The sequence below is a fragment of the Rousettus aegyptiacus genome, unplaced genomic scaffold (genome assembly GCF_014176215.1).
Source record: "Rousettus aegyptiacus isolate mRouAeg1 unplaced genomic scaffold, mRouAeg1.p scaffold_m13_p_15, whole genome shotgun sequence".
Classification (NCBI taxonomy): Eukaryota; Metazoa; Chordata; class Mammalia; order Chiroptera; family Pteropodidae; genus Rousettus; species Rousettus aegyptiacus.
The window spans coordinates 35,245,683-35,488,386 of NW_023416290.1; the positions used below are offsets into that span (position 1 = coordinate 35,245,683).

At 37.1% G+C, this 242,704-nt stretch overlaps 2 protein-coding genes across 11 annotated transcripts; both read right to left on the reverse strand.

The window, feature by feature from the left end:
* Window positions 1-4,352: 4,352 nt before the first annotated feature.
* RRM2B (ribonucleotide reductase regulatory TP53 inducible subunit M2B) lies at window positions 4,353-33,067 on the reverse strand. 2 transcript variants are annotated; one of them, XM_016147534.2, is made up of 9 exons: window positions 32,870-33,067; window positions 25,827-25,967; window positions 19,338-19,454; window positions 18,425-18,558; window positions 17,934-18,028; window positions 13,663-13,796; window positions 9,326-9,430; window positions 8,032-8,145; window positions 4,353-7,290 (listed from the first exon to the last, which is right to left on the reverse strand). In XM_016147534.2, exons 1-9 carry the CDS (start codon window positions 32,915-32,917, stop codon window positions 7,138-7,140), a joined length of 1,041 nt encoding a protein of 346 aa, XP_016003020.1. In that variant the 5' UTR covers window positions 32,918-33,067; the 3' UTR covers window positions 4,353-7,137. The 2 variants fall into 2 exon arrangements, with proteins under 2 accessions (XP_016003020.1, XP_036088801.1); XM_036232908.1 differs by lacking the exon at window positions 32,870-33,067 and adding an exon at window positions 30,814-30,913.
* A 9,297-nt stretch (window positions 33,068-42,364) lies between these two features.
* On the reverse strand, window positions 42,365-165,817 carry UBR5 (ubiquitin protein ligase E3 component n-recognin 5). 9 transcript variants are annotated; one of them, XM_016147531.2, is made up of 60 exons: window positions 165,256-165,817; window positions 128,981-129,025; window positions 128,549-128,630; window positions 128,024-128,100; window positions 127,163-127,282; window positions 114,671-114,860; window positions 114,323-114,482; window positions 113,560-113,709; window positions 111,570-111,781; window positions 103,452-103,568; window positions 103,262-103,372; window positions 102,476-102,630; window positions 101,537-101,654; window positions 98,002-98,186; window positions 95,567-95,676; window positions 94,649-94,761; window positions 93,167-93,310; window positions 92,964-93,075; window positions 92,558-92,712; window positions 92,108-92,305; window positions 88,361-88,571; window positions 88,024-88,062; window positions 87,290-87,416; window positions 83,147-83,298; window positions 82,643-82,687; window positions 82,159-82,282; window positions 78,836-78,933; window positions 77,854-78,002; window positions 77,274-77,365; window positions 75,895-76,041; window positions 75,691-75,809; window positions 75,487-75,613; window positions 75,266-75,395; window positions 73,997-74,157; window positions 73,645-73,884; window positions 70,223-70,346; window positions 69,517-69,628; window positions 68,401-68,532; window positions 67,783-68,040; window positions 66,991-67,259; window positions 66,507-66,718; window positions 64,184-64,414; window positions 63,605-63,678; window positions 62,164-62,336; window positions 61,956-62,069; window positions 60,688-60,908; window positions 59,142-59,262; window positions 58,953-59,057; window positions 56,391-56,634; window positions 55,050-55,161; window positions 54,271-54,415; window positions 53,217-53,347; window positions 51,830-51,890; window positions 49,824-49,999; window positions 49,513-49,597; window positions 48,590-48,745; window positions 48,256-48,369; window positions 47,056-47,200; window positions 45,607-45,692; window positions 42,365-43,532 (listed from the first exon to the last, which is right to left on the reverse strand). In XM_016147531.2, the coding sequence occupies exons 1-60, from the start codon at window positions 165,315-165,317 to the stop codon at window positions 43,320-43,322; spliced, it is 8,391 nt and encodes a 2,796-aa protein (XP_016003017.1). In that variant the 5' UTR covers window positions 165,318-165,817; the 3' UTR covers window positions 42,365-43,319. The 9 variants fall into 9 exon arrangements, with proteins under 9 accessions (XP_016003017.1, XP_016003011.1, XP_016003013.1 ...); XM_016147525.2 differs by having other exon boundaries at window positions 51,836-51,890; window positions 82,643-82,738; XM_016147527.2 differs by having other exon boundaries at window positions 82,643-82,738; window positions 111,570-111,763; window positions 165,256-165,816.
* Window positions 165,818-242,704: the final 76,887 nt, after the last annotated feature.

Genomic DNA, 242,704 nt, shown 5'->3' on the forward strand with positions numbered 1-242,704 from the left:
CGTCTATGAACCAGACACCAAATCTGTCAGCACCTTCAACTTGGACTTTCCAGCCTATAGAACTATGACAAATAAAGGTCTTGCTTAAGCCACCCAGTCTCTGGTAGTTTTTTATAGCAGCCCAAAATGACTAAGACAGTGGGTAATCGGGAATCTACAGGAGTTCCACCTTGTTGTCTATGACTTTTTCTCTAGCAGCATTAGGTTGCTGGGATGCAAATGTGGAAAAACTGGATTGTGTTCGTAACAAGATGGAGAAATGTCTTTGATATTTATATGCACAATAGAAACGCGGATGAGAAACAGTTCAAGGTATTGAGAAAGAATGTTACTACTAGTGATACGATGGACTCTGGAATCTCATCCAGCTGAGAACAGAGAGAACTGAGAGATTCCATTTAGATCAGAACAGTGTCTGGGGGAATAGGTAAAGGAATGCCAATATGTATGTATCTGTATATGCAAATAGAAAATATAGACGTGTCTTGATTAGGGTAGGCCCTGCACTTATAAAAAACACTCTTACCCAAAAATGAGGTAGCTATAATACAATGCAGTTTATTTCAACAGACTAAGCCAAAAAAATTTAACAAAACAAATTCTATATATGCAGCGTTGGCCTGATTGACCATAATGTATTTTGGCAAAAACTATTTAGGTACAGCACCCCTAATAAAGCTATGTACAAGTAAATATCAAATAACTTTGCTAAGTGACCAGAACATGACCATTTGGAAAAATCAGTTGGCTCCATGGGTCTTAGATTGGATCACACCACAACATTTGGAGGCCCCAGCAAGATCTCTCTAGAGGAGATCTCCTAAGACCCATGACCCCGGCCACCTTGGGCGAGGACCTGCCCCATCCAGGGGATGGCCGCTGAGAGATGTTCCTGAGCCCAAGATGCCAGGCAGACTCACCCAGGAGGGCAGGTGGACAAAAGGTTCAATTCTGTAACAATTGGGCACAAGCCATCTGGAGCAGCTTCACCAGTGAGTCAGACTGCACTACAGGTATCCAGGTTTTGGGGTATCTGTCTGTCAGTAGGCCCTAAGGGGAACTAGTGGAAGGCTGGACGCAGTAATACTTCCTTAGTCTGGTCAAGGTCTGAGACTTGACTTCTGATTTTTGGGTGTGCTAGCACTTTGTGTTACCTGTAGTTTGTCTTGTCTGTCTACATTGTGTCTGTCTGTTCGGGCTGGTCAAAGTGTACTGTTACTCTCTTATTGCCTTGGTTTTCATAAGCTTGCTCCATATATTGATGTGTGGTATTTTAATTCTTTCCTTAGATCTGGCCTCCGTGGCCCTGTCTGATTGGACGCTAGGTCAGAAGCTGATCCTAGCTCTGGCTTATTTGGCTTTTGTGGGGATCTTGTTTGTTTTTACTAACATGAGTCAGACTTCTTCCTCGAATTATCCTACCCCCTTTCAGTGCCTCCTTAACCATTTTAAGGATTTCAGGAGATGAGCCCATACCTAGGGAGCTAGTATCACTCCCTTTGACCTTCAGAGGTTCTGCCAGTTAGAATGGCCCACATTTGGAACGGGGTGGCCATCAGAGGGGTCACTCGACCTGCAAACAGCCTTTCAGGTGCGGAATATTATCTACAGAAATCCTGGCCACCCTAACCAGGCTCCATATATCGATGTGTGGATCGATATTGTTTCTGATGCCCCCAAGTACTTAAAGGACTGCCGCTGCGGAAAAAAATCAGAGGCAACTCCCAAGTCTGTCCTTCTCTCCACACCAAAGGAGCAAAAAGAGAAACCGTCTGGACAGACACCTGACCCTCTTTACCCTGTCTTACAGGCACCCCCTGAAGACCCCGAGATCACTAATCCTCCCCCTTATGCCCCTTGTGACCTGGTCCTGTCTCCCCCTAATAGGGAGGCAGAACCCCTCCTGAGTCCTCCCCACACCCACGCTGGGGTTGTGTACCGGCCCCACAAGACCCTGATCCTGTCCCTGACTTGTCGAACCGGACAGCAGTCCTGGCACCACTCTGGCGATTGGCTCCCCTAGTTGGGGAAGAAACCCAGAGGCCATTCATGGTCTATGTCCCTTTCTCCACCAGCGATCTGTACAAATGGAAACACGAGAATCCCTCATTCTCAGAGAAACCCCAGGGATTAACTTCTTCCTAGAGACTATTTTCTTTACCCACAAGCTGACCTGGGATGACTGTCAGCAACTCCTCCAGGTCCTGTTTACCTCAGAGGAGCGGGAACGGATCCTGACGGAGGCTGCAAAAGTGGTATTAGAGCTCAACAGGCAGCCTTCCACCAATCCGGCCCACGTCCAACATGTTCTCCCAAATACCCATCCACCTTGGAACCCCAACCCCAACCAAGGTAAGGAGGCCCTCCAACGGTATTGCCATCTTCTGCTCCAGGGCCTCTGGTCTGCCTCCAGGTGACCCACTAAGTTATCTAAGGTAAGTGAGGTCATCCAAACTAAAGATGAGTCACCGGAGGCGTTCCTGGAACAACTCTTAGAGTTGTACTGGTTATATACCCCTATTGACCCGGAAGACCCTAATAATAGGAAGGCTGTGAATTTAGCCTTTGTCAGTCAGTCGGCCCCAGATACTAGACAAAAACTACGGAGGATGGAAGGGTTTGAAGGAAAGAAGCTGTCTGAGCTGGCGGAGATAGCCCAATGAGTACTCAACAATAGAGATGAGGTAGATATAGCACAGACTAAGAAGATGACCAAGGTCCTGCTTGCAGCAATGCAAGAAGCCCAGCCAAGGGGACCGCCAGGAAAAGGCAGAGGCTGAGAACAGGCACCCAGGGCAAACAATTGACCCAGGAGAGTCAGGTTAGAGAAGGACCAATGCACATATTGCAAGAAAATAGGGACATTGGAAAAATGAATGCCCTAAAAAAAGGACAAGCCCCCCAAAAGAAGGCCCCTCTCATCCTTTTCGAGGATGCAGAATGAGGCAGTCAGGACTCTTACATTATGAGCCCCTGGGAGCCCAGGGTAACTTTACAAGTCAGGGGCAAGCCTGTGAACTTCTTGGTGGACATAGGAGCTTTGCAGTCCACCAGAGCAGTGGATTTGCAATGCTCAAATCACCCAGTATCAGGTCCTGCTTCTCAACCCACCTCACATACAGTTCCTGAAAACTGCCACACTCAACCCAGCTGCCCTACTGCCTGATGATGACCCTTGCCAAACCCAGCAAGACTGCCTTGAGGTCCTAGAGAACGTCACCTGCACCAGACCAGACCTGACATACAGCCCTTGGCCGAATCCGGTAGCTTCATCTCAGGAGTCAGGTATGCCGGTGTTGCAGTGGTTACCACTGAAACTGGCATCTGGACACAAGCCCTAAGTCATAGAGCTTCAGCTCAGCGGGCTGAACTAGTAGCAGTGACTCAAGTTCTGCAGTGGGGTGAAAACAAGACTGTGAACACTTATACAGACAGCAAAGGAGGCTGCCGGAAAACCAGTGGGGAATGTTAAGGGTGGAAAATTTTCAAATGGCCAACTTATGCTTCTATAATCTGCTTGCTTGTTTAATGTTAAATAGGGTGTAGTTCTAGGAGATGTTCTGTGTAAAGATGTGCTAATGGCCAACTTCTGCTAATGTAAACCAGGGTATAGCTCTAGGAGATACCCTGTAGAAAGATATGCTATGGCCAACTTCTGCTTCAGTAAACCTGCTTGCTTGTTTGATGTGGTTTTAGGCTTTATAAGCTACCTCCTGTGGAAGCTCGGGACTGACCTCCTCTAACCCTGCGTGGTAGAGAGTCAGTCACAGGCTGGCTAATAAAAGCTCACAATTCATCTCAACTGGCTCTGTAGGTCTTAGATTTGATCGCACAGAGTAAAATGCATCAGTTAAAATTTGTGAACCTAGAAAAAGACTGAATTGTTATATTTTTATCTGTACAAAAAGAAAAAATCATTCTCCAGCCTTCCATTTTCACCTATATTTTCTTTAACAGTTAATTCAGCCCAATATTTGAAGGCTTACATCCTTTCTTCCTAAAGACTCGGGAATATCAGATTTTCCTTCAAACCTGTAGCTCTGTAAAAAGGAGCAAATTATTTAAAACAAAGATATACAGATTTCACTTCTATGCCGCTCTTGCGCATTCTGCCAGGAATGGGGAGGGAGGGGGGTGCGGAGTTCCTGAGCTGGCTACCCAGTCACTCAACTTAGTTCAAAAAGCAATTCCTGACTAGAGGACTCCACAGGCTCTCATGCTGCCCATCAGCAGTTTTCTTCCTCATTGAAAATCAGTTGGTGACATTTAGCCCTCAGCTTAATCTGCACAAATGCAGTTTGCAAATTATATGACAGTGATGTTAGCATATTTAAATGTAAAATGCAAGAGTCTGAAAATTAAATAGTTTATTTTTTAAATATGTAAGCTGCTGTGTTTCTCAAGAATCACTTTTCTTTAATAAACAAATGGAAAACAAACTGGAAAGCAGCAGAAAAATTTGGATATCCCAAAATAAGATGACTGTAAAAGTTTCATATGTAAAGATGGGACTGGGGTAAGCTTATATGGAAATAATAATTGTATATTATTGTACATAATTGGACAGCAAAACAGCCCTGCCTGAAAACACTGGATCGAAATGTCTTCCCAAATCCTTCTAAGAAATGATTCTACATAACGCAATGAAACATTCTTAATAAATGCAATATATCATAGAACAACCAGTTTTTATATTCCTAAATAAATTCAAACTACTATAGAAATGATTTAAATACATGTGTTAAAAAATTATAAACATATTCTGAATTTTTTTCTTTACTTGCAAGATAATATTAAAAAGAGATGCTACAACTTCTTCATTCCTTAAGAGCTAAGGACAAAATACTAAACATAATAAATAAATATGCAACCTAGAGGACTGGAAAGGGGTATAGAATACTGAATACAATACACTACGGTATTAAAAGTTCAGTATTTTGGTATTAAAACTTCTTCGCCTCAAGACAGTTAGGTTTATTGTTACTATAAATAAACTTCATATTAAGGCATCTGTCATTACCAATGAGAAAGATTTGAATGTGAAACAATGGAAATATGAACTGTAAAATATGGACTGTTTTTCTTTCATTTTGATGTCATTACAGATATCAAATTTTAACTTTAAGTTTTTGTATGGCAGTAGATAAATATCTTTAAACACATTACCTGAATATAGTTTATATGTTTATGATACTTTAATTGATGTATATGATACCTAAATTAAAGTATATGCTACTTTAATGGGGAAATAGGCAAAATTGAATCAAGATGGGTGGCAAAGGACTAAATATAAGAAATATGATAAGATGTAAGAAAAATACTACATCGTAGAAACAGTGATTATGAGCAGATCTTGGCCAAGTCATTTAACTTCTCTGAGCCTTACTCTTTCCATCAGGAAAAATCCATACTACCTGCTCTATCAAGCTCAAGGCCACTGTGAGATCAAATTGAGGTGATGTAAAAACACCTGACAAGCTATGAAGCACTGAACGAATAAATGGTATTATCAGAGGCCAAATATCTCAAGTTTCTGATGTTCTAGCAAATAAGGTTATGGCCAGCTCCTTTTGCATCCACTTAAGAACTCCCAGTTTTAATCATTTAGATAGTTGTGGCATGAATGGGGCAAAAATTTCTGCAAAGAGAAAATCTCTAAGTTTTAGCTTTCAGAATTTTATAAAGTAGGATGCCGTGAGCGGGGAAACACACTGCTTGCTGGGGCTCAGGCCACCGCTTGACACCTTCTAATGATAAGAGGGGACAGACCTCTCAGAGACCTGGGCTCCTGTCCTTCCCTCAGTCCCCTCTGCAGAGAGCTCCATCTCCCTCACCATCTGCTATCGTGCAGCATGCATAGTTCCATTAAAAGAACTATACTTCATAACAGCATAAGAGTTATAAAAGTTTTCAAGAAACAGCTGAGGCCAATCATAGGTACATTTCTGAGCTTGGCACAAATTTGAAATGGTTCCATAGTCTCCACCAGGTTCTCCCTGGCTTAGTTCACAAGCCTTCTTCTATGCATAAAATGGTTCTAGGCCAGCTTTTGCCAAACTATGTTCTGAAGAACACTAGTTAGTTGAGATCTTAACAAATGAAAAACAGATCTGTGTTAAGATGCCAGGGGAAGTAACTGCAGCATTTCCCAGTCTCCGATGCACTGACTGCACCCTGCACAGAGAAAGGGAGCAAACAGCGTTTCCCAAACTCGTTTGACCACAGAATCCCTTTCTTCCCACAAGATATCTTAGGATACTGTTTGGGAAACGCTATTCTCGCTAATTCACTCTGGTTTTAACATTCAAGGGCTACATTTGGCAGCACTCTTTTCATTTCTGAAGCAAAATCATTGTGCTCACAAGGCCGGCCACCATGATAACCTCCTGATTCCACTCCATAGGCATCCTTCCCAAAGCAGCTAAGAACTAAATTTCTTACTACATACGGAGGAATTCCAAGACATTATTCTCAAGTTAATGGGAATTATTAGCTTTTTAAAGGAAATCTTATATCTTCCCTCAAACATTAAAAATACTAAGATCTAACTCTAAATCTTAGGATCTATAATCACAATTACTTTGAGGAGATGGGAGCATTTTATCACAAAACCACTGCAATTAACACTATTAATAATAATAATAATAATAATAATAATAATAATAATAATAATTAGCAAGAGTGGTGGTGGTGGTGGTGGTATTAGTAGCAGTATTGGCTAAGCCCTATTTTGTGCCTTAATCCTTATATCCACTCTATAAATTCAGGACCTACTATTATACTCATTTTAAAGATAAGCACACTGAGGTTGAGACAGATTAACCGACTTGCCAAGGGTCACACAAAGTAATAAGGACAGAATATTAAACTCACACCTGACCCCTTCCCACATGCTCTTTGTCACTACATAATGTCATCTTATGTTTTAGCAACAAAACGAAAGCATTTAGGTCACACTCTGGTTATTCAACAGAAAAGTTAGAGTGTATTTATACAAATCCAACTTGATTGATATTTGGTTTTGGATCTCTTTTTGAGCAAAAGAGATACCTTTTAAGTGTCTGTTTATTTGTTTGTTTGTCTTTAAGCAGAGAAAGACTGCTAATTACCAATGATAGGTTTGGACTTGGGAGAGTTTTAAAAATCTGCATCCAAGGTGAAGACATTATCTGTGGTTTCCGCCATCACTGCAAAACGCTGATACTCTGAAACTCGTTTCTCAAAGAAATTTGTCTTTCCTTCTAAAGAAATATTTTCCATAAAATCAAAGGGATTTTCTGCGTGAAAAATCTGAAATGAAAATAAACATTACCAAACATTCTGAAGAAGCCAAATTATATCCCACAAGAGCTAGAGATACTAAAACAGAGCTCAGCTCAAGTCTTCCAACACCTGTCTAGCTACCTATAGGATCACACTGTTCCCTACAGTTCTAGAGGCTCTCGAGGGCAATAAGCTTGAAGATGACTAAGGTCTTACTTAGCGAGGAAATGGAGGAACCAGGATTCCCTCTGCCTGCAGCCTCTACCTGTTAAATCATGTGAAGAGCACACCTCTTTACGAAAAACAGAAATAACATAAAGACAACTGAGTTCAAAGGGTCAAATCGTAAGAGTTGATGTCTTCATAAAAATTATTTCCTCTTTAAAAGTATTAACCAAAAATTACAACATAGACACATGGAGATTTATATAGGGTCAAACTCATAGGTACATATTAAATGCAATTACTTAAAAAGAATCCTATTTTTAAATAGATATCTGCAATTATTACAAAGTAATTTATTAACTTATTAGTTCTAAGATATATCAGCTTCCTACTTGTTATGAATTTCATTTTAAGTTTCAAAGGATTTTGCAAAACTAATGTGTGCACCCAAAACAAGGCTTTGCCATGACATTTTAAAAGTATATATAAAAAAAAAAAAAAAGTAGACTCGTATGTTATAAATGCTTTCAGTGAAATAGATTTTAGTGCCCTTCCTTGACTGTAACATTTTAGCTAGTCATAATACATTTTTAAATACCTTACCTTTGAGAATCCAAGTTCCACAAGTAATCTGTCAGCTACAAACTCAATATACTGTTTCATCAAAACACAATTCATTCCAATGAGGCCAACTGGCAAGGCTTCTGTTAAAAACTCCTAAGATAAAAACAAGAACAGAATAAAGTACAAAGACAGAACAATAAATAAGTATGTATTTTCCAAATAAAAAGAGGGTTTTAGTTTTATTAATCTGCTAAGTCACTACTCTTGTCTGAGAAAAGTACACTAAATTCTTTCAACACGGCAAATAATGCCCATTTGTTTAAAAATGTTTGGAGTATTACTATTCACATTTTTTCACATTCTCAAATAGCCAAAATAAATTGAAACTAATTATCAAATTACTGGTATTTTTAAAATTATCACATGTAGGACATGAATTCATATGCTTTCTAAATAGAAAGATACTTTGTTCTGAAATATCTAGAAAAACATTCACCAAAGATGATTATTGTGGAGAACATGATTATGAAAGGGAGTTGTAAAAGAGAAAAAACACAATTAACAAAGAAAATGAGAGAAACAGAAATGGATCTGAGGGTTGGGAGATAAACTGAACTACAACTCCACTGAAAGACAGAAGAAAAATAAAAACATTAAACATAGGGATTCAGTTTTCAAAATGAATTAAAGATACCAAAATGCATTTTATGCCTTCCCCCAACCCCCACTATGAAAACTATGGCTGTTAAACTATTCGGTATTAAAAAAAGTTTTAAAATTTTATTTTACTTTTACACTAGTTCTTTCTAATGATAAAAACACATCCTAAAACACATAGGGCTTCCACTTCTTTCTAGTCAGAGACATTTACATGCCGTCAATTAGGTTTATTATTCACTAATTTATTTATTTATTCATTCTATAAACATCTGGTGCATGCTTCAAGCTAGATATCTTGCTGGATTTGTGAGAATATAAAACAAACAAGAAACCATCACTGCCCTCTAGTAGCTAAAAATCTAAAACTATAAAGCAAAAATAATTAAAATAGTTTGTTACAGCATAAAATTTGACAGGTCAATGAGACAGAAAATAGAGTCCTGCAATAGATTTTTGTACACATAAAATATTAATATATAATACCTACCTATAAACCAAATTATAAACTGATGTAATTGAAACACATCATCTATTGGTATTGTCAGGTTGACCATAAAAAGTTGCTGATATTTATTCTGACCTAAAAACTGGCAGTTTCATATGAGCCAAGCTAATAAAATAATGGTAGGAACATGAGAGCATGGCATGCTAATCACACAGGCTCCACGCCTACCTGCTCTATCTCAACAGCGTTAACAATGACCTCCCGGACCCTCTCTTCTGAGGGCTTGTTTACTAAGTACTGAAACATCAGGCAAGCAAAGTCACAGTGAAGCCCCTGAAACAGAAGAAAAATACAAGTGTCAAAAAAAACGTTTAATCAACTATGTTCACATAGTAATGTGTCAGGCATCAGATGGAGTAGGTGCTAGGAATGCAATGTTTAACTCCTGTGAGAGAGAAGAGGGATTAAGAGGGTCAGGGACTTCTTTCCTTCAAATCTCATTAAAATGCCAATTATACTAACTCATAATGAAAAATTTTCAATGCCAGCAAATCTTAGTTTATCGATATGAAATAAGACTTAATTAACAACAAAAATCTATAACCATAAGCATTTTGGGGGAAAAAAAAAAAACAAAGCAAGAAACGCCAAAATAAAAGTTCATTCATTTTTAATGTCTAAAATAATTAAGAAATGATTGAAAAATAACAAGTATTTTAAGAACAAGTGAAACTCAAATTTCAAAAAGATATTTATATTAAATAAGAATGGCTCAAGATAAGAATTCAGTGCAATGAAAATGGAAACTGAAGAATTAAGAATACCATTTGAAACTGTATAAAGCAGAAATGACATTGCAGCTAACTCAAGCAAAAAAAAAAAAAAAACCCATGAAGTGCCTTGAGAACAGAATGGTTATGCAAATACAAGAAATGGTACAGAATCTTAAATAGTTGAAGAACAGAGCAAAGAGAGTCAACTTACAATAATCAGATTCCAAACCACAGAACAGATGGTATGAAGCTAGAAACAACAGATGAAAAATTCAAAAAGTCAAAACAAAAAAAAAAAGAGAGAGAGAGAGAGCGAGAAAGAGGCCAGACATATAGAAAGACGACAAGAGTTCTAAACAAAATTAAAGGAGACTGGCACTAAGGCAGAGTCAATTAACATTTCTAAACTACAAAGAAAAAGAAATAATTCTGTCAGCCACCAAGGGGAGAGGAGGAGGAGGAAGACATGGCACTTTGAAGGATTACAAATCAGTTTGCTTAGGTTTTTCTAAAAAAAATTAATAAATACCTGAAGACAACTGAAAGATAAGACTCAAATCAAAAGGCTGTATTCCAAGGATTATTTTCAAGTTAAAGTTGTCATATCCAGAAGAAACCATCAGGAAAAAATCTCTTTAAATAGCTAATCTTAGAAGATTTTCTAGTGAAACATTTTTCCCAGACTTGGCTCAAGAGGCTACTTCAAATTACCAAAGGCTGAATTTCAAATAAACTGCTGAGAGGTGTTGATTTGAAATGACAGCTAGCTACCTATTACAGAGATGAGTAAATCAAATACAGGCACTTGTACTGCTAAAATTAATTTTGAGGTTTAAAGCAATTCCAATCAAAATCCTAATGAGATTGTTTTTAGTTTAAAAAAAATTAATGTGAGACTAGAACTTACTTATTCCAGCTGCTGAAAAGAAAGAATGTAACATGATAAGGGTGCTAATTATCGCTACAATGGCAATCCTATCACAATATATAAATGTATCAAATTAACATGTTGTACATCTTAAATTTATAAATATCATGTCAAATATATTTCATTTTAAAAAACAATCTGGAAGAATAAATGGACAGAATCTTGTAAGAACACTTACTAGGAAAGTTATGAAATTTATCCTACTAATTATCAAAACATAAAACACTACAATAATTAAGAGTTTGCTATGACATAAAATTTGACAGGTTAATGAAAAAGAAAAAAAAAGCCCTGAAACAGATTTCAGAATACTTAAAATCTTAACATATAATAAAGAAGACATCAAAAATCAATGGAAAGAATCAACAAAGAGAGTTGAAAAAACTTCCCAAGAGTGTGTGAAATAAAATTTAGTTAAAATCTAACTATCCTATACTATACTGTGTTTATACTAAATTCTATTGTTATACTAAACAAATCCCAATTGTATCAGAGAGTTACATGTTGAAAATCAAAGAAAAATATGTGTGATTAACTCATGTTTGAAAGCTGATTACATAAATTTCAGGTTATTAGATGTTAAAGAACAAACAAAATTAAAAATCAAAGGACAAACTGGGAAAATGTTTGCAAAAATTATAACAAAATCCATATTTCATATTACATTCATACAATAAATTTTTAAAAATATTTATTGAAAGAGCCCAGCCACTGTACACTGGGAATGTATACCAACAGAAATAAAGTCAAAAGACAAGAATAGGTAAATATAGAAAAAATACAAGTGACTAATATTATTATGAAAAAAATGTTTAATCTATATAGCAATCAAACAAATGCAAATGCAAATAACCCTATAATGAAATACCATTATCCCTATCAAATTTGTCAAATATTTAACACATAAATCCAAATTCTGATAAGGTATAGTAAGAAAAAACATGTTCATACATTGCCAGGTAGGGGAGAAAGTTGCTATAAAATTTCTAGGAAGAAATCTGTGAGCAAGTATGAATAACCTTTAAAATGTTCATACTTTACAATCTAGTAATTCTATTTCTAGGGAATCTAGCTTAGGAAAATAATATGGATTTGGGACCAAGCTTAAATACAAAGATATTCATTTCGCTTTATAGCAAAACAAACAAAAAATCTGAAAACAATCTAAATTTCTAATTATAGAATAGTCAAATAGTGATATTCATTCATTAGAATATTATATATCTAACGAACTGTGTCCAAAAAATGCTTAATGTCATGGGAAAAATGCTCACAATATTCTGCTAAATAAAAAAAAATCTCAGCTTGTAAAAATACAAAAAAAGCAGAATATCTCAAATTGTTAAAATATGATGTTTATATATCTCAATTTAAATATAGAAAGCTATCTATAAAAAAATATAATGTAAACCTATTTGCTTTTATTAACCAGTGTAATCCCAATAATTTTAATAATTTATTAATTTATTTAATAATTTATTTGAAAAAAAATACAATGAAATATTAAAAGTGGTTATCTCAGATGGGGAACACAGCATAGGGAATACAGTTAGTATTACTGTAATGGCTAGGAGGAGAGCCAGAGGAGAGAAAGAGCAATTAGGGGGATTTTTTTATAAACTATATAAATGTCTAACCAATGTATTATGTACTTGAAACTAATAAAATAAAATTAAAAATAAAAAGTGGTTATCTTTGTGTGTTGAGATTGAGTGATTTTATTCTCTTAATCTCTATAATAATTATGTGACATTTATAATGAAAAGTATTAGAAATTTAAAGATATGAAACAACAAAAAGGAATTATACAAAACATTTTATGGCACTTACAAATTACTGTCACACATACTGTTTCATTGTATTTTAACGAAATCCTGTTAAGGTTCATATCTGAAGAAACAGAGGCCAAGAGAAGTTAAGTAACTTGACAAAGTCACTTAGAAATACACTGAGGAGCCAGGATCAGTATAGCCAATAAATGTGAACTGAATTGCTGTGATGGGTCAAATACTGAGAACAGAAAGATAAATGACAAGGTTTCTGCAGTCAAGGAGCTTAGAGTCTCGCAGAAAAGACAAGAAGTGTAATACACGTAACAGGCTAATAAGATGAGGGATGAGTTCAGGTTTCAAAGAGATATACATAGGAAAGAGTGGCCAATTTTACCTAATTGGGACAGGAAAGCATTGAGTTGCAACTTATAAGAAGGTAAACAAAAAATGAAAAAACTAGTAGGAAACATGAAAAGGGTATCACAGGCAGAGGTAGACGAGATTTAGTTATTGTTTGAGTGTAGATGAAAGAGAAAAGAAACAACCAACCTAAGGACTCCCAGAATTCAAACTTAAATGATTCGATGGAAGGTAAGGACACTCAGTGAAATAGGGAAAACAGAAGAAAGAACAAATCTTGGGAGAAAGATGGTAAGTTTTTCTGAAATATTAGGTTTGCGAAATCTGTGGAAACTTCCAGGAGAAAACGTCTCACATGTTCTTGAATATACAAGTTTGGAGCTCAGGAAAGAGTATCTAGGCTAAAGATAAAGTTTTGGTTGTTATGAATATCAGGATGGTAGCTGATTCCATAGGAATAAATAAGATCAGCCAGGGTGTCAGGTACAGTGAGAGAGGCCAAGGTGGGAACCCAGGAGTATAATACTTAAGGGCGAGCAGAGACGACTGAGAAGGAAGTGTAAGAGGTAGGAAGAAAACACAAGTTTCTTAAAAGCCAAGGAAAAAATGACTTCTTATTTTCTTTTAATTACCAGGATCCTTGTGTCACCATAAGCATTTTCCATGGAAAGAAAAAGAAATGCACACCAAATCTGAATACGAATATAACTAGAAGAATATTTCATTTCTTACTTCATCTCTGCTGATGAGTTCATTGGAAAAAGTGAGTCCAGGCATAAGACCTCTTTTCTTTAACCAGAATATAGCAGCAAAGGATCCCGAGAAGAAAATTCCTTCCACAGCAGCAAAGGCCACCACCCTTTCCCCTGGGAGACATAAAATAGTTTCACTTAATGAAATATCATATACTTCAGATATTTATATATTTATATATTATATATTATGTATATTACATATTTTTATATAAATTTATAACAATACCACAAATCTTTTACTAAGAAACAAAATCAACAAATTAGTGCCATGGCCAACGGTCTTCAGAGGAGGAAATTTGCCACCTCTACCTACGAGTGCAGAAAGCTATGTCTAACTTCAAATCCCGTGTCAGACACTGGACTCCTACAGGTCTTGGTATCTGGACAAAAGAGAGCCTTCCATACTCCAAAAAAGTGGTGATTTATCTGCGAGTGCAGTGTGTGTGTGTCTGTGTATAGAAAGTAGAAGAAAGATTTTACTGCAAATGTCTCCCTCTCTGTGGTTGGAGGAGGGGAAGTGGCTGAGGTTTGTTTAAGAAACCTAAGATATCTTACAGATTAGTTGTAAACATTTCAGAAAACATTACCATGCATTTGCAATTAAAAAAAAAACATAAATCCAGCTGAAGATAATAAATATATCTATTGGATAAAATGTCCCATCACATAAGCAAAAATACTGTCTTATGCTAAATCTGTAAGGCCCAATTTCAAAGGTTACTCACTGTTAGGTAACGGTTTTACAGAAGGCCATCTCCTAAAATGTCTATAGTGGCATTATATCTGTAACAACATCTCTAGAGGATGATTACAGGTCTAACCCAAAAGAAGAGCACTGCATGCTCAGAAAAAATATTTATCTATGCATCTGTCTAGGGAGAAAGGTTTGGTATATAAAACTGTGAGGCAGCTGAGGGCTTGAAACAACTACAGACATGTTCCATAGACGATGTAACTGCTTATATCCAACTACTTGTTGCAGGACCAAAAACACAATAGCAGGCACTTAATAAGAGTCCTGAAATGAATCAATGGAAACTACATAAGCACTAGATGATAAAAGACATTATAATCCGTTTGACAGAAATTGCTAACATTTGATGCAGAAACTGAATAAATTATAACTTCTAGAACAAAAGTAATTATAATATTTAAATTTCAAAAAGAAAGATGGCTAAGTTTAAATATTTCTGGCTGTCTCTAAATAGTGCTCTGGTTTGTCCTTGTTCATTTCCCTGATTATCTTAAACCAAATCAGACAGATCTATCATATCAAACAGTTGTCTATTATTAGCCCAAAACATCAAAAAACTTTTATAGTATTTTATTTTTATAGACATAAGTTAAAAAATCGCTTTAAAAAAATAAGAGACTATAAATTAAATAAGTACTTATAGGTACATGCTGTGTGGAATTATCAACAGAAAGCTCTTTAGTGTCGTATATGCTAAATATTAAAATATAATAATAACTATAATCACTATGCTCTGCTGACTCTTTTGAAAACAAAAATGGCTCTTTAGACTAGTTATATTTTTTAAGATGAAGATTTATCATTAGCATAACCTATAGAGTACTATATTTTCATTTTACTATTAAAGATAATGGGTAGCTATAATTGATACATTTTTAATTGGCATAAAGGTGATGTCATGTGGACATTTATCTGTAAGAGAACTAGACTATAATATAAACATTGTGAATAAAAGGAAAATTATTTTAACTATTTATACAATAAATGAATGGTAAAGAATAAGAATCATAACAGAAATAGTTATAGAAGGCTATTCTTTTGGGGAGGACTAAAGAATTATAAGGGGTAAATTTTACAAATTTCCAATAGAGATGAACTAAGAAGAGATTTCCAAAACATTTATTCTAAAAGCTATAATAAATATGAAGGCCTCATGATTTGTTTTAGAGATGGGAAAGTAGGATATATTTTTAAGATATAGCTGACCTCTATAATGAAATGCATTATGATTGTATAACTATACCTTTCTGATATTTGAAATGTAATTTCATTACATATATTAAGGTTCAGTCTACATATTTAACATTTTAAAGTTCTCTAAAGATATTTTTTAAATTAAGCTGTATCTCTCAATTTTTAAAAATTAAAGATAGATAATTAAGAATTTTTAGCTCTACAGGAATTGAATCTCCTTATAACATATCAACTTTCAAAAAAACTAATGATCTTTTAACGTCTTCTTAGGTTTTCTTTAGCTAAGAGTAAAGTATTAGAAGAATCTGGATGCGACGAAAGAACAGTTGCTACTCTGGGTCCTATTAGGTGCAGAAGTCATCGAAGTCACCAAAACTGCTAACAAAGCCCGAAGCCAGATGAAAGAGCTGCCTTCATCCACCTTAAGGTGCAGATGACACAGTTAGTTCACAAAACCGCACTTCCCCAGCAGGTTAAAGGAAGAACAGGTGTTCAGTGAGCAAGACAAGGTTTTCATGTTATTGTCTTTTAGCTGCTCTCCCAAAGAGGAGAGTCACCAATGTGTTCTTCACTGTTACCTCTTCCCACCACCCTGCACCATTTTAGACCATGTTCTTTCTTCTGAGACCCTGAGTCAGAACCCTAATGGGGTGTGCCTTGAGAATAAGCACTATGAAGATTTAACTGGAGTCCCAGATGTCACATGGTGGCTGCTACCCTCCTCTGTTTTCTAGGTTGCTTTCTTTGGTAGTGTCATTTGCTTTTTGTGAGCCTGTTCTTCATTTTCCATCGGTACCCATCCACACTAATATTTTCAGTGCATATTGAACACCTCGATACTTCCCTTCTTTTTGCTTTAAAGCCAATTTTTCTCAAAGTGTGCATTTCAAACCACTGGGAGAGAACCAGCTGAGTATAAAATGCAGATTCCTCAGTCCCCCCCGCCCCACCCCCACTCTGGGCCTCCTAAATCACTCAGGAAAAACCCAGGATTCTGCAGGGGTTTCCTACCAATTCTCGGATGATTTCACACACACTGAGAACCATTGCTTGTCTCATTCTCAGAATGAACTGAAGGCAATGCAAACATATCTGTTTCCTCCCTATTATATTATATGCTTGCCCACACCCAAACTGCATCACTGGGTCTCAACATGTGGTCCAGGGGTCCCTGGAAATCCATAGACCAAGGAGGTCTGTGGGGTCAAACCTATTTTCATTATAATACTAAGGCACCATTTATTATTATTTTTTTTTACTACCACTCTCATGAGTGTAGAGTGGTGTTTTCCAGAGGCTACCTCACGTGTCCATAATAATGTGAAAAGCCTAACTACATATCTGAATGAGGGTGGATTTTCTTCATGTACTTCAACTAAAACAATATTCTGTCACAAATTGAATGCAAAAGTAGATATAATTCAGCTGTCTTCTATTAAGTCAAATGTCAAAAAGATTTGCAAAAATATAAAACTATGCCATTCTCCCACTATTTTTTTGAAAAGTGGTTTTAAAAATATATATGTTACAATACATGTTAGAATAGGTTACCCTTATTATTTTAAAATGCATTAATAAATATGTTTAAAGTTTCTTGGTTTTAATTTCTACTATGGAAATGTCAACAACCCACAAAAATAAAAGCACTTTGGAATCTTCGATAATTTTTTAGAGTACAAAGGAGTCCTGAGGCCAAAACTTCTGAGAACTTCTTCCCCATATTATGAATAAAACCAGAAAATAAAGACCACCAATTATAAAATAGATAAGAATGAGACAGATACTTTAATCTATTCGAATGAAGCATCTGAATATTTGCATTAAATTTAATAAATATTTACTAAACAACTACTATGTATAAGATACAATGTTAATAATTTCCTTAAAAAAAGATACTTAATCTCAACTAATCCAGAAAGGTGAAAGATAATCCTGTTATTACAAACTGTTTCTTGCCCTAGTTGGGTGCACTAATCTTTAGTTTTTTAGAAACTACATATTTGCTCCCTTAAAAATATAAAGATTTTGTCTAAGTTTAAATCCCTAAAATAAGCATTCCTGAAAGCAGATATAATACTCTTGTCAGATTCTATGTGACTGACTTATTTAACTATAATTATATACTGACATCTTAACCTTTCAACTTCATAAACAGAATACATGCAGTTTTAGATTAATTAATTATTAGAAATAATGATTCTACTAAAGGTGTATACGGAGATTTTGAGATAATCACACCAAGTAAAATAGTGTTGTATCACCCAAGGCGAATTTGACATATACAAATGAAAGCAACATACCAAAAGTAGATTTTCTATCTGCTATCCATCGCAAGGCCCAATCTGCTTTTTTCTTAACGTATGGCATTGTTTCAATTGCATTAAATAAAAATTCCCTGTAAAATCAAAAGAATTAATGGCAAAGTTATTCAATTGTTTTTCTTAATCAGAATAAATTTTCATAGGTTAATCAGAGATAATAATTATAACGCAATGGTATACACCAGATCTGTAAACTTTTCCATATTTTGCATGTCCATAAAATAGAGAAAGTAAAACTTAAATTAGTGGTTTGGATCTGGTCTGATACAAAATTTACTAAATTCAAATATTCAATTGCTAAACAGAATGTGCAAGCTCTTTTTTAAATTCAATATTAAGCAGTAGAAAACATTATATTCCTAAACGTCCATATTTGAATAATATTTCCCAAGCATTAGTTCTGAAGTAAATTTTGCTTTTAAAATGAGCAATAGGATAAACTTTTGTAAATAAAATCCCAGTGGTGATACCTTTTCTTGGGATCTCTGATGTAAGTGTGTATTAGCAAACTGTACATCTCTGAGTGAACATTCTCGATGAGAATCTGAAAACCATAGAAACAGCGTGCCTCTGGAACCTGTACCTCCTGACTAAATCGCTCCACCTACAAAAATAAAGGAAAAAAATAGATCCAATTCTGTGTGCTCTCATTAAACACTGTAAATCAGAATCTGGACATCAGAATTATCACTTAAAAAATGACTGTCATGCTACAAACAGGTCAGAAAGATCTTATGGGTTATTTTAAGCAGTACTGTTTATCTATCAACCCTTCATGATAAATTATTTACATAATGTATTCTTAAGTAATAAAATGAATTGACTTGGTAGGTGGAGATATTGCCTATAAAACCAAATAAATTATATAACATCCACCAAAAAAAATTATTTCACTGTAGAATTGACCTTAAGTCATTTTTTTTTCCTGACAGTAGATTTCTTGAAGCTCCTTCTAATTCTAGATGAAAGCTCACATCTTTTGATTCTCTTTAACAAGAAAGCATGCCTCCTGGCCAACCATAATATAAGTTTAAAAATGAGGAGCCAGAATCCAGCATTCTCTTACAGAGCTCCAGAAGGGTTACTAAGGTGTAGGATCTCTATTACGATTAATATTCTAAGGGTAAAAATAAACTCATGTTTATTGATTTTAAGTAGTTTTGATTGGTATAATATGCTTGATTTAATGATCTTTTGCTAGTCAAATAACAGAAATGTATCCTTTCCTTGGAAACATCATCAGAAAAAACATAGTCAAGAGAAAAGTTTCATCTCGTTCATTTCCTAGACATCATTTTTTAGGCTCAGTCTAATTATTTTATTGCTATTACCATCAGTTAACTGCTGAATTGGGACAAAAGTAAAATAAAACAAAAATCTTACCAAATTTTCATTCACAATTCCATCACTGGCTGCAAAAAAGGCTAAGATATGAGAGATAAAATACTTCTCTTCTGATTTAAGCTTGTACCAGTGAGGGAGATCCTTTGATAAGTCAACCTGAAATAAAGAAATTTTCAAAATTTTAACTTGAAGTTAAATTCTTCTCAAAATGTTTGGAAAACTGACTTTCATATCAGAGTTAAAGAGGTGACATCCTCTCAGCAGTAAAATGTGAAAAAGGAAAAATTGTTGACTTACTGCTATAAACTGAATGTTTGTGTCCTCCCAAAATTCCTAATTCCCAATGTGACAGTGTTTGGAGGTGGAGCCTTTGGGAAGTGATTGGGTCATGAGAGTGGAGTCCTTGTTAATGGGATTAGTGCCCTTATGAAAAAGACCTGAGAGCTCTGCCACCTTTCTGCCATGTGAGGGCACAAAAAGAAGACAGTTGTCTATAAACCCGGAAGAGGGTCCTCACCAGACAGCAAATCTGCCAGTGCCTTGATCTTAGAATTCTCGGCCTCCAAAACTATAAAAAAAATTTCTGTTGGTGGTAAGCCATCCAGTCTGGGTATCATTATAGCAGCCTGAACTAAAACAATTGCAGAGGAACAACATCATCATCATCATCATCATCATCATCATCATCATCATCATCATCATAAAACATTATAAAGGAATCTATCTTCTGGCTAATTGAGAAGCTGGCAGAATGTACTTTCAAAATACTAAAATTAACACCATCTAGTCTCACCGCAAGAAAGAAATGGTAATTATATGTCTAATTACAGGTATTAGCTAACATTATGGTGGCAGTCATTTTTTATAAAATACGTATATATTTTTTGTGAAATATGTATATACACACACACACACATATGTATATATGTGTATATACATATCAAATCATTGTTGTACACCTTAAACTTACACAATGTTCTGTGTCAAGTATATCAATAAAGCAGGGGGAAAAACATAATCTAGTGGCACTGGAACAAATGAAGGAAGGGGCAAAAGGCTGGAGAGAGACTAGAAATTGGTCAGGAAGGAGCTGAGATGAATAAACTAATGACTTTCAGTGGCTACTGCCTTACCATTTTATATAACACATAACAAATTATATAATAACATTCTAATGTTAAGACATAGTTAGGCACCTGTTAAGCAATTACGGCTGCTATTTTACTGCAGGATAATCTACTTTCCTACCCAGAAGTAATGTCATGCAGGTAACAAACCAGTCTTTAAAGTAACTTATAGGTATTACTTCCTCTGAGAACATTAATATTTTTGAAAATGTTTATTAGGACTAGTCCTTGGAATTAATAGAGATACATTCTAGATTTGGAAAAATCTACAATTCAAAACTAATCTTTAAATGTACTTTTGTAGATATCATTTTATCTCAGGAAGATCTCCTAAGTATGCTTCACAGAAACCTCATAAACATATTTCAAACGTAATTGTCCTTTGTCCTTTCAGTTATTCCACAAAGCCCTTATCTCTTTGACCATTCCCAAAAGGACTGTTTCATGTTTTTAATCATTTGTGTTCTTTTCTAAAGTTCTTTCCCCATTACTTTATTCTTTAAATGTTTACTGAGCGCCTACTACATGTCATAGTATGCTAAATGTTGGGGATACAATGGGCCAGGAAGGGGGACATATTTGTACACATCTTTTAAAATAGGCAAGTGACAAACCAGGTCCTACTTTATTTTGAGCTCAACTCAGGTTTAACTAAAGGACATCATTTTGGTTTTTATGTATTATACTCCTGATAATAAATTTTAACTTTATAATATTCTCAATCTTATATATTAAACTTATCTCCTCAAACGCTGAGCTTCGAAAAGGTCTTATAAATTTTATTTATACTACATTGGTCATTTTCCATCCCCAAAATGTAAACCTTTCTGTCCAGCTTTATCTTATTTGAGTAAATTCTCAAATTCATCATCTAAATATTGTTTCCAAACTACTGGTTATTGGAATTTCTAGGTAGCTTTAAAAAAATAAATAAATAAATCCCAAACCTTTGTCTTCTGAATCAAGGTTTATGATGATCAGTGATATTTAGAAATAAAGCTAAACCACTGATAAAACAATGATGGCTAAATCTGATTAAATTATAACTTACATAATTTGTTTAAATGAAAAATATGTGGAACTAAATGTTTTTGACTTCCTTTCAAAATATTTATTGAATCTTTCTATAAGCTGCCTACAAAATATATATCAACCTACATATTTTAACTTTCAAAAAGTTTCTTAGTCATAATATATACTACATTTGCTAAAAGATGCATATAATTTTCAAATGAATTGCAAGAAACCCAAGTACTTTTTTAACATGATGAATGAAAATGCCACCTGTATATTCCATTTGTTCTTTTAACTATATCTAAAACATTTTTTTCTAAAAACCACAGACATTTAGGGACAGTCAGGTGTGCCAAACATTATGACCCAATTCGAAAGTGCCGGGGTTTTGCTTTGTTTTGTTTTGTTCTACATGTTAAATATAATAAAGATGTTAATGATATATAACAATACAATATAACAAAGTTGGGTAAGTGGGTAAAATTAGTAACAGAAGCTTTAAAAATTGGTGCTTTAAATTTCTAATGCAAATGTCCCCCAATCTTTGTAAAATAATAGCTTACATTTATTTGGTGCTTACTAAATTCAAAGTAACATACTAAACATCTCATTAATCCTCATAACAACCCAATGAACCAGGTACTATGAGCTCGACATACCAATGAGGACACACAGAAAGGGTAAGCAACTCTTCCACTTCCATAGTTGCTAAGTGGCAGAGCCTGAATTTATGCCTAGGCAATCTGGCTTCAGAGCCTACATTCTTAACAGCATGTGTTTACATATATAGAATCAATCTCAAAAAATATAGATAGACATGTAGATAGACCCAAATATATCTATCCAAATATATCTATGTATATAGATAAATATAAACACACACTCACATAGCAAGAGTGCTATGCAGGTATCTTCCATTATATTCAAAGATGAAGGCAATGGGAAGTTCCAGTCAAGACAGCAGAGTAGATAAATGCTGTGCCTGCCTCCTTCCATGACCACTTCAAAATTATAACTAAATTATAGAACGATCAACCCGGAGAACCATCTGAAAACTAGCAAAACGAAAGTCCTATAACTAAGGATATAAAGAAGCAATAACAAGATTGGTAGAAGGGGCAGAAACACAAAATGGTCTGGTCCCATCCCCACATGTGGCAATTGAGAATTGAGAAGGTTATCTCAGCTACAGAAGTACCCCTCTGAGGAGCAAGGAGTCCCAGCCCCATACCAGGTTCCCCAGCTGGAGCACAGTGCCAAGACGAAGAGCCTCCACAACATTTGACTGCTAAAATCAGCAGGGATTCCGCCCATCTGAGTGAAACAGAAAACCCAGACGTCCTGTTCAAGGGCCTAAGCACAGATTCACTGACTCACAGGCACTCACCTGGGCTCAGGAGGAGGGAACAATGGCTGGGGAGGCACTAGAGACATCCAGGGAGAAATTGAGTTGAGTGGCTTCAGGGCAAGGCCTGGAGGAACAGGCCTCTGTGCTGAGCTCTCCACCAACAAGGCCGAACTCACACACAGCCAGAGGCTTTTCAGTGGCAAGCAACCCACCACAGTCCACACACCACTGCAGGAGGCTCTCAAAAATCTGCAGGCCCCAGGCAGGCAGTGGCTGGCCACAGTGAGCCCTGTGCTTTTTCCTGAGTGGCCCCATGCTTGGAGCCACATACAATGCAAATCTGAATCTGCATTAACCTAGGGAACACCACTTGCTCCTCCCTAGTGACTCCTTGAGACCCCACCGCACCCAACTTACACACCACCCAAGGCTCTTTCAGTGGCTGAGCCTTATGGAAAGCTGGGAAGTGGCAGCAGGCCTCAGGTGCACTGTGCCTTTCCCTGAGCAGTCCCATGCCCAGCACTGATGGCAGCCAGTTTCAGCTCACCACATAGCCTTTCCCATACACCTCTACCAATCGCAGATAGTTTTGTAGCTCCTACCAGGTCACCCTGGGCCAATCACAGGAAGCAGCTGACCTTGGCCTCCAGCAGAGACCCTCCCAAGAGTCCCCAGAATGAACACATCCAGTAGCCAGTTTCAGACCACAAGAGAGCACCACCTGATTCACTCCACAAGTGGCAGACCCAAAGGGTGGTCTGAGTAGGCACCAGAGCCCACTGAGGCGAATACCACTCTGTGGGGTCAGCCCCCACACAGCAGCTTGTACACTGTCATTGTGGCCAACCTTCACATCCAGTCAACCTGAGGGTCAACACCACCCACTAACATGCCAACAGCAACCAAAACTCAACTAGAACAGCAGGGTACACAGGAGACACTCCCGGAGCACCTGGCTCAGGTGATCAGGCATTCACTGTGCCACTGGGCCACCTACTATATATAAGGCCACCCTGCCAAGACTGAGAGATATTGTAGATCTATCTAATATGTAGGAAAAGAAAAAACACAGAGAGGCAGCCAAAATGAGGAAACAAAAAAACATGAAAGAAGAAGAGAAAACTCTAGAAAAAAACTAAATGAAATGGAGGCAAGCAATCTGTAAGAGACAGAGTTTGAAACACTGGTCATAAGGATGTTTAAGGAACTAAGGGGAAGAATAGATAAACTCATCAATAGATGATTGGATAAAGAAGATATGGTACATACATACAATTACACTTCCATAAAAGAGAATAAAATCTTACCATTTGCAATAACACGAATGAAACTAAAGGGTATTATACTAAGTGAAATGTCAGACAAGGAAAGACAAATACCATATGATTTCTCTTATATGTGGACTCTAAAGAACAAAATAAACATACAAACAAAACAGAAACAGACTCATACATAGAACAAACTGATGGTCACCAGATGGGAGGGGAGTTAGGAGGCTGGGTGAAAAAGGTAAAGGAATTAAGTACAAATTGGTAGTTACAAAACAGTCACAGGGATGTCAAGTACAGCATAGGGAACTTAGTTAATGATGTTGTAATAACTGTGAATAGTGCCAGGTGGGTACCAGACTTAAAAGGGGGATCACTTTGTAAATTATATGTCTAACCACTATGCTGTATACCTGAAAGTATATAAATAATATTTAATGTCAACTGTAATTAAAAAAATAAAAAATAACAAAAAGAAAAAAAGAACTATATCACTACCAACAAAATAAAAAGGCTAAAAAAAAAGTACAGCTTCCACAGGTTTACACTGAGTTGTAGTCATTTCTATGCCTAATTTAGATACATCCCACATTTTTTACTCATTTTCACAACCTCCCAGTCATTTTAGTTTTTCAACAGCCGATGCTGAGTTAAAGCTAAAAGTACATAAATATATACAGATATAGATATATAATTATTTTCCTTACAAATTTACTTGTCTTTTAAGAACTGTTAGCATATTTTCTGTTCAAATTAACCTGTCAGTCTGTAATTTTTAGAGTATTCAAAATTGCAGGAACCTACATTTTATAATTCAGCTTCCAAATTGATACAAACATTTTCAAGTTTTCTTTTTTTTTTTAACTTTAAAATGTTGTTGTTGTTTGTGGTGTTTATATTTTATTTAATGCACTGTTCATATTTCTAAAATGTAATGCATATTAAAGCAAGAAATTTGCAGGTTTTCTATTCTATCTTGAGTACCTGAAATAGTGCCTGGCCACAAAAATGCTCTTGAAAGCTAGAATTGGAAAAGGTAATAAGCACAATTACTCTATCCAAAATTGAAAAAAGAGATTTTTTTAAAGATGAAGATAATGGCTATTTGTATGTTCTGTTAAGACTACAGAGCAACCAACTGCTGACCAGCAAATATCTTCTAATTTGTGTTCAACTCATTTCCCAGGTGGAAAATGCCACTCTAAAAGAAAGCTTTCTACAGCTGTCCTGTCTATTGGGGCAGCTATGCCAGGTTTGACAGGGCTGAGGGCAGGGCCAAAGCAGGAGGAGCACCATGAATTCTAGCTGGCAGCTCAGAAGTGAGTGCAATGCCTGGACAGTCAAACTCTTTGAGTGACAGCTCCTTCTGTATAATCAAATAAGTTTCACAATTGTAATCAGGGCGCTAAGGCTTTTGCTTTCATTTCTTTTGTTTGCTATAGCTGCAATTCTACTGCTGACCAAAAGTAAAGACTAGTTTCATTTGGCCATAGCAAGCCAAAAGTCTGTTTAAAAATAGAAAATGTCCTAAAATATACTGGAAGTAAAAATCTGGCAGACTGAGATGTCATTTTTGCAGCAGGAAACATGTTTATAAACAGTAATCTAAACACCAAACACTGGCTAACACTGTATTTAATCTCAGTAATTTCAAACATTTTATAGAACCATATATCTTACAATATATGTTAAACTGTTTTAATATCCTGTAACAGAAGATGTGAACACTGCACTATGGAACATGATTGCTGATAAAAGTGATGCCACTTACCTCTTCTGCTGTCCAGAAGGATGCCTGTGCCTGTTTATACATTTTCCAAATATCAGGGTACTGGATTGGAAAGATGACAAATCGGCGAGAACTCTTTCTTAGGAGTGGCTCTTCATTTTCATTAGTATCTGACGATAACCTCTTTGAAAAATAAAGCACAAGCACCCATTTGTAGAGGTTAAAATCACTATATGTAATGATATCATGAAGTATGTTGTTGATGAGCATGTGTTCCACAGGTAGAATGATGAGACAATAAAAAAGATTGAAAATCAGCATTTTGAAATTGCCATCTCTATGGCAGAACTTGAGGTGAACCAAATGGTTATGTTTTATTCCAAACTGTTCATTACAGTACAAAATTATGTCTGTGTACAATAAGTATACAGTATGTTCCTGTTTTCAGGTAATTTAATCTAAGCATCATCATCTGTAAATTAAAAATACTATTTGTCATACTTATTTCAAGGAATGTTAGAAAGATCAGAGGAGCTAATATAAGTACTTTGCACACTCTCAAGTGCTGTACACTTTTAAATTATTGTGTTATTATTGACTGCTGAAATGTTTCTGGTTGGTCTTTTAAAGGTTTTCCTTATATTCAAAGAACTGATAAAAGAACTATTATAGTGGTTAATTATTTGACCAATCAATACCTTCTATGACTGCTCTCAGAAAATTTTTATTCATGAAATAATTAGGGAACTCCTGAAAAGGCTTAAAAAGTGAAATATTCCAATTTAAAGCCCAGTTGAAATGGTGAGGTTTGCAGTCAATAGATATCATATTGTTCTTCAGTTCTTCTAGATTATGTATTTATCATCATATGTAGCATTTTGATACAATTCTGCATTTTTCTTTTTTTTAAGCTATACTTTGTCACCAGGGTACAGGTACATATTCAGAGTTTGAATTTTCTATCTTCACTATATTTGCCATGTGGGGCATACTAAAATTTGAGCAGGACATCATAAGCAGTAACCCTTGGCACCAAGAACCCTGGCCCTGAATGCAGTTTTTAAATGCTAACAAATAATTGATCAATGTCAGATCTGTGAAAACTGCTCAAGACTTATGCCTTTAAATTAGAATGACAATCACATTTGTACATATATTCTTCCTGTTCCATCCTGACAATATGTAAATTGTTAAGAGAAGAAGCTGGATTAGTAGGATAGTATGAAAGATTTTGCAATGTGAAGAGAAGAGGCTTCACCAACATAAACCTTTGAACTGAGCTGATATGACATACTGCTTACTTTCATGATGCTTAGAAAAATCTACACATATTTTAAAGCAATGTCAGAAGGGTTTTCAATCTCAAAGCACTAGACTGTCCAGGGTATCCTCTGTGGACATGGACTAGGGACCCATATTTTAGGAGAGAAAACAATGTTAAAAAAGGCATAATGGAATGTGACATTTTTAAAGAACTGGAGAAACCTTCTAAGTCTGGAGTTCATGGTACACGGGGGGACAATGGAAAGATGGACTCAGAAAGAAGGCAGAGAACACCTCTCAATGATTTTTCCAAATGTGTCTGAAGAACTCGGTGGTCCCTCTAATGTCACAAATATTAGATTAAAACTTTAGTTTTAAATGTTTTTAACCTTTTAAAATAGTAATAAAAATATCAAATGTTTATACTATACAGAAAGGAAACCACCAATTCATGAACTTGTGTGTTTCCAGGTTGTTTTCTTTTTTTTAGATGGCCTCAGATGAAAGTGTCACTAGCGATCTCTGCTTAACGTAAAAATACCATGAGACTTAAAGACAGGCAGTTAAAAAAAAAACTATAATCATTTGTACCTATTTTTCAAAAGTAAACCAAGATTAAAAAACAACAACAACAACAACAAACAAAAAGGAAAAGGCAATAATACTAATAGTAACAATAATACTGTAGAAGCACTCCTATTTGAAGTGATCCAAACTGGTAAAGTAAGAAATCATAAGAAAATCATAAACTAAGAGATTTAACTTAAAACATATAATTTACATTTACTTACTAATCTTCTGCCATAAAGCCAAAGCTTTGTTATTGTTGTTGATTTTGCTCATTTATTGGAGTCCCAAATCTCTATAATATAAACATGCTATAATGCATCACCTATGCTTTCTAGTTTTAACAGACTTAACGCAGAGCAATCTGAGTGCAGAATCCTTATCTGTTTTATGATTGTCTCCAATCTTTCTTTGCTTACACCTAATTCTAGTTTGTTTTTAATGACTCATCTTAATTGAGTTTTCAATTTAAGTTTTCATTGAAATAACTTTCTTTTCATACTTATGTATTACTAGTTTACATGATTAATTAAGTTAAAATAATTACAGGTATAGTTGATATAAACAGGACTGGAAATAAAGACAACTGATCCTGGTAAGGTATAACTCAACCAGTGGGAACAGAATTATGTGAGTGCATCAGAGAGCAGCCTAAATGCATTCTACAGCCTATGGGTTGATAAATCCACAGAACTGGCTAGTTGTAAATTGATTAAGAGATCCTCTGAAAAATATGAAAGAAATTGTTTGCTAAGTTTGATATAAATCCTCGTCTATTACCTACACTCCAACTCAAAACAATGGGTTCATTAAAATAGCCTCATTATTCCATTAATTGATTTTCTAAATAATGCTATATATACTTTAAAAACTTATACTAATAAAATAGACAAAAGTGGATTTTATCAGTGTTGCACTTATGATTTTGTCTGGAAAACAGGCCCAGATGTTAAAGCCATGAGAGGCCCTTGAATTAAAATATTTATGAGTTTTTCCATAGCTAATTTCCTACAGCCATTTTGATACAGCTGTTTTGACACTTTCTCCTTTACCTGTGTCATAATTTTGATAAAATGAAACAAAACAAACATAAAAAATTAACTTTCAGCTTTTAAAATTTGTACTCCATCTCTAAGCTTTATTTGAGGTTTAGTTGCCTATTTTGCATATTAAATGGATAACAATATGTTGATTTTTAAAAAAGTTTGGAGCATCTTGCCTCTATCATGTAGTCTATTAGAAGCCATTGAAAGTTTTTAAACAGGTAAAAAACATAATCAGATCTGTGTTTTGAGATCACTTTTGTAGCAATGTGGTTAGATTAGGAGAGAAATTGGAGGTGCAGAGAACAGTTATTGCCCTACCCATTTCTTGCCTGAAATGAGATATCAGCAGTAGAAACACAAAACTTTTTAAAGATGCATAGAAAGTGCTCGGCACCTGAGAATAGATGAATAAATCAGACAAAAACTCTTGCTTCTCTCATTAGATGTTTAACAAAAGCACAATATGATAATGGGTTCAATTTCAAGATATCCAGTATATAGCTGAAAATATAACACTATGGCAGAAGAATGATCTCTACTCCCTCACTAATGGAGTAAAGATCCCATTAGCAGTCACCAAAGGGGTGGATGTGATATTCTAGGAAAAATATATAGATCAGCAGCATACCTAAGGAGAAAGCCTTGACAAAGGGCAGACGGAAGAAGAGGAGCCAGCTGGGATTAAAAATGACTGAAATGAGTGTCAAGTAAAGGCAGAAGTGATCTGATTTGGCTAAACCAAAGGGTCCACAGATGAGATAGAGAGGAATTCCTTAATTGAACCACACTCAATGTCAATCAGGCTGAAAGGTTAGAATTTTGTTGGCCAAAGATTTTCAAACATCTGGGGGGCTTGGAGCCTCACACTCTAATTCTCCCCACTGCTCTCCAACCCCTAGGTGCTGGCATTTAATGTGGGGTACAGTTTGAAAGTCATTCCTATGGTTAGTCATGGAGAGTTTCTTAACAGGAATTGACATCAAATTAGGAAGATTAATTAGATGTCTGTGTGTAGGATGAATCAGAAAAGGAAAAAACCCTAGATTTTGGTAGCAACTACGTGTCAATTTCAGAGGTTGAAATGACAACCTGAACTAAGATGTGGTGGTTAGCATGAAAAAGATGTTTAAATGGGTTTTTGCCAGTCTGAGGAGCTAGGCAATTTTAGGTGGGAACCGCGTGACCCTTTGAGGAGTTTTTATTTCAAGGGAGTAGTAGTAACATGGAGACTTGTTTAATGATGGATTAATCTGTCAATGGTAAACAGGACTGGACAGCAGGTAAAACTGGAGGTAGGGAAACTATTAATTTGGTGTAGCTGCAAAGGTGTAAAGTAACGAAAATCTGAAATAAAGTTTCCCATAGGCAACATTGCCAACATTCCACTGTCTCTTCCAATATGGTGCCTCTAGTTTCTGCCTGCCTCAGTTTCTGGTCGCCTGGTCCCAAGAGGCGCCTGGACATGCTAGGGCAGCCATCTAAGTCAAGATTCCCCAGCTAGCATTCACCATGCCCTGATGTTTTGCTGGCCTTCTAAAAGGCTTCTCCTTCCTATGCTAGTATAAAATACCTAAAAGAAGGAACTCCATCTCATCTAAAACCAGGACTTCATTTTTAACGTGGTCTGACCCCCTTCTCTCCTTGCTGACATTCCAGTTAAGGTATAACTCAGCGCCCACAGCCTCTGAGGAAGAAATCGATAATATCTTAAGTCTGCATTTTAGGACGGGTCATTTAAATTACAAAGGTTAACTGACATGTTTGCATAAGCCTTTGTTTTGCAGGACTTATGCAGGGCCTTTAAATAATGGAAAAAAACATCTTCTGGCCACCTTGAAACCTTTGACTACGTGTCAGACATCATAGGACCAAGAATCACATCTTTATATTTGAACCCCTTCCCACTTTTTGATGGCTTATATAATCTTATCAGAAAAAGCCTTCGGGGAGCATTTCTTTTGCCATCATGCTCCCTTGTGCACAAGTCTCAGTCTCTGTCTCTCTCTCTCCCCTTCACTGCCACCCTCACCACATGCACAAATTTATTCTGAGTTCAGTGTTCATTTCTGTAACACTGAGACTCAAGAATCTGTTTTTTCAAATTTGGTAATGCTTCCATCCACCCCAAGTTCTACCATATCCATTTGCCTTACCTATCTTCCAGTCCTCAGGTGAAGAACATTTGGATGCTGTCACAGTCATATACTATTTGTAGGTGTGGTATAATTTTTCATTTTTCTATTCCTATCAAATCTGCAAAACAGATGGAATACTGGACCACGACCAAGAACTTAATTTTAAATCTCATTCTGTCTATGGCCATGTTATCCTGAACAAGCCTGATCCTGTCTGATCTCAGAAGCTAAGCAGGGTTGGAAGCTAAGCAGGGTTGGGCTTGGTTAGTACTTCGTTGGGAGACCACCCAGTAATACCAGGTGATACAGGTGTAAAGAATAAAAAAATAAGGGACTGTAAGCTAACAAGGTCCTTGCAATCTGTGAGGTCAACGAAGGGTTGCCTTGCCTAAAAAATTAAATAAATAAACAAACAAACCTCACTGTGCTACCGAGATGTGTGGTCCTGGTGTGGTCCTGGGCAAGTCGTTTAATCTTTTCAGGCCTGAACTTTCTTACCTTTAAAATAGGGACTATTAATTAGATTAATGATAGTTAACTTTGAGAAAATAACACTATGGGCCCTTTCTCAGGAGATTCACATTTACACATACAAAATATACAAACTTCAGGAGACTCATCAACTCCCTTCAAGCCCATCTATAAACACTTTAAGGCAGTGTTCTTAAAAGATGTGTACAGGATGACCATGAAGTGCTTGTTGAAAATTCAGTCCCCATCTCAAAACATTTTGACTATGTCTGGAGCACAGGCCCAGTAATTTATATTTTTTTACAAAGTACTCCTGGTGATTCTGATGCAGGTGGCCCATGATGTACCATTATATTTAGAGAAACAAGGTAATTAAGGTATCCTTGCACCTCAGGTTCGAAACTTGGAACAGATCCTCACTAAAATTCATTCTGGATCTAAAGTTCTGCCTCTGTCTTTGTGAGTCTCTATCATTGAGACAGAGATAAATAAAAATGAACTTCCAGTCCTTAAGTCTGAATAACTGCTGGTACCATTAGCACAAAAAAATAAATCTGAGTTGTCCCATTCTAGTAGAGAAATTGGTACTAAATGTATTTGTTAAAACGGGAGGAGTTTGAGGGATATTTACAATTTGTTGGTTACTCAATGTTTACAAATCAAAATAAAATAAAATCCCAAATCTGGAATCTACAACTTTGTAAAGAAATGCAGGGCTAAGCATAAGTCTCTGAGTCGAAACTCTTAAATCAGATACCACACAGCGCAACCAGTTCGAGAAAAACACAATGGTTTAGAAGCATTTACAAAATAACAAGGTATGAAAATTATAGAACAATGTGAGCTACCCTACAACACTACAGTTTAGTAAACCCCGGTTCATTTACTGTTAATATGTTTTTTTATTAATATAGAAGCAGAGATGATAAACATGCTAACTTAGGTTTTATTAAGCACCCACAACTTCCGTAGTACTTTACATAAAGCATTTTACTTAATCCTCTGAGGGGAGTATCACTTCCACTGTATAAATGAAGAAAGTGACACCACAAAGATTCAAAACTAGTTAAGTAGCCTGGTCTGAGCAAAACTGGCCCCTTGAACTGATTATTTTCATTGTTATGATGATTTTCGGTCTTCTTTCTGCCTATCGCCACCTCATCCTCCTGTGTCAAGTTCCACGGGCGTCCTCAAATTCCTTTAAATATCCCAGGGACGGCATGCATTTCTCCAGCAGATCCACCAATCCTCTTTCCTTGCCTCAGTTTCCCCGCCCTGAACTCCAGCACAGGAAAGAATGGGAGGAGAGTAGAAGAGGAGGTGCGCCTCGCTCCGGCCTGAAGCCTCAGGCTGGCCTCGGGGCAAAGCAGTAGAGTGTAATCCCGGCTCCTTCCTCATCTCTCCCCAGGGACAGCGCCCCAGCGCTTGCAAAGACCTAACCAGGCTGCGGTGAGGGGCTCAAGGCCGGGCCTGCACCAGGTTTCCGACGGCAATGGGTAGGATTTCTATAGCGGTCCTGCACCTTGCAGGTCCCCGACGCAACCTACAATGCAGAGGTCAGGCATGACTGTGGGACCGGAGAGAAAGCGGTAGCAACGTTTACCTCATCCTGCTCCGGCCAGGCCGCTTCCGGCCTTTCCAGGTCGCCCATCGCTCAGACTCCGCCAGAGCTACGCGAGCAGAGGGAACCGAGGGCCGCAGGCCAGATCCAACTAGAACAGGACTCAGGTGGCCCGCAGAGCTGCTGGGTCCGCCCCGCCCCCGGCTGCAGAGACCTCTCCCCCTCCTGCCGGCCCCGCCCTGCTTCACTGCCCCGGCGCCGAGCCCGCCTGCGGAGGGTCTCGCCTCGCGCCGCAGGCCCCGCCCCCTCGCCCTCGGGGCCCCGCCCCCTCCGCCCCGCCCCTCAGGGGCGCGCCCGCAGCCCGCCGGGCCTCGCCTGCGGCGCGAGACGCGCCGCCTGCGGTTTTCCGCCCCGCCCGCGTCGCGGCTCGGGCTCGCTCCCTCCGTGCGGGGTGTGCCCGCCAGGCCAGGTCACCTCTCCAGGTCGCGATTCCGCAGCCACTCTCGCCGTGCCTCAGGAACACGGTATGTTGCGCTAGCGCGGCCTGTCCCGGGACACTGCCAGGTGGCGCTAGGACTACCACAGAAGGAGATAAAGGAGGAAGCTCTATTGGGCGAAGTGGTGGTAGGGAAAAGCCACGCTCTCGTTGACAGAGGAAAGCCGCACCATTAACAAATTACTAAGGAGGAAAAGCTGCCATGTTTTGAATTTAAGCGCCGGAAAAGAAGTGGTTAAGGGAAAAGGATGCGGGTGCATGGGGTGGGTGAGACTTCGAAGTGAGGACAAGGTGGGGAAATAACTCAATTCTGGAAAATACTTTGAAACCTCTGTGAAATTGTTTCAACAAACTAAGCTTTTTAGGCATATTTATTGAGCTCTTACAAAGTGTCAGGCCCCATCCTACGCACTTCATGTGAACTGTCATTTAAAGATTATCAGGACATCTCTGTGACAGCAATGACCCTGTTGTTACAAATGAAGAAGCCCACGAAGGTTATCCAGCTAGAAAGTAGTCGACTGCACAGTCTCCCGGCTAAATGCTCTTTTCAAGGCCAAAAGTTAACGTCGTGGAGAAGAAATCCTCCCCTGTAATGGCAGTAGGCGGTGGATACTGATGATCACAATAATTTGATTGAATTACTAATACCTATCTCTCAGGGGAACTACCTAAAAATAACTACAACAGAAAGTAAAAAAAAAATAGTTTAGCCTAACAAAAATGAGGTGAAAGATTTGTTTAAGAAGCTTAAAACTGAAATACTGAACCTTGAACAACATGCACCTGTTTTGTGGATGGCTCTGTAAAGTGTGGTAAATAAAATGGAAAATTCAGCTTTAAAAATGACTGAAAGCTCTTTCTAAAACCTTCCCTTGAGTGGGGGGTGAGTTATTCTTTCTTAGGCAACTCCTAGGGGTCAAGCATGGAGTAATTTTTTAATAATAAGTTAAATTCTGTGAGGAAGCTGTCTTAAAGAAGTTAGATACTTTTCCCTAGGCTACATGGCAAACTAAGAACCAAGATTCATCATTTAATTAAAGTAATTGAACAACATGTCCACTATTTGTCAGGTGTCCTATTCAGCAAAGATATAAAAATGAATGAACTTAGTGAAAAAGGACGTGGAGCCATGTCATCATGAGCATGAATTCTAGCTCCCCTCTTTATTAGATGTGCTATCTTGGATGAGTTACTTAGCTTCTCTGAGACTACGTTTCTTCATCTGTAGGCTAAAAATAATTACTTCCTCATAAGATTGTTATGTAGACTTGATAACATATTACTTGTAAAGCACTTATTGGGGTGGGAAATTACAACAGCAGCTTGCAAGTACAGTACTATTCAGGCTACCCTAGAGGTCATGGAACAGAAAGGCTCAGATAAAACTGAGCCGCTCGAATTTCATGGTTTATTAAATTAATTTAAAACATCCATCAAGGAGAAAGAGATGGGGCAGCTAACACATTTAAGATAGAGCGTGGGGAGGGGAGGGAGCAGAAGGACCTTATTATCCAAATCTTAATGTTACTCAATGTTCATATATCCCGTCTTTGCTGCATCAGCCTTCCTGACTGGTGGTGTAGTTATGAAGACTAGAGTTGAGGATGAACAAGTGGTGGAGCCAACATATATTTCTTCTTTTGGCGAGATACAGGCCCGGTCATAGCTGTCCCTTGTCATAAATTAGCCTGCTGAGCAACCGTGAGTTGAACATGTTTCCTTGGGAAGAGTACATGTGGGACCAGAATGGATGTCACCAATTGGTGGCTTATTTAGGAATAATATACTTGTCAGTCTGGAAGTGACGTGATCCTTACCTTATGAATATTTAAGGTTTACTTGGTCCTTCCAGCCTTTTCTATCTGTGATACTTTCTTTTGTTCCATTATTTTTATCTGTTCAACATAGGTATTTTCCATTCTATCTTTGACATGCCCCACAGGTAGTAACTTATTATTTATACTCAACCCATCTTATGACTCTCCTTATGTCTTATAAGCTGTTTGCCCCCATACTTAGTTTAGTGTCTTCCATTTTTATAGCAGAATTGAATAATCTTGAGTAATATAAGAAATACACACTACCGTGCTTATAACAGTGCCTTGTGCATAGCAGGAAGTACGTATTGGTTTCCACAAGATGTTAAAAGCTAGTAGAGAGATCAAATGTAAAAAGTTAAATGTGTAACTGAAAGATCTCTGGGAGTAAGAGGCTTCTACATTTTCACATAGCCTTTGAGACATTATATTTTGCAAAAGTAGCCACAGTAATATTTCTAGTCTCACATGCTGTTCCAGAACCTTGATACTCCTCCCATCAAAAGGTGGAGTCTAATTCCCCTTCTGCTATAGTTTGAATGTTTGAGTCCTTCAAAATTCATGTGTCGAAAATGTAATACCCAAGGTGATATTAGGAGGTAGGGCCTTTGAGACGTGATTAGCTCATAAGGGTGGAGCATTCAGAATGGTATTAATGCCCTTACATTGAATTGTTTGTTTGTAATTGAATTGTATGAGTTCTCTATATATTTCGGACACTGACCCCTTGTCAGGTATATGATTTGCAATTCTCCCATTCAGTAGGTTGCCTTTTCATTTTGTTGATGGGTTCCTCTGAGATCTTTAAATGGTCTTAAGACATAAGATGAATAAAGTGGACATTGATGGTGTTAAAACAAAGATTTTAATACAGGACTACCTAAGGTTGGGCAGGCCAAAGAGGCCCCTATTAGTCCCCCTACAATAAAGGACCCCCAAAAGTCCACTCTTCCCCCCTTCAGAGAAATTTAAAAAGCCGGAATATAGAGATGACTATGAGAAACGTGGCCATCAATTGCCGGATGCAGTGGTTAGGCATATTAATGAAGTTAAAGACTGAAAAAGGAGCCACAGGCCTTTGGCTCAACCCCTCACTGGGTATCCACAGCCTTTTGTGTAAGAGTGGGTAAAATGGTCAAGCAGCAAGGAGAAGTTTACAGGGCTCCTTGATATAGGGGATCCCTTGAACTGTGGTACCAAAACCCACTGGTGAAACCCTGGTCTTTCTTACAATTAGATTGAAAGAACATAAAAATATAATATTTGATAGGATTATGAGAGTTGGAATATTTAAGCAGGTATTATGTAAAGAAGTTGTATCTCCTTTTACTTTGATGTATTATGAGAATGGATATTATGTTTGGCTGGGGAACACTTCCTATTCCTACATGCAGACCCAAGGAAAAGCCCCCAGACTGAAACTCTAACTCTAGCACATAGCAGAGGGAAGGGAAAGACTGAAGAAATAGGCTGGGCACTTCAGTCTGCTAATTAATAGAGTTTATTAAGGGAAAATTACATTCGGCATATCTTCTTGGGTGGCTGCAAGACGAAATGGATCTCTGTACCCACTTGGCAAATGCCAAAGAATTATATAGGGTAAAAACTGTGTGTGTGGCGGGGTGGGGGTAGGGGTGGGGATAGTCACAGGTAGTCATACATAAATGCTACCAGGTAAAGGAAATCTCATGCTTTACCAGGTCAGGGCAGCATCCTGTTCTAAGAACTAGCACACAGTGGGAGGCAGGGTAGGTAAGCTGTCGCTCTCTTCTGGCTCAGGTCCATCCTCCGGGTCTGGCAGCAGTCACGTCATGGAATAGTCTCTCCTGCACACTTCCCCTACCTAGTGTTGTAAAACCAACACCTGTTGCTGAAGTCCTCATGGAGGCTACAGTTACGTAAGAGTTGTTGGAATTACAGTAAAAGTTGGTATGAGAATTGATGTGCTTGAACAGGCTTTATATGAAAAGGTTGCATCTCTATTACCCGATTGTATTTTGAGGAGGAACGTTTTCCCCTACCTAGTACTGTAAAACAGAAGGCATGTAAATCCACCCTTCAAGCAACGTTCATCATGCTAAATGGGAATCAATAAGATTGTCTTAGCCCACATGGAATGGAAGCTGGAGTGCCGGTACAAATTTGGGACAGATTTTCTGTGTGGTAGCCCTGTGTGGAGAATAGAGCGGGGATTATGGCAAGAGCCTCTGTTCACCTCTGACTGACAACTACTGGGACTGTGGACGAGAGAACTTCCATTTGAGGGGCAGTTACTACCTGCTATCTGTTGTTTATTGAAGCTACTCCTATGACTAAAGAGTGTAACATGATCTTGAAACTTAAAATATTCATGTCTTCGATGATATCCAAGAAACACTCTAATGGGGATGGCAGTGTCCAGAAACATTCCATAATAATAAAATGGAAGTGGTTTATACAGGATTGTGCTTACTGAGGAATGCAAAGAGAAAATCATGTGCAGGGAGCCTCATTTCCTCTAGGACTGACTCTGGAACTGTATGAGGAGCTGCTCAGACAGTTCCTATAAACAGATCTCAACTGACTTGGTTTGTAGACAGCAATTCCATAACAAATGGACAACATATTGTTTGGAAAGCCACCACTTGATTGAAGATGATAAAAACAGATCAATCAGCCTGGTGTGGTGAACTGCATGCTCTTTCCCTAGCAGTGTTGAAAGAATTGAATTGTGGTAAAAGCCCCTATGTTTGGGTTTTTAATGACTCATGGGCAGTGCCCAATGGCCTGGTCATGTGGTCAGGCAGGAGGGCAGTGAACCTGAGCTTATTAAAGGGATGCCTATATGGAGCATGGCTCTGTGGAAATTTGAGGGGTGCCTCAAAGTAGGACATCTCAATGCCCATTAGAAGAACTCCCTGCCAGGTTTGGAAGGTAACCGGAATCAACAAGCAGATATCCCTACACGCTCCCTTGAGATGGCCTCCTGGGTCCATGAAACGAATGGATATGTGGGTACTGCTGCAGAACAGATATGGGCTAAATCTAAACATATCCCTCTTGCAACCTCTGAAACACAAAAAAACAATAAGATTTTTCTCTCTGACAACAAGACAGGCAGAGACTGCTTGTAGGAAGGCCCTGAACATAGCTGGCAAGTCAAACTCATGCTGGGAGCCCTAGGGGCCTACAAATTGGTTTTAACAGGTATAGACACTGACTCTCTACTGGGCTTTGCTTACCCAATGGTAGACGCAAATGCTTAGAGAATTATGGAAAAAAATAAAAACACAACAGAAGCTATTGTACCAATTTGGATGGTCAACTTTCATTTCTTCAGCTGAAGGAGCAAACATACTTTATAGCCTATAATGCCCAACAGTTGGGCAGAGATATCTCTTTGTCAGTAAGTTTGATAGAGAATTGGAATGGCTGATTAAAAACAGCGGTTGTCTAAAACAGGGAAATAAAGGCATGAAGTACTGGCTTACACATCTTCATGAATGTGCTTACACGCAGCCCAAATATAAGTGGGGCTAACGGAGTCTCTCTATTGGATAGGTTGTTCTTTTGGATCTAGGGAAGAGGAAGGTGCTGGTATTTTTAATTCATCACTTCAACTTTTTTTTCTCTTCTACTCGATGCAGTGGTCATAGGACCTGGCTGTTGCAAATACAAGGGCTGGAAGCAAAGGATGATTGCTAAGCAAGAAACTGCTTTTAAACTTTCCGTCACAATTCCGAAGGGTCTGATGGGGCAAGGTGTGCCTTCATCCCATCTGCCAGATTTGGGCCAACAGTGAATTCAGCTATATTGCAAGGTGGTAAAAATAGCCCCCTAAGTTCTGCACCTGTGTAACCTTACCTTATCTAAATAGAAGTGGGAGGGACTTGCTAGGCTAGTATTGCTGTCTGCAATCTAGACAGGCACAGTGGCCAAACCTAATGTCCTTTCCAGAGGTGGAAGAGTTTGGGTATAAATGGAGAGAAAGAAAAATAGTAGCTGTGGGTAAAAGAATGAATAAATGGGTTATGTTATTAGGGAAATCCAGTATTACATTAACACTTTGCGACTCAGAGCAAGAGATAGTATAGTAGTTCCTTGGCTGTATTATACCAGATACCTAGTGAAGCCATATATCACTGATCCCCTTCCTGTTTTGGGAACCTGACATGATCCAATGGAGCCTGGAAACCTGTGTGGCCTCACCGTGGAAGACATTTTCTTACGAAATGATGATAGATTCTAGTAATGTGCCATTTTTTCGACCTTTGATTCCTTTGCTGTAACAGATCTGTGTTCAAAGACCAGGAGACTGCGATATGATTTATAATATATATATATTTGGTCTTTCTTGTTTCTGACACAGACCTTCTAAAACCCTTGAAATTTCCTAAGTGATTAAAGTGATTAAGGTGTTTTTTGTTGTTGAGGTGACTTTTGGAGTGCACCAGAGAGGGCTAATTGTCAAGGGACTCCGCTGACAAGAGGGTTGGAACTTAAAGCCCATTCAGGTGCTGCCACTGCCCCATCTCCAGGGAGGGGAGAGGGCCTGGAGGTACAATCAGTCAACAATAGCCAATGATTTAATCAAGCCCATGTAATGAAGCCTCTATAAAATCCCAAGGACAGGATTTGGAGAAGCTTCCAGGTCAGTGAACATGTGGAGTTGTGGGGGAGAGTGGCATGCTTGGAGGGGGCACGAAGATTCCTGTGCTCTCCGCATGCGTCACTCTGTGCACATATCTTGTCTGGCTACTCCTGTTACGTCCTTTTATAAACTGGTGATCTAGTGTTTCTCCGAGTTCTGTGAGCCACTCTAGTAAATTAATCGAACTCGAGGAGGGAGTCATGGAGGTCTGATGTATAACTGGTCAGTCAGATATATAGGTAAAAACCTGGGTTTGCAACTGGCCTCTGAAGTGGAAGGTGGTCTTGTGGGATTGAGTCTTTACTTGTGGAAGCTGGTATTATTTCCAGATAGTGTCAGAATTGAGTTGAATTGCAGGACACCCAGCTGATGACAGAGCATTGCTTGGTTCTGTGGGGTAAAAACACAGCCTACCCCACCCAGATATGAGAATTAGGTGAGCAGAACCAACTCACTTATAATCATACCACACACACACACACACACACACACACAAATACCATAGCCTTATATTTAGGAATGCAAGCTCCAGAATGCCTGGAGATGTACCTCAATTCACTTATTAGTTGTGTAACCTTGAGCATGTTGTTTAACTTGTATCTAGTTCCCAGAGAGGATGGTAATAGCCCCTACCTCATAGGATAAAATGAGATATAACACAAGTAAAGCACTCTACAAAGTGTGTGGCACATAAGTACTAACAAAAGTTGGTAATTAAGAAACTTCATGTTGCAGTCCTAACAATCCAGTAGTATTTTTAATTTTGAGAGGTAACATAACTGTCCTTCTACTTAATGTATCTTGAAATGAATAAAGTCACCTTTTAAATACATTTCTACATTAACCAAATGATGTAGTGATTTAATCTGCCCATGCCTAAGTTAGTGTAAACATTAAAATAATTTTTAGTCACCATTCAGGCAGTTTATGGAAGGCACTTCCAACCAGCCTTTTATCAGGAGGGAGAACATAATTCAGGACTAGGTGATTATTGTAAGTACTTTTGCATAGGTCATAAGTAGGGAAGGTTTGGTTCTAGGGAGTTTACCAACAGGGTAGTTTATATTTGTAAATAAAAAGTAATACTCTTAGGGTGGTGTTTCAGATCACCTGGAATGCTGTTTAAGAGTAAAGATTTCTGTCCTCAAGATTTACTGGATCGGATTGTGATTGATGTTTGCATTAACAAGCTCCACAAGAGCATCATGCATACAGTTGCGAGAACGGCTGCCTCAAGGCAAGATAGCTGACTTTAGACTTACAAACTGCTGACTACCTTTAAACACAGTATCTTAGGAGAAATATTTATGGGCAAGTACCAAATAGTGAAATCATACTCTTCAAAAGCCCTCTCGAGCCTGCCTCATAAGCCATTGATTACACTGGAGTCTTGACACTCAGATGATTTAGGAAAAGAGTAAAAGCAGCAAAACTTTGAAAACCTCAGTAAAGTTCATTCTTGGTCTTCTCTTACTAAATTTTCAATTCTATTGGACTTAATCACTAAACAAGACCAAAAGAGAACTTTATTTTACATGACTTTATTTTACATTTAGAACCATTTTATGCTTTACTTTAAAAAAAAAAAAAAAAAAAAAAAACACCTTGCTCTGCTTTTAATATTCCCTAAAAGCATTTTAACCAAAATCTTGATTTAGGAAGACTTAAGATGTTTTGCATTATTTTAAATATTTTCATTCTCTCAGTAACTATTAAAAATAAGTTCACAATTAGGGTTTCAAATGTCCTAATCATTTGTTCTCTTTACATTTTATCAATCCCATAATCTGCATACAGGTGATATATAAATTTTATCTTTCAGACACATCAATGATAATCAGCTCTTAATCTAATTACTATTTCATTTATTTAGAAATAGCATTTAGACATAATAAAAACCAATGTCTCACATTGTAAAATAACCTTTGGTTAATTTACACAAATCTAATACAGCATGTTGTGTAAGTTTTAAGTAATACAATGAGTTTCACTATCTTCATTTGTTTTTAATATTGATTATGTCAGCAGGGCTGAGATCATGTGATTCAGTCTTCTGAAGGAAGTTATATAATAAAAGTGTAGTGCCTTTGAACATGAAAAACATCCCGAAGGCCAGGAATCTTATGAAGAACTGAAAGGCAGGAGAGATTCCAGAAAATTTCCTATTTTCAGTATGTAAAGTGACTAGTTTAAGTCACTTTATTCAAGATTTTGTGAAGAAAACAGTATTCCTTATTATGCAATTGAATAAAGCCGCTAAAACCACAGGAATTTAGATATTGGTCCTAGGCTACATAATTAATGGGCCATCAAAAAAGAACCAGACACTTAGTTAACTTCCTATGCCAAGTAAGGATCTCACCACTCCACTTCCTCCATTGGTAAAAAGAAAAGGTGGCCTGGCTAGTGCCATTCAGGATTCTCTGCTAACTGTAAAATGTGGACTGATTTCCTTTTGTTTCTTATAGTCCATATATATATAAACTTTCAGTTCTTTAAATAAAAAAATTTTTATGCACATAACCATGTGGTGTATTGCCCTTAGTTTAAAATGTACAACTACATAAATAAAAACTATTGTTTCTTCAATATTACTTGACATTTCTTCTGTAATTTCTTTATTTAAAAAAGTAAATGTAACAAGGTACTTAAAAAAGGCTAGATACAAAAGTAGTTAAGCTGCTCACGAACATTAAAATTTTCCAAAATGTATCTTCAATAATCATGATCTTATAAAACATTTTACAGTTATCAGAAAGTGCCCAGGCTGAGTTTACATAACTGAAATACCTTAGTACAAATGTCTAGGTTAGAACTGAAGTGCAGTAACCTCCTGACTGACTGCTCATTGAAATAGGGATACAAAGAAAAAAAAGTTGATTGTGATAAACTATTGTGCATTGGCCCCATCATATGTACAAAAGTGCCCTCACTCAAATGAACAATCACATGCAGAATATTAGTGATATCATTTAATATCCTAGAGCTCAATGCAGCCAAAATGAACCGCAATAAAAGTGGTTTTTGTAGGTGATTTCATCTCTAAGATCTGAATGTCCAGAACTTTTTACAAGTTCCATATACATGATACACAATTGCAGCCAACCACAAATTAAACACCATAAAAAAGTTAAAATGAAAACACAGAACATACTTAATTTTTTATTTTGAAATTCCCTATTCCCTCTATACAAGAACCTTTGCTGAAACACTTTCCACAAAGGCAGCAGTGAATTTTCAGAACATTTTACATTTTTTCCCCCTCAGCAAAAAGATAAATCACAGTGTAAATTATGTTGTTCTGCTGTCATCTTTGGCTGGGGTTAGACCCAGAAGTTGTTGACTAGCAAACCATTATAGTCAAATGTTGCTAGTGCTCCTCAGGCCTTTATGCTACAAACTCAGCAAGGAATGTTTGCATTTAATCTCTTTAAGGTACCTCCAGGGGGTGTGACAGCATTAACTTCCATAAACTTTTATAGACAAATGGAAAAAATCTACAAAATTAGCTAGTAATATTACACAGCAATAAACACTTTTTATATTCTACACAAAACCAAAATTCTTGGTCTTAATGGCGAGTAACAATTTCTGTTTGAGAATCTGTTTAGAGGAATAGAGTGGGACATAAAGTCGAGAAATGCAAGTGTTTGCAGTGGGAAGATGTTGGTCATCTGGTGGTCTTATTGTGATTGAGGGCATGGGCTGAAATCCTTCTTCGCTGGCTGGTAATGATGGGCTTGAGGTCCAAAAGTAAACCTAAACAGGAAAATAAGAATTACAATTTGGGCTTTTAACAGATTAACATTCAACCATCAATCCTGGTGATATACCCACAGAGCCCCATTCTTGTATTAAATCCTACAAAAGAGTATTATTGTGAACTGGATTTAAATTTATTCCTTGTGAAAAGGAAAGGTGCAGGGTCAGAAAACAGTATCAGATATATAGAAAAGTAACTGTTTCACAGCCTCAATTTCTCATCTGTAACATGAGACTGTCGAACCAATTTCTCTAAGGCCTTTCCAGTGGCTAAAATCCATGGATTATCTATTAGGGGAAATAATGTACACTAACTCCAAAAAAAGGTTCCAAATCAACACAGGTTATCAAAAAAATTATTTTGCATTTTATCTACTAGTAAAATAACCCACTATTTTCAGTGCTACATTTGATACAGAATAATTTTATAACAGTAATTAAGTGTTGGGGAACATCAACTATACATTAAAATCCATGCAATAAATTATGAACATTTTTATTATGCATCTATTTTGTGTACATAAATAATGTAAATATTAACTTACACTTTTTACTTAAATATAATAACCAAAGATATGCTTTCCCATAATGTTTTTTATTAATACATGCCATTGCTCATTAACCCATACATATAGTAATACCACTCTTTAGTGATAGTAAGACAGTGCCTACCTCTTAAGGTAAAGCTTTTTAAGTCTAATGCATTTATAGTACACCACTAAACAGAAAAATATACCCTAACAAACTAATTTTCTATCTCCTAAAAGTATAGTTTTATGAGAAATCCAATTAACTCTAGAAACTCTATAATTTGCTGGACTAATAATTCAAGAACGGTTTGGGAAACCCTGTTATATCCTTAAGCCCTTCCTCTCATATCAGACATATCAGAATAAAACCAACAATATTTGAAGGATGACCTTCCCACAAGAGGGAAAGGGAAGAAGAGAAGGAAAAGACACCTTGATGTATACTGCTTAAGCCCTAAGCATAGATTTTATACAGGAGTTTAAAGAGTGAAGCTCACAAATTAAAGCTGTTAATAGGAAATTTTGAGGGAGAGTCTCTCTCTAAAGACTGAAAAGTTAGCATATTTCTCTTCTAGTGAAAGCAGAAACTGCAGTTAAGATTTAACTCTACACAGAGGATATACTGGTTTAAAAACGGTAGGAAATTAAAACTAGAGAGTAGATAAAAATAGATACTTAGAATTCATCCCAGATAGCCAATCATTTCTATTTCTGTTTTTGGTAGGTATTATAAACAGATATGGTGCTTGTCTTAGTAGGGAAACAAGGTACCCAAATCCAAAGATTGACTACAGGTGATATAACCCTAACAAACTATTCAGGTGCCCATGAAAGCAATAGATACAGATAAGGTATTAGCAATGGTAGGGACTTAGGATCCACAAGATTGGGAAAATCAAATTATATGGAATTATAAGGAACCAATTATATGGAATCTACCTAGGAAACAACCTAATTACCAGGATGGCAAAGTCAAGAACAGAACCAGATGACAGGTAGGGCTGCTGAACAACCTGAAATATTAGTGGAGAAATACTGGAAGACTTTTTGGAGGGGGCAGTATGCCCATGTAAAGGTTAAGGAGTACTAAACACACTATAGGACCCTCCCCAAAATAAGTTACTGCCTGAATTAAAGGTAAATAGGAAACTGTGTTTTGTGCTTTCTGCACAAGTAATCATTTTCTCCTCTCAAATAAAATCAGGGGATATATCTAGAAATGGGATCATTTTTCTACATTCCATGAGTAGTATAGTTTAGCTTACTAAGAACAAAGTCTGGTTCGATGGGGGAAATGTCCCTCAAATTTCTACAAGAAAGTCTAGTGGATTAATGAACAGGCTGATTTGGTTACAGATATACTTGAGGTTGGACAGAGACTTGACTGACTTTGTGGGAGACTTCACTGTGATCAAGGTTTCTATTATTTGTGTTTCTAAGTTAATATATAATATTAAAATCATAGGTTTAATAATGCATATCACAATTAAACTACTTGAATCCTAGAATAGATAGCAATCTACAAATTCTGTGGAACTTACAAGATCTTGTCGTTCTGTCATGCTCATTTTCTCTACTATTGACCAGAACCAACGCTTGAACTGTAAGAGCTTCTCAGCATTTTCTCCTAAGAATAAAGAATATAGATTCAATATACTGTATCAGTTGTTATATTTTTAGAATATTGATTATAAATATATGTGTGTGTGTGCGCGTGTGTGTGCGTGCGTGCGTGTGTATGTGTGTGTGTATAATTAAAATGTTATTTAGGATGGGGATGGTCTAATTCCTAACACAGGAAATTAGGACCATTTGCATAATGTAAAACCTCTATAGTTTGTTAGTTAATCCTGACTCAAGATGACCAAGAAAAATGAACCACCAGTCTCAAATTAATAATCACATGACCTTAATCCCATCTCTAAATCACGACTCTTTTCTCATGATCTTAAGCAAGTGCTTCTCAAATTTTAATGAGTTTATAAATCACTTGGGGATCTTTTTAAGATGCAGGTTTTCATTCACTAGGTCTGAGGGAAGAGAGGGGAAAGGAACCAGAAATTCTGCATTTCTAAAAAGCTCCAAATGATGCTGCTGATCTAAGAATCATATTCGTAGTATCTTTAGGTATATTCTTTCCTCTCCTAGGTGTTTGATTTGTAAATGAGACAAATTCTTAGAAGTACTAAAAACTACATTAAAATATAGCACAAAAGCTATTATATATATGTTGCCAAGCATGAAGGAGAAACAAAATTTATCCAAATTTAACTACTATAATTTGGCTGAATATATAATTTGCAAAATATTAAAATTAAGGGGAAAAAAGTGGTACTTTTAATGTATGCAATAATCTTGGACTACAGGTATAAACCTCTCATAATGAATTTCTTGGAGTTTCCAGTGTTTTATTGTATAGTCACAGCCAGAAAGTCTAGTTCCACACTATAAGACTTTGAAAAGAAAGAGTTGCAGCAAATCAAACACTGAAGATCAATGTTATTCTGAGAGGATTATCACTACCTCTCTTTATCCTTTCTAGATTCTCTGTGTGTTTGTGCTGTTATGTCTTTGTAAGTGTGCTTTGGGTCCAGCTCTACAAAAATAACATCATATAGTCAAATTCTTTAATTAGAGAATTTCAGAGACATGAATCAGGAAAGTTCAATGGAATTATCACATGGATTATTTTTTCTTAATAAGTATATAAAAATTCTTTCACCTAGTTTCTCACCACAAAGAATTTTACTTATATGCATACCATACCATATTTCTTTGAAATCTGGAAATATTAAGCAATAATAATAATAAAAAGCAATGCTAAGCCATCACCATTCAATATCTTTAATAAAAAATGATGTAAAAAAAAGATCTGAGTAATATAGTATTTCCCAAGCCCTGTAAATATATCAAAAACTAGAAACTCAGAAAATTTTGGCTGACCAATTACACAGCTTATTCCTTAAATAAACACTTCAAAAATTTCATACCTGATTCATCATTGAAAGAGGTGAAACTGATCAGCATTTGCACATTAACTTCACCACAGCCATTTACCAAAAGCCTAAAATCTTCTGCTGTTAAATCTTCTAATGAATTTTTTGGAAGCACATCCAGTAGACCCTTCCTCATTGCCTAGAGAATTTCAAAAATTACCCTTTATTACTATCAGTTCTTTAATTTCCATGTTATGTTTATTGTTGTTAAAGCCCGATATTTAATTTTAGCAACCTCTGAAAATACCACGTCTCATTTTAAAACAGAGAGAAAAACATTAAGTTCTATATTTTAAATTTATTTGTAGATTCAAAAGAGAGGCAAAGGGAGGAAAAAAGGCAACTTCGACAGGCTACACTTCAAAAGTGAAGTAGTATTATTACAAACTAGTCATTAACTGAAATAATTTTTAAAATTGTGTTAATAACAGGCTAGTCATTAAATAAGTAAGAACAGCTTTAATTTTTCAAACATGCTATCCTGTCAACATCCTAGGAAAGGTATAATGACAAAAAGAAACCTCCGACAAACCCCAAATCTAGAAGCTTACTGAGAAATTACCACACAGCTAGATGTGGTGCAGCCATGATTTGAATCGTGACAGTATGACTCAAGAGCCTGCACAATTATTTCCAGCACAAGGATTAGGAACACTTGACACTACCAGTCCTAAATCTATAATAAACAAACATTTTACCCTAGAAGGGGAAAGAGTTAAGGTGGCAATACTGATGTTGTGCTTTAGAGGAGCTTAATTGGCCCTTGGCTAGTGTCTAGGAAGTTAGTTTTTGGAATGTTCCCTACATTACTGACTGATAATGGTGTTTTGAAGGTCCAGGGCAATAAACTCTGCTGTACCAGCTTGCCAAGACCATTTTTGTAAACAATGTGATTTAGAATAAATGCGTTTTCCTCTGCGAGTCTGATTTTCATTAATAATGGCTGGTTGTACAGGCAGAAAATGCTTATGAGACTGGCCTCCAATTAAAAACTTTTGCCTACCAAATTAACTTCTGATTACATGGGTGAATAATATATATGGATTCAAGTATAATTTACATTATAAATAAATTCACTTGGTTTTAAAATTTTTGACTTTTTATAGGCATACTGAATATACTGTGAGCTAGTTTACCACACAGGAATACAGACAGCCTCATCGGATCAAGTAACACTTTCTAGAAAACACTTACGTGTAATGGCTGTTCTGCAACTACCAACATTCTGTGTTCTGCATATTTCCGCACATACTCATACACATTCTGGGGAGTCACTGGTATATTTACACCATTAGGGATAAGTTCAACCTGTGAAAAAGTTAGCGGTGTCATTTAAAAGCAATTTTGTCAAGTAGTAAAAGTTAACAGTCCTAATATTTTAAAATATAAAGATAATTCTATATCTGACCAGTATCTCATCTGTTAATCTCCTACTGTGTCTTTTTTATCCTATTTCTGGTCTCTCTGTTTATTTTGGTCTCTATCTAAATTGTTTCCATAGTAAGATAAAACTACGTAATTCTTTTACCTGTCCTCCACCTTCTTCTTTACACAGGTCAATTGCAAATGCCAAGTCCATTGCTGAGAAAACAGCATCAGCATCTGAACTCTGAGAAGCAAGGATAAGTTGCCGCAAACTCTCATACATCACAGGGTCAAAAAAAGCAAAATCATGCCAATTGACCTAAGAAAGTAATCAAATGAAAATTATAAAAGAAACATCTTTACTGAATTCACTAAATTAAAATCTAGGATAAGAATAAAGATATAAAGAAAAATTTTACACTAAATATATAACTGATTTAAAGAGGTAAAACTTAATAAATCATTGGTTCTGGTAATACATTTAATTTTTAAAGTGTAAAAAAAAAAAGTATACTTTAAAAAAAATGTAAAGCCAATAGTGTTCTTTTTAAAAGTTCCAGTATAATTTATTTCAAAATCCAGCACTAATTATTAAATAATGATTCTGCTGAGCAACTGGCCTTAAACATCCAATAATCATAAAATATAGATTAATTCCAGATGACAAATCTGATGCTCAGAGGAATTCAATAACTTGCGGAAGATCATGTCATTGGGTTAAACCTGAGTCTATTTGATTCCACGATCTTTTCCATAAACCTTTTTAAAAGCTCGACATATCAACATTTCTCTGTTGCTGAGCTTTAATTCCAGTTCTTTGCATAAGAATATTTTAGTAGGAACACTTTTAAGAATTTAATTTAATAGGGTCAGAGGTTTTTGAAAAAATGATATTGCTGTATTAACAGAAAGCAATAATCAGTAGGTTTGATTAAAGAAAATGCTTGAAAATGATTTACAATGGCTATGATGCTTTAAAACTTAATATTTAAGTTAATGCCATAAACAATATGCTAATATATAATTATTTTATAAAAGAAAAACTTTGCAATTGTAAAAGCAGTTAGGTTCATTAAAATCACTTACTTTTCTACCGAGCAACACTTTAATCACATGTCTATTCAATGTGATAGGACATAGTTCATTCTGTAACAGACACAGTCCAAGAATCCTAAAAAAAACCCCACAGAATAATATTTAAATTCAAAAATAATTCTAGAACATGTATAACCCTTCATATAAAAACACAATATACATATAGTATATTTTGAAAATTTTTCTATAGCTTCATTTCTAGTCAGTATTAATTAGTATATACACATTTTAAAAACTGTTATTTTACAAAGTCTCATAAATGCAAATTTAAAAAGTTAAATACGAGATTAGAGTTATTTTACCTGCCAATGTTTCTGAAACAATTCAACCTTGCTTCTGTGTTTTTGCCAGGCCTTGGAGTATAAAATCCTCTTTTTCCAGGTTGGTAAAACAAAGGGGCATTGTCATCACCATCATCTGTATCATCTAGATCCATATCTACTACACTCCGACTAGAGCCATGACGCTTTCGGTTTTCCTTAATGAACAGTGTCAGATTAATTTTCAAAACAAAACATTTGAACTAAAATCACTCAAAGTCAGGTAACATTCATATTTAAATAAATGTGTATAGAGTAATAAACTTTTAAATTCATTTTTTCAGAACTGATATTTAAAAGCTTGTGCATATTTTAAGTATAACTTCTCTGTTCATTTAAATAAAATTACTTAATGAAACTGGTAGCTTCTTTCACTTTAATTCTTTAAAGATATTTTCACTTGATATAGATAGAATTCTGGATTGATAATTCTTAAAGCACTTTAAGGATGATGTTCCACTGTCTTCTGGCTTTCACAGTTTTTGGTGAGAAATCCAATCTTGTCTTTCAAATCACTGTTTCTATGTAAGGCACTATTCTTCTTTGGCTGCTTCATTTTATAGCAGTTTGATTATAATGTGTTTGGACATAGTTTTCTTTCCTGTTAAGGATTCACTGACATTAATCTATAAGTCTATATCTTGCATCAAATTTAGGAGGTTTCAGCAATTATTTCTTCAAATAGTTTTCTTATAGCAAGCTGTTTCTCCTCTTCTTCTGGGTATTCCAATGACATGAATATGTGTGATCTTTTGAGACAGTCCCAGCAAGTTCCTGAAACTGTTCTTTTGTTTGAAAGCTCTCTCTGTACTTCAGAATGGATAATTTCTAGCTCCCTTTAAATTGACTCTTTCATGTCACCTTGATTCTTCTAGTGACCTATCCAGTGATTCTTTTTTCTTTCAGACATTATACTTTTAATTCTAAAACTTCTCTTTCATTCTATTATAAACTTTCCATTTTTCTACTTAGAACCTCTATCTTGCCATTCCTTAGTGTTTACTTTTACCTCTTAGAACATGATACAAAGTCTTTGATAAATCCTACAAGTGGGTTATCTCGAAGTTAGTTAGCATCTATTGGTTCTTCGTATGTTGAGTAATTTTGGAATGTATCCTGAATCTCTGAATATTAAGTGGTAAAATCTGAGTCTTGTTAAAATAAGATGGAGAACACTGATACGCTCTGGCTTTAGAAGGCAATCACCCTGGCTAGGTTCAGGCTGGAAGTGTCACCTTCCATGTAGGGGTTCCCATACCAATTAAGTTGTCAAAGCCTTTTATTATACTGCTTGGGGTCTGCCCTGCATATTCACCATTTGGGGTAGTCTGGGACTTGGACAGTGGTCTCTGCTACAGTTCTCAAAGCCTCTGCTCTGTCTTCCAGCTAAAATGGAGTAACAGTGATCAGTTTTCCTCTCCTCCTGACTTCCCTCTCCAATCTGTATACTACTGTTTATCTTTTGGGATCCCCAGCAGTTCCATTTTGCATTTTGTCCACAGTTTTTAGTTATAAGCAGTGAAAGGGGTAAAATAATGTTGGATTTGCTCCAATTTGGCTGATACTGAAGTTTTCAAGTAGCTTAAGAATGAAATACATCACATAATAAAGCCTTCCTTACTGCTATACCATATATCACATTTTTTTCTGCATCTTTGGCACTTACCGCCTCTTTGAGGAATAAGCTCTAGGATTCCATACTCCTCTTTCCTTCTCTGGTATGAATTCATGACACCTCTAAATTAAAGTGTGATTCGGGCTGTGCTCAAATGGAGGTACCCAGTGAGTAGGGCTATAATGAGCCTTAACTAAACCAATTTTATTACTTGATTCTGTACACAACAACTTTATACCTATCTCTGCTTTTTTTCTACTGTAATCAAGCATTTTACTCATAAAGACAGTTTTTTTTTTCAGAAATATGGCTTTCCTCTTCTTCTATAAAGTCCAAGTGCTTATTATCACCACATGTACAAAATATCCCTTACCTGTACCTTTTCTGAGGAGTCTAATAATCCAAGATCTAGGATACTATCAGCTCCATTTTCCCTAAAAACAAACAAAAAGCCTTTCACATTCCCAGCAACTGAAATTTATAAAATTCAGTATAGAGAAACCATATGAATTTAAATTTATAAGAATTTATAAACGCATTTAAGTTTTGAAATAAATATCCAGGACACTTACTAGTCTTAATGCAGTTCTAGGAGCAGAAAAGTTAATAATACACAAGAAAAGCACCAGATGCTTCATGTATGATTAAAGATAATGAGCTAAAGGCTAAGACAAAATAAATGCAATCTTCATAGGGATGCTGAAACTTAAGCTCAGGGGGGAAGCACTGTAAGGAACAAGAAAATGTTCAGAAAGCAATCACAATACAAATTAAATTCTTTAGTGTATTATTCTAGAATCCTAGAATCCTACCAAATTCATTGTTCACTCCATAAGCCAAGTGAAAACACTCAATATAGTATATGCATTCCATAGAAAACAGTACTAAATTAGCAAATCTTACATATATTTACAAAAACCTTTTTATCAAAAATGTACATTCCTCTCTATAATGGGCTGAACTGTGTGCTCATCCCTCCAGAGACAGAGAAAAGGAATAAAGAAACAGTATGTAAAGTCGAGAAGATAAACAGTAGTAATAAAGAAAATAACTTCTACCAGTAGTCTTTGGCTTGAAGCATTCAAAGGCTCTGAAATGGTGAAGTAGCTGTTTAGTTTCAGTGCGTAGACTATATCTAATAAGGTCCTTATTCAAAGTCATGAGTAGGAAGAAAAAAAATTTTTCATCTAAAATAATTAATACTTCAGAGCCTCAAACTAGGTATTAAGATAGCCCCAGGATAGAAGACATAGAATAAGTATGACACATGTCTTCCTAATGTTACTTTGTCACCTTAGAAAAAGGATAATTTAACTGTTCAAAGTTACAATTTTTATATTAAAACAAATATATTACACAATGGAAAGCAAAAACGTGCATGGATTAAGATACATCAGGAGGTCTAAAATAAATTTCATGCTTATGGCAAGAACTCAGGGACTACCCCAATTCACTGACATATTTGGTTTCTGCCATGAGGGACATCCTGATGGAGAATTTGAGATGTACTTCTTATAAGTAATTTCTAAATATCAGATACATAAAAGATCTTCAGAACCCAAGGGGTTGTTAAATCTCTGACCTTTCTAATGTGTGTGAAACTCGGCTATCTCACTCATGGATTTTAAGCCATCTCTTTAAAAACCATTTGAAATCTTGTGCTATTTTATAGCATACATTCGAAGATACGGTGGCACCCACATCCTAATAAGAAAGCAGCTGCAGTTTAAACTCAAATGCCTTCCCAGTGCACACATTACCGTCCATGTGCGATAATGAGTTCCATGGCTTCATCCACTCTTGCTCTCAGAGAATCTTCACTTGCTAGAAGGAGAAGCAACTGAGCTGGAGATAATTCCAACAACATGCCAGTGATTTTACTTGCAAATGCCTGTAAATGATGAATAAATGTTATTTGCCCCTACTTGAAACCTCGTCGGAATCAGCAATCATTTATGTCACCCCCCCCCAAAAAAAAACAAAGTGTAAGAAATTTAGAGAACAATTCAAAAATTTCTGAACCAGTATTTTATTAAATTAAAAGCTTAATTATGGAGAATTTTGGTAGGGAATAAAGAGTCCATGCACTAGCATAGTCGTGTTAAAGCTAGTTTAATGTGTAACAAGCCTTTTTGTAAGGTTTTCAATTTTCATGAGTAAACATATAAATATTTAATTTCCATGTTTTTATTTTTTATCAGAGAGCCAGAAATATTTCTTTCACTTAAAGTAGAAAGAAAGAGAAAGGGAGGAGAAAAGTGAAGGGGGAAAAGAGAGAAAAAGATACCTATTTTTAAGGCTAAAGATTTACTTTGAGAAATATAACTGGGTTATTGTTTTATTCTTTTGCTATAAAATGTGCATAGAGTTATATATAAAGAAAGAAAACACTAGTTTGTTCCATATTACATGAAAGAAACCTGACAGAACATTCAAAATAAAAATTTTCTTGCAATATTTATCAGCAGTAAAGTACAGTATTTGCAGTGTGTTCTAGCTACAGGTTGATAACAGATAAAAAGTCTGCTTTAAAATTTAACAATAGCATGTGCAAATAGGGGTATAAATAAATACGATGCAAATAATTCTTTATGTACACAAGAAGCCTATTAGGTAGAATGCTAACCAAGCATAGGTCGGAAAATCAAATAAACATCAAGTATATTCACAGTTACCCTCCTAAGCTTCCTTCTTACTACAGTTCTTAACCACATGGCTTGCAAATAACTGCAATTTTTTTTAAATACCCACTTTAATTCAAAAACAAAAATGGCACATAGCCAATTAAGTAGCAGCTAAGTGCATTGTACATACTGGTTGCATTGCTTGTACACGGGGATAAAGTCTCTCCCCAAGTGCCTGACGATGTGCTGGCAGAGGATCAGGATCATCACTAGGATTCCCTTCAGATGCTGGTCTGAAGGGCCTAGTGTCAATAGAAAGCTGTCTTCTAAAGTCTCTGAAAGAAGAATGAATCCATTATGACTTCATTTCCTGTCTGAAAATGAAAATAATCAGCACAAGTAGTAATGAAGTTAGAAAACCGGAGCGCAGAGGTTGCTCCTGTTACAGCACCAAGGTAGGGGGCTGCCTCAACAGACAGCAGTTAAAGATTATCTAGATCTTGTCACCTGAAAATCTGTAAATTCACAATGCATAGTTCAATTTGAATCTAAAGCAGAGGACCTTAAAGTACCAGAAATCAAGAGGCCACTCATAATAATTCCTGAAAATTTTAGTCAAAAGTTAAAGGCAACCATTCTAACAAGAGAAAAATTAAAAGGTTTAAATAACATAACTGCCACAATTATAAAACAAATTTATAAGAATGATATAAAGTTAACGAAAATTTCGAAAACTTAACTTGAGTGGGATAAATAAAAAGCCAATATAACTGCAACTGCCCCTCGGTTTTTAAAGCGCAACATTTTGAGAACAGTTGGTTAAACTATTTCAGTTGCTATGTATTTATATCCAAATACTAAACTTTCATTTTCTAATAAACAATCCACAGTTGAGAATATTTCTTTACAGGCATCTGTCAAATTCATCCGAAAAGGTGGAATTCAACAAAAGAAAGAAAATTATCTCACCTATCCCGATCTCTCCGAGAACCTGCTCGCAAGCCACTACTCCTCCTCATTTCCCTTTCTCTCTCCCTTTCCCGATCCCGCTCTCCTCTGTTCCTTAATCTCTGCATTAAACCTGGAAGAAAATATAGAATATAGTTTGTTTAGATGAATGTAAATGCAACTACTTTAAAGTCAATGTGAAGACATTACGAAACATTATGACGGCTGAAGATCATCTTTCTTACTATCTATGTTAGTACCTTTTTCTCACTCTCCCTATAGTTTTGCGGGTTGGGGGCAATTGTGCAGAATGTACCTAGCATGTAACAGATGTATCTGTGTATAGGCCACCCAGAACATTAGCTATTATTATTTTTAAAACCTTAAACATAAGCCAGATTATGGTTTCCTAAAGAATATGCAGAAATGTTATGACTCTCCAGGATTCCTCATTCACATTTGCCAATTGCTTATTACAGTACTGTAAGAAACTCAAAAGGTGAAAAGGTGAAACTAATACACTCCCCATCTTTTTATCCTCAATCCTTTCAAAGCTCATTCAGCCTCTATGGTGGTAATTTATAGAACCCAAATAAAATATATCTACGCCCTGGTTTGCAGATGAGATTTTCTTAGTAACTTCCTCTCCATCAATAACTATCTGTCCCTCTACAAGACTGACACTATTCTGTGCTCCTACTTTACATGAACCACCAATTAGCACCTACTTAAGGTTTTTGTAATTTTCACAGAGTTTTTAATTTGCTAACTATAATCTTGAAAATTAGGCAAGAGTCCTAATCCCAAAGTGCTGGTCCTGGAGGAGGTAAAGAGTATGCACCAGGGAGTAAACAGAAATCTTACTACCAAAATGGTCAGGCTAAAGTAAACAGTGAGGTTAGTGACTTAGCCAATTTACATCTTGTTGCAAGCTCCATATCAAAATTAGGAATCAGCAGCAACTTTACAAATCATACTTTGAATAACACTGCTCTAGAGAACAGTATTTTCTTCTCAATTATCTACACCAATTAAATACAGGGGTGAGGCAAATACTGCAATCTGCTTGTTGAACTTTTCTATATTATAGATCTTACAACTTCTCACTCTCAAACCTATAACAATTGAGATGAGAAACTCACTAGTACAATCACAAACACTAATGAAAAGAAAGGTAGCATTAAGAGTAAACTGCTAAATTTAAACAAAATTAAATCATTAATCTAAAATTCACATAAAAAATGTAAATGCACATTAAAGTTCTCCCACTATACATATAACCATGATTATTACTGTTTCAGTCAAACAAGGAAAGAATCTGGAAAGAATCTGTATGAAGCTTGTTATCTGTAGAGTACTTACTTGTGTGAGTGCCTTTGTTAGCATTTTGGATACAATCTAGATTTGGCAATTTTTCATTTGACAAAAATGCTTGTGCAATGGCTGTATAAAAACTTCGTGCTACACCACTGCCCTCTCCTGGCTCATCCTTAAATGTGACTTTTACTCTGTGTACAGCCATTGGTGTAGTAGCACATCTTCGACCAAAGTGATTGTTAAGCTGCCTCATAGTCTGCTGAATAAGAAGATCTCGATCCCGATCAACCTATTAAATCAAAAAGTAGTAAATTCAGTGCTGGAAACCACCTTAAAATTTTTCTGTGTAAAATCGGAAAATCTAATTTTAGCTTTTCCTGGACAATTTAAATGGCTACAAAGCAATCTGGGTTCTCAGAAGCTTTACATTCCAAATAAACAGCATTCTAAAGCATGCAAGAATGTCTTGCATTAAATCAGAATAATGGAATTTAACTCAATTCTAACACTTTCTTAAAAGGTCTACTAGAAAACAGCAATTCATTTAATTTTTGAATACAACAGAATAAATTCAGGTAGACCAGAAGTCTAAATAATTTTTTTTAAAATAGCAAAGCAAATACTAGAAGAAAATGTGGGCATTCTTTGGATGATAGAATACCACAAGCAAAGTAAGGAAAAATAACAAACTGGGAAAAATATCTGCACCTTCTATTACAAAGATACATATACATGAGTAATATGCATATCATCTAAAGATAAAGTGCTTCTAAAAAAACTGAAGAAAACAAACAGAAAAAATGGGCATGAGAAATCAACAAAGAGTTCACAGAAAAAAGTATCTTTAAACATATGAAATAATGTTTAACTCTGCTCATAATAAGAGAAATGCAAATTAAAACTACAATGAAATGTTATTTCTTAACCTATCAGATTGACAAAAATCTAAAAATTTGACAATTGCTGGCAAGACTGTGAGGAATCAGGCATTCTTGTATGGATGTTAAAAGTGTAAAAATATGGAACCTTATGCAGAGGTGCTTGCCATCATTTGGTAAAATTATATATGTGCATACCCTTTGACTCATATCTAGGTTCCCTGTCTAGGAATCTGTCTCAAAGACTCACTAACCCAAAAGAGAAACATACATGAGGCTATTCATCACACCACTATTTGTAAAAGCAAAAGACTGAAAACAAACTCAGATGTCTATCAATAGGAGACTGGCTGAAAAAAACTGATATAACCATAAAATGCAGTGTACTAAGACTAACAGCTATAAAAGGAATGCAGAATATCTCTAGATATAGCTACAGCTTTATCCTGAGATATACTCTTAACTGGGAAAAGCAAGATGAAATAAATGTATAGCATGCATTTATTATGGGAGAGAAAGATGGGTAATGAATACACATGTATACCATAAAAAATTATATTTTTTAAAAGAGGGGAAGGAAATACACTTTAATAAAAAATTTGAGTGAGGGACATGGTAAAAGAGACAGGATTGGAAACTAGATTTCTCAGAATACATACATCTTCTCTGTAGAGCTGACCTTGCAACATTGTAGCTATTTTACATTAATTATGAAACAAAAGAAAAAAAGGTGGGGAGGGAGAGAGAAGGCAATCCCTAAAAACTAAAAGCAAAATGAAACAAAAGGACCTAATTATACACAAGAGATGGTAGCAAAAAGAAAGAGGAATTCTTTCAAGTGATTTTAAAACAAAGTAATTTAACTGTACATCTCCAACTGGATGTTCTAAGGACAAAAGACTCAAATAAATCTTAAGCTATTTTTTTTCCTCTCAAATGGCTGTTGATTAAGCCATTTTCAATCACCATTCTGTTGGTGGTAGTACTGACACTGTGATTCTAAGATTGCTGTGTGTATGCTGTCAGATAAAAGTAAATGAGTGATTTCTCATCACTGTTGTTGGCCAGTTGGATACTCAGTTTGGAAGAAAGGAAGATAAAAACTAAGAGGTGAAAATAAACAAAACCTTGTGGTCCTTAATCTTGAATTTGAACTGGGAGTACCAGTATGAACTCATGATGTAGTTTTTTAAAAAAGCATTTCCTAGCTCTATCCAATGGTGAGAGAGCAACCCTAGAGCCCAGATTATAATCTCAAAATAGAATTTCTTAATAAAAGGAAAGGGCTTCTTGAAGAAATGGCTGATTTAAGGTCTATGACAGAAAATACACAGATGAGAAATATCAAAAAGTAAGGAAGTTATCAAAGATTACTGAAGTCATATAAATAGGACTCAGGAACCAAAAAGGACCTAGGACTCCCACCAGCCAAAGAAAAGATAATTTGCCTATCAATTGAAATAATATCCTCAATGGAATGAAGAACATCAAAAACATTTAAATCCATGTGTTCAGAATGATACTTAAAAGAAATAAACTAAAACAAAAAACACGCTGATCATCCTTAGAAGATGGTTAGAAGCCAACTGCCAGAGATAACCACTATAAATTTGATGATTACCATTTATTTAATTTTGAATCACACATGTCCCCTAAGAAAGGTTAATTTTTGTCTTTAAACTTTGTATGAATGGCATGCTATATGTATAATATAAGAAAATCTAAATACCTTTACCTCTAGTGATAAATCTCTTGACTGCTGATTTCTCAGTTTTTCCATTTCTCTACGGAATTTTGATTCTTTCACCTCAAAACCACCCAATTCGGTTAGGATCTTAAAAAAAAAAATGACAGAATTATTCTCTGAAATATGTACTTAACAGGCAAAACGGAATTTTAAAGTGCTCAAAATACATACTGATCCAGGTTCTGCTCCAACATCTTCCATGAACACTCTGCCGAACAGTTCTAATGAAAGGCGCCAACGTCCTAGCAGCATATCATGGGAAATAACCATTCCCATGAAGCTACACTGTGGCCTGTAAGAAGATTAGGGAGAGGGATGGAAGTAATTTGGCCAGCTCTAAAAATTCCTTACTTTTGGTCACTGACGGTAATTTACTTGGTCTTTTAATAATTCTGAGGTTTGAAGTATTTCAAATCACATCTTCTCTAATGAAGAACATTTTCTAACTATTGATTCCTCACAAAACTTCTCATTTTTATTCCATTTTCCTTCTGTTCTTTATGTAAGGATATTATCCCCAGGCTGCTTCCTATCTTCACCTTTCATTTTACTTCCTCTCCTTCAAGTACGAGGTTCATCTCCATGTAAACGATTCCCAGACCCCTCTCTAGTTCATACTTTCACGATGGACCAGAATTTCCACTGTGTTACATATTTCCACTTCAGTGAATACTCAACTCAGATCAACATGGTAAACCTGACGTGTTCACTACAACCACACTGCCTCCCGACTTCTTTCAGCAGTAACATCTACTTCCCTACGGCACCAATGTGAAACGAAGTCTAATTTTTCTCCCCCATTTCTTCAGATAGATCAAATCCTTCATGAGCTTCTTTCTCTTCTTTTCCATGATTTCCTTTCCATCCCCAAAGACAATACTCTACTTTGGCCCCCCTTTTTACCACTAGCCAGAACTAATAACAGCTTTCTAACTTTTCTCCCTACCTCTAATTTTTCTATCAGACTATCACTTCTACACCTCCCAACCATCTCAGTTCAAGCATATTGTCTCTAAGAAATTTGAGCCACCGAGTCCACAATTTTTTCTTGCTATTTATGGTTGTTAGACCGTGTACATAAAGTGTATACAGTTTCCTAAACTAGCTTAATTCCCTCTAAGCAAAAAAATTATTGGACATCACATAACCAAAAAACATAGAGCATAAAGGAGATACTCTATAATCATTTGATGATTAGCCATACTGAACCACAGTATATATATACTGGCAAATTTTTATTGGGAAAGCAAAGAACCTATCACCTCTTGCAAGAGAATTATCACCTGTGAACCTGGCAAAGGAGCCCAAGCGAATTTGAGAGCCAAAAATCTAGAAACCTCTTTTTAGTTACTCACGTACTCCCTTTAGCTGAGCTGATGGTAACAAGTCCATAACTGGCAATTTGGCATGAATATATACTTTTAGCACTAAACATTAAAAACATAGTCTTTAGAATCTCAATAAATCAAGGAGAAAATCAGAATGCCAATCAATGACAAAATAGTCACAAAAATACAAAATCCAGAAAACTCAAATTTAGCATTTAAATATCTGGTTATAACCTAGGAAAGCACAGAAATTATACAGTAAATTTAATCCTTTTATACATAAATGAAATAAACAGAAAATTCTAAAATTCCTAATTAAAAATTCTTACAAGAATTATATAAAGGCCATAAAGTTTGCAACAGAAAAACTATCTTCACTTAGCAAATACCTGAAAGACGTGAGAGGTGGCCCTTCACTTTCAGTCAGTCCTATTTCTGCTAGTAAACTGCTTTTCAGTTGTGCAGCAAGATCATGAGCAGATGGCCCTGGCTTTGAACTCTCAGCTTCTTCAGGCACCATGTTCTGTTCTTCCCCTTCCTTTTTTTGCCGATTTTGCATGTTCATTACATTTTTCAAATTGGCAGCATAAGACATTTTAGTTGGAAGAACCTATAAATTTTTACATTTAAAAGTTACAGATTAAAATAAAACTGACTAGATTTCCTTTTTGACTTACTAACACTCCACAGAAATCTCACAGAAGTGAAGTTAGTCCTTTCTGGTGCTTCAACTCCAAAGATGCAGCCTGTTTCTTATCTGATTCCCCTCAATGACCACCAAATTCCAACACATTTCCAGAGCAGCCTCTGAGAACTTTTAAAAGAATCTTTATAATTTCTGTGATTACTTAAGTCTCTTATGCATTTTCAATCTTTTCAGTATTGTGTTCTCCTTTATCATTTAGATAATAAAAAATTCTATCCAACTAAATTTCTTTCATGCCTGCTCTTAAGCACGTTACTTTTTCATCAGAGAAACAATATGGTATAAATTTTAGCCTCTCACATCAGATTTTTATTGAAAAACTAGACCTTCTACTTAACTAGTTGTATAACAAAAAAACATTCCCACATAAAATTTATGTAATTTCTCCAAGCCTCAATTTCTTACCCAAAACCAAGATAACATTCTTTAGCCAATAGTTATAAAGATTAATTGAGACAGTGCCCAGGATATAGAATGTTATTATTACTTTTCATATTCTAGATTGAAAAAGTTTCAAGCTAATATTACATATGCTCATATATAAAATATACCTATATATAATTTTATAAATTTTCAGCATTACGATTATCAACTCTGTGCAAGGGGCGGATACACTCATTTATAAAATATGTTTTTATGTATATATTTATATGTGTGTGTATAAATACATATAATTTTAAATTTGCAGCAGCATTACAACAACCAACTCTGTGAAAGAGGCAGAGCACACAGTGAAACTGCTGTTTTATAGATGAAGTAACCTGACATACAAGTTAGTTTCAAAGCAGGCTAATTAACAGGTGGAATTCTTTTTATTGTCATAAAACAGGAATTTCTGACGCTTCAATTATTTGGGGATATAGAATATTCTGAATTAATAAATTTCCCAAAACCTGAATGCTGGGACAGTGCTCATTCACAAATACATTGAGAATATTTTTACTATCTTACCTCAAGGCAGTTTCTGTCCACTGTAACCTCCATTAAGCACTTCCCACTACTAGCAGATGAAGAATAAAGACCCTGACTTGGACGGCCAAAAAGGTCCTCCTTTCTAGCATTTGGCTGGAATTTTAACAGAAATATTCTGGTTAATATTCAGCACTTATGAAAATAATAAAGCCAATTAAAAAGAATCCATAAGACCAGTTTATTTAACCTGCAACAGATGTGGTTGATCAGCCAAGGGGATGGCTTCAGCCAGAGGCACTTCAAATGGATTTGGGGGTATACACCCAAGGAACGTCATGGAATCTGAACGCCGGAAAAATGGATGGTTTTGGCCAGTTTCTGCAGGAAGAGCGTCATCATCCTTATCATTCAAAGTAGCACCTAAACATCAAAAGATAAAATGTGTGTGTTTTAGAAAAATTAATTATTAAGGAAGGGTAAAAGAACCTTAACCTGCTCAATCCAAAATTCCTATTATCTCTATAAATATTAATGCCACTCAAAAACAAGTTAATAATCCAAAATTCTGATATTTTTAAGTGATGATAGTTTAAAATATTAGCAGTTTAAAAGGGTTACAATGGCCTGAAACTAATATAAAATAATGTCCAAAAAAAGAAGGGGGGTTACAATGGTAAATTTCATGTTATGTGTATTTTAAATAACAATAAAAACTTGCCAAAAATTTTTTTAGCTGTAATAAATGTTCTTTCATTGTGTATTGGATGGAATGTCTTCCTCTTTATCTTTCTAGAGATTCAGACCTGAATACGGCTGAATTCCTGAGCATAGTTAGCACCCAGCTCACACATGGCTCCCCAAAGAAGAGATGGTAAGGAGCTGAAATCTGAGTATTTGCTTACTTGTAAGTTCTGCTTCCTAGAAGATGATAAACAGAGAAATCTCTGGGCACTCATGCATCCCCAATAGGAAGTCAGCACACCAACTACCCCTATTGAAATTAAACTTTGAGCCACACATACAATGTGCTGCGAAAGTAGCAGTAAGTGATGGCTGGAGTCTCAAAAACTAGCTAGCTAGGTAAGTTGTCTTTCCTTGGACTGAGTAAAAAGTACTGGCTGATAATTAAGAGTCAAGTGGACTACCTGATCCCCTCCCCCCTTTAAAAACCTTTTCATTCCACTTGAAATAATAGCTGAAAACTACAAATAGACTGCAGAAAACTAGAAATAGACTCCAAAATTTCATGAGTTTGAAATACTGTCTCTCTTTTTATTGCATTGTTAAAGAATTTTGATATTTAGGAGTTATAATTGGTATTTCTCATTTTCTTGACTAAATTTATTTTGCATCAATATTCATAAAGGTTCTGCTAAGACTTTAATGTAGTGCCTACATACTTAAAAGTGAAGGTAAACAAAACTAAAAGAAATGCAAAGGAGTGATACAAAGGTAAAATTTTTAAAAAGTGATCGTTGAAAATTTTTTAACATTAATCATCCTTATTTATGAAGCAAATTATGCAAGGATAAATAAAGAAAAATGGACAGAAAAAGCAAGAAATGGGACATAGAGAAGAAAAGAGAAATTCCCACCCAGACATAAAATAATGAAGTTAAAAAGCTTGAAGGGAAACTACTGAGGCAGCCATTTCTTGAAGTAGATTAGCAGATTTTCTGTACACTAACTTTGATTGGTGTCATCATCATTTTCATGTTCTGAATCTTCATTATCAATACCCAGTTCCAAAAGTTCTCGTGTCCTTTAAAAAGACAAATGAGTCATTTTACATGAAATATTTGAGCAATATGAACAGGAGCAAAGATGACTGAAACTACATAAGCAAAAGACACTGCAAAGGTCTGTTAATAATTTCAAACACTGTGATAAAGTTTCAGACTCTGGGAATGGTAGACTACCCAACCAAATGTACTACAAATATAAAGTAGGCTCAAACAGAAGCATAAAGCTAATCACACCAAGAAAAAGTGATGATACGAACTGTAATAGAAAACATGATAAACAACCAGGTCGAACTATCTCAAGCAAAAAGTTCAACTTGGATTCTTAAGTTTCCTGTTTAAGTGAAGAGTAGCTACGGTGAAAGATTGGATAGGTTCAAGCCCGCTTTCCTCCATAAAATTTCCTGTACTATTTTTCTTTTGTAATGTTGTTCTCCTTACTCAAAATATCAGACAATGTACTAATGAAGACCACACTTAGCAAGTAAGTATTTCTTAAACCAACCTCATGGCAAGTATGGATACCTTTTGCGTTCCAGTTGAGGTGTATCCAATGTTGTCTGCTGATTCATTGCTTTAATCCAATATATAAGGGCTTGAAAAACATATGCCACATGCTTCAAGGAACAAACATCCAAAACTGGAAGAACATCAGAATGCTCATCATTATGAGACCGCATTAGAGACAGAGCATAATTTAGGAAGTCCCCTCGAGCAGACATCATTCCTTGGCGGGCGCTAAGCAATGTGGCACGTCTACGGGAATAAAAAGAAATGAAAGTGTTTACAAAAAGAACACAAATGTGAAGTTTGCCACTATCATATATATGCAAAATTAGGAACCGAGAGACTACCCATAAATAAAAACTCTATTAAGCCTGTGGCTCTACTTTAGAAACGGAACCATTGTGATATAATGTACAATCTTGTACTTTAGTACACAAAAGGAATTCCAGTCTCCTATGGAATGGCAGAAGGAATGCCTTCCCTGAAGACAGTGGTTCTCAAACTTCGGCATCCATCAAAATCACTCAGAGGGCTTGTTAAAACAGATAGTTGGCCCCACCCCCATAGTTTCAGTAGGTCTTGGGTAGGGCCCCAAAACTTTCATTTCTAAAAGTTCTTGGGTGATATACTAATACTGCTGTCCGGGGGACCACACTTTTGAGAACCATTGCCTAAAATGACACCAAAAGTAAAAGCAACAAAAGAAAACAGAGATAGCACCAGACTTTATCAAAATTAAAAATTTTTGTCCTTCAAAGACCACCCAAGAAAGTGAAATGATAACACATTGAATGAGACATGATTTCTGCAAATTATATATCTGATAAGGAACTTGTATCCAGAATATATAAAGAACTCATACAACTCAATAATAAAGAGGCAAGCCAATTTTTAAAAGGGCAAAGGATCTAAATAGACATTTTTCCAAAGAAGAAATACAAATGGCCAATCAACACATAAAAAGATGCTCGACATCGCACTAGCTACTAGGGAAATGCAAATCAAAACCACAATGATATACCACTTCACACCCACCAGGATGATTATAAACCAAAAAGACAACAAGTGTTGACCAAAATATGGAGAAATTATTTTGTGATGGTTGCAAACAGCACTGAATATACTCAAAACTATGGAATGTACGCTTTAAATGGGTAAATTGTATGGTATATGAATTATATCTCAACAAAGCTGTTCTGTTAGAGTAAGAGTGAGAGCAAAGGTGAAAGGGAGAAGCCTGTCACCAAGGAAGATCTATTTTGAGAACTCTGTCTTCAGGGTAGACTAGCCTAATGAAGACAAGGTTGTGTCTGTGGAGTAGAAGGAAATCCCAGGCTTCCAAAACCTTTATCTTTGGTCCGGACCTCTGCTAAGCATTCAATTTTGCATACTAGCCATTTTCAGCAGGTTCTCTCCCAGTTCTTGACAAGTTCAAAAGCAAGTATATCCATTTCAAACTCCTCTAGATTTTTCTCTTTATTTTTTTATTAGTTATTCACAATCAAAGTCAAAACATAAATTCTGCCTCCTTTTGTTCTGTCCTTCAGAAAGGCCCTAAATTCTTTATATAATTTCACAGCTCCTCTTTCCTCCTCCCTGGCTTTTACTGTCCTGCTTTAGTAACATTACTTCTCTTGTAGACTCCAACCAATCTTGCTGCATTTGCTAAGCAGTCTCCTAGACCCTGTCTTTCCCCACTCTTTATAATTCACCCAAAGAAGAAAGGTTGTTTAGCCTGAGCCGAAGCTAGAACCAAATCCTAGGACTCTACCTTTAAATACAGGCACTTCCACCATATGACACTGCCACTGCTCTAGTAATCAATGTTTGGGCTCATTCCTAGTCCTGAAAAGTTTACTTTATAATAGAAAGAATACAACGAATCCACAAAGAAAAATTCTTTAATTATGATTTAGCAGGCTGGGGAAGGTAGAAAATGAAAACTGAGAAACCAAAGAGCAGCTCTGACACAGACTCCCCCCCCCCCTTTCCAAGTACAAAGTACATCATATTTACATAATCATGGTCAAAATAAGTCTTTCCATGAATATATGCCTTTCAAGGGAGAGGGAAGGAGGCTTTGAGGATAAGAGAAAGACAGAGACGAACTACTTCAAAAATAAAAAAAAATTTAGTATCACATTCCTACAATACAAATTAATTTTTTAAAACACAGCTTGTATCATAACTCATTTGTTTTGCTTCATCTTCACAATTTAAAAATAAGTAATGCAAGGCAATTCCTCCTTCACAACACAGTGAAGTCTTATGTAAAAAAGGTCTAACTTTCTACAATATAAGTTCTGTCTAAATATACAAGCGTAAATGAAGACTTTCATACCGTCTGCCTTCAAGCGTTCGTAAACTAGCCTCTTCTCGCGCAGTCATCCTTTCTCTTCGTGCTGAATTCTGAGAAGCGTGAAGAGGATGATTTGGATGTCCTGGGTCACCAGCAGATGCTAATGCAGAACCATAACGTAATTGAGCTTCAGTAGAATCCATAATACTGACCATCCAGTTCCAAGTGGGAATAAGCTTTTCTTCTACATAGTTCTATGAAGACCAAACTAAAATAGTTAAAACTGTGAAAACCAAACTAAAATAGTTAAAACTACCCAAATAAAGTTAATTCTGATACATAGCACATCCTCAAATAACATCATTTTGCTGAAGAGATGCTGTAAGAACTTAATTCTTGTCTATTATTAATTAGGTGAGAACCTACTGTAGAAGTATTATGTACACAATTAATATTGTTAACATTAATTCCCATTATAATTGCCAGCCAAAAAATATATCTGAGTAACTTTTCACCGGTTTCATACCTGTAAGTTTACTGCATCTTGGTAAGTCAATTTCACAGCTGCTGGAATCTGCGAGTATACCAGGTGATTATACTTAGGAATAAGGCCCATCAAGTCTGAGATTTGTCTGATGACAATGCTGTAGGCCCTGGCTAAACTGCTTGCAGATGTTAAGTAGCTGCTGGCATTGCTAGCTTCCAACGCAGCTGCTGCAGCTGCAGCGCTCGTGCTGATGGTACCACTCCGGCGTAAGTTTGAAGGGTCGATATAAATCAAACCCGCTGAACTTGCTACGAGGAAAAAAGGACAAGCACAATAAGCTCATGTCAGGTGCTAATTGAGTTTTTCTAGCACTGTATATATTTAAGTAAGCCAAAAGATCAATCGCATTAGCAAATCTGCTAACTGAGCAAAAAACTTCTTAAGCCACACTAAGTTAGGGAAGGGGATGATGATGGGAACAAGAACTGCTATCATGACCACAGCCAGAGGCACTTTTGCTACTGTCCCTGCAAAGGGGGGATATTTGACAACGTCTGCAAACATTTTTGCTGGCATCTATCTAGAGGGCAGAGGTCATGAAGATGTAATGCACAAATAAAGAATGATTTAGCCCAAAGTAGCAATGGTGCACAGACTGAGATGCCCTGCTATAAGCATATGTAAATAATTTTTGTATTTGAACTCAGCAAAAACATAAAGAACTATTATGGAACTATTTAATTTGTTCTCTAGAAGAAAATGTATAACTTAAAAAAAAAAAAAAAACCCTATTTAATAAGCATTCGTAAGAATAGCAAGGTTCAGACTTGCCTGCTGGCGTGGATGTGCTGGAAGGGGCTGTGCTGGCTGCCCGCTGATGCTGGGTGTTGCGCACAGCCCACTGCATGGAACGGGGAGCTTGGGCAGCACCATTGGCATGGGAGCTATTCGTGGTTCTCTCTAAAGGCTCATCAAGCATAAAGGTCTCCTGTTCTATGTCGTCGCTCTGACTACTGCTGCTATCAGAATCACTTGAATCATTTGATTGTGAATCATCTTCCGAAAAGAAGGCAGGAACACTGCTTGCACCTAAATTTTTTGTTTTTAAAACCAAAATCATTGTGAGTTTGTTGGCATTTAAAACTACAGTGTACATATTAAATAAAATGTAGGCTGCATTTAACAGTCCACAAAACTCATCATTAAAATGATTTAATTAGAAAATAACCCTTTAAAAATGAACCCTAAAACTAATCCATTATTTTAAAAACAAAAGTAAAAAGTCGTTAAAATATCTTCTTTACTGACATCTATAGGGAATAAGGATGAAATTATAAAAGGCTTAGTCACCCTTGTGCATATCATACTGAGTACAGTTTAACACATTTATGTTAAATACACATATAGCCTTAGTATAAGCAAGAAAGTTACTAGAATGAGGTAATATACCTGCTTCTGAGCCAGCAGTTGCTGCTGTGACAACACTTCTGCGCCCACTAGCATTATCTTGGTTGCTATGGTTACTTTCACTGTCACTTTCGGTTTCAGCAGCTGCTAACAAGTCCAGTTCCATGTCACTACCTAGCAAATATATTTGAAGAAGAGAAGTACAAACTCACTGTGGGTCAAGACAGGGTCTGATAAGCCAGAAAATCGTAAGGGTGGGAACTAAGAAGTGGGGGCGGGGCAGGGGAAGGGCAGAGAAGTGATAACTACTATCATAAGCACAACTGCCTGCTTAGGAGGAAAAGAATAACTAGGTAAATTATGGTACTCAGAAGATTATTACACATCAATTCAAATCAACCCTGCAGAGCCTTATGTAAAAAGCATTGAGCAGGAAGACTTCAGCCAGTGGGCAGAGCTCGGGGCTAGGTCCACTACAGCACGTGCACCTGTTTCACATGCTGGGCTTCCAAAAAGGGAAGGAAGTTAAAAAAATCTGTCCTTTATATTTCACAGTATACATACATGTGAAAACATACAAAATTATAAATGTTAAATATGTGCAATTTATTCTGTCACTTGTACTGCAAAAGCTGATTCTCAAAAATGTCTATCTATGGCTACTGATGAGAATGGTTAAGATGATTGTGTAGCAAAAAGGCTAAAATAATTATTATAAGTGAACAAAAGAAAGTTACAAAAATCACATATTTAATATCTAAAAGACATGCATGGGAATGAAGCAGTACAGGGGAGGAATTAAATAAAATACAAAATGTTAGTGTCTGGGTGGGATTATGCATCACTTGGTTTTCCTTTTCTCTAACTTTCAAAGGTTTCATGATATGGTTACAATTATTCTAATTTTTAAAAAGTCTTTTTTTTTTTTAAAAAGAAAGTTACTTAAATCAAAAGGTAAAGGGAGAAGAGGATAAATTATATAAGCATATTTATATGCATATACTACCTCTTAAAATTCTGAAACACATGCTACAGAATCCCTTTGCAGATTATGTGAACATGTCACTCTACATCGAATGGGGCTTTCCTCTGTATAAAGATCTCATTTAAAGTACTTGATTTACTCAGACGGAATAATTTCTCAAATAACCTGCATACCGTCTTCATCATGCTCATCGTGTTGTCCCTCGGCCTCTGCATTTTCTTCCCCGTGTTCTTCCTGCTCATCATGATGATCCTCTTCTCCAGCCACACCCTCCACCACCTCAACCTAAACCCAGAATCTTATTTGTAGACAAAATACACAATAAACCCACATCTCTACCAATGTTTCCCCACACCAATTAGTAACAAGGACTCCTAAACAAGTAATTGAACACTAAGCAGTTTTGAAAATTTTCATTTGTGACAATTTGCTATCAAAAATTATGTTGCCATATCCCAAAGTTTGTGATTATTGTCTATATACCAAACCTTACAATTATAACAACTGTGGAGTTTCTTTAAACTTCTGCAATTATAAAATTTACCTAATAAATATGCAGTATTCTCTCTACCTTCAAATACAATGTACAAAACTACTAAAACTGTTTTTAACATTGAGAATATCTTTTCTATTAAATTAACGCTTAAGTAAAAAGTTGTTTGTTTCCAATTTCCTATTACCCAGTAAATCAAGGATTACTAAAATATTTTTAAGATGAATAACCACAAAAGAGAACATAAAACGAAAATCTAAGAGCTGGAAACAAATGTATGTAATAGTCGTCAGCTACTATTAATAAAACTTCTAGTGACTACTTCCTCCCACTTCCTGCCCAAATAAAAGCCTCTCATCTATCCCAATTCAAACAGTTAAAACCACCTCTTCCACATCTGCTGAAACAATGTCATCCTGTTCTTCATCTCTGCCTCGCACAGGCTGCGACTGGCTGATGCGCCTCTGCTGTGGGTTCCGGATGATGTAGGACGACTGGGCCTGGCTGGGGCTGTAAGGAGTCCGGAGGTTAAGCGTGCACTGCTGTCACACCTGGCACACAGCACCAGCTTCTGTGCTTCTCAGTGTTATTCCATGTGACTCACTTGCTAGGATGCTATGTTAAATATGACCTAAAAGTTCTTGGAAACTAATAATAACTCATTTATAGTCTCTCAGAAAATATGAACCTCAGAGATATTACTTTACCATAAAGATTTAACTTACAAATCTCAGAACTGCTTTTACTTTTTAGTAGGTCATTTCAAATCTCTCCTAATGCACATACATACTTTTATGAGTCCTTCCCACTGAAATGTTTACAGGGAAGGTTTTCTCTTTCCCACGGCTTTTAGCACCAGCAGTCCTTAACTTCCAAAGGCTCTGATAGCAGCATTCATCCATTAACAAAAGTGTGCTCACCACAGTGATCTACTCATGCAGAGACCTGACATACCCTACCTTGCATCAGCTTATTAAACACTGACTTGCTGATGTGTGTGGGGGAAAAAATATGAGTTCAAAACTGTGATTTTAAAATAGAATTGTAACGAAAGGTGGGGTGGCAAAGTAGTTTCAATACCCTAAAAATCAGACTTGCAAAGAACCAAGAAAGGACAGATGCCCCATTATAAAAGAAAGGGAGAACCAGAGTGCAGCTGAAAATGCAGGTGGCTGCTAAATAACACTGTGACCTAACTATTATCCTTTATTTAGATTTTAAAACTGCAGTCTAAAAGAAGTTCAAGTTAAAGTGTTTACACTGTTAGTGTTCTTTCCTCACCTCAGCTTCTCTGAAAAACAAGAAATCAAACCAGTTACACATGAAGAGTCATCAACTGAGACACTCTGCCTTCAAATAAATGTGTCTCTTGGGCTAGAAGGGATTCAAGGAGCCATAGATTTCACAGGAGACAATCTGGGGTCTAAGCAAGATAGAAATCCTCTCTTCTGTCCCTTTCAAATACATGAAGCCAAACATAAATTATGAAAGGGCAACAGTTTTCAAAAGACTTCCTATTAGCCATGACTGAGAGGAGAGATAAAAAAAAAATCATCTTTTCAGATAGCTTCTAACTACAAGCCTGCACTCATGAGAGTTTAGGACCGCAACTTGCTCTATGAAGTAGACTGGGCGTCTGTGTTGGTTAATCCAATGCCACGACACTGCCAATAAGAGCCAAACAGTAATTTTTATCCGTACTCTGCTATTTAATTCTATGCCTAATATAACAGGAACAAGGAAAATATCTGTCTAGAATTATGTTAACTATCTCTAAACTTTAAGAGCTGTGTGACCTAAGACAAGCTACCTAACTTCTCTGAGCCTCGGTTTCCTCACTTTTAAAATTAGATAGTGGTATCTATGAGTTATTGCGAAGATTAAACACATAATGCATCTAGAATGCTTAGGATAGTTCCAAGTTTATACTAAAATTTCAGTAACAGTTATATGAGGCATGGAGCTAGACCAGGCACAGATTTATTAACAAGGACATAGGAGTTTTAAAGAGGTGGAGGGAAGGCACCAGAAAAAGCAAAACTACTAAACTTAAGACTATATACTACTCAATGGAGTGATAAATACCATCTACTATCTAACACAAGAGAAATCTCAGGAACTGGTCAAGTGTATACTTTTTACTTAAACACTTTTTACTTGGAACATTGGTCAAAATATACCCGACAGAAAGAGTAGTTGTCCTGGAGTATAAACAAAGACTTCTACATTATACCAAAGTTGTAGAGAACATTGGCACTGCTATCTGTTTATTCAAATGAGATCTCCTGGGAAGACATGAGAGATTAGCCCAAGAATACACCAAGGGGAAGGGAGTAAAAAGGAGAGCTTAAGAGTGCACAATATTAATACAGAGACTAAGAAGCTGGGCAAGGTGACGAAATCTTGAAATTCTGTAGGGAGCAGGCTCATGGACACTCTTTAGAAATGAGATGACCCCAAACTCTGAATGCATAAACAATTTTTATGTTCTCGAATTAAGCCAAGTATACAAAGAATTCACAAGTTAATACCACTTTAACAATTGGGGTAGGTTCCTCAGAATCAGAAGCAGCACAGGGAGTCCAAGAAGACTTTACTAGCAAAACCTTTGAATAGGGTATATTTAGCAAGTCTAAAAATATATAGCTTGATCTAAACCTGGAAGTCTATCAGTGACAAGGCTACCATCAGAGAGCTTTGATAGACAAACCTGGATTTAGATTCTAGGGTATCCTATGAGACTTGACAATAAAGGAAAAGTTGAGACACACGTACTGGCACATGGAGTCATAAGAATGAGAGAGCAGATACTCGAAGTCAACCTAGATGAAACCCAGGGATGAAGTCTTTGGAACTGTCCAAATACTAAAGCAGGCCAGCCTTATTAACACACAGATGTTCAGAAATGAGGAAGAAGGGTCTTTAGGTACTAAAGATCCTTATTAAACCATTATATGTAGTAACAAAATCAGACTTGAGAAAACCAAATAAAATAAATATGTTAAAGATCCCTAGAGCCTTGCAACTCAAAAGTGTGGCCCCTAAACCAAGAACATTGGCATTATCTGGAAGTTTATAAGAAATAGAGAATCTCAGCCCCAACCCAGACCTCAAGAATCAGCCTCTGCATTTTAGTAAGATCCCTAAGTGATATGCATGTGTATTAAAGTTTGAGAAGCACTGTGCTAAATAAAAGACATCAGAACATTCGTTTAGTTTATCTGAATCAATAAGCTTATGGTCTAGTTAGAGCAATTATCAAACAAATGGAAAAGATGAATGAGATTTAAGAATAAACAATCTTTTAACTAGAAACTTTTTGAGTTGTTTTAGCCCTATCCTAGACAATATGGCTGTTGTAGAGAATATTTTAAAATGGCAGAATCCTGATTATACAATAAGCTGTCCCCCTACCCCCGCAGCCCAAGCCTTTGGAGAGGAAGTTACATCTTTTCATTCCTCAACTTGATCTTCCAACAGGCTATATTTAAAGTAAAACAAAATAGAAAGTAATGACGTCTACAGTAGTCTAAAGTAAGCTTTTTGTTATCAGATTACTTTATTGGCATAATAAAAACAGTGCCTTTCCAAAACAAAAACAAAACTCACTATATGTCTATTAGCTTAGATGTATAGACACATGTATAATTTTAAAGTTCTTTCACAAGTTCTAAACAAAGTAAAATCGTTACCATTTGTGTAGCAAATGATCAAGTATACCACTAGAGTGCTTATGTAAAGGTTTTAGTAAGCCAGACATGACACTGTCAGAGAAAGAGTCAGTACCTATTACTAGGGAGAAGTTTACCTGCTAGACTGATCAGATGATGGTCGTGGTGGCAGTGGTTCCACTGAAAACAATTCTTCACTGCCTTGCATGGCATCTATGCTGGTACTGGCCAGAGTAAAAGGTGCAGTTGGGCGAGCAATCCCCATCCTAACAGGAACAATCAGCGACTCTGCGACATTGCACAATTCTTCCACAGCATAAGGTAGCAGTGCCTGGAATACACGCTTGCATTTTCCAATTGGCTGTGGAATAAAGTTGCTAGAGCAAAAAAGGAAAATATAGGAATATTTTCATATACATGTTATCATTTTCATTGAGGAAAAAAATCTGCAAAATAATATAAAGTCAAAAACCAAAAAGGATGCCTTACTTTTTCTTTTTGGATGAGGCCATTTCCACACTAAGAATGACAAACACTCTTGCCACTGAACGCAAAAACCTCATTGTCACAGCAATAGCTTCTTCCCTACGTCCAGGTGTATATTTGTTTTGGAGTTCTTTCACTAGTGTGCCTAGCAGAGTATCTAGAAGCTTTAAAAAATTGCAATTACTCTATTAATGTTGAGACATTTCATAAAATGTTTAGACAGTCATAAAAAAGTTCTAACGCTTTTTGAACATTAACATTTCACAACAGAAATCTCAAAATAAATTTAACCAAAACATTTTACAAAGTCGGTGATTAATTATTGCCACATGCCTACCACTGTGCTTGATCTATACTGGGTCTCGAATATCTGATTTCTTTTTAGTCTCATAGTCCTATGTATATCAATTAATATTTATAAAGCAATACCAAATATATCAAATCAAAGGAAAAAAATGTTTCACTCACAATAAGGGACTTACTGAATCAGCAAAATAGATTCAACTATTTACATTAATAAACTCATAATCCCATCCCTGTCACTTAACCATTATGATTACTGCTTTCATTTCTATGCATGGTCTATCATACAGATATTAATTACAGAGACCAGAACACCCAATTTCCTTTATTTCCTTTTTTTTTTTAGTTATTTAAAATAACTTTTATTTTTAAATTATTGCAGTATGCTTTAGTAAGTGGTTGAGCTTTGACTCCACAGTCCACAATTATTGGATCCATAGAGTATTTCCATTTTTTAATTTTCCATTATTCGATGACGTGATTTTTTTCTCACATCATAAGTTATTTCTTATGACAAGTTCTGAGGGCAATGATATTTTTATGGCTCTTGACAGTGCCAAGTTGTTTTCACAACAGTAGCAAATGCAGTGCCACCTGATCAGTGTCTAAGTGTGTTCTTTTTACCATAACCTCACTAGCACTGGGTTTTATGGTTTACATTCTTTTCTGACTTCACAGCAAAGAGGAGCACCTAAAAGTTTGCATTCAGTTACCATTAATTTTGAACACTGCTCCATACATTTTTATACAGTTGTATTTTTAACATATTTTAGGAATTTATTTAGAATGAAAGATGGACCTTCTGCTGTTAACTGAAACATCTGAATCACACTCAAAATTCCATTCCCCTTCATGTACTATTTAATTAGAGCTTGAGTACTTAGGAGTTTGGATTAGTAAAATTAAGGGAAGTTAGGTAAGAAAAACATCCTTTTCATATGCTTGTAAACAGACATTCAAAGAACTTACCAAGATATCTGCTGTACACTTGACTATAAGGCAATGAGTGAAACAGTCCAGCCGAATTGTACCACTTTGCTGATTGAGGTATACTTGCTCTTCTGGCAAAAGATGGCCTATCCTACTGCTGGCACTGAGACTTTATGGGGAAGGAAACATAGAATGCACTGTAATTGCCAACACTAACATGAAAAATTCATAAACATAAAACAATTTTAATGAATACGTACGGGTCTTTATTCTCCTGTGACCCAAACATAATCATAGATTTCAAAGCATTCCAGTCCTGCAGAACACGCTCCAGTGCAAGCTGCGCAAACCTTGGGGGCTCTAAATCATGATCGGGCATATCTGAATCTAAAAAGAAAAGAAACAGTGGGTAAGACAAAAAAAATCTTCTTTTTGTATGTGTCATAATTGTGAAATTTACTCACCCTCAGGGTTGGCTGTTTTTCGGTTACGATCCTCCCGGATTCGAGGAGGCCTGTACTGGCAATGCTCTACTGTCTGCCTGGCAACCGTCTGCACTAAAAACAGTAAGAGGTGTTCCCCTCTGCAAAACAGAACATTGTTGGGGGAGGTAATTAAGATGTGCTGTGCTTTTTCAACCTAATTTATGTCCTAAAAACCCCACTTGCCTGCTATTTGGCAGAGTGACCAGATTAGTAGCAGTGAGCAGGCGATAAAGTAGATCAAGACGAGCAGATTTCTGTCCAGCAATTAGAGTTTTACATTTACATTTCTCCCAACAATCACAATAGGCTGTCGGTGACGTACGTTTGAGTCTAGAAAGAATTCATATGCAAGTACAAAAATTGAAATTTTTAAAAAAGACAAAGGTTATATTGAAATTATGAAGGCATAACTCATTGAAACCAAACAAACCCTTGTTCATTTTTAAGTACAAAGTATAATTGTTAAAGCACACATAACCAGAGGATTACTTAATGCTATGGAGGTTATAAAAACAACAAAAAATTCTCAGAAGAGGCATCTTATAAATTACTTGGGTATTATAATCACTTCCTCTAGAATGCCTTCCCTAATTGCCCATAGCCTCAGTTCAGTTTAAGTCATCTTCCTATGTGCATCTAATGAACCCCAAAACCCTTGTGGGTGGATGTTTTTGCATGTATCTTCTGACGAGACTGTCAACTCTGTCAGGACAGGGACTATCCTGTCCATCACCCAGGCTTCTAGTGCAATCAGTGCACTTAGTCAGCAATCAGTGGACAGATTATCATCTTAGATGTTTAAAATAGTAAGACAAACATAGCTAAAATTCTTTTAATAAAAATCATAAATAAGTATCAATAAAACATCTACAAAAATTTCTCACTTGACCTACAGAATTACTTATGTAAAGCACAATAGATGGTTTCTACAAACCAAGTCTCTATTAACTATAATATTACACACTGTACCAGTTACAGCTGATGTCCCTGCTGAGACTCTGAGGCACTGCGAATGTTAGTGCTGGGTGTTTTATTGCTTCTTAGGTCTGCGAAAACAAACTAGCCATGGCGACTCTACTGGTGGACCGAAAAGTTATTACATTTAGTTTAAGACATATATGAGGCATAGGCCAAACATGCACTATGATTTTCTTAATGCCTATAGCGATTTCCCACTAGTAAACTCTATTACAGGGGGCCTAAGACTTTGGCTGGAGAATACAAAAAATAATAATAAAATAAAAAAGAAAGAAAATCTGTGTGTGTGTGTGTGTGTGTATATATCTCAAAAATTTAATCTGATCCTAATCATAACGTATAATCACACATGTCTAATCATCCCTTTGCATATGAACCTACTTTTATTTAAAGAACTAACAAACACCTCAAGTACACTTAAATCAATAACCATATTTTATATAACATAAACTGGCTTTTTAAAGAGAGCAACCTCATACTTTCAGAACTATGAAACAATTAAAACATGACCTGGTATAGAATATTTTAATGCAGCAATATGAATCTAAAGGTTATAATATTAAAGTAAACTAAATTGTACTCACTTGCAATCATGACCTTTATGACAAACCCTTGCACATTCCGTACAACAACAGAGTGACTCAAGCAAGCCACAAGTTCTACACTCAAAAATATCCTAAAATTAAAAGGGTATACTTTAAAAAAGAATGACATGTACATCTCACCATAATTATTATTTCTGGTAGTTTCTATAACAATTCAATCACAATAATAGCAGAGCAAAATTAATGTGCTCTGGAAAGAGAGTCATAAACGGGTACAGCGAATATACATTTTACAACATTAGACAAATGGAAATCAAACACTACCAGTAGGGTAAAAGTAATTTACCTCATTCAAAAATGTATTATAGTTATAAGATCTATATTAAGAGTTGTGGATCAGATTTATAATACCCAGTGAAGATTTCTCATTTTCGTGATTGCCGATAACTAATCTAACAATCAACTCCTTTGCCTCATTTATTTAGGAATTAAATAAAATTAATTTTCTCTGGAGAGTTTTATAACTCAGAGTAAAAGAAAGCTAAGAATTATAACTCTAGTGATGGTGATAGGAAAATTTGGAGATAGCATAAATATAGGGAAATGTAAAATAACTCACCTGGTTAATATGCTCTGCTCCCGTCCATGTAAAACTGCAGGTATCATTACAACATAAGACATATAAAGGGGAGTCATCAGGGTTGGTACCTGATGGGCAAACCATTCCCATAAATACATCTTCTTCTTTTTCACTCGAGGATACTTCGGCTAAAAAGATTAAGAGCACAGCAATTCATGTATCAAGAAAGGACTTTCCTCAAATGGAAAAGCTCTAACGTTTACACAATGTAAATCAGAAACTACTATATATTAATAAGAAAATTGATATACAAAGTCAACATGCAAAGAAATCCAGTCAATTCTGGCACAAAGTAAAGCAAAGTGTAATTATATCCTAACCACAAATGAGGACAATACAAATGCATCACACATCAGTCACACGAGTCCTTAGCGCTGCATTACACAGTTAAGATTCAAGTTCTAGTTCTATTTAACAAAGTTTAGATAATCACATCAATTATTTATAGCCATTATTTTTAAAAGGATAACTACGTTAATCTTTTAAAGGATGAATGACAGGAATGATATCCCTTAATGCTTTCTATTAAGCAGAAATTCCAAGTCAGAAGGAAGAAAAGTAAGACATGTGGCCTATAATTTCTATAAAATTTTATTGCCACCATCATTTTTAACCACTGACAGGTTCTATTAGTAATCTATTTTTTATTTTCAAAGGATAAATCATCATACTGTCCATTATGGAAAATTTTTAATTTTAAAAATTTATACCAGGTGCTTTCTGTGGAAGGTTAGAAGATATAATACACTTGAAAAAGTATAAACACATGAATTTTACACACACACATACACACACACACACACACACACACATATACACAAAAGAATTATCTCAATAGTTTCTAATTAATCACTTCTATATACAAAAATTAGGTTTGAATAATTATGGTATTATGTGTAGAGAAGAGAATCTATTCAAATTAAAAAATAAGTGAGTCATTAAAGACTTGAAAATAAATTACCTTTTGCAATTTTCTGGGCTGTTTCTAAGATGGTAATTGCAGCAGGATAAGCTCGGCCACTTACAGCTGACATAAATGGGGTCATCCCTCTTGCATCCCTAAAATGAGAGAAATTTACATAAAAAAATTATCAATTACTTTTCCTTACTAAGAAATACATGCTCATGATGAAACAAAAACTAGTTATATTTTATTAAAAAATGCACCACCACTCAAAGAAAATCACTGCTGGTATTTTCTAGTCTCATATCATCTCATTTAAGAAAGCAAGCCGCCTCTGAAGAACCCTTCTCTCTCTAAACCATGTGCTCCCTTTCTTAGCCTTTAGTGACACTACAGACTAGCAAAGGCTCTGCAGTCAAACAAATACTTTCTAAACGTGGGGACTGGTACAGGCTCTGTCTCATACGATTGTGATGAGAATTCAAGAAATTATTACTTAAAAAGCTTTTAGTACAATGCCTGCTAAATAGCACGTACTCAATAAATGTTAGCTCTTATTATAATGCATTTGCTTTTAAATGCATGCCTTCAATATTCTTCACTGAATTTTTATTCCCTCCTGGGTTTTCTAAAATTCCATCCTCAGCCATTTGTGCCTCCCTCTCCCATCTACCACAGCAACTAAGACTTCTATGGATGAAGGCACATTTCCAACAGCTACATTTGCTTACTTGATGACTCTCCTTGGGATTTCCCAGTGATCCCTGACATTCGACATATCTAACCACTAAAATCATCTCTCTCCCCAAACCTGCTCTCTTCTACCTGACTTCTCTATGTCAGCCAACAGTATCACTGTCCCTAACGACTATGACAAAACATTGAATTCTTCATCAAGTCTTTCTTCTAAATCAATTTTTTACTTTTGCATCTGATCTTTCTTTTCCATTTTCAACAACTCATTAGTTCAGTTTATTGCAACATACATATTACGGGCTATACAGAGGCATACAAAACAGCCCAAATTCTAATCTCTACTCTTGCCTATTTTAATCCTTTTTTATACTACCATCACATTATTTATCTTATAACTCCCACTCTGATACTATTATAGTCTAAACAAAACCATTATTCAAAGGATTCAAGCCCAAAGAATAGAGAGACCAGAGTGGTGGCTTTAACCTAACTTTTCAAATTCACAGGCTACTGTTCTTTTAACCATCCGCTTCCAACTGGATGAGTCACTGTCTCTTGAAATATTTATACTTCTCCATTTCTATGTTGTCACTCACTCTCCTCCCAAACTATTTCTCATGGTTCTAATCAAACTGCATCTTCATTGAGCTGCTACTACAGAATCGACACATTTTTCTCTCTGTTTACTCCAATACATATGTCCCACCTACCTCATATTATACGAGCCTAATATTCCAATTTATTTCTAGGCTACTAGGAGGCAGACATAAAGTTTAATTCTAGACTGTAATGTTTTTCAGCTTTTTAAAAACATGTCTGCACTTTTAATTAAAAACAATCAACCAAAACAACCCCATATACTACTTCTCTCCCAGGTAAGAACTAGTTGAAAATAAAAAAAATCCTCTGCATCTTTACTAGCCAGGAGGATTTTATCTAAAATTACTTTCTTTAGCTTATAAAAGCAAAATCCAACCACCCACTCCTGAGATTGGAGGAAGGTTGGGATGGTAGTGGTGACAGAATCACTAATTTGAAAATAATGAATACACTTTTTAAGATAGCCTACACACACACACACAGACACACACACACCATCACCACCGTGCCCAAAATGAGACAACACTGCTCTCATATTTTCTCTTAGCACTTTACACATTGCCAAATACAATTAAGAAAAAAACTTCTTAACTGAGTCATTTTATGGTTAACTAATTTCAAAATATACCACTTAGGGAATTTAATGAGCATCTAGGAAATTTTCTGTATTATAGTATCAAGAGGAAAAAGGACCAATCTGAGAATTTCAATGTTATCACCTAAAAGTCAGACAAAAAACTTTATCCCTCCTCTAATTTGTTTCAAAGATGCTATCACTAATATCAGCTTATTAAAACAATGAATATTGAGTGTTTTCCAGATATTTTATATATTTTCTCAGATGGGGAGATCAACCATTGTGAGAAAACTAAAATAAAGAACTAATGTAATAGAAATTAACTATAGAAATGCAAGATGGATTAAAAATGAATAGAAGGAAGAGGAACATACAATAAATTGTTAGACAATACCAAATGATGTTAAGGAAATTATACAAAGATAATATGCCTAAAAACACATAAATGAAAATTAAAAATAACAATTGAGAAAATAATAATACAAAGGTATGTATATATTTCTATATACACAATTTTTATCTATGCTTCAAACCACTAATTAGTAAGCTGCTTCTGTAATAATAGGTTTATTTACAATCCAATGTCTCATATTACTAGTAAAGCAGCTTTCATTAAAGTAATCATAAATTCATAAATTGGGTCATTTTCACCCTAAGGCCAATAAGGCTTACACATAAAAGCTCCCTTGCTCTCAAAATTAAAAACTCGAAACAACTTCCTGTACTTAAATATAGGGAGGTGACATAAGGGTGATGACTGAGCATCTCAGATCTGGAAGCAAGAGACAGACTAAGACTGGAATTCCAACTGTGCCACTCACTAGTTTTATGACCCTGGGCATGTTAATTAACCTTTAAGCCCATTTCTTCAAATGTAAAATGGGGACAATTTCATCTACTCCAGATGGTTATTGCTAGAATTAAAAGTTAATGCAAGTAGAGTTTGGCATAGACAGTGGCTAACTTTTATAAAAAGCTTATTGCTATGAGGCTATAAAGAAAGATAAACAAAACCTATTAATGGTTAATGAGCATTTACCACAGAATACTTCTCAGAAACTCTGCATAATCTCATGATGATGCATTCTGCAAGCCAAAAAGATTTCCCAAGAAACCATCAGAATCACAGTCTTAAAATACAGATTACAGGCCACATGCCAGACCTACTGAGTCATACTTCTGTGTAGATGTTGAGGAAGAATCTATATAATTTTTAAATTTCGTCAGGTGACAGTGATAGAACTAATTTATGGATCCACATTTGAGAACAATACTATAATCCTTCTAACATATAAATACATGCTCAGATCATGCTAACGTAAAATCATTTTGTATTCATTTTATCATGAAGATCTCTTTCACTGAAGAGAGCTTAGTAACAGGCAATACAGTGCTAGATTCTGGTTATTTTAAATTTACTTAAGGTAAGTGTTGTCCACAGACTGCAAGATCAACTTAAAAGGAATTAAGCTGAATCTTCTTATCAAAAGTATATTAAACTTCTTACTTGGCGGAGAGGAGTTCCCGTAGATAGGGCTGCAGAACAACACTGTCACATAGCAATTTTAATATAAAATGAGCATTGGCCTTTCGATCCTTGGATTCTACTACAGAGGGCTCTGTGGAAGGACCTGTAATGAAGCGGATACACTTGGTAACAAAATAAGAATAAATAAGACAGAGTGAAAGAATACTCTGGAATAATATACCAAGTATCTATTAAATAAAACACCAGGAAAATATTCTATGTTAATAATAACTGCATTACAGAGAATTTAAACACATTAACACATTTTACAAATCTCGATGAAATGTACATACATACACACTGCAATTTCACTGACATGTGGAAGATAATTTAGAGAATCAGATGCTTTCAAGCCAAGGGAAGTCTCCTTGCGATAAAGTGTGGATCTGTAAAACCTATATCCAAAATGTGTTTTTTTATCTTCCAAATGCCTAAACAGATAAAGTAGTACAGATTCTCTCACCTGGAATGGTGGAGGTGCTTGGTCCTTGACCGGTGCCAGTCGCTGCTGTGGTAAGAGATCCCACAGCAGGGGCCAGGATAAAATCAATGTCACCATCTTTCAGTAAACAGAACAGCGGGATGTATATCATTATAGGCAACATATCCCTAACATGTTCTCTTAGCTGGCCAAACGTCAAATCGGACAGAAGTTTAAGTGTAGACTTAACTATAAAAGAAGGAATCTACTAGGCAATTTACTGACATTTTGATGTATTACTAGGTAGCTTCTTACTAGTATGGAAATATATACTTCAATATAGGAGGGTTACCTATCGAGAGTTCCTAGAATTTCAATTTTTAAATTATTAACCCCTTAAACCAAATCTTTATAATTAAATTAGTTATAATACTCATTATGCTTTTAAATATTTCAGATTTCTCAATATCCCATTAAAATGCTCAATTCCTTTTCTTTCATGACCTTGTCTTTTTGTTAAAAACTAAATAAAATAACAGATCTTACCAGGATCCATCGCAGGAGGGTCAGGAACCCAACTAGGTGGAGCTATGGGAGGTGAAACTGGATCCTGATGGTCACTGGATGAAGCTCCAGCCTCATGTCTACCCAAACCAGCTGCTCTCAACGAACGCCTCATCATTTCCCGTAATCTCAAACTAGAAGAACATGGACAAAATCAGAACTCACTACCATGTCTAAATGTAATAACAAGGTGTAAAGAACTTCTCATCTGAGATCAAAGTTTGTTCTATAAGCAAGTACTCCAGGCAAGAGCAGTGAAGTACAAATGCCAATTCTGGAATCACAGAGTAAGTCAGTGAGGGATAGAAACGAAGCTGGGGGCTCCTAGTACCCAGTTCAGCATTAAAAACACTATATTTAAGCTCCCACACAAACTTAAGCACAGGGAACAAAAGTTGCAGTGAAATAAGAGTAGAAAATAATCTTTCATACAGTTAAGATAAACAAACAGCTGAACATTTAAAAAATTTTGTTCTATCCCATCTATAATCAGGAAGAATTATTAAGTTGAATGATAGACATCAGTGAACATACTGATTAGCACAAAACCAATACTGTTAGCCTGCTAAATACCTTTCCTATGACCTCGAAAGCAATTGAACTAATATCCACACAGTAAGTAGTTTTAAAACAAAGACCAATTTAGATTTATTTTTTATACAAAAAAAAGGTTTGTTTGTTTGTTTTTAACAGTACAACTTGCATCCCAAGGAAATTAATGAATGAAACTGGAGTTTGCAAAATGTGTTGTTAGATTAATGTCTGGGCATGATTTTTTTTCTCCTGTTATATCAAAAAATTTTTTTAAATATACTGCACAAATGTGCACATCACTAAAAAGAAAAAGAAATAATCACAAACACAGACTTTGTTAGGGGAACTGGTAACTGCCTATACAAAAATCTATACCTCTGAATAAAAGCTTACAAAGGCTACAAAACTAACACATTAAGAACTAACAGCAATTAAGAGAGAGCAAGCAAGGCAAATCCCTTCAACTCAGCCACAATTTTAGAGCTTCTAAATGAATAAATAAAGAGTAAAAATTCAATTTTAAGGGCCAGGCAACACATAAGGGACTTTATTTTCCCATGCAGATTTAATCCCAAAGATAATGACATTTCTGATGTGAAAGACCTAACACCTTACCAGGTAGCATTCTATGTCTACAAATAAGTGTTTTAGAAAAAAATTTATTAATGCCTGAATCTCAATTATAATGATTATTTACTCTGAGAGTAAATGTGTTTTTCCATAGCAATACACTTTCGATTTTATAAGGAAATTTTTATTTAAAGCATTTACAAAAATTTCTTTTAGAGGCTACTTCCAGGAACACATTTAATAAGACTTTAACATGCTGTACCCTTGAGAATAGAAACATTCTTTGGAAGACTCTGCAAAGTAAATTTTAATGTCTCAGATAATGTATTAGCCATTATAGTATTCACCATTAAGAAACGCCTATGGTTAATTCTTTTATGGTATCAATGTTTTCTCTCTCCAAATTAGAAATCTTGAGTTTAAGAGTTTCTGTAATATGGAAGGAAGCAGGGCACAGAGGTTATTTCAGTCAAGGTCACGGCCCTGTCCAAAGACATCGCCCACAGAGAAGGTAGGCTCCTTACCAGTAATAGCACACACCAGGGTGACTGCTCATGCTGTGATGCTCCTATATAATTTTAATTAAGCTCAACTTAGATATTAGGTATCCTAATGTGTCTTACTCAAAACACAGAGAGAGAGAGAGAAATCAACAATAATTAGGAGACACTGCAAATAACGTTAAAATAAAGACATGTTTTGGGCTTATCAAGAAGAATGCTTCTATCAGGGTCACAAATTCAATCCCTACTGGGACCGGAAGATAAAATAAACTGAGAAAAGGACAGTCAGGTGTAAAAAGTAGGGAGTAATAGCAAACTAGAGGCATACATACTCATCTAAAGGCATTCAAATTTTAAAGAAAAAAAAATTAACATTTTACAGGCCAAACAAAACGTAAGTGGGCTATTCTCCAACCTCTAGCTTAGAGTAGATTAAGAATAAATGAAGATAAATGGAGACCATAGTCTCATCTTGAACTTGCAAACTCCCAACTTTGTTGTTCTGATGTAGTCAATTCAATATTAAATGAGGGAGTCATTCCTTGTCATTAAAAAAAATTGTCCTTAACCTCTTTTCTTCATTAGGTCTTGGGAACATTTTTAAGTACAATGCCCAGCTCCTCATACAGATTCTTTAAAAACAAAAACAAAAACAAAAAAAGAAAATTATTCTTCAAGATGTTGTACACAATTCATGAAGATTCACCTGTATCCTCAGTGGCTGAGGACAATACTGAGGAGATACCACCTTGGCGGCTAAGATTCAGAGTTTTGACATTTCTTCGTAAAGGCTTGCCTGGAGTCATCGTATTTTCTGACAATATGGAAGAATTCAAGGATGATGTAATTTCCTCTTTGTAAGCACGTTATATCCATGCTACAGAAGCCTTAGAATCCAGTCATGTTCAAACATACCACTGTGACAAAAAAGCGAAGGTCATGTGTCTTCCAGATTAACAATCTCTAGAGTACATACACCTGCAATCAGATGCATCAATCAAGCTTTCCACTAAATCTGCCCTTGTACTCAGGAACTATTGAGTCACATAACAAAACTTCTGAGTCAAATCATCATCTGAAGGCATTTAACAGTACTCCAGTCAACATTGAAATTGCATCAGTTTTGAGCTTACAGCTCATGAATCCCAGCCTGCATACTCATCAAGGGGCATCGCCTAGAAAATCCATTGTAGGCTAGAGGAGGGTTTCACTTCAATGAAGCAGAGTCTGTGGACTTCCTACTGCCCGGCGTGGATAATAAGACTCCTGTGCTTTCATCTGTTCAACCGGCAGCCCTGAGTTTGAACTGGTTAAGAGCACTGCAGTGAAATCTTCGGCAAATGCCTCAAAGGAGCTTACTCTGCAAATTATTTCTGTGAGCAACACATCGCCCACTCTTGAAGCTCCTTTTAGTCTTTGCCTTCAAAATAATCCTTATAAGAAAAAAAAAAAGATGGCAGCACTGGCATTGGACCAACCATATCAGAGTCCAACTTGGAATTGCACCTGTATTTTCCCTGAGGAAATGAAATACCTGACATAGTTCAGACACTAATTTCTCCATGAAGAATTTAAGTTGCTCTCCATTAACAAATACTTTGATTACAGACAAACACTTTGTCTGCTTAGAGTGATCCTAAACAAATAGGCTGGTGATCATTTTCATTTTGTGTAGTCTACATAATGTTTTTGTACTCTTTTAAATTATAATTTGGCCACCCAAAAATAGTTTTTGATAAATCTCACTTCAGGATGTTTCTGAACCTAGGAAGCTATTGAGTTGGTATCAATTTCAGAAGAGTCATTTTAAAGGGAAAGTTCAATATGAAACAGAAAATAGGCAAAGAAGAGTCTTCATTTTGAGTAGACTTTACAACCTAACACATTAGCACAGTGAGCAGTGCTTCCATTAATGATCTGTCAAGTATCCAAGTATTTTGGCTGTCGTGTCTAATATAAATGTGCTTTTTCTTCAGAAAAGCAACTATATTCTGAATTCTTTTTTTCTTCATATTTTCTAACGCCTAGTAATTTTCAGTGTGTTAAAGGTTTGTCCATCCCACAACTCAGAAAGCCTGAAAATTTATAATATCAAACGTTCATAATACACACCAGCCTTTCACTTCTTCCCAGATCATTAAGATATCTGAGAAAATGACCTAAGCAAGCAATCTGAAAATAAAAGATTAAAGTTTTTTCAATTATTGTTATTAGGTGTTCTCCAACTAAAGACAATAACTTCCTAGGAAACAAGAATGATAAATTTAAAACACATTCAAAGAATCAGTTTGAACTGCTTGTCTAAATTATCTCCAATTTTTGAAGCATCCTAGGTCCTATTGTTCTGCACCTAAACTCTAAGTAGATATTATCAGACATTTTTCCCAGGGTGCTACTGGGAAGAACAAAAGCAAAAGGACCCACCAAAGTCATGCATATGACAGGTAGGAGATACATTTCTTTAAATACTTGGAATATGTTTCCGCCAATTAAACTTTCCTGGTAAAAATCACATTACCTTCGGCTACTTGATGATCCAGCCCGATTACCTGGGCCATTACTTGAAACAACTGATATTGCATTTGCAATGGCCTCAACAGCAGAAAGCCTTTCGGCAAACGTATTTCTTTCGGAGCGCTCTGCTTCTGAAACAGAAGAGAAAAAATTAGGATCGATTTAAACTTTAAAAATAATTAAAGAGATTAAATACGTACAGGCTAGCAAACGTTAACTGCTATGTTCTTTAGTGCTCTTCTCGCATACTAGAGATAATAGCTTAATTTTACCTTAGAGCAATGAACACTTTAGATTGAGCTATGACCTTTAATATGTGAATTATCTCTTTATTCTATCTTACTTTCCAGTCCCCCAAAGGTCAAAAATATGGTTATTCATAGTAGAATGAAATATAGCTTTTACTACCAAGAAAGAAAAAGACCCACATACCAGTAACTCAGTCTTGGTTTATATACTACTTACACTCTTTTAATAATAATGATTAAGCTCCGAAACCTGCAAATCACTATTCAAAAATGTGGCTACCAGAATATCAATGGCAGAATTTAAAATAAGGAAAAACATTATGAATTACACAGCTGTACTTTACGTTTTCAATTTCCCCTTCATTCAGCTAATTAAAAACTTTACGGCAAACAAAGTTTATTTAATTTTCCAAAAATATCTAACAACTCATTGGGTTATTTTTCTCTCTACATTCTGAAAATTAGGATAAAGGTTGCATCAATAACTTGCCTTCATCTGCTAAATAATTCTCATGGGTAATAAAGTCATCTGCAATTATAAAATCAGTAAAGCTCGTTAAGTATTATACATATGGTTTATATATATCATAGAGAACAGAACTCAAGACAACAAAAACACATTGATAAAAATATCTGCTTATGTTACATATTTATCCTAAGAGTACAGGAATTTTTACTTCTGAGCATGTCAAAATTCCTAGATTCTACAAAACAAAGTAAAAGCACACATAAATTCTTTAGTGATTTTTCTTTCCTTTAATAGTTGTTATATTTTCAAAATTGCCTAAAATTCCTTTTAAAAATTTTGGTATAGTTCTTAATCTCACCCTCTTCTTCTTTAGTTTCCTTATTGCTGGTTGGAAAGCAAACTGATACACAAGCATGCAAAATATTTCGATTTCCATCACATCTGTGGCTGATAAATGTCTGTAGCATCTGTAGATTCTGCTCTAAAACAACTGCTTGCTCAAGATTCATAAGATATTGTCGACAGGCCTCATAGTCACAGCGTAGGATGTGCTGCATTAAGGTTTGTTTCTGTGCTCAGACAAATTAGGGGAAAAACTTCAATGAATTTGAACAGCACATTATACATGTCAAAAATTTCTCATGACCAACATTATAATATAATTAGCTCTGCAAATAAGAAGAGACAATTTCAGGTAGCCTGGCGGAAAGAGATTAACTGAAGAGTATCCTTTAAACACAACACATATTAGGAACGCAAAGGGTGGGTACATTTTTTCTAAGGGACCAGTAAATATTTTCAGCTTTTGCAACTAACTCAACTCTGTGGCTGTAGTGAGAAAGCAGCCACATACAATGCACAACTGAACAGGAGTGGCTGGGTTTGGCCTGCAGGTCATATTTTATCAAACTCTGGTTTATGTTATATATATATATATATATAAAACTATCAAATTAGAACACTATTAGTATTGTTAACCAATTAAGAAAAGGGTATACATTTTATTTCAGGCTTGCTCAACCCCATAAATCATGATACATGCCATACAATACCCCAAAGGTGACAACGGATGTACTTCACCGTCAAAGTCATCACGGTACTCATAAAGTGTAGACTATATCATTAACTGAAGAAACAGTATGCTATAGACTGAATATTTGTGTCTTCCCCAAAATCATATGTTGAAACCTAATCCCCAATATGATAATGTTTGGAGGTGGGACCATTGGAAGGTGATTAGGTCATCAGGGTGGAGCCCTCATAAATGAGACTGGTGTACTTGAAAGGGGCTGAAGAGACCAGAGTTGTTGCCACATAAGGACACAAGGCTGTCTATGAACCAGTAAGTGGGCCCTCACCAGACATCAAATCTGCCCATGTCTTGATCTTGGGACTCCAGCTTCCAGATATATATGAGAAATAAATTTCTGTTGTTTTAAGTCACTCAGTCTATAGCAACCTGAATAGACTAAGAAACGGCATGAATATACCAAGGAGTTCAAATGTACTTCTTTCAGAATATAAAACTATAGTTGTGGAATATTTAATGGAATGAATATAAAGAACGTTTTGAAAAACAAGTAATACTGTTCATTTTAACTAGAAACAGAAACTGGAAAAAAGCAGGTGGGAAAAGTGTGCAAGTACAAAGGGAAGAAAGAAAAAAGATGCATTTGAACAACTTCCCACCTCCCCCTAAACTGCCTAAATAACCTATCCCTTCTCCCGATTTCATGAAGAGGAGGTGAGTAGGGGAGCACAAGAAAATGTAGCTAAACACTATGTTCAGTACCTGCCACATATGAGATGCCATTTTGATCTTGGAACTAAAACTGCGGCTCTCTGAGGTGACCCCATAAATTGCAAGCTCCAGTTCAAGAGTATGAGGTGGACCATATAAGACTAACCTTGGCAAAGTCTGGTGATATATATATGCATTCATCGGCATGCTGAGAGAATATGTCCAAGTCTCTCCAAAGAATAAAAAGCACGGTACTTTTAAAAGTAACAAAAATCAAGACATTCTGCTGTGATCCAGAATGTTTTTAAGCTATCAGCCAATCATCTGGTTGGAAGCAACTACTCTACAGGGAACGCTCAACTCCAACCTACTGGACTGGACACGGGCTCTCACACAGAGTACTGATACCACACTCACTGTGTTAGACTCCAAAAAGTTTATTCTGCATCACTGCATACTGTATCTGTCATTTATTCTTACATCAAAAGGCAGGGAGAGCTCAGTAAAAATAATCCTTGTAGGTCTACTGTGCAGCAAACCCTAATCACTGATAAATAATGACAAACTTTATCCCTCCCTACCCATGGGATGATGTCACATTTTATCTTTACCCTTGAGGTGCTGACAAAGTGCAGGGGCCATAGAATCAAATGCCTACAGAAGTGTCTAAAGTAATATAAGTGAGTGGAGGAGGCTAAGTGTAAAAAAAAAAAAACCCATAAAATAAGTGGCAGCATTTGGACTCACAGCAATAAATGTTAAGTCACGGGAACTGCCATGAATTGGAAAGACCCCATATAACCTCTTAAAGAAACAGACTAATGTTTTTATGATGGCCCAATGTTACCAGATCTTTAATTTTTTTAAGAGCAACTGAAAATATGGATTTTAAATATAAATCCTATGATTTTTATCAAGAATTTTTAAGCAATGTGAAAGCTATTTCTAGGAGCCAAGTTCAAAAGCCACCTCCTTAACCGCACACCCCTACCAGTTTGGGACCACTAGTCTGGTAGATTACAATCATAGCTAAACTAAGAATGTGAGCACTGCAGAAACCATGACGACTACTAAGTATTTTTCTCCAGCTGTCCTCTCTCTCCTGTTCTTCAGACTTACACATCTAACTCTCTATTCACATCTCTTCTTGCATATCTAAGAGGCATCTTAAATCCAACATGTCTAAAACCAAACTCCTGCTATCACCCCCTCACATCACACTTTATCCCATTTATTGAGTCTTCGTCTCAATAAATGGAACTTCATTCTTCCAAAACCTTTCACCCTCTTGCCTTCTCTATTTGACATCTTATGTTTAGTGGTAAATGAATCCTGTTGGTTCTACCTTAGAACATATCTAGTATATCCAGAATCTAATCACCTCTTGCTCTTCACTGTACCTCCTAAGCCAAGCCACCTTATCACCTCCCTCCTGGATTATTCTAACAGCCTCCTCTCACTGGTCTCCCTACTTCCTCTACCCTGTTGCCCTAGCATTCTCAGCATGTCAGCAGTGATCCTTTTTAAGTCAAATAAGGTCAATTTCTGCTCAAACTGCTCCAATAACTTCCAATGGCACTGCCTCCACATCTAACAAATACCTCGACCACACATGTTCAAACTAAACTCAACCTAGTAGGCCATTTGTGCCTCCTCCTATTTTTCCTCTCCATAATCAAATCGGAAGCTTTACAATTCCTTTTCACTTACTACTGATGCCTAGTCATCAAACTTTATAGTTTCTACTTCCTTAGCAATCTCTCAAATCGACTCCATCTTTCTCATTTCCAAGAGTTCAAGCTTACTTTGTTTCTTGCCTGGATAACTAACTGTTATTAGCCTTTTTATCTGGCCTCCGAAACTATTCTCTGTATACTGCTGTTCTTCTTTGTGTAAACCAGCTCAAATCCTTCTCCTAGTTCTCACGGGGAACTCTCACACCCCTTAGGTTAGCACACATGGCATCCATGTGCCTTTCTTCAGACTTATCAGTGCCACTCACCTATCTTTACAAGCCTACCTTTTGGTTATATCAAAATAGCAAAAGAAGGTATACACTCTCCTGTGCCTGGGACAACACGTTCTGCCTTTGTGTCATGTCTACCCTTATCTAATTATTCAAAGCTGCGTCCAGGCACCACCACCTCCTCGGGGATGTCTGACTTATAGCCCTCTCTTTGTGCTCCCATGACACTCTGCATGCCTTTCTCAAACACTTAAATTACACGTAATCACTCATTTACTCATCTCCCTCATCCCAACAGACTATTAGCTCCTGTAGGGCAGAGGCAATGAATAATCTATTCAAGATCGTCTTCCTAGACTCTAGCAGTGTCTTCCAAACTCAAATATCAAGTGGTTTACCTCTACAGCCATGATGATGATAGCAGCTTTCTTTTTGATTGTTGAATTGGCGGGGAGATTTATTAAAGAGTGTACACCCATTCCAAGACTACTAATAGGTGGAAGATCGAGCCAATCAGGATCCCTTATTCCTCCCATGCAATCTTTGGCCATTGGGTAGATAGTACCATTTCCATCTCGAAGAATAATGGGAGACTCCTATAACAGAGAAAAAATAAAAAAGTTTGGTTCACAATCAAAAATGTATCCCTTATTTTTACAATATGTATATTTATTTTCAAATTAATTACTTATATATAATAATGACCAAATAAGAAACCTAGTATTAAAATGTGCTAAAAATTTTAAATTCTTCAATAATTTAATAACAAACCAGAGTCAGACCCTAAGCATCGCAAAAATGCCAATGTTGTCATATCATCTTTCAAAAGCAAAAATAAGCCTCTGTACCTGTCCAGCAGTGAAAATGGCTACATTCCTCTCATTCTGACCAAGGAAAGCAATGCTGCTTGTAGGGAAATTATTTTCCTGTTCTGCTTTTCCTGTAGCAAGATCAAAGATACAGTACCGTACCCAATTTCCAGTCTTCAAAACAGCATGCACACCTTCAGAAACATACAAATGTAAAAAAATATATATATATAAGAATTTATTAATCTTTAATAATTACCTACCAAATGTTGACCTCTCTGGTCATATCTGTAAATCAATCTCAACAGATGCATTTTATTCCATTATGTTACACACAGAGGAGAAAAACTGCCAAATGCCCCCAAACTACTTTATTCCATTCACTAACTGCATAGTATTAAGTGTATATAGAGTATGCCACTTGAAATATTCATGAAATATTTACCTTTGGAATCTACATTCACTGCTAATATTTCTGTTTTTTCAGGTATGCAAAGCTTTTTAGGAGTCCTCTGGAAACAGTCGGGAACTTTGGGTGTTCCACCAGTTTTGACAACCTGCATGAAACAAAAGGAATTTTGCTCTAGAATTCTACAACATCTTAAGGATTCAGTCCCAAAATCTGCCCACTGAGTCCTCTATACTTACCTGCAGTTCATCAATCCTAAGTAACCTACAATCCTGCAAGAGAGAAGAAGGGTCCGCATCTGAACCAGAGCTGCTCTGACAGTTTGTGTTACTGGATGTTCCGGGAAATTTTACAGCAACATAGGCACCATCCACTTTTAGCACCTAGACATACAGGTAAATACGCTAAATATTAATAATTTATATGAAATCGATATGCAAACGATATTCAATGAATTAATTTAAAACTGAAGGCATTTAATTCCTTATGAGTATATTTCTTCGATGATCACCAAGTTATAAAATTAACACAAACAGATTCACCAAAGCTTTGTTGTTGACATCTTTACTCAAGTCTTATTTTCTAGAAAAGAAAATGACACACATAGTCAGGGACTACAGTCTGTGGATGTTTGGTAATCAACTAAATCCACAAAATCCTCCCATCATTCTTATTTATTAGTTTAAAGACTTGCTGTGCAAAAGAACTTTCACAACAATGGTAGTAACAATCTATACCTGCAATCTATACCATAAATGGCTACTGAGCACTTGAAATGGAGCTAATGTGACTGAGAAGCTGGCTTTAATGTTATTTAATTTTAATAAATTTACTTAGCCACATATATAGCTAAAGGCTACCATATTAGACAAGAGAGGTATACAGTTAGCAATGCACAGTAAGACAAGCACAAGACTTGAAACCAGAATACTTGAGTCTCTGGTCATATCTGGTCAAAGACTCTGGTCAGAGTCTCACCTCTGCTACTCACTACTTTTGATTTTGAGCTAGTGTGATCTTCTCAGAAGAAAATACCCACGCATAAACTAGTTGTATTTTGAGAATCAAACGGAATAGTGTATCGAAAAGGCCCTTGTGAACTGCAGAGCATGGTGTATCTACTCTTTCCTTTAAGTGCAAAGGAAAGACTAGCACATTTCAAAAACTAATGGGCAATAAGGAAAACCTCTACTTTGCGGATATTCTACAACTATAGATCCATTTTCTCTTCAAGTATATGTGGAGAGAAAGGTTAAATTTATGACATTCCAGCTGATGGTCTCTACAAACTTGGTTTCTTCTCCAGAAAGAAGGGAAGAAAAAGTAAAAGGTGGCTTATGAAGAGTAGTGAGATTTTTAAATGTTATGGAAGATGATCTCCATTACATCTGTCTAAAGTTCCAAAGAATGGACTGTACCTAAAAGCAATGTATCCCATTGTAACTTTTCCATAAATCTAAAATTATTCCAAAACAACATTTTCTTTAAAAGGAGCATATCAGCATAAATGCTCAAGGAGAGGCATAATAATCACGTGTCCATCAGTGAGGGACAGAGGACATCTGCATCAGATCAAGGGTTGGGCTAAAGCAATCACTGAAGGTGAGAAATAAGCAGCTCTGAAGGACAAGCCCATGACCACTCACCAACCACAAGTTCTTGGATAACCAACACCATTACAGTTCTAATTAATTACGAATTCTTAGCTATTTTGAACAAACCTTGCCAACAGGAACATTCTTAACATCTTCCACAAAAACGACTTCCCGAAGAGACCACTGCTCTTCGTTCACCTTTTCCTCCTCCTTCGGGGCAGGGGTGGACCGTCGTCGTTCTTAGACAACAACAAAATGGTAAGTACCAAAAAGAAAATGTGAAAGAGACTTTATAGATTTCATCTAAATATATGAAAAAAAAAAAAAAGATCATTTGTAAAGAGATACAGAATTAAGATATCTCAATAAAAATTTCGTGAACTGCTGCTTTATGAACTCAGGTCTTATGACCAACTTCTACTTCTAATGAATGCACAGTGAAAAATAGCCTCCACTGATAAATGTCTAACAATATTAACACTGCTACCACCAACTACGAGGAAGAAATACAAAACGTATTTTGGACCCTAAAAGTAGGGCTAAGTAAACAAAGCTTTTTAAAAAGGATGATCTGTTGGTCTGTTCTTAAAACTATCATGTAATTATTAAGTATAACTTTCAATTTCCTCAACTGCAAAGCAAATACACTGTAAAACAAATTTATTTTGAGATACTTTAAAAAAATTTTAAATCTAAGGTGCAGTAGGTTTATAAATGCTACAAATTCTGAGCAAAAGCTGTGACAGAGTCCTAACCAATTTACAGTAAGTAATGTTCTCAACAAAGGTGGGCAGATACCTAGCTAGTGACAGTTATTTCTTTCTATTACTGCAACGGGTTTTACATATTGTAAAAACGAGGAATAGTCAACATGATAAACACTACTTTTTAATTTAAATAAACAGAAAAAACCAAACCAGTAGAAACACAAATATAAAAAAGATATTAAAAACGGTATGAGTTGCCTCAAATCAGGAACAAATTGAACACAACCACCTGCGTGGCACCTTATTTTGACCACTACATCCTACACATAAAACTTACTATATGGCATTGACGCACTGCTGGCAATTGAGGATGCATCACTGCACGTGGATGCCGGAGACGGTGGAGGACCCATTTCTGTTTTCACTGGTTCCTGCTTGTTTTCAGGCCTGAGATTAGAAATAAGAGTCTCTTTATAATTAGGAAAATTAAGTGTTAGGAACTTACATAAGACTCAAGTTTATTCTTATGTAAGGGAATTAAATATTAAAAACTTGTACAAAATGGTGTATTTTTAAAGGTACTAAAAAGGGTGCTAAAAAAGTACATACTTCAAATGTTTAATGTTTTAAAATAAGGAAGAAAAATATACCATATAAAGCTATCAACAACTTGGAACAATGATTCAGATAAGCCTTATTTAGGAATAACAACAAAAGCTACTCCAGATTTACCTACATCTCTTTATCATAAGCTTCTTGAATAAACAAGTTTCACATTTCAGTGAACCCTGACTTGGACATAGCAATTTAACTGTAAGAAAATGGTAAAGGCAAATAAATAAAAAGCCCACTAGATCATTAATTTGTTAGAGGTCAAAGGCAGAACTCTACTTGCTATAATTTATAAAAATTTATTGCTGAACCATCTGGCAATAAACCATCATCTGCTACAACTAAAATAAGAAATTATAAGATTAGTAAACTATCCCTCTTGAGTTATTTCATTAATTATACTTAATAATTATACTTAGTTAAGAATATAATTATAGCAATTATAGAATATTCCATACATGGTAAAAGCATTTTTAGTTATTAAAGGGCAGAAATCAATTGTTAGTCAGAAAAGTCATGTATTACTCAGAAATCTGTTATACATAGATCATCCTGGTATACAATATAATCAGAGCCATCATTTTAACCTCCTCATCTCCTGCTGCCCCTACCAGGAACTTCCCCTGACTGTAGAAACAGTCCACAGAAAACGGGTATTGTTTTCACCAGCATCTTAGCAAAGTGCTCTGCGCAAGCACACATGAACACTCCCAGCTGCTCTGCAATCTTGTGATGGTGGAATCAAGCTGATTCTGACTAATCTCTAGCATGCCTTTAAAGTGAAAGCATTTCAATGATTTGCAAAGAAGAGTCGATTGACATGAAAATGGTTACCCTCTAACATTTAATTTCACTTAGCTCTTTTACTAAATTTGTGAACAGAGATGGCAAATTTCAAGGAAGATCTTGAAAAACTTCACATATACAGGATTGAAATAGCATATTCTAATCTCATTTATACTATTTAATGCACATCAAAAATATTTCAAATGTTCTTTACAAAGTTTCATTAAAAAATGAAAATTTGTTTCATTACTTTATTTTTAGAATGAAAAATATCAATGTAATCAGGAAGAAAGTCTGTAAGCCTATTTTTAAAAACAAGACAGCACTAAAACAAAGCAAAAAAAATCTAATTAGACATAAATTACAAGTTTGGTTTAGTAAAGATCCTTTTTAAATTATTTAACAGTAATCCCTGTGTTTCGAAATTTAAATTCATATTTTTAACATTAAGAGGAACAGCAGCTATAAAGGTTGTGCATTTATGATTACATTCATTTGAGCAAATTAAAAAATTTCAAAACTTTAAAAACCTTTATGTATTATATATAATATAATCCCAATTATTTCTTTTCAATGCCTGTATACATTTAGGGAAAAAAAAAAACACAGCAAAATATTTAAAATGTTATTTCTGGAATGAAATATTAAAACTCTTCCATGTTTCTAAAATGGTCACATTTTTATATCAGATTTTTAAAAAATTTATGTAAAAACTTTTATTAAAGTCTTTAAGTTCATGTACCTCACAATCAAATTATAATATACTTAAATATTTTTAAAGAGGAGTAGACGCATCTAAAAGTCCAGGTGTATCTGTGTATCTGGTTCCCAAACCATAAGCCAGAATGTGGGCTTATCCACAATTCCGTGGTATTTCTGTTCACATATCACTTCAACCCTAAAGTTTACAAATCCTTTACAGAATTTCCCTCCCCAGCACACTGACCTTTAAAACCCTTCCAATGATCAAGATGTGCAGCCAAGACATTAGTAGTTAGAGAGTAAAATGATATAGCAAGGAAGGAGAAAGTGGACCTAACATAGTAGGGCTGAACACATTGTTACTGGTACACAACACCTACAACGGACACACTCTAACAACAAAATGAAGACATCAAAAGAGGGATCCACATCACCATTCTGGTCACTGAATGGGAAGAACACCTATAATAGACAAATACTAAACAAGTTGCAATCAACAAATTTTACCAATTCCTTTCAAAACTCCTGGGTATGTTAAGAAGACCCCACCGTGCTAGCACTTTTCTGTGTCACTGTACACCTACCTCTAAGTCTCCCTTGATCAACCTCCTTCATATACAGCGCAAACTAAAAACTGGTGTAAAATCAAGACTGGTTAGGTACAGTACTTACTTAGCTTCAGTAGTTTTGCTAGCTTTGTCCATGCTTTTCAAGCTCTCAGGAGATCGAAGTTGAAATCTACAGCTATCATTCATATTCCAAACCGACTCCATTAAGACACCAACTTTAGGAATCCCAGCACTAATTGAAAATGCAACTGCTCCAGCATGATAAAGAGGATTATTTCTTAAGCACACCTATCAAGCAAAAGAAATCACCATCAACATGACGTAATTTTAAAACAACCTAAAAAAGTTTTTCAAATGTATGAAAACTATATATTAAAGAATATTGCTTCCTTGGTTTTCCAAATATGATCTTATATAATCAAGAAGGCTGATTAAAACATGGACTTAAAGGTCTCAATTAAGAAATTTTACTCCCAAAATTAAGGAGTAGGAACAATTTTAGTAACATTTGAAAATTAAAATTTCATGAAGCAAATGTTCTGACATTCTGTTGTAAGGAAACAGAATAGCAACAGCAGGGAAGAAACTAAAAGGGTCATTAAAAATGAAATGTGAACAGTTATACTTTTTATGCTTATCATTTGAATTATTTTCTTCCTTAATTCATGACACTCTATAGGCTCTATCACTTCATATCTACTGACGACTGCTTCCCCCAGAAGACTGTTGTCTTCTGTAAGTCAGAAGCGTCAATGGATAATATAAGCCTTCTCTTAAATTAAAAGAGATAACATGCAGAAGTTAGTGTTATAAGTTAACTGAGTTCAGGAATGAACACTCGATAAATTCTCACTGCTAGGGAACATGCTGAAACCAACAAACTGAATGGTGGCACTAATAAACACACTAAGAACAGTTCCAAAAAAGATATGAACATTATTTCTGGAAATCTCTTTTGATTTCTCTAGTCTTACTAACATTCTGTTCAGTCATCCAATAACTAATGATCATGCTGAACTTGACCGTGGCATACGTGAAGATCATGACTTTTGGTGATTTGTAATTAAAGTGACACAGAAGAAGGTGGTACAGCTGAGAAGCATGGGAACTGGAAACAATGGAGAAGAGTCGGAGTTCCATCAAAGAACAGCTGTGTGCCACTAAACACAGTTCTACAACCTAGAAGAATAGTTCATAAAAGCTGACTTTTTGAAAAAGGTATGCCCTGCTTAGCTGTGACTTAAAAGGAAGTTTCATCCATACATTTTCAGAGAAGACTGGTGGAAGCTTAAAAGGTGAAAGAGGACTAATAAGGAAGAAGGCCACGATTGAAAAAGAAATGTGGCGAGACATATTAAAAGCTATCTATTAATATCTTCTTATAAAAATAAATGCACCTTAAAGACAAGGAGGTGTGTGTATCCAGGGTCCAGTATATAACAAGACATGCAATGAAAATACAGGCATATCTCAGAAATATTGTGGGTTCCATTCCAGACCACCGCAATAAAGTGAATATTGCAAAAAGCAAATCACAAATTTTTTGGTTTCCCATCATATATAAAAGTTATCTTTACCCTATATTGTAGTCTATTAAGTGATAGCATTGTTTTAAAAAAAAAAGGTATATACCTTAATTGAAAAATGCTTTATTGCTAAACTGCTACCCATCATTTGAGCCTGTTGGAAAATGGTCCTGATAGACTTACTTGATGCAGAGTTGCCACAAACCTTCAATTTGTAAAAAATGCAGCACCTGCAAAGTGCAGTTAAGGCATGGTATGCCTGTACAGTTCTCTCAACAATTATCATCTGTGAGTGCAGCTGTAGCTAAAACCTCTAATGATTCTTTCCAATGTTATTGCATGTGAATGCCCTCCTTGTCCTATGGCTGCTGTCTTAAACCTCCGGTTTTCTACAACTTTAAAACAAAATCTCAATCCTACACCAAATATTTTATCATTTTTTTCTGTGTTCAATCTTTAAAAAGAAAAAGAAATAAGCAGCACCTGAGTGCAGCACATGACACACGAAATATTTTAAAATACTCCTATCTTTCGGCAATTTAGTGCCAAGCTGTTTTGTTTAGCTTTCCTTCAGTATATCTTTGAAGTATTTTTCTGCTCTGTTTATAGTAATGCCATCCTAATATGCCAATAAGGCAAATGCTAGGATATCCTGCTATTTATGTGAGTCCAATGAACATGGAACTTTCAGAACATCAGAAATCAGCATTTGAATTAAATAAGAAAAGGGGAGCTCCGAGGAGAGAGATCTGCTCCATGCAACTGGCATAAATAATGAAGGCTGAACAATAACATTCAAAATCATGAAAAATTGCTAAAAACTTCCTAATTGGTAGGCCGACAAAGGAGTCAGAAGAAGACAACCATGAATGGGACAAAAAACTAGAGCCGCAAACAAAAAGAACAGCTCCATTTAAGTTGAGTTTTAGAGAAAAGTAACAACAGCAAAAATGGTTACTACTTTTTAAGACATAGAAAATATAAAACCACCTTGCAGTGATGACAAAAAAAACAAACAATTGAAAGAAAGTGCTGGATGAGGAAAGCAGCACCACATTATGTAAAACCACCATTTGCCTAAGCGTTAGGGATTAAAAATTACTTCAATATTCACTGCAGCACTTGCTATGATGAATATAAGCGTAAAGTTTTATCCTAAAGATAAACTTCAATGAGAGTCTAATGAATTAGAAGTGTAACAACAGTTCTCCAACTCTCTTGGTCTCAGAACCCTTTTCCCTATTACATTTTACCACGAACCCAAAAATCTTTTATGTGGGTCTCATCTAGTTGGCATTTAATATACTAGTAATTAAAACTGAGAAATTTAAAAATATTTATTTAACAGTAATAAACTCCATGTTAATATTAACAATTTATTTAATGAAAAACAACTACATTTTCAAAACCAGTGAGAAAGGTAACATTGGTTACATTTTTGCAAATCTCTTAATGTTTGATTTAATAGAAGACAGCTGGGTTCCTATGTCTGCTTCTGCATAAAATCTGTTGTGATGTTACTTTGAGTAGAGTATATGAAGACAATTCACCCTCACAGAGATATGTAATTGGAGAAAAATGGACTCTGCAGACTCCTGGAAAGGGTTAAGAAGCCAGCTGCAGTATTAGAAAAATTATTTTCTATAAGATACCTACAGGAGTCTAAACTATCTCAGAGTCAAAAAGAGCAAATGGTGGAATCAAATAATTTGATGAAGCCTCCATCCTCATTCTGTCAGTAGCCCCAGAGAACGGTGTCTTTCAAATAGCCTGGTTGTAAGACTCATGTGTCATGTGTGTTAAACACAGTGATGCTTGGGCCCCATCACCAGACAAACTGCAGGAGCATGTCAGGTATGGGGCTCTGCATTTAAGTACCAAATGATTCTTAAACCAGATAAATCTGGGAACCCTGCCATAGAGAAACCTCCTGACATCAGGGCAGAATCTGTTACTTAATTACTGAATAAAGAATGATGTACCACATACATGCCACTGGAACCTGGTCCTTCAAATAACATTCATTTGTAAAACTGCTTATAGCGAAAGGAGAACGAAAGTGATTCCGAAGAGAAACAATGACCCTTAGGACAGGCTTAATTCTAATCATACCTGGGTACCAACAGTGATGTTCGGCATCGAAGAAATACCAGCACTAGATTTGGGCTTTTTATTTTTTGCTCTAGCTTTCTCTAACATTTTTTTCCTTTGACTAAAAGGAACTACACCCCTGAAAAGGAAAAGCATAAATTGGTCAAAGAAACAGCAAAAAAGCCCATTAAACAAATCTGAAATTACACATATGATTTAAGTATTTCTGGTATATTCAAACTTCCCTAGTATTTTTGCTTCGGAATCACAGTAATATGTTCAATTTATTCTTAATTATAACATTATAAGTTTAATATATAACTCGGTCATATTTTATTAAACCTTTAAGATTAAAATTTACAGGAAACTCATCATGTGATATGTTCTTCCAAATAATTATATTTCATTGGTAGGTTTTTCTACATATTATTAAGTCTGCCAACCCAATTTACTGATAACTCCTTAAAACACAACAGAGAATTCTTTTTTAAAAAGTAAATATTTAAGTAAGGCATAGAACAATCATACAATGAAATACTTTAATAACCCTCAAAATTATATTTTAAGTAATAGTAAATGATAAAAGCATGAAAAAAAATACTGTATTACCTATCCTTTCAACTATGTAAACGCAAAGTACTCATTTATATACATGCAATAAGATTAAAATATCCCCAAATGTCACAGTAGTTATTTTGGAGTTGTAGGAGGATAGGTGATTTTTATTTCTTTGTTAGATTTTTATAAAATTTCACAATATTAGTCACTAGGTGAGCATTTTTTATAAGCTTTTCTTTCTTTAAGGGTTCTTTTTTCTAACATTACTTTGCTCCAAAGTGAACTTTCCCTCTCTATAAAGCATTATCTTCACTGACCTTCTCATGGTGGCGTTCACTACCCAAAGCACCTATTTACGCACATGACACATTCACTGAGTGGTGTCCAACCTGTGATACTCACCACCAATATAAATTGTTCTCTAGCTGGGCACAGGTGTAAAGGGCACAGCAATGCAAAGACACAATCCGTTCGCCTTGAAGTTCTGAGTATGTCTGTGCAGTGTGCTCTAATTTAGAAGCCACAGAACTTAAAGTTTCATCGACCCATGTAGCAACCTAAAGAATAAAATATTAGAGCTTTATATATTTTTTTAAAGTAATCTTTTCAAAAGAAATGGTCAAAAAACTACATACTCTATGGACTGGAATTCTAAAAGGTTTTGAACTAACAGCTAAAAAATAAGCCATTCAGAAAAGGTATTTAATAAGACTAGAAATTAAAATACTTTCTTCACACAAATAAATCAAGAGCAGTTATTAAAATAACTGTCTAAAGCCATCTAAGGCATTCATCAAAAGTAAACATTTGTTGAGACAATTTCTTAAAAGAAGACAGTGACTCTAAAGCCAAACTGATTATCTAAGGTATGATATTTATACTTTTTCAATCCATAATGCAATCTCAAGCTACAATGCATTTCAATATCTTTTTTGTCAGTATTTATTTATCTGAGTATTTTTTCCTTCCCTTAAAGCAGAAAGCTACTTCTAATGCTGGATTATAATAGAGATAAACCAGTAACAAAAAGATTATACACTGAATTTCTCTACTAAGGCTAAGACACTTTGTATTTGTGGAACTAGTTAGGAAGACAAAAAATGAAAAGATAGAAATGGGGCAGGGAAAGGAAGAAAACCAAGGATTTAAGCATGAAATGTTTATCAATCAATGCAAAGTGTTTCATACCTTGTTATTTTCTGTAGCTACAGTTGCTCTTATGCTATTTGCAGACAGGAGGACTATCTTTTCATTGGTTAGTCCCAAAAACGTCGCTCGTGGATGATGTAATGAAGGATTCTTTGAAAGTATAAGAAAAATTAGTACCATTTTGTATGTTGATATGTAGAGCTATCTGATACGAGAATTAATAAAATACCTGTGCATTTCTGTAAGGCTCAGATTCACTCCACTTCCACTGATAAAGTTCTCCTTTACTGCTAACAGCCAAAAGCTCAGAATATAGAGCCCCAATACAGATGAATTTTGTTCCATCCTATAATGTAAAATAATACAATTGTGCATATATATAAAACAATTGCCCACGTTGGATTTGATCACTACATAAAAGCTGGATTAATTATGTGAACACATAAACCACAGTTATGAAGAAGTCTTTAGCACAGTCTGCACGGCGCCCCATAATATGGCCCCAATTCTCTCCTTCCTGTCATATTGGCCACCTTCCTGCTCCTGGACCACATCCACCAGGATCCCACCATATCCTTGTTATTCTCTTGTGTTGCTGTTTCTCAGGTGACTCACTCCCTCACCTCAATTAAGTCTGCTCAAATGAGACTTTCTCTGACCACACCAACCTATGAAACCGCCACTCTCACATTCTGCCTCCTTACTCTTTCTTTTTAGTTCATAGCATTTCACAGTTTGACATATATTAACTTGTTTATAGTCTATCTCATCTGAATGTAAGCTTTGTCTTGTTCACCACTATAACAGAAGATTCCCTCTCTGTAAGCTCTACCAAGCTGCTGAAATAAATGTCTGTGTTGGATTTTAAGGGGAAAGTTCACTTAGTTTTAAGGCAAAGCACACGGAATAAGTCAGAATGCAATTAAATTATACAAAGCTTAGAAAATAAATACAAATAAATATCAATTATTATTTTTTTTAATATAAGACCAGTATGACCAGCCATGAAGCTATCTAGAAATCTCACACCAAAACTTGCCAATAACAGATTTTAGGTTGTACCTTTTGCTAGTGGTCTATACACGACTTCTGTTCTCTTTGGAATTCTGGTTCCAGAGTATGCTAAACTAATAGTATCTTTTTGGTTTTCTGTTAAATTCCAATCTTATTTGGTGTAGATGGGTTACAGCACTCAGCTGAAGCTGGTGAAGTCTGCCAAGATTTTAAATACTGTGACAACAGGTTACGCCTCAGAGTCATCCAGAGAATGCTCATTTTAATCTTCTATCTTACCAGTACCAGTCAGCCTTATTTTCAAGTCATGATGGGAGAGAGACCAACTTTGAAATCCTCCAAGCTAGCAGTCCCTCCGCACCCCTGCCCACGGGAATCTGAAAGCACGGCCTACTTTCTCCACGGCTGCTGCATCGCACACGTTCCCTCACACTTCCTTCTCGACCCCTTGGTTGGAAAGATGATGAAATCAGAAAAAGCGAGTCCAAAACCTGGATCCAACACTTATTAAATATGTGACTTCAAGTAATTCAGTAACTTAATAATTTTTCTGAACCAATTTCTTCAACTCTAAAAATACATATTTTATAGAGGGTACAATACAGAGGGGGCCAAGGGTAAAAACCAAATAAAGTAACATATATAAAGTGCACCATACAAAGTCCAGCGTAACCGAGTCAATTGGATTCAACCATCACATTACTCTGCTCCCCTGACTTCATCGCCTCCTCGCCCAGAAAGCACAAGTATCCTATTTCCATTCTCCCCTACTCCGCTCTCCCATCTCAGAAAAAGCATCCTTCTCTATTTAAAGGTAACACCCACACGCACTGGATGTAACAGTCTCTTGTAACCCCAACAACCATCCAAGCTAATCTCTCCTCAATCCCACTCACAGTAAAGTGAATTATCACTTGGCATGTTTCACCGTACCAGCTTTTCTTAACAGATATAACTGTACTTCCAACTGCCACATCAATACCCCATGTATTCAATCAATCCATCTTCTCTTTAAACTCTCCATTCGAATCATTTGACCCTGGTTCATCATCTCTTCTGGAGCCTCTTCTTTCCTTTGTTCACAGGTCACTACTCTCTGCCGGTCTTCTTCTAATTCTCATGACTATTCTCCAACTCCCGCACACCACCATGCACTCCTTGCTCCAGATTCTGTCACTTTGTTCAAATTATGCTCCAATCCTTAGCTTAAGTGACTGCATCCACCAGAGAGCACCATGCTTTTAATCATGTATATCTCCTGACTCCAGGCTAACCTGTAAGAAAGAGCTCTCTACCTGGATGTCTAAAAGCACTGCAACATGGCCAAAACCTGCATGTTCCCTGTAATCCCCATCTCCAAGGATGGCATCCACCACCCACTCCGTACAGGAGGGAAACATGGGATGGGGGCTCTCAACTCCTCCGCCTTTTCTCTTTACAATCTAATGACTAGTAAACTAGCGCTGCACTTGTCCTCGCAGATTCTTCTCTCTCTGTCCCCACTGTCACTGCTTTGGTTTTCACATTTGAAAGGATTCTTTAACAGTTCTACCAATCTCTTAGCCGACTCCACAGTCTTCTTATTTCTATCTTTCTCCCTCAATGCCAATAGTTTGTCTCCTTGAAAACAAACAAAACAAAATCCCACCAATCTCATCACTCCTGCTAACTCCAGAACAACACTATAACTCTTTGGCAAGTTGTCCGGAGCCCTTTGCAGTCTTGCTCCATCTTGCTCTTCTCCTATTCCCTACCACATAGCACCAATTCTAAATTTCTCCTTGTCCCCAAATATACCATGACTTTCATGACTCTAGGCCAGTGCCTGATACATTTGGAAAGCCTGTGCACCTTGGTCAACACCTACTTAACCTTCACAACGCTGCTATGTCACCTCCTCTTTGAAGTCTTGGCCAACCCTCTCATGCATGTGGTATTAGTCATTCTCCACTCTGAGCCCCGAAGCATTGCATTTTCACCTTCAGTCTACCACTGATCACACTGTAAACACATTATACTGTACTGAGTGTTTATCTCCCCTCTCAATTTCCTATGCAAGGGTCCATACTATAATCACCTCTACATTCCCTAAAGACAGTCTGGCACACGGCACATAGTAGGAGCACACTGATAAGTGAATGAACAAATAAATCTTAATTCCAATTGCTCTGAGTAAATGATTGCCAGAGCAGTGCAATCCTGAAGGAAGCCATTCCGAAGGCAAAGCCTGGTACACAAGGCCCTCTCAAAACGAACTTGCCTATATCCTTCAAGGGTGGGCCAACATTCCCCAAGATAAGTCCTGAATGAGCCAACTAAACCCTGAAAATTCCGAGAACTCACAAATGTGGACAGCCGGTACGACTAGCGACCAAAGAAAGATGATGGAAAAATCACCTATTGCCTCTTGCCTGGTTTAGCTTTGTGCGTAGAGAAATACAAAACCATCAAATACACACAAAGGTACAATATTTTCAGCTTACTCATTTAATAATGTCAACAAAAACAATACTTTTATTGTTTTAATGAAATACTTAACAGCTGCTTCTGAACAAGTTGGGGGCCTGCTTCAACCCAACTGGAAAAGCAGATATGCACTGTTTCCCATAGGATCAGTAGTTTAGCTCTATTTAACAAAAATCAAATCATCAGAGGTTAAATCTAATTAGTAAACTTGCAACTGTATGAATATGAATATACAGGTCATCAATCAAATTAGAAATTCTTCCCCAAAGAGAGAGAGAAACTGTTAAAAATATGATGGAAATTAGGTCATGGCCAAAGCTTAAGGAAAAAAAAAAAAATCATTCAACCCAGCAACATGAACTCCTTACTGCCCACATCTGCATTTAATGATTTATATTTTTAAAAAGTTGGTCTCTTTCTATTCCTAGATTTCTCCCACAAAACTTTACTTTCACTTTTTAGCTTTTAAAATTTTCCTACTATCAGCAAACACTAGTTTTCCCATTAAGTATCAGATCCAATAGCAATGTACTATGTATTGTGGTTGAAATGATGGAATACAACTAACTACAGGTTACACTATGCCATCTGGTCAACTGTACTTATTCACACTTCATTTCTCCTTGCCTATCTACTTTTCCATATTCTTATGCCTGACTTTTTTTCCTTTTTACGTCCATTTCTCTCTGCATTTACTTCATTGCTAAATTACATCTATGACACACCTAGCTAACTCTTAACAAATACTTTCTGGAAACTTTCAAGTGTCAATAACAATGACGACAACAACAAAAACCCCCCACCCACCTTTCATATCCAGAACCCTGCAGGGGAAGCAATGTGACCACTGAGTTTGATAACTGGTTCCAATATAGAAGCTGCTCCACATAGTAAGTAAGGAACTAAATGTCCTCGGCTATTTCCTCTCAACACCATTCAAAGAAACAGAATAACACACAACTCTACTATTCAAAAGGCTGATAGGAATAAATCTTCTTATTTCTCCTGGACTATATAAAAAGATCCAGAACAGTAAGGGATTGACTATAAAGTAACAGTATCGAATTGCTCAATTAGTTTTGTTTCTTCATCACCCACCATACAACTCTCACCAAGCTCTTCTTGGAGAGTTTACTGAAAGGAAAGGACACGTGTTTCAAACAGAAACAGCTTGTTTTGTGATACGGCACAAAATAATGTTTTTATGTTTAGCTTCAGTAGATTTACTTAGCATTATTTCCATGTAATTTTTCTCCCTCCTTTCCCTTTAACATTCTACTTTTACAAGTCTCTGTTACTACTATAACAGCATTTTTTTCTCTTATAAGTCACTTAAGATTCTTGTTGGAAGTGGGTTGGTATAAATACATATATAGTTACAATTTACATGTACACATTCAGCAACACAGAACTAAATTTGTAGTCTGAGAAAACTGCAAAAATAACTGAGAAGCGAAAATGGAGCCATACTAAATAATCACCTAATTGAAAGATTTCATCTTCTCATCAAAATAACTTTATTATTGAAGCTACTTCCAGATATATAAAGTACAATAACCAAAGAGAGGGAGGGATGGGAATGGGGGAGAGAGAAGTGCTGGGGGAGGGTTGATTAGGGGAAGGCAGGAGACAGCATTATAAAAAAAGTTGATATTTTTGGTTAAACGATTCAGAAGCCAGGATAAACTTGGCTAGTTTATACACGAGGAACTAGAACTTAAAGGTACAGACTGATGCACTCCCTCCACTTCTTACTGTGGTCCATATAGACTGCCCTTTTATTTTCTAATATGCTAAATTATCACTGTAATTAGATGTTTTCATTACCTGTATTCTAGTCCAGTCAGCCTATGCCCAATTCTAGCAGAGAAACTGGCACACAAAACACCATTGTCACATAGACCTATCAAGAATACCCCAACCCATTGGGCTCTCTCGCCCTTCCTTCCATGATATGCAAAAACTGTCTGTTGTCTTTGTAGAACAGGACCCTGCAGGTGTCTTACTCTTTACACTTTACTTTTACTAACTTATTTAATTTTCACTATGATCCCATAAGGTATAAACCATTATTATCCTCATCTTATAGAGAAGAGGACAAAGGCCCAGGGAAGTTACCAAATATAAGGCCACACAGCTAGTAAGTGGCAGAACCAGGATGTGAACTCCAGCAGTCTGGCTCCAGAGTCTACACTCTCAGTAATCACTCCGCGTGGCCTCCGGCAACTCCCCAAAGCCCCTTGTACCTAATTCTAGCATGGTACTTACTTGAAAGTATTTAATATCATTTCTCTGCCTTCCTACAAAATTCTCACCCTAACGCCTAAGCAAAAGACTTATTAACACATGGTAATACATTTAATCAAGGCCACTAAATTAACACTGAATTACCCTCACCTCTGTCTTCATGGAGCTTTCAACATCCCTACAGTAAATTTTAATTATGCTTTTATACTAGTTTTGACATTTAACTCAAAGAATAATTCATGGAAATATTTAAAGTTTAAGGTTACTTCAAATATTTTCACTTCAAGATTATACTGTAAAGTCTTAAAGAAAAGAGAACATTCCACCATTAAAGGAGGTTTATTTTATTAGCCTACAAACTGGTAAAATTTTGAAGAAGTGACTGTTCCTCTATATGGGTGATGGGAAAGTCAGTACTAATCCAGGTCCCATACCAATTCAAGTTCTCATGCAACCTAGTAAAAGGAAGAATAAAAAACACTATGAATGCTAACCAAACTTACAATAAAACATTAAAAATATTGATTAAGTCATTTCTGAAATTTAGTTGGGATACATATAATGCATGTTTTTACCAAAGAGAGAGAGAAAGAGACACACACTTCTTCCAAGTAAAGCATGCTGACACATCTATCTTCCTGCATTCTCCACCTGCCTCTCCACCCTCTATTAGCCTTCCCCCTAAATCTTCTACTCTTCAGGGATCACTGCCCCCAATTCTGGAGGCCTAACATGGTGCTGCATATTACCTGTTTCCTCATGTGGTATTTATTCTATGCCCCGTAGGACAGTTTTGCATGTCGCTCTAAAGTTACCTGAAGGCAAGGTCCTTTTACCCTTTAGTAACTCCGCATTCTCTTCCTGAATGTAGTATTCAGCCCTGCAAACAAGTATCCCGCTAGTATTTATTGATAACTGATGTTTAATGGTTTAATTAGGCTTACACTGATTTCTGTCCCTGAATTAAAATTTTTGATGTCTAAATTTCAATCATGAGCTAATAAAAAGAGGTTCTTTTTCAATGACATTTTAAGTTAGGTTTAATAGGGGAAAAAAAAGTATAGTTAGGATGTACTTTGTTTCACATTCTGCTGTTCCTCCTTCAAAGTCTAAACAAACCAAGGAAAAAACACACTAAGTAAGGTACTGTACAGTGTTCAGATTTCATGATGTACTTAGTAACTGTCTCTGAAAATAAGCTGCACCTAAAAACATGCCTATCAGTAAAGGAAAAAATACTGGCTAAATCTAACAGAGGTATACTGGCCAAGGAAAATCTTGCTAAACTTGTACTGTTTGAAACACTGCCATTAATCAAAAATCACACATGATAAAGAAGCCTAGACTAACACAGATGCAATGTCACTATTAAAACAAGATTCATAAGTCCTCTGCAACTTCCTGACAATATGAAGTAGACATATTGAACCAGGCAAGAGAAACAGAAAACACAGAACAATGCACTAAACAAAAGGCCCAATGTTAAATTTAAATGGCCTTCTACCACATGAAGTGAAAGTAAAACTTGAGAAGTTTCTAGTTTTATGGAAATAAGAGAATTCAGTTCAGGGAAAGTATGTCAGTTGCCAAAGAAAACAGAATAACCTTTTGCTTACAAAGAGACTGATTAAAATTCATTTTCTCTCCTGCATTCAAGTTTTCTACATGAGCTGAATCCACAGGAAAATAAATGAACTACATCAAGATTCACAATAACTATAAACAAATTCAGAAAGTTAGATAATATTTTCCTTTAATATCCCAAATTCAAATTCAAAGAAAGAAAAGAAATCCCTATCAAAATTTCCTTATTTGCTAGATATTAACCTCAAAGCTCTTATGTTCTTTTACTTTACTTGTACTTAGGAAAATTTCCTACCCAACTAGCTTTGGAAATAAGAAAACAGCACTCCAAAAAAAAGAGGTGAGAAACATGCCGTCTTGTATAGGCCCCTCTGAAGATGAATTTCCCATCACTTAAGGACAATGAAATCTATACACCATCAAGAGGATGCACCAACTCTGTTTCACTTCTGTCGGTGATGGATTTTTAAAGATTCGAATCATCTTAAATCCTGAATGCTTTCTAGAACCCAGTCATCATACTCATCAAGATGTAGAGCAGAACTGCCTCAGTCCATTCCCGTTCAGCTTTTAGAGCATTTAGAGCAAAAGGGCCTATGGGAATTCACTGCTATCAGAAAGGAAAGCTAATTAATCAAAGAAACACAGATCCCTAACCTCTGATCTGCCTGCTTGCCCTGCAAAAACTGGGTCCACGTGACATTACAAAACAAATCCTACCAGAGCTATACCATCAGTTACTGACATAATTATCACTAGAAAAAAAATGCTAAAACAGAATGCTAATGTATTATCTGGAACTACCATTCTAATTTCTGACGTAACTAATATGACTCATGTAATGTCAAATAAAGATGCTCTACTTATATTTTAAACAAAACAAAAATGTCACTTTATGTCGGTGTGGTTTTTCTTTTTTTATAATGGTAGTACAAAAATCTGAAATAAAACAAGCTTTTTTTTTTGGCGGGGGGGGGAGGGAGGGTATTGGCAGGAATCTATTTAAATGGAAAGGGTGGAGATTTTTTCCAAATACCTTATCAGGCCACCACTGCAAATCTTCTCCTAGAGATACTGGACTTTGAACAGGTGTATTCTTCTTATCCAAGTTTGGCTCTCCTTCCTTGCTGGTAGAGCCCCTTTCATTATCAAATGAGGCTCCATCAAGCCACCTTCGTTCACGTAAACGTAAAACGGATTCACGTTCACGCAACAGTTCAGAGTCTCTCTCTAAGGGAAGAAGGAGAACTGGTATGCAATTGGGTCACACCAGTGGGATAAAAGTAAGCCACTCTCTAGTAAAGACCCTTCAGGATGCAACTAACAGCAGTTTATCTACTCACAAAAACTTAATGTAAATGTATGTATAATAAGCCTGACATGCAACATTCAAAACATTAACTCTTTCAAGTGAATGTATGAAAGTTATAAACTAGTATTTTTAAGAACTATGTAGAGGCAAACTTTTCTGAATTCCAACTACATGATTTTAGAGCAGAATTACTTTATCTTAAACTAGACTCTGGATTTTTTTCAGTGGAGTTTAAAATTTTTGGCTTTCACTAAAAATGTTTACCATAACTTTTTAATTTATTTCTTAGAAAATGTGCATAAATGAGAATCTCAACACATTAAGACACATATGTAAACCAAAAAAGTATTTGTTAAACCATCTTCAGTTATTTAAAAAAAAAAAAAATCTTGGACACACAAAAAGAAAATCTGAAACAGTTAAAATACAAATCCATTAACTATAAAACTTTCAATAATCCAAGCCCTTGTTTAGAAGTAATTCTACAGACTAGATTTTTATGTGTAAATTTTATTTAAAAATTTTTGAGACACTAGACAGGCTTTTAAATTTTTTTTAAGAATCTTTATAGAAAGACTTCTTACAAAAATTCTTCCCCTGCAATTGGCTACGAAGTCTCTAAAGCCATTTTCCCCAGTTTGTGCATACACTATTTTTTAAAACAGATAATCAAAATAAACTTTCCAAGATTTGGATAAGAAGGATTAAAAACAGTATTAAGTTGAACCATATGAAATTGCCATCGATACAGGTCAAAAATAGTATCAGCAATTCCATATAGTTCAAATTAAGAGTAATGCCTACATAGAATATAGAATGACCTAGGGAAAAGCAAAATGGAGAAATTACCTGTTAGGTACTAAATATCTGAAAATGGAAACACTTGATACATTTAAGGCAGTAAAGTATGCATTTATTTTTTAAAAATTTAAAGTTATCGCATTTGTAAGTTTTGTACGTTAAAAAAACCATAGATTGTTTTAAAACTGCTTATAAGTACTCTAGGTATCTCACAGAAAGATCTTAATATAATATGGCATCTTTTCCAGTTTACTAATGATCAGTATATAACACAGCTGATTCTCATCTGTTATCTGAATCAAGCAGTTTTACATTCTGTAAGTAAAGCATTGACTTAAAATTAAAATGCAAGCTAAATCTATACCAACATATACTCAGAAAGTCTTATATTTATATGATTACAAAATCTTGTTTCTTACCTCTACTCTGTACTATATCTTTTAAGAATGTCAAACTTTTGAAAATAGCATTTTAATAAGCTAAGCATTTCCATATATAATTGGCCACTCCCACTCTAAGAAGTTTTTTCATATTTCACTTTTCCATTTAATCAGAATTTAAAATGAACATAATAATCAACTTATTTTAATCAACTAAACTAGAGACTTGTTTTCTGAATGCTGCATGTCACTGTAAAGTAGAATTCTGCTTTTAGTTCAGAATCCATTATCCTAATTAAAAATATAATTAGGTAAGTCATAACCCTCGATGAGTATTCCATAATGTAGATAAGATCATCTCTAAAGTATTGTGGCTCTTCAAAATCAAAAATAATGAGTTTTAATGCCAAAGCATCCAAAAACAGTAATAAGTAATGACTTCATCGACTGTAATTTTTAAAGTTCAAATATGGTGAATTTTACCACTATCTCTCCATACGGCCAATAATCACAAGAAATAAATACAAAATTACCTCGAGATGAGCCTAGCCTGGAAAGTGATGAACGACGAAATGAAGGGTAACCAAAGTAGCTAATATCTTCAGAAAACATGGCATCTGCATCAATAATGACACTTGGGTGGGCAGAATGAATATCAGCATCAAGAAGAGACATAAGATCTTCTATAAACAGAAACAAATATAAATGAAGCAGATATAGAGAAAACATCTACAGACCACTGAAGTATCTCTGAAAATTAAAACATTAAAATCAGGGACTGACATAACCTGAGGAAAAAGGCAGTAACTACCTAGGAAATGAAGTTAGTGATCTTTACAAAGATTTTAAGGAACATCAAATGCATGACTGCTGCTTGGGCTACCTACTAAATAATCACAAGAAAATAAGATCTCTATTTAAGATATCTGTGACATCGTACACCTAACACAGTCAAATCTAAATGCAGTTCAGTTATTACATATTCGGTAATAAAGGCATCAAAAAGCTACATTCGAGTCATCTGTCAGCCAGTGATAAAGCCATGCCTACACATCCATGTCTTTATTGAGACCAAACACAGTGCACTGAGCAAAAAAAAAACATGACTTCATTTTCACTTAAAAAAAAAAAAATATATATATATATATAATTAAATCAAACACTACAGTGAGAAATATCTACCACCTTGGAAAGAACAGTCAGAAAATCCATTATGCTTTAATATTCCATTTCCCAGTCAAAAAAAAAAAATCTCTCCTTCCAGAGAAGAGAAAATCATAATGGTAATCCACCAACCTCCAGGCAAGTAAGATTCACTGGCTGTATCATCCCCATCATCTCCGTCTTCATCATCTCGGCTAAGTAAATTATTTACAGCAAGGTTTACGTCAAGATTTGTTCGCTGAAGTTCCCGAATAATGACACTTCTGGATTTGCCTTGTAAAACGACTTGGGCCTGAAATTAAAAATTCAAAAGAATACACTGCTAATTCTCGTTTGATTAAATTCTTTATCAAAGTCAGCTTTCTATGATCAATATAGAAAAACGGTATTTCACAATTCATGAGTCACAACTAAGCCCACTCTATTCAGTGAAGCCTCATCTTGTCCTGTCTTACGTTAAATGTTCTACGAGATCCATACCTGTGAAATCAGCTCCTCGGGAATGACAGATGCTGGAATAACGGGTTGGGGCTGACTGCCCAAAAGCCCAGACCCTCGATCCCGTCCTGTCCGAATCACTCGCGTCTGCCGACGGGAATCTCGAGCTCCAGCTGACGACCTACCAGAGGAGCCTCCTCCACTTCCGCCTACCCCGGAACTCCAGCGACTTCTAAATATTGAAGAATTTATAGAATTAGCATTTCATACCACCATTCTGAAAAAAAACCCTTGGGATATATTTCCATTTTCTAAAGCTAAAATAAAGCTATTTGTCAAACTGACATAATATATAGTATTTTGAGGTAATAGGTATAAGGTAATAGAACTAAACTTTAAAAATAACACTTCCAATTTTTTAAAAATGCTTATATATAAATTTGCTTTTTAGAAAGATAAACACACTTTTGCATCTTTTAAAATAATTTTTTAAAGATCCACATACGAGCATTTCTAGTCCAACTCTAAAATGAGTTTTAAAACACAGCTCGCCTTTGACAGCCCCAGAAGATGATGTGATTACTAATATTCTGTTATTGCACAAAAAGTAAAATTCAGAATTTAGGACTCAAGGTGCTTTGCACGGAATAAAAAATTCATTTTCAAAGACAAGAGTTCATTAATATTTAACATTTTTAACCACCCTGACCAAAGGGAAGCTTCTATTTAAAACATTTATTGATTTTTTCTTAAGTTTGAGAAAACTTAAGAAAAAGTATGACATCCACATCTTCACTTATTGCTCCAAATGTGAGAACTGAGAATCTTCAAATTAAACTAGATAACTGTAAAGCAACTGCTTTTCTGTATTCAATCAGATCTTAGAAAAATGGTCACACAAATCACATTAGCCTTTTACATTATGACAGTGATGGCTCTTTTTAAAATGAATTTAATACTTAATTCTAGAGAGGTACTTTACTCCCACCTCCTCTTCACTGCATTCACCTAAGACTGAAACTTTTCACCACCCACTGCAAACAGATTAAATTTAAATTTGATTTCCCAAGACTTTTTTTCTCTTAAAAATGTTTGAATATATTAACAAGTAACAATTCTCAAGTAAATATACTACACTACAAACTTCTTAGTCTCTCTTCTCACTTGATTGGAAAGCCCAATCATTTCTAAACAAACAAAAACTTTTTAAAAAGTTTCTTCAATAAAATGAAATAAAATTTTTTTTCCAGAAAATCTGGTGTCATCCTTTTTGAAGGCTTCTACACCAGTTATTACACTCTATGAATTTATGTTTACCCACTGTCTATATCTATGGTCTAACAACTGCCCAAGATAATTTTAGAGAAAAACAATTATTGTGCATTCTTAGGGCCGCAGTATGAAACATCACTTAATTTTAGCTATGTAGTGGTAAAGAACCATTCAAAGACCAAAAGAAAAACAAAGGGGCATTAAAAGTATATTACATAACAAAAAGGAAATTTAGAAAACAATTCCAACTACCATAACATCAATAAGAATAAATACCTAGGAGTAAATATCACCTAGGAGGTGAATGACCTATACAATGAAAACTACCAAACACAGCTGAAAGAAATTAATGAATACACAAATAAATGAAAACACATCATCTGTTTGTGGATCGGAAGACTCAATACTGCTAAGCTGTCCATACTACTCAAAGCAATCTCCAAGTTCATCGCAATCCCTATCAAAATCCTAATGGCATTTTTTACAAATACACAAAAATTCATCCTAAAATTCATATGGAATCTCAAGACACCCAGAATTACCAATACGATCTGAAAAAGGTCAAAAAAGAAAACTGGAGGACTCACACACACTTTGTGAGTTCAAAATATTATTGTAAAGCTACTGTAATTAAAATGCATGGTACTGACATAAAGACAAATGCACCAACGGAATGGAACAGACAGCCCAGAAATAAACCCTCGTGTATATATATGGTCAAATGATCTTTGACAAGGATACCAAAACCACTCAATGGGGAAAGGACAGTGCCGGGGGAAACTGGATGGCCATATGTAAAAGAATGGCAGTGGACCCTTACCTGAGACCATATACAAAAATAAATTCGAAATGAAATAAAGACATAAGCATAAGACCTAGCACTATAAAATTCCTAGAAGAAAAAACACAGAGAAAAAGCTTCATGACAGCAGACTTGGCAATGATCTCTTGGATATGACACCAAAAGCACAGACAATAAAAGCAAAAATAGACAAACAGAACTACATCAAACCTGAAAACTTTTATGCCTCAAAGGACATAAGAGACTGAAAAGGCAACCTACGGAATGTGAAAAAAATATATGCAAATCAGACATCTGATAAGTGGTTAATATCCAGAATATTTAAAGAGCTCCTACAGCAGACAACAAAAAGTCCAATAACCTGAACTAAAAGGACATGAACGGACATTTTTCCAAAGGTGATATACAAATGGCCAAGCATATGAAGATACCTAATGCCATTAATTATCAGAGAAATGCAAGTCGAAACCCCAGTAAGATATCACTTGACACACGTTAGAATGGCTACTATAAAAAAATAATAAATTACAAGTATTGGCGAAGACATGTACAAATTAGAACCCTCATGCACTGTTGGTCAGATAGTAAAATGGTGCAATGCCATGAACACAATGTAGAGATTCCTCAAAAATAAAAAATAAAAAATAGAACTATCATATGACCCAGCAATCCCACTTCTGGACATACATCCCAAAGAACTAAAAGCAAAGTCCTAAGGAGATATTTGCACACCTATGTTCATAACAGCACTATTCACAACAGCCAAGAGGTGGAAGCAACCTAAATGTCCATCAAAGGATGAATGGATAAACAAAATGTGGTACATACGAACATTAGAATACTAGCATTAAAAAGGAAGGAAATCCTGTCACGTGCTACAACATGGATGAACCCTGAAGACGTTACGCTAGGTAAAATCAGCAAGTCGCAAAAATACAAATACTGTATTACTCCTGGTATATAAAGTATCTAAAGTAGTCAAATTCAAAGAAACAGAAAGTAGAATGGTGGTTGCCAAAGGCTAGGGAAAGGCAGTAAATGGGAGCTGTTTAAGAGACAAAGTTTCAGTTTTGCATGAAAAAGTTCCGTAGATCTGTTAATACTACTGAACTGTACACTTACTGAACTGTACACTTATGTTACATGTGCTTTACCATGATTTTAAAATAGTCATGTTATCAAAGAGGGATATTCTAGAAAGTGGAATGTTTTCAAGTTATATGCACTGCGACAATCATGCAACTGAAAAAATACAGGATCAATGAAACAAACAGACATTCAAATCCAATATTAAATCAGTATTTCTACTTCATGGTTTTTCTAGAAGTTGTTAAAACTAAGTCAGGCAGAACTACTCTTGGAATTTTTAAACATTCAAGAGCTATATTTATTATTTCATCTTGAAAACAGGAAGAACCACACTAAAGTGTCTTAAAAAGATATAATTACAGTGACTGTATGTCCCAGTTTGCCTGAGATAGTGCTAGTTTAAATCTACTATCTGATCCTAGTTACTGATTTCATTCCAAAATTTCCCAGTTTGGACAACAAATTCTTTGGCCAACACAGACATAAGGGATGACATATTTTCGCCAAGGAATGCATACCATTTCCCCCCATCCAAGTACGCATCCACCCCCGGGCAGGCCTCACAGGTATCACAAACTCAAATCTCCATGAGGGATACACAGATTACATAAATGAGAGAAGTCAAGATAACAGGGAAGAGTGAAGACTATTGGCCTATCTAAAACATTCAAATTCACTGCTAGTTCACTCCATCAAAACACAAACAGCTGCCAATTAGCAATCTCTGCTACAACAAACCTTCAACTAAGGTTAGGTGAAAGACAAACGTCAAAATATCTCTGGCTTGTTCATTAATTAACCTGACAGCTACCATGGAGGATACCATGTTTCCCCACTTACACTCATTGTGCCAGGTTTCTTCTATCAGAATCCAAACAACCTACCAGCCTCCCTACTTCATTTCCTCCTGAACAGTCCTCTAACCAGCTTGCTTTCTAAAGAAAGAGTAATGCGTCGAGCTAATACACACTAACAGAGGTTTATCAGCGGTCACAAAAGACAGTACTGAAATCAGTAATTTTCTAAATTTATAATTAGTCATATGATTTTTAATATTAAACTCAAAAATACTGGGAAAACCAGTTTCTACTATCTGTACTTTGCTTATCAAATTAATCCTACAATTTTGAACCCATTATATATAGTACTCAAGGTAGAATGACTTTAAATCAAGTGAGGAAATCACACCTAGCATGAAATTAGTCCAGTTTGCAAACTTAAAACCCGTGAGCCAAGTCTTGTCCATATACCTAGTTGGTTGATCACTTCATTTAAAAAGTACGTACATCGTCAAAAGAAAGGAAAGTCTGAGAAACTGTCACAATCAAGAGGAACCTAAGTTTGAACACAAACTTTCTCTTTATGAATGATGATTAAGTATAATGGGGTATACTGGATGGGATCCTGGAACACAAAAAGGACATCAGAAAAAAACTGCAGTTAACGACAATGTATTAGTACATATTAATTGCGAAAAAAAAAAATGTACCATGCTAATGTTAGATGTTAATAACAGTAAAAACCAGGTGTGGGGAATATAGGAACTCTCGGTACTAGCTTTGTAATTTTTCTGTCAATCTAAAACTGTTCTAAAATGAAAAGTTTATTTCAAATAATAGATACATTCACAGATACGTGCACATACACTATGTATATGTACAATTGGCATCTGTGGTCCTGTATATATATGTTTATTTATTTCTATGAAAATATTAATTAGTCCCAACATTTAAATCAGGGATTTCACATAAAAATGCAGGTTTGAAGCTCTTCTTAGGATAAAACAAGGGAGGAGGGAGGGCACGGAGGTATGCATTTGGCATCAGTGACCCTTGTATTCTCCTATGGTAATAATCAGCTGATCAGATGACTCCTTTAAAAATGGGGTAGCCCTACTACCTACTATCTTACCCACCAAGGCAGCTTCGACTATTTACAATTCCAACGATCTGCTCGTCTTTACATTACAAATCCTATACTAATTACCTAAGATTAAATTTCAAAAGAAATATGGTAGCTCAAACCAATGAAAGCAACTTATACCTATCATCTATTAAGTCCAGTGACAACAAATAACAAAGAAACTTTAGATACTAAGATCTTCAGTTCAAACTTTCTCTTTATGCAATACATCTGAAGTTCTTATCCTTAACCTGGTTTGAAATGAATTTAACAAAAATACCTAGGAGATTTCTGAACTAACTCCCAGGACAAATTTGAGTAACTATGAAAGGGATAAAAGAGCAGCAGTTAGAAATCTTTAGCATACAAACCTGTCAATTAGTAAAAACACCACAGGGAAAAATGTTAAAAGTCCCATACATTTTGACTGCTACACATTCCTACGAATGATCAGTCAAAATAAATGATCAATTCCCAATTATCCATGCTGATAGGGAAAAAAAGTATCGATTACCCAAAATCTTTCCAATGCAGTTCTCAAATACAGAGACCACTCAAAAAACACTCTGATTCACAACACCTCTCTGAACTCAATGGGAGTAAGCTAGGAATCTGAAGAAGAGGGTAGAAAACAGTCTGTGAGGATGACCTCTGTCCTATCTGACTGCATCTGGTAAATTTGTCGGTCAGAATCCCTTTTAAAGACTTGAAATCTGCCTGTCCCAGATTCTCTATTACGTGTAATAAATTGCAAACTTCTTTTAAGTTTATTGTAATCAGAACAAAACGGAAAAGAAACACTATACGACTCAAGGGAAAATTATTATGAAAAAAACATTTTTGACTCTATACATATTTCTTGATTTACGAAATGACTTGATCACAATTTTACCACCAACAAACGGAGAATTTTCATAGAGGTCAAACGAAACAATTAGCCTGTATGTGTTTATACTTTCTGGGCATCTACAAGGCCAAAGAGAGCTAAACAATAAGCAGCAATGACTTGTCAGTGGGCACTGTGACATTTTTCAATACTGCAATAATGAACTCAATGCAAAAGTTTACAGAGTTTGTGTGTGAGAGAGAGAGAGTGAACAAGGGAGGAAAGAAGGGAGAGAAACGTAGATATAAGAAGACATGTGGGCAAAGGTGGATAAGGTAGACTCAAAAATTATTGATGCTCTATGTATCTCAAAGTCTTAAAATTAGCTCTAATCTTCTTTGGAGTAGGTCTACAGAGATTTTATTCAAGCTCAAATGCACTATATTATCATATTTGTTGCACATTTTATTAGGCAAGTCATGCAACTCCACAGCTCCATTTGAGTCATTCTGTCATACAGTCTATTATAACTGCTTCTATCCAAGCTTTATTTATGATAAGAGGATTCTAATCTAGGACCATTTGAGCAACATAATAAATAATAGTAATGGATTATAAACTATAAAATAAAATATCCATGAGACCATAACTATATAAATAACAAAACAAAAACAGAATACAATAGAATAGGATAGAATAGAATAAAACAGAACAGAATAGACTAGAATAAAAAAGAAATGAGTAAGGGGAAGTTCTTTCACAGTTGAATTCCAATTAATAAGTATAAAAGAAATAGTGCATATTTTTTAAAATCATTATTTGTCCAACATCACAGAAATAATTAAGGCAAAAAAATCATCAGTGGATGCTAAATTCAAGCATAAAAAATAAGATATTTACATAGTCACAAACTATCTCCCCACAAAATGCTTATTAATTACAAAGGGGCAAACAGTAACTTTATAGTTGAGAAAACTGGCAAACACTACCTTAACTAAGTGATTGGGGGGAAAATAAACCTCGTCACCAGTAATGAGACATGTGAACACCACGTGCCTCCTGATAAGATGCAGTGAGAAGGGCGCACCATCACTTCTGTGGTATTCTTGCCCAAAGCGCATCACCTGCAATCCCAAATTACCAGCAAGTAATTTTGTGGATATCAATAATCTGATTCTAAAGCTTATGAGGAGAGGAAAAAAGACCCAGAAGAGCCGACACAACATTAAAGAAAAACAAAGTTGAGGACTAATGCTACCCGACTTCAAGACTTACTGTAAAGGTACAGTAATCAAGTTAGTGCGCTCCTGGAGAAAAAATAGACAAAAAGACCAATGAACAAAACAAAAGCCCATTTAAAAATAAACTCCATAAATATAGTCAACTAATCTTTAGCAAAGGCGATATAGTGGAGCAAAGATAGCTTCTTAACAAATAATGCTGGAATAACTGAACATTCAAATGCAAAAAAAAAAAAAGGAAAGAAAAAGAAAAAAAAAGAATATAGAAACAGACTTAACACTTCTCACAAAAATTAACTCGAAATGGATAACAGACCCAAATGTAAACTGCGAAACTATAAAACTCCCAGAAGATTACACAGAAGAAAATCTAGACATCCATGGGCGTGGCAACGACTTTTTATTAGATATGACACCAAAGGCAGAATGAAATAAATAACTGATAAATGGACTTTATTAACATTAAAAACTTCTGTTCTTTAAAGAACACTGTCAAGAGAATGAAAATCCAAGTCATAAACTAGGAGAAAATATCTGCAAAAGACATATCTGATAAAAAATTTTATCCAAATTATACAAAGAACTCTTAAAACTCAACCGTAAGAAAACAACTCAATTAAAAAATGGGCCAAAGACTTCAACAGACACCTTACCAGAAAAGATATACAGATGGCAAAAGTAAGCATATGAAAATATGCTCTACATCACATCATCAGAAAAACGCAATTTAAAATAATGAGACATCACTACAGACCTATTAGAATGACCAAAATGCAGAACACTGACACCACCAAATGATGATGAGGTGGAATAGTAAGAACTCTCACTCGCTACTGGTGGAAATACGAAATGATATGGCTACTTTGAAAAACAGTTTGCCAGTTTCTTACAAAATTAAATATACTCAACATATGATCCAGAAATTGTGCTCCTTGATATTTATTCAAAGGAGTTGAAAACTTATATCTACACAAAACCTTGCACATGATGTGAATAATTGCCAAAACTTGGAAGCAACCAAGATGACCTCCAGCAAGTGAATGAATAAATAGTTGTACATCCAGAAAACAGACCATTATTTAGCACTAAAAAGAAATGAACTATCAAGCCATGAAAAGACATGAAAGAACCTTAAATGCACATTAAATGCACAGTGAAAGAAGCCAATCTGGAAAGACTACATACTGTATGATTCCAACCACATGACATTCTGGAAAAGATAAAACTATGGAGACAATAAAAATATCAGTGGTTGCCAGGGATTAGAGAGGAGAGTGGGATAAATAGGCAGAGCACAGAGAATTTTTAGGATAAACTACCCTATATGATACTCTAATGAAGGATTTATGTCATTTTAAATGTGTCCAAAGCGCAGAATATACAATACCTAGAGTGAATCCTAACATAAACTATGGACTCTTAAGTGATAATGATGTATCCATACAGGTTCATCAATTATAACAAATGGACCACTGGTGGGGGATATTGCAAAGAAACTATATACATGTGTGGGGACAGGGAGTATATGGGAAAACTCTATCTTCCTCTTATTTTCGTTGTGAACCTGAAAACTGCTCTAAAAAAAATACTTTAAAAAATGCACCATTAAGAGCAGAATAGTAAAGAGTTTATTAGGCTTTGTGGGCTAACCAATCTTTATAGTGACTACTCATCTCTGCCACCTTAGCACAAAAGCAGCCGCAGAGAGTAAGTAAAATATCAAGTGTGACTGTGTTTCAGTAAAAACAGGAGGGGCCAAACAAGCCTGGAGACTGTAGTTTGCTGACCCTTCAACCAAGAAATTTTTATCTTCAAAGAAGGTATAGCTTGACAAAGTATGATTCAAAAAAGTTATTCTTTCTTAAATAAATATAATCAAACATTTTCCAGGTTTATCAAATTAAATGGAAATTTCATTTATTATGTATTATTTTTAGAATTACTATAAACTCTTCTTATGTTAGTGTTATGCATAAGACTACTAAAAGGAGATTCATAATATTTCAATAAAGACCAGAGCTATGTTTCCTATTAATAGTTCTAGCACAGAATGAGCTAAAGGATGCATTCAACTAAATGGCGTTCCTCTGACCTCAAAATAAACTGGTCTGCTAAAAACCAAAAAGGAAAGAAAGTAACCATTTGGGAATCTTAATTTTCAAATCTAATGTCACTTAAAAATTTAGTGTCAAAGAAAAAAAATTTTTGTAAACCTTTCTTTTTTTCTCTTTATTATTTCCAACAATTTAAATTGCTTCTAGTTATATTTCTCTGATCAGCTCTTGAACACACATGCTGACCTAACTGATTTGGCATTATCAAATTATTAATTCAGTAGCTTCAAGAAAATCGGGCCATTCAAGAATCAATATATAAAATGAATAAAATCATCTGGGTTGAAATTTGTATATTATATCTTTAGTTTGATAGCATATCAACTTTAGATAAAGTGGAGGAGTTGAATATCTAGTTTGATATACATTTTATAAATAATTTAAAAAGTAAAAATAAGGTACAAACTTCCAGTTAAAATAAACAACTAATGGGGATGTAATATACAGCATGGTGCCTATAATTAATATTACTATACTAAATATTTGAAAGTTGCTAAGATAGCATATCTTAAAAGTTCTCGTCACAAGAATTTTTTTTCCTACATATGCTAACAGATGTTAACTAGATGTACTGTGATCATTTCACAATATATACAGGAATATCTCAGTTTATTGTGCTTTGCTTTGAGCTTCACAGATATTTCATATTTTACAAACTGAAGGATTTGTGGTAACCCTGTGCTGAAAAGTCTATTGGCATCATGTTTCCAACAGTATTTGTTCATTTCATATCTGTTACATTTTGGTAATTCTCACAATATTTCAAACTTTTTCAATATGATTACATTTGTTATGGTGATCTGTGATCAGTGACCCTTGATACTACTATTGTAATCGTTTTGGGGCACCATGTACTGCGCCCAAATCCACACTCATGTAAGACAGCATACTTAACTTAAGCATATTGTGTATGTTCTGCCTGCTCCACCAACCAGACGTTCCCCCACACCCTACCCTCTCCTAGGGCCTCCCTGTTCCCTGAGATGCAATAATAATGAAATCAGGCCAATTAAGTGAAAGGAAGAGTTGCATGTCTCTCACTTTAAATCAAAAGCTAGAAATGATTAAGCTGAGTGAAGCAGGCATGTTGAAAGCCAAGACAGGCAGAAAGCTAGGCCTCGGAAAGGTTCCTGAAGGAAATTAAAAGTGCTACTACAGTAACCACACTAATGATAAGAAAGCAAATAGCCTTATTGCTGATATGGAGAAAGTTTTAGTGGTCTGGATAGAAGATCCAACTATCCACAACATTCCCTTAAGCCAAAGCCTAATCCAGAGCAAAGCTAACTCTTCAATTCTATGAAGGCTGAGAAAGGTAAGGAAACTGCAGAAGCAAAGTGTGAAGCTAACAGATGCTGGCTCATGAGATTTAAGGAAAGGAATTGCCTCCATAACAGAAAAGTGAAAGGTACAGCAGCAACTGCTGATGTAGAAGCTGCAGCAAGTTATCCAGAAGTCCTAGCTAAGATAATGAAGGTGAATATACTAAACAACAGGTTTTCAATGTAGACAGACAAAAGAACCTTCCTTATATTGGAAGAAGATGCCATCTAGGATTTTCAAAACTAGAGAGAAGTCAGTGACTGGCTTCAAAGCTTCAAAGGACAAGCTAATTCTCTTGTTAGAGGCTAATGCAGCTGGTGACTTTAAGTTGAAGCCAGTACTCATTTACCATTCCGAAAAGCTAGGACCACTGAGAATTAGGCTAAATCTACTCTACCTGTACTCTACAAATGAACAACAAAACCTGGACATTTGTTTACAATATGGTTTACTGAATATCATAAGTCTATTGTTGAGACCTACTATTCAGAAAAAAAGATAATATTCAAAATATTACTGCTCACTGACAATGGACCTGGTCACCCAAGAACTCTGATGAAGATGTATAACGAAATTCATGTTGTTTTCATGCCTGCTAACATAACATTTATTCTGTAGCCAATGGATCAATGAGCAACTTTGATTGTCAGCTCTTATTATCTAAGAAAGACATTTTATAAGGCAACAGTAGCTATAGACAGTGATTCCTCTGATGGATCTGGGAGAAGTAAATTAAAAACCTTCTGGAAAGAATTCACCATTCTAGATGCTATTAAGAATAACTGTGATTCATGAGAAGAGGGTGAAATATCAACATTAACAAGAGTCTGGAATTAGTTGATTCCAACCCTCATAGATGACACTGAAAAGGAGTTCAAGACTTCATTGGAGGAAGTGAAATACAGATATGGTGGAAACAGCAAAAGAACTAGAAATAGAAGAGGAGCCTAAAGGTATTGTGAAGATAACTGAAATGACAACAAAGGATTGAGAATTTTACATAAACTTAGTTGATAAAGCAGTGGAAGGGGTTTGAGAGGACTGACTCCAATTTTGAAAAAAGTTCTACTGTAGACAAATGCTATCAAACACCACTGCATGCTGCAGAAAAATCACTGGTGAAAGGGAAAAGTCAATCAACATGTCAAACTTCATTACCCTGATCAATCAGCAGCCATTAACAAAAAAGCAAGACCCTCCACCAACAAAAGATTATGACTCACTGAAGGTTCAGATTATGGTTAACATCTTTCGGCATTAAAGTATTTTTAATTAAGGTACATACATTGTTTTTTGTTTGTTGGTTTGTTTTAGATATAATGCTATTGCACATTTAACAAACTACACTACAGTCTAAACATAACTTTTACATGTACTGGGAAACCAAAAATTTCATGTGACTTTCTTTTTTGCGATAGTCGCTTTATTGTGGTGTGGAATGAACTCCCAATATCTCCAAAGTATGTCTGTACAAATATCAAATCGTTATGTCACACACCTGAAGCTACCTGTCAACTATACCTCAATTCTTAAAAAGACAAAAATAATTTTATTAAAGGCTGTTAAGGTTTAGTTTACATGAAATTCAAACCTCATTAATTCAGAAAGAACTATCAGATTTGGATAACCAAAAAAAAGGTTAGCTTTTTTATTTACCCAAGAATGAGTCACAAAACCAAAGACTGAAATTTTTAAATGACATAAATGACATGATAAATAACACTATAAACTCATGTGAACATTACACACTTTTAAAAGGTCAGGGACCTGGGTTAATTGTAATTAGCCTGTGTGGATCATTTTTATCATGGTGGTTCACCATGAACAGCAACATGAGTTTCTGCCCAGAGCTCAGGACTTTCCTCATTCCATCACTAGACAACACTGAAGATGAGCACTCACAGTGAGAGCACTCCCAGAGCAATGGCCCAGGCCAACGGATGCTATCATCCGGTCACAACTCACCCCAGGGTGTTGCCTGCCAGCCTGCCCAGAGTCTCAGAACCTGAGAGAAACCAGGGGGAGTCGCTTGTCCTACCAGGCCTTGACGTCCTCCCTGCCCCCGAGTTGCTGTTCAACTTTGACCTGGGAAAAAACAAGAGGCAGAATAATACAGAACAGTCCCAAACTGCCTAGGAAGGAGCCTGGATTTCCAGGCCTCACAACTTTGGTAAAATACCACCCTAAGTTTTCTCTGATTAATTCTACTAAAATGTATATTTCACATCAAATTGCAAATCTAACAACTTGTTGCCTCCTAACAACCTGAGGGCCTTTGCTGGTTCAAACTATTTTGAAGGTTTAACTACAGATGAATTGTTCTTCAGATATTTTTTTAAATCATGCTTTCCTTAGAAACTGTCAATTGAAACTCATCACACGTAATCTAGCAATCTTTTTTCATATGTCATCATTTATAAAGACCAAAATTTTAAAAACAGCTTGTCATTTTCAAATTTGAGTTACTTTGGAAATATTAAAAAGGGGGGAAAAAGGGATCCAAACAAGTCATTTCAATCAAAGAGCATATCTGAATTGAGACCTACCAAATATGTACCATTCTTCTGGTAACCTATTTCTGTTAAGTAATTATCAACTCCTCTGCTACTTTTAACACTAATACTTTTAGCTATAAATAACTGTGCTGACATAAAAATTAAAATTAAACTACAAAGTAACTATTTCACTCTATTTTAACTGTCTCATTTCCTGCAATGCTTTTTTTTTTTTTTTTAAACTTGAGGGTTACCAAAATCAAAACACAGGTTTAAAATAGTATCTATGAAGAGCTAAATATTAAATAGAAAGAAGGACATAATGTCTTACCCATCATTATTATCAGGTTTACCCAATTCCAATCTGTCTGGCTGTACTGAAAAACCAATCCTGCAAACTCTACCATCCTAAAAGCAAAGAAAATAAAAGAAATTTCCAAAGTAAAAATATGTATTAAAATTTGAATTCATTCAATGAATAAATAATTAAATACATAAAAGCTCCTTTCCAAAAGAGGCTCATGCCTGAGTTGGGGAAATATGTTTTACATACATTATCAAGAAGCCAATAAAAATAATTTAAAATATTTCACTCTAACAGAATTCAAAATAAAAAAATGACTGAATATCAAAAATTTCTCTATTCTGTTACTAATTAGTTTCAAGCTCTAGCAAATTATTTAAGCTTTTTCTCTGAGCCAGAGAAATTTACACAATAAGGAAATGAAACTGAGTGATCTCTGAAATAACTCTTGCAAGAAATTACTATTTTCCATGGATAAAAAGTAACCTGATGATGCATAATTGTATTTTAACTATTTATACTCATTTCTCTACCTTATAGTAAACGATTTACCTCAAGAAGAAAGGCAGCATGATTTGGTCCCACCACACACTGTTTAATAGTGGCCTGTTCCAATACATTCAAAGGGGGGTGGCTGGTGAATAAAAAAAAGGTAAGTAAAATTACTTTTTAAATGGTAACTATATCATCTGATTAACAGCAACAACAAAAAAGATAGCTGGCAAACCCTGTTTTAAAACACTAATATTTACATATTATATAGCAATAATTGAAAAACAGTAATTATGATATCCCCATTAGAGCTCCATGGTAGGCCACATTTTTAAAAGACCAGTATGAACAGAAGCTATAATTCAAATGAATCCAACTCATAAAAAGTTGATAATGAAGTATTCCTAACAGCTGTTTCCTAAATATGAGAGGTTTTTCCCTAATAAAGAAAAATCATGCTTTTCAGAAAATTTTAAATCTTACAACTCTTACCTGTTTAAATTATATTTGTTCAATTTCTCTGAAACTTCCCGTAACCTTTAAACACAAAAGAAAACATGACTAAACAACATGTACAGATCCTTTGTAAACAAAATAGTTCTGATAGGTACTTGTACCATTATTTTAGTAAATCTGCTATGGCAAAAACGTTTTTTATATTGTCTTTGATTTTTGTCCCTCCAAAAATCACAAGTCAACTCTACAATTCCCTTTTCTCACCACTCCATTAGCAAAGTCAATGATAACAACATTAATTCCATTTTACAGATGAGGAAACTGATTTTGCTGTTTTTCTCAAAGAAACAGCTTTGAATTAATATAAAATATTGCTGATACCTTTTAAACACCTGTCAACCTAAAGAAGTAAACTTATAATGTAAGGATATAATCAAATGTAGAGATGTTAAGAGTTTGATTCTATGAAGTTACCAAAACAGCTGCCTGGTCTTTCCAAACATTTTCAGAAACAATTCTCTTAAAAGTAAACTGAGAATTTTAGAATGCACTGGGGGTGGGGAGGAACAGTAAATAGGAAATTCCATGAGTTTTGCTCTCTAAAACATGGCAAAAATACATAAATCAAATTTTAATCATTTGTACTAAGATGAAAAGTAGAATACATCCTCAATTAGAAATTACACCTTAAAAGCCAGTTTAAGATTAAAGAGCTGCCACAAATCATATAATGGGCAAATAATCTAATTATTTCAATAAGCAATTCTAACAGGAGCCAGTTGTCCCTCAATTTTACTTTATCCTGGTAGTTCTATCCTCTGTCCAATGCTGAAGAACATCTTTCAAACATAAAATACATATACTAACTGTCCAACACCAAATCGTATTCCTAAGGATAATTTTTAAATGCCATAATTTCTTTCCCAAAAAGTAGATATGGTGACTTCATTCTCACTCCCAAAGAATAGTATCTAATCATGTCTGACATGGCTTCCAAGAAAACATGTTTCCTTTTTGTAGTGTAGTGCTACAACTATTTTCTTTAACAAAAATGTGTTTTCATAGGTACTAGAACATCAAGCTTTTCACCAAACCCTAGTTCCCTCATTTACAAGGCACACTTTTATATCCCAAGACAAAACACGATAAGAGTAATACACTGGAACTCATGAGCTCTGAGGAAGGCTGACTAAAACGCGGGGAGAAAATAAACAAGAAGGGTCCATTCTGGGCAACAACAGTCTCCACGAGACCCAGAGTGGAGGCAGGGGCTCTCAACCACCTCCGCCCACATTTACTGTAAGCAATTTACAAAACTTTTCAGCTAACTAGAGCCAGAATATGAAAAACAGCTAAGAAAGGTTTTACTTCTCAAAAACCATAGTAGTGACACTTTTCAAAGGTATTTATTACTAGCTTAAACTAAACCCACTCCTTTTTTCTTAGCTCACCACTGTCTCTAGAGTCTTCACAAAGCATACAATATGTGGGAGGGGAGAAAAAATTTGCCAGAGTCTTTTCAAAGCTGGACAACAACTGAGATTAAGAATTAAATGCTCCTTTTATGGTTTCAAATGTCATTCTAGGTAGACAACATTTATAAAACTAAAATGGGCATTGGAGACATGAAAACAATAGAAAATATTTAATAACGGGAGCTCAGAATTTCAGGATATTACGGAGATAGAGGAAACATTACTGCCATCAATGAAATTTTCCAACCTTAAAAATCATGGTGGACTCCTAACCATATCTGAAAAGTACACAAAACTGTTTTGGAAACAATACCCACATGATAGCAAGTAATCTGGGACTATTTCTAGCTCACCTACTACCAACTGGGCTCATCTAAACCCATTAGATCTCAAGTTCTCACCTATGTGAAGACGAATAGTCATCTCCGGTTCCTTCAGTCCTAAAATTCTTATGAATGCACGAAAAGCAAATGTCTCAGTAGAGGAAATATACATATGCACAATGTTTTTTCTGATAATAGCACTTCCTGTCATACTCAATTTCATCTTACTCATCTGATACTTTCACATACAAATTGATTTTACATGGACACTTTCCCCAAATATCAAATTTTCTTTTTCTTAAATTCAATCCCAAGTTTATATAAAGTGTGTCATTGTACCAAATCTGAAGGCAGTTATCACGACTAAATTGGCCACCTATACGTTCATTTACATAGATCCCAGATAATAATATGACAAAGCAAAAAAAAAAAAAAGAAAGAAACTATAAAATAAGCATTTAGTTTTCCTTTTGCATTTCCTTAGCAGACATGCAAATCACAGAATCACTGCAGGTCAACAATCACATTCATTTAAATTTGATAAATTACTAAATGTTTCCACATAATTAGGAGGCCTGTCTACTTTAGAGTCTTTCTCTAAAAGTTTATAATGCTTACAGTTATTAACTGTACTTCCTCTGACAGTAACATTAACAAGTTTTCCCTATTTTTAACATAAAAGGAAAACCACCCTATGGCTCACCAAATTCCATTTCAGAATAATTTTTTACATGTGGTTGTGATGAAAAACAATTTTAAGAGCAGAATATAACTACAAAATAACCTCATAACTCAGTATTTAATCTCATCTAAGGGGGAAAAAAGCCTTTTGTGAAGTGGCTGTAACAATGGATAGGTTAGCCATAAGCTTCTGACAATCCTTAGTACTCCTATACCAAAGATTTATTCTATGTTCCAATTCAAGAACCTACTTTATTTCTTTAAATTTATAGACATTTTACAGATCCAGAGGCTGGAATTTTTTTAAAAAACACCAAGGTAAGGTAACAGCAAACTGCTGTCAGTAGAGACAAGAAATCAAAGTATAACAGTACTTTCTAGAAACTAACATATTTCATTGCTGCCCTTAAAATCTCCTATAACTTCGGTCTCATTTTCTTCATATTTAACATTATAATTTTAAAGATAATTCATCTCACTGCCACTACTCACCTGGCAACAGCACTTAGTGCAGTTTCTTCAATTTTATAATTCTCTGCCTATTCCCTCCCTGCCATCTCACACACCTGCATGCTGACACACACACGCCCCTGAACTGAATGAAACCTGATGCATTTCTAGCTGGACTTCTAAAACTAAAAACTGTCGGTATATTTAGATCCCTAAAAGGCTTCAATTCTCCAGGAAAGAAAAATATTCCTAACATTCCACGTTCTACAAGATGATGGCTTTCACATGTCTGGAATTGTAAGACAAAGTACACCACCCATATTTCATGTGTATCAGCAATCACCTTAATGGTGGCAAGCAGCATAATCTGCCACCAGTATACTTCCTCGTCTTCACCACTAGTTATTTCTGGCCCAGCTCAAGTACAACCTCTGCCATGAACCCTCCCGGAAGCCTCACTTCCTCCCTACAGAAGCCTACAGCTTCTGCCTCATACAGGACCTTCACTGTATGCTTTTACATTCTAGTCATCTGTGTTTCTGTCTGAACTGGCTTCATGGACTCCAAGCAAAGACAGGCTAAAACTTCTGAAATTTTTCCTTTCTCTCTCATATCTTAGATACAGTTCCGACAGTAAAATGTGTACAATGATAATACTATGAGACACAATCCACTTAAAGGTAGAAAAGGTTCCTGATCTTATTCTCAACAAAACTAACTCCCAAGGTCTTCCATCTCATATTAAAGTTTAGAATAAGCAAGAAAAGTGTAAATATTTAAATTTAAAAGAAATAGTTGCCCACAGAACTCTTAAAAAGTAGACCAGATGACATACAGAAAACATTTAGTAACTCAGTGTTTACTCAATAATCATATAAGCAAACTGCATTTAACATGACCTCATTCCAACCTCCAGATATCTATCCAGAGTAAAACTTTTACATATCTATATAATTCTAATTTGGAGTAAAGAGCTTAGTAATTCATACAAAAAAAAAAAAAAAAAAAAAACAGCCAACAGTCAGTAAAGGTTACCTACACTAAATCAGACTCCCAGAGAAAATGTCTTAAAGCTCACCTCTTTCCATGTCAGAAAGGCAGGCATTGTCAAAATGCAAATGAAGTACATTAAAACCTATATCCAGATATCTTATTGCAGAAAAATACTCAAGGAATATTTATTAAATTCCTCCCAAAGCAAACCCTCTAAATCTTAAAGCCTAAAACTCAAGAAGAAATAAAGTTGTACTTTTTGGGGGGTTGGGGAGTATGTTGCTAGACAGATGGTTGGACAGGAGACAGACCCATCTGCAACCACAGAACCTGTCTTTCCACTGCCTCATCACGCACCCTCCTGAGTGCAGGCCGTCAGTCCTCGACTTTCACATGTCCTTTTACACAATTCTTACACCATACTAAACACTGCTACCTCTGTACTACTTCTCTGCATGCCAACTGTGTACATTATCACTGATTTCAGTAAGTCAGAACTATCACATGGTGGTCCCACCTATCAGCCACTGTAACTGGGGGTGGAGAAGGCAGGGCTGTAACTGTGCTTCAGGCAGAGTTGCAGCAGCATTCTGAGATAGTCATTTACTTGTGCCAGCATCAGCTAGCTTATTCAATCCAGTCCTAAGGACATCAATCCCCAAACCCCTTTTCACACAGCCCTGAGCAAGCCAATGGCAAACCATCAAGAGTGCTCATAGGGGAGCTCTTTTAAGGCATTTGGGTACAAGATGGAGGGGCTCAACTGAGTCTTCATGCTGCCCTGTGAATTTGTTTTGTGTGAAGGGGATAAAGCTTTCCCCCTCATCCACCCACCCACTGAAAGTACACCTGAACACTCCCAACCGAGAGAGGATATTTCTCTTTACTGCCATTGCACATTAGTTCCAAATAAATATTATTCTGCTCATTATCTTGATGTCTGGGAACCTGTATTATAGAAAAATACTTCATCGACCTTAATTATAGCATTCTTTTCTTTATAGCTATATAGTTTGTTTTGAGGTAGCAAGCTACAAATTTTTGTACAATGCTGATGTGTGAATGAAAAAATTTATAGATATGTGAATGAAAAAATTATTGTAATGCTGCAAACTTATCTTAGGCATAAAATGTCTGCAGTTCTTTATTCAAATAGCCAGGGAGCCAACCACATCCCCCTAGGGCACCAAATTTGGTGTCTCAGGTGTTACTTCCAGATCTTTACTTTCAGCATGCACTCAGGATAACACTGATGTTGATCATTTCTGAACAGTTTCCAAAAGCCAGTGTGTTATCACTTTATGCATTACTCTTATTATAAATGGATGTTATTTTTTATGTACTGCAATTAGTTTCAAGTATACAGTAATTGGTTAGACATCTATGTAAATCATAAAATGATCCCAATTGTTCCCTCCACCTAGCCAATGTATTAATAATGCTAATGGCATTCTCTGTGCTGTATTCCCCTTCGCCGTGACCATTCATCAGCTACTCATTTGTATTTCTTTAACCTCTCACCCCATTCTCCCAGCTCCCCACCCCCTCCCCATCCCGTCACCAAATTGTCCACTATATTTGTGAGTCTGTTTTTGATTAGTTTGTTCTTTTTATTCCTCAGATTCCGCATATAAGTGAAATCATATAGTGTTTATCTTTCTCTGTCTGACTTAAATACCTTCTAGGTCCATCAAAGCAATATCTTTTTCCATCTTCTTCCTTTAGTCTGTGTCTTTTAATCTGAAGTGAGGCTCTTGTAGGCAGCACATAGAATGGCTGAAAGGATAAGAAAACAAGACCCCTATCTTTTGATTGAAGAACTTAATTCTTTTCCACTTGTGGTGCTTACTGATAGGAATGCAGTTGTTACCATTCTTTATTCTTGTTTTTGATAAATGCTTTTTCTTCTTAAAAAAGTCCCTCGGACATTTCCTGGAATACTGGCTTGGCGGTGATAAATTCCTTTAGTTTATTTTTGTCTGGGAAGCTCTTTATCTGTCCTTCAACTCCAAATGATAGCTTTGCTGGATAAAGTATTCTTGGTTGTGGATCTTGGGTCTTCATCCTGTGAATATTTTTTGCCAAGCCCTTCTGTTCTGCATAGTTTCTTCTGAGAAATCAACTGCCAGTCAGTTGTATGGGTGTTCCCTTATAAGTAACCTTTTCTCTTGCTGCTTTTAATAGTCTTTGTATTTAACCTTTGGCATTTTAATTATGTCTTGGTGTGGGCCTCTTTGGATCCCTGATTTTTGGAATTCTCCATTTCCTTTACCAGGTTAGTAAAGTTTCCCGTCATCGTTTCTTCAAACATCTGTTCAACATCTTGTTTTCCTTCAATTAAGCCAGACAGAGTTGAACCCTTAATAGTATCCCATATGCTTCTTAAATTATTTTTATAGTCTTGCCATCTTTTATCTTGCTATTCTGATTGAGTGTCCTAGGCTTTCCCGTCCTCTAGATAGGGCATTTGATCCTTTTCTTTATTCACTCTTTCCTTTGTTTATTTCATTTAATATACTTATCATCTCAGATAAGGTGTTCTTCATTTCAGACTGGTTCCCTTTTATAATTTCCATTGTCACTTTTATTTATTTATTTTTTATCTATTTGTTGAAGTTCTCACTGAATTTAACCAATAGTTCATTGAGCATCTTTATAACCAGTGTTTTGAACTCTGCATCTGTTAGATTATTTGACTCCATTATATCTGGATCTCTGTTCTCTTCTCTCCTATGGTTTCTGCTTGTCTTCCCAGTTTGGCTGTCTTCCTGTGTCTGTTTCTATGTACTAAGCAAAGCTCCTAAATCTCCCAGTCTTATTAGCGTGGTTTTGTGAAGTAGGATGTCCAGTGGCACAATCCTGAGGCGTTCAGCTGCAGGCCAAATTTAGCCAAGCTTCTGCCCCTCTGGGGCCACCTGTTAAGATTCAGCAAGCAATCTACAGGTGCTGTACTTATAGTTGCCTCAAAAGGACATACCAGAAACCAAGGCCAGCTGCCTCCAACAGTGTGAGTCTCAGCAAGAAGCACCTGACTCACTGAGGATACACCTGGATGTGGCTTGGGTGGGGCCTCAAGTTGGGGGGGGGCGTGGTTTCAGGGAATCCTCTGGGCAGAGCAACTTGTTATCCAGTTTGATGACATTACGGCTATAGGGAAGGGGAGAACTCGACAGAGCACAATGGACACCACCACAAGCACTTCTGTGCAGAGCAAGTCTCGCCTCGACCCTCACTCAGACAACGTCTCCCTGTAAGTCAGTCCCCGATGCCCCCTGTGTACAGCCGAATCAGCACTGGTGCTCAGAGCAAGCAGGTCCATCACAACAAAATTCCACTTGCACACGTGGCCCCTTTAAGAGGCGTCTGCCCCTGCCACAGCCTCAGTCCTACCTGCTCCAGACCAGACAGCCCTGCGTCCTCACCCCGTCCTACCTTCTGCAGTTGCAGGGTGCTTTCTTGGATTTCTCCCTAGTTGTATGGCTTGTTCATCAGGATCCCAGGCGACCTTTCCTTGCTGCCGCTCCTTGTTTCCATCACAACTTTGATCTGGTCGCCAGAGGGAGGAACAGAGCCCCTGTCATCTACGCTGTTCTGGTTGCCCCTCTCTGGGTGCCTGTTTTTGACCTCCCTAAAAATTCTTTCAATCTTTTCAATAGTTTCCCTTCCTAATCCCTCATAATGTACTTTAATGATTCTCAGGACCTTTGATCTTAGCACCATTTTACACTTAAAAATTATTGAGGAAAAGCTTTTGTTACTGTGGGTTACATCCACTGACATTTATAATATTAAAGCAAAACCCAAGATAATGTTTGAATATTTATTTTAAAAATAATAAACTCATTGCATATCGACATAAATTACTTTATGAAAAATAACTCCTTCCCAGCAATACTTGTGATGGGGGACTGTTTATATTTTGGTGGACCTCTTTATTATCAGGCTTAATATAAGACGGATTCTCAGATCTGCTTTTGGAGTCACTATGTCACCTTATATTGTTTTGGTTAAAATATGTGAAGAAAAGCTGGACTTATGTAGGTAAGTTATTGGGAAAAAAGGAATATTTTAATACGTTTTTCAGACTGTTGTAGGTATTCTTCTTTGATATCGCACCAAAACTCAACAAGTGATAGTTTCTTAAAGGTTGGGAACAATGTGGAATCTAAAATATATCAATAAACTGAAAAAATCTTTTGCCCATTCATGAATCTGTAACATCATACACTGGTCATGTGGAAAATATTGGTTTATTGGCCAATTGGACCTTCAAAAACATATCTGTTCAAATTGCTATCAATTTAAAGCGTCAAACAAATTGATATAGATACAAATTTCCCAAAATTCTAATTTTTACTTGAAAGCTCAATTTTACCACTGGCAGCAAATAGCTTCAGTTGTCTTCCTTAAAGTAACAGGCTTACTTTGTTCATTTCCGGGCAAACATCAAATACCCATGATCTGAATAACCATAGTTTATTACTCTTTCAAATAAAAAATGATGTTCCAAGAGGAAAATAGCTAGTTCAACTTGCAACTAAAACAACTGCAAGTGTTTTTACTTAACACAATCAATGTTGTTCTCATTTTATTACACTGAATATTAAGATTTAATAAGATGAATAATTTTTACTTCATCGAGGACACCGTTAGGTGAAACTGGCTCCCCCCACCACATGAGTGCAGAAAAAAAGTGGAGAATACAATCATTTTCAGTAGATTTGTGCCAATACGCTGATTCGTGCTAAGAAACTGGTGTTTTATTGCTTTTGAACAATAGCACAAACTGTTCAAAATAGTGAAAAAGACAAATGAGTCTCAATATTGTTGTGAAGACAGTTTTGACCTCAGAGCCCCCTAAAAGGGTCCTGGGGATCCCCCAAAGTCCATAGATCATACTCTGAAAAATGCTGTGGTCTATTTTAAAATCTCAGTGCCATTAAAGTAAGCAATTACTAAATCGATGTTAGAAAAAACTAATTGCTCATTCTTACTAAAACAGCCACAAATGTCGATCAAAATAACCCAATTATGTAACTTTAATAATACTTTTTAAATAACAGTCTGTGACACTACAACAAAACCCAACAAGCGATAGTTTCTTAACAGTTGGTCACCATGTAGAATCTGAAACCCTATCAATGAACTTTTCACAGTTATACAAAATCTACAGTCTATCCCACACTCTGAATAAATCATTTACCCATGCATGATTCTATTTAGATACAAAATAGCACAGCCAAATACTTAAAGCATATTAAAATTTTTAGTACTGCCTCCCTGATAGTATTAAACTCCCATGAGGCACTAAATGTCTATCATTCACTTGCCAGTGATTTTCAATAGCGGAGGAGACAGTAGGGGCAAGGATTCACAACAACCTCTTTAAAGACTTATATGCAAAAGCTACAGTCAATTATTAAAAGCAGCAGCTGCCCAGCCTACATACATATGGACACATAATATTAAATCAAATGGTTTTTAATTTTTGAAAAGATTTTTAAAGATTCTTGGCTAACTTTTAAAATCAAAATATCACATAGAATTTCAGATTTCCAGCTTGTCTTGTAAAATGAGATCTAGTGACACAGCTTATATTCCCTAATGGTGACTAGAGGTGCCCTTACCTACCTAGCACCTGTCGGCATCTGGGTTTGAGACAAGGGATACAGAGGATTCCTCCTTACTTTCTCTGAAAAAGGATACTTTCTGAGTGAAGAGTAATCTGATCATAGTTTTATGGTTCAAATCTCAGCTTGTACAGCAATCCATAATATATCTTTGCTCAGCCATAAGTTTGAACTCCATTTTATTTCTTTAAATTTGACTTGACAATTTCTCAAATAGCAGCCTGACTTTACTCACTTTTTGCCTAGCCAAAGAAAACTATGCCAAGTAGCAAACATCTGACTTTATTCTTAAAAAGACCCCAAATCACATAGATGACAGCTTTTCTAGAGGAAAAATTTTGTCAGCTTCCTGAATGACAGTTATAGGCAGGACTTACACATACTTTACGCTTATGGAGATGACAAATATCCCTTCATATAATGTATTCGCTTTAAATGATAAGACATTCATCTTCAAGGTGCATTCAAGACTAAAAAGAAAAGCTTCTAAATAATTATAAATTCATAAAGTAATATAAAATTCTGTAAATGGGAAATTCTTTTAACTATTCCCCCTAAAATGGCGTTCAGTTGAAATTGTTAAAAGATTTCTATAAAACTAAGAAAATTCATTTTACAGAAACACTCTGTAAATTAGCACAGAAAAAAATGACATTTATAATTTCTTCCCCTAACCTGAAAAATTACTCTGGTTTGACATTGCTATATAGTGTCATAAATAACATTTTGCTAATAAAATGGAAACCAAAATCCCAAACTACTGTGCCTTTGAAAGATAAACACATCTCTGAGAAACTAAATGCTAAACACAACAATATGAGTCATTTTCCTTTCAAACAAACCAACCATGTTATTTTCAGCTCTATTCAAAATAGGAAGAGGGAAATTCACATGCCAAATAAACAAGAAATCTGGTAGGAAAAGACAATGATATGGCCTTCATACATTAATTTTTTTTGAGAATTTCCTAAGTCCTTCTGTCTCACCGAATTTCATTTTCTTAACGTGAGATTATACATACATATAAGAATCAAACTGCTGACAGAGGATGAGATGACTTCTTTACCACTCCTGTCCAAAAAGTACAGCATCAGCCAAAATTTCAAGAGAAAATTCTTGGTTTTCTTCACTCTCAGGCCATATCCACTTTCTGAATATCTGCAACATCATTCATACAATATCTGCCAAATGCAGATAATGTATTCAAATAATTATAAACCCAATTTTAACTCTACATACAAATCAAATGTCTCAAGAGATAACTGATGTACTTCACAATATAAATACTGCCATTTGGCAAATTATTTGGTCCTTGAGATAGAACTACAAACTGAAATATAATACCTGTAACGAAATCTGATTTTTCCAAAGAAAGAAAACAATTAGGAGCTTATATTCCTGACCAAAGACTTTGATGCCATTAGATTCAGGAGACCTTCTCTAAACTAGACCTACTGGGATTCCTTCCTGTTGCCCTTTCAACACCAAAGATGAAATAGCAGTTTTACTGCCTTCAAAATGGTCATTTTACATTCCTGAGCTCCCACTCCATCTGCCCCAGGAACCACACCTGCAGTCTTGTGAAGGGCAGCATAGTGGAGCAGGGAAAGAGTGAGCTCTGGTGTCAGGCAAACAAACCTGGGTTGGATTCCATCCCTACCATTAACTGGCTCTGTAAACTTACTTTAACCTCCCAGAGCCTGGAAGGTTTTCTTGGTCTGTTAAATGGAGACAAAACCATTTATCTGGTAGTGCTGCTATAAGGGTTAAAGACAATTTTGTAATATACCTGGGTAAGAGTCAAGCATTTGTGTGTGTGTGTTTATTGCTGCTTCAAATCTACCATACTCTGGCTTGAACTGGCTGCCAAACTAAACACAGCCCAATGTGAATCTTGAGATCTGGTAGGAACCTGCGGATCCAGGGAATGACTGCCAAGTCGGGGAATTCTTGGAACCAGAAATCTGTAGACACACTACAACTCTCTTCCTTGTACCTGGGATTTTATTCCACAAAGAGTGAAAAATTCCTTCTCTTCTGGCTCCTACTACTCTCTCTAATCTCATCTCACTCCTCTAGAGCACTCGCATAACTCCCTACCTAAATTATACTCACAAATTACTCTTTTTTTGGTACATGTCTATTCCCTCGGCATGGAGTAACTATACACACACACACACACACACACACACACACACACACACACACACACACACACTGCCTTCTACACATCTAGCTACTAGTCCCTCAAGGCTAGGCTCAAAAAAACTGTGGGAAACCTTAATTTACCTTTCACTCCAAGCTCAACTAGGTATAGTTTACTGAGTCCCAACCACACTCGGGGCAAGCTTCCTCCATAGCACTTCTTGTGCTTTGACTACTGCTTGACGAAACATCTGTGTCTTTCACCACCAAATTCTATGAAGGCAAGAACCATGTTTTACTAATTTCTCAGTCCCCAGCACCTGACCTATAGTAAATCCTTAGTAAATGCCAATAGTGGGTGGCTAAGCAAGTGAATGGACATCATACACTGCCTCAAAATGATGGCTTTACAACTTTTAATTCTTTTCAAAGCCATTTTTAAACATTTCCAGATATTCTGCTATGTGACCAATATTATAAGACTGGGTTTTTAAAAACACACCAAAGGAATGCTGTCCTACAAAAGATGCCTGGGGGCCATAGCCTAGTTCAAAGGGTCCTATGGTGCTACCACTTCTGAAATGCTTTCTTTGAAAATTATTCCAAGAAAGAGTTTATCAGACAGACAGGAAAATCTCACAGTCCTGGGACACTCTCCCACACAGTATCCTCCACTGAGAGGACAGTCTTCTTTCTCTCTCTCTCCTACCCTCCCTCCTGATTTAATTTGGGTTGGTGTTAAGGAAATGTGCTGAAAGGGGCCAAAAGAAGCTGGAAGCAAAGGGATAGGAAGGAATGCTCATTAGGAAGTAAAATTACAGATAAAAGTCTGGGTGCAGCCTGCCTTTTTAAGTGCTTGAAATTGATAAGACAAGTCTATCTGGCTAAATGACTTAGAATGCAAACTAAGAGAAAGTCTAATTACTTGGTAAGTAATGCAATAAATAGTCTAACATTTAATGCTGTACCAAAATAGGAAGAATTGGATATAAATACCCACATTAATTTTTTATTTGTTTGGGTTTTTGTTGTTTGTTTTTGTGGCCAATCAGCAGCAGCGTAACCATGAAAAGGCAGTCCCACCTAGTCCCACACCTTGATAACCAAAAAAAAGCCCAAGTTTTTAAGTCCTGGCTCCACCATTAAAAGATGGAGCATGACCTCAAGGAGGTCATTTAACAGCTCCTGCTCTTATGTTTCTACCTCTTGACCAAAATGGTGGTTACTGTATCTGTTTCACAGAGTTGTTTTAAGAAGTGGATAACATGCCACATACAAAAGTAATATGTACCATCTAAAATAACAGTGCCTAAATCTGGCTACTTATCATAATCTCCAGGCAACCTTTTAAAAGACATATTCCCAGGCCCCACCCAAACCTACTAAATCATAAATCTCCAAATACAAAGCTCAGTAATTTATGTTTTAGCTAAAAAAGTAACAGCGCGTGCATGAAACATCTCTGGAAAGAACAACGCTAAGAAGAAAGCAAGTAGGGGAAAGAGGCAGGTGGGGAACAGAGTGGGGTGGGAAATTTTTCCTGTGTGGCAATGTGCACTTTTTGAATTTTAAAACTTGTAAATGTATTCTTAACTCAAATTTAAAAAAAAAAATTCTAAACACTTAAAATGACTGATGATCAACAAGGTTTGGAAATCACTTCTCTAAAATACCACAGTACGCATAAGGAAGGACAGCTTAAAATAACCACAAGATTAGTAATCCATTCAGGGAGATATTAATAATAATCTTACTATCTCAAATTTTGTTACTGTTGCTTAGGACAGAGAGAACCCTCCCCTCTTAGAAATTCACAAATCACATAATTCCATTAAAGACCGATAAATCCTACAGTAAAAAGACCTGTTTAACTATGCTTAATCTTTTTTTCCCACCCTGAAGTTGAATGTGGAACATAGTCCACTCAGGTCCTTCTTTCTAGTAAGATCTTAGGAACGAACCGGTGGACACTGATTTAAGATCCTAGCTCTCTGCAGTAGAGACCAAGTCTTATTTCTCTCTCCACCCCACAACCCTGGAGACTGCCAAGCAGAGTGAAAGCCTCTCTAAAAGCTAGAGCTCAACAGGGACAAACTGTCTTTCTTGTCTTTTCTCTTTATCTAAATAAAAATAACTTCCCAATTTTCTTATTGTTTAAATAACTTAAAGGATAAAACAATAAAGCATAAACAATCCCAACTCTGTCTAAAATTATATTGTTAAAAATTGCAATACCTTCAGCAGATAATTTTTTAAATCCAAATAATATGGCAGCAGGCGTTTTTATTCCTTTAAGTGGGAAAATAAAAGATCTTTAACTATGGTTCAAAATCATCTACTTTTAGGAGACGGCAATAAATTACAGTACCATTTTCCTTCTACATATAAGCAGACCTTGCTGATCATCTTTACTATAATAAAGCCATGCTAATTAAGTGTGCTTCACAATCAAACTGCCCAACAAACCTTGCTTTTAACTGAAAGCATGCTCACTGGTATACCCGGCGGCTTTTGAAAACTGCATCAAATGCCTTCCTTGAAAATCTGCACCTCCTAGGCTTCCCAACACTCTCAACTAGGGTTTCTATCCCAGAAAGCCTCCCAGAAGGTATAAACCAAGGAAGCCAAACAAATGTCATTAAAACAATAAACCACCATAGTCAAATTCAAGGGTGCGCCCAGATCCCTGCGGTTTTTATCACTACAGAGCACAAATAAACACAAATCTCTCCTCTCTGGCAACACAGCTTCTTCATAGCAAAGGCCTGGTTCCCACATTTGGCTTCAGAGATCGACCATTAATGCTTCCAATTCTTTGTCTTACAATAAATACATTGACTCAACAGGCAGGCTCCAATTTACATACCGACATTACTGAGAGGCTCTCATGCCATCTCAGTCCCCACTCTCTTTGTCTCCCAACCACTTAAAAACAAAAAAACAAAAACAGAGAGAAACAAAAAACCTTAATGCTTTTAGATAGAGTATGGCTATGATAGAGTGCTAACTTAGAGAAAGATTATGAAGAAGATAGATTATGACTATCTGCCAATCCCTAATTATCATCCCCAAAGTGCTGGCTTTCTCCACACTTTTTTTCCAATGCCTAGAAATCACTTACTAGTCAGAAATTATGCTCTGAATCTTGCAGCACCCGGAACTAAGTTTATTATAACTTCCACTTCTTGAAAGGGGGAGATGGTGAGTGAGGTAGATCCAAAGAGTACACTGATGTAGCCTGGTGCTCTTCATAATGGCCTCCATCTCAAACCTTTCCTAGTAATAATCGTTAGGTTAAGACAGGAAAGCTTGTAAAACTCAGTCACCATCGTCACAGCTACATACAGGATAGCCCTCCTGTCCCCGCCCCCAAAAAAGTGCCATCTGTATAATGCTTTATTATTTACAGAGCAAAACAGTTAACAAACCTAACAAAAATGAAGCCAGCCTACAGTAAGAACATTTATTAGTAAATCTTGTCAATTCACACTAGGACTCTACTGTTGTTCTAAACCAGACTAAATGCTCTATACCTCTTTTCTTCTCATAATACTGAGCACCCCACCACACTCAAAGTGCATAGTCAGTGAAAAAGCCACTGCATAGGTCTGGGTGGTCCTGTTCCGTGCACTTTCTCTCTTCTTTGTCTAGTTGAAAAAAGTAGGTAAAAGTAAAACAAACAGAGGAAACAAAATGTATAAGATTCTTATTAATTAACAAGTATTTACTGACTATTATGTATAGGCCTGTAAACCAGCAGGGTAGAACAGTGACAGATATAAGTGTGTTAAATTCTACTTAATATTAGTAAAGACAAAATATTAATGAAGACACTTTGAAAAGGAACATTAACAAGCTTGATCTAACAAATATGTAGAAATCTGTCCTCAAACTGTGGTGTCATTGATTTTTTTAAGACTATGTAAAGCAGGTTATCGTTGACTTCCGGATTTAATGGCTTAAATAAAATTTCCTTCAAATTATAAAGACAAACATAAGGTTGCCAACTTTTCATTTTGCCAAGTAAGATTTAGAAAAACAACTAAATACTATTACCAAAATTTCACAGAAAGATGGATTTAAACTTTAAAAAGCAGGAAAGACAATCTAAAATAAAAAAATTTTCTCGGTAACCATGGACTGTGAAAAAACTCTTAGAAACTGGTACCAGCACAAAAGTGTATTTTATTTGATACTTAAAGGTTTTTTTGATTGCAGGAAAACAAACTTTTTTTTTTTCCATTTACTAAGGAGTCCTTGATATAAAAGTCCCCTTGTTTTCCATTTGAGAAAACAGAGGACTACAGAGGTTAAGTGATCTACCTGTAATTAGTCAATTAAGAGGTGGGAGAGTGTGAGACAAAATCTCTCTAAGCCTCTATTCTTGCCATCACAGCACACCTGCTAAGAGCCCAATTCAATCAACAAATACTTTCTGAAGCCTGAGTATAAGGCAGGGTGCTAAATATTAGAGAAAATAAACTGTATCATAAAATACACACTGGGGAGAGTGGGAGGCTAACAGAACCACCTAAAAGAGTTTCTACACAGTGGAAACCACCTCGAATTCAGGAGCAGCTACAGGAGACAGTATAATCTACCACTTGGGAAGCTGGAAGGAAAAAAAGGAAAACGGAGAACCACCAACACAATCCACGCATCTTAAGTGGTTTACCACCTACTTGTACAAACAAAATATATACTTAGAAAGATAAATTAAAAATAAAACAGAAAACCAGGTGCCAAGATGAGTGCTAGAAGCAAAAATTACCAGAAGGCAGAACTCATTTTGGGTTAGAAGATTCAAAGGGGGCTACAGCTACAGGGGCACCAGAATTTGGAAAAGAATCTTGTTGGGATTCATCATCTCTGAAAAAGGGGCATAGTTAAGTGATGATTTACCTATTAAACAAAACAAAAGTTTGGCTCTTATACAACTAAACAAGTTAAAGTTCTCCAGAAACATTTCAGGAAACCCAAGACAATTCTAAGACTTGAAATTATTTCTTCTTACAAGTCATTTAAACAGTGGACAGTGCTAGAGCAAGCAGTCTGTTAAATCAAAAGGCAATGCAATAAATAACAGAGACAAACTATACACCACACCGTCTCGTGATCAAATAATTATTCACTTTGGAATCAAAGTCTCCTTTCGAGTAAGGCTGAATAAATGTTACAATTGACTATTTAAAAGCAGCTGATATGACAAAAACAGTAAAAAGGAAAGACCAATGTACTTCATAGATGCAAATCTCATTAACAGGACAGTGGATGTAAGGGACACATATCTGACAGCACTGCTTTGCTCCCTGCTGTGGACATGAAACCATACAAAATGAAGGCTGTACAGAAGAACTTCAACATTGAAAAGTCTTAATAACAGGAAAATAAAATAACGCTTTTCTCCCTGCCCCTCACCAGGGTAGCAGAAAATCAAGAAGAAAACACTTCCAAAAGGTAATAAAACACAAACCCTGATTCCTGTAAGTTTTGAAAAAAGTTTTTCATGCCTCAAGACCAAAGGAACAGAGGCCTCCCAAAATTAAAATGAGTCAATCTTGAGTACGTTTTGAAAAGGTATTAAACCTGCACACTATGGGATGCTCATTTCCAGAAGGAAAATGTAGGGTTACTGAGAAACCCATGGCAAGCTTCAAGCCTCTTCTGAGAGCAAACTGGGCCATGGCCAAAAACCACAGATACAGGAACAGAGTTTACAGGAAAAGTATACAAGCTAAAGACAGAATCACATAAAAATCAAGCTGTTATGGACTGAATGCTTGTGTCCTCCCCAGAATTATGCTGAAACCCTAGTCCCCAGTGTGATGGTGTTTGAAGATGGGAGCTGATTAGGTCATAAGGGCAGAGCCCTTGTGATGGGATTGGAGACCTTGTAAGAAGAGACAGGAGAGGGCCTGCTTCCTCTCTCTGCTCTCAGCCACAAAAGGAAAAGCAGAGATAGTCTTCTACAAGCTGAAAAGCAGGATGTCACCAGAGCCTGACTATTATGGTGGGTTTGGTCCCTGATCAGGGACTTCCAGCCTCCAGAACTGTGAGAAATACATCTGTTGTTTAAACTAGCTAATTTATGGTATTTTGTTACAGCAGCCCAAGCCGACTGAGACACTGGGTATGAACTAGTGTATTTAGAATAAACAAGAAATCTTTTTTTTATAGAGGACTTCTCATTAAACATGTGTTTATCCCCATTACCTCCTACAACCCCACTAAAATGACAACAAATGAATTTTTAAAAGTTATAAGAACAATAAGAAAGAAGGCTAGAGCATTCAAGAGATGCCAATACAATTTTGGAAGCTGGAAAGCAGTTAGAGAAATGCAGACAACAGAAAAGTGAAACCTAAAATCTTCAAGGAGAAAGCCAAAAATGAATAGACCCATTCGTAGGAACTGAAGGCACCAAGTACCTCTGAAATCTGAGGGTAACCCCAAACAGGAACACTGCTAGAAGCTTGCACAAGGAGCAATTAAAACCCTCACCCTATAGGCAGAGTCTACCCCTCCCAGACTGACAGATGTGTTCCCTACTTACAGAAATTCCACCAGAATAATGGCCTGGGGATACCTTGCTAGGCAGGTATGAGTTCACTAGAAAAAGTGAAAGCTGTCTATTGAAATGAGGAATCGGTTAGTCAGCCCCCATCCCAAAATGCTTACAGCCACACTTAGGTTCCTGGATTTCTCTCTCTGGGGAAACTGACCCAACAAGAGGGGGAAAAAAAATGCAAATGCTCAACATACTGTAAACAAAAAGTCGAAGCAATCGAAAATAGGAGAGAAAAGACAAGTAAATGAGAGTAGTAATGGAGGTGTCAAGCATTCAAACACCAAGAATTCCAAAACAAGAAAAATAAGGAAATAGCTGGGAGAAAAAAAGCACTAAAGAAATAAAACAAAATGTCCTGGAACTGAATGATATGAGCTTACAGAACAGAGACCTACCAAGTGTTTGGGCCCAAAATACAATGAATGAGAAAAGGACCTACCATGCATATCAAAGCACATCAACATAAAATTTCACAGCACCAGAGACCAAAGGAAGACCCTTAAAGCTTTTTATTTTTATTTTGGGGAGTGGGGGGGGGGATCAAGCAGAAAGGATCACGAGTCAAAAAAGGCACTGAATGCCTCAAAAGAAATACTGAAAGCTATCATTTTGAAGAAAAATTATTCCCAACCAGAAATTGTATACCTAAGCCAATAACAATGCATAGATAAAAAATAAATTTCGTTCATCTAAATACAGCAACAAAAATGGTACACCAATAACAAAGTAGGAACACGCTTAAAAAAAAACTTTGAAAACAAACTATCAAAACCAGATCCAGAATTCCTTAAAATGTCACCAAAGCAGTTAACTAAGTTAAGAAACAAAAACAAAAAAACTTCTACTCTCCTACCTTTTTGGACACAGAAAGTGCACGGATTCACTTGTCCAACCAACCTCACAGCAGTGACTGTGGTCTCTACAAAATGATAGAAAAGTAAAAGTACTATATGCGTTTAAAATGTTTACATGGACCTTTAAACGCCTTTAGCACATCCACAAAGCCAAGAGCTTGGGGTAAAAGAGCAAAGAACAGAGCAAAGACCAAAATCAAACAAACCAAATCAAAAACCCCTAGAGACAACAGTCTCCTTTAAAAACTTAAAGGAGTTCTTTGCAATCTCTTCCTGAAACCAGCAAGCCTAAAGCGCCTTGACCCGAATTCTTTAAAACCTTACCAGGTTCTAGAGTTATTGCCTTGACAGCGGTCTATAAAGTACACAAGCCAGAAAAACTCTAACCACAACAGTCAGATTTAAAAACCTGGCCTTTAAACTAAATCAAGAGTTTTGATCTGAAATACTCAGAAAGAGCTGTTCCCTCAATATATCTAAGAAACAATTCAGACCATAAATTCACTTCTTCTGGGGCAAAGTTTACTTACACATTTGAACCAACAAGGTACTGTAGCACATAATATGCTTAATACAAAGCCTGCTACCAAATGTGAGCTGTTCCTGCTATTACTGTCACTACCACTTTGAACCGAATGAAAGAAAAAGAATTGCTAAATGGGAACTGGTAAAAAAAGGAATTTGGGGATGCAGAACTACTATTGATGGATCCACTTTGCATGAAGACCGCAAAGAGTGATTCCAAATATCTATCATCATACCCCATTAAAAAGCACCGAAAGATATCTGAAATAATCTCATAACTAACACGTAACAATACCAACTAGACATAGCTGAAGTCCATAGATAAAACTGTACTTCTTAGTCATACGTACTATAAAAACAGTGGGAAGCCCTAGCACTTATTAAAATTCTGTCTATCTCAACTTCTCCAAATTACATTTAGAATTACTTCCATCTACCCAAGGTACATATCAACTATCTACAGAAACCATAACTAAGATACTACATATGGTCAGGTGGCACGTCTTCTGTTGTCATCTAAAACTTCTCATCAATTGTATTTCATCTGAAATTAATCATTTACCACTTTGAGCTACTGTCTCTGATACTGCTCTTCTACTTTTTACATCTCTATTTTATTTTCCAACTACATAGTGTGTTGCACAGGTACTGCATAGATTTACCAAACATATTAGACTATAACACAACACCAGAGACCAACTATTCACAACTTTTCTCATCCAAACAACAGATAGAAACAATTGTGTAACATCCAGCCTACCAACACCCTACCATGTCAGGATGGAGAGCAAAGCAAGAGCTTAATAAATAGGAGCTGGCTTCTGAAATGAACAATGGTCCTAGTTTCAACACTCAACTCAGTGAGGAGACTACCCATCACTGTAATGGATACATGGTCCCCTCTCCTCCCTCAAACCCCTGGGAAGAGGGAAGATACACAATGATGACCTGTCCTCTGCAAACCGATCAATATTTTAAGCAATAAAAAAAAAAAAGGTGTTCATGTAGGCACAAGACAGTTAATGTACTGCTTTTAAAGGCTACAGTGCTATCCTTTTCTATGACATTTTGTTTTTATCTACAAATGTTTAAAACTTCAGTTCACGAAAAACATACCCATGAGCCTCAGCAGCAGAGCCTGTTGATATGACTTAATAACTATGGGCCTGCGTTGGGAGAACCTGCCACTCTGCAGCCGGGCAACCTGGGAACCACACTTAATCTCCTTTAACTCAAATTCTCTCCACAACAGTGCTGCCAGGATGTTAAATGCGATGTTCGAAAAGCATAATGCTTCATACATAGTAAGGAGGTAACAATTTTAAAAATGTTTTAAAAAAGCAAATCTCAGAATTTACAGGATCAGCCTTCTAAACATTATATAATTCTAACCCAGAGAATAACACTCGTCAATCTTCACAGAGGGGTCTCCATAAAACAAGGATTTCTTATGATATCTTCAGTTTGTTTTTTCATATAGTCACATAAATAAAACTTTGTGGTCAATTATCAAACTCGCTGTCCCTGGGCTTCTTAATAACTCTAAATGTAAGTAAGACTCACTAAAAATTTATCTCAGAGCATGATTAATATAATAGGCAGTGTCATTTCTTGGCCATTGCTCTATGTTTCGGCTTTCAGAAAGTCCAAAAGATGATTCGACTTAAATTGATACTTCACTAACACCTCCTACCATCTTTACTAAACATCCAGAATCTACCCACTCTCTTCCCCATTGAGTGTTAGACCTGGGAAGGCTCTTAAAACTGTCCAGTCCCAAATCTTCATTTCATAATGACAACAGGCCTCTTTTATTAGAAACAGAAAAAACAACAAAGTCCTGTATGTACAAAATAAATACAGGGTCTTTTTCACATTTACACAAAAGATGTTGTAACTTCATCACATACTCCAATAAGTAAAAACTGCAAAATGCCAAGAAAAATGAAACATGACTAATATCTCTTTAAAAACTGACCACAAACAATATCAAAATACCACCTTAGAAAAAGGTACGAGATAATAAGGCCTATTTCTAACAAATTTTACATCCAAATAGATGTCTTCATATTAATCATACTGATAACCTGCACATTTACTTCCACAACAACCATGCCCAAAAGATTTTTGGAACTCTCCTTTTGGAATTGGCTGTAGGTTTCTTTTGAATGCTGCTACACAGCTGGTAGTGAGTACAATGCCTGGCACATAGTAGGCATACAAATTATTAAAAAATAAACAGACTCAGCAGTAAAACCTAATCACTTCAGGGCACATGTATCTACAGCCGACTAATCAAATGGATGAGGCTGAGTAGTAGTACTTGTCCGAAGAAAATTGTCTGACAGCAACTTACACCCTGCGTCTGCGCACAACCAAAGTAAAAACCCAGCCCATACTTCAATCTTTTAAGTCTCAGCACATATCAAATGCTTCACATTTCCTAAATAATGTGCCCAATCAACCAACTGACTGTAATACCAGTGATACTAAAGAAATACATTTGTATTGACTTCCCTGCGATTCTGACCTGGATGCTTCTGGGACCTCTGCGATGTTAAGTTGTTGAACTGTCAAATTCAATACTTCTGCCTGGAAATATGTTCATTAACAGTTACTACATCCACAAAATATATTATGTCCGGTTCCATAACTGTCAAATCTTATTTTTAATTTTCAAATTCATGATGATAATCATTTCTACTACTTGTGATACCCAAAGCTCCTTCTGAATAAACTTTACTACTAGTTTACCATCTTTTTAATGCTTGTGGTGGTTATCTATAAATTCTTTGACACTCCTCCCATCAAGAGGTGGAATCTAACTATGCTCTCCCTCCCCTCCCAAATATGGGCCTATGGACTTCCTTCTTGAGAAAAGAATGAGGCAAAGTGACTCTGCATGATTTCTAAGACTATGTCATTAAAAGGCATTCCAGCCTGACTCTTTCTTGGGACACATGCCTTTAAACTCTGAGCTGCTACGTAAGAAGTCTGGCTACCTAGAAACCTCCATTCTGTAGAGACCACACACAGAGGTAGAGATGCCTGAGAAACCAGCTGTTTGAGCTTTCTAGGTGACTCAAGCCACCATCAGACTGTAACTACAGAAGAAACCTAAAATAAGAACTACCTAGTTGATTATTGTTGATTCCCAGAAATAATAGTAAATGACTTGTTTTATGCCACTAGATTAGAATGGTTTATTACACAGCAATAAAAAACACAATTTGATTAAAGAAAACCTCGACATTTCCTTTGGTCCTCATTCCAGTGGTGTATGAATAAGGCCTCATTTATGCTTCATTTTTAATATATTCCTTACCAGTTTCCTTTAACTATGTCAAGTTTAAAAATCAAAGCTTTATGTTATCTAACCTGTGAACTTCCTTAAACATTTGTTTCAAGTTTCTTATTTACAAATCTATTTAAATAAACTTTAGACTCATCAGAATAGTAAATTTTTATTTAATTTAAAAGCCACTCTTTATATAAGCATAAAATGCCCACAGTTTTATATACAACACTATAGAGTAATACAACACTGACAGGCCAAACTCCTGTCAATCACCCAGGTAACAAATGAGAACATTCTATCATCCCTGCAGTCAAGAGATTGCATAAGAAAACAAAAGCTGACAAGGCCAAAACCTTCCCTAGCAGCTGATCTCTTATTAAAATGGTCTCAAAACATCTCTGCAAGTTTAGCAAGTGGACCACCTGGCCTATCATTTCCACATTTGAAGTCAAGCTGCTGATCATAGGCTGTTTTCTGACAATAAAATGTAATCCAGTGCAAAATGTGCAAAGTAAAACTGCAAATCTTGCAAAAGATGCAAGATTTCATGAGGTCTGAGAAAAGTAATCTTGGAAAATTCATCGAAACACACACCAATGACAAAAAAAAAAAAAAACCTGTATACAAAACCAATTAAAAGTTCACAAAAATTGAAATCAATGACATAATTATGCTTCAAAATAAAATGACATTAACATTTCATTAATTAAGTGTGGCCCTTGGAAAAACTGCAAATACTTTTGTAAAAATGAAACCATGACAAATTCAAATGAAGCAAAATATGCAATGTGCGAACCTTGATTGAATTCTGGTTTGAAAAACCCAGCTATTATATACAGACATTTGAGGACGAATGGAGAAAAGTGAGTATCACTGGCCACTGTATGGTATTAAGGATTTCTGTTAATTTTCTAAGGTGTGATAACAGTATGATAATTATACAGAAGATCCAGTCTTAGGAGATACCACGACACTTTAAAGTTAAATATTAAAAAATAAAGCATCATAATGGCTGTGACTTCCAAATAGTTCAACAAAGTTATATTCATATATACATATATATTTTGCAAATTTGACAAAATGTTAAGAATTGCTGAATCTAAATAATTCATTGTTATTTTTACTTTTCTGCATATCTGAAAATATTTACAATAGAATGTTGGAGGAATAAAGCAATCTCACACCACACACACACAGTCAAGGATCACCATTTAAGGAAGGCCACCTACATGAAACATGGGGGTGGGAGAATGTCAAGTGAAGTTATACTGTAGTATCTTTCAATGTGATTGGAATAGTGCATGCCCAGAGAAACCCATACACTTAATTCATTCTTTATTCTAAAGATTATAGCTGTAAAAATGAATTTTTGTGGAAGCATTTTATTTTGCTCACTTTTAAAGTTCAAATTAATTCAATAAAAAATATATGCTAACATCAGGTATGCAAAGACCACAGCAAGTCTGTCCTCAAAAAGGTCACCCTCTCAGCAATTCCAGTGGCACTCACAGGCTCCAACTGAAGAAACGGCAAGCTTAAAGAGCAGCCCAGCAGGATGATGAGGATACTTAGGACAACAGTTAACTCAGTGTGCTTTCCCATCCTTTCTGATTCCATATTTAATACAGTTTATTCAGTGTGCTTTCCCATCCTTTGATTCCATATGTAATAAGAATACATTTCACACAGATGTAACACATGAACGTTAAACACCACACATTTTCAAAGGAAGTGTTTCTTAATTAGCAACATACAAAAAAAGCATGTCACTAGAACGTAAGCTCCACATGGGTAAAATTTTTGCCTCTTTTGTTCACTGATGTAGACCAACTGGCCCAAAACATGCCAGGAAGAAAAAAAAAAAGAGAAAGAGAAAAACTTTAAGTCAAATTTTTAAAAATGCTTTCTGCGAGTATTCATTTAAATTTGTTGTAAAAATTCTGGTCAATTTACTGAAGGGAAAAAAGTGCTTAAATTTTACCATGTCTTTTTACAAGCTATCTTCTCCCTTGGCGAACTCTGAATATAAAATGGAAATGATAAATTCTTGTCCAAAATCCAAAGGCTTTCAGCACACACCATTCCTTTGGGGTAGGGCTATGAACAAATATTCTGTAAACTCAAGTCAGAAATTATGCTCGTATATATGATCCTAATAGGCTCTGTTCAATGTCAAAACTCAAAATAAAAATGTTAAATTAATAAATCTATTTATAGACTCATTCCTCAGCTTTACACAAAGAACTATTTCTTGTAAGAAGTTTCTAGAAAAAGAAACAATTTAATGAAATTAAATATTCTTTATTCAATGCTTTTCACGTTCTTTCTTGTTTTAGATAGATAGCTAACTAAACTAAAACACTCTCTAGGGATTTATTCCTTTTCTATTATTAAAATAATATGTATTCATATGAAAGTATGTGCTAAAACATACTGAGACAGTAAAAGTAATCGCCCATAAGCCAGATACAAGTACTCTGTCATTTTTATTTAGCACTTCTTATGAAACTTCTGTCTTTAACTTGGTTAAGACCACAGACTGTTTTATCTCAGTGATATCAGTGGCCCATTGGCAGGACTTGCAATGTTTTCCAAACAGCAATGAGGCATGTGAACTGAACCATCCATCAAACCTTGTTTTTCCTCATTAACAATAGCAAACATGCACAACCTGGCTGGACAGAAGTGAAGAATTCTATTTGTAGCCATGAAATCAGGCAAATGGCCTAATCTGGGATGGAATTCACACCCTTTAACTGTATTAGTTTAGTTACTCTAAGTCTAACCTACTAACAAGTCACAGCCAATATGTGACCTAGCATATCAGATTTATTGTATAATAATACTAAGTTCGTTTACACTATCATGATAATTACCAAGATAGTTAACAGGGTATCCTTTTCTACAAGAAAAGGATTCCGCTTATTTGAAAGCTTATGTACTCGTTACTTCTCTAAACACTCTGGGCTTCTTTTAGTTCCTCAAATGCGCTCTCTTACCTTAGGGTCTTCACACCCCGTTCCTGCACAGAAAGCTCTTCCAGTCCTCAACACCCTGCCCTCCCACCAGCTCCCCAGTCTACTCCCTATTCAGAATTCAGATCCCTCTTTTAAAACATTTCTTCTTCCAGTAAGCTTCCTTTCTTCACAAGACTGGGTTGTGCCTCTGGTAAGGAATTCAGAATTTTCTTTCACTGCAGTCATCATACAGCCCTGTACAACTGGCTAGTCTTTCCGACAAACTAAGCCCCACCACCACACACCCAACCAGAACTGACATGCAGCAGAAACCTCCCAAAATTTGCTGAATTAAATGGTAAGAAACCAAGGCACATATGTACATACACAAACATACACTGTGTTAGCCATATTAATATTTAATGCATTTAGATATTAATACATGTGTATAACTTTCTATGCCTATTCCAAAAAGGACGGTAAAAGCAATACAGCTGAGTTAATACAGTCTGGTCTAGTTAAGGAGTCTAGTCTTTGCCACTTAACTAATTATCTGGGCATTCTAGCACTCAATCTTCTCAGCTGTAAAATCCTAAAATCCTCCTTGGTGTAAAATTTTGAACATCTCAAAAATTACTTCCTACTGAGCAATCAAAGCCAAGCAAACTTGCAGTCTACTCAAGTCAGACGTGATATCAATTATTACAGCCTAACATACAGAATGATAACAGGTATCCTGGAAAAAGAGAAAATCAATTCCTGTTGAGCATTTGACAGTACTAGGACCTCCTAAACAGCCTTCAGAAAAAGAACTGTCTCAACCCACCAAAAATCAAAGGTGAGCGAACACTCCCACCCGTAGGAAGTGATATGCGATCACTGTACTTTTGGCTTTATCACACATTATTTCAAATAAGCTTTCACTATACAAAAACTTTCCCCATTAAATTTATATGGAAAGTATAATTAAAAGATAATATAACTGTACTATAAGTTACTTATGTCAAATTAAATACATCAGCCCTAGCAGTTATAAATTAGAACAAAAATACAGAAGAATCGACTGGTTTTTAAGAGCTTCCCTCCAGTTAAACCAACAAGGCAGGAAGAGTTTATAATGACTACAGATTCTAAATATTCATTAGAACGAACACAAAAGGACAGAAAAGCAGGTCTGAGGCAGGAAACAAAAATTCAATCTTAACATGGCAAAGCTGACTAACATATATCAAACAGTATCTGGAGGCCTACAGTCACACAAATTCAAAGCTGAAATGGGCTTCAGACATCAGATATACCCCCTCATCTTACAAATGACTAAACTAAGACTCACTGCAGGCGACTTGCCCCAAATCCCACAACTGGTTAATAGAAGGACCAAGCCTCTAACTCCAAATTCGGTCTTTCCAGTTCTCAGAGCTTCCCCCACCCGCCCCCCACCCCACATCAGGACCTGTCTCTGGTACACAAAACCTTCCAGATACACACAGTATAACACTCCCAAATTCTGTAAGAATTCTAATACTTGTTAATGAATGTGAACATCATAAAACAACCTTCCAAAGATAGGTAAAAATGTATTACAAAACTTAAAACATTAAGCAGGTACATCTAAATTCAGAAATGTATTTTTCACCACTTCATCTTACCTTCAGGTTTTCAATCTGGTATGAAATGCTAAATAAATCCATTAAAACAGTTCTATCACATGGATATCTATAAGCATAAATAATCTTGAAATATTAGCAGTACACTATATGAATTTAAGTATTTTAAACAAAGATAACAACAACAAAAGCATCAGAGAACACTTGGTCTCATTTTTGTGTCTCTATGATACTACACTGCTCTCCTGGTGGCATTCAAGGAGCCCACAGGGTCACAGGCCCAGTCAGTGTACAAGTGAACAGAAAGGAGCTGACTCCTCACAATCGCTTCAAGTGACCCTAATCCCTCTCCCCTCCTTGCCAACTCCAAGTATAGTCTCTTCTAGCACAAAGTCAAAGCATAAGAATGAAGCAACCAGTTTTCACACCCTGATGGACCATTATCTTCTAGTCTTATCCCTAGACAGTACCTTTTGCAAACAAAATGTAAAAGTACAAAAAAACACTATCATATGTAAATTGTTCTCACACAGCAGAAGACCTCTGGCCTCTCAGAATCATTATCAAATATAAGCACCTATGATTAACCCCTGGTGCTAACAGTATCTTCGATGCCTATGAACGAAAATTCATTAGGCTCAAGAGACATGGAAGAGGAGGAACCAGTCCTCACACCTTGAAACTCTGTTTTTAAGGCCCTTCATAAGCACCAGGTTTACTCATGAGAGGCTTCTTCTCTGTTGCTCATATTCTCTATTAGCACTTAATTATTTATGTCTGTCTCCCACTAAACTGAAAACTCCATGAGGCAGGGGCCATCATCTTTGTATCCCAATGTATATAATTTAGTTGGCAAAATACTCATTGAATCGAGTAAAAGAATAAAATTTATTTTCCCACTTCCCTTATTCATTTTTTCCATTCATCAACAAAATTTAAGTAAAAGAAATCATGGACAACCACAGATTCAGTTCTTTTTCCCCCTGAGCCATTTCACAATACAAAAACCCTTTCCTTACTACAATCCTAAGAGCAGAGAAATTAAAGCTTGAAGACCTAAATGATCTGGCCCAATTCTCTCATTTTAGAAATGAATTACATCATTTATTCATGGTCACATGGCCAGTTAGTGTCAGATACAAACAGAACAAATCCCAACCACTGTTTGCCTCCAATTTGTAGTCCACTCACCATCATAGCATAGACTACAAAATTAATCACTGCCTAGGTTTGAAATATTTCATCAATTTAAAATCATCTAGGAATACAAAGTTCTTTTTAAATCTGTGTCTTCCATGTTAGCAGGGAAATAATTTTCAAAAATGCATATGAAGAAAATACTCCTTTCTCTCTATATATTTTGACATGGATGTACAAAGTATTTGACACAATCAAGATGTTAACCAGAGAAGGAAGCTGGGTTATAAATACAGGGAACTCTCCTCTGCATTATTTTTTAACTTCTTATGAGTCTATAATTGTTTTGAAAAAGTAAAACAAAAACAAAAACAAAAAAAAAACAGGGTACACACGCCTGATTCCACACCCTATGTCCACTAATCTTATCACCTTGCTCTTCACCCAACTTTCCCAATGAGCCAGAAAAAGTTCCAACTACTTCTCAACCCAAAGTTCCAGGAACGGTTGGTGTGACAAGTAAAACAAAGCAACCGCCCCCCCACCCCCAGCCTAGCACAGTGTTTGAGAAGCACACAAACATTTACCGATCAAGGAAAACTAATCTAACATGGTTCTCAAACTGTGTGCAGGCAACACAGGGCAAATATTTACACGACTCAAACTCTTCAACCAGTCTTACACAGCTTGCTACCGGTCAGTGGATCAGCTTTACTCCTTCACCAACTAGATTGTAACCCTATGAGCACTGTTAGAGAGGACCTAATATTTATGTAATTCAACTCAAATATTTAAAATTTCATGTATAAAAACAAAAAAGCAAACAAAAACAAATTACTCTAGCCTCGAAGGTCAGGAAAATGCTCTTTTCTCAGATAGCTATAGGACCTGTCATCTAAGGGGGAAAAGAGAGCTGTGGTCAGCGAGGAACTGGCAAGCTTGGTCCTGTTTGCTGTCATCTATTCATTTTAGGACAAATGTGGGTAAGAGCCTTTTATATTGTACAACGGTCAAGTCTGTGTGCTCCTGATGAAGGTGGACCATTTGGTCACCATGAAAAACGCTGCTTTAAATCAAAGAACCTCTTGATCAGAAAAACCCACCACAATAAATGTTCTTACTACAAATGGGTTAGATTATGTTATTTATAAAATTTCAACACTATTGCCAGAAAAACTTTCCATTCAAAAAAAATAATTTAAATATATCATACCCAAAAACAAATGCTATCACCCCTCGAGAATATCCTAGAATTAACCAAAGAAAGACTGAATCTTCATGTCAATTGCAAAGGTTTTTTACATTTCCAAAGTCTTCTAAGGAGTCAAGAGACCCCAGAGAAGAAAAGCAAAAGACCAAACCTCCCTAGAGTCCTCGCCACTCAACGGTTTTGTGAAACCAGAAATTTTCTGGGATGGCATGGGCTGGCTGCTAACCGCATACTGATTCTGTCTCTGGATATGGGTGTCGGTATGTATTTTTCAGTAGCTCTCTGATCTCAGAAGTAGCAAAAAGATGAGCAGCTGCCAACAGAATCAGCCCACATATCATCTCTGACATGCAGACCATGGGCTGCCAATCTCCCCTACAGAAGGCACCCATTCCTGGTTCTGTACTCCCAGGGCAGTGACCTAACCAGGAATCAGTAGGAACCTGTAGCAGCAATTTGTATTCATCCCTGCTGGCAACTGCAGGAGACAAAGAAAAAGTATCCTATCACACTAGAGGTTGAGAAGTAACAGCACAAAGCTGTAAGGAACCTTATGATTTTCAGCACGATCTGCCCCTCCTTCTAAATCTACAGTCCAAATTTTCTCTTATTCTTAAGAATGTCAAATTTTGTAACATATTAGAGCCTAATTAGTTTTATCAGGTAAAATTATCAAAATTGCCAATCAAAACTAAGCATTTGTGTGACAACAGGATAATCTAAACAGATTGAATTTTGATATTAAAGTAAGTACTTCTTCAGTTTTCATCTTTGAGATACATCTTGAAGGTATACCAATTAAATGATCTGATGGAAGGGAATAAATGGGGAAAAAGCTTGAAACCAGACTGGCCATGAGTTATAACTATTGAGATGGGGTGAGAACTGTTGCACACAGTCGTTCATTATATCATTCTCTATACTTTTGAATGTGCTTAAAACTTTCCATAACAAAAAGCTTAAAAATATTTTTCAGAGGAAAACTTAAAAATCAATTACAAAAACAAGTCAACAAATTCATAATTACAGTGAGCCAGGAGAGAAGGCTGTTTTCATTTGTTCAGAATGCCAAGGTATCAAAATGACAAGAACAGACTGTAATTGGAGTTTAGAAGTAGGCATGATAAAAACCAGGGAAAGAAGACTTAAGTACATCCTCCTGCAACATAAAATTGCTCCCTTCAATATACCCTGTAAGGTTTACTGACGTGTAATTTGACCCAGTCTCTAGTGATTATACTTTCCTTTAGAGACTATTTCCTAAACAACCTAATTGTTAGGGAAAACTTCAGACCTTTCTTAAGTTCGTCCCATTATTCCTAGTTGTACACCTGTGTACAATAATTTCCTTCACAAGTGTCTGTTTACTCCAAAGCTTGTAATTTAGTCACTGATCTTGATTTATAAAATTGATCTGCCCTTCAGATTTTCAATATTTTGTTTGGCTATTTCATATCTTGTCTTTATTCTCACGTTCCTTCATCAACTTCATTTAATCATTTTAATTAAGCTCACCTGTCCTTTCCCAGCACAGTTGCTCTGTGCTATTATTTCTAGGTACCAATCTCAATAATCAAATAGTGAGATTTCCCACTGGTTTGGCAATGTAATTGATGCCCTATCCCACACAGACTAATCCTTGTATTTTTTGGTGTAGCACACTGACATTTTAGGCTGCTCTCGACTACCCACCACGACCTTTGTTCAGCTAGCTCCATGAAATCTATGGCTCCTACTGAGAGGGTACGCCTGAGTCTTTACAACCCAACAGTTCCAAATAAAAATAAGGACCACTTACTAAATGCCATGCCCTGTGCAAACACACACACACACACGATGTCAATGCTGTCCAACAGGACTTTCAGTGATGAAGGCACTGTTCTGTATCTGCACTGTCCAAGATGGTGGCTACAGAGCACTTGAAATGTGGCTAGTAGTACTGAGGAACTTTCCACTTTTAGTTCATTTAAATTAATTTCCCTTTAAATAGTCATGTTTGAGATTTAATATTGCTTGGATTTTTCTTCATAAAAATCATTTCCATTTAGTTGTACATCTATACACACTTAAGACCATTTTAAACAGTTTCTCACCCAGAGCACAACTGACATTTTGGATAAGACATTCTTTGTGGCAGAGCGGCTGTCCTCTGCACTTGTAGATGTTTAGTGGCATCTCTGGCCTCTACCCAAAACAGGCAAGTAGCAAAGCCCCAGCTGTGACAATCAAAAATGTCCCCCCAAACACGGCCAAATATCCCCTGGAGGAACAAAAATCACACCCAGTTGAAAACCACTGATCTAAGACTAAGAGTCTGGATTCTGTACTCAGTACTAATGATATTCTAGGGCAAGTTCTTGAGAGATCCTTTTTTATTGGGAGACCAGACTACAACTAAAAGCAGTTAAAAGTAACCATCTCTTCATAATATTTTCCACAGAACTTACATTATAATATTTGTGTTTTTATATTCACTATCTTAGCAGTTCCTCATGGACCTTGAGGTGAGTATTCTGCCTGATTCAGAGACTAAGGTGTGTGTGAGGGGGTGGGGGGTTGGAGGAGATAAAGTTAGGGTCTGTCTAAGTGGTTAAAAGACTTGCTATTACATAGTTAATAAATAGCAGGGCTGAGACAAACCCAGATTTAGGAATTCCAAACTTCAAACTCCTGTCTATACTATCTTGCCTTGTAGCCCTATATCACCTTATGCGGAATCTCCTTAGAGAAAAGCCCTTTTGCTATGACAATCTCAACTAAGGCTATTTATAATTGCACAACACATGACAATGCCAGAAAACAAAGCTCACAGGAAAATTCCACATATAGACAGAACAATGAGAACTGGTTTCTACTGTTACCAACCTGCATCCTAAGGAGTAATTCAGCACAGTGACAAGTCATGCCAAACCCACGTCTCTTTAAAAGATCTCTCCTAACCTAATACTAAAGGGTTAAGAGAGTGAGCAAGCTGACAAAGGGCAAAAGTCAGTTTGGATCCCTGGAGGGAGGAGTTGAGGGGGAGGGGAAACCAAACTAAGAAAAGTGGCTGCCCTAAAACTGGGATGCCTCAGAAAGCAAAATATCCCAGAATATGGACCACATGGAACAGTGGGAGGAGCCCTGGATTTTAAAATAAAAAGAAGACCCATCACAGAGACCTCATCTGTCAGTAGCTCACTGTGTACCCCTGGAAAAATGCCATAAATCTCTAGGCCTGTTTCCTCAACTCATCAGTAAAAAGACTGGTCTGCATGACTTGTTGGGCACTTTCCAGGTCTCAGTGAGCAGGCACTTCCAGCTCTCCCCTCAAACTCAACATGCACGACCATGTTCTTGGCACTGGTTTCCTATTTTTCTGACAATATTTTAAGTAGGAACATAGCACTAACTCAAGAAATTTACTAGAAAGAAAATCAAAATGTCACAAAGGTATCTGAGTATGGAATAGTTTCAATTCAACACAATGAATGTTTGTAGAGGGCCAGCCGCTCACTACTGCCAGGGGCCTTGTAATTTCTGGGAAACCACAACCAAGGTTCTAGGCTCTCTGAATTCCTCTTCCCTGCCCTAGCAGTCCCCACCTACATTCAACAACTGCACTCATTATTTGGTCTCTCAGAGCCAATAATTACTTTAACATACAAAAATATACAAAGACTACCACAGAATTAGCAAGTTTGAAAACACAAAGTAAAAAAATTCAGATACAACTTTTTTTAATGCTGAGTACACTTGAGATGTGAGACAAGTCACAAGATTACACTGAACGAAATATTTGATTTTTAACAGGATGTACTGAAAGAACACATATTTGAAGAAAATATTCATGTTCTGAGTAGCCGAAGTTTTCTTTAACTGAGCAATTTATTTGCTGTACCACACTCACACTGCCTGTCTGATCTTACTGTTTTGGGTAAGGAATAAAGTTTACTTATTTATACCTTTTTTCACTCAAAAGTATCATTTATCATTTCATTTGTGACTGTCATAGGCACAGTTCTCATACATAAATCAAACTATAGTAGCACATTTTTATCAGAACTTACTAAACCTTGGTAAAGTTTTCATGTGAAGATGAAAATATTCTGGGTTTCTTGTTCTAGTTAAGATTCCAGAAAACCAGTATCTTTTGGAAACAAATTTTTCTCAAGCAATGCAGCAACGAGCTGATCCTATTACTCTGCAATTAGGTTTGCAAAGAGGCTCCTTCCTTTTGAAGGGGAGTCACAAACAGAACAGCTCCACCACAAGTCAACTACTGTACTTCAAAAATTAGAGTGCAGGACTGTCTCAAATCTCAACAGACCATTTTTACTGCTCCTAGATATAAGTCCCTAAAATTTTACCTACAGCACTTTCCTACTGTTTCAAAAAATCTATCCCCTTTAAGTACATTATTTCATCTGAATCAAATTCACTTATCTTTTATTTCATGAAACTAAAAGATTACCTAGTCTCAATATTGTATACTGACACAGGAATCAAAAACAAAACTGATTACTTATTTATACCAGGAATGAAAAAGAAAAGGTAGCTTTAAAAAGATACATTACTTGTAAATTTCTCAGACTAGGTGAAGCAAAAGCATGCTCAAAGATAAATCAAAGTGCCCACCCACCACTGTAACAAAAGGTTTTGGAATGCATGGTCACTGATATAAAGAAAAAACACCCTACTTCTCTCCTCCCCCGTGCAACTTTCTAAGTTACAAGTTAAGTTACACTACAGGCACTACCAACTTGGTTCTATGAATGACAGCAGAGCTATCCCCACTACTAGCCTGAGTCTAAAACTTACCAAAAAAAAATGTTGTTAAAATCTTAAAAATGATCTCTATCGCTAACGAAAGAAAATTAGAGTAAGGATAATTTAACAAAATGTTAAAATAAGTGACTTAAAACTTCTTTCAGTATTGAAAAATACTATGTGGCAACTCCATGTAGTTAATGTTTTCAGAAGGTATTCCAAAAGTTTTATAAGCATGTTAAATACAACATGGCTACAGCAAAGATCAGAGAAATTCCAAGCCAGCGCCAGAAACTAAGCCGGCAGCTTTAGGATTGAAAAGCTGTCCGCTCCACCTGAGGCAGACAGAGACCAAGGCCAATATCTTAGCGGCAAGTTAGGCCTCTTTCTCCGGGAAGCGCAAGACAAACAGGGCGTCATGCAACCTGTCACCGGTCACTTGGCAAAAATTATATCTAACTTCAAAACGTGGGTCTAGATGGCCTCCTATATAGTCGAATGAAAGAGAAGAGCGAAAGCATCAGGGGAGAAGGAGACTTTAAATGTCCCACTTTCTGACCCCGTAAATATTTATCCCATTATTAGATCCGAGACCTGGATTCTAAGACTTGCTTTTTAATAAAGGCCTCTCAACCTCCTCGGAGTCTGTTTTGCAACAGTGAAGGAACTTTTCCGGCTTAATCTCAGTTCCCTGAGAGCATGCGGCCCTGCAATTCAATATCCTAAACTGGCAGGGAACCGTGGAAGAGGAAGGGAAGGAATCCACGACCAAAACAGCCTTCTTATAAAAAAAAAAAAAAAAACAAACGAAAAAAAAATCATCATTCTTCCTCCGCCCATAGTAAACCCATCCCAAAAATTTACAGCGTGTAAAGAAAAGCAGCATTGCGAACTGCTAACGTAAGTTTTCCTTGGACTCTACGCACGGTTTTCAGCTGTCAAATTACAACTCAGGAAAACACTATCATTAGAATAAAAAAGGAAACAAAAAAGCTCGCACTGTAGGGGCCGGGAGCTGATCAGCCAGCACCGTTTGGAGAGGAGAGCAAAGGGAATCCAATCCATACCCCACCCCCGCCTCAATTCATCCCCGCCCCGAGCAGGCAAACCTCACTGCAGGGGCTCAAATTTAATAATAATAACAATAATCATGGCGCTTCCTCCCCCACCCCCCACCGTGATCTGCCGGGAATCAGCCTCTCCCCCTCATCCCGTCCCCCGGGATCTCCAGGCTTGGCAGGTCCAAACCACCCCACCGGACACAACTCCCAGGAGCCCGGCCGAGCCCAGCCTACCCCGGGGCCTCTCGCCCCGCTTCTCTTCTTCCCTCCCTTTTTACCTCCACCATCCCCCATCCGCATTGTCTGTCTCAATTCAACTTTGAGTAATATGGATTCCTCGGGCCTAGGCCGGGCGGTAATTACAGCCTGCCCCCCCCCCCCCGGTAGCCGGAACCCCACCATCTCCGTTGAGTTCAGCGCGTCTCCTCCGGGTGGGGGGGGGGGGGTGCAGCGCGCTTTCCCGTCTACACCGTGCTCCCCCCACGGCCCCCGAGACCAGAAGTTTGCCCCGGAAAGAGCCTAGTTGGGGGCAGTGAGGACCCCCCCGCCGCCGGCCGGCGCGTAAATACTGGAGCCCGCCCCGGCGCGGCCCCGTGGGGGAGGGAAGGGCGGGGAGGCGCCCCTCCCCCCGTCCGCCGGCCCTATTACCTGTCATTGAGCTGGTCCTCGGTGCCCGGCAGCGGGTGAACCACGAAATGGATGGACGTCATGGTGCTTCCTTCTCGTCCTCCTCCCGAGGACGGCCCCCTCCCGCTCTCGCCCGCCCCCCCCCGAACCCACTTCCCCTCCCCAAAGCCCACTGCCGCCGCCTCCCAGTCCCCAAATGGAGGGAAGCAAATGCGCAGGGGCCGCCGCCGCCGCCTCCCTGCCGGGCGTGTGTCCACGGCCCGGCCGCCCGGCGGGGCAGGAAGGAGAGCGGATCAACACGCCACCCGCTCCCCCGGCGACAGCGCGCAGGTCTGCGAGGCCAACGGCCGGGACCTGGGGCGCGCCGCCGCCGCCGCCGGCAGCGCCAAGCGTCGGGAGAGGGGGCGACTGGCGAGGGTGGAGAGGGGCGGACTATGGGGACGGTGTGGTCCCGGCGGCAGACGGGGTCCGGACTAGGGAGGTGGGGAGGGAGATGAGCCCGCACCGCGCGTCACTGGCGAGAAGCTGCCGCCGCCGCCAGCGCCGCCGCCGCCATCTTCACTTCTGCCCCAGTTTCTCCGTCTCGCAGGCTCCGCTCCCGAGCGGCGGGGGAGGGGCGAACGGGGGGAGGAGGGCGGAGACCGGCGGGCGGGGGCACGGCTGCGAGGGGGCGGGGCTCCGGGAAACGGGCGGCGAGGCCCTTTCAATTGGGCGGCTCAACGTTGTCGGGCCACGGCGCTGTAAGGCGCGTGCCGATTGGTCCGTTCGGGCCCCCGGGAGGGTGGGATAGCTCCCGAGTGAGTGTTCGTAGAGCACGTGTTAGGGAAGCGGGAGGTGGAGGGGCGCGTCCGCCCGCGCGGGAGGGAGTCCGCCAGGAGCCTGAGTGTGTGTCTCGGGGGAGGTGGGAGGGAAGCGGGGCTCCTGCGTTGTCTCGCTTTGATTTCCCTGGGGCAGCCCTAATTATTTTGCAAAGCCTCGGGGGTTTTTTGTTGTTTTTCGTCCTTCCTCCGCAGTTATATTTAAAGTGGAAGTGCAAAATCAGTTAAGGGACAAGAAATGCACACCCTTTTATTGGAGAAGATAGTTATGTAAGAACCTTTCCACAAGGTCCTATCGTAGGATCTTAGAGCTGACTTTGCAGCAACTTCTTTTATCACCTTAGTCTCCCCAGTTTCCTCAGTACCACCACCCCGTAGCCGCACAAAGACAAAATGTGGAAATTTCCACTAATTTCCATATGTAAATGATTCACGATTTTTTACGACTTTTAAATGGAAGGTGATCCATCTCTTCTATGAAGGCGTTCTTCGACTTACGATCAATGGGATTATAACGGCAAATTCTTGAATGGGTTTAGCTGCGTGTTTTCTAGAGAGCCAGTTCATAGCTTTCTTCTCAAAGGCTTCTGTGCCCCCTTCAAAACATCAGGTACCTCTTTCAAGGCAAAAAGTGAAAACATGAAGCCTCTTTTCCAATCTGTGTGGATGTTCGTTAAATCAAGGATTTTGTGAAACGTTCTTCATGTTAATGCATTACATACACACTTTTGCTTAGAAAGTTCTTTTGAGCAAAATATATGAAAACATTTATAAATCAGGATATTAGAGTAAGCACCGCTCGAGACAGGTAATGGAACACTTTTTTAGGTCACTAGCTCCAAAACTGGCCCAGGTTAGTTTAGACTAAAAAGGGATTTCAAGTCCGCTGTTCATAAGAAGTCTATGTGAGTCATAGGGAAGCAGGGTAGACCAATGAACACGGGTAATTTTAGATCCGGATAGACCTGGATTTGTGTCCTGTTTCTGCTACTTAACTGTGCTATATTGATTAATTATTTAACCTATTAGAGTGTCATTTTTTCTAATTTGTATTCCAAATATATCTACATAGGGTTGTGAGATCTAAGTAAGATAATGTATGTCAAGCACCTACGGCACTTCATAACAGTAGGCTCTGCAAGTAGAAGCTTTTACTTCTCACACATTCATATGTACCACTTTATTTGCTAATATCTTTTAACACTCAGATCACACAGTGGGTTAAATAATATTATCTCAGTTATATAGATGAAGACACTGAGGCTCAAACACCTTAGATAAGTGCTGAAGCTGAGACTTAAACTCAGGGTCATTTAACTTTGATTCCATTGCTCTTTCCACTATACCACAGCTGCCATCTAGTTAATAATTTAGAAGGAACAGACTATTTTCAAAGCCAATAGGAAAAATGTGATATGATAAATGCAAGAAGAGTGCTATGGAAAAAGGAGGAAGTGACTGCAGCCAAGAGAATTAAGAAGTCTCATTTAAGCCAAGCTTTCAAGAATATTCTGGCCAAATAGAATATCCAGCTTAAACCTAGTAATTTTAGACTAGCCCCTGAACAAACTCCACACCATATGCGTACTTTGCTTCATTACTCTTTCTTCCAAATCTGTCTGTCTTCATCTCTTCGTTGTGCTTCCACTCTGCTTCCAACTTGATTTACCCACTCCCAGTTTCCTAGAACAGAGATGTTCTCTCCTGGTTGAAAGTCTCTCTTCTCACTCTAGGCAGCCCATTCAAACTGCCCACTTGGTCTTTGACAACCATCTTGACATAGCTACTTTTTTATTGTCCCAGGCTGGAATGTTAGGGAGAATGTTCCTCTCCCAGGCCCCCACACGTTGGTGGGTCACACTTTGAACTGGGGAAAACAAGAATAAGGGCATGGAATTATGCAAGCCTGTTGCATGGATCAGGGAGGGAATACAAATAGGGAGGGAATAGAGATGAGCAGAGTTCAAGCAGAAGCTTTTTGAAGAGTCAAAGTGCAATACAAGCCTAGAAAAGGAGGTGGGAAACATTTTTCTAATAATTTGGACTAATTCTGTCTTTGAGGACAACTAGAAAAGTTGGCCAAAATATTTCTTTAAATCTGTATAAAGGCACAAGAGAGTTAACAAAATGAAGAACTACCAAACTAGATCCAAGGGATGTGAGTCCTGTGTTTGGAACCATTTTTTCCTCTGGGATGAATGCCAATTCCAGAAAGACAGAGTGAGAAGCCAAGAGACTGAGCAGTTCTCTGACAAGCACTCCAGGCTAAAACAATAAGGATTGATGTCCAAGGTCCCCCAATGCAGTGGTGAATGCTAATGACAGTTTAATGGTTTCTTACAAAACTAAAGGTACTCGTAACCTATGATCCAGCAATCACACACTTTGGTATGTAACCAAAGAATTTGAAACCTTATGTCTAGACAAAAACTTGCACACAGATTTTTATAGCAGCTTTATTCATAATTGCCAAAACTTGGAAGCAAACAAGATGTCCTATAGTAGGTGAGAGTATAAATAAACCGTGGTATATCCAGATAATGGAATATTATTCAGTGCTTAAAAAAATGAGTTATGAAGCACAAAAAGATATGGAGGAACTTTAAGGGCATATTACAAATGAAAGAAGCAAATCTAAAAAGTTATTTACTCTAATTCCAACTATATGACATTCTGGAAAAGGCAAACCCATGGAGACACTAAAAAGTTCACTATTTGCCAGGTCATTGAAGAGAGAAAGCGATGACTAGGCAGAGTAGAGGATTATTAGGGCAGTAAACTACTCCGTATGATACTGTAATGGTGGATACATGTCATTATACATTTGTCCAAATCCACAGAATGTACAACACCAAGAGTGAACCCCAATATAAAGTATGGACTCTGGATGTTAATGATGTTTCAGTGTAGCTCCATCAGTTGTAACAAGTGGACCACTCTGATGAGGATATTGATAACGGACGAGACTATGCATGTGTGAAGGCAGGAGTACACCGGAAATTGCTGTACCTTCTCGATTTTTCTGTGAACCTAAAACTATTCTAAAACATAAAGTCTATTTTTAAAAATCTTAAATATTGGCAAAATAAATTCAAAAGGGTAGCGGATTATGAACAAGTGCAATGATTTGACATGAAAATTAGCAAATGTAATTCATTGTATTAACAGAATAAAGAAGGAGACTAAATAAATCACTTCAGCAGAGTAAGAAAAGGATGTTGTAAATTTCTATAACCATTCATGAAGAAAGTTTCTTAGCAAACTGTAAATAGAAGACTTCTTTAATTTGAAAAGGATACTTATAAAAAAACTTACAGGAAACATCTTTTATAATGGCAAAACGTTAAAAGCTTTGCCCCTAAGATTGGAAACGAGGATGTCTATGCTCACCACTACCTTTCAACATTGTAGTAGAGGCCCCGCTTGTATGATAGGAAAAGACAAAGAATTGTAACTTTCCCGAGATGTTTGACAAGAAAAAGCATATGATCATTTCTGCTCAAATTTCTGTGTCTGAAGCACACACATAAGTTTGACTACCTGAGGCTCCTGACTTAATGAGGTTGGCTGGAAGTACCAAGTGGTGACAGCCACACTGGAGAAGAGGTAGGATGAGGCCAAGATTCACTACAGGAAGAAGCTCAAGCCAAAAAGAACATAGGGAAGAAAACCAACAAATAAACATGTGTCCTCAAGACTCATAGACTCCTAATCGAAGCACAACAAAAACTGTTTATACCTCGAAAAATGTGTATGTTTTGGAAAGGAAGATATAAAAACATTATTTCCATAGGACATATTTTAATATATATAAATTAGAATTAATAAGCAGCTTTAGCAAAATAGTAGAAATAAGTATAATGTCTAACAAAATCAATTGTTTTATATACAAGAAAAGGAATTAGAAAATAAAGTTGTTAAAATCCTATTTAAATAATATTAAAACTATTAAATATCTAATATCTAAGAACAAATTCAATAAAAGATGTGTAAAACCTCTACAGAGAGAACTCTAAAACATTTTTGAGAGAAATTAAAGATGGTCTAAATAAGTGGAAGACTAGACCGTGTTCATGAGCTAATGCACTTAATATTGTGAAGTTGTCAAGCCTCCCTAGTGTAATCTCAGTCAAAATTCCAACACTTCTCCTCCCCCGTGAAACTTCACAGATTGTTTTTCAACCTTATATAGAAATGAGAGACAAAGAGATCGATGAAATAGAATAAAGGCCTCAGACATAGACCAAAGTTTCATAAACATACAACCATGATAACAGAGGCACTTTAGGGAAGTTTGGGAAAGAAGGTGTTTGCAATAAGTGCTAGGACAATTGGATATCGTTATTTTAAAAAATTAAACGTAACCCCTACCCACATCATACACAAAGATCCAGGTGGATTTTAGATCCAAATGTAAAAGGCAAATGATAAAAATCTCTAAGAAGCTATTATAGGAGGATATCTGTGTGGCATTAGAATTGAGGAAGACTCCCTAAACTGATTGTAAAAGCTCTAATCATAAAATGTGTCATTATGTTAGACTATATTATAAATAAGAATTTCTATTCATCAAAAAGAAATTAATAAGAGTTTGAAAAAAATGAGCTATGGAATGGAAGAAGATATTTGTAATGCATGTAACTGATGAAGGACTCACATCCAGAATTTATTTTTAAATTCTTTGAAATTTTATATTAAAAAAAAATGAAAACCAAAAATTTTTAAATGGAAAACAGAATAAGCACTCCACCAAAGAAATACACAATACACAAATGACTCATAAACATATAAAAGGTGCTCTACCTCATTCTCACCAGAAAAACAAATTAAAGCCACGTTGAGATACCACTACACATCCCACAGAATGGCTGTGATCAAACAGACTGACAATTAAAAGCATTGATGAGGGTGTGAAACAATAACTCTTATTTATAACTGGTGAGAGCTTAAACTGATACGACCACTTTGGAAAGATGAGCAAAGGATTTGAAAGTCATTTCTCCTTCAAATGACCAATAAGCACATAAAAAGATGCTCAACATCATTAAACATTAGAGAAATACAATCATACCCACAATGAGATATTACTTCTCATCTACTAGGATGGTGAAAATAAAAAAGACAGATAATAACAAATGTTGGAGAGGATGTGGAAATTGAAACCCTCATACATTGTTGATGGAATTGTAAACTGAAGCAGTCATTTTGAAAAAGTTTAACAGTTTCGACAATTTCTTAAAAAGTCAAACACAGAGTTACCATAAGACCACTCCTAAGTCATACTCAAGAGCATTGAAAACTTATGTCCACACAAAAACTTATACACAAATGTTTGTAGTACCATTATTCATAAAAGAGAAAAAGTGGAAACAACCCAAATGTCTATCAACCAATGAATGGATAAATTACAAGTGGTATATCCATGCAATGGAATGTCGTTTACCATAAAGAAGAATGAAGTACTGATACACTGCAGCATGAATAAACCTTAAAATGTTATGATAAGTGAAAGATGCAGACACAAGAAATCAAATGTTATATGTTTTCATCTGTACAATGTGTCCCGAAAAGGCAAATTCATAAAGACAGAAAGTGTATTCATTAGTTGCAAGGGGCTGGGAGGAAAAGGAAATGGGAAGAGACTGCTAACAGGCATGGGGTTTTGCGGGGATGAAGAAAATGTTCTGAAATTAGACAGTAGTGATGGTTGCACAACTTGGTGACTATATAAATAACACTGAATTAATTATACAGTTTAATAGGGTTAATTATATCTTAATAAATTTATTATCCAAAAAAAAAAAGGAAAGAAAAGTAGTTGTATGACTTTATACTCCCACTAGCAGTGCAGTGAGTTCAGTGAGTTCGTAATATTTAATTAACTAGCTAGCTTCTACCTTCTCAACACATTTTTTTAAATATCTCTGTCACTTATCTAAAGAATGATTTTAGTGAGTACCGTATGCCAACCACCAAGTATTGCAGATAGATGTCACGGGATAGGCAAGGTCTCTGCCCTCATGGGACTTACAATCTAGTGGCAAGGGGTGAGAATGGGGTTATAGATACTTTAACAGGATGTAAGTCACTTGCCCAAAATCACACAGTAAGTAGAGGACTCATTATGGAAAGCAACATCAATTCTGATAAGACCCTAGAGGTCATTTAATCCAATGACTTCATTTCACAGAAGAATCTGAGGCTCTAGGAGGCTAAACTGCCCAGTGACACATTACTTGTTACACCCTATCACAAATATACATCTTGGGTTGGGGAGTCCAAAGGGACCCTAGAAAACTCTCAAGGTCAATCCGCGTAATATTTCTTTCATCTTAAGATGCCTCTCGGAAATAGACAAGCCCTCCAACATACATCCAACAACTGTTCACTGCCGTTCGCCACGTGCCAGGCAGCGTGCCATGTATTGGGAACCTGGCAGAGAGCGAGAAAGATGTAGCCCTGTCCCTGTGACTTCATGGAGTCTGGAGGGTCCCAACTGCAGGTTGATGGCTACCTGAGTCATCTTGGGAGATGAAGATACCTATAGATTCTAGGCTCTCCCTGCACTGTGATATCATTGATCTGGAGTGGGCCTTGGAATCTGTATCTTAAATGCTCCCCTAAGGTGACTCTGGTGAGCAGCCAGGTATGGGAATCACTGACCAAGTAACCCCCAACTTGGCTTTTAGAGCTGAGATGAGCAAGACCTGGAAAGACTCACACAATCTCACAACTAGATAAAAATCAGTTAATGCCCAAACTTGGGGCATACTTTTTATTTATTTATTTTTAATTAATTAATTAATTTGTTTGGTGTTCGAACCCTAGATAGAACCAGAGAGGCAAAGCATTTATGCATTCATGAAACAAATACTGGGCACCTACCAAGGGCAGTATGCTGGGAGCAAGGGACACAGCGAAGATATGACAGAAGCTTTCTTACTCTCATAGGGCTTACATGGGGTGGGAATTGGGGTGGGACAGGGAGAAAGCCAAGAAAGAAAAAACGGGATAATTTAAACTCTAATAATGGGAAATATTACAAAGACAGACCAAGTGTATGCCAAGTCAGTGGAAGAGAATCCATTAGGTTGAACCATGTAAAAGTCAATATTGACCAATTTGGTTCAACAGAAGCAACACTTTTATGTGGTTTAGCTTTATAAATAGATGTTAGGGAGAGGGAGAGGTTGAATCCTTTCTCCCCAGGAGAAAAAGAGAAGGTGGTTTCACAAGCTGGGGATGATTTGAACATGAGAATGACAGATAAAAGCCTAGAGAAAAAGTCTTGTTAGAGCAAAGTCTCTGAGGAGAAATGGCAGAAGAGAAGCTGGGAACCAGGGCCCTTCACTCCAGACAGGCAGGGAGCACCGCGTAGAAGCCGCACAGTCATAAAAGTGTAATGCACAGTCACTATTCTTAACAAGGTTATTTACACTTTGATTAAAGACACAGTCAATAAAAACCGTGGATAATAAAAAATCAAATACTCACTTCCACACAGTGATTCGTGCAATACCCACTGCTGCAAACATCCTGCCAAAAGCTGCCGTTCTCAGTCCCTGACCCAAACGCCACTTTCTCTGTGATGTCATCTGTCATCTCCGCAGTCAGGTGAAACTGCTTTCTCCCTTGACTCTACAATTCACTACCTGCCTCACACTGCAGTTATTTATGGGCTTAATGTCCTCCTTCTCTTGGTGCACTTCTCTATGGAAAGGACCATGTCATGTGGCCCTGGGTTTTTCCGCCAGTGCATGACTGTCACCAGTACAGGATTGATAGATAAAAAGTGAATGATGAATGATGGCTATCTCCGAATTTGTTTTGTATTTAAGGTAATGTAATGCTGTAGTGAATTGTCCCGAGTGACCAATTTAGGGATTAAAGTGTGGTTTCGTTCTGGAGCGACCCACCCGCCAAAGTAAGATCCCTGTCTCATGGGTACGTTTAAGCTCCGTCTCACAAAGATAAGTGTTTCAGTGTTAATATGGGTCAACTCATGTTTGCTCAATATGATTAAACTCCATGACAATGTCTGCCATCCAGGCTAAGTCTGGAAGGGGCATTCTGGCTGAGTACATAATCAGGTCACAGCAACTCTGGTACTGGCTCTGGCCCACCCCTATGCCCCTTCATACAAAAACCTCCCAACCTACTCGTTTCAATAGATCCTTACCTGGCCATCTGCAAGTCCCATTTTCTGTGGAAATGGTACAGTCACTTGCCACATCTCCCACAGTTGCCCTGTGTATACTTGGAAATCATTAGGTTTCTTCCCACTTATCTCTTCTGGAGAGGAAATAACGCCTTTGGCTTTTCCGCATAGGCTCAAATTACCCCCCTCCATCAAAGTTGCCACCAGCGCCCTATATTGGACCAGCCTAGCCAAGTCTACATGATTCAAGAGCTGTTTATTCCAGTTTGTGAATTGTCTAAGCCTTTTGCTTGTTTTCTTCCCGGCTTCTGCTATTTATGTGTAAGGACATCTTACTATATCTCCCTCAGTGTCTGGGAAGAATACTAATACTTACATTTGTTTAGTGCTGTGCAGTCTACAAAATGACATTACATATACAAACTTATTTTGGCTTCCTACCAGTTCTGTGGAATAGATTTCATTATTCTCTTATTCTAGCTAAGCAATGATAAATGACTCATCTGTGATCATATTGCTAGGAAGTACAATTGGGTCTTGAACCCAGCTTCTGCTTCTCTGTCCAGTGTTGTTACTGTTAAACCCATCAGAGAATGCAAATTTCCCACTTTGCTATTTATTAGAAGGCAGGGAAAGAGCTGGATGGGAGAGTGCTTTCCTGATACTACGATTAGAAGTTATCTACAGATTTACTATCAGCTCCACTGCTTGAGCATTCCACTTTGGCAGCTAGGCTGTGATGTTCACCTGCCAGTGGTCCACAGCTTCAACAACCATATGGCCTTGGCCCCAAACGGATACACTTTCTAAGAAGTGTATATTTTCAAATTTATTGTCACTCCTGAAGGTAATAGGGTGTATCCCACTGACATTCTGTCTACTGGATCATAGTGTACTAACCACTCACACAAAGAAACAAAAATCAACATCTCCTCATGCTCTACAACTTTAAAAGCCTTTCCAACTCCTCTGAGCTGTATGTGGGAAAAAAATAACAATATTAAAACCCCTACTTTACAGATGAGAGGAATAAGGCTCAAAGTGCAACTCTGGGCAACTTTTTAAGGTCACACTACTGGGAGCTGTGAAAGGGAACACATCTTCTGACTCTAAATCTTATTCTCTTCCCAGAAAGACTTATCGACAATGTCTATCTATCATAATAATAATTGACATGTTTGTAGGGCTCTGAAGTTTTATCAAGCATTTTCGCATGTGTTAGTTCATTTAATCTTCAACAACCCTATAGGTGGATACTGTTATTAATTATCCCAATATTATTTTTTAAATTCTCAGCCATATTATCATTATACCCTTTCACCTCTGAGTAGTAAATGCATCTCCGAGGAACATTTATTTATTCGATCATCAGATATTGTTGAGCACCTAATGTAAGACCTTGCACGGGTTACTATGGTTAGAGCCTACGATTCTACACTCCTGCTCTCCTGGTACACTGTTACCAGAATTGGAACCTGATATTAGCTGAGAAATGACAGGGGCAGAATAGACCAACCTGGTATTTTGTAATCAGAAGTGGGATGACTAGTTTTTCAAAAGTGACCAACCAGAGGGCAAAAAAGGCAAGCTCACAAGTGGCACCAGATACTTCAATTAGTACCTGTCTCCACAGACTAGAAAATAGATTTTATATGTACGACCTAAAAGGGAACATTAGCTTAGCCTTGGTCTATGAGCCCTGTCCACACACAGAGATACCAATCATTATGAATAGTGTCCTCGTCAAATGCTGAGAATACTATTCCAGGCTATGGTTATTGAATTGACAAGTGATTAAGAGTTGGCTCTGGCGCCTCCCTTGACTGGATTCAAGTGCTCCTGGTCCCCTGCAGAGGTAAATCAGTAGTACATGATTATTTCAATGATTAGGAGAGGAAGAGAAAAGCCACACAAGATCTTTTCTTCATTTCTTCCTTCTCTTTTTTCCTCTATCGCTACCCAATTAAAAAAGGTCAATGATTAAATGGAGACATAAGAGACTAAACTGCAAAGAATGTACTAGGCCTAGGTTGCCTGGGAGACTGGACTCCAACAGGGAAATGACAGGTTGATGGAGTTCTAGATTTGCCCTGATATTTTCATCTGTATGAGAGCAACTCATCATGGCTCCTATTGCTCAGTGCCATTCTGATTGCCATTCTGACTGCCACCAAGACGTTGGACAATGTGCCAGGGGATAGGGCTTGATTTTTGTCACCTTTCCAAGAGAAATATGGGAGGGGCAAATGGTTTCTCTTAATAGTTCATTCATTAAATTGTATTCACTTGCCTCTTTTGATAGTGCCATTGAATTTCAGGCAGGCCCTTAACCTTAGTCATCCCAAAGCTTGCTACTTCTGAGGTTGCATGTCTACAGCCATGCTACCCTGAACAAGCCTGATTTTGTCTGATCTCAGAAGCTAAGCAGGGTAGAGCGTGGTTAGTACTTGGATGGGAGACTACCTAGCAAGACTGGGTGCTGTAGGTGTAAAAAAATTAAAAAATAAGGGATCGTAAGCTGAAGGTCCTTGTAATCTGTGAGGTCAACCAAGAGTTGCCTTGCTTAAAAAAAAAAAAAAAAAAGGTGCCTATCTGTGTCTACTTTCCATCTCTTTCACCGAGACCCTCCCTCAGCCCCTCCTTCTTTCCTCTGTTACTCATGATACAAACTCAAAGTTCTTAACCTTTTTCCTTGCCAGCTCCTTCGTGCTCATCTGTGCCATTTCAATTACATTACAGGAAAGTAATAAACCCTAAGGCTCGTTTCTTGACCTTAACCAAAAAAAAGAAAAAAAAAAAAAAGAGGAAAAACAATTCTAACAAACAGGATTATCAGGCTTTCTTTTACAATAAATTTCATCCAAAATAGATGTAAAGCAAATCAAAGCAGTGTGCCAGAGGGCAGTTTTGTGAACCAGGTCCTCCCGCTCATTTAAATGTGCCGAATAAAAGAGGTTTTCTCTCCAAATTTGGGTATCTTTAAAATGTGGGTGAGACTTAAACTTAATAGGAGCCATTTCCATAATTTTCTTAAATCTAAATTAACTTGCAAAAATTAAAATAAAAGAAGACTCGGGGTCTTGTCCCTAGAATCTGCTCCCTGGGGTGGCTTCTTGTGCCAGTTCTATAATTACCCGTAGCCAAAATAAAATATTTAATCCAGATTTGCAGTGGGATTTATTGTTTAAGAAGGATGACAATCCAAGTTTGGAACTGCTGTCTGTACTCTCAGTGGAGGAGTTTTTGGTCTGAAAAGATCCAATGAAGGGAGAGAAAACAGAAGGAAGAGAGTAGACGAACTACATAGGTTTCCATTTCCAGAACTGCTCGGGGGTGGGGAAGGGGGGGATCAGAGAATATAAAAACCTTCCCTACATAAACTCCTTTAAATGTGGGATGGAACACAAAAAACATCCTTTTAAATGTGTAGCTGAGCCCTAAAAAAGCAAGAGACATCCAAAGGCCGAAATGAAAGATGAAACTGAAACGGAGAGAGGAGCCAAGGTGGCTGCTGCAGCAGCTTGGGTGGGGGTGTTTGCCCCATCGGGCTGATCTGGGCACGTGGGATTTCATGGCCACAAGGGGACAGTAGAGGAGGCAGAAAATTGGAACTGAGAGCCCTGCATATAGCTACAACCCTTGAAGCGTTATATCCTTGGGGGAGGTAAGACCTAGAAAATATCCACCCACCAGCCTGGGGAGATGACAAGGAAGCATGTCTGTTTCCACCCAGGCTCTGGTTAGGGGTTGAAAAGACTCAGAGCTGATCATTTCTCATCATGGCTTACCTTCCCATGAGTTTGGGGCTCCAGTGTGTTGCACGCTGATCTGCAAATCTTGAAGCTAAGACATTAATAAGACATTGTTCTAGACCAATGATACACCTAGGACTCTAGCAGAAGCAAACACACACACACATTTACTCACTCCCACACACATCTGTAAAACGCACCTTCAGTTGCACAGGGGTTCTCCTAGTAAAAGGCTGGTAAAGGTGAGATTACAATAGAAGATTCCGTATTCCCAACAAGTCTCAAGCAGAATAAATAAAATTAAATCCACACCCTGACATGTAGGAAATTTCAAAACACCCAAGAGAGTGAGAGAGAGAATAGTTTACCTACAAAAAAACAATGCTTAGACTGACAGCAAAAGCAATAGAAAATAGAAACTAATGGAACGGTATATTTAAAGTGCTGGGAGGAAATCACTGCCAACACTGTTTACCTCTCATGGTAGAGAAACAGTGAAACGTAGACATTTTCAGGCCCAGGAGAAAGTTCCTCACCAAGAGAGCTTTACTGAAGGGACTACTAAGAATGTATGTTTAGAAGGACAGTGAACTCAGAAGGAGGGCGTAGTACCCAAAAAGCAGTGGTGAACACAGAAATCAGTAAACATGTGGGAAAACTTGAATACAAAATACTTACAAAATGAGAATAATAGTAACAACTACTTGAGGAGGATAAAAATGTGAGACTAAACTATCGGACAGTATGTAAGCGGGGGGGGGGGGGGAGGCAGAAAGATCATAGTAAAGTCACTCCCCAGTCCTCTTCTCATTTGAGAGAGGCGTGAAGATGTGGCAATACTGATTAACTTAAACGTTGCTTAATCCAAAATTTAAGGAGAACCAGGAAAATAGTAGAAACTGAACAAATGACGTCTGAACCGGAATAGAAGAAAACGGATGGCGGTGCAGGTGAGGAGAAAGGCAATTCTACCAGGGCAGATCCTGAAGGAACTTCACCCCCACACTGCCCGGTCTCTGGGGAAAGTTCAGATCCGAGGAGGGATGACAATGCATCTGAGTGAGTCTTCAGCGAGGCCAAGGTCAGTGGAAATCCAGGAAAGCTGAGAAGCATGAATAGAGACACAAACGATTGTGTTCAGGGGTTAAGGGTGGGGTGAATGAACATTTAATGGCAAGGTTGTCTAGGAAAGATGTTTTTTCAAGCTGTTGGCAACCTTACTGCTTGAATATTATGTGCTATATACATCGTTTTCTGTCAAACTTCAAAAAATAGTGTTTATTTTGGATTTAAACATAACATATGTTTAAAATTCAGAAAATACAAAGAATTCAACTTTCTACTGCAAATATGGCTAGAGTGTGTCTACTGTATTTCAGGTGTTACATCATTTCAGCCATAGGTCCTGAAAGCCTTTCCCACCGGCACTTTGTATTCAAACGCACCAGAAGAGGAGATTCCTGCTATAACTTTACATTATCTCTGGAGGTCCTTCCCTTCCATTCCACCAAGAGCAGAAATGCAGAAAAATAGGGTCACAACTCAGAGAAAACATGGAGCCATCTCAATAAAACCCAAGTATTTTGAAGTAGAAATCAAGTCAAAAAATGCAGAGCCCTTCCCATGTCCAAACTGTCCAAGGAAAGCTAAATAAAAACATTACTTTAGTCAAGTATTCTCCTATAAGTATGCATTTTGTTAAATAGACCAGTTTCATCCTTGGGTTTTCCCCCTATTATTGTTAAAACATGTTAGGTCATTTGTAGTCATTTATCACTTGATTTGTTTATTTTTCTTATTAGACATTTTGTTACCCGTGAAAGTCGATCAACAACATCCTAACCTCTGTAAGTCTTGATTTCCTCATCGCGTTATGGGGATGATTGTATCTACTGCATTGAGTTACTTGCGATTTAAATTTATTTTATGTATATTCATTGGCACTTATTAGATGTTCACTCAACATTAATACAAGCTGAATCCTAACACTATGAGTTTTATTTGACTCACAGTTTTTTTTAATTGAATTATTTGCTGAATTAAATATCAAGAGATGTCACATAAAATGCAAATATCTACAGTCGCTTAAAATTTGAAGATTTCATTACCCACATGCCCATACGTCAACAGCTGCCCCTTCGGATGGAACGCATACTCAGTCAGTAGGTCCCCGTCTCCACTATTGTCCTTGTTGTCACACCAGGCCACCCTCATTTACTATGTCCTCTGCCTGGCCCCTAGAGGCATTTGACTTGAAGACTGCTCTAACTCTTTTATTTCCTTTCCTGGCTGACGGCCTAAAATAATTCCTCAGTAACTCAATATTTATGGTAAAAGTCTTAATAAAGTGCACAAAAGTCACAAAATGTTAAAAACTAAAATCCCCTATGATGGGTAACATTTAATTTTCAACTAGTTATCTATGTTACACTATCAAATATTTTTACCTTCAATATTAATAATTAATCCAGAAATTATGCAAGCTGTCCATTTGCAGTTATTCTAAATTTTCTTTCTCGCTATTCCTCCTTCTGTTTCCTATTACTGAAAAATTACCCCCTAATCACATCCTGCTGCAAACTACATAACATCACAAAACAGCCCCTGAAATTATAATTATTTCAATATCCTTAATCTTTAGCAACTTCAATAACTCTCCAAAATGTAATGTAATAAGGGAATTAACTTTTATATCTTTTGATTATCGTTTGCTTGAACTACGAAGCAGAGTTCTTTCTGGGCTTTTGGTTCTGATGCCTTTCAGAAAGTTAATTGTTGGTTAGTTTTTAATTTTTTTATCACCACTATAACTGTAATTTTTTCATGCAATTATCTCCTTGCAATGAGTTTCATAAAAAAAAAAAAAAAACATAAATTGGTGTCTGTTTTTATACTGCTAGCCTATTTGCTTTGTTTTAGCCAGGGTTTGGCAGACTTTATAGAACAAAACAAATCCTTGCCCTAAAACTTTTAATACTTAAATAGTCAAAATACGCTAGTTTTTTGCTGTGCCGAAAATCTCCACACTAATGCTCTAATGAAACTTAGCTGTGGGAAAAAAAATATACAGAGCTTTTTTCTCTCTCTCTCAAAGGGATTCAGGAGTTATTTAAAATTAATTTCTCACCAATGATTAGAGAAGAATCTCTCAAGAAGATTTCCTCAAAAGCACATGGAACATTTTCATGACCCTCTGCAGGGTATAAAACAGTATTTAAAAAGTTACTAAATGTAATTCGAACTTACTTTTGAGTAGGCAGTATACCTACAATCCAGAAAACTATATTTTCTGAGGTAGTGATTAAAATTTTCGGGCCTTTTCTTACTGCCTCTCAAAATTCTTGTTTTGCTCTTTCATAATTTTTCATTTCTATCTTCTTCAATTTACCCTTATCTTTTTTCAACTTTCTCCCCACAAAAAATATACTGGCCCTTCCAGATCTTCTGGATCCTTCTTATTGTATGGTAGTAAAATACAATGACAAAATAGTGTATTGGTTACTCACTAAAATGGGGCGGGGGGAATGTTTTGGTTATTACAAAATAATGGCTACCAAGAAATGGAAATAGAAGAGATCTAAAATGTAGCTGGTAGTTAAACAAGAAAACTTGCTTGGAATGAAATTGGTATCAGCTGTCACTAGTGGACACTATTCTTTTTTTCGGCAGGCACTCTGGTTTGTCACTGGACTCACCACTTCTTGTTTCTTTCGCCGCTCTCTTTACTCCCTTTCTCATTCAGGTTACCTGCCTCGCCCCTAAAACGTTTCAGTTTGCAGCCCCTGAGACAGTAAAAACCTAAAATGCTGAAGCCTCAGCAGTTCAAGGACTTCTGTGCAGTGGGGAGATGACCGCAGGTCCTACTCAACTTGGAAACTGAAGATTCCTATGAGAATTCAAGGCATGCAACGAGAAACCTCACATTTACAACATGGGCAGCGGCAGAGAGAGAAACACAGGTCAGCCCCCACCTCAAGACAACAGGCACCGTTCTGCAGAGAGCTCCTGGTGAAGGACAGCATTGCACAAACCTAGTATGCCAGAAACGACAGAAGCATAGATTTTCAGAAAGCAGCGGGTGATACACTACTTTACAGGAGCTCTCTTATCAGAGGCGATCAGGACTGATAGTTTGTCTGTTAAACAAGAAAACTTGCTTAGAGCATGGGATATTTTTTAAATGACACATAGATACTTTATACATTTTATTTTAACTTAAAACATATGAACAACAGTCTTTAAATTTAGGGCTAAGTTATTTTCTTTTAATATGGATCAATGGAATCCTGAGTTGTCTTTCCTGCATAAACCATATTCATGCTGATATTGCCCTCAATTTCCAGTTTGGGTACTATTAAAGTAGAATAAAAACTTAAGGGCACTTGTGGAGCAAGTGGAATGTATTTTTCTGCAAGATTTTCATAATCTACTTTCCAGTCTTTTACAATTTTTGAGTTCATGTCAAATGCAAAAGCAGCAACTCACAATATCAAATCTTTTCAAAGTAATAAACTTAGGCTTTGCCATTGTATTAATTTCTTATTGTTGATGTAACAAATTACCCAAATCATAGCTGCTTCAAACAATACACATTTACAATCTCAGGTCCATAGGTCAGACGTTCCTCGGGCTCTGCTGAGGGTCACAGAAGGCTGTAATAGAGGTGTTGGCTGAGCAACATTCCTTACCGGAGTCTTTGGGGGAGAATCACTTCCAGAATCATTTGGGTTCTTGACAGACTTTAGTTCTGTGGGGTTGTAGGACTGAGGTCTGTTTCCCGGAGGGCTGTTGGCCATGGTCATTCGCATCTCCCAGAGGCTGCCCATGCTCCCTGGCTCTTGGCATCCTTTCTCAATCTTCAAAGCCAGCAATAGTGGCAGGAGTTCTTCTTGCACTCCTCATCTTTCCGATCTCCCCTTATGCCTCATCTCTTTCGCCTTTCTCTTCTGTTTCTAGAGGCTTGTGTGATTACTTTGGACTTATCCAAAAAATCCAGGATAATCTCCCTATTTTAAGGTATGATGATTAATAATCTTAATTCCATCTGCAAGGTCTCTATAAGACAGTACTATCTTAGTGTTTGAATAACCAAGAGATGAGAATCTTGGGGGAATTTTTTAGAAGTCTCTCTCTACTCAAAATAGTATTAACAACTCTTTCACTTCATACTCATATTTTGCCAAATTATAAAACATTCGATTAAATTAAATATTTAAAATAACAAATGCAAGTGGCAAAAAGCAATTTAGGGACAAACAACAACTGAACACCTTAATCCGTGGGAACAGAAGAGTAGTCTCTTAGCTGTGAGTGTGCAATGTGCAGTTGTTCCAGAACAACACAGGTTTGAACTACACGGGTTCACTTCCATGAAAACAGTCCATATTTTCGATGCACAGTTGCAGACGGCCAACTGTATACATTGATTTACACACGATTTTATACAGGGGACTTGAGCATCCACAGATTTGGGTATCTGCAAGAGGTCCTGGAACCAATCCCCAGCGGATACTGAGGAACAACCATAGATTTTAGGGAGTTAAAAGTTATATGTGCCCAAACTCTCACATTATTCAAAGGTCAACTGTACCATAAACATTTGTCAGCGTGTTTTTCCAAGGGGTAGTGAATATTGATCAGTTAAATGTAAGTTGGTTAAGACAGTCCTACTGTAACAAATGAAAGGAGGAAACACGTATGATCATTTTTGATAGATGCTGACTGGAAGCTCTGAGTGGTTGGGGATTGTTCGGGTGGCATTTTATGAAGAGTAATTGAATGGGGTCCCGGACTCTTTTTGGCATTAAAATCCTCTCAGATTAAAGTGTCTGAAATTTCTTCTTTGTGGATGATCACTTTCTCTGGAGGGTAATCCCCGAGCACTGTCTGAGGCGGTGCTGGTGATACGAATAAGCCCAACCTTCAGCGTTATGAGAGCCGAGCTTGGGAATGGGGCCAGTGGTTCACAGCGTACACTTTTACACTTTTTCTGCCATTGTTTTCAACTGTACTTGACCCCTATGTTCAGAATGACCTGATGCTGCCAATTTCTTGGGTTCTGCTAGTTAAGTTGTGTTTTCTGCCTGAAATTACCTAGGTTTCAGCTCTTTTCTCTCTGGTAAATTGCCCCACTAAGCCATATGCTTTACAGTTTTGAAATTTTGTTTCCTCTTGCCTCTGTTTCTGAAACCTCTGAAACACATATCCCTTTAGTTGGCATTTAGTGCAATTTTAAAAATGTCTACACATAATTTGGACATTTTACCAATTTTATTGGGAATGTAACTTGAGACTTCCTTCACATTGCATTGTTAAAAATATTGTACTGAGTTTGGGGAATGTAAATATAATTTTTCTCCTATGTAAATATTAGCCAAAAGGGTCTCATATTATTATATACTTATGTCCTATGATATTTGGATATTAAAAATTTAGAGCAATTTAGTGATAAAACATTGACGAGAGAAGCATTCTCTAGGATATGCTTGCTTTCTTCATGAGAAGAAAATTTGTACTACCCAAAGGAAAACAGGGAAGAAGAAAAAATAAAACATAACAATAGAAATGTCAAATAAGAAATAAATCCTAATATAGTATTAATTAAAATAAATATAAATGTTACTATATTAGTCAGAGTCCTCCAAATAAACACAACAAACAGAAATTGGCTCTTGTGATTATGGAGGCTGACAAGTTCACAGATCTTTAGTCAGCAACCTGGAGACCCAGGAGAGCCCGTGACATAGCTCTAGTCCACACTCTAGTAGGTAGGAGACCCAGAAAGAACCATTGTTTCAGATTAGGTCCAAAGCAGGAAAAAAACCCATGTCACAGCTCAAGACAGTCAGGCAGAAGCAAAGTCCTTCTCACTTGTTGGAGAGTCAGTCATTTTGTTCTATCTGGACCTTCATCTGATTGGATGAGGCCCACTCACAGAGGGCAATCTGCTTTACCGAGTCTACTGAGTCAAAAATTAATCTTATCTAACAGAGTTCTCACAAATGCACCCAGAATAATGTTTGATCAAATACCTGGGCGCCCTGCGGCCTAGTCGAATTGACACATAAAATTAACCATCACAGTTACTAATAATAAAAAAAAAAACACCTTTGTGTCCATGTTGGATTAAAAGAAGGATGTCATATATAAAAAACACATTTAAAACAGAAAGACACAGGAAAGTTAAAAATAGAATAGGAAAAGATATAAAAGGCAAAAGAAAAATTAAAAAGAAAGTTGAGGTAGAAATCTTAATATCTGACATAATAAAACTCAAGTAAAATTAGCATAAAAGTGGGTAAGGAATAGTATTTGCTAATAAATACAAGATAATATAACCATGCACACATATTCACTTAACAAAACACTCTCAAATATGTATTAAACAAAATTTGACAGAAATAGATAAATCAACAATTATAGTTGGAGATTTTAACTGATAGATCAAGCAGATAAAAATAATAGAGCTATGGGAATTTCTGCAAATGTAATTAATAAGTTAGGACTGACTGAAAAAGTAAAAAAGAGAATGAGATCTTTAGCATAACATTATTTGTGTAGACTAAAAATAAGATCACAAAAGGTAATGATACCTATTTCACAGAGATATATACAAATAGAAGGATATGCATCACCCACAGTAAAATCCTAGAGGAAGGGGGTAATGACAACAATATCCCCATACCCATAACTATTTTTATCCCCTCCTGAAGGAAATACCCTGTGTCTGAAGCCTAAGTCTCAAATAGCATTAAAAAAGAGTTGACCCTTCTGTTTCAAGATGGTGAACTGACGAAGGAGGCCATCAACTGCTGAGAATTTCCACACACTTCTGGAGACAGAAAGCAGAACATGGAGTGATAACTGATGAAGCCGAGTATAGGAAGCTGTTTCTTGGCATGTAGGGAGGTAGCCTGAAATCAAGGAGCGGGTAGACCTGCCTGTAGAAACTCGGAGACATTCAGAACTCAAAGACTCAAACATGGCAGGTCTAACAGAGGGTAGAAAAGAAGTGGGCAGAAAATAAGAGTCTGCATATTTCACCCTTGGTCACAGAATATCAGGCTGTCTAGTGTTTACCCCCAAGGTTAAAATAAATGAAAAGTACTTCTCTAAGCAAATGACCACCCTGCCAGAAAATAACTAGATAACAGCACAGGGCCTTTGCATTTTGGCATTTTGGAATCCGCAGGCAAATTGGCTGATCCCTAATTGCTCACCTGAAAACAAAGCCTGTCATTCAACAAGCCCATCCACACAGCCAAGCTCCCAATGAATGAACTTTTCAATTACCTCTTTTTAAAATATATGTGAGCAACTAAAGATCACTAGACATCCAAGAAAAGGCTCCAGCAAGGAAAAGAATGACCAAATTAAATAGAGAAGTAGATTCTTCAAGAGACAAATAATTCAAAGAACAGTGGGTAACTTTAAAAAATCCTTTTGTATATTCAGACATGATAGAGAAATAAAAATTGCACCTTTAGGATAAGAAAAAGGACATTTGTAAAAAAAGGTAGGCTTGGAGAACAAGAAAGAAATTTTGGAAATTTAAAATGATTATCAAATTTTAAAAATTGACTAGAAGCCTTGGAAGATAAAATTGAAAAAAAATCTCTCAGAAAATAGAAAAAATAAACAGAGAGAAGGAAAATGTGAGAGTAATAAGGTCAATATTTCATTAATTAGAATCACAGAAAAAGAGAACAGAAATGTAGGAGCAGAAATAAATCATGGAAAAAAGAATTGATTTTTGATGGATTCTTGTGTCTGTAGACAATCTAAAGCTGCAACTGACTAATGAATGTAACTTCACATGAATGTTGGTTAATATTTTTCTACACATCACTGAAGAAGACAAAAATGAAATAATGAAGATGTATGTCTGAACTTCACTCATTTGTCAACCATATAAGCAATTTCTTTGCTGAATTGGATAACAATTTTCAAATACTGGAAGAATATTTTCTCATTTTTTTTCTGTGCTGTTTACAATGTAACGGCTACAGATGTGACATACTCTTAACCTTAATCCGCTTTATTAACATTTCCTCCATTACTTCCTAATTCTAGAAAATCAACAAAACTCCAGCCCTGATTTCTAACATTTGTCGATTTCTATGATGCAAATGAAATGGGCCACCATGGCCCATTTGAAACTACCAGTACACCAGCACTGAATGCGGAGTTGGGAAGAGACGTGCAGTAACATATAGATCTATATTATGTTACAGAGTTCCGCCATATATTTATAATGCACATAAATAACCTCAAGAACATGGATCACTGTAGTAAAATATTTCAGAAGTTTGAATACCCTTTTTAGTATGATTTATTTAATTGTACATTTATATAATTAAAATGTTAGTGATGGCTATGTTTAACAACTGGCTCACAAATTGTTGAAAATTAAATCCGCTCTCAGAGCTGGTCTGCGTGGACTCCAGCTCATCACCAGGGCACGGCCATGCAACCAGTGCAGCAGACCCCCCCACACACACACCGACACCCCAGCGGGGCCCTTCTGCCCCTCCCAGCACTGCGACCCGGAAGGATAACCTCTATTTTGGTTTCATAGTGTGCACTTCTGAGGGAGAGAATTTTATCAGGGGAAGTTCTAAATTTTGTTTGGGAAAGTTCATACAATTGGAATGTTTGTGATGTTCCTAAATGCCACAGCAACAAACAAAAAACCGCCTTATTAATGAACATTTAAATTTATTTAAAATCATATTTTAATTGTTTTTGATGACTTTTAATTATATTTCACAGAATGCCTTGCTCCTTTTACAATTTACTTATGTTTTAATTTTTCATCTTTTTTGAAAGTTTCTTTTATTCATTTTCCCTTTCCAACATGAATCCCCAATAAGCTGGCACTGAATGCAGAGTTGAGATAGTGGAGATATTTGCTTTTCATTTCGGTTGCTATGCACATTGATTACTGGTTAGACTCACAGCACAACCTTTGTGCAAGAAATGCGTGCCTGGGGCCGAAGGGCTACCTAGACTTCATGAAGCACAGAATACCACCTGGCAAGGAGCCTTTCTTCCGAATGTGGGGACATATGTGCTTGCGGACGTGGCTGTGTTCTCAGTCCTCACGCGCATGGCATTTTAGAAAGAGGTGTTATCAGCAGACACCAGGGGCCATTTAAGCTGGTCACATTGTCATCATTTCTCAGTTTTTCTATAAGCTATAACATATTATCAATTTCGTTGGCTCTTGGAGCCCTCGATTTGCATGGGAAATGGTTCATGCTGTTTCAGGCTTTTCTTGGAAAGTTCTTAACTCTGCAAGGATTTCTTCAATTGCTTGTGAAACCATTCTCTGTACACCTGTGATATCCCCGCCACTTAGTTGCAGATCTGTGGCAAATGAGGACATTGGGTATTTTGCTACTAAGCTTTGATTCCTTTCTTTCTAGTTCTTTTTGTAATTCTGTTATTTCTTCTCTGAAATCACTGTCAAATGCACTTTGAAAACACTTTAAAATCTCAACTGATTAATGACCTCAAAGGAGAACCCCACAGCTTCCTTTTTTCAATTACGGAATAATAAAGTACTTAAGCTTATATATATACATATATATAAATCATACTAAAATCCAGGCTTATGGCTAAGTCAGTGTTGCAGCAGGGACTTATTTGATGTGGTTTTATTCAATATCATTTTATTATAATGAAGATGAGATGTTGGAGGAACTTAACTCTTGCTTATATCAATTAGCTTATGGTAAAATTAATTTTGTTATCTGTCATTTCACTTAAAGTTACAGAACATATTGATGTTAAGTGAGGACTTACTGTATTTGGTTTCTGGAAGAGCTGTATAAATATAATGTCAAGATAGGGCAAGGATGGGGTAATAGTGAAGAGGGTGCGGTGGGCATGGATCTCCCCCACATTTCAGAGGGAATAATAATTATACCTCTCAAATGAGCTATGTAAATTATAAAATATAAGTCATGGTTCTGTTTGTCTTGTGAAAATGTGAAAATATCCAATTTTTTATATAGTTAAAAAATAAAAACTAAGGACATGTATGGACTGAATGTCTGTATTCTCCAGAATTCACATGTTGAAACTCTGCCTCCCAATGTGATGGTATTGGGAGGCAGAGGCTTTGGGATATAATTAGAATTAGATGAGGTCATGAGGATGGAGACCTTGCGAATGGGGTCAGTTCCCTTAAAGAGTCAGGAGAGCGCTTGCTCCCCATCTCTGCTCTTTGCCACGTGAGGATACAAGGAGAAGCTGGTCATCTACAAAGCAGGAAGTGTGTTCTCACCAGATACTGAATCTAACCGTGCTTTGATCTTGGACTTTCCAGGCTTCAGAACTGGGAAGTAAATTACTGTTGTTTATAAACTATCGATTCTATGGTGTTTTTGTTATAGCGGCGCAAATGGACTGAGACAGGACACTACTGAGTCTCTCACTTAAAATGATGGTGAGTGTGGCATTGTTCTGCAGTTGGCGTTTTGCTTGTCTCCTCATGTAGACTTATTTGTTCCTGACAACATTGCAGGGCTTACTACACAGATTTCGTAGTTGCTGTTTAGAAGTGTGAGATTTCAATCATGGTCAGTCGTGTATATCTCAGAGAATTTTGTTTGTTTTGGAACTGTGTTTATTCTAAACCATTGTCAAAACAGAAGTCTGTTATTATCTTTTACAAAATGTGCTAATATTTCATCGTAAGTTGAGGAAAGATGTCAATGTTGGTAACATGCGGTGGAGGACTTATCATCATCGATAACTAATCAGAATTCATCTATCAGCCAGAGGATGAGTCACCTTCCACTTGGTACCCTGCATGTAGTTTGAAGTTCATGAAATTACATGATAAACAGTATCCACACGAATTTACTTGAAGATTACAAGACATTGCAGGTAAATTCTAAAGCTTTAAGAAAATCATTTCAATGGTTGGCCTACGGTATTGCCAAAGAATGCAATATTTTATTACTTTTGCTTATTGGTCTCCTCCACTTAAAAAAAAATCAGTCATGACAACTTTCTCGTAGAAAATAGCTTTGAAAACTTTTAGTAATCATTGAAAATTTTCAGAAAGCATGAAAAAGTTGAAATTCATTTGAAAACATCACAACTTGAGAGTGAATATTGATTTTTCCGGTAGAATCATTGATAATAGATTACCTTCATTCATTTAAGACAGGTTGAATAGAGTATAATATACCTGACATTCTTAGGTGAAAATATTTTTTTTGGGGGGGGTGGAATAACATTTCCTTTTAGGAGTTAATTTCATCAGTATATAAAATCAATCTTTTATTTTAGCATTTGTGAGTTGCTTTCTATAAATATACAAATTCACAATCATCAGAATGATAAAGACAGGATGGTTGCAGCATGTAATAAGATCATTTTCCTCAGCTCATTCAATACTATTTTACAGGAAGATTGATAGTGTAAAGTAAAAAACAGCTATTGATTTATGCATGATAATCACAGAAATCATCAAAGACTGCACTTAAAGACAGTTTCATTGATGATGAAGACATGGCCAAGACTCACTCTTCATGGTATGAAATTATTTGCAGCAAATCAGAATCAATATGAGTAAAACACAAGAATATGTCTATGACATTGCTGCTGACACAAGCTGATCCTCAGTAAGAAAAAGCCAAGACATTTCCCCATGTGCTCGTGTCTTGCTCATCTGCTAGATTAGTTACATAAGGTGTGGAGGGAAATGGAAGAACATCGCAGTTCTTTCAATACTGTCAATTCTTTGTTTTCTACTAATTATACATCTGTGAAAATATAGGCAATAGAAACAACATTTACAAATGCAGTATAATGCTCTGGAATCCAGATGATTCTTTTTAAACCTATAGAACCGGATATCACAGTTTATTATCAGCTCTAAGCTTTTGCAACTGACTCTTAAATTACACAGATAACTAGCGAATAGAGCAGTTTGCTGTATAAATTTCCAAATTTGACTTTCTGCTTCTTTAAATTGTCTTTATCACATGTTAAGTAAGTATGTGGTTGGGTAATATACAATTGTCACTGTTGCCATGTTAAGATTTCCAAAATAGTTTACCATTGGTGCCGATTAAATAAAATATACTCTATCATTTTGAATACAAACATCTGCCTTTGCTTCTGTTAGGTATAGCTTAAATTAGAAAATGTTGAAGGAAAGAAAGAATGGTCTGACCAAATTTTTGTGCTTTTTGATCTACTTTCATTATCGAATGCAACCTGATGCCAAGGCCTGGTGCTCTGGATGAGGCAGGATTCTGCCAATACAAACATTTCTACATCCTAAAATACAACTCAGACACTGTGGATCCATGAGAAGAACACTGTTTTGGAAATACCAGAATCTTATCAAACGGAGTCATCTCAAATCAAGAGCCTTATCTTCAAGCGTCCTGCAAAACTGCTCATCCTGTGGCCAAGCCAAAGAATCCTCGTGTGACTGGAGAGATCTTGGCCAAGCCACACACCCTGAAATTGGTCTATTGGGCACTTGGAACTGAGGTGAAATATTCCAGTTGATATCACCCACCCCAAAATGTATTCTAGTCCTTTCTTGTATTTTGAAGTAAATCTTCAAATAATTGAAAGTGATAACATTTCTCTTTGTAGTGGAATAGAGCAAAACTACAAACATTTCTCTGTGATCTTCTGGGTTTACTGAACAATGCTATCAGGAAATAAACATGTTTTCTGGGCCCCTTTTTGAAAATATAGGTACTGCTAACTTTTTAAAAACTGTGAAAAGTCTTTGCTGAACAGACTTAGATGGGGAAAAAACTCTCAGCTCAGTTTCTAGGAGGTGCCCCTGGAAACTCAGCCACCCGCCTGGTCACTCCGCCTTTTAGAATAAAGCAGTTCTACATGTTGGCCTGCAGGCAGCGGTGCCGAAGGCCCTGTGGACGGCCTGGCCAGAGCTGTGGATATCTTCATCTTCCTCCAAGCCAGAGCCTTGAATTACCACCTTTTCATGAGATTTTGTCAAGTAAGAGTAGCAGAATATTGTCAACAAGACAGAATAAGACAGGTCATGAAGTGCTTATTGAACTTGAAACAGAAGTTTATGTGTGATTCTGAGAAGAAAAATAAAAAAGGTATGCTCGTTCTCCTGGCAGTTCTACTGGGAGAAGTTTGCTCACAGCCTGGTGTATTAGGCAGATAATTTTGGTCAGACTGAATGAGGTAAACCTTTCAGCTCGAGGTCCTGGAATTGCCAGTCTAGTTCTGCTGAAAAAACAAACAGAACAATGTGACAAACTCTTTTGGTCAAGCCTACCTACTTGTAAGAGTAATTTGGAAGGAGGAAACTTCGACTTCTCATCACTGAAGCAAATGCTTCTACAAGCTGGAATTGAGAGTGACAAAGAAGCTTTCTCTGTTTCTCTGCAGCCAGAAAACCGTAGTGACCCAAAAGCCCTCAGGATACTTCTGAGTGTTACTTCTGCTCAAACAATCTTCAAGTGGAAAGCGAATCTGTAATCCGTTCCTTTTTGACACAGACGGCGGTAGGGAAAGCCAACCTTGCCAAAGATGACTTCATTGACTTGAGAACAAAGGAAATGAAGTAACACGAATGCAACCTGACGAGCTGTAGAGAATCCTGGTGTTCCAGATCCACGCCTAACTTGACTGGCCACCATCCCGATCGCCACGACAGACTTCAGCGAGTCAGAGTTTCGACCCTCATTTCCATCAAAGCAAAAGTTAAAATCAAATGTATAATAATGTTTTATTTTTTCAAAAACCACCCAACTTCTCATTAAACCAAAAGAGCCTGCCTGGAGGCCGTTGTGGGAAAGTAGCTGTGGCCGGCAAAATTCTAAGATGACCCGGGCCATCTTAGGATCCCAGCCCCTGGCGAACACAGCTTGTATAATCTTCTCTCCTGGAGTGCAGGTAGAACCTGTAAAGATGATGGGATGGCACTCTTGTGATTACGTTTCTAATCAGTTGTTAGCCCAAAGGGAGTTGTTGATCCAGGTAGGCCGGACCTATCAGGTGAGTCCTTAAAAAGGACTGAGCCCTCGGGAAGTCAGAGAGACACAGTCCTGCTGGCCTGGAGGTAAGCAAATATCTATGTTAAGAACTGCCTAGGGAGCCTACTTAGTAAGGAACTTAGGACCACATCCAGGATCTCAGAGAGGTCCCAGCCTATATAGCTAGCAAGAAAATGGAGACCTCAATTCAGATTATTGGAATTCTGCCAATTATCTGAATGAGCCTTGAAGGGCACCGCAAGCCTGAAACGACAAATGCAGGGTTCTCAGCTTTCCTACGCCCAGACTTCTGACTGACAGAAACCTTGAAATAATAAATGGGTGCTATTGCGAGGTGGGGAGACCAAAATAAACAAAAGAAACAAAAGAAGCAACATTAAAATTACTTTTGAGCAGAATTAACTTATTTCTTGTTCAGTGAGCACTTTTATTTATAGTAATTTTTTCCAGCAGTGGTCATTAGTTTTTGCTTGAAAAACCAAATTAGAAAAGTATAACTATTTTGTAATTCTCTAAGAAAAGGAGAAACATTTTCCAAGGCGATATAATTAATTACATGCCAAGCCTCATGTGTTTGTTTATGTGCATTTTTCTGGGAGTGAAGTTTATTGTGCTCATTAGATTCTCAGAGTGGTCCATGATTCAAAAAATGTTTTGAACCACAGACATAACTAGAAATCACACCCCAGTTCTCAGAATCCATGTAAGAATCAAAATCAATTTATTTGCTCGTTAAGTGCGGACCCATATGCAGCCATACAGATTTGTTCTCCCCAACACTAAACCTTACATTTCCCCTCCTGGCAACTGGATTTTAACGTTTGGTTTCGATTTTCATAACAGGTTAGGGAACTTAAGATGGTTTTGTTTCAATGATTTTAGGTTTCTTTCACCTTTTTTATTTAAAGGGATGAGTTGCATTAAGCATAACTTTTAAATGAAATCAAAAGACATGTAAAATGTCCAGCTCTTTTTGTTTTCTGACACATTTTTAATGAGAAGTGATGGACAGAGATAAAAACTTTCAATATGTATATGTAAGCTTTATTATACAGACAACAACCGAACACTTCACACTTAGATATTATTGAGGTAAATTCAGGAAAAAAATTACTACTTGAATCATCTACTGCTCGTTTTTTTAAAAACTTTATTATACCCAACAGTCTTTCATACATGAAGGCACCACTCCCCACGTACCAACAACAGTATATGTGCTTTGAGGTCTTATTTTAGTGGTGGGAGAGACCATTTAGTGTTGTTTTAGCAACAGCCATCATCAGTCCATGATCTGCAAAGGCGGATTTGTCCATGGCGTGGAACAGGAAAACCAGTGGTCTGCATGAGATTTCTTTCATGGCCACAGCATCGTTAGCGTAAACCTGCCCAACTGAAAGAACAATTTAGAAACTACTACTTGTGACAATAATAAGATTTTTATTTTTCTCAGTCCTCCAATTTCCTTAGCTGTCTAAACCCCAGCAGCCCATCAAGATGCTCCTTTTAACAACGTTACCTTTCACAAATGTATCACTGCCAAAAATAAGTGTGTAGTTTTTTTAAAGACTTCATTTTTAAAAGAGTAGCTTATGATTTAAACAAAATTGAGAGAAAAGTACAGAGATTTCCCATGTGGCCTCTTCACACACAGGCACAGCTTGTCCCATTGTTAATATCACTCACTAGAGCAATGAATTTCTTACCAAGGATGAACCTACATTGATACATCACAAAGCCTATAGTTTACATTAGGGTTTTCTCTTGATGTTGAACAGTCTATGAGTTAGACAAAGTATAATGACGTGTATCCATCATTGTAATATCATGTAGAGTATTTTCACTGCCCTAAACATCCTCTGTGCTCTGCCTATTCATCCTTCCCTCAACTGTATCCCTGGCAACCACTGATTTATTTATTTATTTTTTACTGTCTCCATAGTTTTTTATTTTTCCAGAATGTCATGTAGTTGGAATCACACAGTGTGTAGCCTTTCCAGATGGGCGACTTTTACTTACTAATGTGCATTTAATTTTCTTCCTTGTCATATGATGGCTTGATAGCTCATTTCTTTTTAGAGGTGAATAGTGATCCATTGCCTGGATGTACCACACTTTATGCATTCACCTACTTAGGACATCTTGATTGTTGCAATGCTTTGGCAATTATGAATAAAACTGCTATAAACATCAATGTATAGGTTTTTGTGTATATATGTTTTCAACTCCCTTGAGTAAATACAAAGCAGTGTGATTGCTGGTTGCTGGGTTGTATGGTAAAAGTATGTTTAGATTTCTTTTTAAAAAACAAAACCAAACAAACAAAAACCCACCCAATGGTTTTTCAAAATGGCCATACCATTTGTATCCCCAACAGCAATGAAGGGGAGTTCTTGTTGCTCCACGGCCTCTCCAAAATTTGGTGTCAGTGTTCTGGATTTTGGCTATTCGACTAGATGGTTTAGTGGTATCTGATGGTGTTTTAATTTGCATTTTCTTGATGACATATGATCTTGATGACATATGATGTGGAGCATCTTTTCACATGCTTATTTGTCATCTGTGTATTTTCTTTGGTGAGGCGACTGTTCAAATCTTTGGCTCATCGTTTAATCAGATTTTCTTGTTGAGTTTTAAGAGTTCTTTGGACAATTTATATAACAGCCCTTTATCACATATATCTTTTGCAAATATTTTCTCCAAATCTTTGGCTTAGCTTTTCATTCTCTTAATAGTATCTTTTGCAGAGCAGAAAATTTTAATTTTAATGTAGTCTAGTTTATCGTTTCTTTTATGGATGGTGCATTTAGTGTTGTATCTAAAAAGTCATCACCATATCAAGGTCATCTAAGCTTTTCCTTATGTTATCTTCTAAAAATTTTATAGTTTTGCATTTTACATTTAGATCCATAATATATTTTGTGTTAATTTTTGTGAAGGGTGTAAGGTCTGTGTCTAGCTTAATTTTTTTGCATGTGGATTTCCAGTTGCTCCAGCATTATTTGTTGAAGAGATTAACTTTTCTCCATTGTAGTACCTACGCAACTTTGTCAAAGACCAGTTGACTACTTTCATGGGGGGTGGGGTCTATTTCTGGGCTCTCTACTCTGTTATATTAATCTCTTTGTCTATTCTGCTTTTGAATTTGATTTTCTTGATTGATCACCTGTTTCCAATTGTATTGATTTCTGCTCTAATTCTTACTTTTCTTTCATTTACTTTAAATTTAATTTGCTCTTCTTTTTCAAGTTTTATAGGATGAAAATTTATTGATTTTAGACCTTTCTTCTTTTCTAAATAAATGTCTTCAATGCCATACATTTCCCTCAAAGGCCTGCTTTCACAACATCCCACAAATTTTTATTAGTTGTGTTTTTATTTTCATTTAGTCCAAGTAATTTTTAACTTCTCTTAAGATTTCTTCTTTAATTCATGTATTACTTAGAAGTGTGTTGTTTAATCTTCATTTATTTTGGGATTTTTCCAATTATCTTTCTGTTATTGGGTTTTAGTTTAATTCCATTGTGGTCTGAGAACAGACATTGCATGCTATTTATGCTTTTAAAGTTGTTAAGGCGTGTTTTATGGCTCAGAATGTGGTCTATCTTGGTGAATGTTCCGTGTGAGCTTGAGAAAAATGTGCATTTTGTTGACAAAGTAGATTTTATATTTCCTACCTTGTGGTTTTTCCATCTTCTAGAGCCTGCAATATTTGCATCTGGTGGCAGGTGGCAATTGCACCAGAGGTTTTAGGAATCAGACCTAAAGTTGTATACAGTTGGGCAGAACAGTCCCATGGCCCCACCTGGATGCAAAGGGATAAGAAAATGTGTCCTACCGGTGTGCCAAGGAAGAGAGAGCACAGGTTCTGGGGAATGCCTTGCTGGTCTCTACCAATGCTTCTGGTGACCAAATGTCTGTCTCCTTCTTCCTTCTACATATAGAACACTGACCCTTCACCCTGCAAAGAGGAGCAACTCAAAGTCTCAGTCGGTTACTATATTTGGCTCAAAAAGCAGGATATTCAGATAACGCATTGACGTGCAGTTCTCACGGTCAGGTCTGGATCTGGCTCTCCTGTGCAATGTCCACACCCGCGCCCCCTGAGAGGAATTTTGCACCTTTGGCATTTCACTTGCCTCAACCTAGTTATGGCACCACATTCTGAACATACAAATAGATAATAGTGGGACACATAATTGCTGCATTAATCACTCACATTTGGAAAAGAAAATGGAAAACACACAGCAGGTGCTGGTCAAGAGAAATTTGAAATCCTTTAGGCGTTCATGCTCTTAATTAAACTTAACTCTGTTCTCTGGGAGGAACTTTCCATTGTGTTCTGTGTCTCCGGGGTCTACCCTCTGGCACAATCTTTACCGGGCATCATTTTCTTTGGCCACAACTGAAGTGTGCATTTGGTAGGATGCCCACCTTGGAAGTAAGATTAAGGGCTCAAAGCTTAAATAGTCAAAAGGTTTTTAGTCTGTGCTCCTGCACCAAAAGCCTTGTAGGCCTCTCCTCTCTTCACTTCCAGACAGTTTTGTGTGCCAGTAACCTTACCCAAAATTCCTTCCTAAACTTAGTTTTCAAGCCTGCCTTACTTTTTTGTTCCCAGCCCCACCCTCTTTCCCCATGCCTCATTCAACTTAATGGTAGCTGCCTTCAAACTGTCAGACCTGTGTTGGAAGGCCACACCCTCAATCTTATCTTTAATGCAAGGCTGAGCCACTTTGCTCAACTGAGAAATGTTCTTGGGACTTGTTGCTTTATGCCATATTTGTTCTTTTATCTTTCAGTTCAGTGCCTTAAAAATGTTGAGTTTTCCAGCTGTGTGAGACCCTGAATTTCTAGACTTTCTCTATTCTCTTTTGCTTGCATAATGGACAATTTTTTCCTATAGTCATCTCTTTCTTTCAAATGCAGACAATAACAACCAACACACACTACAAATATGTTACTTTCTAATTTCTTCCCACAGACCTACACATTTAACAGGCATATGGTCTGCCTTCAAGATATCACAGGTAACAATTTTATCAAATTTTTGCCACTATATTACATGGGTTTCTAGCCATCTGTTTTCTTGATGCTTAGCACATGATGCCACAAGTTTTTTGTTTTTTGACAGCATTTTCAGTCCTAATTTCTGTATTAACTGGGATAATAAATTCTTGTTACCATAACGAACCACCCCTAAAACCCAGTGGCTTGACCCAACAAACTATTTCTAGCTGAGATCACAGTCTGGTGTGGGTCAGCAGAGGTGTTCTGCACCGTGCAGTCATTCAGGAACCAGGTTACTTCCACCTGGGGCTCCAACGGCTTCTAGGTCTCGGACTCCATCCCTGAATCCTTCGCATTTTGATACATATAAGATAAAGAGAGTTTGAAGTATTTTACAAGAAATCTTAAGGACGCTATCTGAATGCAGGACATTGCACTTTGGTCCACATTCCATTGGCCAGAAGTCATTCCCGTGTCCTAATGCAAGGCTAACAGAGTGAGTGTTCCGTAAACATTTTTTGAGTGAAGTCATGGTACTTTAACCAGTGCTTGCTAAGGTACATGGCTCTTTTCCCTCCCATAAATGACTGTGGAAACCAGATTTATTGGAGTTCCTGTCTATCTTTTGTAGATTTCTTTCTCGTCTCTCCTTGGCGGGGTGGCACTTCCTGTTGTCATTCACCTGCCAGTCTGCACGGCCCTCTTCCTGTTTCTATAGTTCCAATATGCTTGGGAGTTGGAAGCTAGGTAACATGCTTATTAGAACTGTGTGTAGTGCAAGGCTACAGGGGCTATGAGTCAGGACTCAACGGATAGTTTTGACTTCCTTAGGGGAAAAAGTACATCAGTTCTTATACCATCTATTTTATTTTCTCAGAGACTTGGGTTTCTTACGTGTGTTCCCAAGAGGCTGCAGATTGCTGAGCTCTAGAGAAGTGAGAGGTTGTAAACAGGTAAAATTTTTATTTTAAAGTAGAGCAGTGTCCACAGATGCTTTTAGTAAATTTCAGACACAGTTACTTAACTCTGAGACCCAGGGTGCCCTGGCAAGTGGGTACCCTAAAATTATAAATCTTTAACATTGGCTTTGGAAATGGATTTTCTCATTATATGCTTACAGTCGAACCAGACTTTAGAAAGAATCTCTTCATATTTGTGTATTCACCTCTCCATACTTTGGGGGGAACTTAAGAGAAGGTTAGATTGGTCACTATCATCTCTGCCAGCTTCAGAGAGATTAAAGTTTCCTACAGTTTTGATCTGGTTCTCTGGCAAACTGGATGTGATTTGTTTTTAACATTTATATTTCCCCTGCCAAGGGCACGCTATTTGCTTGGTCTTGTGATCTCTTTGCCATAATATTTATTCTGTATTATTCCACAGGCTCCATAGCAGAATTAATCATTTTTGGAGCCTGAACTTTAAGCTGCTGGTGAGTCAGAGCACACTCATTTGGAGCCGCTGGAGAACGGGAGGGCTGCGTCCTTGTGAACCCTGCTCGTGAGGACGGATGTAGTCATTACATGGAAAAACCCCCAAATGCTTGGGAACGACAGCATGTGTAGGTGAATTAGGAGTCGGGGTGGGCACCCATACTTAGCGTCATAGATTTTTATCATCGTTAGTCTCAATGACAGAAATCGCCCCCAATAGTGACTCTCCCTTTGTTTCTCAGTAATAGAATTAATGGTTATGTGGGCACTTGGCCAGTCAGAATAAGCGCTACCTTACCTAGCTTTCCTCCCAACTAACTGTACCCAGCGATCAGGCCAGTGGGAAGGGGTCACCATGATTTCTAGGAAGTCTCACCATAGGGAAAGGGTGTGACCTTCTTCTCTCTGAACTACAGTATGAAAGTCACATGTTGAGAATAGAAAAGCAAGAAGAATAAAGGAGCATGGTCCCTGCTCAGGGCACAGCCACCATACCAGCTCTGGCTGCCCTTCTGGGCTTTTAGGTAAGAGCGAAATAAATTACTATCTTGTATAAACCATTGTATTGTGATTTTTCTGTCACTTGCAACTGAATCTAATCCTGACAAAGTCCCCATCTTTTGAATGAATATTCTGTATCAGACAGGAAATGATTTTTTTCTCTTTTTTTTTCCTAATGCAGAATCTGGGTGTACATGAGATCGAAACGGAAAGGTTAGACCCACGACCTTTTAATGCAACTGGTGACCTATTACTGGCTGAGACCTATCTAAAACTCTGCCTTTAAGGTGTAATTTCTTCTCTTATCACTTGTCAATGAGTCATTGATAAGTAAAAATTGATTCTACTTGCAGAATGTCTGGCAAACCTGGTCAATACTTCCAACTGCCTGTGTCAACAAAGATTGAGGATAGACATGTGAATAAAATGTCATCAGATTTGAGACTTGTTATAAATTTCTCATCACCAGTGGAGGATGTGAGTCTGGCTGTCAGAGACAGTGATGAGGGTAGATTCTGGGGACAGATAACAAAAACATAAACTTAGTGAGCAACCTCTTGGAGACTCCTGCTTGGGGCATGGATCTGCTGATTCACAAAACAAAGACAACTGCTCAGATCTTTCTCTGACTGGAACTCGGTCATTATGCCTCATTTTACATAGTTGATTAAAAACTTCAGGCTGAATAAATGCCTGGAGGAGAGTCCCAGCCCCCAGAGCTGCTTGGGAGGATAACTCAGAACAGGCGTCTCATGGGATTATCCAGCCACACTAGCACCCTCATGAATCTCATGGGTACATTGCTCTCTGGTTTGACCCAGAATGTGGGGTTTGTGCAATTTTCAAAATGACCAGCTAGAAACTTCTACCCCTGGGAAGATAGAGTAGGGATACTTTTCCCTATTCTTCCCACTAACTATAACACAAAACCCTCAACATTATATAGAAAATGAAAATAAGGAGACTCTGAGGGGTGAAAGAAGAAGGCAGGCCAGCGAGGGACATTGGGATCTGAGGAATAGCACAATGGCAAGTTCCCTGGGCTTTCCGTTTGCCTCATCTATCTGAGACTTGGACATAATGAAGCCAATGACCTGGAAATGCCAATGAACTTTAAAAAAAAAAATGCCCCAACAAATCCTGTTCTCTCCAGCCAAAGAATGAGAAAAGGGGCAGCCTGGCAAGAATAGAAAACTTGTAGTTGAAAACTGCTCTACTATGACCAAACCACTGTGGCTCCACCCCAACTAATGCCAGAGTGGGGAGCCTAGGTGTCCACTCTCACAAGGCTGTCATGTAAATCGTGAATGTAAAATGTAAACTGTCAAACCCACTGCCAGGGCGGTGTGAGAGAGGGCAGAATAGCAAGCTGAGAATTTTATCCCCAATAGGAGGTAACAAGATCTCCTTCATGGACTCAGTGCAGAAAGGCCACATGGAAAGGCTGAACTTAGCCCCCACCCCCACCCCATCTACAGTAATGAGGCACCCCTGTGCTTCCCACTGAGTGATGTCAGGAGAGGCTTCAGGGACAGGACTTCCACCACCGACCCACAGTGACAAGGCCACTTCCCACTCTTTGGTGTCAGTGGCGGCCAAAGTGGAAAGCTGGAACTTCCCCCTGCTTTCATCGGTATTAACAGAGCTGAGTTGGAAATGTGGACTTCTACCCTTGCCTCAGCAGTAATGAGGCAGAACCTTCCCGTACTTTTGCCCGTACAATGTCAGAGAAAGCTAGCTAAAACAAAAAATTTTAATAAGATTTGAAGTCCCATTATACCCCTAAATTCTAGATTTAAATAAAAAATTGCTTATCATACCAAAACTCATGAAGATCACAAACTGAATGAAAAAAGACAATCGATAGATGCTAAGATCAAGATGACAGAAATGTTAGATTCATGTGACAAGGGTTTTAAAGCAGCCATCATGCAAAGGCTTCAATGAGCAATTAAGAGCAGGCTTGAAATAAAACAAACAAAATTAGACTTCGCAAAGAAATGAAAAATCTCAGCAAAGAAATAGATGAGATAAAGAACCAAAGAGAAACTTCAGAATTGAAAAATACAATAACGGAAATTGAAACCTCAGTGGGTGAGCTCAACAGCAGAGTAGAGGGGACGGAAAAACAAATCAAGCTAGAAAAATAGAAATTATCCAATCTAAACAACAGAAAGAAAATAGACAGGGGAAAAAAATGAGCAGCGCCTCAGGGACCTTTCAGACTATAACAAACGATCCATCGTTTGTATCATTGGATTCCTGAGAGGAGTAGAGGAAAAGGATGACAAGGAAAAAAGATTTTTTGAAACACAAAAACAACCTCACCACACCCAGTATGAAGCAGATCTTTGAATAGCTTTATAACTATTAAGGAAATTAAAATTTTAAGTAAAATATCCCGAAAAGAAATTTCCAGGCTCAGATGGAGTTTCACTGGAGAGTTCTACCAAATACTTAAGAAAAGAATTAACATTAATTCTGCTCTAGCTCTTCCAGAAAATAGAATCTTTCTCAATTCATTTTATGAAACTAGTTTTACCTTGGAATCTGTAGAAGATTCAAGTGATTGGGGAGAAGGGTGCTCAAGGAAAAAGATAAATCTCTAAAGGAGGTAATACATAAGCTTAAGTGGGCCGTGCTTGGACATGGTTGCATGTGAGGGGAAGTCCCTCACAGTGTGAGACCTCCAGAGGCTTCTGGACAGAGGGCCACTGTCCAGAAGGGGAGGAGGACAAGGGAACTCTCAGAGAGGGGGCAATATGTCTCTAGGTGATGTCACTCACAAGCATGGTGTGGCATCTCTGGGTCAAAGAACTCTTAAGAGCAACAATATTTTGGTGTCTTCTAAAAACATGGCTCTATTTTATCAATGGCCAGCACATGCTAGATGAGCTTTCATAGGACAATGCAAAGCACGCATGCCTTAAATAGCGCTCTCTCTCTCTCTCTCTCTCTCTCTCTCTCTATATATATATATATATTTATTTATTTATTTATTTACTTACTTACTTACACACACACACACACACGTGTGTGTGTGTGTGTATAATTATACACCAAGATCATATAAAGTTATACTAGGAATACAAAGGTGGTTCAATATTCAAAAGTCAATCCAGGTCATCCACCATTTTAATGGGCTAAAGAAGAAAAATTACATGACCATATCAGTCCATGCAGAAAAAGCATTTGACAGAGCTCAACATCCATTCATGGTAAAAGCTCTCAGAAAGAAACTAGAATAGAGGGGGACTTTCTCAAACTGATAAAGAACATTAACAAAATGTCTACAGCTAACATTAGACTTAACTGTGAAAGACTGAATGTTTTCCCCCTAAAGTAGTAAACAAGGCAAGGAAGTCTGCTTTTACTACTCTTATTCAACATAATGCTAGAAGTTATAGCCAGTACAATAAGGCATGAAAGAAAATGAAAGGTATACATATTGAAAACGAAGAAATAAAATCATCCTTATTGCAGATGACATGATTGTCTACATAAAAAATGCCAAGGAATCTACTCCCCAAAACCCTTCAAAACTCCTAGAAATAATAAGTTCATCAAAGTTGCCAGATGCAAAATAAACGTATAAAAATCAGTTATATTTCTATATATCAGCAATGAACTTATAAACACCAAACTTTAAAGATGCAATACCATTGAGAAAAGGGTTGAGAAACACAAACTTCCACTTATAAAATAAGTCACGGGGATGTAATGTACGGCACAGGGAATAGAATCAATAATCAATTGCATGTGGTGACAGATGCTTACTAGACTTATTGTGCTGATTGCTTTGGAAAGTATATAAATGCTGAGTCACTATGTTGTACACCTGAAACTAATAAAATAGTGTATGTTGTCAACTATCATTAAAAATAAAAATTTTTAGGGGAAAATAAATACATAAAAATTTAAAACATTAGTTGGAAAAAAAATTAGGTAAATACAATATCATTTAAAATCACTCAGAAACAGAATTCTTAAGTGTAACTCAAACAAAATAGATACAGAACTTGAATGCTAAAAACTACAAAATGCAAACGAGCGAAATAAAGGATATCTAGTAAAAAGAGACATAGAGTGTTCATGGATTGGAAGACTCCACTTAGAAAAGATGTCAATTTCTCAGTGAATTGATGTATAGTTTGAACAGAATTCTTATTAAAAGCCCAGAAAGATTTTGTAGATATTACTTGATTATTCTTAAATTTATATGTAAAAATGGAGGAGCTAAAATAGCTAAGCAATCATTGAAAAAGAAGAATAAAGTGGAAAAAAATTAGTCTACCCAATTTCAAGTCTTACTATATATCAATAGTATCAAAAACTGTGTGGCATTGTGGAGAAATAGACTTAAATCAATATAACAGACTAGAGAACTGACAAATAGAAACACAGAAATATGCCCAACTGATTTTGGCAAAGATGAAAAAAGATTTCAGTGGAAGAAAGATAAATTTTTACGAAATGGTGTTAGAATGACGGGACATCACAGGCAAAACAAAACAAAACAAAAGCCTCTGCCTAAGTATCACCACACTTTATACAAAAAAAAAAAAAAATTATTCAAAATGGATCACAGATTTAAATGTAAAATGTAAAACTATAAAACTTTAGGATAAAAACAGAAGAAACTCCTCAGAATCTAAAACTAGTTAAGAGTATGTAGTTTTCTCACCAAAAGCATGATGCATAAAAGGAGAAATTAATAAATTAGATTTCATCAAAATTAAACATTTTAACATTAAGCATTAAACAAAATTAAACATCAAAATTAAACATTAAACATCAAAATTAAAAATGATTTTATCCTTTTAAGAGGATGAAAAGACAAGCTACAGGCTAGGAGAAAATATTGTAAAGCACATATGTGATAAAAACACCTATCTAGAATATATAAAGAACTCTCAAAACTCAACAGTAAGGAAAACAAAATAGGCTAAAGATATAAAGAGACAGTTCACCAAAGAGGATATATAAACGGCAGATAATTACCTGAAAAGATGTTTAACATCATTATCCACTATGGAAATGCAAATTAAAACTGATACAATGAGATATCGCTAATATATACCAAAATGTCTAATAAAAAATAGTGACCATACCAAATGCTGGCAAGGATGTGGAGAAACTGGCTCACTCCTATACTACTGGTGGGAATGCAAAGTGGTACAGCCACTCTAGAAAATAGTTTGGCAGCTTCTTAAGAAACTAAACATGCAAGTACCATATGATCCAGCATTTATACTCCCAGGCATGTACTCCCAGAGAAATGAAAACTTATATTTACACAAAAACCTGCACACAAATATTTATAGCACCTTTATTCATAACAGCCAAATCTGGAAACAACCTATTTATCCTTCAACAGACTGGTAAAACAAACTGCGGTATATTCATACCATGGAATACTACTTAGCAATAAAAAGGAACCAACTATCGATAGATTCAACAACGTAGATGACTCTCCAGAGGATTATGTTGGGTGGAAAAGCCAGTCTCCTAGAAGTATAGAAATGGAGAATAGATTAGTGGTCGCCAGGGGTTAAGGAACAACGAGAGTGGGAAGGAAGTGAATGTGGCTATAAAAGGGCTATATGATAACCTTGTGGTCCTGGAAATGTTTACTATCTTGACTGTATCAATGTCAATATCTAGACTATGGTCTTGTACTATGTAGTTTTCCAACATGCTACCTTTGGGGACAGCTAGGTAAAGGGACACAGGATCTTTTCATATTATTGATTTTAATTGCATAGTCTCAATCTACAGCTGTCTTAGAACAAGAAGTTTGATTTAAAAACATGGAAAACTCTTGTCTTTGCCTAATTACAGATCTACTAATTTATTAGATGTTTCATAAAAAAAAAAAAAAAAAGAAAAGTGGCTAGTTTTTGCTTTATAATGTAAGTCTTGTTTTTTCAGGCCAGTACTTAAAATGAGGAGCCGGGGTTCTTAGGTGTGACGGTTCCACTATAAGCCACGCTTAGATTCTTTGCTACTTTGAAGGGAAATCTGTCCATAGCAACAAAAATGGTGGTTCTTATCAGCTTTTCCTGGGTGTGTGATTTTATTAACCTCAACTGGGTTCAGGTCAAGTTGCATGACCCCTGGCCGGTGATGCTCATGGGGCCTACATCATAAACAAGCTTGAGTGTCAGAGTTGGAAGGGTCTTTTGACAGATCAGTTAATAATCTCTAATGGGATACAACTATAATTTTTTTAGCTTCTCCTTTATTTTTTTAATTTTTTTTAATCCTAGATCACATAAATTATTTTTTTAATTGAAGAAATGATTTAAATTTTTCCCCCTGTCTACTTCCCCCCTTTTCTACCCCCATATTTGACTCCCTTTACCTCGTCTACCTCTCCCCCCACCCCCACACCCACTCCTTACTCTCTGGTAACCACTAGTCCATTGTCCATGTTCATGAGTCTCTGTTTGTCCTGCTCATTTGCTGCTTTTAGCTTTATGTCCCACATATAAGTGATATCATATGATTTTCAATCTTTTCTGTCTGGCTTATTTCACTTAGTATGATTATTTCAAGGTCCATCGATGTTGTCGCTAATGGCAATATTTCATCTCTTCTTATGACTGAGTAACATTTCATTGTATATATGTATCACGGCTTCTTTTTGGCCTCTCCTTTGGATTTAGACTTAGGTTGTAATAGTATTTTTACTACTTTTGGGTCAGCTGGATGCACAATTTTTTGCTATGGAGAATAGAAGGAGAAGCATTCCCTTCTATGCAGATTATGCATGTGGATTTATTATCATGGTTTAAGAGTGAACATAACAGGCATTGGTCCTAATGGCTAATTATTGCCAGAAAAAAAAACAGCTTCAGGTCAATTACTCAAGAGTCAGAGTCACTGTTTCGAGTAGATATCCTTCACTTTTTTGCTACTTCTCAAACAATCCTATAAAACCAGTAAACTCATTTATGGTCTGAGATTTATGTAAAAAAAGAAGAGGGGGGTGTTCTGCCCACCTAGAGACAATGAGATGTGCAGGGAAGGCAATCTGACTGTTTTTCAGGTGACACCTGCCACCTTTGATAATTTTTCATGGTCTTCTGAACTTATGGACTTAAAAACCTGTTTTTGTCAATTATACTCACATTAGCCAAGCATATAAGATTAGATATAAAACCAAAATACCAATGAATTAATTTACTGAGAGGTGTGTTCCATACGTGCTTTCATCAATGCTTGGAGGCTACGAAGAAGGTATTCTTTACAAACCAGGAAATGAGGGTGCCCACTGTGACCAAAGCTACAAAATGGAAATGTAATGGAGGTTGTTGACTGAAATACATAGCGAGCATGGGGAGCTCATTTTCTCCCTGTAGTCAAGGTGTATGGAAGCCAAATCATAAACTGAATAACAATTAATTTAAAACATCAAAGATAGTTGTTACGGTGGGAATACATGATGTCCACATTCTCCATAAGAAATTTCTCTGTGGGGACACCGACGTGAGAAGCCAGAGCCATCGAGAGCTTGCTCGTAAACGGAACGAGAACAGGAGTGGGATTCGCTGAATGTTGAATGGTTTCACGTACATGTAGGGTGTTACCTCCAGCTCACTCTGGGGAGGTTCTTGTGTAGGAATCTGAGCATTTCTGGCCACTCAGTAATAATCTCCTGCTTCTACCCCAACATAGAAAATGGCCTTTCCAGGCAAAAAATAGCCAAGGTTCAAAAGCTGTCACGGAGATTTCTGCTCCCCCAGGCAGTGTTCCTTGGCTGCCCGCAGCCCCTATTTCCCTTCATGCTTTTTCTAGGGTGGTCGAGCCCTGCCTGGATAGCGCTCTCTTTCTTTAAGGGGATTTTGACAATTTCTGCTGCAATCTATTATGTTTTTTTCCTTTTATTTTCAAACCTTATCTAAGTAGGCCTTAAAATACTGCCACAAATTTCAATTTTATAAGATTTTAATGATGTGGCATGTGGTATGTGATATATAGTATGTGATATATAGTATGTGCTAAGCAGTCCCCTCCCCCCATTTAAAACTAAAAAATAAAACTTTAACCAACCTTTGTAGAAAAAAAAATACCCCATTGTTTTGATTTTATAGTTTAGCTCTCAGAGGGCCATCTTATTTCAAGCTCTTGAGGTTCAGCTCAGTAGGCTTCAAATACTGACAAGAAAATATTTTCAACTTGTTTATCTTGGAAACCACCCCAAAAAGCTGTGTGGCTCAAATCAATAAAGATTTTTATTTTATCGACCAAGGTGGTCATTGGTATAACTACTCTAACACCCTTCAAGGTCAAAATAATTTCTGTTTTGAGGCTTGGGTTTATTTTCCATGGCCTATATTAGACCAGGTACCAAATCATTTTCTAAATAATTGTTTCTACCTTCTACCTTTAGTATGGTGTAAATAAACAAAATAACATAACCTTGAGCCTACATGTGCAGGTCACTAAGCTAGATGTTATTTCAAAATATTTGTATTTAGTCTTTATTTTATTTGACTTGATATATGTACATAAAAATAGATTTTTACTCCCCCTTTTGAAGGATCTGTATTTGTCTCTTTTCTACCACTGGTTCTGATGCTTACTTTGTCACAGTAGGTGACAAGGCAATTCATCTGCCAGAAAGAAGTACAAATGCCCTTCTTGTGGCTGTGTTCATAAACATTGTCTATCTATTTATGCTGCTGACAATAACTCCTCTTTTCAGCCATGAAATTGCTAGTGAAAAGTGTTTACTTTTACTGTGGAATTTTAAGCCCAGAATCCCTCTAACTGGAATGGATCTTTGTTGTTGTACATCCTTAATGGGTAGGGGGCTTTGTTCAGGAATTTATCACTGGTGATGATAAGGACACACACTGGTTTCTTCATTCAAATCAGCTTGGATAATGACATATCTTTGTTTCCACATCCTCTATCAGTTGTTATCAGATGAAAAAACCTGGACTAGGAATTCATCTCAGGTATCCTCATCATCAGAAGGCAGGAGCCACAGGCATCTGAGCTAGGACGTGAATTAGAGGAAGTGTCAGGGCAAGTATTTCTGGGTTAGGCTTCACGGGCTCACCCATGTGGAGAGCCTGGTGCCCTGAATTCCGCACATTTACAAACTCTTAGCTTTCTAGGCCTTTCCCCAGATGTGCGTGCCAGGTAGAGAGCCCCACGCAAACAGAAACCCAGAGGGTCAATATACACAACACTGCCCCTTACCCCTCCCAGACTCTTACTTTAAGGCTCTGTGCTGATAAAACAGATTGAGTTGTTGCAGGTGGCCTGTGTTGTAAAGGTATTTCATATAGAAGTTCTTGTCTCATTTTGATCTTCAAACATTTCTTTGAAGTTCATTAATCTAAAAATCATCACATTTTTTTCCTTGAAAGGTATCTCCTAGAAAATTACCTCACCGAAGCATTTTGCCCTCTGATATTTTGTATGTCAACACAGTTATATCTTTCCTTTTAGCTATCACTGTCTTTGGATTTGCAAAAATAATTTAGCTTTTTATTGTTCTGAGTAATTCCTGTCCTGCCAACGTCATTGTGTAACATGCGGTTATAGAAAAACTAACACCAACCTCCACCACCACCAAAATAATAACTGTGTTGAGCATTTTGGTGTTTTGAGCATTGTTCTAAGTACTTTACATATATTAACACATTCCATCTTCCCAGTCTCATGAAGTAGGAACTATTACTATTTCGATTTTATAATAGAAGAAACTGAAGCACAGAGAGGTTAGCTAACTTGCCTAAGGTTACATACATATCAAAGGGAACATGTAATTGCTCTTGGGAAAATAATATTTTTGTCTTAAGTCAATAAAAATAATGCATGCTTATGGTTTAAAAAAAAGTTCCCATAAGACAGAGAATTACAATAAATAGTAAAAAAAAATGCACCAAGTTTTACCACCCAGAGATAACCACTAATAATAGTTAAGTGAACTTCTGCCAAACATCTCTTTATATATTTATGATCATATTGATGTGTGATTATCATAACATAAATGGGATCAAGCACACAACGATTTTTCATAATTTACTTTTTCTCATCTATTATGTGACCCAGATGTCAGCAACCCTTTGTAGGCTTCAAAGGGTTATGTAAATCTGGTTAAGACCATGATTAGGGCTGAGGGGTGCCTCCCAGCCCCTCAGAAGGGAGGACTTGAGATCAGAGCATTTCCAGAAGGACTCTAGCCTTACTTCATAGCAGGTTTTATTTTAGTCTGATGTTTAATGTCACCATCCTTGAGAATGCCACAAAAATCCTTTCTAGAATGCAAGCCAAGAAGTGCTGCTAGCCAGGGACTTGGACCTGAGGGCCTGACCCCCAGCTCTCTGGAGAATTAGCCAGACTCTGGGCTGAGTACCGTTTAATGATGTCTGAGTCATGTGCCAGCTGGCACTGCAGAAGCCCACCATGCAGACGCATACCCTAAGTAGTAGAGCTGAGCCGAGAGCTGTCGCTGGTTATGTTATTCTAGCAGGACAATGACATATGATGGGCTAGTGAGAGAAGAAGTCCAAACCTCTCCAGGAAACCAGATAGGTTTTATGATGAGGGCAGCCCCCATGGGCCTCACTAAGAGATGCTACTCACGTCAGTCTATGTGAATGACACTCCTGAGCTGTGCGGTGCGCAGCGTGAGGAGTCATAAGTGAGGAGCCTATCGCCGGTCAGCTGATGCTGGGCCTGCAGGACAGTTATATCTGGGGCCAGCTGAAAGAGAATAATCCAAATAGAGTTCCAAATATAACAGCTGATACCTTGCAGAACACCCTTATGCCCCTGGTTCTCTTTTTAAAAATCCTCATTGAAGAATCAAGTTAGGAAGGTGGTAGCTTAAGAGTAGAAGAGCCTGCACAGGAAAAGGGGTTTCTAGACTGTTTTGAAGGAAACATACACTCATCTTGTCATTGTATCTCTTTGGGGCAGTCAGCGTCGGTCGATGTGGAAATGGCTTCAACTCACCAGAAACACTTCAAGCATTTTAAGAAACATTTTAAATTCTATCTTCAGAATTAAATGAAACACGAAAAAGTACAAAGAAGAAAATAAACATCATCCATAATTCTTCTACCCTCACCCAAAATAATCATGGTTAAACTTAGGTCTATTTCCTTCTAGCTTTTTCTAATCACATTGTTTTTAAAGATAATTGAATATCCATACAAGTTCACTTAATATTTTGTAAGCATATTTACCAATATCATTAAAAATCCTGCATAAATGTAAGGTTTAATGGCTGCATAATATTCCACTATCTAAGATTCTATAGTCACCAAAACAGTTTTTTAAAGCAATTGTCTTTCTTCCAGAGGTTGTCTGGGGACCAACAATTAGGTCATTTCCTGCAAATACATTTCTTACACACTTTCATAAAATATAGTCTAAGTCACCTCTGTTGTCTTGGGGATGGCATTAGTAAAAGAACATTTCTCTAGTTTTTATCTTTAATTTAAATATTTAAATTAATTCCTGCACATAATAAAATAAATTACCCGCCCCCCCAAATTTCAAAGTGTTAAAAAAAATATATGGAAAAGAACAGGCTCACTTCTCTGCCCACAAATTCTCCTCCCCACGGATGACACTGCTGTCAGTTTCTTGGGCATTCTTCCAAAGATGTACTGTGGACTACTTAAGTATGCATACAATAGTGGTCCTCAATTTTTTTTCACACAAATGACAGCTTACTCTACACACTACTCTCATCTTGCTTTGTGCACTTAATGTAGTGAGAGTCTAGTGGAAAAAACACAGAATATGGGAGCCAGACTTCCTGGGTTTAAAATTCTAGTATTGCTGTTAGACATGTATTCTTGAGCAAATTACCTAAACACTCTGTGCTCCAGTTTCCTCATCTGTAATATGGCAATAATAATGGTTCCTACCTCACTGGGTCCTCACATGGTGTTATGGGTTGAATTGTGTCATCCCACCTCTCAAAAGATGTGTTGAAGTCCTAACCACTCGCACCTCAGAATGTGACCTTATTTGGAAATAGGGTATTTACAGAGGTCATCAAGTTAAAATGAGGTCATTATAGTGGGCCCTATTCCAAAAGGACTGGTGTTCTTTAAAAAAGAAGAAATTTGGACACAGACACAGACATGCACACAGTACAAAGATGGGAGATATGCTCCTATAAGCCGAGGAATGTCTGGGGCTACCAGAGCCAGAAGAGGCAAGGAAGATCCTCCCCTGCAGGTTGCAGGGGGAGCATGGCCTCATTGACCCCTTCGTTTCTGACTTCTAGCCTGTAGAACTGTGAGACAAGAAGCTTCTGTTGTTCTCAGCCACCTATTTTGTTGTACTTTGTTAGGGCAGCCCTAGCAAACTAATATAGCCAACTAATGCACATGAATTAAACAAGTTAATATATGCCCAGAATTTAGACTACGACTCACACTTGTTAAATACTAAATAAGTGTTAGCTGTCATTATCACATGGATCTGCCTCATTCTTTCCCACATTCCTCCCCCCTCTGGCAACCATCCGTTTGTTGTCAGTATCTATGGGTCTATTTCTGCTTTGTTTATTCATTTGTTTTGTTTTGTTTGTTTATTTATTTATTTTTCTTTCTTTCTTTATTTTAGGTGAGGCAACCCTTGGTTGACCTCACAGACTGCAAGGAACTTGTCAGCTTACAATCCCTTATTTATTTATTTTTTTAATTTTATTTTTTATGCCTACAGCACCTGGTCTTCCTAGGTTGTCTCCCATCCTTTTTTTTTTTCTTCAGATTCTACATATAAATGAACTCATGTGGTATTTGTTCTTCTCTGTCTGCCTTATTTCACTTAGCATAATGCCGTCTAGTTCCATCCATGTGGTCACAAATGGCAAGATGCCATTCCTTTTTATGGACAAGTAATATTCCATTATATATGTACTACATCTTTATTCAATTGTCTATTGCTGGGCATTTAGGTTGCTTTCATTTCTCAGCTATCATAAATAATGTTGCAATGAACGCAGGGCTGTGTATATAATTCTGAATTAGTGGTTTTGTTTTATTTGGATAGATACCCAGGAGTGAAATTGCTGGGTCATATAGCAGTTTTATTTCCAATTTTTGAGGAAACTTCAGGATGTTTTCCATAGTGGTTGCACCAATTTACAATCCCATCAACAACGCACAGAGTTCCCTTTTCTCCACATCCTCACTAACACTTGTTTTTTGTTGATTTGTTGATGATAGCCATTCTAGCAGGCATGAGGTGATATCTCATTTTGGTTTTGATTTGTAATTCCCTGATGATTAATGATGTTGAGCATCTTTTCATATGTCTGTTGGCCATCTGTATGTCTTCTTTGGATAAATGTTCAGGTCCTCTACCCATTTTTTTAATTGAATTTTTTGTTGAGTTGTATGAGTTCCTTATGTATTTTGGATCTTAACCCCTTATCAGAAATGTTATTTGAAAATATCTTCTCCCATTCAGTAGGTTGTCTTTTCATTTTGTTAACAGTTTCCTTCGCTGTGCAGAAACTTTTTAGTTTGATGTAGACGCCTCTTTCTTTTTAATGACTGCATATATTTTGGTAGTTTTAGCAAAATTTATAAATTAAATATTTATTATAAAAGCAATGCATCACTTTAAAAATTAGTACTAAAAGGCTTATAATGAAAAAGAGCAGTACTTTTCTCTACTTATCTTCAAACACCCAGTCTCACTCCCCAAGGGCAAGCATTTTCAATACTTGGGTCTTCTTTTTTTCCCATAGTTCTAAGTGATGTGCTCATACTGTTATGTCTTCATTTATCAGTTTTAGATACTCTCTTCTGCCTTCATGGTATGATAAATGAGGATTTTGATTTATGACAAACCCTACTTCACACACACACACACACACACACACACACACACTTCCCCTCTCATCGTCTTCACTATGTGATTATATAATCCTTTTTAGTTATGTAATGGATAATTAAAATAGATTTTTTTTAAGTCTCTGAGATTGAACTGAGACTCCAAAGCTGAGAGCAATAGGTTTAAGAGCCCCCACATTCTAAATAGAGATTTTAGATAATCTACGTAGAGCTTTCTAACTGGTGACCCCAAAGTGACCCTTTCAGCCTTAATCACTGACTACCTGTGGTCTCGGGACTACCTAGTGTGTTGGAGCAGGCTGTGCTGGGGTTGCTTTGGGAGAGTGAGCAATGTTGTGTTTTCCACCCCACTCCCAGTGTAGAACATGGGAAGGACTCACCCCACTCATTCCCTGAGGAGGGGTTTCAAGAGGATCCTCAGATTGAATGATAAATATTCTCTGAAGTTTGGGGATTGGGCGGTCACATGACTTGGTGAATGACTTACACCTGAAAAAAAAAGTCTGAAGGGCAGAGCTTGCTGGAGCAGTCTGCCTGGAAGTAGGACAAAGGGTCAAGGTCGGTCAGCACTTCCAGGGACTGGTGGGGCAAGGATGTAGCTTTCTGTGGGCCAAATTGGAGTCTATGAAAGAGAATTGCCAGCAGGTGGCTTTCAAAACTCCCCCGCCCAGCAGGACTATCTGGAAGGGTGAAAAAGTGCTTCCAACAAAGAGTAGATAACCAGAAGCCATGTGCTGAGGGTGCAATTATCAGTAGTCAGCCAACTGAGTCATCTTCCGGGTCAAGGAAAGCACAGCTAAAATATCCCCATTGACAGAGCTGCTCCCATGAGTCAGCCTTGGACGAGTGACTGGAAGAGGACACCTGTAGCAGACAACTCTGCAGACCAAGAGCTTTTCTTCCCTTTATTTTTATCCTTTTGACGTCTGTCTAACCCTAGAGGAGCCAGAGGCAGCACGACAAGCAAGATGGAATAAAGCGAGGGTGACCCTCTGCTCAGGGCTGCCAGATTTAGCAAATGAAAGTACAGGATGACTAGTTAAATATGAATTTTAGAAAAACAATGAGTGCTTTTTTAAGCATAAGTACATCCTATGCAATATCTGGGACATAATTCTACGGAAAGTATTTGTTACTTTCTGGAATTCACATTTAGCTGGGCGTCCCGTATTTTACTTGGCAACCTTATTCATACTTCCTGCCTACTGCAAACTTCAAGCCTGGGTCAGGCCCAAGTTCTGGGAGAGAAGTATAAATTGGATAAGAGCTTGGTATTCTGAAATCAGACTACTCCGGACTTTGGGTGGCCTGAAAAAAAAAAAAAAAAAAGAAGAGACAATTCATTAATAACCTAAAAAAAGCACTTAGAAAAGTTATAGAAACTGACTGATAGTTCATCCATGGGGTTGAAAAAATGAGATGAAGAGACATTGGCAGTAGGAACTTTCCAAGTCAAACTTGTTCAATAAGTTACTTACAGGTGTATTAGGTTCAGCATTTAGGTTATTATTTCTACATAAATATTATCAGTTGCTGAGCCTAGGTCTGAAGTAAGATTTCATTTCTCATATGACTTCCTATTTTTTCTTTGAGATAATAATTGACTAAAGCATTTATCATGTTTAAAAGCTGTTTGTGTTCTTTCTCTGTGAACTGTCTGTTCGCGTCTTCTGTTGGGTCATTGAGATTTCTCTTGCTAATTTATACAAGTTTATTTATATATTAAGAAACTTAACCTAAAAGAACGCTTTTCTCCAGGGGAATTGGAAATGGCGAGTAACAGAATGAGTAGACCTTTTCTGATATTTCCATTGGGAAGCTTAGATTTTCTCTGTGCCCTGTTGTTAATATTTAGTCTTGCTCTTCCAAAACAAATTTTCTCAAATCGGCAGTTTCCTTAAATATTCCTCTAATGCTTACGTGCTCAATCCTTGGTTAAAATTCTTCCAAGGAGGTGTGTGTATGAGTAAGACACAGTCTATTGGCATTTTTCTCCTTGAGACATGCTCATTCATCCTTGGTATGCATTTCTACGAGATTAACCCACACCGGGAAAATAGCTGCAAATACCACCTCACAGAAATTGAGAGAAATGTCTTCCGTGATACTATTACTATATGGTAGGGACATGAAACACAAAGATTAAAATCTCACATTTATTCCTTCCTCTATTTATGATTTTATGATTCTAATCTGATAACAGATCTCATTATTATTTTCAGTTCCTTATTATAAAACATCTCGTTTCTGTGGTATCTCTGAAGTAATGGGAATTGTATGATAAGGTAAATGTTACATTTTAGACTACTGCCACTGTATGTAAATTTCCAATGTAAATGGTTACAAACCACTCAGCTAATTTCCATACATAATTCTTTTCAAAGATCAGTTTGTTCTTGAGGGAAATAAAACATTCCAAAAACAAATATGTTAAAATATGAATTCAAAAATAATTTTAAAGAAAAATAGACAGAAAAATTGCATACCAGATTAGCTGTCAGTGGAGTCCTGCATTTGTCAATAATTCCTCAGACGAGCCCAGGTCGTGCTCCATTTTCTTAATTTTATATATAAATTCAATTTTAAGATTGCAAAGAGGCATGCTGATTCCCCTGTTTCACTGTCTAATTTATTTATTTCTCTAGAATAAATGACATGTAGGAAGGGCTGAATTCCAAAATCCCCTGGCCCTGAATAATAAAATCTTCGCATGTCTTGCAGGTGCCAGCTCTGTTTAGTCTCAGTGATACCATCCTCAGCATATGTAGCATCTCACATTCCTGTTCTGCTTTTATCTTTCTATTCGATGAGAAACTAGCTTTGTGGGAACTCCTGTCTTACAAATCGAAAAATTCCCTTTTCTGTTCCTGGGCTTCATAAAAATTCTTATGTCAGGTTTTGTGCTGATTTGACAGAGTGACAAGACAAAAATCTAATCAGTGCACAGATAAATCAATCAAACAAATGCAATGCAAGATGTCCAAAGTTTGCTGGGGGATGGTCATGCTCCTGGTACAAAGTTAGGTGTTTTCATTTGTGCAGTTTGTATTGAAATCTTGCAACAGCTTCCTCAAGGTAGATGAGAAATCTGAAGGTTAAAAAGTAGGGAGATTTTCCCACTGCTCCCTGCCTCACACCCAATACCCTAGCCATATAAAACTGGGTAGTTTTTCATAAGCTGTTCATCATTATCCAAAAGTCTCTGGTTAGTTTGGGACACAAAAATAACTATAATATGAATTACCCTGATATAGAGTTTTATGAAATTATTGGAAGTGATGTTGGAGAAATGCTAGAATCACAGGCAAACACTGATAAATAAAAGTCCTGTAGAGTTAGACCAGCTAACAATTTAGAGGGGAAAATGAACATTACGGGATCTTCAAAAGAGAAACATTTGAAAACATAGATTAAGAGGGACGTTTGAAAAAAATGAAGCACTCCAACATACTCACCAAAGGTACTACTAGATATGTTTTTTTTTTAAAGTGGACTCCCATTTGGGCCCGGAGAAGGCTACCCCAAAATACATCACTTTGGTATATGGATTATTTCGAATTAAAGTTACTTAAAGAGTAGCTGGTGCAAGAAAGACACCTTAACCCTCTTTTCTTTGTCTCCATAAATGCAGGGAGAAAATATCCCCTGTGAAAGATGCCCTCCCTGCACCGGGAGACTAAGAGGCAACCTTATCACTAGAATTAGAGAATCCAGGGCAGAGAAGCCTATATAAACAAGTCTTATTACTTTTTTACTAATTTACTACCCAAGCCCAAACTTTGCTTGGATTCCTCACTAATGACCTCCCAAGCCTAATGTTCTTGTCCTGTCAAATTTTCACAAATTTATTGTTTTTTTTGTTTGTTTTTTTGTTTGTTTGTTTGTTTTTGTAAAAAGTTATAAAAGCTACCTACTTTTTGGTCACTCTCTGAGCATCAACTTTTTAATTTTGTGCGCACATAAATTAAGTCGGTTTTTCTCCTGTTAATCTGTCAATTTTATTGTTAGTCCAGTCATAAAAACACAAGACAGGTAAGGGGGGAAATCTCTACTCAACACTCCTAAACCCTAAATCAACACTAACTTTTCTATTCTAAAAATTAGAGCAGACTTAACAATTATTACCTAACTTTTGCTAAATATGCACACATATACATTATTTTTATAATTTTTCTTTTTACTTTCCAACATCAAATTCTAATAAATTTTCCCATATCTTACATCAGATGTTTGTGTTGGGTTTCCTTGATGTCTTTCTTAGGCGTTAACTGACTTTGTGAGCCTTCTGTCCTTTGTCTTGCTATTTCAGGCTTCTGAACCTTTCTGTACGGCCCCGCCTGCCTGAGAAGCTTTCTCTGCTGTTCTGCAGGGAAACAGCTCTTCGCTGCTCTCAACTGTCTCCAATGTCACCAGTTCTGTAAAGTTTCCACTGACTTTTCTTGCCCCCTCAGCCAACATGGATGAATATAGGAAGAAATACACAACCTAACAGAAAACTTAAGTTACAAAGGAAGAGATGAAATGTTTGGTGTCGGGAGGCAGTTTGCCGTGGTTGTTTACAGCACAGGCTCGGGCAATAGATTTCCTGAATGGAAATCTGAGCTCAGATAAAGAACATTTCCACTATCAGAAAGTTCTAATGGACAGTACTGGAACTTAATTATGAAAGCACAAGCAACGGATTAAAAAATAATGATAACAAAACACGAAGAAAGGAATTCTGGGTCTGTTCTCTTTTTAAGTAATGGTGGTATTTCTGGAATGACTCTGTCTGGGAGTGTACTGGAGGGGTCCTCACCAGTGGGGGAGGCTGAACGAGGAAATGATCTTTAAGCTAAGACTTAAGTTGGAATTAACTAGAAATGTGTGTTTGGGGGCGGGGTTGCTATGGACCAGTTTGGAAAGACAATCTCTGGGAGAGGGAACTGTGGGCAGGGGGAAGCTGAAGAAAAAGGGGAAAAGTGCAACATACCTATCAGGCTCTAATTCTGCAAACAAATTCATGGTTAACATTGTTCCTGGGCTGAAAAATAAAAGAATATGACCTAAATGTGAATTAAGTGCCATTAAGTGTCAGGAAATCAATTTTTCTGGTTAGACTAGGTTGGGAAGATCAGAAGGGATGATGTGTCAAGAGATTTCCTATGAATTCCTTATTTTCAGTATTTGTTCATTTTACACTTCTCACATGTCGAATGGTGGTAAGAATTCTATTAAGAAACTCATTGAGTGCCCCAAATAGACTGGAATGTTGCATAATGAATAGAAGTTCAGAATCTTTTTATCTTCAGAAAATTTGTGTTCCAAATGAACTCACATTTTACTGATGGACATGGTCGTTAGGAGTAGGATACCAGATTTTGGTTTCCAGTGCAGTGTGTCCAAAATGTGGCATTTCGGAAGCCCTAAAAATGCACATTCCCTCTTTCCCTGCCACCAACAAGCTGGGTGGAGCAGAGGCTGAGGTGCATTCAAGTTTCATTCCACCAGTAACCCACTGCCATGCGTGGCTGCCAGAAGAGTAATGGACGTTAATTCTGCTTTCCATGAGGTGCCGAAGGCTTCCCTCTGTCCCCATGGTCAAGTAGGCAGAATGTGCAAAGCTTTCAAATATCTTGGCTCCAAGCCCACCTTTGTGTGTTTGCATCCAACTGTCATGAGTCTATGTATATCAAGTTGGGGGAGGCCTTTCGTGCTGAACAACAAATCAACCTAATTCGGGTTCATGACAATAAGGAACTAAGTGGAAGGGCAGGCAGGCCTCTGTAAACTGGACAGAGAGGGGGAACCCTGTGGCACGGTCACTGGTCACTGCGCTGTGTGGTGGTAAAGGACAAAAGAAGTGAAGAATCTCAAGAATGTCATCAAAGAACATTTCAAATGCAAAAAAAAAAAAAAAAAAAAAGAATGAAAAACTTAGCTCCTGTGTAAAAAAAAAAAAAATGCATATCCCCAAATCCTAAGAATCTATTGAATCAAAATTTTATATGGTGGGCTCTACCGGGCTAACAGACCCCCTGGGTGATTGTACTGCACACCCAAGTTTGAGAACCTCACTCTGTCTAATGTGCTTAATGTAAGCCTGGAGCCACCTGGCTAACCAAGAACTGCCTGGAGTTCGGTTTTTGTTTTAATTACTGATTTAACTCTATGCTTTATTCGGATTTTACTAGTTTTTCCACCAATATCTTTTTCCTGCTCCAGGAGCCTAAGATACCACATTACATTTAGTCATCGTGTGCTAGTCACCTCTGGCCTGTGATAGTTTCTTGGAGTTTCCTTGTTTTTCCTTATCCTCGATAGCTTTGAAGAGTCTTGGTGAGGTATTTTGTAGAATGTCCCTCAATTTGGATTTGTCTGGTGTTTTTCTCATGGCTATATTGGGGTTATGGGTTTTGGGGAAAAATTCTACAGAAGTAAAGTACAGGTATTCCTCGGTATCCTCGGGAGGGTGATTCCAGGACTCCTGAGGATATCAAAATCTAAGGATACTTCAGGCCTTTATGTAAAATGGCGTATAGTATTTGCACATAACCTATGCACTTCCTCCCATATACTTTAAACGATCTCTAGATGATTTATAATACCTAATACAATGTAAATGCCATGTAAATTGTCATGATACTACATTGTTTAGGAAATAATGAAATGAAAAAAATAGCCTGTACTCATTCAGTACAGAGACAACCATTGTAGGCCTAACTACTTAGCACATGTCAACAACAATGTAACACTTAAAAACCAGTATTTTTGATCCGTAGTTGGTTGAATCCGCAGATTCAGAACCCGCAGATATTGAGGGCCAACTATAACCTTCTAATCACATCATATCAAAGACAAATACTCACTTTTGAAACTAAGCTTGGTCATCTGGCTAAGGTGGTGTTTGCCGGGTTCCCCACTGTAAGTCACTCCCCCACCCACACTGTCCTCCTGGGAGCTGGGAAGCACAAGCCACAGTCAAGGAGAAGGTGAGAATTAAGCTTCACTTCCTGGGGTGGGGAGTATCTACATAAATTTGGAATTCTTGGAATTCTTTTGTAAAGGAGGTGTGTCTCTTTTCCCCCATTTATTTATTTCATCATTTATAAATATCAGTATGGGCTTATGGGTATTTATTTTATACACTGGGTTATAATCCAATGCAACGTTATTTAATTTATTGCTTCAATTTTCTAGCTTTGGCCATTAAAACTTTTCAGATTGGCTCCTGTGTCCCTCTGACATGTCCCCATCCTTCTGTTTTTTGAGCGCTTCATTACTTTTGGCACTTCGAGATGCTCTGGATACTCCAAGCTCATCTTGTGTAACCACTATCCCGGTCCTAGAGTCAGCCATTTCTCTCACTAGAGTTCTTTTTTAAAACATAAATTCTTGCCTCCTAACCTCAGAGACTCAAATCCAGTTGATCCAGGGAGAGAGCCCAAGAATGTTTTTTTTTTTTTTTTAATTAAATGAAATAGAACGTGCTCGTAGTAAAAATAAATTCAACCAATGCAGAGGGAATATATATATTAAATGTGAGAGTCTATCCATCTTCCTGCCTAAAGGCAACTTGTTGTCAGTTTCTCATGAATCCTTTCAGAAATAATCTACACAAATTTTTGAATATGCAGCAATGTACATATGTTTATATTACCCACGTTTCTACAGAAATGATAGTACACTACAACACTCTACCGCTCATGCTGTTTTCACTTAGCAACATATGTCCTGGAGATTGTTGCCTGATCACAGATTGGCATAATCCTTTTCGATAGTGGCAGAGAGCTTTAGTGGATGGCCATGGAATACTTTATCTAACCCACTGTTCATAGATAAACATTTATGATCTCCGGGTTTTGCCATTACAGCAATGCTGCTACAAACTCCCTGCATATACATTTTCACACATGTTTTAAGACATCGCTTTGCTGAACTAACAGCATTGACATCACTGGGCCAAAGGGTGCATGCATGTCTGTGGTATTTTGATAGTGACATCCAAAAGGGTTACAATAGTCTATGGCCATACCAACCTGAACATGCTCGATCTTGTCTCTTCTCTGAAGCTAAGCAGGGTTGGGCCTGGTTAGTACTTGGATGGGAGACCACCTAGGAATACCAGGTGCTGATGGTATTAATAAAAATAAATAAATAGTAAGTAAATAAATAATAAATAAAAATAAAATTTAAAATAAATAAAAATTAGAAAAAGAGTTGTGACAGCATATATACCCAGTAACAATGTATGAGACTATATTTTCTTCACATTCATGACAATGAAGTGTATTGTCAAACTTCTTTATTTTTGCCAGGATGATAGGTGAGAAATGTTTAAATGTTCAAATGTTCACAACTTTGAGTGACATCAATTGTATTTTCATATGCTAACAAATATCTGGAATTCTCATGGGTGTATGAACTCCCTATTCATGCTTTTTGTCCTTTTTTTTCTATTGGATTCTCAATATTTTTCTTATTGATTTGTAAGAGCTCTTCATATACTAAGAAAACAAGTATATCCTTGCTTTCTGTGTTATACATATTTTTTCGGAATACATATTTTTTAAAGTTTCCCAGTGATTTTGATGACAGCCAGGTGGAACCACCGCGAGGGGATTCTATATTAGTCAGGTTTAATGTGAACCATGTGTGGGCTTCCCCTTGCCCACGTGTGGGTAAAATTAATGGCTTTTACCTACCAGGTGGGGTCTGTACAAAATCATCTCAGCTACTGAGAGCAGAGATTTCCAGCATTGAACCTACCTTTTGAGGGGTGAGGCAGCGGTTACCAGGGTGATCAGCAGTACACTAACCCATTGCTGTGCAATGCGAGGCCCCATGTTTCTGGGATTGGATATCATTCAGATTAGGATAACAGGGAGACTGCTTTAGCACCATACCGGACCTTGCCATAGCATTGTTAACCAGGCGACATGAAAGTTCTGATTATCTTGCACACAACACTTCCTGTGTGCAGACCCAGTGGAAGACCTCTTCTCCCCTTTTCCATCTCCTGCTCCCCAGGTCTTAAAGCCTTGTTATATCTAGATGGAAACAATGCACAACCCAACAGAAAACAAACAAACAAACAAACAAAAAACAAAACAAAAAAAACAAACCAGGGGCTGTGTGGGGAAGGGGGACAGCACAGGATGTCCAGGAGAAAAGGTTCTTTCTCCAAAGAGAGGCATCTGCCACTTGGGTGTCCAAGGGTCATAATGAGGGCCCTCTGTTGAGAGAATCCAAAAGGGCAAGCTGGTGGAAGGGGCAGAGGAGCCACCTCAGACTCCCTGGTCTCTATGTGGTCCCTAGAATGCACTGGAATGTTCTGCTGAATATAAAGTGAAAGGGCCCTTTATACATGTCTGTGGATTCTGTGTCTGGTTAACTGTATCTGCACCACTCCCTCCTTTCAAGATGCTTGTGGAGAGGAAGGCTGTGGGTTGAGGGCTGCATTCTGGGATTGGACCCAAGCTGAGGAATTAGGGGCACCTTAGATGAAAAGCACAGACGGGTGATTCTCAAAGCATGATCCCAGGACCAGCAGCATCAGCGTCCCCTAGGAGCTCATTAGAAATGCAAATTGTGGGACTCCACCCTAGAACTACTGACCCAGAAACTGAGATGGCACTTAACAGTCTCTGTTTTAATAAGCCCTTTAGGTCATTCTGAAACTGAACTTTGAGATAGGAGCTTTCGATAGGAGCCACTAACATCTGCCTTAGCATTTAACTTAGCAAAATGGAGCCTGTAAGCAAAAAGAAGGCGCCACAGGCAGTAGGGGCACTCAGGACATCTTCTCCGGGGGAGAGGCACACAGTGCACAGTTGCCATGTGGACCCTACAGCTGCCTAGTGAGTGTTGGTAATACATGTTTTCCCCAGAGATCTGGCCTCAGAGCATAGTGTCCCAGCTGGGCCTCTTAATCAGAACCTGCAGGAGGTTCCAGGGGGACCACAGCTTGTCTACAGGCAAGGACTTCTTAAAGGTCCGCCCCCATCTGCACAGGTGGGATGTTTAAGGAGTGATGTATTGAAGTAGGGATGGGGGTGGAGTTAATTCTTGTTCGCCATAAGCAGAGTGAGCGGGCTCTCTGCATGAGCTTCCCGGTGCCAGTTCTCCTAGGTTTCAGAGGTTAGCTTACTGGGCCTAATTCACCCAATCCAAAAACAGTTCACCTTGACCAAGTTAAAAGAACCAGATATAAATATATACATATATATCTTGGTAGACTTTTCATGACTCCAAAATAATTCTGGGCCTGGATCGTATGTCAGCTGTCTCCATCAGCAAGTAACCTTGATGAATACTATCGTGTGATTCATCGCCAAGTCATATATTTTTTGCAAATATTTTCCTATGAAATATTGAAGACTACATCTGACTTTGGGTCTTTGGAAGAGATTAAGTTTCCTGTAAACGTCTAATGCCTTCTCTAGGGTTCCGGCCGCGGTGCTGCCGGCAGGAACGCTGGGACCGGAAGCTCTGAGCTCGGGGTGCTGGCGGCTCGTCGCCTCCACTCAGCAGAGCTTTGCGTAGACTGGAAAGGATTCGGCGGACGTAAAATTTTTCAGAATTACTTTTTAATTATATTCCCTCTATTTTTCTTCCTTTTCTAGAGGTCAAATTCAACAACTCCAAACACCAAAATGATTGTTTAAAAAGATGTTTAGTTTAAAAAGCCATCTTAGTTTCAGCCTGAGGTTGGGGACAAAAAAGGGCTGTGTGGGCCCTGAATGCATAGGCTCTGTCCCCTCGGGGGTATTGGGTAAAACTTCTGGGCCTTCCGGCAAGGCCTTCCAGAGGCTGGTCGTGCAGCAAGCTGGACACCATGTGATCCCTGCGGCAAGAACGGACATCCCAGTCCTTCTGCGAGACCCAATGGGTTTTTCTAAATTTCCTGCTCCAGGCTGAGGAAAGCACGTCCCGAGGACTGGCTCGCTGGCATTTGCACTGGCAGAAACTGGGCTTCCCATGTCTCAAATTTCCCAGAATGATCTGACTTACTGACATAACAGTGGATGCAAACTGAAAGCTCTTGAAAAGCTGTACTTAGATGCCTCGTAAAAGGTTTTAGCAGCTTTACATCACACACACACACAGACACACACAGACACACACGCGCGCGCGCGCGCACACACACACTCAGTCCAAACAGTCTTTCTGCAAAGAGAAGGTTGTATTTATACAGCACGTTTTATAGTACATTTTAACAAGTCTCTCTGGTCTCTTTGCTGCACATTTCTAACAGCTGTTTTGGAGGTCAAAGGAAGCCAACCTCTGGATATCCTGCAGTAGTGCAGACTCTTAACCTGAGGGTTACCACCCCCCTGAAATAACACGCCAAATTGTGTGTTTGAGCATTCTTCCCTGCTGGAGTCAAGAGGACATAGTTTTTATAGGAAGGTCAAAAAGCTCCATTGGTGTTGAAGAACCTCAGTATGTTGTTCAAATTTAAATGCCATGGCAATGATTAATTTCTGTTGCCTGCGAGTGGATATTCCTGAAGGATCGTGGTCAAGGTTATTCACCAATGTCTCTGCCCAACACAATACAATGCAATACACATATATACTCGAAATCAGACTCATACCCATATTTTTGTTTTGAGAACAATTTTTTCAATATAGAATAGTGTTCTTATACCCCATCATAATTCTAAATTCAGTTGTTAATATTTATCTTTTAAGCATTAAGTATTTTTTTTTTCATTAAAAGAGATAAAATGTTACAGACAAAATTAAAGTCCTCATGGTTCCCGGTCTAACTTCTCTTTCCAAAAGTAATTACAATGATGAATTTAGTACGTATCTCTTCAGCCCATTGTTAAAAGCTTGTACATATATGTAGTCTTGAATAAGATACAGTTTAATTTCTTTAAATGGTATCATTCTGAATGCATCATTCTGCAACTTATTTTCTTTACTCAAAATTATACTTTTGAAGTCTATTCATATTGATCTACAAAAGTCTAGTTCGTGCCTTTGCATTTGCTTGTTTGTATTTGAACATTTACATATACATTTTATTTATTCATCATAGATGGAGACTCAGGTTGTTTTAAATGACTCGATCTTACAAACAATGCAGCGGTATCTCCTTGAGCGGGTCTCCTTGTGAGAGCATCTTCCTAGGGCGGAGACCTAGAAGTGGCACTGCTGGGCAGGAGTGCGAGCATCTTCATATTTAATAACTACCACCGAATGGATCTCCAAAGTGCAGTATATTAGTTTTTGCTCCTCCAACAGCATTTGGGATGTCACAAATATTTTCCACTGGGGCTAGGATGGGAATGTACCTGACCTGAAACCTCCTGCCTCCTTTCTCCTTTGTGTGTTCACTTAGCTATTTCACCAAGCAGAGGTGAGAGCCCTCCAAATAAAGGCTTTTGCGGGAAAGCTTTCCCAAACTTTTTTTGATCTGTGAGGCACTGGTAACTTGCTGTGGCCTACGCCATGGGGTTGTGACCCAGCCTAACTGTTAAGACTCTTAGCTTTTATTTCTCCTGACCTGGTAAAACAAGTGGGAACTCTTCAGCTGTTTATACCAATATCCTAAACTGAAATTACCCAGGGCCCTGGGACTGATCACCTTGTTACCTGAGGTCAGTATTGCGGCTTGGTTTGGCTTGTTTATTCATTATATGAGTCTTTATTAAGCACCTGGATGAGGGAACATGAAGATAACCAGACAGTACCCTACAGTAATTGCCACCAATAGAGGACGCGCACTAGCAGCTTAGGTTCTTATCTCCACCAGTCCTTTCAACATGCCTAGAAGTGAGACTTTGAGTTCAGGATGATCTCAGTTGCTCTGGCAAAGCTAGGATTGATTCCAACCCACATTTCTTCAGTCTCCAGACGCTATGTCTAAATAGAGTAGGAGGAGCGTTCTGTGGCGCTGGAGTGAGAGGTCACTTTGGTTAAGGGGATCAGAGGAGAATGTAGAAAAGAAGTTACATTTGGAATGGAGGGGCCTAGAAGGCTGTTATGTATCTTCGTGGGGAATAATGGTGGGAAAGAAAGCAGATGCACAAAGGCATGAGACGGGAAAGAGCAGAACATGAGAGGAAACTGTAGGAGTGGAGTGGGACATAAACCAGGAAAATAAGTTAGGCCTTGAATGACAGGTGGGGGCATTTTAGCCTAATTCAGTGGAGAGACTGAGTCATCAGAGGCTTTTTAGCTGCTGATTGATGTGAACAGAGCTGGAAGCAATAAAAAGAATGGAATTATGGGGAATAGCAGGGAAGCTGAGGGACTAGCTGGGAGGTGAGGGAACATTGGGACTGGCAGGCTCAGCATTCGTTCTAACCTGTACCGTTAGGTTTGGAGAGCTGGAGACTACAGCTTCCACACTTCTCTGTAGCTAGACTTCTGGACAAGGATCCGTTTTGCTGCCATGGATGACACAGAGGCAACATGGTGCCAAGGTCACTTGCTTTCTGATCTGAGAATTTCTGTAGTGACAAGAGTCACTTTTTATTTTTGACTGTGATAGTAGGATTCTAAAAATTGGGTATTATTCCTGAAAGTTCTGTTTCAAATGTCTTCTTCAGATTTTTCCACAATATGTTAGTCATCTAAACCCGAGTCTTGCTCAAACTAGCTTGAGTGGCTTCTGTTTCTGCAAATGAACCCTAAATGAGGAGTAAAGACTTCAACTTGGAGTGGAAGCAACAGAGCTGAGAGAAGGAGTGTGGGGGGGGGGGCGTAGAAACAGGCAGGGTAAGGTAGATCTTGGGATATGAGATGAAGGAACTTGTCAAAGGTGATGCTGAGGCCTCACACAGTGATGATGTGGGAAATAATGGGTCATTAATGGGCACACATTTTGAGAAGCTGGCTTTAATCTAGAACTTTGGGGAAGACTTGACTTTGGGAGATGGAAAGGAGAGTCATTTGAGATGCAGTTATGTTTAGAAGCCTCTTTCCACCGGAAGCTGGAGCACCCTGAGGTCATGTTCCTTGCTAGCTTGTTAAACCATCATACACTCTAGGCATATTGTGGATACTCAAGAAGTATTTGTTGAGTAATGACGTTAGGGGTCCAAGGTGCAAGAAAAATTATGAAAGGAAGACTTTTTTTTTTTAGACCAAGAAGATAGGAAATACTATAGAAGGGATAAAAAATATTGAGTAAGAAAAAGACTACTAAATATGACATTTGGTGGTGGGTAAAACAGGACATTTTAAAAGCTTCTCTAAAAATAAGCTTTAAAAAAAAATTGAAGTAAAACATACACGCAGAAAGCAAATCTCATACCTGTATAGCTTAATGAATTATCACAGATTGTACCACCTCCCATTTCAAACATGAGGATATTCTCGGCATACCCAAAGTTTCCCTCGTAACCCTTCTTGGTCATCAACCCCCACTACCAAAAGGAAACCACTATCCTGACTTCTAATATCATAGATTAGTTTTTCCCATTTTGAACTTTTTGAACCATACACTATAGATTTAGTTGTGTCTGGCTCCTTTTACTCAAAATTATGTTTTTGAAATTTATCTTTGTTATTGCATGTAACAGTAGTTTGTTCATTTTCATTGCTGTATAGTATTCCATAGTATGAATCTATCAAAATTTCTCTGCTCAACTGTTAATGGACATTTAGTTTGCTTTCTTTTTTTGACTATTAATAAAGCAGTTACAAACATTCTCATATAAATCTTTTGGTATACCTATATACACATTTATATTGAGTACATTTCCAAAAGTAAAATTGCTGGAATATAGGGTACGAATATATTTGACTTTAGTAAACACCATTGTGTGGAGAAAAAATAATTTTTTTTCTACCTTTTTAAGTTCTTTTGGCTGGCTTAATAATCAAATTAACATGAGACAGATAAACTGGAGAAAATGACCACGTTTATGTACATATGGGGATTTTGTAAGAATTTGAGACACGGGACAAATCAGGCAGTTAGGTTTATATATCACCATGAGCTAGGAGAAAGTGGGGGGAGTGTTTTGGGACTTCAAAGGGCCTTGCCAGGTCCCTCCCTGTCTACAATACAGCAGTTCATATTAAACTATCATTATCTGTGATGAAATCTCCTTTCCTGGAGCAGGTCCTCTACGTAAATTTTTTTAGACGGTTAGGGAGAAGGTCAAAGATTTTTCCTGCATCTTTCATTTCTTATAAATAACCATCTTAAAATAACCAATATTCCAGAAGGTATATTTGGGAGTTGCAAACTCTGCTTCCCCTCATCATCGGTTTTCCAAAGTGGCTGAACTAATTTATACTGCATCAGACAACTGTACTTTAGAATCATTCTGCATTTTCTTCAAAAAAAGATTAGTGCTTTTTTGTTCCATTTTTTAAATCTTGCCCAACTTCAAAGTCATGGAGATGGTCTCCTATTTAATATTTTAGCAGGTTTATTGTTTTATCTTTCACATTTAGTTGTATAATGTGCTTGGAGTTGATGTTTACATGTGTTGTGATGTAGGGGGTTTAGATTAATGTTTTTGTTTTTTTCATTTGGACATCCAATTGGCCCAGTGCCATTTATTTTAAAAGACTGTCCTTTCCCCATTGTTTTGTAGAACCACCTCTATCATATATCATGTGTCTGTGTATGTGGGAGTCTGATTATAGACTGTCTGTTCTAAAATTTTAACCCCATCATTTACCCAGATCCCAGAGCTCTTCCCTCTTAACATTCTGTATGTGTTATTCCAAGAAGTAAATATTAGTGATCAGTCGTTTATTCAATTTGCAGTGAATACTGAGATTTATAATGAATGTCATGCTGGATTATCCTACTGGGAACTCCATGTCCTAGAATGCCTTTACCTGTATGATTCTGGGTTGAGTTGGCCAAAAATGAACTTGTGGGAGATTCGGGAAGCAGAAATGAAGCAGACACCATTACAGTCTAAAGGTCATCATTGGTAAGAGGTGACAAAAGACAGACAGAGACTTGCCAGCAGGTTCCTGTTGGCCCTCATTCTTCTCCACTCTGTGTCCAGCTCTCCTGTCTGCCTGCTCTTCAACAATGGCACCCCCAAGGCTGCGAGCAGACCCTGTGCTGTGAGCGCACAGAGGCATCGTCATGAAGAGCCAACGATTCTCCCAAGACTTCCATCCCAGCTCCCTCCGAACCCTACTCCTGCAGCTGGACATGTCTAGTTCCAGATTTTCCTGCAAGCCAGAGCTGATTAGTAACTTTTCTCTGATTTTCCAACTCCCCTTTCCAGACCTTTATTTCCCCGGGTCTTCCCCAAATCACTTAAGGTCCATTTCCTATAATGAATTCCTTATCCCATAACTCATAGTGGTTCTGCTTCCCTGAAACAGTGGCAAATCTTTAGCTCATAGTAAAATTTTCAATAGATGAAAAACTGAAGACTAACTCATAATGGTATTCTGGGCTGACGACATTGGCAACATGACCACATTGCCGACTTTGAATTTAAGACTTTGAAGACAGCTAATTTACCTCTTGGATCATTCTTCCCCAGCCCCATTCCTAGCTTCCTTGAATCATTCCCTTTCTATACGCCCATGTCTATCTTTCCCTCCAGATTGCAAACTCGTTTTAGGGCTCGTCTTAAGCATCTTTGCATTTCTCTTTGGCCGAAGGGAAGGGTAAGCCCAGGGCCACCAAAAGATACAAGGAGGGAGAGATCGAAAGGCGTGATTAGGTCTGGCTGGGAGCTGGTTTTTTTTTTTTTTTTCCAAAATAATGAAGAAAAAGAGTGTCCATGGGTGTGCTGGCACTTGACTTAGACCAAAACATCTGAACTAGACCCCAAAGGGGAGGAAGATGGGGAACAGGTAAGGGTAGGTAACAATTTTCAGTGTGTGTTTAGAATTACTACAGATACTAATACAAATATTGATAGCATTAGACCTTCTAAGCATGGTAATGATTATGTGCCAAACACTCATTCCCACATAACGTTTATGAAGAAAGTGCTATTATGTCCTCATTTTATAGATGGCAAAGCTGGGAATCGGAGTAACTAGAAAACTAAACCATCATTACATTCCTCAACTAATTAATGTCCAGACAAAAACTGGAGATGGGAGTTGATTTGTCCTAGAATTTAAAATTTCAGAAGAGCCTTTTCTTAGGAGTCGTAATTTAAAAACTTTGGTGTTTTAAAATTAAATTTGACCATGTAAGGGAGGCTTGAGAATTTGTGTGCATGTGGGCTGTGGAGGGTGATTTTTGTGTTGTTTTGTTTTCTTCTAAGCAAAAAAAAAAAAAAAAAAGGAGAAAGAAGAGAGAAGGAAAGATGATCCCTTTCGAAGTCTACTCAGTGCTTAGATTTAGTTGTTTTGAGTGACCTTGGGTAGTGAAGCTTTTGAAAATAGGCAAAAGGATGTTTAAAAGCACGAGCCATCTGCCATCTTCCCCACATTCTCTCCAAAGCCCACCCTGGGAACTGCCCCCTCTGCCTTCTGGAATCTTTATCAAAATTAGTAAGGGACAAGAAAATTCAGGACCTTTTGATCAGGGACTTCGTTATTCCAAAATATTTTTACCTTTGTGAATTTTCTAGAACTGGATCCTAATCTCTCAGAGTTAATGGTCTCTTCTGAATGTCCAAGTCAACAAATGTTTATAGCACATAAGCCATGTCAGGCCCTGGGGTTCCAGGGAGAGCCAAGACCCAGACCCACCCTTGATGGGCATGGCTACGAACGAGAACCCAGGCAAGACTTTTAAATATGTAATGACTTGGCCAACTAGAGTCTTTGAGAAGCAGTCAGCATTTGAACTTCATAGTGTTCTCTCCTTTCTTTTCAGTGCCTTTTCTTGTCAAAGGGGTTTTCGTTAAGTATTAAAATATGCAGGATGTTCTTTCTTTTAAGAGATTCTTGAAAGAAAAAAAAGATACACAAATCCAGTAACTACATGGACCGAACGTTGGGCACTATAATGCTGACCGCATGCCTAAAGTCAGGTGACATTAAATTGAGTTTTCAGGCTAATTAAGTCTGAAGCCCACGAATACCCCCATCCCCAAACCACTATTTAGTGTAGAAAAGCAAATGACAAAATAATGAAGAAAAACTGCAAAATGGCAGCTTAAGATTTTGTCAGAAACATTGAGTCCTCCAAGACAGTTAATAGCAAAATTAATCTCAAAGAGCTAATTCCCACCCCTCTGCAGCGGCAGAGAGGCTGGCGAACAAGAATTCTCTCTGGCCCAAAGGCTGCTTTTGGCTGTTAGGGCGGGGTCCCCTCACGGGGACGTGCTCCCCTGTGCACCGTGCTTAGTAATAACCCACCCTGCTCAAGATTGCCTCAGTTTCCATCCAGGCTCTCTGAAATGTCCTTGCCTTTCCCAAGATTTCTGAGAATTCCCAGGGTTCTCCTGTCTTGAGGATCTGCCTCTGTTAACATTCAGTAAGTTTGTGGGTTGGCTTGCTGCCCTCAAGTGTGGTTGCTGCTTTGACTTGATCAACACAGACGTGAAACTATGCTCCTTTCCTTAATCGCACAGGGTGTGTGTGTGTGGGGGGGGGGAGGGCAAAGTTTATTGGTGGTTTGGTAAAAGAGGGGTCTGACGCTTTAGCTTACAACAGTAAACATAATATTAGCAAGACCTGTTCTTACAAGTCATTCAGGCACCTGCGCGTTGCCAGGCTCAGGCTCCCTCTCCTCTTTCCTCGCTTCCTTTCTTTCCTTCCTTCCTTTTTTGACTTAAAGTCCAAATTCTTTCTGTTTGTCTATGTGGAACAATTTAGGTCTCCTTAGTTCTTTCCCTAAACTCAGCTCTAGGCTTTGTTCTGCATAGCTAAGGACTTGGTTAAAACACTCAGACTAAGTTCTTAGACAAAGGCCATCCTTCCAGGGACTACATAGTGTGGTCATTCTTGAATATGTCCCCAGGTTCTCTGATACTCTCCTTTCAAAGGGTGGTACAAAATGGCTCCCCTTTAGCATGGGCTGAACTTAGTGACTCACTTCCAAGGAATAAATTCACTTCGTGGCAGAAGCAAAAGCAATATGAGACTTCCCAGGCGAGCACATAAAAAGCACAATGCCTTCCCCCTCTCAGATCACTCACCCTGGGGCAAGCCACTCGCTGTGTCACAAGGACACTCGGGCAGGTTTGGGAACCCACAGAAACTTCTCTCTTCTTTTTCACCATTGCTAATTTTCCCCACCACACGCAGTTCTGGGTCAGAGTGCAAAGTGTGGTCGGCGGGGGGCGGGGGGGGGGGTGCTGGATCACAGTGGAGAAGCAGAAAGACAAGCAACCCCGTGGTAACCAAGAGCAGAGGGGAGAAGGGACACAGGCGCTGGTCACAAAACCCTGGGGCCAAGGCTCAGCTCTACTTCCTAACAGCCCCGCTAAGCTCCCGAAGCTTCACTTTGCTCATCTATAAAACTGGACTTATGGCCCTCAGAGAAGTGCTGCGAGGAGTAAGTGGGTCGAGGCACGGATAGGCTTGGTGTCAGGCCTGGACCAATCAATGTAAGCACTCACTTGGTGGTAATAATGAGGATTATTACTGGCTGAGCAGCTGCTGACTGTCAGGCTCTGCGGTGGCTGCATTGCATACATCGTCATATCATTTCTCATACTCACAGAGCGACTCGACTCGGCAAGGTTGATACATTGTAGTGGTTGATGGTGTCCCCTTAAAAGATATGTTTCAATCAGAATCCCAGGGATCTGTGGTTGTGACCTTATCTAAAAATAGAGTCTTGCAGATGTGATTAAGTTAAGGATCCAGGGATGAGATCACCCTGGATTTAGAGTAGGCCCTAAAGTCGACAACTGGTGTCCTTAGAAGAAAAAGGAGATTGAAACACAGAGGAGAGACCCAGTGAAGAAGCCTATGTGAAGATAGAGGCAGAGACTGGAGTGACATTACCACAAATCGAGGGAGACCAGAGCTAAAAGGGTGCTCCCCTAGCACCCTTGGAGGAAGCCTGGCCTTGCTGGCACCTCAGTTATGTCCTTTTGGCCTCTAGAAGTACAGAGAGGATAAATTTCTATTGTTTTAAGCCAAAATGTGTGGTCATTTATTACAGCAGCCCTAAGAAATGAATATATATATATATATATATATATATATATATATAGTCTTAATTTACAGATAAGGAAATGAATATGAACTTGCTTGGGGTCTGTTTTTATGCCAAAAAAAAAAAAATACCCCCAGAACAAGAAGATTTGTTCTTGATAAACATAAAGCCACTGAGTGCTCATAAGAGAAAGGAACCCCAACAGGAAAATTAGGACAAATGTATATAGCTCCAGGTCTCTGCTGGAGAAAAAGGAAACCAGTCTACACCCTGTCACTTAACATGCAACTTCGTGTAAATACCAGAGCTCTTTTAATTAGGTCAGGAGAAACCCTCTTGGAAGGAAAAAACTAGCAAAACAGAACCAAGGGTAACATGTTAAGCAGCTCGGCGCAACCCTGTGGAAGAGACCAGGCCAGCCAGAACCAGCCAGAACCAGCCAGAATCAGCCAGCACCAGCCCTGAATACCCACAAGTTAGACCCTTGGGAGACTTGGAGCAGATTAAATTAACAGAGCCATCAGGGGCAGGAAGTGGCTAAACTTCTTAAAACCTAGGAATTGAAGGGGATATTTGCAGAACAATTTGGTCTGCAGGAAGAAATCGAGTTGTGCACTTAACTTCTCTTTGGTTTCTTTTTAAAATGCTGAAATGGCAAGTCTGAAGAGCAATAAATAATCACAGATGTCTTCCGAGATGTAAACAGCAGGGAATCATTAATTTTTCAGGTCCACCCATTTCCCAAGGAGCCAAGGAGCCTGGACTTGAGGGTTTAATCCACTCATACACAGGGGAAAGGTTTTTCCTAACCTCCACCATTATCATTCTATGAGGCCTTTGTCTTTCTTTGGAAAAAATTAGCGTTTTCCATAGTTGCAAAAATAACAAATGCTCAATGTACAAAACTTGGGAAACTTAAAAAAGCACAAAGAAAATAAAAGAAAAAAATAAACACCATAATCCTACCTCCAACATACTGAAATACTTTCTTCTGGTTCTTTAGATATAGCTATAGATATAAATATATAATTCAGAGCCAAACTGACTGTAGCTGCTCCTGTATGCTCATGGGAGGGGTGGGGTAAGGGTATAATTTATAATCGTGCAGAAAAAGATAAACTAGCTAACATTTAACAGTATTTACTTTGTGACAAACATTATTCCAAGTGCTTCGTCCGTATTAATTCTAAGAATTTTTATCAATTACCAAGTCCGCAGATGCTCTTTTGTATTTAACTCACTTAATTCCCAGCAACCCTATTAAATTTAGCGCCATTCCCATTTTGTAGATAAGGAAATTGAGGCACGTGAAAAAACGTGCCTAGACCACACAGCCGGTGAGTGGCAGAGCTGAGATTTGCTAGTTTACTCGGGAAGCAAGTGTTGGGCTGTGCCTGCGTGGTCCACCTAGGCGCAGGTGGAAGGGATTCACGGTTCAGTTCCCCGTCGTTGGTCTCTTCTGTCCCTGGCTGACGCCTGTCAGAGTCATCAGGGAGCCTTGGTTTGTGGTCTTGGGGTGGTGAGCACGAGATGGAGAGGGGGTGGGGAGAACTGAAGCGAGGAGAACCTGGTGAGCGAGCCGGGCCTGCCTTGGAGCCACCCTACTGCCTGGCTCTGGGCCACTGCCGCGCCTGCGCTGAGGGCGGAGCCAGGGCCGCTGAGATGCTACGGCAGGAAGGAGCTGCGCAAAGCTCTGAGCGCTCAGAAGTCCGCCACGCACATTTGCCTCGCGCAGGTGATTTTGGAAAAAGTCAGGGCAGTGGGTGAATCCCATAGCTGAGCTGAGGCAGTGAAGGGGAAAAAGAACCCTGGGTGGGCTGAAAGTGGGAGTCCCAGGCAGCAGTGAGCCCCTGGGAATCTAGATAAATCTTGAGCAGGACAAGTGTACATTGACTTTCCACAGACATGGAACAGAGTATACAACCAATTTTATTTCAAGTCCAAAGAACTGAATGTTCTGGAAGAGAGGTATACATGCATACACATATAAGCATACATGTTCTCTATAACACGTATAATATGTTATATATTATATATAAAATGTATGATATAAACATGTACAATATATTAATCATTTTTTAGAAAAAGTAGTATTATCATATACAATATAATAAATCCATATACTATACAGTATTTATTATATAAATGTGTCATGTGATGATAACATTATACACAATATATAACATACATAACATACAATGAAATACAGTTTATATGATATATAAGCACATTGATATAATTTTATTAAGATGTAATATTACATAAGGCTTAATCTTTCCCACTACTTTTGTTTTTTTACAAAAATAGAATATGATTTATATACAATTTGTGGAGTTTTTACTTAGGAATATACTATAATTGTTATATCATTTTGTAATATTCTTTTATAATATTATTGTTAATATAACTTTACATTCTATATGAAGATGTTATAATTTGCTTAACCACTCTACTATTTTGGTTCTTTGGGCCGTTTTGAATTTTTATTATTATAAAAAATGCTGTTAATGAACTTTCTTATAAATAGATCTCTGATTTGACATGTTGGGCCTGACAGGAAACAGGTTGCACACTAAACCTGGGAAGCTAAGGGGCATCTAATAAAAGGACAATATAAAAAGATATGAAACCAACCAAGGGGAGCACAGTGCTGGGGGTGGTGTATGGAGAGGGTCACCTGATGGGAACTGTGGCCTTTGGAGATGTAGTGAACCAGGCAGCAGAGAAAGCCAGGGAAACAGTGCCCTCCCCGTCTTCCCGTCTTCCCGTCTTCCCGTCTTCCTGGCTCCTCCCATGACTCTGATTAGCAGGGCCCGGCCAGAAGCTAGAGGCCAGTCCACACAGGTGAGCCTCCAGAACACAGGAGGATGGAGAGGAGTAGACAGTGGACCTGAAGAGGAAATGAGGTTATTGCGCCATAAAGAAATATGCTGACGTTTTCACACTCTGTAGCAGTGTAAAAGAGCATCTGCTTCTCTACAATACGCTCATAGATACTGGGCATTACAACAAGTAGGAGGCTAAATAATGGCTCTGAACAATATCAGATTTTAATCGCTGGAAGCTCTAAGTGTTACCTTATATTGAAGAAAAGTCTTTGCAGATGTGATTAAGTATCTTGCAATGGGGAGATTATTCTGGGTTACCGAGCGGGCCCTATGAGCAATCACAAAGTGTCCTCATAGGAGAGAAGTAGAGGGAGATATGACTCAGAAAAAGAGAAAGCAATGTGACACAAAACAGATTGGCGTCACATGGCCACAAGTCAAGGAATGCCAACAGCCTTTAGAAGTCGGTCTTTGAACCTAACTTTAACACTTATAAACTGTGTGACCTTGGACAAGCTCCTTCGCCTCTCTAAGCTTTAGGTATCTATTTATAAAGTCATAATAATATCTCCTACCTAATTGTGTTAATAGAATTAGATGAAATCTTCCTCTTCACTGATCTAGCAAGGGTCAGCAAATTTTTCTACAAAGGGCCACATTGTAAATATTTTAGGCTTTGTAGGCCATATAGTCTCTGTTGCAACCACTCAGCTCTGTTGTTGCAGCCCCAAAGCAGTCATGGACAAGACATAAATGACTAAGCATGGCTGTGTCAATAAAACTTTATTTATAAAAACAGGCAGTGTGCAGGATTTGGCTCACAGGCTGCAGTTTGCCCATCCTTGATCTAGATGAGAGAGGAGTCAGCAAACTATAACCCATGAGCCAAATCTGGCCCGCTGCTTTTTTTAGAGCTTTTGAGCTAAGGATGATTTTTACGTTTTTGAAAATGGTTGGAAAAAAAGATTTATGACATGATAATTGCATGAAATGAAAATTTCGGTGTCTGTTAATAAAGTTTTATTGGAACACACTCATTTGTTTATGTACAGGTTATGGCTGGTCTCATGTAGCAGCAGAGTTGAATAGTGGCAACAGAGACTGTATGTGGCACCTTCATTGCTCTGCACTGCTCCCCAGGGGCTGTTGTATAATAAAGAATTTGACTAGCCTTTGTTCCTAGTTCCTGGCAGGTATCTTCTAAATTCTTGGAGTTTCTCAAGTGATTGAAGTGTCTTTATTATTCATTGTGGGTCCTGATGGTTTATGCTAATGAGGTGACTCATGGTGAGTCCCTGGGTAGTTCATGCTAATGAGATGATACAGAATGGGGAAGGCCACACCAGGAAGACTAACCGCATGATTAGAACCATTTGAGCCTTGTGATATCAACCTGACCTCTGGGGAAGGGTCAGGGGCTGGAAGGGAGACTTACTTTACCTTTTTGGCCATTGATTCAATCAATCGTTTCTGTGTAATGAAACTCCAACAAAAGCTTTAAACATGAAACTTGGGTAGTTGAACCATCAGAGTGCCGAGAGAGTAACACATCCTGAGAACTTGGAAAACTTCATATTTGGGACTCCAAATTTTCCCTTATGTATCTCTTTATTTGGCTAATCATGATTTGTATCCTTTATAATAAAACTGTAATTATAAGTATAGCACTTTCCTGAGTTCTGTGAGTTGTTCTAGTGAATTACTGAACCTGAGGAGGTAGTGGGAACCCTTAATTTGTAGCCAATTGGTCAGTGTGGATAGCCTGGAAACCTCAGAGCTTGATACTGGTGTCTGAGTGAGAGGAGTCTTGTGGAGAATTGTGCTCGTAACCTGCAAAATGTGACCGAACTCCAGGTAGCTAATGTCAGGACTGCATTGCAGTGGTGCACTACAAATTGCAGTGGCACAGTTATAACTCAACAGTATTTTGAGAGTCAATCATATCACTATGTGGTGGCATTATATGTATTTTATTATTTTATATGTATGTAATATGTGTATGCCTATCATGTAAAAAAAAGAAGAGAAAAATGAACTTGGAATGTCATATTTTTTTGGCACAATGGAGTGTGGATTATTTTGTTCCTGAATCCAATGATCCAATGACGAAGCATGCAGTGGCACTATAGCTATGCAAAAAAAAAAAAAAAAAAAAAAAAAATACAGTATACATCGACATCACTAGATTAAGCACTCATCACAATATTCCCAACTCATGGGAAAGCAACAATCAGAAAAATTGGAAAATTTAAAATGACATATCTCATGATAGCAGAATTTCTTCACAAAAATAAAAAATAAAAATGAGGCTACAAAATGGCTCATTTTTGAGTGGCATATTGTTGGTCAAGCACAAAATGCCATTTATCAATAGCTAAGAAGATATGTCCAGAAAAGCTAAACGTGTTTGAGACTATCAGAGTTTCTTCAGTGCCTTGAAGAATTGAGGACGTTGGAAGTGACATTAGTAGCCAATTAAAAAACAAATCGCATGATTTTGAGTGCTCATCTTTGGCCCTTGATCAGTTGATAGATGTTACTGATAGTACTCCACTGTTGTTGATTTGAGAAGTCAGTGTCAAGTTGGAAGTGGCTGAAGAGTTAGTCTCTACAAATAGTCTGCATGAAACAACTAGAGGAGACAATATTTTCAAAGAAGTTGAGAGAATTAATTTAGCACAAACTGCAGTGGAATCTCCTAACAGAGGTTACAACTGACAGTGGCAAAAAATACCTGTAGAGCATCAAAAGAATTAGTGCATAAAGCTTATGAAAATGTAGGGCATTAAAACTTATGGTTATGCATTGCATTGTTCATAGATAGGCAAGTGGAGGAATAAAGGAATCTGTCACGTGTTATGGAACCAGGAATGTCATTCGTTGTGGACTTAACCATTGCAGTTCTGTGACTTTTTGTCACAAATGAAAGCTAAGTATCCTGATTTTCACTACTACACTATAGTCTGTGGCTTAGTTGTGGTAAAGTTTTATTGCAATTTTTGAACTTGGGCCTGAGATTGAAATTTTTCCGAATGAGAACTTTATTATTTGTATTTATTTATTAAGCAATCATTATTATTGAATACTGAGTGACTTTGAAAATTAACTTCTTCAGACGATAATGTTCTAAATGAAGTTAATCTAAAATTAAAAGACAAAAAAATGTTTATATGCAAATTCGTATACTGCAATAAAGTAATTTTGATAACTAAAGTTGCTCGCATCACAAGTAATGTCAAGCTGCTTATTACACTTTCTATGCTTTTAAAAGTTAAAATGAGAAGTGAGATCTCAATTCCCAGATGAATTTTTAATGGATATATTTTCAGAGCTCAAAATATAGTTCAAGTAGTATCTTTTGAGCCTCTATGCAAGTATAAGGGGCATTTCCATATTTCAAAATTCATTTAACTGTAATCAAGAAGCTTCCACATAATCTGTAATTGGAAGTGATTAATCTGCATCGTAATGGCATGTTAAAAGGCAAATAAGAAGAAAACATAATAGAATTCTAAAAATGCCTTCCAAAAAATGAATATGCTTGTAGATCAATATCAGTATTTCATAGTACCGAGCTGTGTAAAAAAGATGTTTTCAAAGATGAAATATATAACATTTCATTGCAGACCAGTATTAACAGACAAACATTTGCAGTAAGATTTTGGTGAAGACTAGTGGGAACACCAACTTTGAACTCCAAGTAAGGAAAATATTATCGTCTCTCAAAAAAGAATTTCATTCTTACTATTTATTAGTAGACCTATGGCTACAAAAAAATTGTACTCATAAAAAAATTTGTAAAAGAAAAAAATTGTACTCAGGTGTTATTATTGTTTTGTCGTTATTATATTTTGAATTTCGTCAGTAAGAATTATAGTAATTCTCTTGTACCTCAACATATACTATCTAGTCCTTAACAAAAAAAAAGTTTGCTGACCTTGAATCTAGAGGATATACACCCAAATGTTAACAGTGGTTTTTCCTCAAGTATTTAGATTATGAATATTTTAATTTACTTTTTATTCCTGCTATTTGCATTTTCCGATTTAACAGCAATGAACATAGATTAACTATGCACTAAAGAAAAGAAGCTATTTATAAAATCAGTTCTATAAAGAGAAACTATTCCCCCAATCAAGTTGATAAATGCGTCACCAGCAAAAATCTCCTGTTCTGTTCTTGCTGGCTGAGTAAGCTCACTTCTTTGGTATTTATTGTCTGTCTCATCACAAGTAGAAAATTGCATCAAAACTGAGGACTTCCTATGAAGAGAAGCCCTTGTGTTTTGCTCAGAACCACACCAGAGCAGAGAATTTCCAGGAGGACATTTTCATCTGCCACAAAGTTGAATCAGACTTTTCAGAAGCCCGGCTCAGCCTTATGGGGAGCAGGCAGAATGGTAAACCTATGGGGTGACCTCAGGTCACAGCATCTAACATCCTGCCACTTGAAAGTGCTCTTCGCAGACTGCATATTTGGTTGGAAGTAACTTTTTCAAGACAGATCCACAATCACGGGTTAGAAGAGACTAGGGCAGCTGAAAGTGAATGAAAAAAGCTCTCTCCACTCTGTCCAGTAAACAATCAGCGCCATGCTGGTCTGGTATGATGGTTTGCAAACTTTGTATCTGTTTTCAAAAGGAACTTTACTCTGAATTCCACTATATAGAAATTCATTTTTTAATTAGTATGGCAATAGTTACCACTTATAATAATCAGACAACAAGGGAAATGAGGCTTTTCAGATAAAAATTAAATATTTAAATTAGATTAAAATAGGTCTCAGAATCAAATCTCCTGCATTATGTTCTATTCCATAAAATCAGTAAAATCCTGATTCTCATATATGTGTAATTGCAAAAAATAACTTTTTAACTACTTTTAATTGCTTTTAACTACTCGTTTTGCAACCTTGGGACACCCTTCAATTCAACTAATCTAAAAGCTTGAAAGAAGAGTAATAGAACATTTTTACTTCAAAAATGGAATCACTTGTATTCCCTTCCAACTGCTGATATTTTTATCATGAATATAAAAGTCAATTAAATACTATTCAAAACTGTAATAAACATTAAAACGGTTAATATGATATGTTTACCATCTGATGTGAAAATCATCATACAACTCACTACTATGTTGGGTTTGGCTTAGGTAAATGGATATGCACAGATCCACGAATATTTTTTTAAAATGAGGGTAGAGCTTTGATCTTCCTAATCAATACAGTAAAGAGGTCAGATGCCTATAGTATACTCAATAAACATTTGAGTATACTATAGGCAACTGTATAGTATACTCAATAAACATTTGCCAATTGAATGAATAAATAATGAATGAATGAGGTTTTCTCTACAAAAGGTTTCGTCTGGCAGCACAAGTTTGTGCTGTGGTGGTCTCCGCCATGTTGAAATACAGTACGAGACATCTGAGTGTATGCATCTGTGTTTGTGCATGATCGTTATAGTTTTTACAGAACTTATAGTGATCCCAGGACATCCGAAGAAACCAAAATCTGAAAATGCTCAAGTCCCTTACATAAAATGGCATAAAATTTGCATATAACCTACGCACACTCTCCTGTATACTTTAAATCATCCTCGATTACTTAATACCTAATACGATGTAAATACTATGTAAATAGTTGTATACTGTATTGTTTAGGGAGGAACAACAAGGGAAGAAAAGACGAACATGTTCAGCACCGGCACAACCATCTCAGGCCTAACTACACGGTACATGTCAGCAACGCTGTAATGTAGTTTTCACATTTTTTTGCTCTGTGGTTGGTTGAACCTGTGGAAACAGAGGATCCCAACTGTACAGTGGACCCCTGAACAATTCAGGGCTTCAAGGTGCCAACTAAGCATGAACTCGAAGATCCGAGTGTAATTGCTACCAGCCCTTCTCATGTGCGACTCCCAGTTGTGGGGCTGACCCTTGAACAGCAGTGTGAGTTTGAACTGCACAGGTCAATCAAACTTCAGTCAATTGAAAAAAGTCCATGTATAAGTGGACCCTCGCAGCTCAAACCCGTGCTGCTCAGGGTCAGCTGTGGTTACAAATGAAGAGTTAGGAATCAGATTCCCTGCGTTCGAATCCAAACTCTACCACCTCGTGGCTGCGCGGCCTT

Bases quoted from the DNA above. Each gene is read 5' to 3' on its own strand.
- UBR5 (XM_016147523.2), bottom strand. From the start codon at position 165,317: ATGACGTCCATCCATTTCGTGGTTCACCCGCTGCCGGGCACCGAGGAC. The intron at 78,003-78,835 runs GTAATTTATTTT...TAATCTTTTTAG, and splicing joins AGCCCAGAAAATTGCAAAAG to CCGAAGTATCCTCGAGTGAA. The intron at 49,598-49,823 runs GTAAAATAACTC...GGTTTTTTTTAG, and splicing joins TGTTTCAGAAACATTGGCAG to GATTCTTGGACTGTGTCTGT.
- RRM2B (XM_016147534.2), bottom strand. From the start codon at position 32,917: ATGGGCGACCTGGAAAGGCCGGAAGCGGCCTGGCCGGAGCAGGATGAG. The intron at 25,968-32,869 runs GTAAACGTTGCT...TATTTTTCAAAG, and splicing joins CCTGGCCGGAGCAGGATGAG to AGGTTATCGTCAGATACTAA. The intron at 19,455-25,826 runs GTAAGTGGCATC...TCTTTATTTCAG, and splicing joins CCTTCTGGACAGCAGAAGAG to GTTGACTTATCAAAGGATCT.